Here is a 288,358-nt window from a genome sequence, read left to right as displayed (position 1 = left end):
TTTTTCATAATGTATTATTTGTGCATAGATATATTAAAATGTATGAGTGAATAAGATCTGAAAAGTTATAGCTGGTTTAAATTAGAAATCCGGTTTATGTGTTTTCTTTATGATTACAGTGAGTGCATTATTTCAGAAGATGTGTGTGGGAAAATGCTCATATAGTGCCTTGTGATCCTCAAATAGAAAAATTATACGAAGGCAAAATCTGACTTTAGCTTTAAAACCATAAATAGTATGTTCTTAAAAGGGTAGCATGAGGCAAGAAAAGAAGTCGTTCCTGTAGTCTTAAAATTCCTGCACCTTGATTCCCTATACATTTCTCTACCTCCATCACATTCAGGACCATCCTGATGTTCCCAGTCTTGCAAGGGACACCAGTACTGTGGCTAGCAATGCTTGGAACTTGCTGGGTCATCAGCCAGCTGCTGACACCTAAAATGTGGCACAATTTATGTCCAACTAATCCCCCCAAATGGCACAATTTTTTCTTGCTGTTCTTCCCTACCTGCTTATTGCTGCAAACACAGTAAGAATGTGATTTTCTTTGAGACTCCTCTTTCAGATGCAAAGTTCCTCTGTGGATTTCTCTGTTACTACCAGGGCACTGGCAGGCAGTAAAAAAAACAAAACAAAACAAAACCCACACCATCAGATGAAAAGCAGTGTTTCAAATACCTCATTTCCGTGGGCAGCCAGGTTAAGAAAAGAAGTTTATAAGGCCTGTGAGCATCCGGCTCTTGGCCATGAGCAGCCCAGCAGCAAGAGGAAGGAAAAGACCAATAATACTGAGCTGTGATTCTTCAGTGCAAATCCTGTGCCAAGGCATCTGTGTCCTGGACAGAAAGAAATGGAACCATTTTGGTAACTTGTCTCCTGGGTTAAGGGTAAAATATGTCACAAGAAGGATGCAGGATATCCTAGAGAGTTCTTACCAATTATAGTCCACATAGTAATGGTAGCACAAATGAAGGGAGATTTGGTACACTCATCAAATTAATTAGCGGATGTAACAGGGAAGAAAGGAGATGCCTGATGTCAGGAGCCTTGTGGTGTCTGGTACAGGGGACAGCAAAGGAGTTTTCCACAGCTTCTTCGCCTATGCTGGTTCCAGAGCAGCAAGATGTGTCCGTATAAAGTGAGGAGGGCACTTTTGTTTGGCACAAGAAAACTAGCTAGAATTTTCCAGCTTGTGAAATAAAACTAAAGAAAAGTATTAGCCTAATAATGGCAAGTATATAACATAAAAATACTATCTGTATCATTCTATTTGATTTAAAATATCATCTTGATATAGGAAATAACAAAAGGTTTTTTTAAAAAAACAACAGGTATTCCTAGGGCCATAAATTGTGGAAGGTGGGAGAGTGCTCAAAAGAAGTACTGAAATATTCTTTTCTTGGAGTACTCTTCCCTGCATATCTGCTAGGAGGTAGGATATTGGAATAGATGAATCTTTGGTCAGGAAAGTCTTTTATCAATCTGTTTGTTCATACTTCAGTTATTGATGTTTAAAGTTGAATGTTTCATACCATAATCAAAGGAATTATTCAGTAAAGCTCCCAGTGATGGCAATGGTGACATATATCCTGCTGTTTATTTTCTTCATAAAAAGCAACACAACCATATTTTAGTTCATGATGTTACATAATTTAAGTTACATGAAATGGAGAGTTAGAGCACAGTATCTAGAGATGAACTATAATGGGTTTATAGTTACATGTCTGAAATACAGACTGAGTGTGAAGGAGTCATAGTTTGACTTACTTTTTGAAGGAAAATGTATAGGTTTTTCTATCACCAGGTTGTTCCCAAATGTCACATAAAAAGGCTTTTTAAAGCATCACTAATTAATTGATATTGACACTCAGTACATACACCTTTTAGATATAATTGCAGTCCTATATACAGGTGAAATTGATGGATCTGAGAAGAAACCAAAGGTTCTGATTTAATGTTTTTATGATTTATATCCTTTAGACTTGAAAACATAGTCAGAATTATGTTGAAATTAAAAAAAAAAATCCTGGAAACAGAAGGCAAAACTGAAATTTAGTAACTATCACTAATGATTCCAGATTGGATGCTTGCATGCATAGCCTACTCAGCCAAAGGAAGGTGCATCATAAAAAATGTCACTGAATTGAGAATGTTAATTTTTCAGGAGATGTTGAGTTGGTAGTTGTCTTTTTTTATATATTTAGCTAGGAACACGTACCAAAGCATGTTCTAAGTTATGTATAAATAACTACCCGTTTCCCCCATGCAGAGAGAACATGTCTCACAATTGGCACTGGTAAAATTTATGACAGAATATACACAGTATAAAACCAGAATGTGGAAGAGGAACTGTTTTGATTTTTAACGTAAAAATTTTTGTCTACACAAGAGAGAAAGCAACAAAGCTTTTTAGGGGCGTTCCTAATTGAAACAGGCCAAATAATAAAGTGTACAGAATTAGAAGTCCTTTTTACAAAGCAATAGAGAGAAAAATATTCAGAAAGTGGGGACATACCTTGGGGACATCAGTGGGAAATTCTTGGATATGTTTACTTGAGGTTATTCCATTGGATTAGTTTAGTCATTCACTGAAATTGCAGTAATTAAAGAGATTAAATAGAAGCGTACACGTGCCACCTTTTTTTTTTCCCAGTCAATGTGCTTTTCTTATTAATCATACAGTCTCTACAACTCTATGTCTATATATTAGTAAATCCTCCAATAATCCAACAGGCTATTCCATAGTTGTTTTTCTAATGGTGAATTCCAGGATGCCTACCAGAAACTACAGAAATTTGGGAACTGCACTCACAAGTAACAGCTCCCGTGATGGCTGTGCTGGTATCTGCTGATTTTGCCAGGGCCACCTTTGACCTGCTGACAGGCAGTGGAGGGGATGCTGCCAAGTGTGTCCATCAGAGAGTACACATTGGCAGGTGGGCAGCAGGCTGCTTTGGCAGTGTAATTTTGTTGGGTTTCTGAGGACATGGAAATATTGTTTATACGGTATTTTACTGTTATTTCTGTATAGTTAATATTGAAAAGCAGTATTTCTGGAACCACCACATATGATATGAGACGTGCTTGTAGACTGAGCCAGCTAGCAGAGCTCCTGGGATAGGTGCTGAAGCAAAACTCTGATGTCTGAGCCTCCTAGCAGATTGTCAGAAAGGCAAACTCCCGAGAAATCTGTGTCCTAGAAGTCACCTAAGTGTTGCAGCACCAGAGCAGCAGTATAAAAGTTGTCTCTAGCGCAGAAGAAATAGGTTGCCCTTGCTCTTTGGGGTGCTGGCTGCCCCTGCTTACTGCCTGTTGGTAGTTAACCAGGTTGGGGCTGGCAGATCACTTTCTGGGCTTGTTGCCATAGAAGATTGAGATGTTTCTTTGAGCAGTGCTGCTCTACCAGGTGTATACACAGGAGGAACTGGCATCTCTTCAGAAAGCAGAGGAGAGAGATTTGTGTCCACTGATTTTTGGGAGCAACTTTTCTGCTTCATTTGCTCTGACAGTGCCTTCTCAATGTTTGGGTTCGTGACTCATAGATGGAACTAAATGCAGCCCTTGGGAAGGGCAGGGCTGACCTCTGCAGTAGTCCATGCACATACATGGCAGGGCATTAATGATTACTGCATAGCATCTATGCCTGGGTTTACCTCAGACAGCAGTAGAGTTTGAAAAAAAAGTACCTGGCACAGACACTACTTCAAAACATTTAAATGCTGCCACCCATTTCAAGGGCTAAAAAAGGAGTAGGAAACTTGCTTGCTGATATTCTCAGTGAGAAAAGTAATATGCAAAAAGGCAGAAAGTACTTTGATGAGGCTTTTGGAAATAAAACCTAAAGATGGCATGTAACTACACAGGCTGGCAGAGGCAGTGGCAACAGAAGCTGCTCCTTAGCAGGCTGGACACTTCAGAGAAGTTCCCTGTAATCTTCCCTTTTCCCTGCATCTCCTCTTGTTTTAAAATCCTAATTCAGCTGTAAAAACCTTTAGTTCAGTTTCCTCCATTTAAATGAATGAAAAAAACCTCTTTAGACAAATTCTGATCCCGATCCCACATATGTAAAACAAGATTAAGTTTGTTGACTTTAATGGCATCAGTTGGGGCATACTTTACTGAAACCCATCAACAATTAGATCACTCAAGTCAAATGCATAAATAACAAAGGTATTTCCACAGTAACCTGGTTTCATTTGGCTGTCCCTGGAGTTAATCTTAGCCCTGAGTTCAAAAGGCCTGGATTTCACCCAGAGGTGTTCCATCAGCATAAATCTGGCCTAAATGATACCAGAATAAACTCTACCAGCTGAGTGAACCATGCAAGCACCTTTCAACTGCAAGTTTGGGGCTTTCAGTGCACCTGTCCAGTACTCTGGTGAGCCTGAGAAGGAGCACATTTCACAAGCAATGGGAAAACAAGAGAAGAGAAACATATTTGCAATTCCAAAATAACTACGTGGAAAAGCATTGCTTAGAAATAACACACACATCCTTGCATAAGTATCCTTTGTTTGTGAGCACGGCAAACTTGTAGTGAACTCCTTGATGTGGGATTTTATTTTCAGACCACTGCAGACACAGATTTTTTTCAAAGCAACAACTGCACTATTTACCACATGCCACAGCTGTTTTTAGAAAGAATTGCCACGAAATGTAATTTTAAAAGAACTTTCATGTATGACCCACAAACTTCTAAGTATCCTTACCAAATAGTAGTCATTTCTATCAAAGAGCTCTATTCTATTTTTCTCAAATAACAATATTATTATATAATTCTTTGCTTCAGTAGACATCAATGTTCTGTTCTTTTCCTGTATGTTAATGGGAGGGGAACAAGGGGTTGCTTTGATTCTAAACTATCTTGTCTTTATCTGTTATACTTATCATGCAAAATAGATGCAGGCTGCTGTTGGGTACTTGAGCAGCTTTCTGTGCACATTTTGAAAGTGGTTTGCCCAGACAGCTGCATATGAAACAATGTGTGGGAAAATCAGGGCCCAAAAGTCAATTGAAGACATACCTGGACTCAGGGCCATACCCCCTTTAGGACATAAAGCAACATCATTCTGTTTTTAATGGAGCCCATTTTCTGTAGATAAGGATGTGGCCATAGGGGTCCTCAAACTGCTGTAGCTGAGAAATTTTGTATGGAAACTAGAATGGAAAAAATAGTCTAATATCCAAAATCTCATTTAATTACACTGAAAATTAGTTGTCTGCCTAGATTAAATGTGAATCTAAAAGGTGAAAAACAGCTGATTTTTTTAAAAAAAGAGCTATATCCTTTGTTTCCTTCTCACAAGCATCTCTCTGTCCTGAATCCTGGGCTAGAAATCCCTTTCCATAGAAAGCTTTGCATAAGACATGCTTATCCAGTCTGGTAGCAAATCTGCCTTGGTCTCTGCACATGAAAAAAGTACACTCTTCTTAGTCTTTGTTATGACCATAAAGAAAAAAAGAAATTATGCATTTAGACACTCAATATCTATTTTAACCCTCATCTAACTGTAATCCCTGATTATTCAATACCCTCAGATGTGTGCATGCAGCTTCTAACGGGTGAATTTATGCCAGTGCCATAGTGAGCAGCACTGCATTTCCCTGCTGAATAGCTATGCCAGTTTTCAGCAGTTGAAAGGACACTCTTTGAGGTTGAGCATTCTCACTTCTGTCTGTCTTGGATGTCCAGAACTGCAGTTTTTCTGTGTGCTTTTCATGGTGAAGTATGGGCAAGCCACTGACTGCAAGGAAGTCCCCTGATTTTGACCTTTAACACTGTTGCACCCAAAGAAGTGACAAAACACAGAGGACTGAAACTAAATCAGATGCTTCTGTCTTTGGTTAATCAAAGCTGTAGTGCAGATAAACCTTGAAAAGGCTGGAAGGAACTCCAGCATCTTGTCTTCTTTTGTTTCATTTTTTGCAGATGTGTGTGCCAATGTTTTTTGCATTTTTTTGAGATAAATGCAAATGTTATTTTACATAACTCAGTATTTATCTTTTGTTTATATGCTATATATAAGCACACAGAGAATTTTCTAGCAGAAAATTTAAGATGACAACTGAAAAGCTACTTCTAGGAGAAATGCATATTTTCAAAGATATGAAAGCACTATGTTAGAGAGCAAAGCTCTAAGCAATGTATGTAATTTTCTCACAGACCCCTTTCTTTCTGTACTCCCTCCTTTGCCTTTATTGATGCTACTTCACTATAGAAAACAGTGCTCTGGGGTAGACCTCAGAGCCCCAGTTCCTACCAGCCTCTTCCTCCTCTATTCTCAGTAGCAGAAGCTACTGCAAGGTTACTTTGTGATCAAGAAAAGAAGTTTATACAATGCCCCAACTCTGCAGTTTTCAACTGTTCCTCATTTTTCCAGATTAGTGCCTTAATTAAGTCCAAATGTTTTTCATTTTCTCCCTTATGGTCCCTTCTGTGAAACCTGATGCTGGCCATGGACACTGTCCTCTTGTGACCTTTTCTCTTCCTGTTCCTGCTGCTGGCTGGTTTTTAAATTGTGAGCAATTGCAGGAGGGTGATGGTTGCACACTTTTTTGTCTCTTCACACACACGGGGGGCTGTTCACTCTGTTGCTGAAGTCAGAAGCACTCAGGACTCCACCTTGCTTTTCCCCTTCTCTGTGAGGCCAAAGAGAACGAGAAAAAAAACAGATTTTTAGCTGGTGGATAAAGCAGTTCATACCATCCACTTGAGTCACTCTCGCTATAAACTCTTAATACAGTGCAACAGTAATTTACCACAATGCACAAAAAGTATAAATGAGGTTTCTAAGTCCAGCCATTGATTTCAAGATGTTTATTTTTAGGGAGCTATCTTGCAAGTTCAGCCTGCAATTTCACATGCATTATTTTAGCAAATCACGTGGGTGCCTGTGAGAGCAGGAAGAGAGCTCAAAATATTCAGCACAGTGGAAAGAGTTCAGTAGAATGGAAACACAGAAATTTTAACTGACTGGTTTAGAAATTTACCTGTAATAATGAAGTACGTATTTTGCCAATGCAGTATGTCAGCAGAGCTGAACATAACTGAAGATAACAGAGGAAAATTAAATTAGCTAAGAATCTGGCCCAAGCGATTAAGGAAAAAGAAACTGAAGAAAACAAAAAAGGGCTTAGTCTTTTTCTTGTGGCGTGAGTAGCCCCAGTTACTGGAACTACACTGATGTAAAATTGGTTTATGTAGCAGAAAAATCAAATCATATGTCAATTGGAATTGCATGACTGATGGTAAAAATAAAAATAAGCATGAAAACCATGGTTAGAGAAAAAAACATTGCAACGGGAAAGAGATGGCAACAGCATCTTCAACAGCATTTATCTGCAGGAAATAAAAGAGAGAACCTCTAACACTTGTATTTTATCTTAAAACGAACCAACAGCATATCTTGCTTCTCAAATAAAACTTTGTATCACTGACCTCATTTCTCTCTGTGAGGTGTAATAGGATTCGTAGAAATTGTGCAGATGTCTCCACAAAAACTGCAAGTACCCAAAGATGAATGATGTACAGAAACAGTAATTGTTTATTTTCTCTGTGCAAGGTTTGTTCATTGTTCCCCTCAGGGAGACAGATGTGCAGGCTGTATGTGCTGAGTGAAATGAGTACCCCTTCCTTTTTGACACCTTTAAAATTATTAGAATTAAATCTATACTTTGCTAAGTGAAATGCTTCAATTTAATCAAACTGTGCTGTCATGACCATACTTACATTAAGAGTTTAAGAGCCCTGCTTTGCCCTCAGCTAATCCCTCACATGTGAGATTTTCATGGTTAAATTGTCTCCTGTGTAAGTAATCAAGTACATATGAACTTTGCTGCTAGGGAAATTGAGCACAAGTCAAAACCTCTAAGAATGAATTGCTAAGAACAGTGGAGTTAAGGAAAGGAGGGGAGCTGGCCTCAGTCATCAGGTCCTCCTGATTCTCTCTCTTACCTTGCAACCTACTGCAGTGAAAATCTTCAAGATGAACAATATCTGCTTCTGTACCAAGCAAATGCATTCAATCTGTGTGCTGCTGCTGCCACTCTTCCATTCTTCTAATCATTCTCATAATTACATTTTGAAAAACGAATACTCATCATCTAATGTTAATGCTGGTCCATAGAATAAGATACAAAACCTAGAGGACAGCATCACTGTGTAAGTTTCCAAATGTCTGGAAAGTGTGCCCAGCAGGAATGAAAAGGGAAATAATAGAACTTCCAGTTCAGAAGACTTTTTTTGTAGAATCACTGGAAAATGTTGCACTCAAAAATCAGGGAAAGCAAGTGGAAGAGTTCACATTTTTAAGGTGGTTAGAGGTATACTTGCCAAAGCAGAACCACTATGAATTTTAACACTAAAAATTCACAGAAAGAAGGTAGCAAAGGAGCAAAATTTAGGCCTTTGTGTGATGAACACACACAAAAAGGGAACATTTGAACAAATTGCAAAGTTGATTAATAAATTAAGCACAGTTCCATATAAATTGAATATATGCTTAGAAAGAGAGTCAAGAGGTCCTGCAGCCCATTGCTTTACCCACTAATAGGAACTATTTGTAGATGACTTCTGACCGTTTCCTGTCTTTCCTAAAGACCTCCATTGGTGTAAAATCTGTGATGTCCCTACTCACAAACAATATATACTGCCTTTCTACTACTTTATCACTGGAAGTATTACTTAATGTTGAAATTAATTTTTTGCTATAATCTAGTCCTATTGTTTATAAAAAAGTCCAAACTTCTCATTTTTTATTGCAGTTTTTATCTATTTGAGCATAATTTTCACAGCCCTTTTCCCCTCTGTGCTGTGCAAGTGTTTCATTTTACTCCCTTTGGCCATATTTTGCAAACAGTTTAACCAGTTTGTTCTCTTTTTATAGTCTCTATAGTTTCTCTCATATGGAGTAATACATGCTTAGCAACATTTTTTTGAGGAATTTACAGCTGTCTTTGATGTCTGTGTTCACTTAACTACCAGCTATCTATTAGTTTATTGAAGCCCCCACACTTCTGGTCCATCATCATTTTTTGCTCTTCTTCCTTGCCTTTCCAAGAAGCATACACCCTGTGACTCCAAGGTTACTCCTACATTTGTAATCTTTCACCTTCACATTCTCACACCATTCTTTACTACTTAGCTTCAAATCTGGAAAACCCTACACTTTTTAAAACCAGAACTGCCAGTAATTCCAGGAACTCACTGGACATCAGCGTTCTGTTGCATTCTTTCCCTAAGGAATACCTGGATTGTTAAAATTCCTCATTAATATACTATCCTGTCCTTTGGCTGATTCTGCTTTTTGCACAGAAGAAGCCTCAAGTATTCCTTGTTTAATGTTTTGCAGTCCTTGCAGTCAAAGCCTTCATGTTTTTTTCCCCTTTTACCTTCCCAGAGTTAGTAAATTCCTCCACATTCTGGATCTCCCAGCACACCTGTGTACCCTTGAATGCAGGGCAGTATATCTAATCTTTCCTGTCCTTCTGAGCAAGCTAATGCTACCTTTATTAATATTCCAGTCATGCCACCATCTCAGCACAATTCATGAGTTTATTGAAGGCAGTACCCATTAATGAGTTAAAAAAGTGGTAGTGCCTTTAAGAAGATGCATTTGTTGGAAACCCCAAGGACTTAAAAAACTGAAAAATAATTAGGGGAAGTCTTCTGAGAAAAAAAGAAGCTCTCAGAAGAACAGGACAGAGCAGGGAGAGTGCAGCTTAACAGCAGTTCACACCACTCACCTTGAGGCAGGAGCTAAAACGAGACTGGATAAGTGCTCTGAGAGACCTGAGAAACCACGAGTGGCTGTGCTTATTGTACACCACAGCAGGGAACAACAGAAGCATTCACTTACATAGGGAGAACCCAAAAAACCAGAAGTAAGTATGTTAAGAAAGGAACATTTTCCACTACCTACAAGGAGAGAAATCTTTGGAGGCATGGCTTGTGCCAAATATTTTCCTATGCTTGGTGCATCAGCAGGACTCTGGCAGGTGTCCTTAGGAAAACAGAGCACATGTTTGTGCACATTCTGCACCTCCTCTGGGAGACACTGTTTGTGCACATGGCTGTTTGGGTTGTTTGGCACCCACAATGCTTCACAGGACAACACAGGAAAAAAACAATGCTGGCGGTATTATAGAGTATTAAAGTATTAGGTGATATCCCTACCTGGGGAAGGCATTAGAAAAGCACAACCAGAAAGTCTGAGTAGCCAGAGGTTTACAAAAATACCAACAGTAAATACTGTTAAGCAGAAGTAACACATCTGGGAGAAAAATTAGGATGTGAGTAGGCCACTCTAAAGCCATTTCCGACACATTTGCTTGAAGAGGCAAGAATGCTGAAGACTGCATTCCCCAGCTGTCCCTGCCAGGCTGGGAAGTGCTGACTGCTCAAGTTGTCCAGCTCCAAAGCAGCAGTGTGCTCCTGTGGACAGAGGTGTCCTCTGGCTGTGGCCACAGTGCCTGGTGGCAGGGAGCCCGTGGTGGCTCATCAGGACCTGTGGCACTGGGTCAGCAGATGGATGCTTTTAGGCAGTGGCTCTGGCTGGACCATAGCTCTGCTCTGGCACATGTAAAGCCAGATACCAGTAACTTAGGTATAATGGGTACAAAGAGAAATGGAGCCACTGCACTCATGAGGAGAAGGAGGCTTCAGCCTGAAATCAGGAGTGAAAAGTAACCATGTTCTGTAAAAAGCAGAGGCTGTTGGGCTGACCATAAGCCATTGTCCCTAAGGACCTAGTAAACTTCCTGTAAGGATTTGAAACTCATTTTTGCAGCTACATTTTTACCTTTGATTTAAAATCAAATGCAAATCTGGCAAAGATTTACAGCCACAAATATATTTTCTATACCACTAATAGTCAGAGTGCAAAAACTGGAATTAAATTTCCCCTAGGTCAGTCTGATAAAACAAAACTGTGCGGTCATGGGCAAAATGATTGTCAGGAGCACAAGTGCACATTAAGCAAAGCACCACTATGCTTTTTATGTACACTCTTCTCTAAATAATCACAGCTGATCTTTGCTGGTGACAAGGTACTTGGTTAGGTAGACTCTGGTCTGAGTTCCTCTGAACTACTCGTGAGAACAGAATGTAGTGAAATCCATGAGCAGTGGCCCATGTACAGCTTATTTTCTCACCCTGCTAATATGGAGTTCTTGTTGTTTGGAAGTACTTTGTTTAAAGGCACTGAGCAGTTATTCCAAAGGCACCATAAAAAATGTGCTTAAAAGGATACGTGAAAGTCAACCAAGAGACTGAAAAATCTTAGAGAAGGGCCAGGGATGTTTTATATTGGCCTTAAATAAACAGTGCCATTGTGGGAAGTTAAATATGGTAGCATCTGCCAAAAATACTACTCAGGCAAAAGAGCTTATGTTGGTAGCAAAAGAAATATCTCCCCCTCTCTCCTCTCCTGGCATGAAGCAGGCGTAGGTTTGTTTATGTTGGCTGTATAAACTTCATTGCTCCAAGAGAATTATTCTCAATTCCTGAAATGGACTCATTTGAAGATATTAGAATAAAAAAGGACAATCTCTTGTAGTAACTCTGTTTCACTGTTGCTGAGTTTTCTCCATTATCAGACATTGTTCTTGAGCTGACAGAGACTTGGAGGGGCGACTGATGCAGAACTAGGACCCAGCCAAGTAATATTTTTGAAGAGAGTCTCATAGAGGCAGAGACCCCAGGAGGGTATGCCATTTGAGTCCCAGAACATAGTGTAAGCAAAACAAAAAGGTTTACAACCAACCTGAGAATATGAGACCCAGGGAGCACAATTTGTGCCCTAACTGAATAAACACAGTAGCCGCATTTTACAGCTCCAAATTCAAGAGGTCATTCCTGCCTGAAAAAGTACCGGTGTGTGCTTAATATCCATTGAATACCTCTGTAATCTGAGCCTCAGCTGGTCCAGTAGGCAGGTCACAGAAGAAAAATATCTTCAAAACACACAGAGATTTGCATGCAGAAGGACAATGCTCGCATGTCTAGAGAACCACAAAGGGCAGAAGAGCACAAAGACTTTGCCTAATGCAACTGCAGCTGCACAGTGACTGGGAATCTGCTTCTTACATAAAGCAAAATTGCACAAACCACAATTTCTCCTCCCTGGGAAGGCAGAGAGCAGTGGAGCTCACCTCCTGCCTGCAGCTGAGTGAGCCATTTTCTGCGAGGAGAACATTACATTTAATCCAGCAGGGAGGTCTCCATTCAGGTCTCTTCCAAATGCTGCCTTTCAGCTTAATGTTTAATCATTCAAGCTGCCCTCATGCCTTTATGAATATAATATGAAAGGGCTGGAAAAAGAACTGTTTGCCTCTAAGATTCATTGCCATCAGATAAAACTATGATATTTATGTGGTGTATTACACTAAAGAAAATTGCTCTGCTGGGGCATAGCTCAGTGCTGGCAGAAACCGTGAAAGAGATGCTAAATTTCTGGAACTGCTGTGAAAGACTGAAGAAATTTGTTATTTTGTTATCATGATAAGCAATATGTGCATTGCAATTCTATTCCATTAAAGATTATATACCAACATTCAATCAATAAAACCTTTTGTTTTGTGGGTTTTTTTCCCCCCAGGGACTTTAGTCAGGTCATGCCTCAGAAATTAATAACGAGCATGTAAAATTTAAACTTTTACCTTAAGTTGCTCAAGATCTGAGAAGACTGAGTGCATGTGAAGAAAAATGCAAAGGATCTTCTGTTCTCCACTTAATCATGCTGGTTACATTTTTCTATAGTCCTGACTTGGAGATACACAGAAAGCAAACAGTATTTATAGCATTAAAAAAATTCAGTTGACATCATTTATGCTTTCTAATGGAAGATGTGAAAATGTCACAGGCTGAGATTTTTATTCATGTAAGTATGTATTTTTATGTTTTAAGTGTTTGTCAGGCCAGAAGAGTGTAAAAAATTGAATTTGACAGTTAATTTCTAACCACCTCCTTCATCATCCATTGCAATGCAGTAATAAATCCTACTTCATTTCTCCCTTGGACTCTTTTCATTCTGATCACTGCATTTCCATGGCTGTTGTTTTCATACCTCAACCTCCTTTTCTAGGCTCTAACATGTGCTTCAGGATCCTTCATCAGAGTTTCACTGTCTTGCAAAGCCCACAATCACCTAACATTTAGAAATATTACACTAACAAACGAGTCTGTGATTGGATTTTTCTCAATGTATTTAGTACATTTAGTGATGTATATCCTTTTACCATGTCATCTTCTGGCTTGATTCACTCAAGAAAATGGTTAGCAACTAATAAAAAAGATGATGAAACCTTTACAGGATCACTGTGTCCAGCAATAGCCCTCTGGGCCAAAAATTACTTGGGAACAAGGGCAGCAAAGTTGTAATGAGAGGGAATGGAAATTCTGCTTTGCATAAGGAGGCCAGAAGAGCTTGACATATTTAGTGTAGCAAAACAAAAGCTGATACAGAATGTCATTGCTTTCTATAAATACACCAGGAGGTTAAACATCAAGGAAGGAAAAGATCTTTTGAAGATAAAGTACAGTGTTGGCACAAGAACAAATGGGCATAAACTGCCCATGAATGTATTTTAACTGGAAACTGGAAGGCATTATGTAGCCAGTTGAGCAATCAACGCTGGAAGAGCAGACTTCCAATGCAAGTTTGGGGCACGAGAGGGTTTGTGAGATGGAGTGAGAACAGCTGAGGAAAGGCAATGTGTGATGTGGGCTGGGGCTGGCAGGGGACTGGGCTCTGAGACACAGGGGGTCCCTTCCAGCCCTCTGTTCCTTTGTTTTAATTTTTCTCAAAGGTATTTGGAGATTCTGCATGGTGATGTCTCACAGCTGGTAAAGGATATGGCTCAGAGAAGAAAAAGAAATAAGCAACATGTTTTAGCTCGCCAGATGTATGTTATTACTTTATTCCCAATTCACAGGAAATGAACAATCATTTAGTACTGACAGGTACATACTGGAACTTACTATCTTTCTTTTAAACCTTAAAATAATGTACTACAGAAGTTTAGCATTAACCTTAAAGCAGATTTCACATTTTTGCCAAGGTTACTGTAATATCTTGTGAAACCAGTGCGGGAAAACAGAAGAAGAAGGAAGCAGCAGGCAGAAATGGTATAAATTGCTGCCAGAATGGCTGAAATACTAGCAAGGTTAAAAAAAACCCCTACATCCAAAACTCCTCTGCTGCCAGTGAAACTTCAATGAAAGGTCTCTTGGGAGCTGCAGAAGGTTAGGTAGGTCCGATTTTCATTGGGGTGTAACCCAAATTACCTTCTTAACAGACAATTAGACAAGACAAAAGTAATGTTAAAAGCAGCAAGTGTCTCACTGAATCAAAGGACTGCAGTTTGTTAACTGCATTAAGTGGAGTGGGTTACAGCTATGTGAGGGTAGGTCATTTCAGGTCTAAGACAAGGTCAGTGCTGTTTACCAGGATGATTCAGTTTGGCTTTTTACATAACTTTTTAGTGTTTGCCTCTGAAGAGGTGAAGGTTAGGTATGATAGCAACTAAAGAAAAACTCAGGCCAATACTTCCTAATGTTGCTAGAGAGTTCAGCATGCCTTTACTTTAAAACAGATAAGGCTGGGCTCTCAAAGGCAGGCAAGTGTCCAGCTCTATCAGCAGCCAGATTGTCTAAAGGAGAAATCTGAACAGCATCTGAGAGCCACCAGGCTGCTGCTCAGTGTCACCATTCCCACTTTCTCCTTTTCCACTGAGCAAGTCAATGCCAGAAGTGACATTGGGAAGTCTTGGTTTTCCCAGGCACCCCTTGAACTGGCAAGTCAGGGTGATTTCTAAACAGCCGATGGAAACAGAGCCATTCAGGTTGAAAGGGTCCTCTGGGTAACACCTTCCCAGCCTGCTCTTCAAAGCATGGCTAACCTGCCCAGCTGACGTTTGAGTATCTCTAAGAACAGCTATCACAATCTCTCTGGGCAGTCTGGCCATTGTTCAACTATTCTTACTGGGATTTTTTTCTCCCATATATCCAACTGGAATTTCCCTGTTAAATCCAGTAAATGCTCAACTGGTTATCAGTTAGACTAAACCATTGGTTAATTTTCTTTGAGGCTGAAGATTCAGTCAGTTTATCACAGATCTTCAAGTCAAGCCAGTTTGGCTATAAGGATGCTACTGGAAATAATCTCTGAAATATTGCTTAAATCATGGGAAATGCCATCCATTTTATTCCCCTCATGTACTGAGCCAGACATCGCAGAAGGCAACCAGACTAGCACAATTTGCCCTGAAAAATATCATTTGGATTTTATTCTGAATTTCATATTTAAGTTCTGAAATTGCCACCTTTTACAGCATCCTCCCTCCAAAACTATATCTGACATCCAGAATATCACTAATATGGTTGGGTTTTATTCTTGAGGCAGGATCAGCAACCCAGCACTTTCAAATCTCTGTTATCAAGACTCAGAAGCTGTCCTGAAAATCATCCAGATCTTTTCTCATGAAACTTCACAAACACCTTTAAAATAAGGCTAAACAGAGGCCCCTCCCTTCCTTTATTCATCCATTTTAGGTGAGCCAGAAATAAAAGATAAAGATAGGAAGCCTAACTTCACTTTTCACTTTCCATCTCTATATTTTCCCCCTGTGTATACTTACATTTGTTTCATTAGAATCTATAAAGTCTATTTTCTTCTTTTTATGTTGTGCTAGGAAGGATATAAATGCACTAGCACCCTTTTTTTTTTTGAGCTTATGCACATTCTCATTTTCTTTTCACTTTTTTTTTTTTTTTTTTGATGGATATTCACATGAGTTGGGCTAAACTGAAGCCTTACAAGTAACTGTAAGGCTGAACTACCTGCAGGTAATTTTTAGTACCCTCAGAGGAATGCAGTTAACTTCAACTCATCTCCAGTCTGAGTTGGTGCTTTTTGAAGTAGGTCTTCGTGTGGTGAACAGGAAGACTATGAGGGTTTTATTATAGTTGGCTTCCTTTGCTGCATTAGCGTTTATATTTTCCCAGTAGAAATCCCCAAATTGAAAATATAGAGGTGTCAGCTAGCACCACTTTATTTAAGGTTGTGTCAACATTTCCTATAAACGTTGTTTTTCTAGGGTTTATAACTGGACCGTAAAAATGTGCTCAACGCAGAAACTTGGCATAGAGGAGCTCAGCTTGGGAGAGAATTTTCACAATTAAAAATTGAAAAGTCCACTCAGCTGGTTTTAACTAATATCCATGTAATTAAATGGAAATTAGTTGATTTAAAGATACATTTTTGCAACATAATTCAAAGCAAGCTTTTATTTAAAAGAATAAATTCGCCAAGGGATTATTTCATTAATGTTATCTTGTTGCACTCAGTAATATTGAAAAAGTCAAAATTACTAAGGTATTGCACACTAGGAAATAGTGACTACATCTGCAAGTGCTGGTTTGTATAAGCCTCTTTGCTACACATAAGGAAATATTTTTAATAGGTGGGGTTAATAGTGCATAATATGATGTTTGCACAATATTTCCTATTATAAAATCACATTTTGACACATTGTCAAGTTTTAACCATTTGGGATGATATTTTATATTCCAGGTGTATGCCTAAGGCAGAATTTTTGGGAAAAAAATATTGTCAAAACAGATTCTGGGAACAAGAATTGAGAAAATATTTTGTTTAGTTCGCATTACCAAAAAAGTGATAACAAAGTATTTTTTCAGAAGGCCCAGTTTCTCAGAAGTTTGTAGCAGTGACTCAAAAGGCAGGAGTAAAGCAAAGTGGTCTTTTCTGTTGGGAAATGCATGTTGCTGTTTTTATAGAAGTCTCTCATTTAGGTCCAATTAAAAACTTTTGGAAACTTTGCCCATGCTAAGTAGAAACATTTTAATTTAGGAATTAGTATCTCCATACCTCCCATCTTTAGGGCAAGTTTCTCAGGGATGCTGGAGTTGATGAAAGAAGATGCTGTTTGTCCACAGAGAGTGACTGCACATGTTCTGTCCCCTCAGCTCCTGCCTGGCATGAAGCTGGTATGTGCATCATCTTCAACCCAGGCAGAATGTGTTCCATTCAAAATCAAAGAAAGTGGATTTCTCCAACTTTGGTTGCTCAAAGTAAAAGTCAGAACTGCCAGAACTGAGGCAGTGTAAACAAGGAATTTCTTTGAGCAGCTGGAAAGAAGGCAAAAACTTGACTAAAGGAAAACAACAAACAGATGATGGAACCAAGAAGCAGAAACTGGTTAGGAATGGGAATTCACTGACCAAACAGGGAGGGACAAGGTGGGTGTGTGGACTCCTCGGGTAAGAAGACTGAGGCTGAGAGCCAGGATCTGGGGCTGTGGCAGATGTTGTGAAAGAACTGGGCAAGGAAAAAAGTATTCTTCCTAGAGAATATATGAGCTTGTATCTCCAGTGGTCAGCTAGGCCAAAGTTTTAGACACACATCTGAATTTCAGAGGATGAGTTATGAACTTTGAGTATGGAGCCAAGCACTGCTCCAGACACTAGCAAGCCCTGAATAGTGACTGGTAAATCCAAGAATTCATCATCTGGATGTTTTTCTCTTTTTCCAGTACTTTAAAGACACTACAACTGCATTATGGTATACTTTCAGTGTCATTTTTTTTTTACATATGCAATTGATTTGAATGAAGCAAAGATGTTCAGTCATCCCTGGGGAAGAGCTGCTCCCCACAGCTGGGGAGAGGACGGTGTGGACTTCTGAGTGGGAACAGCAAAGGACCATTTGCAGGGCAGGCTTCTACAAAGTTCAAGGCAATGCTGTGTATAGTCCTAAGGTCCTTGTTCCAGATGTAACCCAAAACTTGGTCTCCTAAATGTCTTTTTTTCCTGAGCAAATAGCAGAACAATAGCAGAGTAAAAGATCTAAGAGAAACCTTCTTTGGTATTGAGCTCCCTGAGTTGGATATACTATATATACCAATTAAATACAGGCAAGCTGTTTGAACTGCTGTGTTTTAGTAAGCAAGCAGTATATCACAGCAACACCTGAGGGTGCTGCTTTGATCACAGCCTGTCAGCATTTCCGCTGTGAACTTTGTTTATTAGAGGTAGGCTGCAAAAGATCTCTCTATGCTGAAATTTCAGTGCAAAGCCTGTCCCAGTCATCAGTTAAGAGAATCAGGAGGATAGAAGCTCACGTAATAATGTCATACTCCTATGTGGGATTTTCTTTTTAAATCTGAGGCTTTTCTTCTTTTCTGGAAACTAAAGTTTCTATATCATCTTCAAAGTGCATTAATCCTTACTGCATACTGAAGAAGAAAATCAAACATCTGAATTATTAAGAGGGGTGCTTGAATGGCTGAAAAACTTCTCATCAAATTTTTATCCATTCATTTTGTACAGTTTTCAGGACACAAACGAAGCATTCCTCATCCTGTCTTCCTGCTGGACTCTGAGGTGGTTAAACCGCATCTGACTGGAATAAAAGACGGGGTGGGGGAGAGAAGAGAAAGGAAGTGTCACATCCTCCGCTGTGAATAGCTAACACGCTCACAGCTATGCTGAGCCGAATGCTCAAATCCTTCATCTGCCTGCCTTGGGATCGGGTGTCTGTGCGCTGAGCGGCGGGTCTCACTGCCGGGGCTCTCCCAGGCTCCCCTGCTGAAGCCGCTCCGCTTTGTGTGAGCTGATTAAATATTCAGAGGATGGGAATGAAAAGGGCTCTGCGGCTTGGGGTGGGGGTGCTCATCCAGGAGGCCGGCTCCCAGTCCCCGTGCCAATGAATATTTAATCGCTTTGTACAAAGTGGAAGAGTTTCAAAAGGAATCCCTGAAAATCTGTAGCTTGGCAGCTCGGGTATTTAACCGAGAAGAGTCTTGGGTCAGAGCCCCTTTTCAGTATTGTGCAGGAGAAGGGATTTAGAAGTAAAACCCTGAGAAACGCTTTGGCCGCTAGAGCCTGCAGGACTGAGCTTCAGGGGCGTTGTGTGAGAGCTGGCTCGGGCAGCGGCTCGGAGGAAGGAGCGCTGTCCTTCCCACCCCAGCTAGCCGTGAGTGCCCCGCTGGGCTCCGAGCGCTGCATCCCCCAGGGATGGGGCAGGGACCGCGGGACACCCCTGTCGGGCTGTGCCAGGGCTGGGCTTGGCCTCTGCCATACTGCTAGCCCACTGCTATACTGCTAGCCCACTGCCATACTGCTAGCCCACTGCTATACTGCTAGTCCCTCGGTGGCTTTTGCAGTGCGGCTGTCGCTCAGCAGTGCCGTGTTTCACCTTGCTGAGACACGCAGCGGTTCCCTCGGACGGCGGTGAGGTTGTGTGCTTGCTGCAGGTGAGCTCTGCCAGCTGGGAGGACAGGCTCTGAGCAGCTCCTCCCGCCTGGGGCTGGAGTTGTAGGGTTGGACGGCTTCTACTGCCTGCTCTTGGTCTGTGGCTGCCCCTGCGAAAAGAATTTAGAGAGCCCAGAATCGTTTACTGCTACAGTATCCAGGAAAAAAAAAGAAAAAAAAAAAGTAATCTGTTTTATGATCACTGCAACCTTGCCTACGTATTTATATAACTGCACAGGAACAAGTAACTATGTTATTATAAACTGGATTCAATTTGTATCTACGCCCGTTTGTAACTATAGGTACACGTATACATCAAATAACATATACATACGAATGAGTGCATGCATCTCTGTCGATGAAATTCAGTGTTTGCACAGTCTGGAAGTGATCATGCCCAGCTATCTACAAAGCTGTCCCCTGCCAAACATTGCCATGGCTTATCGTATCACTCCCGCAATCAAACGACAAGTTCATTGTGGATGAAACCCCAGCCTGGATTCAGAGAAATATTTGCAGATGTGCTTAACTTTCCATGAGTGAAATTCCACCCCTATTTAGTAACACACTTGATTTCAGCAAGATCCAGCTGCTGCTCCAGGGCTGACATCCTTGGCTGGGCTGGTCCTTTCCTGAAGCAGCTTGGGCACATCAGTATTACCTGCAGGTTATTGGGTTTTTGTAAGAGCTTGATGAAAAGAGGACTGATTAGTTGTTCTTTGCCAGTTTTTGTGCTGTGGGAGAGAGAGAAGCAGCAAGGACCCAATAAAGGACAGTGGAGGGGCTGCCGGAGCCCACATTGCCCTGCCCCTCCTGCAGCACTGACCCTTCGGGCTGAGCTCCCCGGGAAACTGAGGCAGATGCTGGCCAGAGCTGCGGGTGGGCTCCTGGGGCTCCCCTCAGCAGAGGGGCCCGGCCTCTGCCTTCCTGCAGGGCTGCTGCTCCAGGAACGTGACCTGGGGAAGCATCCTCCTCAGCCTTCACCCCTCCTCTGCCTTCATTCCTCCCCTGCCTTCATCCCTCCTCTGCCTTCATCCCTCCTCTGCCGGGTCAGCTCTCAGTGTGGGAACCCGCCCCAGCTTTGGGGTGAAGCCGGCGGAGGTGACCAGATGTCGCGGTTTCGCCAGCAGCAGTGGCCCCCGGAGGGGAATCAATCGCCCGCTCGCCAAAACGCGCCGCTCTGCCGGACCCCGCGCAGATGGCCAACCTGGAAATCCCACCCCAGCGCTGGGAGATGCCGATCGGCCAAATCTGCTGCTGTCAGCAAAAGACAAAACCTCTCCCAAGCCTTGCGGCTGGCGATAAAAGGGAGCGGGCGCAGGAGCAGCCCTGCGGAGGCCCCTCGGGAACAATGGCAACCTTTTCGGGAGCCGGCGAGGCAAAGCTGGACAAAGGCTCACGCTGCCCCCAAACTCCAGCTGCTGCCTCAACACAAAACAGGGGGCTGCAAATTTGGTTTCTTTCATCTAAATCCTCTTAGGCGGTGCGAGCAGCCTCGCGTGTCACACTCCCTCCCTCGGCCGGCAGCGCAGCAGCTCCAGGGCCGGGCCGCAATTCCTGGAGCTCGCTCGGCTTTGTAGGAACGGGGCGCTTTCCCCGGGATGGGAGCGAGCAGCCAAACAGGCAGCGGAGGGGCACGGAGAGTACTGACCAGAGAATTTGTGCCTGCCTTGCGCTGTTTTGCCAGGAAAAGGCTGAACTTTTCATGTTCTGAAAAGCCAGATGAACAGCACAAGTCATTAGTCACCCAGGTATTTACAGTGTTTTTCCTATTTCCTTTCTCCCATGGCCTCTGTGGTCAGCAGTATAAAATTCCTAGGCACTCCCACCTAAACACAAGTTTCCTGTTTATGCTCTCAGTGGCTTTTATGTTTAGCTGTTAAAACCCGTTGTCTAAAGTACCATAAAACAATATGAACAGAGACTGCAGGTGAGCAAGCAGGGGGGAAAAGCGAAGCCATGAGGCTGGTGTGGCCAGGGGAGCGGGGCTGGGGGAACAAAGGAACAAAGCCCAGCCGTGGCCAGGCTGCTGCTGCTGCTGCTGGCCCAGCGCTGCGCCGCCACCTCAGCCCCAGAGTGCGCTGGCTGAGCTTCCTCATCTGCAATCAGCTGAAAGCACCTGGCCTCACAACCTAGGTGGCTCAATAAAAGCCATTCGAGGTCTGTGTTATTGAATAACGTAAATTTGTTTCATTTGAGTTATGACACTTCTTTTGAGTATTTTCATTACAGTAGCGTTGCACTCACGCTGCTGCTGTTTGGTCTGGCAGCATTTAAATCATGGAAGTTCCTCCTTTAATGCAAGTAATGCCTGCTTCATCTTGAAACCCAGGAGAAAAGCTGTCGGCAAGAGAGACCCTGAGGTTCTCTGGAGCTGCAGGAAGGGAGAAGATCCAGCTGACCATCAAACCTACCCCCAGAGCCACTGCAAATTCCTGCCCTGCAGAAAGCTTTCCTACACCTTGGTCAGACTAAACAAACATTTTAAAGTTATGCTGACATCAACAACATCCCATTTAAGAAACCTTGTTGTGACCACATGAGGTCATAATTTCTGAAGACAAAAAATATGGTAGTGGTCACACCATAGATTTAGAGAGCTCTTCCCAGAGCCCTTATGTAACTTTATACCCATAGCTATATCTGTATCACAAGGTAATATTATACATTGATCAACTAATTTTTATCATCCTCTCAAATATGCCAACTGTTCAAAATAACGTTAGCATGGGCTTTTATTACCATTGAAATAAAAATGAATAATTACAAAAATACAAAATAGACCTAACCCACCATAAAATTTGTAACTAAAACTAACGTGATTTCTATGAAAATTTTTCACATACAACAGTGTGATTTAAGGGCCTTTGTCAATATTGTCTTTGATTTTTTTGTTGATTTGGTTTAGCCCAACACTTACAGCTATTTAAACACAGTTTTGTGAATTTAATTATATCATACATTATGTAATTTTTTACTACCAACACCTTTGACATTTAATGTATTTCATCCAGTAATTAGTGAAGAATAATTAAGCTTTTGCTACTATAATTTCTTTTCATAATCCTGTGTCTTCTAGAGGAAGACAAAGCAGAAGAAGCAAAGTTTCAGATACTAAGATTAATTTGCTTTCAGGTTATACATCAGTAATTTTACAGTTTCTGTATACAAAACAAGGACTGGGATGAGACAACATTACTGAATCTATGTGTTCCCTTTTAGAGATTAGCATGAGTGAATAACAGATCTACTGTGTTCAAAATCACAACATAGACAGGGAGATGATTTTATGTGCATATATAATATATATAAATACTTGTGATCTATATGTTGCATAGGTTTTTGGGTTTTTGCTTGGTGAGAATAAAAAGGTTCTAATGTGTACAAAGACTTTCTATGCAGTATATGCAGCATCATTTCAACAGCTCTGTTTGTACTAGCAGCTCTCATGAGTGATATGTCACTTCACAAGCTTTTTTAAACACTCTCTTTTGAATACAGATGGTCTTATTTCCAAATATTAAATTTTCTCTGTATGATGCACAGTGGAGCACTGGGCACCGTTCCTTTGTCTGTGTTAAAGGTTTGATTTTTTATTATTTTTACCCTTTATTTCAGGCCCTTCAGCACCATAGGAAACAGTGTGGTGGCTGGAGCATGGCACAGACAGAACATGTGTTTGTTCACACTGGACTTCCAGAGAATGTTTTTAAATGTGTGCTTCAATGAAAAGGCATTGGGTTCATCTCTTCCGGATCCACTCCACAAAGGAAAAGAAAGCACAGGACATAGGGGCTGCTGGGAGACTGGGTTTGGAACTTGGCTCCTGGCCCAAACCAAGATTCTGGTGTAGGTGCACCAGCATTTAGATTTGGATCCTACTGCCATGGTTCCTTCAGATCTCCATTTAAGTACACATACTTCAGAGTAGTGTGTTCCCAAATCTCATCTTCTGACAACCTCTTTGCAGCCCTGTTCAAATGACCCCCTTCCCTGCCTTTCCTGCAGAAGTTTATGTACCCTACTCCTCATCCCCAGCTGATATCACTGTCTCCCACTGCAAATAGGAGGAGAGAAATTTGAATATTTGAAATATTTGAAGGCACGTCCCTGGCCTGGCTGTCAATGGAAAATTGACTTAGTCTGTAAACGAAGCTAATTTGTAGATATGATGAAGCATTACATTAAGAGACACATGGAGGAAAAAAACAAAAAGAGATGGGAAATCTCGGAAGAAGTCAACACAAAGGAAGTACTGTCACGCAGTCTTGATTCCAAAAATCACTTCAGCTTCATGCTGAACATCCCAGAGAGGCATCAGCACCTGGAGTGTGTGTAGGCAGAAGGTAGACAAGGAGATGACTCACTGGTGCAGGAACACAGGAGGGGAAGCCAGAGCATCATCTGTGGGAACTTTTGAGGGGAAAAGAAAGTGTCTCTGCTGACAGAAGGTTCCAAATCTTCATGTTTGTTGCAATGTGTGCATCCGACCAACACATCGTTCTAAGAACTGCCAGGGAAGCATGAAGAGAAAAAAAACTGCTTTAAGAAAAGCAATCTGAAACCTGTATTTAATTCTTCAAGAAATAGAGGTTTTACCAGTGCTGAGGCACCCCCACTTCCTCCTGGCACTGCATGATAACCCATAGAAATTCAAAAGGTTTCCTCTCTCTCCTCTGGCTCATCACAGCACTGGTTCTCACAGCACCACAGCTGGAAATTCAACTTTATAGGACAAGTGCTGTTTTCTGTACCACTGACACTCAAAAATGGAATGCCACTATGGGTCTGGACACACATCTGACCTTCCCTGGAAATGCTTGGGCTGGGCCCATTTTAAACTGCAAAAAGTAAAATTACTAAATACGTGCTCCCTGCTTTATGTAGACATTCTGCTCTTTCCTCCCTGAATTTCGTATGTCTCTGATTAAAGAGGGATCCAGAAGTTCCACTGTTTACTGTGATTATGGCTATTATATTTGCATTTTGACTCAACTGATATTATGGGTGGTCCAGCTCATACACAAAGCTGGACTTGTTCTACGCTTGGGCTGCAGCTGGGTGGATCTTCTGTAATGAGACTTGAAGCCAGGTGGACATGGATATAGATCACAGGCCAAGTTGGACTCAAAATTGCGGAGAGTCACATGGCTTTCAGCAGACATGGACCAATTTCTGTGTCCAGGTGGGAGTCAGACTAAACTCTGGCTTCATCTATTTTTCCGGAAATCCCAAAACAAGGCACAGCTCAGCAATGTGAGAGAAGTTTGTCTTCATTCTTACAAATTTAATAGCAAAAAAATCCATGCAAATGAAAGTTGCACAAAACAGCTTCAAGAACCCCTGAAGCTAGGAGACCTGAGATTAATTTACTGTCCCAGATTACTTCCCTAGTGTAAGTACAGAGTGATTTCTGCTGGTTGGCTCCCTTGAAGCCAGTAGGAGTTTTGTAACACGTTCCACTGCTGCAGTCACTTTCCATTATCCATGGGTGGCTTCTCTGTTGGCGGATAAGCTGCATCCTGGGCCTGAGCCAGCTGAGCCAGCTCTGTGCAGCTCAGCTGAGATGGAGCTCTGAGCTCAGCCCTGGCCCCACACACCTCTGGGTGCCCACGGGGCAGGCACTGGAGCTGGCTGGTTTGATCTGCTCTGAAGGCAGAGAAACTTTCAGAGGATGATCACAGAAAGCAGTACCAGGCTTCAAACAAACAGTTAAAGGGCTTTGAAAAACAGATAACGTGGAATGGGCCAGTTTGGAATTCACTCTTCACTATTGACTGAGCTTTTCTAACTGGAAGGAAAAGATCTGTCAGTGCTCCTAAACCCCAAGGGGCAGGAAGGTGCTGCAGAGCTGTACCTCCCTGTGGGCAGCAGCCAGCCCCATCCTGCCCAGGGACAGTGCTGCCTGCTCTCATGATCTCATGGCCACAGGCAGGCACTGGCCCCCTCCTTCCCCTCTGCTGGGTGTTGGCAGGACGCACTCTGCTCCTGCGTGCTTGTCTAATTCACACAAATGTAGCAACCTCAGGTCTGAGCTTTCGCTTGCAGCTCCAGCAGAACCCCCAGAGTAAAGAATTGATCCTGCAGGGATGAACCTTGCTTGAACTGGTAATTTCAACGTAGTCTCTCTGATGGAGACAGGAGAAAGAAACTGAAGTGCAAAACCCATCTATTTACCAAGTGCTTGTTGCTTCTAAACAGCTCTAATATGCACAGCTCTGCCTTTGTAAAGGACACCACATACACTATATATACACATGTATTTACACACAGCCACAGGTTGCATGGCAAGTTATCTGTGGAATGGTGTCTTGGAGCTCTCCCAAGTCGGGAGGAATGCAACTACACAGATTGAGGGGAATTCAGAGATGGTTGGTCAGCTTGTCCAAAGGAAAGAGTGCTAACATGTACTTGGGATGCTGTGAGCAGGGGAGGTCAGAAAATAGCAAGCACAGAAAAGAGAGGCACTCAATCCATGAAAACTGTATCAAATAGTCCATTTAATCATCAGTCTTTATTGTTCAAGCAACAAAACTGATTTTCATGTAAGTCCCTACTCTTAGCCTCAAGTCCCCTTGTTTTCAGAGATTTTGTGTGGCAAGGGAGCTGACTGAAAGCAGCACAGCATGGATGCAGCTTTCACGACTGGCACAAACAGCCTTACCCAACAATAACTGTCCCCCAACAATAACAATCTTCTTCCCTCTGGAATTTTATATCACAAAAGATTTCCCAAAGGTGGATAACTGCTGGGATAGATATCAATCCCTTGTAACCAGTTTGGAAATGATATGAATGCACAAAGTTCCCTCTGCTAGGACACCTTCTCTCATGCTGCGTCCACTGAGCATGCAGAAGCTCTCAGTTGTTCCCCACTGAATTCAGAGCTGAAATGCCAGATCTGCACAGAGGTCCATTTTAGGGCTTGTTCTGGCTGTTTCTGTCTCTCAGTGACGGACAGCTGCTGACACTGGCTTCTTCTCAAACACAGCAGTGTGGTAAGAGAGGAAGTCCACTCCAGTTAGTTCAAAACAGGAGAAAGTGTCCCTAGCAGTGACCTGGAGTCACCTTTGTGTCCTCCAGGTGCCACTGAAAGGAGCTCTCCCTCCCAGCACTATGCAGTGCCCTCCAAGCTGTCACTCTGAGCTGTGGGGCCAGAGGAGATGTTTGGACATGCCCAATATTCAGGCATGAAGGTAGGCATGAGCCTTATGGAGCTTTCTGTGGTCGGGACTTCAGGTTTCATTCCTCAAGAAACTCCAGTAGAAGTTCTGAAACGACCTGTGAGGAACACATTGCTGCCCAAAAACACCCAAGAGAATATAGAGAAGGTGGTTTGGGGCCCCGTGGTGGTTTCACCAGCAGGACCTGGTGAAAAGCACTGCTGAGCTTCTTTGTTCTACTGCTTTCTGTGCAAGGATGCAGGGACACAAAATTTGAAGAAAAAGGGTGAGACAGAAGTGTCTCCAAATCACAACAGCAACGTCATCCTCACAAAAATTCAGTGATCACACAAGAGAATGCTATAAATCCTGACTAACCTCACTTGGCTGAGAGTGCATGACTGATGTCAGACTTTTTTAACAGAAACACTTAAATCACCTCAAGATGAAAACTGCATTAAGGATCAGAGAACAGACAGAATCCCTGTCCTCTCCTCCTGGGCAGATTTCTCCTTGATATATGGCTCCCAAAGTATAAAGAGCAAGAAGTCGTCCAAGTGAAAATCAGCTCAAGGTGTGTGGGATGAGAGGTAGAAGAGCCTCGGACACAGATACTGCTGGAGATTTGGCAATGTCTCCTATCAAGCAGAGTGAAAATTTCAGACATCAGCAGTTTGGTCGAAACTCACTCTTTTGCATGTGGGTTTTACAAACCCAAGCTTGTACAACAGATGTCACAAAATGTCCCAGACATATCTAAGAAACAATTCACAGGCAGCTCCTGCCTTCCTAAACATTTTAGGGATTTAATCCATAATCCAAGAGTTTGATCTCAGGCATATAAATGTTTGAATTAAATGCTTGATTTGGGCCTGGCTCCTCATCCTGTCTTAGTTCTGCTTGGGTTTATTGGGAATACAAACCTTCAGAGTGTGGATGTGTCATCTATTTTGTTTCTGCTGACTTTGGCATGTGAACGTATCCTGCTCGTAAAGACGAGGAGGCTGATCCCCGCTGAGGCCAGCTGGATGTACCTCATAAGGGACTACCTCCTGTTGAAGTAAATTGTTTTTATTCCTCAAACAGAAGCCAGGAGATTTCTATAATTAATGGCCCACAGCATTGGAATGCCTGAAATCTCAAAGAAAACAGGTTGTCAGAGCACTACACGTAGGGTCTGTGGAGTGGTGGCCTGCTGAATTAGCCTTCTCTAGTTATGCAGGGCCCAGAAACTTGTACTGCAGGCAGTTCATACTAACTGACAGTGACAAAATTTGCCAGAGCTCACAAAAGGAAAATAAAATAAAATAAAATAAAATAAAATAAAATAAAATAAAATAAAATAAAATAAAATAAAATAAAATAAAATAAAATAAAATAAAATAATAAAATAAAATAAAATAAAACAAAACATCTGCTCTTTTATATGCATAGACCCGCTGCAAGGTGCTGGATCTGTATTGATGCCTCATAGAATGATTTGCACACTGGTGACTGGAGAAATTTTCTTTTGGGTATGGTAAATGATACCCATGTTCAAGCAGTCCTGCACAAACCCTGTGCAACCAGAAATAGAAAACACCATACTGAATACATTTATTACTTTGATTTCTGCCTGCACTCTTACTGTTTTATTCCAGCCATGTAGTTATTTCACATGCTAACAGGGATCAGGTCACTTCAACCAAGGATATGTGGAGAAGCTCCAACCTGGTTAGATACTGCTGATTCTCAAAATACTCATATTCACAGAGAGAAACTGCATGATCATCTCAGGGGCTGCCCATGTGCTGTAACCCAGCTGTTGAAAAACCCATGGAGATGTGTGGGACACGAGCAGTTATTTATAAAACCTACACATGAAAGGCACTGAAAGTGGAGAAAACTTCTGCTTTTTGTGTGTGACTTCTGGGAGTCTGAGAAGGGAGCTAGTGTAGCCACTGTAGCACAGTGCTCACTGTGCATTAAAAGCAATAAAACCACCCATCAAATCCACAGAGCAGTCAATATATTCACATGTTCTCCTCTTTTAGTTTTTTTAGCGGGATATAAAATGTATTTGGCCCCCAAGGGTAATGGCCTGGGGGAGAGGCAGAGGCTTAAGCCCATGTACATGTCAACCTGCTCATCACTCTGTGTTGTGGTGGCCTCATTACCCATTAGAGGAGCTCAGAGGGAGTCTGAATGAGTGCAAAGCATCCAGATAAAATTTTACTTACCACACATTTAAATAATTATTTCTACAACAACATGACTCACTTTTCATTCTTTTTTAAATCCCCCACGATGTACTCCCATCCACTATCTGTTCCAAAAGCCATTGCATCCTCTTTTAAATGAGTATCAGATGCATCCTTGCAATTTGGACCAGCTTATCAAGTTCAGGCTTCTGCAAGCCAACTCTTAGAAATATGTCAAACATTCATATGAAAATTACGCTGAAATCAAAAACACCAAAGGAACTGGGCCCCGTGGTCCAGTGCTATGTTTGGAACATGTGCTGTTCAACCAAAACCAGCCAAATAGAATCATAAGAGGTTTTGTTTGATGTTTAGTGGGAAGGTACCTGCTAGCCTCATCTGTTTCAATGTCTGACTACACATTAAATAGTCCCACCACTTTCTAATCTGCCAGATCCCACCTCTTCTTTGTCCTCTTCTTTGATTTCTTTGGAGCGAAGGCGTCAGTCCTATGGACTGGGGTCCTGGAAGCACAGAACCATCTGAAAACAAATGAACCTTTCCTATCTGCCATTTTGCATCTAAATTCCCCCTCTGCCTTGAAGACCCACTGTGAATACAGACATATGTTTTTAAAGAGACCCAGTTTTGTCTTGCTGATCACAATGTAATTAGAAAGCTATTTGGCACAAACAGGAACTTCTGTACTAATTTGGCACTATCCCATCCTACTACTGGCAGCATTGGTTTTGCTCCCTGTTGGCGCCTCTCCTAGATGTCTTGCAGCTCCTGGAAACATCAGCCATGCCTATTCAGGGAATAAGCTGGCAGGATGCTGACACCTTGTGCAGTCCATCCAGCAGCAGTGTGGTTGTGTGATGTTGGCTCATTATCAGAACCACCGCTGGATCTTCTGATGGGTATGGCATTATAGACACAGGTGCATGGTTTGTATTATGAAAGCCAGCATGACATTTCCCATTAACTCAGCTTCAATTACAAGGTTTTATTTGAGTTATGCTTCGAAGTGGGGTCCTGTGTCAATTCCTCATTAGCCTTTTTTCCTGAAGAACTTAAAGGAGAAAGCTAGTGTTTCCCCCTTTGGTCTCACTTGCTTTAATAAGAAAGGACACAGGTTTCGGAGGTTTCAGATATCCTTGTTGATGATCCATGGGAATGTGGGTCTCCCTAATCTAGTGCACTGTCTCCAGCATTCTCTTGTCTCATTCATCAGTAATGAGAAAACACGTATTGCTAGTTCCTATGTGGCAATTCTGGAAGAGAAGAGCACATAACCTTTACAAAATAATATTTTTATTGTAATTGCTTGGCCAATGATTGCTTTCTTCTTGCTGTTTGGATATTTTAGCTGTCCCTCTAAATCAGGACTCCATGCCCTCCAAGTGAAGACACAAGCAAAACAATAAATAATCCACAGTGGTGAAGCCTTTGCCTGATCTACTGCAGGACTGAGCTGTCCTCCTTGGTGCTATTGATCTTCCTTCCCAGCAGTCCTTTGAAATCCACCCTCCCTTGTCGTTTCCAGCCTCTTTCAGAGCCTTTTCACTACCTTCTTTATAGTATTTTAGAAGAGGGAAATGTAAAGCTGCTTTCTCTTTCCTAGTCCTTCCCTCTGTTTCCTCAGTCTCCCCTTGGTGTCAGGGGCTATTCATGCCTCCTCATGCCTATTGGAGCACTCTGTGCAGGTTCTATCAGCTCCAGAACCATTCTCAGTATTGCTAACACCAGCCACTCACATGTTATGACCTATCAAAAAAAAGCACAAATTTTGTTGGGTTTTTTAACTTTTTGCTTTTTTGAAACTTTGGGAGTCAGATTTGCAATTTTGTTTATACAACATGAAAAAATTCATTTCCTTCTTTCAATGCAAACTTTTATTTCCATACAGTATTACTGCCAGTGAGAAAGGACACTGCAAACAACTCTGGGATGAGGTTCATGATAAATGAGGAGAGTCACAGAGCAGAGAATATCTACTACTGCCCCTCTAGCTTCAATCCAATATGCCAGGGAAAACATTTTGGCTGTTAACATCATTTGCAGCCACTGTAACTCATGCAGTGCAAACGTTACTTTTACAAAAGGCTGGTGATTTTCTAATCCTGCAGAATACATTTAAAACTTTCTTCAGTGAATTCTACAGGTTTACCCTACCCTTCTTATTCATGGTTCTCTGTCAGCTTTGAAAGTGTCATCTTATAAATGCAAGCTTCTCCTTTTCCTTGTTTTCTGGTACAGGCAGAACAAGAGCATCTGACTGGCAAAGATGTTGATCCCCTGTGCTCATGAAAATGTGGGAGGAATTAGGTCCTTCCTGCAGATTTGACTGCATTCTCTAGAAACTAAGCTTTCATTTAAAAACCTAATGAAGTGTTTAGCCCTCCTGGTAGCAAAGATAACCATGCTTCAGTTTGCATTTTGCAGGGGTTATCTTGTGTCAAAGCCGGAGAAACTGCAACTGAACCAGAGTTACGAGCTTCCTCTCTTTATCTGAAATGGGAACTGGGTGCAAAGCAATGTGTCAGGGGTGTTGGTGTGCCACAGACCTGGAGACAGAGAAAGACTGTACTGGAGAGAGGCTGTCTGAAGGGTTGATCCAGTCTGGATGGGGGTGTCCCATGAGATTCTGCCATCTCCTGCTTCCTCTCCACTCCTTATTGCTCACTGTCACTGCTCTCCTGAGTTTCATCCCCCAGCCCTTCCTTTCGTGGCTCCTTCATGAGTCCTGACTTGCACTGTTTCAGTTTTCCACATGGATTTATACACCCAGGCCATAAGTATTACAATAACTAATAATATGAGAAGCAAGATGGGCCATGATCCTTATTTGAAAATAACATAGGGGCAAATTTTAGCAGAAGAACTTGGAAATATCCTGAAAAGGAGCAGCAGGGCCAATGCTGATGAGGTATCTGTGTGCTCAGACACCCCTAATGCCAACCCAAACCTTCCCATTCTCCCAACTTTTGGTAAATTGCCAGAAAGACTGACTGGCTCCTAGACACAAGTGACCAACTTCATCATCCTCAGCCCTTCCTCTCACTTGGGAACCATGAATTATTCACAGGTTCTTTTAGCAGGTTCACATTGTACATGTAGCATCTGAAGTTGCAGACAGTAATGAGGCAGATGAGCCACCCCTCTGAGTGCACATGTGGCCACACCTGCAGCCATCTGCACACCAGGGTAGGTACATTCTTATTCTCTTCTTAATGCATCCCCTCGCTGCAGCATCTCAGGCACTTTTTTTTTTTTTGGCTTCTGCTGCTTAGTATCTTCACTGAGCTGTTCACAATAATGCTCAGGTCTTTTCTCCAGAGATTACAGTTAATTCAGAAGCCATCAGTGTGTCAGAGTAGTTTAAATTATTTCTTTCAAATGCATTACCTTTTAGTTCAAGTTCATCTGCCATCATGTTAGGACAACCACTGGTGGTATTAGAGTTGCCTGGTGTTTCAAACAATCCTTTGCAGCTTTTCCTTTCTGATCAAGCTTTTATCAGCTGCATATTTTGACATTGCATTGTTCATCAAATTCTTAGTGTTATTAGGAAATGCAGTACTTAGCAAATCCACTGAAACTATGATCATAGTCTTAAGACATCTGTCTTAAGACACAAAAAATCTATAAAAACCCTAATGGGTACACTCCTTATCTCAAAGTCCATATTTGTCTGCTGTCTGTTGTAAACAGATCCTCATAGAAACTGAAGGAAATCAGTGTAATGTATGTACAACATAGTCACCTGCACATGGATAGATAAAAAATAGTCCTTATAGACATCCTTAGGGTGCTCTGCTCTTAATATTTTTCAGCCTCAGGCTTCAGACACTTATTTCCACTGCCAGCTTGTCTCTTCAGCAGCTGTTAATCCAGAACAAGATTTTACCTCACCTTCTTGTTACCAGACTTCTTTCATATTCTCACAGGCAGAATCCTATCGGAAGCTTTTCAACACTCTAAATAAATTATATCCGTCATCTTGCTTTAATGTACTATTTTTTTAAAACTCGAAGAATTCTATGAGTTTAGGAGAAGCATAATTTACTTCTATGTCATGCTAGTATGTTCTTACAAAATCATAAAGATTCTTATGCTTTATTAGTCTAATTATTTTCTCAATTTTCTACACACTGAAATATTTGATTAAAAAATTATCCTTAGCTCCATTTTTAAATGTGGGCTCCACATTGAGCACTTCTGCCTGTGTTGGTGCCTCAGTTTCTGCTTTATGTGAGGGAAAATTGCCTAAACATTTAATCACAAACTACCTTCAGATATTACTCTAGCCTCAGCAAGTTTTGGGATTGACTCAGCAGAAAAAGCAGCATATCTTGAAATGAGAGCTTTGAACTATTTTTTTTAAAGATTGTTTTCAGAAAACTATCTTACTACAAATCTCCTCCACAGTTTTAACAAATCTTGTTATAATAATTCACTGGGTGTTACACATAAACTGCTGTGACACAGTTGTTTCCATGAATGACTTTATTGGGAATACTACTGCAAACTGAGGAAAACAAAAGCTCTGTGGGAACTTTAACTCTACCAGCTAGACTACTGTACTTAGCTATGAGGACTATTATTAACCCAGTTACAGAAACATTTACTTGAATAATGAATGAGCTATTACTGCATGCTGTAGGCTGTGAGATTTAAAAAGAAAAGCTGAAAGTGTTCACACAGAACAGTGGAGGACAAACAAAGAAGAAGGAAGAATTTTATAAAATATTTAGTTTTTCTTTTAGGTTAGTTTTGGAAAGGTATTGGTTGACATCTGAGGATAGTGATCTTCTTCCCAAAGACTAAGATGAAAACAAGTCCATATGTGAAGCTGCACCTTTGAGAGGGTGTAAGGTAAATTAGCCCTGACACAAAACTCCTTTTTTTTTTTCTGCAGAAATGGACCTACTATCCCCCCTCTCACTTAATCCCACACAGCTCAAGGCAATTTTTTACCAAGCTACCAGGAACACCACAGTCAGGCAGTGCCAAGGCACTGGCTGGGCAGTCCTGACGCCGACCAGGCTTGAGCTCTGCTGCCTGGAAAGGAGCCCAGCTGCCCCACAGTGTCCCAGCTGCCTGGAGAAATGGCACAGAGGACACAGAGCTGTTACAGAGCCAGAGTGAGGAGGGGAGGAACACTGTCCCTATGATCACCTCTCTGAGTCCTCAGGCCATTGCTGCTTCCATGCACAAAGCTGAGAGTCCCCTTGAGTGCTTTAGGGTCACCTCTCTGGACATTTCTGCAAGGTCTGGTCCTCTCAGAAGGGACAAGATTTACAGCTGGGTCTCCCATGGCCCAGACAAAGGACAAGGTGAGTAAAAGATGAAGGAGGATGAAATGACACCTCCCCTTCTGGCTCCTTCCTTGCTTCCTTCTCCCTACTTCTTGCCAAAACTAGAGAAAGAAATGAAGTGAAACTATTTGAGCGCCTCAAGCTGAACTCACAAAGTTTCAGGACTTTAAAACCACATTTCCGTGTAAATTTAGTCTTCCTCCAAGGATTTCACCAGCTTCTCCCTCACTCCTGGTTTTATTTTCTGACTGGTTATGGTGTGTTGAGAGGCCAGCAATGAGTCCATTGTTAACACTGCTCAGCCTTCTGTTTGGAAACAACTTCCCTCCTCTGCAGGGCTGCCCATGAGCTGTCTCATGATGTTTCAAGCTCCTTGCAATCTCTTTTTCACCCTGCCTGCCTCTACTTTTCTGACATCTCTCCGATCACGTTATTAACACACTTTTTAATCACCTGCTTTTCTAGAATAGTAATTTGATTTAACACGACTGTTACATTTTTCCCAGGTGAAAATTAACCATTTACTGTCATTTGTTATTCTTCACTAGGTTGAATTCACACATGCCAGTTTTGTGTTGATCAGCTAGGAAAAAAACTTTTTCAAACTTTAGGGGGATATGTAGTTTATCCTTTCCCTATCCACATGGTAATAAAAAATCCTGTTTATTTCCTCATAAATTCACTGAATCCCTTGAAGGCAGACTCCTGGAAAAACACTGGAAAAAAACCCCTTTTCTTAAATAAAAAAAAAATCATTATTTCTACAGCTACTTTTGCTGCAAACATTTCATATTTACAGTCATTTCATATTTATTGTATTTTTTAATACCAGGCTGTTTATATTTCTTTTTGTGGCTGCATGGAGGAGGGATTTAAATTTTCTGGAAGATTCCTGGATGGCTCCAACCACCTGCTCAGTCTTTCTGCTTGGCCATCTGGCAGAGGGAGCTGCAGGGTCCCAGCCTCAGCCTGTGTGTTCATACTCTGACAAACAGGATGTTCTTCTCACCCCCCTGCCATGTCCCAGGACCACCTTCAGCCTCATATTTGCACTCAGAGCTCACTCCTGATGAAGCTGAGATGAGGATTCACCAACATGAGATCAGGTGAGGTGTGCATGGGAGCTGCATTGCATCACTGGGAATCACCTCATTGCTTTGAAACCCCTGACTTTAATAGACATTTGTATTGGCTTAGCCTCTCAAGGTTTTTTCCCCTCTTGTCTCCATTCATCTTGCCACCCACAAGAGAGTCCAGAGTTTGTACAGGGACACAAAATGATTTGAGTAAGACTAGATTAATTTCCATATTGCAGTCATTCCAAGAAACAACATAGCTAATACTGTGTCTGAGAGAAAAGCCTATTTGGACTGCTTTCATATTTTAATGAAAAGTATATTCCACTGAGCACCACCATTACCTGGAGATATGTTAATAACAGTTTTGTTGCTCACTGGAAGATTAAGATTTCACAGTTCTCACAGAAGCACAGCATTCTATGTAAATTCCTCTTAAACCTCGACAACAGTACTACAGAACAGATAATTTATTTATTTTTAAAATGTCATCAGGGTATGACCACTGAGATGAAACATCTCATTTTCAAGAACATCTTCAGGGATGATGGCAAATTACAGGCGCTCACAGCGATGCATGTGGCATTAAAGAATACAGTGTATGATCAAATATGACAAGTAGAGGACTGGTGGGGGTTTTTTATTAGCAAAACAATAAATTTGCCTAAAAGGTAGATAAATTGTGATAGAATGTAATATTCTGTACTATGGTGTTCTAGTTCAATGGCTTTGAATAACTAAGGAATTTTTTTAAATTTTTATTTCAGAAATTTAAACCCCCTCATCTTCACAGCTCTCAGTCTGTGTTAGTTATCAAACATGGTCTGGTATTGCACTAAATAGAGAAATAATAGCCTAATAAGCAGCAAAATAGTTTCATACAACTAGATTTTTTTAACGCTTCCCTCCAAGGGAAAATATCATAGAATTTCTTGCTGCTATTTTATATAAGATACTGCTGTGGGGTTTATATTTTCTTTCTTATGTAAAGTGGTTATTTTTTTTAAAAAAAATATCTTTCATTCATCTTTCTGATATTTTTTTTAAGCCTCAGACTTTCTACTGCGTTAAAAAAATTATTCAGTGATCAAAATGCCAATGATACACATGAAGTTTCATTTGCTGAAATAAAACCACAGATGGCTTAATAAAAAAAACCAAAAAAAAACCCAAAAAAAAACCCCAAACACTTTCCATCAGAGCAGCAATGGTCTGGAAATTGCTCTATCAGTAAACATGCATCCAAAGATCAGAGAAGATACAGAAATATTTTAAGGGCTCAGTGTAAGAATTTCCTGCTTAAGTACATCACGCTGTACTTTTTTATTCCTTCTGGCAATACTGTTTAAAAAAATCATAAGAAAGAAATTCTCAGTGTTGCACAACTCCCAGATACAGACACTATCACATGTTTTAAAGGCTTTAGGGTCAGACACTCACCTGGTATAGGTCAGGATGTCCCTGCTGGCACAGTGACAGCTCATATCAGGTGGAACTTCAGCTTCCCTGATTTCCATGAAGTCTCTGTAGTGTACAGTGGATTACAGATTTAAATGCTTGTAGCTTTGTAGATTACTCAAATGTTTCCAAAGAACCCGATGTTTCTGTACAGAACAGATGTTTCTCTGTGTTTAGACACTGTGGTGACCACTGCATGGGAAAAAACTTTCTCAAGTCTCACTTTCCTGAGAGTCTCTAAGCCTCAGTGCCTGGGCGTAGCCTGCCCTGCTTCCAGCACATGCACTTTCCCTGAGCTCAGGCAGGGATTGCCCTTCTGTGGGAGTGCAGGACAGGGCACACAAGCTGGGACCAGCAGCACAGGACCATGGCTCACAGATCAGCCCTCCCTGTGCACCACAACACCTGAGAGCACGCACAAAGCTGTGCCACACCCACTGACACAGCCACAGCCTCTTCAGAAGCTCCTGAGTGCTCAGTTGGCACTGCTTCAGTGGGAAATGACTTTTATTTCTCAGGTGACCAGGGCTGCCCTGAGGGAATGGCAGGTGCTGGCTGCAGAGTGCCCTGTGCCATTGCAGCAGCTCAGCCACCTCCTGCCTCCTTTGTTTGCCACCAAAACTCCTGAGCTGGAGTTATCCCAGCCCTCAGCTGTGGCATAAATGACTCAAATGCTGGAACAGAAATCCAAGAAAGCAGAGGATTCACCACTCTACTGGGATACTTCGTGTTGTTTTACTGGGGGCAATGTTTCTTCCATATTCCCAGGACTCCCTTTGGTAGGGGAGTTACTCAAAAACCACTTCTTCACCACCTCCCCTCCCTATCCCTAAACAGCAGCAATGATTACTCGGGAATGTATTTAAAATCCCTCCAGAGTTCTCCTCCTGCCATGGGCCTTGGGACATTTAGAGTAGCAGTAAGAAAGTCTCAGATTATTTTTAAATCATTATGAATGGCACCAGTTAGTCATTTTCCTCTTCATCCTGTGCTACACTGGTTGCACCTTGGCCACTTATGAGCTTTGGCCTGCAGCCTCTGGTTCAGCATGAACTCTGCTGTTTCCCTGTTGGGAAGCTTGAGATGATCATCTGCAATAGTCCTCACAGACAGTGCAGGTTAAAAACCTGTTTCATGAGTATTTTGTGTCTCATGCCCATCCCATAGCAAGGTGAACCTTGTTGCCAGTTCTCCTTTCTGTTGTGTGCAGACACAGAGCACCAATGGCTGAGAAAGCCTCTGGCTAGAGCTTCTACCTTAATTTCAAAGCAGAGGACTGACTGGGACAGTGTGTGTGCACCTGGGAACATGACAGGATCACAGTATGGGCTGTTTCCTCCAGCAGCCACCTGCAGCATTGCCTCCTTCTCCAGCCATAGCTCACAATCCTCCAGCTGCAGCCTGAAACCTCAGCAGAGAAATCTGGGTGCTCAGCAGAGCTGAAACACACCCCATTGTCTGCTACTGCTGCATCCCATGTCCTCCAGAAGTCCAATGAGCTGGGGTGTAAGGCTGAGTCCTGAACATAGAGGTGAAGAAAATACATTCAGGCGAAACATGTCAAAAGTTGAATCAGAAATCTATATCTCAAACAGAATAAAATGCAAGAAAATAGATTTTTACTTGAGGCTAGGCTAGACAGTGGGATGTAAGAAAAAGAATAAATCTGTACAAAAATTGGAAAGAGGACCAATATGAAAAAAAAGAAAGGAGAAGAAGTATTCTTAGTACTGCCAAAGGAAAACTGAGATTGATCATGCAAAGCTTGAGGCAAAAGAGCAAGAGCTCTTAAGCAGTGTAAAACATAAGGAAATAGAAGTGAGATACTGTGGATCCAGGCTTTGCCTCAGTTTCCCACAGGGGGGACGAGTTTAATCATGAGAGGAAAAGACAGACGAGGGTCAAAAGAGCTGGAAATCGCGGTGGAAACAAAACTGAAGGAGTTGAATGCACTTGGTTCAGAGAAATGCTATGATCTCATCCGTGTGTTCTGAAAAATACTGGCACAAAAAATGGCAAGACGGGTGCTTCAGAAGGAAAACAAAGTACTCAGATTAATTCTAGGCTCATTAGTCTGTCTCAGCTGTATTCATGGTTTAAAACAGATTCTGAAGAAAATTGTAATTAAAAGAGGTGATAAAGCGTGACAGGAGTGATTTTAAGGTAGCTTCTGCCAGATTGTCTTAGATAAATTTATCTAATAAAGAAAATATTCCATACGAAGTCTCTGGGCTTAAGTAGGGTATTTTACCCTAGGTCATATGGAAATCCTTTCTTTAAACTGGAAAAGCTGGGGTCAGTTGGGAAAGTGAAAGGTGAGTAAGAAGTTGGCTTAGAGATAGGAGTGTGGAGGGAAAGGAGACAATGAGTAATCCTGCAAGAAATATAGGGCTGAGGGAGGTTACTAGGAGAGACTCCAAAATCTTAATATTTTGATAATGACCTTGTCAAAGCCATTAGATCTGCGCAGATGAATTAACTGGTGACCTAATGTTAAGGAACATCATGAATAGAGTGGAATAGCAGAATACCATACAAAAGAAGAATTATATGGCCCTCGAGGCTAGAGTAAAGGGAAGGGATGAAATTCTAGAGTACCAAAAATGAGCTCATGCTCTTGGGAACAAAAGATCTTCATGCAGAACCAGTCCTAGGTTCCAACTGTGGAATTTGCTCAGTCATGCCAGCATAACAAAAGTGTTATCTCTCATTGATTGGACTGGTAAGGAGTCTCCAAAACATCTCTAAATTATGGAACAAAATTGTACGGGCAAAGCAAGAGGAGGTGACATTTTACACTCTGCTCCAGAGTGAATGGGTGCCCCATCAGCATCATCTCCATAAAATCCTCCTGTGAATGGCAGCCTCACACACAGTGTGGGACAGCCACTGGAGCTCCCTGTGCTGGCCACTGGCTCCTGACCCCTGAGGCAGAGTAGCCTGGCACATCCCCTGGCTGGCACCAGGCAGCCTCGGGGCACAGGACACTCGAGGGTGTCCAGGCTGCAAGGTTGCCTGACCACAAGTTTCTCAACAGTCCCGATCAGGAGAAGGGTTTTGGAGCAGGTTCAGAAACAACAGATGGTCAACCTCAAGGGACTGGTTTTGGAGGAGGGCGCTCCCAAGTCCCTCAGTAAGAAATAGCAGGAGCTATTTTTTTCCCCTAATGTGGACATGGAAACCTCCATAGCTTGGCACCTTTTTCTGGCCAGTTTTTGTGTGCCACAGAGAGGGCATGGGCACAGGTGACTTTTTGCAGAGCAGTTTCTCTTGAGACCCTGTGAATCCTCAAGAAGAAACACTAGCCAAAAAAATAAAGCAGGAGCCCACTATAAATTTGTTTCCTTGCTGTATTGCTCTGCCACCGCAGACACAAGTACTTGAATTCAGATCTAAGCATGCTTGCAAATTCACAAATGCTTTTCCCTGAGCTAGAGATACTTTGCATAAACTGAATGGAGGCAGTTTGGATTAACTTAGCTATAGATCCAGCACAGACTCAGAATTTGGGTGTTCTCACACAACAGAGGAAAAGGAGCCTTCTTTTAGCTTGCTGAATAACTCCTGAATAGTATTTTCAATAATCTTTACAGAGTGTCTGTAATTATTAAATGTGACTCTATAAGCAGTGGATAAAGATCTCTGAAGGTTTGAAATGGTAAATATTCTAAATATCAAGTTCCAGCAAGGTATGCAGATGGCCAGTTCTGCGTGTGAATAAACTATTAAGGTATTTATAAAAAGCCAGAAAATAACCTACCCAAAAATCTCTCAGATCAGAAAAATAAATTTAGTGGCTATTTTTCAGCTTTGAAGGAAAGAGCATCATAGGTCTATCCAATTTCCACATGTTAAGACCTCAAAATTGCAGTCATATATGACTTTGGAGTCGTTACTGCTGCAATATAAGGACTTGTCTGTAAAAAATGCACAGAAAGAATTTGTCTGAAAAACAGGAATTCTGATGACATGGTATCAGCAAGGAGGCTTGGTAAAGATCCCAAACACATCTATAATACATGGGCTGAAATCATGGTTTAAATTTATTGTTCAATTACAGCTTCAGGCTCTTGGAGTTCACTGCTGCCAAGAAATATATATGACATTAAATTATGGAATATTTTCTTAAATATTTTAATACATTTGAGTACTTGTAACATTTTATTTAAGCATATTATTCAGAGAACAGAAAACATTGCTCTTTCCTAATTAAAGGTGTGAGTCAGCAAGACCAATAAAATGCTTACTCCAGTGTTGGAGAACACTCTGAAGAGGGAGAAAAATCCTATTAGAAAGTCCCCTATTATCCTGGCAGTGCCTGCCTGAGTGACATCTCAATGTATTTTTGCTGAGTTAAGCCTTACAAGACTCATCCACTTATGGCACAAAATTTCATTTCACCATTAATTTATTTGATTTGTCAAGAGATTAATAGGCATGTGAGATGTAAGTTAAAATTTCAGAGCACCTTGTGAGGCTCTGTCAGATAGAGGAAGGCTATTATTAGCAGGAGTGTAGATGCTATCTGAAGGGTGGAGGGTCACAAAACGTGAGATGGGACTGCTCACCTTAGGTGGGAAGGGTCATGCAGACACTGGGCAGCACCTTCCCACTGCTCTGGCCAATGATTCCAGCAGCAAAACTATCCAAAAAGAACAAGATAAGAGATGGTATCTTAATTTCCAAAGATATTCTATCAGGTTTTGAGGTGTTTTCCTTCTTGTGACACCTGTAAGACACACTTGACCTTGTAGCATTTGGTCTCTCCCTCCTAGGGCTGGACCCAGACCTGAAGAGCTCAGCAGCTGGAGGCTTGGCCAGGTCTGCTCCTTGGTGCACTCATGGTCTGTCACCCAGAGCACTGGGATTCAGTTTTCTTTCACCTTTTCTGTTCTTTGGAAACCACAGCAGACAAAGAATGCATCCTGGCCTCACCCCTGCACGGGTTCAGGCTTTCAACAGGCTCTGTAGCTCAGTGTGAGAGGTAGGAAGAGCCTTGGTCCTGTGGCTCTGATGGAGCTCTGTGGAGCAGCAGAGGCAGTGCAGAGGATTACAGAAAGATTTTCACCTTTACTCTAGCTCTTCTAATTGCTGAATGGATCAATCATTAAAGCAGCTTGCATGGCTTTTCAAATGGTTTCAAATGATTTGTGAGCATCCAACTTTCTCCACTGCATTCAAGAACCACTAAAGAGGCTGTCTCTGATCTGAGATCTGTTAAGTAGGAATGCAGTATTTAAACTGGGATTACCCTCTCAGTTGCAAATTTTTAATAAAATTTCTAAATGGCAACATTACTGTCATTAGTAATGAAGTAGATACAATTATTGCTAAGTGAACATTTGATACATATTAATAGCATCTCATTCAAACATGCAGGAAAATTGCATTAGTTCCAGAATGTATCCTGCAGGGAACAATCTCTCACTGCCATGAGGCCAGATTCCCATGTTGTTCAAACCTATACAGTTAAAAGAATAATTCTCATAACTTCTAATAGGTTTGAGAGAAAAATATTATCAACAACGTTCCAAAAATGAAGGGTCTGATCCCTTGTGATGAAGGGTAAATCCACAAAGGAGTTTGGTCACGGTAATGCTCTTCTATTCCACAGCCTCCCTGATGCTCCCTGTATCACTAAGTTTGTCAACTGGGAACACTTCAAAACAGGAGATGAGGGTCAGAACCCCTTCAGGCAATAACAGCACCTGAAATTTCTCATTCCTGGAAAGTCCTCCCACCACTAAAAACCTGGTAAAACCAGGTGTCAAGGGGCAACGTGGCTGGTTCTCAAGGACTACACAGGTGGGTACTGACCTCTGGAGAAGGCTCCCATCTCTGGGCCATGCCTAGGCAGAGACTGGTGACTGAAGTTCTGAGCCAGCTCTAATGGCACCTCTGCTCTTTCCTTTTGCCTTGGTTTAAGTATCTCCCTCAGAAGCCAAGGCCTAACCCTGCCATGCTCTCTCGAGGCTGCAAGCAGGCTGGATTGAACTCCTTCTGCATCCTGTTCCTAGTCCAAATCATCTTATTTTAAAGTATTGCCTAATTTTAATCAACTAAAATGTTTTCTTTTAGATGGCATGGTCACGCATCACTGAGCCTTTCACATCCACCAGTGTCTCATCTGTGTTGTAAGAACTGAACTCAGCTCCTCTACTACTTCCACAGATCATTAAACCACAGCTATGCTCTTTAGCTGCAGTTACCTGTCCCTGTTAATGCAGTAAGTGTCTGTTCAAGATCATCAGCTCCTGTGCATCTATCTCACGCTGGTTTCAGGTAATAGTCTCTCCTCTTTGAGGGCCACATGCAGAGCTGGTGATGTTCTTCTCCACTGCCATCCTTCCAGGAGACTTTCTGAAGTGAAACATTGCTACTGTGCAGACCTGGAAACAGCTGTTTGCTGAAGTTTGCTGTGTCTTCAAATATGTAATGAAATCCTCATAGAAGCTGTGGCTGAAATTAAAGCTGAGAGAAGAGTCTGGTAGGATTTGAAAAGCCCAATTCAGTGAGAGTCATGAGAGTCTCTCGAAGCAAAGCTCTCTGAAGTGGTGCAGTCATTGCTCTGGATGAACATATGTTTGCCTTGTCCCTGTAGGAGTGGAGCACATTCCCCACCAACACAGTCTCGTTGTTCTGAAAAGGGATTTTCTGAACATCCAAATGCTAATCCTGAAATTATTGAAGCAATTCTCTAAAGACTATTATTTTTCCAATACATATTAGAGTGTTATTCTGGACACTGCTTTTCTTTTAATCTGTCCACAAAACCTGCAAGAGATTTCCCTATTTAGGGTGTGAGTCTGCACCTTTGAATTTAGCAGGAATGTTAGTATTGAAATAATATAAATCCAGATTTTTTTTTTAATATGGTACATGAAATAGGACTTTTCCAACAGCCAGAACTCATAAACATCATGTATTTTCCCCCTTTTAAGGGGAGTGGCATTACAGTGTTGCCAGAAAAGAAATATTCCCTGTTCTCTTTCCATTTCTCTCTTGTACACACACATTTATAGTGAATGTCAAGAAAATTACAGCATAAATTACCATAACTGAGAGTTAAGAAATTGCCCAGAACTATAAAAATGTTGGACTGAAAACAGTCAGAAAGAGATTCTGACTCGCTGAGTACTGACCATGAGCTCTACAGTGGAAGAAGATGGACATGGAGTTTACAGAAAGAGACTGGCAGTCTCTCCAGGGAACTCTCACTCTGTGACTGAAAACATCCCAGATAATACACATCCCCAAAGCCATTTGGGCTGAAATGTACATCTCCTCCTCCTAGTACCAGATTGGTGAAATTCTGCACATTGACAGCACCAATGTCAGTGCTACCAGCCATCACACTTAGCCCTTCCCCTTCTAGACAATTCCATTGGTATAAAGCCGTATTTTATATCTGAAGATCAGTTTTGGCTCACAGTTAAAGCCCCCAGTGTCATGTTTGCAGAGGTCTGACAATCCAGGATGTGTGGCTGCAGGCAGAAGAGCCGACGGTGAAGGTTGTGGGTGAGCAGGAAGACCCAGACATGAAGGCGCTCGCTGTGAGCATGACAGCATTGCAGCCTTCATGCCATGGTTCCCACCACATCCTGTGTCTCCTCTTTGCACCATGCCTTGCTTCCATTACATCTCTCTTTCCATGTTCAAACATCAACATTGCATGGGCGTGGTGTGGTTTTAAACTGTCCTTGTATGTCCTTCACTTTCATGCAGGGAATACCAACATATTTCTCCAAAATGTACTTTCTTAAAAGTTTTTTCTAAGACCAACATGTTTATGTCACAGCTATCAGATCTGAGTTTTTCAGTATCAGCCTCAGCAGAATGTGTCAGAACAAGGCAGTGAATATCTTGTATTCCTTTCCCCATACATGCAGGAAAGGAGTGGGTTCAAGACATTGTGACTCTAATTTACAAGCAGTTTTCAGAGTTTCTGTTCCACATGTAAAGCAATGACACCCTTAATCCTGAACATTTTCCTGCAGTCCTACACATGCTGATAGTTATTTGGAATTAGAGCAGCAGCATCAAATTCTTATAAGAAAATTTTGTCCAGGGGTCACTTCTTGAGGAATATATGGTTAGTGTGGTTGCTTTCCCATAAAACTCACAAGGAGGATGCTGCTTAACACTCCAGATGTTAAAAAATGAGTAGTCTCTTCTAGAAGTGAATCTGCAGAGAGCAAAATGACCCACGATGATTCATAATTTTCTGGGAATAAGCAACCCAGGACTGTGTCATCAGAATGGGCAAATACCATAAGCACAGCAGTTTTGCTAGCAGCCACCTGAGGTTAAATAACTTGCTTGAACATCATCCAGACATCCTGTCATGGCTGTGAGGTCACCACAGCAAATGATAGATGGTCATGTGTGAGTTCAAGGACAGAGCTGAGCTTTATATTTCTGTCCTTTACTGATCTTGTTATTATCCCACCACGAAATAGGGAAATAGCCAATACAATGTATTTCTCAGAGGAAATGAGAAAAAAAAAGTGAGGAGATTTCATGCTCTTTCATAGTTGAGTGGTTCAAACACCTCTGCAGATTTTCCTTGGAATTTACTGATTTTTTTCCTTTGAGTTTTTTGCAGGTGGAAATTTTCCTGGGAAAAAACTCCAAAAGAGAAGTAACCGCATTGTTGCAACAGCTGAAACCTTGGAACCCTCCACAAACATTTTCACAGGCTGAAGGAGTAGCCAGGCAATAGGCATTTTCAAATTGTTGCTATCTACCTTAAATCATCCAGCACAGCCCTGTGTATTGCCAGTTTTTGGCCCGAGGTGCAGGTTTCTTGGGCCTCCTGGAATAACTCCAAATCCTGACTGAGATGACGGTGCCAATGCCTTAAGTGCTGCAGCCCTGCTTCTATGGCTGTGCAGAGCCAGGGAAGAAAAGCGATCTGGGTCCTGCCAAGCACACCACAAACCACTTGCTGAGCCCATTGTTGCTTTGTTTCCCTTAAAATAGGGGTTCTCTTCTTTTCCTGGCCGTGTTTTTCACCGGTATGTGACGCTGAGTTGTTCCCAAATGTGGAAGGACACCCAGGTGGGCTGTGAAACTGCAGGGGCCAGAGGCTTGTCTGGTGAAAGGAAAGTCTCAAGCTTCCTTTCCCAGCCCTGGTGGAGCTGGTGGCTGTCTCCAGCAGCAGGTAAATCACCATCCTCCTGGGAGCACGCCCCAGATCCACAGGGTCCCAGGTTAGGCCAGTCCCAGGATCCCAGCTTGTTAGTGACCCCAGTGCCAGCAGCAGAAAAGGCTCCCTTGGGATGCACATCCCTCCTGACCCATGCCTCATCCTGCTTTGCACCACTCCTTGGGGTGGGCTCTGCTGGGCTGGAGGCAGCCAAAGGGAGGGAAAGCATCAGGGGCAGTAAATAAGTGCATGTTAAAAGTTAGCAGCATCAGTCAAAAGCCTCAGAGATGGAACATTATCAATCTTTGAAAGTTATTATGCAGAAGCAAGCTGCTGAGTGCATAAATATTTTATAGATCTTAAACTATTGAACAGTTATTGGAGCTGGGATTTAATCTCTTTCAGCCTGATTTGACAAAATAACAAAAAAGGGGGTCATGGTGAGAAAACAGGCTATGAACTGGTATGATGAAACCTTGGAGTCTATCCAGAGAGTCCATTCTTCTCCCATACTGGTAATTGTTGTAATTCACTGACTTTAATGAAGTCACTTTTTATTCACACTCAAAATAAGCTGGAAAAAATATAGTACAAAGCTCTTGATTAATCTTTGGAAGATTTGCAGTATTTGAACCTCATCATCTGTGTTGCAAGGTCATCTTCTGTGTGGTAAATATTTCTAGTGCCTTTCAGGAGCAGATGTAGACTTTATTTTGTCACAAAACCAAAGGAACAGACTTGATAAATGAGGGCCTTTAGATGTGCCCTAAAGTTCTTCCCACAAATACACACAAAAATTCCCAAAGTTTTCCTGAAGGAGTGCTTTATACTGTGACCCTTCACATTTCCATGATGGCTTCATTTGCTGTGTAAATTTTAAGAAACATTGGGAAACGTCCCAGTGTAGCTTTCCAAATGATAAGACAGAGCTTCTCCCAACTGAACATAAAACCTCATGCATTTTCTTACCTGCACAAACAAGGATGAACCCACTAAAGTGCGAACTGGGCTTTGCAGACCCTTTACTTTTGTCTGTTTCCTGCATAGCATGGAAAGGACTTTGCTGATGGACTCTGGACAATTGAAATTTGCTGCCTCAGGGGCAGCTGCTGCAGCATTTCCACCTCCCACAGGTGGCCCAGGCCAGCTGCCTGCAGTGGAGGGCTCCTGCCCAAGGAATCACCATGATGGGATCTGGGTCCTGCTGCTCAGAGGATGCGTGGCAGGTGCAAAGTGGAGCTGCCTCAAACACAGCATCCACTGCTTTCCATCGAGTGGGCAGCTTTGCCCTGCCTAGACAATGTCCCTGGAAAAGTCCCTCCTCCTTTCTGGCCAGGGAAGAACAAAAATCCTGCCAGGCTCTGCGGTTGGGACCTCTGACTCTTCTCTGCCATGACCGAACCCCCAATGCTCATAGCACAGAAAATTGCCTGTCCTTAAGCACAGTCTGCCAAATGTCTTCTCCTTTCCCATTTTTGGGGTTTTTTGTTTGGTTTTGTTTGGGTTTTTTTCCCAAATCTCTGTGTGTTTAAGACAGGAAGATCTGCTTTCCTGGGGTCACTCTGTAAGTCAGTCAACCACTTTTGACCCTGGGGCAGAAAGGCAATTTTCTATTAATCTATTAGTAAAGGGTCTCATTCGGGTTAAAAGAAGGCTGGTTTCTACCTCCTCTGTCTCCTGAATATTGCCACAAGTTTTCTAATGCAAAACACTGCAACATATTTTTGCAGTAAAGGTTAAAAATACATTTTATTTTTAGGAAAAGTGTCCAATTCTGTTACTTCTAAGGCTTATCAGCCTTGGTCATACTGACGAGAGGTGCCCATGGAGCACTCGTACCAGCACTGACTGCAGAAACTCTGGGCATGATTAGACTGTGTCTGTATGATAGCAGTGTGGCTTAGACCCCATTAAATTAAATTAGACTTCCCATTAAATTAAATTAGTCTCCTCTTTACTTCTTGGGCTTGCCTGACACCAAGAAAATGAATTGCTGTGATTTACATGCTGCTTTGGCTTGTACCAGCTTTCAGCTGCTCGACATGTAAGACACACACATTTATATCCATGTAAAATAGAGTAAATGAAGGTGGGTTGGAGGAAACACAGAAGTATGCACAATTTGGTGACTTGTGTGGGAACTTGTCCTACCAGTCTCAGTCCTGGCAAGGAGGGAACCCTTAGTGGCTGCATCAGGATTCTCCAGCCTTGTCCTCCCCTGCAGACCCAACCCTGTTGCCAGTTCTGGGTTCCTTTGGTTTCTCTGAGGGATGTGGAAGGTTTTTTCATGTGTTTCACCTCCCTTCATCATCCTCCCTAACTGCTACCCCAAAGGCAAGCATGGAACAACATTCCTTTTGTCACTTCCAAAGAAAAACTTGTAGCATTTCATTCATTAGCAATTTGTGGTGCTTGTTTCCTTCCTGTGTACCAGTGAAGCTGGTTCAAGAAAGAGACTACTTCATTTTGACTTTCTGCCTCCTCAATATAACTCTCCTTCTTTTATGCAACAGCACAGCATATTATTCAGTAATATTTACTGCATTTAAGCAACAGTCTCCAAGAGCAGCTGGTACAGAAACATTCTGTTAAACTTTAGGCTGTGTTTTATTTTTAAAGTTACTTCTTCACAATGTAAATTCTGACTCTGGAAATTTCCTTCCAATGTTTAATCAGCCCCTGGGAAACACACTTGCAGCAGCTGTTCTTTTGAAGCTGGCACACTAGACCAAGCTCTGTGTTAGATAAAGAGTGTTTCTCATATCTCCATTCAGAAGAGTCAACATTCAAAGGCTCAGCTAGATATCTTCCAGCTTCAGCAGTGCTGGTGAGAGTACAGTCAGCCTGTGCCTTCAGTTTGTGTACTTTCAGACTTCCAGGACTTTACAGAGCTCTAGGGGTTCAGTACTCCGTCACACACTATTTGTGAGTTTGCCTTCACCCAGGCAAGATAATTGCCTGGATTTTGCATTTTCTCTGATTTTTTTTCCTCACATCTTTCCTTTCTTCACTTTATTCTTTGCTCACAGACACCTGCTTGCTAATGTCTATGTATTAGAGGGGAACCTCTTATTTCTTCCATTCTGCCTTGAAATATTCATAAACTCTTCTACATGATGCTGAAGTTCTCAAAAGCCTCAGGCTTGGGTTGCAAGAAATCCTATATTGCTGAAATTTAACTGTATCTGAGACTCCTGCAGAATTAAGATTAATTAAGCTCAATATCAATGATGTTGGAGGGAGCTCAGTTTTCTTCAGAACAAGTCCCTGCCTATGTAGGGCACACCTGGAAAGGTGCTACAGTTCTGCTCCAGGGAGCTGAAGATACTGGGTGTATCACAGGATCCTTTCTATTGTAAATCCCCTAAATCACTGGTTTTTCATAAGAAAATATTAATAAGATACAAAAGATATATCAAAAGATACAAGCTAGAAGTCCTTTGTTTATTTGTGTTGTGCCACAATCTTTCACTGTAAAATAATAGTTTGATTTTATACAACACAAGGTGGATTTACCTTTTCTGCACGTAATGCAGAATTTTTTTCACATAAAGGTGGCATTCAATAATATTGATTTCCTACTGTTTATATACTGTCATGTTAGTGTGTCATCATTAGCTCAATGTGTCTTTATCAGTATGGGCCAACATTGGTCCTAAATGCTGCAACATGAGTAAAAAGTTTGTGTTTCAGAGGTGCAGAATGTAAAATGCCTCTCCTGGGATTCACCTGGAGTGGAGATGTCCAGCAGAAAAAGAACTAGGGAAGTTCTAAGACTCCCCAGACTCGCAGCTGAGGGAGTTTCAAGACAGGTGCATGCAATAAAGTACAGATGCCATGAGATGTTAGCTGTGGCCTTAGGCTGGGGCGCTGCGAGGTCTGCACTGCCTGGCTCGTGCATGGTCCTGTAGATAACCAACAGCCCTGGCCCCTGCATGCACAGAGCAGAGCCAGAGCCCCTCTGTGACCCCTCTACAGAGCAAGATAACAGCCAGGGCTGGTGAGAGGTGTCAGAGGCAGCAGAGGATGCCCCAGGGGTGATAAAAGTGGGGGTCAAGACAGGCAGACAGCAAAGGCTTGGAGTGCGTGGCAGGAGCTGTGAGGACACTCCTGGCTGGGCTGTGGGCTGGGATCCCTCTGCCCTCCCTCTCCTCAGCCCTGGACTCAGCTCAGCAGGACTTATGCCATATAACATCTGCTCTTACTGTGGCATCAAAGAGACAGTGAAGAAAGCAAAAAAAGGTACACAGCCCAAAATACATGATAGCCAGGTTAAAGTGGCCACATATGTTCATAGAAGTTTGAGTAATAATGTGCCAACCTCAGGCCAAGAGGTTGATAGAAGGGGAGAGGATTGCAGATCATAAAATGAGCAATCATGCACAGGTGGACAATGCAAAGGATAAGATCTCAGAGACTGCAAATGATAAGAAAAAACTAGATGATCTCAGAATTAAAACATAAATTGGAGCACTGACAATTGGAAAATAAAGACTCACATGAATATGAGGTGGCAATTACGGAACAGTTTGTCCCATATCTTAAGAAATAATAAATAAGTCTGATGATTTTGTGTACTGCTGTGCATACTTTGGGCTCAGGAACTCAGAAAGTACCTAAGAAGTCTTCCCTCAGATTTTTTTTCCCTAACAAGATTTCAAAATATAGTCCAGTATATTTTTCCTTAAGTGCTTTGGTATCATGATGTCGTACACAGTTTAAGGAACTGAACAAAAAAAAAAAGAAAGAAATTTAGCAATACATACGAATCCTGTACTGTTTAGGACCTTGAGAAAAATTGAATACATGCTTTTCAAGGCTCCTGGCTTCATGAAGGCACTCTAAAAATCTTCACTGTCACTGCAGCATGTGTTTTAAATGGTCTCTAGTCCCCAGTAATCTATTTTCTGGTTTCCTTCCAGGCCTCTTCATTGCTATCTCCACTTGCTGCAGAAATCCAGTACTTGTGTACGTGGGAGGTGTGGTGTAGCACGGATTTATCATGCCAAACAGAGCACTCCTTATTGGAGGCACACTGCTCATACCTCTGAAAGGCTACAGTGCCCGTTGGAAGGGACTTAAATCATCTGCTGGTATTTAATTCAGCTCAAAGTTAAGCATGCAAAATAGTCATAAGAAGGGTGGCTCGATGAATCTCTCCTGCCCTGAGCTTGCACTGCGCCTTCCAGCTGACCTGCTCTGGCTCAGACACATGGCACACGAGCTCTCCCATCCCTGTCCTCCTCCCTACTCCTCTTCTCAGCGGGGAAAGAACAGCAAGGGGAAGCTCTCAGCTCAAACCTGCTGTCAGTGTCCTTTGAGATGTGTGATCCCTGGGCAGGGGCTCAGTGGCCCGGCAGTGCCTGGCTGGCCCCTGCCCACTCCTGGCTCAGACTTGCTGTGCAGGGACACCACCCCCAGTGCTGGGATCCCTCTGGCAGCCCCAGCCAGGGCCCTGAGCAGCAGCATTGCTGCTGCCTTGGGATGCTTGGCTGAGCTTGAGGGGTTTGCTGTTCTCACCTCACACCACTGCCCAAAACAGTTGTTACATCTCAGCCCAGATGCTTCGTTTCAGAGGCGAAGGCTGTGATTCCTGTATACATTTGCTTTCCCAGCTTGTCAAGCACTTAAGTGCCTTTCATCTTGAAGTATCCTAAATGATAATATGCACTTATATAGCTTAAGCTCCTCTAATGAATGAGGTTCTTCATAAACACTTGGTAATTAAGTCTCACAACAGCCCGATGAGCTGGGAACAACTCTGCAGCGGTGCAGGGGGATGAGCTGAGGCTGTGAGGAAGCAGGCAGGGTTCAGGCTGCCAGCTCAACTCAAAGCTCAGTGGCCAGGAGGTGCTGGGAGCTGTGTCTGCACCAAGAACAGTTGCCCTTATGTCCACAAGGAAAGAGCACAGAAACCAGACTTTTTCCCAGAAATTACTTTCCATGTGAATGAGGATAGTGAAAACTGAACGGTTTCTGCTTCCTCAGTGCCTGCCCACTGCCTCTGTTCAGAGCTGGTGGTGACCCAGCCCCTTGCCCCAGTGCTGGTGCTGGTGGGACAGGGATCCCTGGCACTGCTGCCAGAGTCCTGCTGGTCACAGAGAAATTCATGTCCATTTTGGCTGGGGAGTGACAAGAGGTTTCTAGGCAAGAATCAATTGGCTTCAGACATGTTCATGAGGGAATGAGAGAGAGAAATGTTCATACAGTCAGATGGGCATTTCCTAACAGAAAACATTCCAGCCAAAGGGAAAAAGAAAAGCACTGAACAGGTCTGCCCACAGACTGCTCTTGCTCTGGGTCTTTTTACCTTTCTCAGCACTGCTGTCATCTGTCACTGGCAGCTCTACTGTGGGGATTTCCTTTCTCTCTGACTATTTTGTAGAACTTTTAGCACTGAGACAATCAGGAATTGTACATATCACAATTCTAGCTTTCAGCTAAAGGAAAAGACCTCTTCTGCACAGCCTTTCATTGTGTCTTCTACAATGGCTCTTCCAAAGATATAATGAAATCTGCTTGCTTGAGTCAAAGAAGTTGGCACTGCTCAGACACATGCAGCTGCTACTTCCCCTCTAGTGGGTTCTTATGCAGCTGAACTACCCTTCATGTGTGATCTTCCTATCTCTTTGCTGCTGCCACTTTTTTAACTAACCCATAGGATTCAGGTATCCTGCTGAGGTATCATGCAGTAATGTTGTTGCCTTCTTCCTGTCATGCCCATGAAGACACAAACCCACCCATTTCCCACTTTTCTGAGCCCTGAAGTTACCCAGTACAGCAGTGTGTGTTTTGCCTTGCCGGTGCAGTAAAACTAAGACAACAATGAAGCATTACAAGAAAAAATCTGTCCCTGTGCTTTTCCCAACTCTGTTGGGCTTGCTGCTGCTGCCAAGGTGTGTTTTTGCTGACCTGTCCTGCCTGCCCCCCCTGCCCTGTGGGGGTGCTCTCCCCTTGCTCTTTGATTGTTCCTTGCTGCATCTTTCAATTCAGTTTGTGCTTTTTTTCTCATGCCAGCTCCCCCCTCCATCTACTTCCCTCTATGCTGAGGGTTTTCCTGCCCTCTCAGCTCCACTCCCCATTTCTGTTCAGCTCAGCAAGCCCCCAGCAGGAAGGGACACCAGCCCTGTCCCCTCAGCACACACTCAACAGCAAAGCTGCACTAATGCTTTCCTTTGCCTCCTTTCTCTCCCCTCCCTCTCTCTTGAGGCGAGATCTGTCTTTCCTTGCACCAGAGAGTGTGAGCAGAGAGAAACCAGACTCAAGGCAAAACTCCCATTAACTTCGGTGGGGGCAGGATTTCACCTCAAGTGTTTCATGTTCTGGGCACTGGACAACAACATGAAAGGGCTCCACACTTGTAAAACCCGAGCTGCCGCAGCCATTCAAGCCAAGCAAATGCAGATGCAGTTCCTGGTGCCCCCTGCAAGCCCCTCTCCACAGCCACACTTGCTCCTCCAAGACCTTTGGAGGTCATTAATCTCTCCCCTTAGCTGTTTATTGTTGCCATGTTGGCAGCTATTGCTGAGAGGAGCTACCCTGCACAGCCTGAGCTGGGCTCTGACTCTTGCTGCTGCTGTCCAGCAGCACCTAGAGCCTTGTTGTCTTTCAGGTGTGCCCCCCTTCAGTCCAGCCTTCCCCATTTTGTTTGTGCTATTGTTAATGGTGAGCCTTTTCAAGCCTCTCTGGCTGCTTCAGTCATGCAGGCTCCTCTGTTTTCCTGGGACATCCATTTCCCCAGAACGCCTGTGTAAAATCAGTGAAATCCTGAAATCTTGCTGTCTGCCTTGCTCTCCACTTGCCTTCTGGTGATCTGTCTTCAGTTTTACTCCACTGTGAGTACCAGCAGGCACCCACCAGCACCCCTGTGCCTCTGCAGATCACAGCATTGCCTCGTGCCCAGGGCTGCTCTGCCACTCTGGCCCTGTCCACTGTGCTATAGTGGCTTTACCCTCAGCTCCCTTTATTGCTGCAAGCCTCTGGTCTATCCCAGCACTGTGATGCCTGTGGCTGCTGACAGCCTGTCTGTCAGCTTGCCCTGGGGTCTAGATTTTGCTACTCATTGGTCTCTTGCTGAGCTGGTGTTTTGTCCCTGAGAGGATTGCTGCAAGAGCATGGTATTTCCAAGTAGACATCTCTTCTTGTCTGTGCAGTTTTTGCTCCTGGCTCTTTACTGTCATTCCTGCCTTTCACTTGTTTTGTAGGTACCCGGGGGAAGAGTTCTTGTGCTCAGATTCCCCTGGTACTGAATTATTTGAATTTTGCTGCAGTGCATTACATCCTACTGTCTGAGAAATGTACCTTGCATTTCATGATCTCTGTTCTTGCTTGAATGCCTTCCACCCAGCCGTTATTTTAGAAAGAGAAGTAACAATTTAACATGGTCATGTAGTCAGTGTCTTTAAAATGGAACAAATCAGTTCTGACTCTGTTTTGGGCCTGGTATTTTCCTGACCTGGTCATGCTATTTGACATACATCAGCTGAGTACCCTGTTCTGGCTGCCAGAGATACCCACTGGCTTGCTGAGTGTTCGTCTCCTGCTGCCAGTCTGCTGGGACTACTGCTCTGCCTATTGCCACAGTCACAGATGGTCTCTTACCAAGCAGCAACAGGGAGTTTCCTTGGCACTATTCCTTCTACAAGTGACCAAGAGCTGCTCTACTGTCTGCAGCACCTGGAGCTCTTCAGTACTTTGTTAGATGCCTGGACATTTCCAGCATGGTTTCATCATGTGTTAAATACTATTTATTTTTCTCAGAGAAATGTAGTTTGGGAGTTGTTCTAAGGACAATACTTTATTTTCCACTGTAGTACTAAAGAAAAAAAAAAGTAATGTAGTTGCTTAGTGTAATTACATATGTCATCAGGACCTCTCTGGGATACTAACACTGATCAAACCCTCTAAGTTGAATTAATGGACCTAAAGAAAATAGAGGAGAGAAACTCTTCTCTTGGTCTTGCTCTACCCCACAGTATGCTGGGGCTCTGCCACCAAATGCTCAGGGCTGCTGAAATTTGCTGTGCTTTGCTCATACTCATCTTTCTGTGGTAGCAGGATGGAGCTCTGGTTGTCCCACAGACTGAGGCCCCCAAAGTCTCCCCATTCCTGTCCCTGGGCTTTCCAGAGGGAAGACAGCTGCCTGTCTGTACAAATGGTCAGATTTCTTCGCTTGAGGCTTGTCAATCAGTGTCCTTCAGAAACAAACATCAGATGCAGAGGATTAACATTGGGCTAATTTTGCCCTAATGTTCTCCTCCTGACTGTTGTGCTGAGGTTGCAGAATGCAGACACACACTCCTACAGACTTCCTCTGTCACACAGCTCTGTCTGCAGTACCCCCAAGATGCTGGTGCTGCAGCACCTCTCTGGCTGGCCAGATGCCCAGGGGCATTTCTGCCAAGCTTTACTTGCCAGAAGCTGTGTCAGCGCTGAGAGGCAGCTGAATGGCTCATCCATCTCAGTGAGCCCACTACTGCACCACAAGAGGTGCACCCTATTCCTACACTACAGGTATAATCACATTATTTAGTCATTCTTTTCAATATTCAGTTTATCTGCCTTCTGTGGCAGATGCTGTGGTTACCTGAGAGTTTTCTCTCTGCCACAGGCAGACCCAGACTCTGTGCTGGCACTGGAGGATGAACAGTGCCTGTTTCTGCAGACCTGCCTGTCCTTCATCACTGTCTTGCAATAGCAGACAATCTGCAGCTTGGCACTCGTGGGTGCACTCAGTGGAGCAGGGCAGGGAGACCAGCCACAGCTTCAGCCACATCTGGGGCTCTGAGGCTGTGATGCCCAGGGCCTTCCTCCCAGGAGGATTGTTTAGATACAGCCCAGACTTCCATCCTCTCTTCCCAAGCAGAAGATGTGGCTGATCTGGTGACAACAGCTCTGTCTTTAGCTGTCTCCACAGCCACCTTGATTGTCTTACTGGTCACAGAATGAGTTTGTGACCCAGCTCTCAATGGTTTTTCTCCACCTGATCCAGCTGTTTGCAGTGTTCCATTTACCTGGTAGCACTCACAACCAGAAGAGGGTTTTTTTCCCAGACAGTTCAGAAGAGGATTTTCTCTGGTGTCCCACATCTGTTCTGCCCTTATGTCCATTTTTTCCCCAGGGCAGTTTTGTGGCCCTTGCTATTTTGAGGCATTTAACTATGGTTTAGAACTGTTGTTTTCTGATCATTCCACCAAGCTGGAAGCACATATCTCACAAATGACCCTGTCATTAACCAGGGAATATTTAATGTCTCCAAATTCATAGGTGATGCCAAATTTCTCATCTGTGTAGTATAAATCTCAATTTTCCTCTTGGGCAGTCTCATCTGCCTGGAGCAGGCCATTTGTCTGACACAGTTATCCACTTGTTCTGTAGTTTGGATATTATTCCTTGCTGAAGTCTCACTCACTCCTTGTTATTTCCTGTGTCTGTTGAGACCAAGAAAGTAAATAAAAATCTTTATCTTCATTTTTGTCTTTTCATGACTATGGCCATGGCTCTGTACCAGCATTCAGGTTGTGCCCCCACTTTTCCCCTACTGAGAGTGTCTCTCCTGACTCTCTACCTTCTTTACCTACTCTTGGAGTCTATTTGTTAATCCTACAGCCTACTAAGGGCATGTGTCAAGTGCTGGGGCCAAAGCTGGGAGAATAAAGGCAGTGATATACAAAGTTGTTGCACCTGTGGCAAACACTGAGCCATGTGCACAGAGATTGACCTTTTACTGCCTTCTCCAAAATATCCTGCCTTGCAGGCTGTTTTCCTTCCCCAGCTTCCAAGCACGTTCATATATCCAGTGTCTAGCTCAAGACCTCCTACCAGCATGACCTCCTACCTTGAAATCACTCAGTTTATTAAAACATTCCTCCAAGGTAGTCTGGGTCTGTTTCACAAACAGGGAACCACAAATTCCAGAATTTCAACTCTACTCAGGGGGGGAAATTAAAAAAGATAAAAAAAGAGAAATATTTATTTGGATGAAAGCAAGTGATAAGAAGGAGGGGAAGAATTTTTTATTCTGTATGATAGAAGAAGAGAAAGCTTCGGATATTCAGATAAAATGGCAGATTAGAAAGTCAGACATTTCTGATTTCTAACATAAAACAAGATAACAACATTTCCTTGGGCAGAGGGTGGGGGATGTTAGAGGGTGGAACAGGTGATAGAAAGGGGATGCTGAGACATCAAGAAATTTGGATTTCGTAAATATTTCATAGAGGAAAAGCTACTTCCATTAGGTTCTTCTGTTTACTTCATCTAGGCAACACAGGTGCTTGCAGATCCCACTCCAGATGTATTGCATGTCGTGTACTAGGGCAGGACCTGGCTGTTGTCTTGAACTAACAGAGTTCTGTCTGTCTTCTGTAATGAGGAGAAACCACAACTTCTTAGAAGCATATTTTGGAGAAGTAAATAAACAAGGAAGAAGGAAATTATGACCTCTAAGGGAGTTCAAAATCTCAGTGGACAACGAGGCTGAAAACCAAGTTTCTTTAATTTTTATTATGCCTTTTTCTAAGTAGCAAGAAAAAAAATTACAAATTTAAAATAAAAATTATCAATAACATAAAGAAAGAAATGTGCTTGAGACTTAAGGATTTATGTCAACATCTGGACTTGGGGCTTGAAAACTAGGTGGCTGAGGTCATTCCACTTTATAAACCCAGCTTATGAACAGTACACACAGCCTACGAACAAGTGCAAAACCTGGAGTCACATAAACAGTGTATTTCATTCCTGAGCATTGAAATAACAAAAAGGGCAGAGCCAAAGGGTTCCTCTCAGCATATGCACTTTAAATATATGTGGTGGGCCTGTGTGACACAGAAATAGCAACACTGGGAATACAGAAAATGAGACTGAGCAATATTTACATAGTTCTTTTTTTTTTTTTTTTATAGGGGTAAAGGATTAAATTTGTTTAATAATAGGCTGTTGTGGTCAAGGATATGGGCTCCATCACCTTTCCAAAGCTCTCTGAACAAGTAAAACTAATAAAATATGTTCATAGAAACAAATTCTTATTGGAATCTGAAGCCATTTCTCCCAAACAAGTAAGAACACCCTTTCTTTATGGTCAAAACTGAAATTAAAAAAATTAAATGGACTGTTTATTCAAATCTTTGGCACGCTTCTCTCCCATTCACTTTCTTGTCCTGGCCAGGAGGTCAGAGCTACCCAGCAGTGCACAGGGATGAACTGTGACAGCTGTGTTCCACCTATGACTCTATCAGCAAACCTGCTCTGATCTCAACATGAAAATGGAGAGCTGTTTCTGCACCCATATGTTGGCCTCCTGCTTTTTGCTCGAAATTTGCAATCACAGGAAGCTTAAGGGCAGCTCTACCAGCAAAATGTTCTTCACTGCCTCAAACCCCAAAGCCCACATCTCTCAGACCTGGTGGTGTTTCTGGGACAGCTGGTCAGCTGAAGGGACAAGCAGCTGCCAGAGCTCTTAGGACAGAAACAGTAAGAGGAGCAGGAATCAGTGTGGCAGTGCTCAGCCCTGGGAGCTCCTGCTCTGGGATAAATGAGATAACCTGTTCCTGCTCCGTTATCTCATTCCAGAGTGCGCGGCAGAGCTGCAGACAATGAAGGATGCATGATGTGGATCAGAGGTCTGGAAAAGCATCTGCACAGGGAGCCTGCTGGGGCTAGGATTTCCAATTTCTGAAGTGAAATTATTCCTCTTTTACATGGCTGCAATGCAAATCTGTGAAATTATGAATGGGTTTGTGGGGGAAAAAAGCAAAGAAAATTAAATGCTATTTGTCACAACAGAATTAGAGACTGCCAAAGGGCTTATCCATCAGTAAGTTTGAAACAATCAAACATCAGCCCTTTTTCTTACTGTTCTTAATTACTGTCTGAAATCTGTTGTCACAGCATAGGCTGAAATGATAGCTAAATGGCAAAACTAAATCGATTTTTTATTTGAAATTGAGCACTACTATGACGGGTATGTATATCTATGTGTGATGGGACCAGTGCTTCAAACTGAACTACTTATTGCAAAATTCCTTAAAACACTGTTATAAAATGGGAGGGTACTAGGAACCTGATTCTAGTTGCCCCTTTCTCCATGGAACTCTAACATGGCATAAAACACACCAGGGCTAGGGCTGAGGGCTGAAGGGGCTGGGTCTGATCCGATTTCCTAGGTTCTGTATTCTTAAGAGAGTTGTGAGCAGGTGGCCAGGCAGTTTGCAACCATGTGAACATCTTCATGGAGGAAATGTGAGTATACTGACCACAGTCTTTGATGGCTTGGAGCTATCAGGAGTGTAGAGGAAGTTCACACCTGCAGATCTGATTCCTGGGGACCTGGACACTATCCTTCATGGGGAATTTGCATTCCAACTCAGCTTAATTCACTAGTCTGAAGATGAATGAACAGTGATGATGGTATCCTTTTGGGAGATGCTTATGACTTTCACCTAGCTGATGACACAAACTTTTTCAAAGAACACGCCGATGATTTGCATGAATCACAGCACAAAATTAAGCACGTTTGTTCCACCAAAAATTCCCACAAGGCAATATTGATCTGGGATTGCCTTTAAAATAAAAACCTGACCACCTAGACTTAAAAGGTCTTTGTCAACCTTGGGAATAATAATTAGAAGCTCTTTTCCCTTCTCTGACCCTTGTTTGTTTAGTTGCATAAAATAGCTTTGAAACAGTGCTGTCTTTCTGTCAGGTTGGACCACAGCTCAGACAGCAGCAGATATTCTGTGACAAATAAACCTCTCAGGAATCATGGACCAGAAAGCAAATGAAAGATCATAAACAGGCAATGATGGAAGTGTGTTATCAAATTGTGACAACTTTCAATCCTGGTAGTGGCATCCAATGGAGACCCAATGTGATTTCATGCTCATCTGGGCCTGCAGATTTTACAGATTTTAGCAACCTCTGCAAGGTAAGTTAATCTAATTTACATACACCACTGCCAACCAGTGCCAAAGACAAAGCAGAAGAATGGAATGATGCAGAGAACTTCTAAGTGAAGAGAAAACCTTTCACATGTTGAGGACTAGTAGTGATCACAATGTGTTCTTAGTTGATGGCCATGCTAATTTCGTGTCATACACAGCCTGGACCAGCACAGCCCAGATGGATTTGCTTTGGGTACCTGCACAAAACCAAGGACTTAAGATGCCACAAAAGCCACAAGGCTTTATCCTGATTACACTAGTTCTCTGAGCCAGGGCTGATGTCCTGACTGTGGGACAGGGAGGAAAAAGTTGGATCCCCGCAGCACTTTCTTGGTGGATGGGGAGAAAAACCTTCAGCATGATCATTTCAGCTCAGTTGTACATGGCCCCTAAGTCCAGCAGGGGAAAAGACTTGGACAGAAAAATAAATTCTGTTCAATTAATTTTCTTTAAAATGTCAATCTGTTTTGTGATCTCTTACATTCATAGAAAAATTTCTGCCATTTTTTTCCCAACAGTTTGTTACTTGAGACGTATATTTTCATTCTTGAATCTTGCCAGTCATTTCAAGAGTTTCAGCACTGGGAAAAACATCTTATCTCCATAACATCACAACAAAGGAGTTACCTCTTCCAATTTCAGACTCAGTCTAACAATTTATCAGAGCAAATCTTTCATAAGATTTCTGAATGATTTATTTTTTTTCTGTCATGAAAATATTTTCTTATTTACAGTTTCAACATTTCTGCTAATGTTGCACTTCAGACACTATCTGCATGGTGGATGCTTCCACTATCTTTTTCCTTCATGGGTTGAAACAGGTGACAATAGGAACTTTAGCTATTTGTGCTCTTTCTAAAAAAGTACTTGTACAGGAAAAAATGTCCTGTTTTTCCTGTGTAACCATGAACATACCTAATGTGTGTTTGTACTGTGCTCATAAAATGGAAGAAACTCTTCAGGAGGAAGGAGGTATATTATTGTAACTCTGTTGAGTTCTGTAAATGTGCAATGTATGATTTTGGCTCAATTTTTAAAATTTTAATAATATTATAATTTTGCCTAATTTTCTCCCATAATCATTGTTACGACAGCTTGCATATTTTAATACTAAGATTTATTTCCTTCTCATTTCTTAATATTCCTTGGAGACAGCAGAACAGCTTGACTACCATTAAACATGTATTTTACATTGGAACCCAAATATTTGATTGAATTGGTTGTCTCAGTGACTTAATAGCCTAATTGCTGAGGTTTTATTTCTGTGATAGAAACTGTCAGTGAGTTTGGAAGATCAGTTTCATTGCTGGAGACTGGAAATAATCTCCTTCCAAATGACATAAATAGTTGAACAATTCAAGCAAAATATGCCCTGAATGTACATCCAATGCAAACTTTGGCTTAAGCAAGTTGGAACATCACGTCTGTTTTTCTTTAAATTCATTTTTACAGAATACTAGGTCTCTACTTGAGTTATATTTGAAGATTATGACATTATTAAAATTATGCTTTTGTGTGTATGTGCTCAAAGCCACATTTGTGAATTTTTTCCCTGAGCATAGTCATGTATTGCTTAGATTAAAGATAATGTTGCAAACTGCTCATTTTTAAACAGATGCAATCAATATCACAATGTTCCAACATCTGCAGCCCAGAAACAGGGAGAACCTGGAGGGTTGAGGCTTTCCAAAAGGAAATATCATGAGATGAAAGTGAATTAATATTTGGAAACTACATCTCATATATTTGTCTTAAATATGGATTCTAGGTAAAATCTCATCAGCCTTTCTACTTCTATTTAAATAAAGTGTGTTCTTTGATGGTGAATAACAGCATCACTCCAAATCTATGTATTAGTAAAGGTTCTATGTTTCAAATGGTTTCTATAATTTCTGGTTGGTGAGAGTGTATCAAACCTGGCAAAGTAGACCAGTGCTCACTCAGCTCCTTGGTTTGGCTGGAAAGAGAGCCAAAACACGTTCTTGAAACCGAAGGAGAAAACCTGAGGTGTGGCACGGAGCAAGAGCAGAGAGTAGATGTGTTCCATAAAAAGGCTGTTCTTCTGGTACTATTCACTTTTTAACGTTTTTAAGACACTAAATGTCTTTGGAAGTGGTAATTTTATGGCAAATCCAAGGATGTAAACACCCAAGTTATGTTCCAGAACTAACAGCAGAAAAAAGCTGTTATTCAGGAATTCTCTTGGAAACTTTGGGTGAGGACTTTGGGGAGGAAGCTGCTGCTGAGGAGGAGGAGGAGGAGGTTTGTGGCTGTGTGGTGAAGGCTCTGCTGCCCCACTGCCCACCAACCTGGCCTTGGGGGCTGCAACATCACACATTCCCAGCAAAGCCACAGCCAGGGTGTGGCAAACCCAGCCTCTGAACATGAGATCCAGTGGCTCTAAGAGCTCCACTATTTATGGGGCTGTTTCCCATGTGATTGCCAGCAGATCAAAGGCTGGCCCAGGGGAAGGCAGCCTGGCTCCCTGTGCAGCCCTGCACCGCAGCAAGGGCTGTGGGGTGAGATGCTGGGCTCCTGCTCTGTGCAAGAAGTGAAGGGGAGAGAAGAGTCAGGTCCTGAGAACGAAGGTACATGTAAAAGTTAAACATTGCTGCCCACCACCACAGGAGGTTTGGGGCTTGGTTATGAACCATGAGGAGCTGTCTGGGAGCTTGGCTGAGCTCTGCTGGCAGTGGGAGCAGTGGCAGTGCTACCTGGAGACACAACACTTCTGAAACCCCACCTTTGGAATGAAACTCACTGCAGCATTCAAATTTCACAAAACATTTCAGGCTCTGACATAGTTTGACATAGGATTTTATGGTGACCTTAAAAGGGTGAGGCTGGAGTGATGTGTCAGGCAGGTGGATACTTCTCCAGATCAGCTGTGCCGCCCACTGTTGCTAAAAATCTAAACAATTATAACTTAGATACAGACAAACAGATACTGGATTGTTCTCACTTTCTGTAAAATAAATTCACTGCCAGACTGAGAACGTTGTATGCCAAGTTTCAGAGTGGAGTGCATTTTATGGCTGAGTTATAAACCCCTGGAAGAAGAGGTTTGCAATGTAAATGCTGACACAGCCAGAGCTGTAACAAAGTGAAGAGTACTGCAATGATATCTCATTTACCTCTAGCAAGAAGCACATAAGAAAAACTAAATAATGTATTCCTACTGCCACAGATCATTTAATCAGTAAAACTTTTCTCTGATTTTATTTGGTAGGTTAAAACTACAAAGGTTGTGCATCATTGAATCAAGAATAACAGCAGTCTGCATATTCCTCTGCACCACAAGATTTATGTACGTGCATGTGACAAAACACATATTTATTTTAAATTTTTTAAAAACTGTTTTGCATAAAGGAAAAATTAACAAAGAACAGAAAAGCATAGCAAAAAAGTAAGCAAAACTGCAGCAACTTATTGCAAATGACTGCAACATCACAAAGGGCACCTACAGGTGACTGTTGCATGTGTACCCAAAGAGTATCCAGTGCTGACTTTTTTCCAGATAAGAATAATTTACAGCAGAAACCCCAGAAATGCTCTGCTGTAGCACGACATCTGCTTAACTGAGCAGGAAAGGCTTGCATTGAGCTAGCAAGTCAAAAATGGGAGGACAGTCATTCATGGTAATCTGAAGAGAGCAGTCTGGAAATTTTGGCCACTGGCTGCCAGTCTCTGCCATGACCCACAAATGCAGCACATCTGTTGGGGATATATATGGTGAAGAATTTGTTTGATCAAGCTGTCTCTAGGCTGGTCCTGTGTAAGAACCAGTGCTTGTGCCTTGGCATTCTGTACTGTGACCTCTCTGATGTCCATTACTGGGTGTGGTTTGGCAAGATGCACTGCAGAATAAACCTTCTAATTCTGAGAAGTGGTTTTTCAGGCACCTCTGTCGTTTCTGGGTGAAATATATTCAGCCTTCTGGAGCAGACAAACAAGTCTAACCATGCAATGTACAACGTTTTCTCCTGTATTTTGTAAAACTGAAATGACTGAAATAATATTTCAGGAGAAGATTTTGCTCTCCTTGCTCCAGTGTGCTTTGGCAGTCCCCACGCCGTGAATAGTTTCTCCAACTACAGAGGAATGCCTCTTGGATGAAGATAGGCTCACGGTGAATTTAGCTGGCCTGCTGCTGCTGCAGGAATTCAGGAACATGCTCTTACACATTATACAGGAAAAATTACACAAATGTCCAATGACAAGTATATATTGTTGACATTGGATCCAAGAAAAACTATTGTATACATGAAAGAATGCGCCTGTTTGGCACTAGTTGAAATAAGAACAGTCAAGAATTTGTGGTCTGGGCTCTTTTTAAGTCTTTACATGATGAGACTGAGCACCAGTTTCTGAGCATTTTTGCAGCTCTTCCCTGTACTGGTCCTCTTCCCTGTCCCCTCGCCAACAGTCCTGCACAGTTTGCTGAGTGTCCCCCTGAGCTCTGAGATTAGTGATACATGCTACGTTTTTCTGCTCAGGCACAGGAATCAAATTGAAAAACTCAGACTCATTTTCTTTTTTGTAATTTGATTATTTCTCCACCTACAAAGCAAAGGCAGTCTTTGCTCTGTAATTTAATGTCCACCTCTTTTTCCACCAGGTTGGTTTGGTATTTCCTTTGCAAACCTCAATTGTTGGCATTAAAAACTTGGCCATTTCAACTCTACTGAACTAAAACTTGGCAAGCAGATTGTCAGCTAGCATTTAATTTATTCTTCTAAAATATCTTGCTTTTTATGAGTAATCTATGACCAGCCTTTATCCGTGCAATCCTCATAACACTTCTAGGTCTCCTGAAAGTGAATCACTGGAAGCAAGTGGCTTAAAAATGCTGCTGACTCCCCTCACAGACGTACAAACCAGAGACTGCAGAGCCCAAATTCTGTACCAAAGTGCAGTTATCATTCTGTCTGTCTGTCTGCCTGTCTGCCTGCAGGCAGCCTTTCCTAATGCTTCTCCATATCTGGCCAAGGTCTCTTGGCAGGAAATGTAGACAGTCCTTACCAAAGTCAGGAGGACAGAGAAGCAAGAAGGCAAAAAGAGTAAATCTGTCCTGGTGCAAGACCTGAGCTGTGTCACCTCAGTGCTCTGGCAAGGTGTTTCCTGTTAGAAAAGGACCCACAGCATAAAGGAGTTTCTACTTCTAGTAATATACAGGAAATTCTACCAACTAATTATGTTTAAAAATGGTGGTGTCAGGGTGTAGAGAGGCCCAGATGAAGCACCACAGAAGCAAAGCTCACCCTAACCCAGAGCAGCAGCTGGCAGCCAGAGGAAGGAATAAGCAAAGAGGCCGTGTTGTAGGGCCAGGTCAGTTAGGAAGTGGGAAAAGCCCTTTACCATTGCCTGTAAAGATAAAAGTGTAAAATGCACCCAAGTGCACTTCAATGCTGATAGTCAGGAGTGAAGAAAGTAGTTCTGAAAGCTCCCTGTGAGTACAGGGAGGAGCAGGTTTCACAGAATCACTGAATATTCTGAGTTGGAATGTACCCACAAGGATCATTGAGTCCAACTCTTAAGTGAACGGCCTGTTCAGGGATCAAACCCATCATCAGCACCCTGCTCTTACCAAGGGAGGTAATCTCAGTGATGAGAGACAGTCCTGACCCTTCCTGACCAGCAGCTGACACCCCTCCGTGTGGGGTGTCTCCAAGTGTGGGGTGACAGTCACTCAGCCCTCTTTACTGGGTAAATCACAGTGGTTTCCCAGCAGCGTGGGGAGCTCACTTCATGTGGGCAAACCCTCTGGTAGCCAGCCCTGCAGCCATGGCCAAGTGCAGCACATTTGTTCAGAGTCAGCTAGTAATTAAAACCTGATCCCAGGGGAAAAAAAGTATATTTAAAGCCAGGAGAAATAAAATAAGTGCCTATTTGTCAAAAAAGCATGGGTAGAATAAGGTGGAGCTGCTCAAAGGGGTATAGCTTAGCACGATAATATTTAGATTTCTTCCTCAGAAAGCCAAGGAAAGATAAGTGCAGGTCTCATCTCATCAAGTCTATGGAGTTGGTGGGAGCTGGATTCACTTTGGAAGAGCAGGGAGAACAAGGGAAAGGCCTCCTGACCATGATCTTGACACATGATTCCTGGGAAATGTAGCAGACACTGCCTGATTCCTGGCAAATGGCACAAACGGTAATAGCAGTTTTTAAAGGAAGGCCTCTTCTAAAATTGTCCATTTTGAAGGGGAAGGAGGTAGTCAGAGCACTGTGGTTTAACTGCTGAGTAGCAGCTCCATTTTTGGTCTGCTAGCAATGAAATGCTGTGTGGGTTCATGGTGCACCTTAAGTACTCCCTGATTGACATGGGAAAACCTGTTCAAAGCCCAGTATGCCAGGATGGATGACATTATTTTTCTGAACCCAGTTGCAGGGTATTCTCTTGGGATAGGTGGCATACCATCTGACTCATCTGCTGGTAGGGTGTGCTGCTAAGTGACCACAAGCTAAATAAACTTGAATTCCTCAGTCATGACTGAGGGATAATGAGGAAAGTTCCCTTCAGCTCTGCAAGTAGCTTCTGCAGGTGTTGGACATCTGGAGCTCCCTCAGCTCCCAAAATCTATTAACCATGGAGAAAAGAACAGACTGAGTAGATTATTGTGGGTTTGGATGAGACAAGAAATCAGAGACATTTCTGATGAACAAACACTGCTTATAAGTGCTTGCTGCAATCACTGTTCCCATGCTAAACAGCTTCCCTCTAGAAGTTACCACAAAGTCTTTGCTTTTCATGAAAATCATATAAGCAGAACAAGCTTCCTGGTCAGGACAGTCCGTATAAAACACTCAAATAAATTCTCAGGCATGTGAGTCATTTATTTCTTCATATGTCAGGAGAGCAGAATACATGTATAAAGCCACATAACTCTGTAAAGATAACTTGTGCTGAAATTCAACAAAGCACGTTATTTTTAGTAGTTGCGGATCATAAGTGGACATTTTACAGAGAAACCTACAAAAGCTAGTTGTGCTTTCTGGTAGTAATTACCTCCCACAAATATGACTCAGTTCTCCAGCTTAAATGCAATGGTTTAGTGTCCCAAAATCAACAGTTTTATAAATAAATCTCTGAATCACAGACTGAATGCCTGAAGTGTTTAAATATTTCTTACTGGCCTGAGAAGTAGTTTGCATTTAAGGTTTTTCTTCATAACAAATTCCCAGTAAGAAGGACTGACACTGAAAGAGAATGAATACAAAGTAGAAAGGCTGCAATGATATAGGCTGCTCCAGAGGTCTGGAGCAGGAGAGCATAAAGTTTTGTCAGTCTTTAGTATTTCTGAGAACAAGAAGTGGGATTACCAAGCTAGATGTGAATAGGACCCAGGATGGAACCAAATTTTCCTGTTTCACAGCATCCTTTGCTATGGAAAGTGTACCATGGGGTCACCTTGCTCCATACAGAACTGGGGGGACTGTTTCAGGTCTCCTGGGGATGCAGATGCTCTCCATAAGAAACGAGGAATGACCATAAAAGAAGAGGCCTCTCCTCAAAAAGCCAGCAAGGTTACAAAAGAAAACAAACGTCACTTTCCAAGATAACTGGATTTTATGTTGTGAAAACTGCAGTTAATGTAATAGTTAATAACTCTAGTTAACTTGCAGTTAGTTTTTCTGGAATGACATGAGGTTTCTCGCTTGAATGGCTCAGGTTTGCTCGCTGCCTGGCGTTCAGCACAGGAGCGCTCCTGCAGGAGGGCGATCGCACCCGCGCTCCCTCCGGGAATTGCTCTGCACGGCCCGGGGAGCGGAGCCGCATCGGGCATCCTCTGCACCGGGCATCCCCTGCACCGGGCATCCCCTGCACCGGGCATCCTCTGCACCGGGCATCCTCCGCACCGGGCATCCTCTGCCCCGGGCATCCCCTGCACCGGGCATCCTCTGCCCCGGGCATCCTCCGCACCGGGCATCCTCTGCCCCGGGCATCCCCTGCACCGGGCATCCCCTGCACCGGGCATCCCCTGCACCGGGCATCCTCTGCACCGGGCATCCTCCGCACCGGGCATCCTCTGCCCCGGGCATCCCCTGCACCGGGCATCCTCTGCCCCGGGCATCCTCTGCACCGGGCATCATCCGCACCGGGCATCCTCTGCCCCGGGCATCCTCCGCACCGGGCATTCTCCGCACCGGGCATCCTCCGCACGGGGCATTCTCCGCACCGGGCATCCTCTGCACCGGGCATCCTCCGCACGGGGCATCCTCCGCCCCGCCCGCCACCGCTGCTGCTGCTCAGCATCAGCTCTCGGCTCTTGCTGGGTTCGCTTCCTGCTCTGCAGCTGCTCCCGCGGCCGCTCCGTCTGCCTGCATTGGCAGGACACGGGGAAACATCGGCTCTGCGGCCGCCAAGGGCGGCTGCTGCCAGGGCCTCCCCCGGGCCGGCTGCCTCGGCTGCGCTGCCCGGGCGGGGGAAGGAGCGGGGAAGGAGCGGGGAAGGACCAGGGAAGGAGCGGGGAAGGAGCGGGGAAGGAGCGGGGAAGGACGGAGCGCGGCCCCGAGCCCCGAGCGCGGCCCCGAGCCCCGAGCGCGGCCCCGAGCCCCGAGCGCGGCCCCGGGCGGGCCGGAGCAGCCGCAGCGCTCCCGCCGGGAGAGCGCACGGATCGCTGCAAAAGCGCGGAAAAGGGAGAAAGAGAGACCAATCTCACCTGTGGAGCTTTACCCAAAGGAAAAGGAGCATTATCAGCAGAAGGAAAAAAAAAAAAGCTTGACTTTTTAATTTTTGTTATGTCCTTTTAAGAATCTTCTAGTTTCACTGCACATTAAACTCGGGTTTTCCCCAGTTAGACAAAGAAAAAAAACCCAACCAAACAAACAACCAAACCCGTCCCTCCCCTAGCTGACATTGCCATACCAGCATGGCTTGCTTGACTAGAGGTGACCTAAATAATACTAATCTGATCAGATAGGAAAGCAGCAATATTTATACGTGTACACGTGTTGAAAAGTCAGTTAACCTGGAAAACAAAATCACGCAGAAGACAAGAAATGCAGATACACAGTTGAAACCTATAAATCTTCTATCTTTATTTAATTGCAATCTGTCAGTTAAAATCACTACTGAATGTGGGGTTTCTACTGAGAAGTTATGTATCATAAGTGACAGCACAGAACATGCAGTCCTTTTTATTTATATTTAATTAGAGAAAAAAATTACAGCGAAAAGGGGAAAAGCAAGAGAACAGAAAGCCAAAGAAATAGGAGCTGAATAAAAGAAAGAAAGAAAGAAACAGGAACATTTTAGATGGATCATCCACTGGCAATTAATCAAAGATTTCTAAAAAGTTCAAGCCCACAGTCTGCAGCCTTATCTTGGCTAAGGAGTCTCAATGTGATCTGCAAAACAGCCCACTTACGAGTAAATGCATTCACCTCTTGGCTGACTCATCCTCAGACATTTGCCTTTCTCCTTTATTTATATTTCAGCTGCTATAAAATCCCTAATGCTTCTTCAAACCCACCTTTGTGGAACACACTGATCACTGCTGTTTCTACTGCATGGCCACTCAGAGACCTGCTGTACCAGCCCCAAAAGCAGCTAATTCTCCACCTGTGAGTTTTAAAATTTTATTGGTAACAGGACAGTGAATTTATTTTCTCTCTCATCTCAGCAACTGGAGAGTGATAACTTTGTCAGGTTCAGTTACATCCATTTACATTTATCATACCTAGAAATAGATGTTCTTCTGATATTATGGAAGTAAGGATTAGAACAAAGCACATCATTACAATTATTGTGAGGCTCCATTTTTGATGACTGTGCACAGTATCATTTAATCAATTGCATAAACTCCCTACAGTGATTCCCTGCGAGCTGCAGACTTTGGGTGTGTTGCCAGCCACTACAATGCTTGCTTTCCACAAGCTGCCTACTCTGGTGCAGTCAGCAAGCACATCCTATCTAGGACTTTCAGTATTAATGCAATTTTTAAAAGTGCAAGACTTCTTGATTCTTCTACTTGAAGTTTTACATTATTATTTTGCATAAAATACAAGTGCCTAGAAGAAAAGCAATCGATAAGGTGCCACCATTAACACAGGGGTTTTTTGTTTGGTTGGTTTTTTTTCCAGAAAAAGTCAGGAAGGGGACTGAGGTCCTAGATGTGAGCAGAAACTTAAAAGTAGAAAGTGTGAGATCAAGAATTTCTGCTAACAACAAGAACAAAATGGAAACAACAGAGGAGCAAGATAAGCACGAACTTGCTGGCTGATCAGAGGATTAGTGCAGCCGAGACAGGATTGTCCTGATAAATTACAAACATGATTATAGGATGCAAAACATGATCATAAGATATAGAAAAGCACTGGCAGCACATAGGAAGAATTTGGGCCCTTGTCCAAGGCATTGGACACCTCTGCTGACATCTTTTGAGTAACTGGGGCGGTCTCACAGAAAAGATAGTCACATTGGGATAGGTACAGAGAGAGGCTATGTGGTTAGGCAGTTTATTTTATGAATAAACTACCTGATGAGACTACAAAAACCCATGGCCAAATAAAGCCAGAGAGGAGATATAATTGTTGTCTTAAAATCTCTCCTATTCATGTTATTGATGCTAAGCAAGAGGGGAAAAAAAAAAGTCACAGATCTAGAAATATCATAGCAATGAAACATTTGCAGAACTTAATATGTTTGAGAACCCACAGTGGCTTTTCTGAACAACACTTGAGAGCGATGCAGGCACGCCAGCCTTCCCAAGGCCAAGTCAGAGATGTGAATGGCCCAGTTAGCACAGAGATGGAGGGTAAGTAAGATTTGGCACAGAGACTGCTGTGATCTACCTGCCTATGTACCTACCTTACCTACCTACCCCTGCCTTTTTCTAGCCCTTGGTCAGCTTTACAAAGAGTCTGAAGCCATGGGGACACTTCAATAGCCTGTAAATGCTGCCCATCTACTGCTGAGTCCCTCTCCCAGAGGGAAGCAGGTCTATCTTCAATAGGTTGGGAAAAGACTATTTATCCTGACTTTCGTCCTGAGTCTACAAGGTAGAAGTAAAGGTGGCCTAAAATACAAACACCCCAAGGCTTAGCCCCTCAGGGAGCAGCGCTCAGGTACATCCTCCCTGCTGTTCTTACCGAGGATAGCTGCTCTGCCAGCCCCTCTGAGAACAGGGGAGCTGCTAAAGGTCACATTTCTCTTGAGGACAGCGAGTTCCCGTGCAGGTTGTGCCCCAGGCAGAGCCACGGCACAGCCCCCTCTGTCCTCGGCCGCTCTCTCCTCCCTGCAGGGAGGCCAGGCCTAATTGGGTTCCTATTTTTGCCCTTGCTACAGAACGCCTGAAAAGGAAGAAAATTTTCTTCACAGTGAAAAGATGTTTCAAAGAGAATAAATGCTGCCTGAGTTGCCTGAGTTCAGTGGCTCTTGTGGTTTGCTTCCCATACGTGTTCAGACTCTTGCTGTAGATGCTCCAAGGCTTTCCCCTGGTATAGTTTCCTCACAAATGCTCTGTGCAGTCATCTGTCCTCTGCTTGAGATCACAGCTGTGAAACGCTTCAAGTGGTGAGTGTGTCCCATCTGTGGCACAGTGACAGAGGGGACAGCTACGTAAGGCATGGAGGCAGGACGCTGGCACATCATCCTGAGAATGCAGCTTGAATCAGTGAAGAAAACAGAGTCTGATTAATGCATCTGCAGTGCAAAAAATGGACAGCTATCATCCTTTGTTTCTCTGTTTGTGACTTTGCAATGTGGATTGATCACAGTGCTCTGAACTCAGCAGATTTTCTCCCTGCAAGCAGTGGAAAACATTGATGCTTTATTTACAAAGAATTTCTGGAAAGCCTGTTGCACACACGTATCAACAACTACTTGCTTGGATGGTTTTGATTTAATGGTTGGTTTTTGGCTTGGATGGTTTTGAAAAGCATATGGAGAAAATTTCTGTTGTAGTGCATTTGCCTTAGAAGTGAGCCATGCCTGGAGGAGTGAGCTCTTAGGAGTCACAATGTGTCCAGGTAAAGTGGGTGCAGGGAACTGTATTTGTGTCTTTTTGCAAGCCCTGTGGCCTGTGGGTTGTACCTTGCTGAAGAAGTCAGTCTGTATGTAGGCAAGGCTCTGTGTAGAATTTACATTTACTAAAATGTTTTGCTCAAGGCCTTGAGTTTTATAACATTTTTTATGATGTTTGCTCTTTGGAGCAATACCTACAGTATGTTCATTTTCCTTTTACTCCAAGCTCCAGCAATCACCCTAAAATGGCATTATGCAACATAGCACATCTGGCCTGGAAAAGGGCAGTTCAAATATTCTATATTTGGGTTATGATCATTAGTGTAATGTAGGTCTAGTGAAGGGATTTGAAGACAGACAACGTCTAAAATTTGAAAAATTTTACGTTGTCCTTTTATGGTATTTGTTTTAAATGACCTTTCTTTATTTCCAGATTGTGGGAAAAGTTCTTCAGAGTTGACTCACAGGAGAAATACAGAATGCAAGCAAGGTGTGTCTAGAGTCTGCAGGGACCCAATACACCCTGCACTAACAGTTAAACAAGTGGGAATTTGCATCCCTCGAACATCACAGCATTTTGGCTACATTTGAATTTCTGATTATTCACTCCCTTACAAATAGTTTCTAATTTTATGGTGTGCAATAGCAAGTCTGAACATACAAAAATCAGGTCACTGTTATTCAGACATCTTTTATTTCAAAATAACCCAGTACCTGATGCAATTCCCTTTAAATAGCACATCCTCAAATCATTGTTTTACAAGCTTCCTTAAAATTTGTTAAGGGGGTTTTCTGCTTCCCTATTGAAATTTGCAGTGGTCTGTTCAGCAAGGAAGAAACTAATTATGCTCCCAAATCTAAAAAATCTCTACACACACAGCCAAAATAATATATACACATTAACTATTTTCAAGAACTGGATTCAGATAACCATAAAAGTTATAAAATCCAACTATGCTGTCCAGAGCAAACTTGAAAAATTCAGACCATTTAGTAACTTATCTCAATTTAATCAAGTTGCAAGCACATGAAGTGCTCATTTCTCAGCCAGCACTGTGATTTTCAGATGGGAGTCAAACCTTCAGGATTGTTCTAAACAGGTCTCACAAGTTATTTAAAAGTACATATTCATTATTTATAGCTTAAGTATTTCACTTACAATGAAACCCACATTTGGACTTTTTATTGGCTTAAAAAGCACTATTAAGCCTGGTTAAAGACCTTATTTTCACAACACAGACTGAAAAATACAGCACACTCATGACAGAGCAGGTAAATATAAAGGACAGACACATAGATGCTAATGTGAAAGGCAACAGATTTCACTGACACTGGGAAACAAGGAGGAACTGAAAGAGAAAAGACTGGGAAGTAAGCAGAAGAGGAAAGGAGACAAGAATAATCACTAACAACCTGAGTCAACATTAACAAGAAAAGACTCCCTGAAGGGAAGAGGTCCCTTTCTCATGACTTTTCTGTTTATTGATTCAAAAGGAAGTAGATAGATACCACATTGTGGGCCTGTTTTCTAATTAGCAAACAAACTGAAAGCTATAATTAAAACATCTGATTTAAAGAATTCATGAAAAGCAACCTTACTGTTTTGACTGTGACCTGTTTAGTCTGCTTTGAGCTTTTTAGGAGTTCAATATCAGAGGTTATGGAACAGATGGGAAAAAAGTAACACAGGACATTTTCTTCCCATAAGCTAAATAATAGGGCATTGAGTAGGTAGATACCACATAAGTGGTAGACAAAACCTTGATTTAGATTCTAGAGCTTGCAAACACCCTACACATTGCAAATTTTTAGTTACTGAAAACTTGTAATATAACTTTAGTCTGAAAGCAAGCAAACAAACAAATAAACAACTTCCCAGATAATTTTAGGATGCAGCAATGTGTCAAATTTACTCATCAGAAAAGCCACAGTTCACATTGCTTTTTCTTCCATATCTTATATAGGCAGGATACTTTCAGCACACTGTAAATCAGTTGCATATCCAATGTCATTAACCTTAACAGAGTCTTCCCAAGGTTTTGAAGCTCTGCAGTGTCCCTGGTCACGCTCACAGCTTGCAGCAATCACGACTAGGTTGCAGACATACTCCCACCAGATTTTCTGGATCCAATGAAGCCACAAGAACATATGTGTTTGCACTGATCCCACGCTTAAGCTCACCACAGGAAAAGCTGCTCAGACTTGCTCTAAGCCTGCAGTTTAAATGGAAGAAGACAGACAATTTCCAGGGCCTGACCCAATATCCACCAGTTTGTCATGGAGCCTTGGCAAAGACAGCATTACCTGTCCATCAGACCCCTGGGCGTTTGGTGGCCAGCACACCCAGCTCAAAACCAGGAGCAATATGTCTCATTTAAAACCTGCTGGTTTGGGAACTTATCTCCAAATACTCCCACAGGAAAACAGCAAAGTATCAAAACTCAATATCTAAAATTATTGACATACTGAGTAACTTGTGAAGGAAAACATCTCTCTAATCACAGAAACAAAATATTATTACTGCTTCTGTGAACATTAATAAGGCCATTTATTTACCGGTAGTAATTCAAGTTTTGTAACCTTTTATTTCTTAGATCTGGCTGATGACAGCAAAAAAAATAATAGGAGGAGGATACCAGGACGATGAAGAGCAGAAGAAATTTTCATTTTGGAAGAGCACTGAGGAAGTTCCAGAGCCTCTGTCTATGTTACATCAATAATCTCCCTATTTAATGCTGAAAAGGGACTTAACAGAGAACAGAGCTAAGATACAGTGCTGTATGCCAAATAATCTTCACTGACCAAGATTCCCAAATTCTGTCATCTCTACATATCTTCAACGTTTTTATTATTGTGGTTAAAAGCGTCAGTATCCAAAGAGCATCTGATAATGCCTTCCAGAGAAACACCTAGGAAGAAGCCAGTGAGTCAGGTGTCATGCTTTTGGTTTTATAGTGATGCTAAAGATAAAATTAATTTGTAAAAGGAAGAATAAAATCTACACTTCAAAGTTTTGCAAATATCAGGGAAATTTACTGGTAAAAGAGGGAAGGAAAATAACTATTCATTTCACCCACTAAAGTTAAAATTGCTGGGAGGTTAAATATGTACATATTTCTGCTGCCTTTCAGCATTTTTACTAGTGGATCAATCAAGTGTTTCTTTGTGAGCTAATTCTGTCCCTGCTTTGCAGCATGCTTGAGTAGATGGATTTTTTTTTTTCTTATTTTGGATATCCATGCGCTAAATTTGTACAAATAGCTACAACTTCTGAGACTTTGCACAGAAAGTGGAAGAGACATCCCAACAAGATTCTCTATATAGTCAAAATAATGTATTTTTGCCTAATTGTTTGATAGACACTGATGAAAAATTTTGCTAAACTTCTGGCTTGGAAAGTCAGACTGCAGGATTTAGCCAGCAAAGGAAACTCCTGTCTAATCAGGTGAAATTTCAACCAACCAACAGCTGAAATTAAAGCCAACTAAAACCTGCCTTTTATAATGGAAATGCCAGACATCAGTAATTGTAGATCACCACCAGTTCTGTGTAAAACTGATTAATTTTATTTTCATCCATAGAAATGAATGGAGTTTAGGGAAAAATACTTTTACCTATTAAAATCAAAATACAGGCTTCACTATTGCTCTGGCTTGGGCCAGCCAAGCAGCAACAGAATTCCCACCCCACTTGTTTGCTGTGGTTACACAGCCCTGTGTTATTTCCACTATCTCACACACAGAGCCAGAAGAACTTGGAAGATGAAAATACTTTTGCTTTCAAATATTTTCCTTTTAAAAGCAGAAAGTTAAGTGCAATTCTATGAATACATTATTATTTTGGAAGCACTGCTGAAGTCAGGAAATTCCAAGTCTATGCTATATTATATTCATTGTGCAGATGTACCACTTTCTATTCCTCTTTTCCTTGCTAAATATAACCTGTTGTGGCATATTTTTTATTACGGAATGTGCAGTGGGACAGTTTCTGCAGTGATGCTGGAATCTCCACCCAGGGGAGATTAGTTACATCTGTAAGTGGATGGGCAAAAACGAGGAGTAAAAAATGGCTGAAAGCAAGGCACTGTGTGCCAGAAAATGGAGCCCAGAATCCATAGGACTTTCACTCTGAGAGATTCAAGACACTGCTCATTTTCAGACAATTGTCTGGGGTGTCTCACTGATGTCCCACTAATCAGTAGCTTCATTTTTTTTTTTTTTTGTAACACTCAGTATCAAAAATTTGTAATCTAAATTCTGAGAGTGATTACTAATTCAAATATTTGGTAATTCTCTTGTTCATTACACTTCACTATTTTGGAGAAGTTAATTCTAAACCACTTAGGAATAGAAAGTAATAAATATAATGATATTATAGATAGATAGACAGACAGATATATATAGATATCTAGATATATATGTAGATATATAGATGTATAGATGATATATAGATATATAATTAAAATGAGAAAACAAACAAAAAGCCACCAAAAATAGATCCCTTCGAAAATCAAAAGAGGAAAAAAAACCCCACCAAAACAAACAAACCCCCCCCCAAAACATAAACAAACAAAAAAACCAAACCCCAAGAGTTCTCAAGCGATTTACACCGATTTACAGCCCCACCTGCTCTTCCCAGACATAGGTCATCCTCTTGCCTCAAGGCTCTGCCTAATTGAGGATCCTTAATTACCAGCTCATTCTGCAGGATGCCTTCCAGCCTGGTCTGGCTGCCTCGCTGTGCTAATGGGGCGCTAATGGAGCTTTCCCCGGGGGATGCAGAGGGGTGTCCCGGGCTCGGGAATCTGGGAGCACTCCGGGCAGGGAGGCTGCTGGCTGCCAGGGGCACACCAGGAGAGTTTCCAGAAACCTCTGCCTTATGGCTCTGCTAACCAGGCTGGAATTAAATACTACACAAGGCAGTTGTGTTGCTTGCCATTTCATGCCTTGCTTTAAGCAGCACCTCGACAACAAGGTTCTTTTGCTGGACTTTGTCCCCAAAGCAGGGTCTTACTTCTCCTCTTGTCATTGCTCTCTGCCTTTGCAAAAGCAGCTTTTCCAGTTGTATACCCACTTCCACCCATCCCTCTGCACAGCTGGCTCCTGACAAATTCCGTTTTGGGAAATGGATTTGTTTCAGCTGTGTCACTCAGAAAAAGGACCAAAACTGCTTTTTAATTTTTACCTCCCTGAAGGGCAACTACAGGCTAATTATCCTCAACAAATTGCATTGAAACAATCTTATAACTATATAAACTGTTACAAAATACTAAATACACTGAAACCAAAAGTTTGTATGCCATGTACATAAATTCAAGCAAGAAGAAATGGAGATCAAGCACCATCAGCAGTGTGTAGAAGAGATAAAATAGTGATGCTTGCAAATCTTATAGTAAGGCCCACTAGAAACAGTTCTGTAGATAATTAATAGTGACTAACTGATCACCCCAAAAATCCTTTTTCAGTAGAGTCCTGTGGATTAAATCAGTGGGATCGATGCCAGATAGAATCTGCAATTGCAGTTCTTGTGTTCCATGAGTAATGGGGCCCTCCTTGTATTTTCCTTGGATATTCAAAAGAAGAGGCTATTAAAGCACTCCAGCCCTCCTCTTTCTTTCCTTCTATAACTTCCTAAGATCCACAGCTGTAACTAGGACTCCCAAGAGAGAATATGTATTGACTTGATGGTGACTTGACTCAGCAGAATATGGTGAAGCATCATCTCAAACATCTCTCTGCTCATCTCAAAGAGCCCTGATTTCCAGGGAATGGCTTCCCTTGTCTCTCTAAGTGCTTTCTGTACGTTCCTGCTCTGGGAGCAGTTGGATAAGCAGTGCTGTCAGGTGAGGAGGGAACATGTTCCCAGTGATGGATGCATCACCAGCAAGCAGAGAACTCACCACTGGTCAGATGGACTCTGCTCAGTAAATACATGGTTAGAGCCTGACAGACCAGCACTGAAAAATTCATAATGGAAAATGAAAACAAGGTGATTCCCTTTAGCCTTGTGGAATGTGATCTAATTCCTAATGGGAGAGGCAAAGGGGAAAAACCTGACACTCTGTTCAATGTATATCTTAACCCCTAAAATGTCTTAACATATAGTCAACATATATTAATCTTTGTGTTTTGTTATTATATTTAACTCTTTTATTATTAAATCACTACTCCCTATTACTTTCTGCATAACCCTAAGCAAGTAATTTCTTAAACTCTTTGACTCTCTTTAGACAGGAAGGTTATACTCACTTAGCATCCAACAGAGGAATTTAGCTTATATCTGATACTGCTTTGCATCTTGCTTCAATATGTTTTGATTAAATATGGCAAGTTAAAATATTCTTTCTAATACTGGAATGATGTTTTTCTTTTAAAAAGATCCCAGATGGTCAGATCACAGAAGACAGGTCTGTTCACTGAAATTAATAGTAACTTAAAAATTGGAGATTACTAGTCCCTTACATCAAATAGCATCTTCTGAAGGGAAAGATAGAAAAATTACTGCTACATACTCATCCTGAAACGTACAATCTCAGGCTAGGGATAAATTTTCTGATATTAATTGATGCCTACATTTTCTTTTTGAGATCATATCTTTAACTAGAATGTAAAAGGGGTCCAAAAAGCCTGCTGATGGATTGTGGTCCAAAGAGCACTGACTGCATCTTCTTGAGGAAGCAGGAGTCTTCCCATGACTTCAGGAAGTAATGGATCTCTGTAATGAAACAGCATGCTCACCTTTCATACACGATCTAGGAGAAACAGGGAGAGCCATATGGCATGTCCTAAAATTAGATATCACTTAACATAGTACCTAATTGCAAGGCCACAGAGCCTACATCTGTTGGAACTGGGTGTAGCATGAAATGTCAAACGCAGATTTAGATCCAAGTAGGACTGCAAAAGGGAAGTGTTTTCGACATTCTTTTAATTGTGGAAGAAAAGAGCTTTCTGATGAATTTGTTAAGATTCTGAGGGGGAAGAGCAAAAGTTTTGGAGAAACCTGTATCTTTTCCCATCAGGAAAGTGGAATAAAAAGTATTTGGAACTTTTCTGCTATCTACTTCCCCAACAGAGATGTGTTCCCTTAGCTGGTGGTTAACAGTATAGCAGAACTGTTGCAAAAAGAAAAGACCAGATGAATCCTCAACCACTTTTCTTGGTAAAGGAAATTTCCTATTTTGGCTAGTTTCTCAAAGCATTTAGGAAGACTACTCTGATGAATTAAATGTGTCTGGCATCATGTATGACCTTCCATATATCGTATAAGTCAAAATCACACATAAGCATCTGCCCAGGACTGCTTTCCATGGAAATTCCAAAATCGTCTTCAGAGTGGGGCCTGCATAACCTGCATGACCAGGATTTGGAAACTATTTTGAACCAGAAGGAAAGATACATTAACACATTGCCAAGTGACACACCTTCTCAAGCTGCAGGAGAGATGGGGTAATGTAGCTAACATGTTACGGGACAAAATTAAATCTCTGCGACTGAAAAGAGAAGCATTAATATTTCCATTCTGTAATGTTGCCATCCATGCTGGATATAGGTGGAGCAGCTGAAAAGAACATTGATCCTACAACTGGAAACAGTAGCCTCTTCAGCCACTTCAAATAAATGGGAGAAAGACTGGTTCTGCAGCTGCTGGTCCAGTGGAGCATTTTTAATTTGGACTACTGCTGTTTTCAGTTTGCTAATACAAGGGGATTTGAGCAGCAGCCTTGGCTGTGGTGAGAGTAATCTCCTGGGAAGGGATGGGGCAGCCAGATGTGGGTATAACCAAGGGATCATGAATCTAGGCCAAGCCCATGACTTTGTGACCTTCCTAATCTTTAAAAATAGCTTTATGCGTGTGTGTATATATATATGCAAACAGATAAATTGTAGTAACAGATATACACCATAAATTTAATCTAAAATTGTTTTGCATATATTTTAACATTCTGAAAGGTAAGAAAATCTAATGAAGAAAGGCACCCTGAGCTCTGGTGTAGTAGGACATGAGAGACAGCATTGTGTAGCAGGCAAGTAAAGGAACACACAGATGAATTTACATTAAATATTTCCATTTCATTTTAGCCATAGGCTTTGCTCTGGTACATTTGGTGATTCCTGGCTGGCTGGGTACTGTGTCTATATTTTCTTTTATGTATGAAGGACGGCCTGTTTGCTAAGTTTGGCATTTCAGACTAGGTAGTCACAGCAATGGACAGGTCTGTCTGTTTGCTTTTTTTTTCTCTGATCTTGCCCAAGTCAACAGAAAGGGTTATCCATCACTATTCCAGAAGAAAAACAGGCTGGGAAAAGGGCACCAAAGCAGTTTGCTTAGGATTCATACCAGCATGCATCAGTTTAAGGAGAATGGAGACCCAAGCAATGCATATGTCCTTAAAATGCAGTTAGAGAGGCTGTAAAACAAATGCAGTGCATTACTGTTCAACAGAAAATGTGACTGTGATTTGACTTAGATTGAGACTAGGCTGTAGTTAGAATGCCTTGAAATAGAGTCTGAAAAATAGTTGTCCATAAACTACCTGTAAAAGGGGAAATTAACAGGAATTGAAAACATAATTTTTCAGACCTTCTGGGACAAACATTTAAGCAAGAAATAATGTTAAGGTAAAAACATTACAGAACATATAAACACTATTTAGGAGGAGAGCACTATTTATGAAGCAATCGGCAACTAAAGATAAAGCGGTCTAAGGTGAAAATCCAAGGTAGGTACAGTCCTGGATTCATGGTGAAGAACACTATTGAAGTGAGGAGTTATCCATTTTGTAAATTAACATAACACCAAAAATTAGCAATGAATCCAATGACATTATTTGATATTATTTAGAATAAATGGTATGACACTAAAGTACTATTATTAATACAATTAACATAATTGTCTTCTGTCCTTCTCTGAAAGATGCTGCAATGATGAATCTAAATACATCTGGCTGCAGGAAAAAACTTTGAGCTTTAGAATTGCACATCTCTGAAGAATAAGGCCTCCACAGTTATCCTCTCTATGTTAAGACTGCTCAGATGTTTTTATAAACACTTGTCTGCATTTCAAATATTTATTGGAGGGGAGAGAATTATTTTTTTTCATTCCATAACAAATGCTTTTGTTTCCTTTGGTGTTGTGTAAAATATGGTAAATTATATGAAAATCCACAGAGGACGGCTTTGTCATGAAACAGTATCTAAATATATTTGGCAAAACAGATATCAGTTGCAGGTGAGACAACAAATTCTAGGACTTTTCACCTCACAAAACTGGGAGAGAAAATTAGAGCAGAGGAATGAAGTCATCTCCAAAACCCCAAACACCTCATGGCAGGAAAATATACCTCACTGATTGGACTGATGTCAGGAGTAAGAGATGGGTTGGAATTCATCTCACTTCACTTATGTGCCTGTGAGATGTGCCAGGCTCTACTGGCTAGATCCCCACTAACTACAAAGGCAGTTGGAAGGAGTAGCCCACAAGTAAAACTTGTGAGCAGCTGAGTCCCACACCTGGTCACCTACCATGGTTACTAAACAGGAATTAGTCATCACCTGCAAGAACTGAACTGCTCCACAGAAGGCATACCAACAGCTACTGAAATAGGTAATGAATCTTTTAAATAAAACAAAATTACCTAAAACAAATCAAATTTTAATTTTTTACTTCAGATAGTTCTTTTGTATTTGCAAAACCATGGTCAGTCAAAATCCTGGAGACACCTACAAAGCTCTGAATTACTATTTTCAGCTTCTACTTAATTCCAGATACTCAGGATTCTCCTGGTAAATTCTTTGGGCATGTTAAGATCTGCTCTTGGTATTCCCAAATCTGCCTAATTCTTCACTCTACCTAACCACCTGCAGATCTTCAAACTTGTTTTTTCTCTACCTAACTGCTTTCAGCAACCAATTTGGGCTTTTTAGAACAAGCCCAGCATGCACTAAACATTGGGTATGATCAATCCTTAATATGAAATCCCAGTAGTCACTGAGTTCCTGCAGGATATTAAAAACCAAGGTTCAATTATATCCTCTTCTAATAAAAATCTGAACCCTTGTCACTCAGCAATGATGGAAATTCACCTTCCTAAAGAAAATTCAAATGGTCTTCACCTGTACTGATGAACGTTTTTGATTATAAAATACTTAAAATAATAATGGAACTAGAGAAATATTATAATCTAATGGCCATAACATTTATCTAAGTGGTGTGGAAGAGTGTTTTAAAGTTCTTCTCTTAAGATGACACAGGAGCTCTTGTCCTTTTTACAGTACTTAGTCATCAATAAGAGAAAATGAAAGCTCTTCATAATAACTAAAGCCCGGGGGTTTAAGATACTGCCCACCATAGATATCTTTGTTCAAATCTCCCCAGTAAAAACAGGCAACCTAATAAAGTGAATTTTCAAATAATTTAGTTCATAGAAACCTGTGGACCACCTGCTCTGCTTTAACAATTGCTCTAATGCAGGCTTTTAATACTTGGGTAAAAAAAAGATCTTTTCTAGATGATCCCACATCTTTTAGATCTAAAATATTTTTAGACTTTTTTTTTTCCACAAGGGAAAACAGAGAACCTTATTATTTGGATGGATCCAAACTAGGCTTTCCTTTTTGATAGCGCAACCCAAAATTCTTGATATGCATAACCTTACATGAGATGTTACCAACACATGATTATTCTTGCACTGAACTGCTGTTCCCTGCTCCAACAAACTCACTCAGATACAATTACACTAGAATTTTACACAGCTCTGTAGTTCCAACAAGTTTGATCTATGCATCTGAGTTTCAAACATCTTGCATTTTAACACCATATGTTTGTAACTATCAGACAGACCTTGCCAGCCCTGAGAATGAGACCAACTATGCTGAATACACCAAAGCTTCACTTCACATTCCAGAAATTACCCATGGCAATATCTGTCTCTCCTTATGGCATTGGCTGATGATTTGTTGATGTCTCCTAAGGAAAATGAGACTTGCAACTGTATTTATTTGTTTGTTTTGGTAGACTCTCATACCTTTTTTTTCTGGTTTTCTTTATGTTAATTTTGTATATTCAGAATACATATTGCAAGCTCCAGAACAACAGCTTTCCTTTCATGTATTAACAAACATTCCCTGGAGAAGCATTATGCACTTAAAGTGAGAAAAAACAAGAAATGAGAGATAACAAATGAGTAACACCTAACATTAGAATGTGTTTCAACTACTAAAACCACCAAATATAAATGAGAAGACTATGCAAAGAAATAATTAAGAAATCAGTTTTAAGCTGGGATTTAAAGAGCTGTGTGAACCAGCTGTACAGACATCATAACAAAGGGAATAACCCCAAATGAGAGCCAAATGAGCAATTGCACAAAATTATGAGACAGCAAACAGCAAGAGGGCTGGGGAGCAGAACTAAATCAGAAATAGAGTAGAATTTACAGAAGCAAACAAACATCATCCATATGTGGAAATATTCACAAGGCATTAGAGTTTAATTAGTGTAAAGGATAAGAACACTTAGTAGAGTCATCATAAACAAAGATGAATGGAAAATGCACTGCTATTAAAAGCAGGCAATCTAACTGCACTACAAATGTAAGTTGATCAGTCACAATTTCAGATGTAATTTTAAAAAAAATAGTGGTTTGAAACAGCACTTTGCTACTTCATTTAGTGGTAGAAATTAAAGTGTTGAAGTAGACATTCTCATCTGAAGTTCCAGGTATTTTGAAAGCAAACAAAAAACCCCCTGCAACTGTTTACTATCCACCACTTATACTCAAATTTGCATTCCAATTCCATTTTGAATACATGAAATTTGCCTTTTGGATGAAGAACGTTAAATGATCTTTTCAAGTTTTTTCTCAAATAATTTTTTTCTTGTGAAGGTTCTGAAACAGAGATCACTCTGAAAGTTAAAGTTAATATAAGAATTGAAGAGTAGGTCCTTGTTATGTTCTAGTACATTCATTTTTTTACAGTATACTAACCTGACATTGGTATCAGCACAGGTTAATTGCTTTCAAGCGAAAAACAATATGCAACAAGTAGGGCAAAGGGAGAGCAAGAGAAACAAAATGGGTTTGAATGCCTTTGTGACCTTCACAAACACTTTTGCTTAATAAGGAAGATGTTAGAAAAGTCAGCTGCATATGTGCAAGTCATTATAACTATCTGTAGCTATGTACTAATTGATGATTTATGGCAGAGTTGCACCTTCACACTTATATCTTTCAAGCAGGTACAATCTCCTCAAGCTGTGCAAAGAGATGACAATTTATTAGATCTCATAAACTTCAAGCTTTAAATTAACAAGTAAATTCATGCTAAAGAATGGAAAAAGAAAAAAATTATGAGATGAGGAAAGTGAAAAAAAGGTAATTTCCCATGATAAATATTTACACAGTCTGCTCTACATGAATGTGAACATTTCAAGCAGCTTTACTATTTTTTGAGACTATACAACATCCCAGGGTACACCTTCAAAACTTATTAGAATTATTTGGAAGCATAAATAGAAATTGGAAGACCATCTGAAAGGCCACTACACCTCTATGTTGTTACCTCAAAAATTAACATTTTATTCAAGATTAGTTCCTCAGCTGCAGCAAACTGTGTATTTCTGTCATTGTTCTCCTAACAAATCTTTACACTACAATTCCAACAGAGGAGTAAAAGTGCATTTAGCAAAAATCTATAAGAAAAAATCACCAACTGAAAAATAAACTTTAGGAACTGAGGTTCCAAGAAATACATGGAATTGAAAACAAGGTTTCATTAATGGAAATCAGGGAAAAGAAAAAGAATGTTCACAAATCAGAAATTAAACAAGAAATACACAAGAAACAATACTGAGCTGTTTTCCACTGTACTTCTCAATTCCTTAAATGAACACCCTTAAATCTAGAATACTTAAGATACAATCTGAAACTTCACTCCATAAGCATTTTTAAAATGTGAGAAACTGTCTGTAAGAATCATTACCTGGGTTTTGTACATCCATACAACATAGTGTGACTGTGGAGATATTTTAATTCTTGTCTTCATACAATGGAAATAAATTTCAAAAAAGGTGAAGTACATCAGCTGTGCAATTTCATGTTTAACTACAACATGCCTATTTAGGTTGCCTAAATTCCCATACTAATTATGTTACTAGAAATTATTACGGATGACATAATGAATTCCTCCTTTAAAGAGATATCTTCTCAAGACTGCCACATTTAGGAGGATGCAGAAATATTCCTCTTCACTAAGATTTTGCAAATGAATACATTAATTATAGTAATTTCACGACTATAAGGCGTACCGGATTATAAGGCGCACCTCTGGGAGCTGGCAAATTGTGCAACTTTGTGCATTATATAAGGCGCACCAGACTATAAGGTGCACTTTATTTTTGCAGCGAAGATCTGTGCCACGTGCAACAAAGTAATGAATTAGTAATGGAATCCCGCGATCCATTGTGGAGTTTACTGGCAGGTGCTCAATTTGCAAACATTTTTCACAGATTGGTGTAGCCTTTAAACGCAGCCCCAAGCGCCCTTCTCATATGTGGGCCCCGACACTCCCACCCACCCCCGGCTGGCGAGGCGGGGCTCGGGGGACTGCGGCTCACAGCCACCACGGTTCGGGGTGGCTCAGGGCTGCTGCGGCTCAGGGTGGTCACAGCTCACACCGCGGGGTTGCTGTGGTTCAGGGTGGCTCAGGGCCGCCATGGCTTGGGGCGGTGCAAGGCCGCCCGCGGTTTGGGGCTGCCCTCGGCTCGGGGTGGCACGGGGCTGCCCTCTCCCTCCCACCCCATGCGGCTCATGCTGGCCACACCCACCCTCTCCCGCCCCCCTCGCGGCTCGGCTCACGGCTCGCACTTCCGGGTTGGCAAATTTCGCAACTTTGTACATCATATAAGGCGCACTGGACTATAAGGCGCACTTCTGGGATCGGACCAAAATTTTAGTCAAAAGGGTGCGCCTTATAGTCGTGAAATTCTGTAATTCTTGCATCCTTGACCGAAAAGTCAGACTGAAAGCTGTGCACCATAATGGAAAACCAGGTTTTCCAATCTTGAAGCACAAACCAGGTGAAATTACATATAGAACATGCTCATGTATTGCATACGAATTTTAACTAGTTGCTTTGCATCCAGGATTAGAATAATGTGTTTATTAATGTATATAAAAATTCTTTCACAGTGGTTGCATCTTCATTTAGCACAGTAAATAATGGGAACTCTGTATATAAAGATGTGAAGTGCCCGATTACTTGGATTTAATACAACAAAATTTAAAATTAAAACCCCAAAAACCCAACCTATCTACATATCTGTTTACAAGTTGTGAATGAGACACTTTTCACAATGAATAGTGATTGGGGTCATCAATAACTTGATGCAAAACATTATTCTCGACTTTTTTTTTTTTATTTTCTAGACCTCCTTGGTCTCAAAAACAACATATACAAAGGTTGCTTTGGTTTTCTCTTCTCATTTATCCAAACTATAGCAGTGTACAGCTACCAATGTTCCTGCCAGTTTCAGTTCTGCTCTTCACAAACTAATGGGTAGCAGGAGTTGTCACCAGTTTCTCCCAGCTGCTTGGAAATCTCAGGAGACTCAAGTTCAAACAGACACTGTGGCTCTTGGAAAAAGAGCACAACAAACACCAGGAGACTGTTTCTCTTCTCATTCTCTTAGGAAACATAAATTTCTCAAAAGGAAGAGACAAGAATTCTTATCCAGAGGTGAAAAGTGACAAAACTCAATGAAAATAAGCTCTTCAAATTGCTTGGAGGGCCTGGAACTTTGTGTGGGTATGCAGGAGAATATTCTTACAAATCTACAAATATGTTTACAGATATTATTTATTATTTGCAATTACCTTCTAAGAACATGACTAAATTTAAGGAAGTAAAAACTTTGCATGAGAACCCGTATATCATATTTTGGTTCATCCAAAAATTCATCCACAGAATGATAAAAAGCATCGAACAATTTCAAAATACCTTAAGCACTCATTTGCAAACAGTTTCACAGCCACAACCACCTTCTGCACAGAAACTTTACAAAGTTTGCTGAACTAAAAACAAAACTCTGCTTTAAAATTTGTAATTCTCTCACTCGATATTTGAGCTGACAAGTTTCACTTTTATCATATGGTTGGTTTCATGTTGCAGTTCTTAGCCATCCACATATTGGGGTTCAGTACTCCCAGCTGATGGCAAATCTAATGCTTCTGAATGACTACTGTTGGTCCATCAAGCACTTGGCGCTGTTAGATTTGCTTCTTTCACCACCCTTGGGTAGATCCAAGCATCACTGAGTAAAAGACACATATGTAAAAACAATACATCTAAAGTTAACAATTTTTTGAGAACTTCAGACAAATGATTGGCAACTGCAACCACTGTTATCATGTGAGTATCCAAACCCAAGGCTTGGGGGGTTTTGAGGGTACAATTGATTAGGAAAACATCCCTTTGGATCTTTGATTCTTAATCCATTTTAGCCCAATACTTATTTTCTAAGCACTTCTGATTGTCCAGACTTTTGTGGGAGCTTCAGATGCAAGGTATGCCCAAAACCTGGCAGTGTTCAATAGTTCATTTCCTTGAGACATGTTATGCTGCTTCCATGAAATGAGGTGACTTGTTACAGAATGTGGATATATAGCCTGCGGAAAATGACAGTGTAGAAGAGCTGAAGGCCTCATGTTCTGTAGTGTATCCATTTCTTATTGAAAGTATCCCATTAAGAGAAATCTTTTACTGAAATTTAATTTATTTAGATAGAAGAGTTCCCCAGAAGCACAGAACTATAAATTCTGCAGAATCGCGCCAAGATAAGGAAAAAGAAGGAAATTAAGGACGCCTAGGAGCAAACTTACTAAATTATTTTATTGCCTGAAGTGAAAAGCGAGAGTAAAACAGTACAAGTGCTTGATGGTTTTAATTTTTAATACATTAAATAAGTTTATTAAGCACAACAGAGGTTGCTTATTAAGTATCCGTGAAAAATTGCTCTCTTCTGTTTATTTTTTACGGCACAGAATTTTATACCTCTCTTCCTCTTCGTAAAACCGGCAAGTACGACTAAAGCAAGCCGGAGAGCGGCAGATTTCACGTACGGTGGGAACGGCGTTCCTGTGCTCCAGCTGTTTGCTTCTCGCTCAGCCCTGCAAGAGCAGACACGGGTCCCGCCGAGCTCCCGGCGCGGCCGCAGCGCTGAGCGCTCCGCCAGGTGCGAGGCTGCGGCTCGGGAGCGCTGCGGGCCGGGAGCGCTGCGGGCCGGGACAGCCCCGCGGGCGGGGAGCCGAGCCGGGCCCGCCGCCTCAGCCCCGCCGCACCTGGGGGCGGCTGCCGGGCCCGCACCTGGCAGCGCAGCGGGGCGGGCGCTGGAACAGCCCCTGAGCGCGGCGCTGCGGGACCGCCCCGCGGGGATCCTCCTGCGCCGCCCCGGGGCCGGCGACCACCGACACCCCCCTCCCGGCCCCGCCCCCGGGGGTCGCCCCGCGCTGCCGCCGGCGCGGGGGTCGGGGCGCCCGAGCCCCCCCGAGCGGCGCCGCCGCTCCCGGTACCTGCGGGCGCAACTTTTCCCCCGCCGCCGTTCAAACGCGCTGCCGTAAAGCGCCCGTCTCCCGTGGCAACAAGGTTCCGGGCGAGCACTAGGTGTAGGAAGGTGATGTAAAAGTAAAACCACCCAGTGTCGTAAACCAGGTCCGGGGGGGAGGGGAGGGAGTGAGGGGGGCGGGCGGGGGAGGAGGTGACTGGAGCATTTAGACACCAGCGAGCGGATCATGGCGGATGGCCCCAGGTGTAAGCGCAGGAAGCAGCCGAACCCGCGCCGCAACAACGGTCAGTCACCCGCGGGGCAGCGCCGCGGCCGCGCTGGGGCGGCGGCGGGGCCGGGGCGGGGGCCGGGCACAGCCGTCCCGAGCGCGCAGGGGGGAGGTCGAGCGGGCGCCAAAGTAATTCCCCCGCCGCGGCTCGCCGGGAGCGCGGCTCCCTCCGCACCGTTATATCCGCTACCTGGAGCCTCCCTTGCCGCCGCCTCCCTCCTCCGCCTAGCGGTGCCTCCGCACTCCGCCGCTGTCCGGGACCGTTACACGCTGCTTCCCCCTTACGCCCCGCGACCGCCCCGCCGCCGGCAGCGGGCTCGGGGGCCCCCGGCCGCGCCGCCGCCCTCCGGCCCGGGCGGGGACGCCGAGCCCCGCGGGGAGCGGCGGGGGAGCGGCCGCCGCCCGCCCGGCCGCGACAGCCCCAACTCCGAAACTTGTTACCTGCGCGCTCCCCCGGGCGGAGCGGGGCCTCCCCCCGGCCCCGCGGGCGGGATCGCCCCGCCGCCCGCCCGGGAGCGCCTGTGCCGCCCGCCGGAGTTTCCCCCCCGCTCGCCCGGCAGCGGCCCGGCTCCTCGCCCCCGGCGGGCGCTCGCCTCTCAGGGGGGCGGCGGTGGGGGACGCCGGCCGTCCCCGAGGGGGCACGCCCGGGAGCACACGCGGGGGAGGCACCGCCGCCGCAGCGGGCAGCGATTCGCGCGGGGGCAGCGCAGCCGCCCCGGGCCGGCGCCCCCGCTCCGCGCTCCCCGCCCGCTCCGCGCTCCCCGCCCCGCCGAGAGTTGGTGCCCGGCGGCGCCCCGCGGCCGCGCTGCCGCCCCGCCGGGCCGGTGGGGAAGGGAGGGCTGCGGCGGGGGCGGGCGGCGAAGTTTCTTCCCTTCCCTCTGGCTTCGGAGGTACCTGTTTGTATAATAATGGGTGGTAACGGTTTGGCCGGGGGCCCCCGCTCCGCTCTCCGTGCGTGTGTGACCAGCTGCTGCAGTCTATATAAGGAATTACATTTACATTTCAGACTTAAGGGCTGCTGTGGGGTAATGTTTTTTCCCCTTTGGTGCGTGTGTTACTTTAAGATGCGTTGGGAAGGTACACGGCGGGGGGAATAAAGGCTCGTAACACCCACTCTCTACTTATTTTCTGGAAAATGGAGAAGTAGTTCGGTCCTCGTAGCACGACTCTTCGGAATAGGATGTAGAGTAGGCGATTTTGTAACTCTCCTTGGCAATTTTAGGTTTTATGTGGCATTTCCTGTGCAGGGTCACAGATAGGAAGGCTTTGCCTGCGATCTGAGATGTTTTCATATGCAGTGAAGGGTCTCCGAAATAGATCGCAGTCGCGATCGGTGCTTCACCTCTGTAATCCTGACTGTTCGGGGCGTAAGGCGGTGATAAATGACGGCCTTTCCAGGGGCTAACGGGTTGGTTTGATTGCGTTGAACTTAAAAGGGTTTTCTTATTTTTGCTGTGTGCGTTTTCTAGCAAGTATTCTTGTTTGCACGCTCATGTTATTAATTCCTTGTCCTGGTGTAAATATTTATATTTAGCTCATGATTTGGCTGTGCTAAAGGTAAGTTTGGAAAGTGCTGTTTTCTTTACCTTATTAAAAATGTGGATGATCAGAGAAAGGGGCTTTTCTTGTTGCTGACGACAACATGTGTGACATGTGAGTCTGAACCACCCAGCGTCTGTGCAGGAGCTGTAAACATGTTTACCTGAACAGGAAAGAAAATGGATTTTTCTCTTAAAGATCCAGTGATATGAATACCATACTCTTAAAAGCATATCAACAGATGACTTGAGAGAGAAATTTTCTGAAAACCTGGCTTTTGAAATCGACGGAAAAAAGCTCCTTGATTGCTGCAGCAAATGGCAACTTGTGCAGGTAGAAAAAAAAGATGGTGTTTAGTTTTCTCCTGCATGCATGTCAGCCCCCTCCTGTCTGCTGCTTTCGTTCTCAAGGGAGGGATTTATTTACCACGCTTGCTGTCAGTGTTTTTCCTTTGTGCTTAATATTAGAAAACCAGATTTAAGGCTGTTTAGCACAAACCATTTTGTCTGCAGCATGTATCACTTGCAGAAAACAAAAGGTGTGTAAGATGTGTATCATTCCAGGTATCTTTCATCTTCATCACTTTTGGATGTTATTGCTGCACCCGCTTTATTATAAAAAGCTTCAGAGTCTTTATCAACTACTTCTGCAATGTAAAATGCAGTGTGTCTTGGTTAAGCCTGGTTTTGGTTCCTTTTATTGAGGAATTAAAACCCACTTAAGTCATTGTGCATTGGAGCATCAGGATCGGTTAGATAATAGAATCTGGATAATAGAGATTTCTCAGCAGTGGGTTTATGTTTGACTTGCAAATATTTACTGAAGAAAATGCATAGAAAAAATGTTAACCCTTTAACCTTTAAAATAAATAAATATGAGGCTTTTTCCCCCCGAAGTCTCTAAACGCACTTGGTTCTTATAGGTATCTTTCGTTATTGAGGAATGGGCATAGGGGAGATGCATAAGCAACTGGCTTGTTTGTAGTATAAAAAATAAAAGCATTTTTATGCTGTTTCCTCTCCACTTTCCCACAAAATAGGACATTATTACAGAGGGATTGCAGTAGACATTCAGTATGCCAGTTAATAATACTGGGCTATGGCATTGGGTTATAATTCTGTAAACTTTTCTTCTTTTTATCTCTTGTCAAACTTGCCACAGCTATTCTTACACTGTAAACTTTTGTCTTGTTGTTTTTCTTTCCCCTTCTTTCTCTGTGTTTGAGAGCCATCCTGGTGCATTAGCTATAGCTGGAAAGACAGTCTTATCTTACTCTAGAGCTGGTTCCTTTTCTACCTTGCTTATTGGTCCCTACAGGAGATCAGCAAAGAGCCAATTGGTGCTGCCATTAAAACCATTAAAGGAAATCTGGCACTTCTTACCTGAGGAAAGCTGCCCTGTGTCATTGTCCCTAGTTCTGGCCAATACACAAAATCAGAAGAGTTAACAAAGTGTTGAGATTATGTGATACAGCAGAAACACAGTGGTAGTTGGGAGTCTCTCATCCCATCTACCACTTCCCCCCCACCCCTGCTCCTTTTGATACAAAAATGAAGAGAAGGAAGGAGACACAGTTTGGATATTTTTTGCTGGTCATCTGCATAGCCACGCTATTGTGCCACTCCTATGTTGACTTCAAATAGATTCAATGTGAGCAAAGATTTTCTTATTCTGAGTTGGTTTGCAGTCAGGATTAGTTGCTTTCTTAGCTTCTCTCATGTATGTTATGGGATTGTCTTAGTTCTTATTAAACGGCAAAAGTGACACAGCTTGTTCTTCAGCAATGCTGTGAGATAAGTAAAACAACATATTTAAAACTTTCCTTCCTAGAGTGTAAAAAGATATCAACCTTAAGTATAGGTGTTCTGAAAATAAGGCAAGTATGCCTTCAGGTTTTCAGATGCATATTTGATGGTAAAAAGAATGTTTGAATCTGAGTAAATTCTGCGTGCTGTCAGGTACATGTGAGGAGAAGGTATAAGCCAGCCTTAGTCATGGTGAGTTCATTACTAAAAGGTTATGGTAGATTGACTTGTTAGAGTGCTGTTTCAGTTGCTCTACATTTGGTTCTTCTCTCTTTTTATTTCTATTAGATAACAATTTTATATAAAATTTTGCTACCAAGCTAAGAACTGTAAGAAGACCCAAAGGCAAAAGCATATTTCTTTTAGCTCCAAGGTGTTAACTACTGGCAGGATGTCAGGTGTTAGTGACACTTGGGATACAACATTCCTGTCTTCCTGCCTGTCTTCTCTTGCCCCCTTGCCTTTCTTTTTACTAGGTATCATGTTTTCACTCTAGTGTTAATTTAAATTTGCAATTTGGGATTTATGGAATGTATCCTAAGTTAAAATTTCAGGCACATGTGAACAGGTCTACATGGACGACTGAATTAACTGTTTGAGACCAAGGAAACTGTCTCTCTTATAAGTAGTACTTATGTTTTAATGTTAGCTACTGAAATATAATGTGAGTTCTCTTAAAAAGGAAAAAATCTTTTCATTTCTGTCAGCAATCAGTGCTTGTTATTGTAACAGTTGTGAAGCAGGTTGTCCTAAGGTAATTAACTACCTGAGGCAGTTGTTCCTTTTTTTTAAGGTAATTTGTTTCCTAAAACAATTTACCTTGCTTGTAGGGCTCTGTACATGCGCTGCTGAAAGGGTTAGTAAAAAGTAGCAAGAAGATGAAACTTTCCTTCTGACATGAGCTTCCCACTCATAGAAATCACTCAATTTTTTTTTTAGTTAGAAGTCTGAGGGTTTGACTTGTTTGAATTCAGTCCAAAATTTTTGTTGAATATTTTTAGTTGCATGCGACTCAATGGGGAGGGGTTTCTGTGGACTTTGGGCTGTATTGCCGATCCTGTTAATTGGTATTACTGACTTTGGTTGGGCCCTTGCTCTCTGTAAGCTGCTCCTCTGTGCACAGAGCAGGAAGAAGGGGTTCTACAGCTGTTCCCTGCTTCCTTCCCCACTGAGACTCCGGTTGTGGCATTAACCTGTAATTTCTTCTTTTAGAAGTTTTCCAGTGGTGGGGGAAGAGGCTGAAGTGCTCTGAAGTCAAAATATCACTGTCATGCCGTTTCTCATATGGAAACATCTGTTTTAATAGAGTTTAAAATGCCAGCGAGGGATGGCAGACATTTTAAATGTGTATTTACTATGGTAAAGAAATAAAATTAACTTCTATGAAACTTGGGTTGTGGGTTTTTTGCTTATTGGGATTTTTAAACTGATTTTTGATTAACTGCTCTCTATTGCAGAGAAACTGCTGGAGCTGCATTATCTGGCCAAATGCCTCTTAAGCATCCCTGCTTCTAATTTCAGTCATTATTGTCTACCAAAAATATAAGCTTATTGCTCTCAAGTCATTAGCTGTTTGTAGTCACTTCAAAAACATTTAACTAATTGATATTGCAAACTGATTGGAGTAGGTGTGCTTTGTCAACTGTAAACCTGATCTTTAACAGTACATACTGCATCTCTGGAAGTCATAAGGATTCTACTCATGATAGGTTTCAGATACCCAAAACTGGAGGTTGAAAACCAAAAATTACTCTACTTTTATGTAGGCTTTCAGACCATATTGCAAAGTACAGTTCCAGATCAACTTTCAACCGATTAGCGTCAATATTCCTTAATTTTTGGTGGTTGTTACCTGTATTTTTCAAGAGGACTCATGCCTAGGATCTTTTCTGTTTGGGGCAAGTCAGCAGAACCCTGTCTTTCATTTGCGGTCTCAGAAACATTGGTGTTTCATTCTGGCAGCTATAATAGGCCTGTGATTTTTGAGAACTAAATTCTCAAGTGACTTACCCAAGGTCACACAGGAAGTCCATAGCAAGACTGAGACTCAATCCATTTTTAATCTTCGGGACTACTCTTGCATTTGGCTTGATCTAGAACCTTAAAGGGAAAGAATAGTTTTGTCGATTGGTAGTTACTATTCCTTACAGCTTAATTTTTGAAGTTCTTTCATATTTATTGGACTGGTTTTGCTTTCAGCAAACAAGTGGCAAGATGCAAAACTCAATTTTGTATTTAGCCATTTTTGGATGGTATTAAGATAGTGTTTTCACTGGTGATGTTTCCTGTCTTCATAGTCTATGTAATGATGTGCCAGAGAAGTAGAATGTTGTCTTCTGGTGTGTTTGTATTCCCAAATCTTTATGTTCAGTGATGTAAGGATAGACAAAAGTAAATCACATCAGGAGAGAATTAGTTAAAGACTACACTGTTAACATCAACGCTCCTACTAGGATGTGCAGGGTTTTAAGGGGGCTGTTTTCTTGGAGTTTAATATCTGGGCAGAAATGATTTCATCAAATGGTTGGGGTGTTGTGACAGTGATGACTAAAGAAGTCTCAGCATATTACTGGTATTTCTAATATTTGAAAATGGAAGTAAGTAAAAAATCATAAGTCTTCCTCAAGACAGAAATTTCCCAGAAATATATTAGTAAGTGCCAGGCTTGGTGAGTTGATTTGACTGGGACAAACACATGCAAGTCTAGTTTTTACCACCGCAGCTGCTTGTCACAGGTGGAGCTGTGTGGGCGGTGGCTGTGGCTGCAGGTGGGTGCTGCTCCTGCCAGGGCAGTGCAAAGGTGGGTGTGAAGAGTGTTCTCATATCTTCATGTGTGAAGATGTGTGGTTAGCTCCACTCATGAGACACTGCAATGCATCAGTTTGGGCAGGGATTATTGCCTGCTGAGGGAAATGCTATTTGAAACCTTTAGTAGTTAAAAAAAATAAAAATGGGCAAGCCCCCAAGCAAAGGTTGGAGAGGGTTGAGTGCTGGATGGGTGAGGCAAAGTGTGTGTGGGGAAAGAGGAGAGTGGAATAGACAGGGTAGTAGTCTGCTTCTCACTAAGGTCTGATATCTGATTTCTGATGCACCTTGCTGGCCTTTCAGGGAGAAATGTTTTTGGCTGCTGCATGAGAAGGTCTCAGTGGTAAATAGCTTGGGCCTCAGTTGGGTGATGCCATGAAATATTGGAATTGTTGAGCTGTGTGAGGGGTTTCACGAGTGTTGTTTTGTAATTCTTTCTATTTCTGTGTTATGTTGGCAAGTTTTTTAAACCTTTTATAAGCCATTGCCTCTATCAGACCAGGTTGGGGTTTTTTGGGGTGTTTTTTTAGCTAATTATTATGTGCTTGTGTTGTATTTATTTCTCAGTCTTGGCTTGCTTTTCTGGTTGTCCAGTTCCTTGCATCTTTCTTTATTGGAAAGAGTTGTTGGAAAGAGTAACAGAAGTTTGATATTTTAAAAAACTGTTCACAGTTGCAACTTTCTAATCTTTGTGACCATTTCTTTTAAGGAAACACTAGAGTTGCTTTCATTTTTCCTGTTGCGCTACAGTTTGTTTATTTAATAATCTACGTATCTCTTTCTTGCTTAGATAAGTAGTATTCCTGAGTGACAGTCAAGGAGAATGGGAAGCCCAGTCAAGAGCAGTGAGACTTGATGGATAAAATACTGACTTCAGTTAAATGCAGCTTAGCTTAATAAATCTGTTTCAGTACTCCTGAGAAAAATACTACTTCGTCACACGGTATGTAAGCACTTTTCAGGCAGTAAAAATGTATGTACTGAGTCTTCCTGTGTCTTGGCCTATACATCCAATTCCTTGTGTGATTTACCTGGCAGCTTACATTCAAGTGTTAGGAGGATAGGTGATGGTAGAGTAGAAAGAAGAAACCTGTTAAATTTTCATCTGTGAGTTGAGCACAGATATTCAGATGTGGAGGCAGAATTCAGATGTTTCAGTTGGGTAGTGCTGAACACATTAACCAAGTTTCTTTAGACTTGTACATTTGTCCCAGAAGGGACAATAGAGAAGAAAGGAGCCTTTTCTACTGTGCCTCACTCTGTCTCAGATGCCATTACTGTAATGTAACTATATCTTTTATTTTAACATGCTTTTTCGGAGCAACAGAAGTTAACTAAAAATATGCTTTCTCATTTTTGAGAAGTCAGTACTGTTTCAAAGCAGCCTGTTTCAGTTCTCTTCCTTTTCAGCTGACATTCCCAGCTGTCACAATCTCCTTGATGTGAGGACTTTACCCCTGTTGTTTCAAAGCAGTTTGGTTAACAGCTGCTGTCACCCAAAGGTTAAAACCTGAAAACGGGCATCCTTTATTGTTTTCCTTACAAATATTTGCTTTCTGTTTGGTAGCATCTTTCTTGTTACTCTCCCTTCAATGTGTTCCATTGATCCTATTTTTGGAGAACTGTGTAAAGCGAATGATCATGTCTAATGATGAATGTATTCTTTGGGATGTGGTAGGCTGCTTAATTATAACTGAAAAAGAGAGCAAAAAAAAGTTCTTTGCTGTGCTAAGATGACATTGCATCCTGTTCAATTGGGATCTGTGAATATGTGTATCAGTTGTTCCTCAGTGAAAGGACATGTAAAATTAGTTCTTTAAACACCAAGAACTCTCTATGATATGGGAGTGTATCACAAGGAAAAGGAACAACTGTTCCTTAACTAACTGCATGTTATTCTGTACTTCTTTTGATGCAGATATTCTGTTTTTGCAACTCCTCTGTTCTTTACATTCTCACGGGTCAAGTGATAATCAGGAGCGCTGGAGGAGCTGGCAGATCTTTGGAGATAAATGAGTTATAAACCTTGCCATTCACCATGATCCTGAGAGTGATTTTCATGGATCACACTTGAAGTAGAGGAGTTAAGAGTGATGTGGTATAGCGTATTTTTACCTATGAACTAGTGTGCCTGTCCTTATTAGGATCAAATACTAGTTGGGCCAGTCATGCTAGAGAACACCTTCAGTTATTGTGATATAAAATGTTTTCATTATTCCAGCAAATGTCCCTTTCCCAAATCTCTTTGATAGGCAGCTGACAGACAGTGAGGGCAATTTTCTATTCTATTTTGTAGGCATTCATCCACAGATGTGTGTATGGAAGAAAACAAAATGGTATTATAAAACATAACAAATGTGGCATGATTTGAAAAAGGCCTGGGGAAATCTATTCCATCTGAAAAAGGGTGAACTAAAGAGAAAAATCAGGCCTCAACTACAAGACTTAGGCTGATTTTTGTTGAACTGGTAGATCCCTAAAGAAGCAGGTTGGGCTTTTTGTTTTCCTAATACCTTACTCCTCACCTGAGCTAACATAATTTGTATTAATGCCCAGAAGCATCAGGAAGATGAGTTGTCCCTTTTTCTAAGATCCATTTGTCTTTGAACAGTTTTTTTTAATGCCTTGAGGTATTTTTGCCTTGTATGCTTCTGGGTATGTATCAGATTTTCCTCCTTCACACCTTCTAGTCCATTTTATTGTTTCTGCTAAGTTCCTGTAAGCTATCTACTGTAAGTCATGTTAAGTCTTAGACTGGAAAAGGAGATACAGTTCAGAATCTGTAACCTGTTTAATCTTCCATCCTGTTTTATGTTTTTCCATAACCTTTCCTTTTCTTCATAGTATTCCTGGCACAGCTATTTGGTTAAGTCAAGCAAAATAGAACCAGTCACACACTACTGGATTCATTCTTATGCTCTTGTTCACAGGAAGGAGCTAGGTACAATTTGCCTGGTAAAGAGCATGAGGTGGTGAATAAGGACTTTGAAGCAGATTTGGAGCCGTAATGACTGGCTTCCTTCCCTGCTGCTGTCCCTTCCCCTTCCTTGCTAAGCATTTTCATTTGAAATACTAAGGTGTGGTCATTGGGCATATCTGTTCTCAACTTCCAGTAATTTTTTGCTCACTGCTGAGCTGCACCTTGATTACATATGCAAATGTAGTATTTTTTCCCCCACTTCTTACCTTGTACATGTGGGAGAGGAAGATAAGGTTGCAGAGTACCATCGGGGATGTGCTGCTGTTGAGGAGGTGCTGCAGAAGGAGACAAGTACTCGATCTGCAGGACAAGGCTCAGCAGGGGATTTCAGAAGTTCCGTGTCTGAAAGGCAACAAGAAAACAGTATTCTTGCCAACTTTAAACTTTAGATAGGAGCAGATTGTAGGATGGCTTGTTATAACAACCTCTTTTGATACATTCTAGCTACTGAGTGCTGAAAGTAAATTGTCATTTCCAGTGCTGATTTGTTTTGTAGACTTATATATATATATATATCTGCATCTATCTATATATATCTGTAGTTATATTTAATAATTTAATCTGTTAGACTGGCTTGAATGCTCCCAGTAGTAACACAAGGTAACTTGTGTTCATAAGTGTTGAAATGATAGTAAAACCACAGAGGCTAATTCTATGAAACAGACTATCCTGACAACTTCTGCCCTTCATGGTAAGGCTTACCTTTTACATTTTCCAGATTTGGCATTGACAGATGTACTGTATTCCTGGAACACTAAATACGGTTTTGAGCAAATATTGGAGGATAGAATTGGTTCTATAGTGCAGTCAAAATGCTGGGAGACCTTCTACACAAGAGTGAAATAATACCTTAGAAATGAGAAGCTGAATTTAATTGGTAGTTGTGGCATAGGAAAAGGGAAATAGTTCCAGTGACATGTCATACAGTGTTACGTGCCATAGTTCTCTCTGTTTCACCATGTGATTAATCACGCCTGCATAGTTCATGTGGTAGTTGCAGGGTGGAGACAGACACCTTAAAAGATGAACCTGGTTTTCACCTCAGCATGTAAGTAAATAAAATTAGTGGCAGACTTTGTTTCTGTGGACTGAGCCAGTTCACACAAGGAGAATTTTAGCTTTCCAACTGTAAAGGGTACAAATAGACTTAGTTGAATAAAAATCATGATGCCCAGCAGAGGTTTATGATCCTGACAGAAAATTCTTGGGAGATGTTTGATGCAGGCTGTTGTCTGTGGATCTGATGCATCAAAAATATTTTTGGCAGTACTGCTTGTGACAGTGCTAAGATACTTTCCTTCAGAAGTGAAATAAAGTAAGGTGGTTTAGAATTCCAGCAAATATGGGCATTTTCTTTGTTTTAGTATGAAGTTGCAAGCCTTCTCCATTTATTTATGTCAAGTGCCTAGGAAAAAAGTAATTAAAAAGCTCCTTGTTGTGCACTACTGTATGAAAGTAATTTCATTGTGTTTGCTTTTTCATATATATGTATGGTGTCATAATAACTTGGCATATAGAAAATATATACAACTTTTTAGAAAAGAGTGACTTCTTTTCTGAGCTGGAAAGAAAACAAGTGCTGAAATCTAAAGCTTGTCAAATGTCTTGTTCTAATAGTTTACATTGCCTGTATTTAACTCTTTCAATCTTTCTGACTTTTGACAATATTTTTAAGCGTTTTAAAGGTCTCATGTAGCAAATTCTCAGAATAAAAATGTGTGGGACTTTTCAAAATTTCTAAGGTGCTCTCTTACTGAGGAAAGTCTTCCAGGTTTGTGCCTTACTGTATCTTAATGGGCATCCTAATGAAGCTTTTTATCTCTTAAATACTTCCTAACCTGTCTACCTTTAGAGAATTTGTATCTTCCTTCAACCCCAGTTTTAAGTAGAACTGTCAATCCAATGTGTGTCTTGTTCATTCTTGGGTCTACTGTTGGAACACTTTGTAGCTGAAGTGTGTGTGCGCATGTGCAGCTGCGTGTGCTGTTTTCCTGCCTTTTCCTTTTGTCTGTGAAGCTTCTGGCTGATAGCAGATTAGCCATCTGAATGTGGGCAGCAAAGAGTAATGGGCTGTACAGAATGCCTGGGGCTTCTTGCATACAATAAAATGACTCCATTATAAAGCAAAAAATGACAAGCCTGCCATGGAGGATATCTGTACTGGGGAGATGGAGAGAGTAACCTTTGGTTTATGATCATGTTAATGGGTGTAAAATAAACTTAATTTTTTTCAACTGTCAAAAGTATTCCTAGGTGCTTTACAGAGCAGTGCTGACCTGATGGTTCTTCTAGGAGAAAAATACTTATGAGCTAAATTGGTGACGTACTACTTGCTATTCCTGATTGCTGTATATGTGTGGGGGAAGGGAGTAACATCATGATGGCTCAGTTTCATTTTCATCATGCAGGTGTGTGTAGCTTTTTCCTTTCTTTTAATTTTTTTTAATCTCTAATGTTTTTCTTAGTTACAGGATTACATAATCTGCCCTGCAGAAGTGTGTTAGGTTTATTAAGTCTTTTGGAAGATGTGCTAATACAGAGTTGAAGGAAATTGGGCCAGGAACATGACTGAGACACAGGCAATCCAGATGCTGGAGGAGGACATGAGATATAAAGCTGTAGAGAGTTGGATCAAATAGACAAATGAGTCTGTGTGCAGAAGCACAGGAACAACGAGGAATCTTATCAAGGTTTTTTTTGACAGCTGTACTTACCCATTGTAAGAATCCAGTGTTTAAAAAGCCCTCTCAATTGTCTACAGTTTACTGTGTCAATAAGAAATAATGGCTGCTTGTATGCTTCTAACTTCCAGTTACAGCTTTCAATAAAAGATTTTTTTGTTTGTTTTTATGGCATTCAAGCTCTAAAAGGTGCTCTCCCCCCTTAAAAAACCCAGGTGCAGTATGTTAATTTATGCTAAATGGAAGATCTTCCTGGTTTACATCTGCTCAGGAAATTAAGACAGCTTCTGATATATATGAGCTTCCAGACTAACCTGTAAGTTGGGATAAAAACAGTTTGATATATAGAATATGGATGAATTATTAAAACATGGAACTTATCTTAATGCTTAATGAAATGAACCTCTTAACTGACATTTGGTTTAATTTGTGTTGCTTGTCGTGTCTGTTCAGTATGTCATAGTGGTTACAACTGAAGTGGACTCTGGAAATCTATGCCTTAGTAGCAAAATGTATGAATTGCAACTTGTAATAAATAAAATAAAAATAAATAAAATGAGAACACTGTTGGAACAAGCTTTCGTTTTCTCATTCTGTTAGCTGCTGCCAGGTCTCCTTGTGACTGTTCTGGATGTGGATACTGATTTGTTGTAAGCATCATGGCCCTTGAAGATCTTGTTTTAGCTACATGTTACACACCAACTTTCCCCAGTCTCTTGGATTGATTTGCCTTAAACAAAAGCCCTTCCTAAAAAATTTCTGCTCCCTTCCTCTCCTCCAATAAAGTTTGCTGCCCATCACCTCCTCCCTTGCTCCCAAGGAAAAAGGAAGCAATTGAAACTGATTATACTATAGAGCTCTACAAATGCTGCTCCCTTGACAGCAGTGTTCATTCTCTTTACATACATTTTTATTTTGCATTCAGAATTGTTTCTATAATCATATGACCTTTTTATGATGCTGAAAACTGTAGCTCCTTACCAAGGAAGGTGATGATAAAACTAAAGCTTAGTTAAGTATCTCTAACAGTGGGTAGTCTGTAAGTGACAAATAAAACATGTTCTAGACTAGTTTAAGAGGTCTGTGGGATTTTTCTCGTCTCCTCTTTTCTTTCCCCATGTGCTTGCTGTGGTTTACAGTAGGAAGCCACTAGTTTCTGCAGTCACAGATAGAAAGGGAGGTGTATTCCTTGGTGATATAAAGACATCTGAGTAAGAATAAGAAAGTGAACTCTCTTAGGGGAGAAGGAGTTAGCTACATATTTTACAAGTCTTTCAACATCTGTGACTTAATTGGCACTGCTGAAAGCAGCATGTTGCACATTAATGCAGCTTAGGAGAGTTATGTTTATGAATATGAATAAAAAGATCTAGATCTGGTCTTGTCTTTTATAGGATTTTCATTATTGCACATCAGACTGAGAAGGGTGTTGCCTTTAACTGACCTGGCTGGTATGGCTACAGTCTTGTGCCATGGCTGGTTTTCAGGACAGATATGGGAAATTGCAGAAGAGCAGAGCAGCAGAACGGTTGAAAGATCATCTTCACCTAACCAGAAGAAAATAAGGACAGTAGGAGTTTCATTATTTTAAAAGTACAGTGATTTCATTATTATAAGCAGCACCATTTTGACTAAAATTTTTGGTCTGAACCCAGAAGTGCGGCTTACACTCAGGAGCGACCGATATATGGATGAAGTTAGGAATTTTGCCAACCTGGAAGCGCGAACCCGCAGCAGCTCTGAGCCAGAGCCCACTCGGCGCAGTGGTGGCACTTCCCAGCCCCACAGGGCCCCTCTGAGCAGCTCTGCTGGGTCCCAGCCCCCAACACCGGCGGGCCCAGGCTCTGCGCTCCCGCCCGCTACCGCGCAGTGCCTGGGGCAGGGCACCAGCCCGGCTGGCGAGCAGCGGGGCCCGCCCAGCACTGGGGCCACTCTGGCACTGGGGCAGGCCGACGCGGTGCTTGGGGGGTTCCACAGCTCACCGGGAAACTTTCCCGCCTGCGGCCGCTGCCACCTCTGACAACCCGGAGCAATAGGTCCCCAGCCCACCCGACCCCGCTGCCCTCGCCCCCCTGGGCCGCGCCCTCCTCTCACCTGGGTGAGAGCCGAACCGGCAGGTTTAATAAAAGTGAGTGATTTTCTCTGTATTTTTTTAGTTTTTAGGCTGCGCTTAAAGGCTACCTCGATCCGTGAAAAGTGTTTGCAAGTTGAGTGCCTGCCAGTAAAACCACGATGGCGCAATTGTTACTAATTCATTACTTTGTTGCATGCGGGTCCTCACTGCGAACGAAAGTGCGGCTTATAATCTGGTGTGGTTTGTACATGGCCAAAGAACGAAACGTTGCCGACAACCCAAAGTGCAGCATATAATCAGTTTTCTGTGCCATTTAAGGTAGAATGGTGGCATAGCTGATTCAAACACCCTATTATGAGAAAAGTTTGCAGATATTAAAGGATCTGTGCTGATATATTCCAAACATCCATAGAAGAAGTCTTGTGGTAGAGTATATACCATTGAGGGGTGGAGTGGGGTGTGTGTAACCCGGTGTCCTTGCTTCCCAGAGGTGAATGATTGCTCTTCATTACTGATGAGTGCTAGGGTATGTCAGCCTGTCTGACCAAGGTGGGTACACTGTTTCTAAGTGTTCCTTTCAGACAAATTCCCTAAAACCAGCAATTTTTGACAACTTTCTGGGTGCTGCTATTACCTGTTAGTTTGGAAGTAAACATTTGGTGAACTAGTATGGTTGAAGTTTTTTATTTAAAAAAACCCCTCTAGTAAAATATAGTCCTACTACTAATAAACAGTATTAGCCCTCAATTATAACAGCCTTTGGGTTGATACTTAAGATCTCTTTGTAATTTTTTGTTGGCCAATACTAGTAGAGCAGGATTGGAATCCTGTGTTTAGGACGTGATAATTAAGAGCATAGTAATTAATGCAGAACTATGAAGTACCTGAAGTGGTGTGGGGCAGAAACTTGTAAATCCATATTTTTCAGGTTTAAAAGGTAACAGTTCAGAATATTTATTGCTAGATTTAACTCAAACTCCAACATACTATAAAACTATTCAAACAGGTTGTCTTTTGCTGATTGGAGTGAGGAGGATGCAGAAAGTGCTTAGTGTTTCCTCTGTTAAATACCTAGTGTAAAAACTGATTTTAAAGAAGGCCATGTGCAAACAAAAGTGCAATGCTTGTCACAAAGTGAGATGCTTAGAGAAGGTGCCTTCTTGTATCCTTCACCTTGTGTCCTCCCCCCAGTTTTCCTGTTGTGAATCCTAGTGGCCAGCCCTTGCCTTAAACTTTGGCAAACATGGTGCTATTAAGATGTGGAAGCTCACAGGTGTACAGTGAATTGCTCCTGCTTCCTGCTTCAGCCCAGAACCGTGCAGCTTACTTGGCTTTTAATTGTCTGCTGTTTTTCTTGTTTTCTGTTTGTCTTAGGTAGAACAGACTTGTTTCTGCAGTAGACGAGTATGTGAAATAGTTAGTTGCCAACTTTTTTCTGAGTTGTAGACCCTATGTGAATTCTGGTGACTCCAACAAATACAAAGAAGAGTCTTTTAGATGCTCTGTATAGACAGATGTTATAAAGCCTCATGTTTTTTTTCTTATTCTGGAATGTAGTAGTTCTTAAAAGAAGTTAAGTGGGTCAGTGCAATGTTCTCACTCCTGGATGAAGTAGTGAATCCTGTCATGCTTATCTAGCTGTCCAAGAACATCAAGATTTTAAGATGTGCAGAGCTACAGTGTATTTTCACTTCTATTCTTCCCCTTCTTCCAAGCAAGACTGTTTTAGAGATGGGGGAAAAAAATGCTACCATAAAAAGCCGAATCTATGTTTTTCAGCTTAAATAAGGCTTATGATTATCTCTGCTGTAATCATAGGTTGTTTAGGTTTCTTGGAGAAAATCATGCAGTTCTGGAAAACCTATGTGATTATTACAGAGTACTTCAGTGGACAGTCTCTGATACAGTTGGGAACTCTTTAATTTGGGTAACTTGCTGAGTCTGAAATGTAATCCTCAGCTGATCAGCCTGTAGCGCATGAGGACAAGGAGTGTCAAGTTCTGTTTTGGAGGAAGCATGTATTCAAAATTATTCAGGTTCATTCACGTGTGCTTGCTCTTTGATTTCCTTCTGATGTTAACTCGTACATACAGCCAAAAGCATGTTGATATTACTGCCTTGGGTGTTATTGATGAGACTAATCAATACCTTTGATTCTATTTCTTTCTTTTTTTTTTAAGTCTTGTTAGCTGAATCTTATTTCTCTGTACTTTGCAGATTCCCAAAGTATCTGGTAGCCATTACAACCATCTACAAAACTCAGAATAGTCTAAAACTAGCAAGCAACTGCACCAACATGACAAATATGTTTGCATACACAGCATGGTAGAGTAGGAGGGATTTCTGTACCATCTTGAACACAACCTGCCAGGCATTAGGAAATCAATGTGCTTTGTCCACAGCAGGGGACAGAAGGGATCTGGAGAGAAGTGAGGCCTGCATTGCCTTGTGATGCTTGTGTTGTCATCCTCACGTGAGAAAGAAGAAGTGTTTTTTAGTCATCTGTCTGTCTCAAACCCTCTAGAAGTGTTGCTTTTATTGTTTTTTTTTCTCCATTTCTGCAAGCAGGACAGTCATGGAAAGACTACGTGTAGGTTCCATTTAGGCTTGAGGGCTCTGGAACAAAATATTCAGTCTTTGAGATCATGTCAGTCTTCTACTTTTAATGGAATTTTAGTTGTTCATGTGGGAAAGATGCAGATGAAGAAGTCATACTGAGCATCTTCAGGATTCAGCGGGCCTGTTTTCTTAGCTGAAAAGAACAAGCATATTTTGTGCTTCCTTGAGAGGTGGTTTTTTCTTCCCCCCATTTGTCAAAAGAATAAAGACTGTCTCTTGCCCAAAGGTTATTTAAATTGATGCCCTCATGTTTGAGAAGAGAGCATGTAATGCAACTAATTCCTGTCAGTTAATGGTGTGTGTCCCACTAAACACAGCCCTCCTGCTGCCTTGAGAAGCAGTCAGTGGGGTGGTCCCATGTTTGCTGTTACCAAATTGTGTCTTTAGTGGAAACTGAGGAATAGAGGCTGCATTTTGGCAGATGGCTCAGTGCTTTGGCATAGGAGCTAGAGGTGGTAGTAGTAGGAGATGTTGGTGCCTTACTCTTCAGCTTGGGAGAGTCTGGGTTGCAGACCAAGTGACAGAAACGTGTCTGATTGCAGCTATGGTGAGCCAGCATCCTTATGTGAAACCACCTCCTCTAATAAAGTGAGGTCTGAGATTCTCTCTAGGTAAAATGTCTACTGGTGGCAAAATGCTATATTATTTATAACACATAAAGAGAGTTGTTCCTTGGAAAACCCTGCCTCAGAAATGCCACTTTTAGGGTGTAGACCTCTACTTTGGCAGTAAAAACAAATAACAACTTGCTTGCTGAACTGTGACCTGTTTTGGAGTGACAGTCTGCAGCTTGCTGAATCGACAGCTGGGCTTGCCGCTGTGCTGCCCGGAGTGAGAGCAAGCTTCACAAAGGCTTTGGAAGAATACATTTGTTTTCGTTCACTGTTGTTATTTCTCAGCAGGTTTTCAGTTGCTGCTCCCCCACTTTTGGTAGCCCTAAAGCTTCCCAGCCTGCTACTGTTTCAAGTTAGTTTCTTATGTGCCTTCTTTAAATATCTTTAATGGCAATTGGAAGACTCAATATTTGAGAAACTAAGAAAATCAATTATAAGTTATTTGATAAAGCTTTTTGAGCTCTCTGGTTTAGCTAAGTGATTTAAATGTGACTTTTTTTTCTGGTTTCAATCAATGAATTAACCTCTAGTTGGGTAGAAGAACCTGTGGGTTTGTTTTTTTTATGTAAAGAGGGAAGGATATAAATGGTTTGGTCAGGCCTCCTTTCTAATAATAATTCAATATTCTGCAGATGAGTTATGTGAGTTGACATGAATCTGGGTAAAAAGGAAAGTTATCCATCTTTTCCAGATGAGGTAGTGCCAATTGTGAGGATTAAATGTTCGTGCAAAAATTATATTATGTCTGAGCTAAATTTTTGCTAAACATGCTATGACATATTTGGCTGGCATAAACTGTATGTCAGTATTTGTGGCAAGGGGGGTTTGAACTAGCTCATTTCAAATCCTAGCAAGCAGCAGCTGAAACATTGCTGCATGACCTTTGACATAGGGACCCATGAATGCCCCAAGTATGATTTCACTTTCACCATGTTCTTTGTGAATCTGAATGCTTGTCAAATCAGATGTGTGTTTAGACCTTTTCACTGAATATGCTTGGAGGGAAAGAACAAAGCCTGGGGTCAACTTGGCATAATCCCTGCGTTTATCTTTATTCTATTATAGCAGCTTGTGGGGGATGGATGGAGTTACTATTCTGTGTGAGGTGAAAGTGCAAGTAGAGTGTAGGTAGGCTATCTGTCTTTTCTTCCAGACTTTCCCAGCAGCCTAACTGGGCTCCTATGATTTACTTGTGTTAGTGTATGGCTGACTAGGCAGATTGCTGGTTGACCCATGTGCTTTGCTAGTTTTTCTACCCATCACTACTCTGTAGCTGCTGCACCTCCCCACTGCTGTAAACAAGCACCTATAGCTTGTCCTGGGTAGCTCATGCAGGAGTGTCTCTGTGCTAAAAAGTGCTTTGTTTTCCCTAGTGGACATGGGAGAGAAAGTAACATGGGTTTTCACATTACAACTACTTTTGCTTCAGTGCAAAAATTTTTTTTTTATTTTAAGAGATAAACATCTTTATATGGTACATAGGTCTTTTTTGCTTTTGCAGGCTATTAGTCACACTCAAGTAAGGAGTGACTAAGTCTGTTATTACCCATTCAAATTGGGAATGCCTTTGTCTCTAAGGGAAGAACTGTAGAGTTCTACGAAATGATTGTTATAGACTTTTTGCAGTATTTTTAGATTTTACTCCTCTGGTAGATTCACTTCACAATACAGGATTGTTTCTGTGTGGAGCTAGAGTGGTCTGAATCTGTAAACGAGCTATTGTGCGGTGAAGTACAAGTGGGTGGAGGAACTCTATGACAAAAGGCCTAGTTACCTTTACAGTTTGTTCGCTGTACCTCATACACTTTGTTTCAGAAGAAAAGCACTATTCAACCACTGGAGGATAAGGAGGCAGCCTTTCACAAAAGGCTTATGGGAAATTTCTTTCTTGGGGGTTTTCATCTTGTGTACCCTGCACCTTCTGAGGCTTTCCCTGAAACAACTTAATGTGTCTCTGAACCCTGTGCACCTCATAGGGTGAGTGCTTCCAAGTCTGATGCTTTGACCAGTGTTTTCCACCTTAACATGTGCACTTGTTTGGTTTGGTTGTTTTTTTTTTTATTTTTAATACAATTTTGAAAATTTTGTTTTTAAGGAAAGTGTATGTTCCCTTGTTTTTTAAAGGCTTCCAAATTAGGAAATAGCTCACCCTCATTAACTTCAGAGATTTAAAGCACATTAAACATCAAGGAGATCTGTCTTTTTATATATATGTAACTAAACCTGTTAAGAGTAATTGTGAAATCATGAGTGTACTTCTTTAGTTTTTAAACTAAACTTTGAAGCTTGATGTCCTCAGCACTTCCCTTAAACTTCTTCCATGTTTTTTTCATTGTTTACTTTCTCTTTTCATAACGTAGAGGATAAGTACTTTAAAACCTGTTCATTCTGCTTAAAAGCAAATATGCTTCACTCAGCACCCAGTTTTCAGATTTAAAACAATTTTGCACAAAGAATTGCTCATGAACGGGGTGTTTTGGGGGTTTGGATTTTTTTTAAGGAGAATTGTGTTGTTTCAGTCCATCTTGGAAGAGAGGAGAACAAGTGCTCTGGGGAGAGCAGGACTCCTCTTCTCTTACCTGACCCCCAGGCAAGCAGGGGATGGCTGCAGACAAGCAGCTGCCTTGCGTTCTCCCTGGGTATGAACACCCAGAGCTGGCTCCTGCTTTCCTCCCAGAAGCACTGGAAGGTGTACTCACCCCCACAGGTCAAGCCCTGCACATGAGTTGGAACCAAAAGACTTCAGCCCAGCAGAATAATTTTAAAATGTAGCTGAGGCCTGGGCCTATACCTGTGTTAGCTGTCTGGGCTATGGAGGCAGCAGCCACTGGCAGGAGGGCAGAAGAGGGATTTCATCTTCTCTTGCTGCTTTAAGGAATATGTTTAGTGCCTGTGATTGACACTACCTACATAATTTTGCTCTGAATCTCAGTCTGAGCAGCATGGTGTGCTTTATTTGCTTGGATCCTGCCCTGTGTACTCTCTCCCTGTCACAACCTGCCTTGGTTTGGATGTTGCTCTTACACACCTGAGTGTCACTAGTCTGCATTTAGGAGCCTACAACTCTGCCTGTAGTGTTTTTGTGGCGTGCTTAGTTCAATTGTATAATATTAATGACAGCAAGAACTTGCATTTTAAAACCCCTTTCTGTTGCAGGTTGTAAAACTAGTAAGTTACAAAATATGTCACAGTGCTTGCTGTTTCTCAGTTTAAGAAAACTCTGAACAGTTCCACCATAGCTGAGTGAAACTGATATGTGTTTTCCAGAGCTGTTAATGAGTTCTTGTCTGCTAGTTTTGGGTACTTGTAGATAATACCAGAAAGTCCTTTGCTTGTATTAACCAGAATGAAAAGACAAGAGTCAGATGTTCACTTTTGCAGTTTCAAATTTTTTAATTGGTAAATCAAACCTGTTCTTAAAATGCTATTTATATGTTATATAATAACAGCTTTTCTTTTATTTCTTTCTCCCTCCTCTTCTGTCAGGCTATGAAACTACATGCTGTGTAATAGTTTCTATTTTCTCTATGTTCTCTGTTTCCAGACTGTTTCAAACTTGAAATGTTAAGGGAGGGTTTCTAGTAACTAAAGCTCCCACAGCTTCTCCGTTGGTTTCCAAGCCTGGTGTGTTCTCTTGGGGTTCTTTCTGGTCTAGCTGTGTGAGGTGGGATTTGGAGAAGCATCTCTACCAGCTGTGAAGTGAGAAGGCTGAACTGGAGAAGCAGTGCCAGAGGAAACAAACCCGCTGTTTTGTACCTAGTTACGAAGCTGATCTGATTTCACAGTTGATCTCAAATGCTGTCTAGGTCAAGGAGACAGCTATATACTTCAGTAATACCAACAGCTGACAATTCAGGAATGTAAACTTGTTGGATTTTGTATTTCTCTTACTGTCCCAAGTGCAAATGCCTGGGGCAATAAATGCAATGTGCCTTAAAGGCTAATTGGAATAATTGAGACCGTAAAGACACAGACAGAAGTGCACTCAAAGCCACAGCTCCTGGCAGAATAGCTGACCAGAACCCTGCCATGTGGGGGTCCTTCATCTGCCCCTGCAACTTGCCATGCTGCTGCAGAGTCTTCTTGCTAATCTGGGAAGTCTTCCTTCTGAGGCCTGGAGCCCACTGGCATAAAGCATTCCTTCAAACTGGGCTGAAATTTATGTTCTACCTTCCTGCTCTGGTTTTGAGCTCTTAAACAAGGAAATGTGTTGAACGTGTGAATGGCCTTGTCTCAAAATGGGAACTGGTGGATTTGTCCCCAGATTTCTCTCTGTCTAGGAACAGTTGAGTTGAATCCTCTTGAATGTTGGGCTACTGACAGCCCCAAGGATTTTGTTTTTGCTTTGAACTTTAGCTAACTACTGTAATGTGAGTATGTTTTAGAATGCTTTATTTGAAAAGGAAAATAAAAAGTTACCTCACCTGTTCATTTAAAACCAGCTTTGATCCTATTTAAGTAGTTGCTGAAACAAGCCAACAGCTTTGCACTGCTAGTACTGTGGAATTGTTTTTCAGAATTTTTATTTATTGGTTAGTGTGAATTATTTCTTGAAGCTCATCCTGTCCTAGTAGCTAAGAGAGGATGCAGCACAATCAAAATAATTATGAATTTAGGTCTTTGGATAAAATAACAAAGAGACTGCTACTTGGGATTACTTGACAAAGTATTAGATGAAGGAAATAATATCCTGTCAAGTAAAGCTTTAGGGAAAGTGTTAGGTCTGGTGGTCGTGTTGAAAAAGTGAAAGTGAGGAAAGAACAGCTTTTGTCAGACTTCAAGACAGCAGAATAATGCAGAATCACTGTCACGTTATTTACAGCAATATTTTGCTCACGTCTTCGTGTAACTGCTGCTTGAATTTATGCTTTAATATCTAGATTTCTTGACTGAAAATCATTCCTGGTCAAGGAGGCAGGCAAGCCCAAAGGAGAAAAAGAATTAATGAATTGTAGCTAGAGGTTTCACTCACACTCTATCCTGGGGAATCCTGTTTGCCAAGAAAGCTGGGTGTAGACGAACACCCCAGTGGGTCAGGTGTTGGCATCTCAAGGGTTAAGAATGTAGCCTGTGCTTTAGCTGCTTTCACTCTTCTGTCCTTTCCTCTGACTGAGATAGAGGCACTGAGAGAGAGAGGGATGTTAGCCTGCATAATTGTCAAACAAGTGGTCCCAGTGTTATTCTATGGGCAACCAATTGATGCAATCTGTGGCTCTGTCAACAAGTGGATCTGTTATCTCACAATTGGGAGAGATTAAGAACAAGTGGTCAATTTGCAGCAATTCAGGGAAGTGGTGCTTTGTTGTCTTATTGCGGTGTCTGAGCATGCCCTAACTCAAATTCTAGCTTCTGTGTTGTAGAAGTTTTCTGGTGTGAGATTTTTTGTTTGTTTGGAGTTTTGTTTAATTTAGAATACTTTATTTTCTTTCACTCGATCTTTATTTGTTTAATTTTCTAGTTTGTAAGTCCAGTGCTATGTAAATAAGTGTGGAAACTGGGAAAAATGTGACACAACTATAGTAAAAAGATACATCCATGTCATCCCTTCCCTACTCACACAGTTCATGAATGAGGGATTTTTTTCCCTGAGCAGTTGTGTGCTGGAAGTCATTCAGATGTGTTGCTATTTTTAAAAACAACTTTTGTAGGACAGAATCTCTCCCTCCTTGTGTATGTCTAGAAACTCTTTTCATGCAGACTGAAACTTGTATGGAACATAGTTCAAGAATTCAACTTGTTCTGTTAGTAGGCTTTCTTATTGACTTCTCTTTTCCCCTATGTCCTTTTTCAGGAAGGGTTTTTTTTGAAGGACTGTTGTCCCAGGGGTTGCTTACAGCATGTGTACATTTGGCCTGTCAGCATGCCTATGTACTCTGGCTGTATAAATTGAAGGGTTGGCTCACAGTCTTGGGCACCTAAATTTAGATGCCAGCCTGTGAGCTCATTGCCTGTGCTCCCATTATGGTCTGCAGAGACCCAGCCAGTGGACCTGAAGAGCTGTTCAGCTGACTGAGCATAGGTGTCTGCTTTAGGATGAGCAGAATATACCATTGATTGTAGTGGGAACTTAAGCAGTTAGTTGATGCAAGAGTGCCTGAATCTAGGTTTTACTGTCTATGAGCTGTGTCTCACCTTAATGCTGATTTTACCTCTACTGGTCAAAAAATAGTTTTATGCTCTTTCACTGTTAAAACTTCTTTAGTGAGTTCTCTCCTATATGACTTTATTTTGAAAATAATAATAGTGGTTGAAATTTCTGAGTGCCTAAAGTTACATCTTGAAGATATTACCTGTCTAGAGCTTTCTCTCAACCATCTGATCTTCAGTTCTCTGGGACTCAAAGACTGGTATCTTAGTCCAGCTAGAAAACAGGCTGCCTCCCATCCCCCTGCCCCACATACCTGCCTTCAGAGCATCTAGGATCAACCCATCTGGCTCAAGTCGGGTTTCTTGTGTCTGCTACTAGGAAAGGAATGAACTTTTTGCAATCTATATGCTATCTCAAAGTGTTGTAACGAAATAGCAATGAAGTTGAGCTGTTTTCTCTTGTTCAGTTGCATGTGCTGTTATGGATGGTCACAACTAGCTTTTAATCTAAAATGTTAATTTCTTTTGATTACTTAAATTGTGCTTTTGTATTGAAATGGTGATCATAAATGAGATTGAGGCATTGGAGTAGGGAGGTTTAATAATGGGAAAAGCTGCTTTGAAGCTTTGAATTGAGATGTATCTGTGAAGGACTAATTTTTTTTTTAATAGCAGTGAAGTTTTCAGGGCCTTGAATTTAATGTTGTTAGAGTAATTGCTAGTTCTTTCAGATCAAGAAAGAATCAATTATGTAGTTGAGCAACTTAGACACAAAAATGTCTTTTCTTACTCCCTTCTTCTTCCTGTATAGTAGTAGTTGCCTTCTTGAAGGTCTCTTTGTGGCCAGAGTGCACATCTTGGATTTTGCCATGTCCTCAATATTCGGAGTGCTCACTAACCACAGGATGCATTCAGTACTTAGAGTGAAGTGGCTGCAGGGGGGCAGCATAGGCAAGAACTGAAGAATGATGCTAAAACAAATAGATACATTTAGTATCTCTCACAGTGTGCAAAGTTATAGCTGAAATTGTTCCATCTTTTAGTGCTCAAGCTGGACAGTGTTCCTTTTATTTCATTTATGGAAATAAATCGGTTTATGTTAGAACAGGAGTAGATTTGCTCCGTTGTAATAATCTAGGGAACTGGTGGAAGGCAGAGGAGACATCCTGCAGGAATTCAGCCTGTAACTGGGTCTTTTAAAATCTCAGATTCTGAGGTAAAGTGATAGGATCGTTTGAACCACCTCTACAGGTATAGGTTTCTTAGGAGATTAAGAGAGTTGGTATCTCAAACTTCATGCTGATTTTTTTCTTCAGTATCTTGTTTTGCAGATATGAATGCAGGCAGCCTGATAAGTATCTTTTCTTCCTTTTCTTCTCTCCTATAACTGTATCAATATAGTATCCATCTGCTTTGAAACATCAGTTTGTATCTGGGATTTTTTTTTGTGTCATGGCTTCTACTTGAGAGCTAAAAATTACAGAGGCGATAAGTCTATACGCATAACTGTATTAAAAGTTTTGCCTTAATTTTTCCAAATTTCCATTGAAAAGAACTAATTTAATTTCATGGACTAAGCAATATATTAATCTATTTCTGTAGAAATCAAAATCTCTTGAAGTTATACAAGAAACTCTATTAAAAGTTACCACATTCTTTCAATGATCTGGAAATGTGATACTTGAGTGAAAATTACCTGTGCAGTGTTTTCTTCTGATCCTTTCATGTTAGTGTGAATTTTAAGAAGTCTTTAGAAAATACTTTTAAAAAAGCCCAAAACATATTAAAACAACATATTTTTCATTGTTTCAAATATCATTTTGGAGAATTCAAATCCATGTGTTTGATAGTGAAATTGATGAAAAATAGTATGAAAGAAACTGATGATTTGAAAGTAATTTGTTCTATATGTAGCAGTAAGTGGGATTATCTACTCAGAATGAATGTTCACTTGCTAACTTTTCATGTTAACCTTTTAGGGATTTCAATCTTGAATAGCTTCAGCTGGAATGTAATTGCAGAAAACACTAGAAAGTCTTTCAGGCTGTAGCTGCTCACTGCTGCTAATGTGTGCATACCTTTGGAAGGGTTGTCCTGGAAGACACTGAGGTTCATGGTGGCCAGCTGATTGTGAGCTTCCAGGACTCTGAAATGGCTCCTTCTTGACAGGAAAATACAAAGGAGGTTGTGTTGCAGTCGTGTATATCACTAGTGAAGACCAAAACTAGAATTTCATGCCTGCTTCTTGTACCAGCTCTTCAGAATTGTTGCCAGCATGATGTACAGGAAAAGATTGTGTCTGTGTTCATATTAAAAAACAAAGCAAAGTGAAACAAATATTAAAAAAACAACCAAAACTACCACCACCAACAACAACAAAAAACAACCCCCAAAAACCAAAACACAAAACTAACATACTAAAATTTTAGCAAAACTGTTAGTGCTGAGTATGAAGAAACCTACTTTGAGTTTACCTGGAGGAAGAGTAGGAAATGTTGTGGTAAGTCTCATAGCTCAGAGGAAGGTGTGAAAGCTGAAGTTGGGTCATTCTAGCAGGTAAAGGCAGATGTCTATTGCTTCTCAGCAATTACTTCTAGCATGGCTTCTTCTGTGTGTCAGATCTTAAAGACAGTTAAATTTGAGGAATTTACCGAATTTTAGTTTGTGATGACCATAAATGAATTTTTAAAATGGGCTTCATAAGCCTTTTAAAATAAGGGTTTCTGGGTTAACCAGGAATCATGGACTTCTTGAGCTGGTGGCTGAAACTTGTGTTCTGTGCTGCTCAAGTTGACAGACTAGATCATTATGCTGGCATTTGTTTTTAACCCAGGGATTGGGGTGGGGAGGGGGAACAATGCACAATTCTTTGCACATTTGAAAATTGATTACAGTCTAGATATAAGATTTCCATATTTGTCTTCTGAGAAATGTTCCCAAATACTGATTGCTTAAGAAAAGTTGGGAAAAACTTCCTCAGATGCAGTTTGATTAATATTACATGCCTGCAACACATCTCTTGAGTTTGGAGAATATATGCAGCCTTTTCACAAATATTCTTTTATGTGCAATTTGTCTGTATCTCTTCTACACTTGAATTAAGATGAATATGCCTGTATCCCTCGCTCATGGCAAAAGTACATTTCAGTGAAATGGTTGGTGGGCAGCACTGGTGTCTGTGGGAGCTTTCTGCAGATGGCAGAGCTCTTATTTGCCCCAACAGATAAATTGTGAAGTTAATTAATAGCTAATTCTTACACCACCTCCACTACTGAATTTTGTGTGTAATATAAACAGCTGAAGAAGGATGTTCTTGGGGTTATAACACAAGAACAGCAGGTAAAACTTGTTTTCAGGTAGACCTGTAGGTTATTTACATTATGTGTTCAAGTATCAGACTTCTGAGTGTTGGGGGCTATGTGATGCTAGGTTTTCTTTATTGGTCACATGTGCAGCAGCTGGCCACCATAAGCTGGAGATCTTCCTGGTCTACACCAGATATCCCAGATTTCTTTTAACTAGATTATTATATTGGGAAGAAACATAGTTGCACTCTACAATGTATTGGCTGCTGTTGGCTTCTAAAAGCTCAGCAAGGAGTGAATGTACTGTTCACATCCTTCTGTTACAAGATGTATTTTATTGTTTACCCCTCAAGATGTTTGAGCATTTTTTAAAGTCAGCTTTAAACATGTGATGCTGTTGACTGAGGTGGAAGGGGAAAACACACATTGCTGATACTGTCAGTGATCTTTTCTGCTGTTTGTTGAATGAAATAACTGACAAAGGGGACTGTTTGGATCCTTGCTCATGTGCTGATGCACCTTAAATCTCTGACATTACCATTGGAAAGGCTTTGATTGCATTTTTTATAGCGCTGTGCATATCTAGTAATTTTGATTTATCTTCCAGAAGGGAAGAAAAGTAGTTGTGGTGTTTCAAATGGATCAATAAGGAGAAGGGAACTGTGCTGGTCATCAGCATAACTGCAACTCTAATTGCCAGCTATTTTGCAAAGCAATGATGATGATGATGATGTGAAATAGTCATCTTTTTCCCATTTTTCTCTTGGATGCACTCTTCTGTAGGCTCTTGCTAGTGCAGTTGTAAGCCAGTAAATAATGGTTGTAACCTACAGTGCTGCAGTTCCAATGTTTGCTTTTTCTCGGAGGTGGTTTTCTGCTGAACGTGTGTGCTCTTTGATTATCTAATCTGTGCTTCAGTATATATAGGGTGCCTGGCCTTCTGGAAGCACAGCCCAACATGACCCTTAATTGCACAGCTGGCAAAGGGTACTGGTGTTGACCAGGATTAGTTTTGAAATGCTGGCAGCCCCAGGAGCCTGCCTGCTTTCCGCATTGTGCAGGAGTTGTCTGGAAGACTCTGCTTGGTGAACTCCAGGAGACTGCACCTCATGGGTCAACCAGTTTTACTGGATAGGAACAAAAAAACTTTTCATAACTTTTACTTAGTAGCATGTAAATTAAACAACAAAGGGGTTTTTTGGGTGGAAGAATTACCCGTGGAGGAATATCCATATGCTGTGCAATTCTGTTCAGAGTAGCTCTTTGCAGAAGTCAGCGAGAAGTTACAGTGTCAATCTACCTCTACAAATTGCTTTTCTGCAAGCAACATCATTACTATGGTTCAGAAAATCTGATTCTTTCCTGAAGTCTTGAGCAGAGCAGATTTACTTAGTCTAGTCTAACACCAGCAACATGCACCACAGACTTTCCACAACTGCATCTTGCTCAAGCTGAAATCTCTACAGGAACTGTGTGCTACTTTAATGTCTTATGTCTTTTAGTTTTGGGAAATTGCTCTTCTCAGCTAAAAATTTATTCTTTCAACTATATAAAACAAAAATATCTTCAGATTCTGGCTATTGTAGGGATTTTAATGTATTTATTCTGTTCCAAGTGTAAGGATATACATGGCAGGAAATTGTTTTGGGTTTTATAAGTTGGTAAGAGTTATTTCTTCTTTTGAAGGATATGATTCTTCTGGTGTTTTCTTGGTGCAGTAGCATGTATAGTTGAACTAACCAAGGCCAACAGTCTCTGTTGGTATAATTACAGCACTAAGATGTTGATCATGTACAGGGGCAAAAATCCATGATCTGTGCTAGAAGAACTCAAAAGTTTAGAACAGGCTGCATCTCTTTCATCCCAAACATGCTTCTGAGTCAACTTAGTAGTTCTTTCTGTCTTTGTCTTTTTTTTTCCCCTAGTTTTTGCATTCCTGCTATGGTTTTTCAGTTTTTTGTTTTTATTACAAAGATAATAAAAGGTGGATGCTTTTTTGGTTTGGGATCCAAGTGGACCTTTCTGCTTGTGGACCTATGTGAGGTATTTTTCCCTTTTTTTCCCTTTCACCCTGCCCATTTAAACCTCCTCCTCCCCCCTTTCCTCCAGTCCCCAGTCTAACTGAGGTGTTTAGGTTTATCTTTAGCCGTGCTCTGAACCCAATTTCTGGTGAAATATGAGCTTCTACATGCAAGTGTAGAAGATCTGTGTAAATTGCTGAATGCAATGAATGTAACAATTACACAAACATGAAACTCAGCCTTGGTTTTCTTTGAAGATAGTGCTCTGAAATTAAACTTGTAATGTTTTTGGTAAGGTCAGTAATGACTTAGAACAGTCCTGTAGAGCTGTGCAGTATTTGTGTGTGAAGGACTAGGTCCAGGGACATCTGTATTAAGTAATTTTTTGTTTTTTTTTTTTTTTTGTAATGAGAATTTCTTTGAACTAATTGAGTACCAACTCATTAGCTTGAACAGGTCAGAAAAATGTTTCTTTTAATGTAAGAAGCAAACCTGTTGCTTATAACTTCAACATTTCAGTAGATTTTTATGCTGCCAAGTAACAGCAGCAAGTTCCTCCTGCTGTGCCATCAAGATAAAAGTTTAAATAGCAATCTTGGTAACTGAAAAGCATCTCTGTGACTGACTTAATTGCTAACAACATTATCATACCTGCCAGTGATTTCCTTTGAGATATATCAACCAACTTTTGGTGAAGAAAGACTCCTGCTATGATGTCTGCTGGAATCTGGACAGCTGATCACCATTTTCCAGTGGTTGTTTTGAACCACCAAAGCAGCACTTACATGATAATGGACCATTTCAAACCTGTATAGTTTGCACTTACTTTAGTAGAGCTGTTAAGTCAAGTGAAGCAGCTGTAAATGAATCCAGCAGTTTTTTAGGTAGGTTCCCTAAGGAGTAACTTCTGAAAGGGACCTACAAGGAATTTCTTTTAAATGCTTAGCAATGTTGTTGATACCATGAACTGTAACAGATTTTCAGTGTAGAAAGTAGGCAGCTGTTAGCATGGTTTGGAGAGTTACAGTTTGTTAAGAGAAAAGAAAAAAAAAAGAAACAAAAGTTTTATTTGCATGAGACTTTCCTTTCCTAAAATAATTAGCACTACCATAGATCCAGTACTCTGTGTCACCAGCATGAGAAGCTTGGAAGAAATAAATGCAGTTTTTGTGCCAATATATAGGAGTTTGGGAAAAGTCCCATAAAGAGTATTTCTGTAGCTTTGAGCTCCAAAACCAAACAAAACTCAATCCCCTTCTCCCTCCCCCCCAATTTTAGATGTGGTTGGAATAGATGAAACAAACCACAAAGCAAACTAATGCAAAGATGTCTGACAGTCTGATTTGCGACTCATTTCAAAGTAAAATGTGTGGCATTTAGCTAGTTGTAAGAAGCTGTTCAGAGTCGATTGTTTTGAGGATTTTAAATCTAGGTATTCACATTTAGAAATAAATTTAACTGGTATTAGTTTCACTGTTTGTGATTCCAGGTTCCATGTGCTATTGTTACATTAATAAATATCACAACTAATAAAATATATTGGATATGGCTGGAGGCATTGTTAGCAGCTTTGCTTCCATTGTTCCCATGGAGGTGAGATGTGTTTTGAAGATGAGAACACAACTTTGCTGCTTTACTTTTACAAATCCAAACCTGAAAGTTGTAGGGATTGTCAAGCAGCTTGCTGTTGAATTCTGTTTAAAATTTCCAAACTTCTTGAAATGTTGCAATATTATTATGTTATTAACTATATTTAACATGTTGTGCTGCCTTCATCCCTTCCTTCCAGCCTAACTGTGGAGTGAGACAAGCGGTATCAGTAATTGTCTTCTATGATGTTGTGCCATGTATAATCTCAGTAGAGAGGTCTACCAGAGTTCCAATTGGAATTCTGAGAAATTGATCTGGTTATGTTTTGGCACATCTGTGGTATTTGTATGGGTGCTTATTCAGCGTCACAAGAAGCACCAATGGACTGTTTTTCAGACAATACAAATGTGGACATGGGTGGCCTCCTAGATATTTTCAGCTCTTCTTCTAACTTGCTCCACTTTAATGAATGTTAGGGGACAGGGAGAGAGTGGATTGCAGGTATGTGATTTGTGCTTCAGCTCGTGAGCTCTTAACTTTTTATGCTGTAGGAATGATACTTAGGCTTATATTGAGTGGGCATTCGTGTGGTTGGTTCTTCTGTTGTGCTCTAAGTACTTTTAATGGTATACTTAACAATTCAGGCAACCTTTCTGCATAGAAATGTCTTCAGAAGCCAAGTTTTGTAATTTACTACCATTGTTGAAGCTCATACCTTCCCATTAGAAAAAGGATATGCAGTTCCAAGAGTAGCATATCCCAAGGCGAGCGTATTTTCTACAGATAACTGCTTGGTCTTTGTCAGGAAGGGCACATCTCTTTTGTAATCTCAAAGTAATCTCAGAATTTACTTGCAGCAAGATTAGGAAGGCAGACACTGTGGTCTGTTGTCATGTAGTGTCATGTAGTCACTTGGAATCAGGATGGAGCTGGTAGAGTAAGTTGAAAATCCTGATTCTGTTGCTGCATGCTGATACGTCCCATTGTAAAGTAGTTCTGTTTCCTTATGCTCTGTGCCTCAAATAGGGGTGTCCTGAAGGTTTACAAAACAGAAAGGTTTATGCTGTTTCTCAAGCATTAGGCTGCCACTGTATTTGGACAACGACCTTTGAAACACAGCCACCTGTTCAAAGTTGCTTTGTGAAACCAGTTATTTCATATTTGCCTGAGTAGATATCAAAGCAGATATCTACAGCATATTCTTATACTATGTACTACCTGTTGTTATGACTTCGGTCTCTGTTTCTGTAAGTCATCTGTGAAGGAGGAAATCCATCTTGTTAATGCCTCTAAATTTGATCATTCTTGTAGTGTGGCAATTCCTGTGCATTTCAAGTTCTGAAACTTAATGTTCTGTTCCCTGGAATGAAAGCATTCACTTTTTTTAGACTTTTCTCAACCATCATTTATTGTCGTGAGAAGTAATTTATTATTTTTCTTCAAAGGTGTTTGGTTAAGGTGTGGGGAAAGTTTTTGTCCTGATACTGAAGCATGTCTTGAAAATTACCTGTTCATTGACCTGTGTGAAACAGGGTGATTCCCCTGGAAGATCTTTTAGCGTGATCCCTTGTGATTGTCATGCCTGTTCTATTAATATAAACCTTTAATTTCCTTTGTTTTGAATAAGAAAAAAAAAAAGTCTGCTGCTATATGCAATTGACTCACTTTAAAGGCACTATTTAGAAAGGAAAGAGTTTGGCTCGGTAAAAAGATTTAATTGTGAAGTACTGCAAACTTGTCTGTGAAGCTGTGGTTGAGGGCAATGAAGTTGACATTGCAGCCATCCATAGATACCTCATCCCAAAACACTACTGCACTTCAGAGGAAGCAGGACATCAAAGGTGAGACAGCAGTAGATTGGAAACTCATCCTGATTGCATTGGTTTCAGAGGTGCTGGCAAGAGGCGTAGCCAGGTGCCTTGGCTGATCCAGCTGTGGCAGTAAAACTTTCCTGAGACACTTAGGAGTTTATATTGACAAACTCTGATTTTCCTGTAGCACACTTGGAGATATTAAGATAAGCCAGTAAATGGCAGGCAAAGCAGATCATCACTTGTCTGATTTTATGGTACTAGCAAAGCCCTTTGGTTACAGATCTCATGCTGCAAAGTGGTAGGGAGTTGTTGAGGCCATGGAATGTGGACTTCCTCACCCATGAATCTGAAGGATCATGTCGCATGACCTCCCTTCTGTGCTGGTGCATGGTGGCTCCAGTGGTCACCTAACGAGAGAACTGAAGGCTTAACTTCTTGTAATTTTGGAGAACCAAGTTTTTCCCCTCAAGCCTGATTAACTGTTAATTCCTTATCAATTTAACTTGTGCTGTGTCATGCCCTTTATTCTAATAGCCGTGACTCACTATGTGGGCACCAGCGGGTTATGCTGAGTTGGAGTAACCGCGTTCCCTCGGTCATGGCCGTGCTTCGGCGTCGAGCTCTGGCTGCGAGCGGCATTGGGTTACTCACGAGAGGAAGGGCGTGGAGGAAATGTGATACAGCTTGACAAATGGCCTGTAACCCTTTTAGCCTGAACCTGCCAGAACATACACACATAGTCAAGGCCATATGCTGCTTAAAGATTATTTTATATATGAAAAGAGAAGAGCAGCTGGCAGACATAGCTAATAGAGGGGAGTTCATGGAGTTGAGATGTCCCAGGACTCTGGGAACCAGCCTAGTTACAGGAGAGATGAGACGTGTCTCAAGGCTGTGTGTTAATTCAAGGGGAGAAAATCAGTTCTAAGTTTCAGGGTTTTTTTATAAAAGGAGCATAAGAAAAACAGGAAAAAATATCAGGAATTGTGCTTCAAGTACAGGTAGTGGGTGCAGTGCTTTTTTTGAGGAAATAGTAGCTGACAAAAGCAGAATGAAAAGACTTCCATACAAATGTAGTGACCTGTAACATGTTTAAGCTACAATATAAAGCTTTGGAATAAGTTTTCTACTTCTTGGCTCACCTTGGCTTTGTGTAAACCTCACAGTTTATTATTTGAGTACTATCATTTGTTTTCAGTTAATAGTAAGCAAGTCTCAAGACAAGCAGATTCATGTTCTTAAGTCTCTTGTAAGGACCTCCTGTCTCTGTGATTCATTGAAGAAATAATGCCAAGCATTATAACTACATAAAAACTCAAAAGTAAAATGTTCATATAACTGTAATAAACACTGTCTTTAGAGGCTGTAGGCTTTATTGAAGTCTCAGTATTCCTTTGACAGCCTCAGTTGCCATCATGCTAGTCCAAGAGCAGCCAAAGAGGTGACTTTGTTAGGGGGTCACCAGAAAAACAATGGAAGAAGGAGCCACATTCTCAAAAATATTTATTGTGTACATTTTACAACCATTTCCTCAGTGCTTACGTGGGCTGAAGATGTTTCTGTGTAACAGCTGGTTTTTTTTAAGTTCATCCCTTACTGTTCCCACTGGGCCTTGTCCTCAACTGCTTATTTGCTTCTGTCTCATACTGTGAGTGAGGAAGAAAAGTAGAAAAATTTTCCAGTGTTTGGAGGAGAGTCAGCCATGAATGGCCTTGGGTTCTCTTCCAGAGCAGGGAATGCACAGGGAAAGAGGCATGAAAGGAGCTATGGCAGACTCTGTCCTGTGGGATAAGCCATGAGGTGCACTAGTTTCATCTTAATTTAATGTGAAATGTGGGGGGAGGCTGAGGGTGGAGATTGTAAGCTCAGTATTACATAAAGGTATAAGATTCTGGAACTTAGCTTTGTGTGATGGAAGCATTATATAACAAAATAAAATATTAATATGAGATTTTTAGCAAGGAGACAAATTTAAAATTTAACGCTTGTCATAGTCAGCTATATTAAAACCAGTGGATTTGTGTGATTCAGAAATCTAAGGACTGTCTGTTATGTTCAAGGGAGTCTCTCTCTGTGTGTCATCTGTACTCCTGTATCTTAGCCTTCCATTTATTTGCTTCCCCTCTATTGGGAGAGAGAAATATTAGATTACTTTTATGGCTTTGAGACTGGCTTATTGCACACAGCTTGGCAGTAACTTTTTGTAATTGTTAACTGTTGATGATGGCTTTCTCCTCCTACTGAAAATACATTTTATGGTTGGGCAAGTTGTGGAAAAAAAATCACTTAAGTTTTCTAACAGTGATTTTTAATGCTCCATTTGCTGGGTGGGGGGTGGCAGCCAAAGTGGGGAAATCAGTTTGGCTGTGAGTTCCATATTGAATGTGTTTTTCTAACAAAGGTCAATGCTTACATTTTCACTTCAGAAGTGCTTGGAACTTGTCTTTACTAAACTTCTGGAAGAAGCAGTTTGTTAGGCTTCATTGCCTATTGAATAGGAGTTTGGTGAATGGTTAAATTACTTTGCATGTGAACTATGACTCTTTTATGACCTGTTTAAAACTAATTAACACACCATGCTTGCTTGAAGCAACTTGTAAGTTTTGACTTTGAGCAACAAAAAACCAAGCTTGAGCAAGTGCTAAACTCCTTCGGTTAGACTTCAGTCCACTTAAAAAAATTCCCCTGAATCAGAAGTATAAAACTAACACACTTTACTTTTCTCTCCTATTCTATGCATGCTTTTTCTTTCCGCTACAACCAGTCACAGTAAAATACTTCATTATATTCTACCATGGGAGGGATGGCAATAGCAGCACATGTGGAAGTTTGACCTTTAAAGGTCCTTTCCAACCCAAACTGTTCCATGATTCTGAGTTCCAGGTCAGAAGCATATAAAATGCCTGACCTACCACCTCTGCCAACAGAAATCCTAAACCCCAACAACACCCACCAAAAAAAAAGCCTCCCAGAACATACACCATAGGAAAACCAAACCCAAAACAACCCTATCATTAAACAGAACTTAGAAAAGAGGGCAAGAGCAGAAGTATAAAGTGCCTTCAATAACACTGCTGTTTGAGGTAGGCAGTTCTTTACCTGAGAGATTTTCATCACATATGATGGCATAAAGAAATGTAATTTATAGCAAGAAGTAAACAAATTATTACTACCAAACTTGAAATCACTATTGGTAGCATTTATTTTTGTTTGCTTTGGTGTGTTTGTTTGGATTTTTTTTTTAAAGTTGTATGTTGTCCTTTTGTTTCTTACACTCATCAGTTTTACAAGTAATGTGTAACATTTCAGGAACTGAATCAAAATACATACATTCCGTTTCTTTATCAAAAAAAGTTGTTCTTTTCTTTTGGGCAATCCTTTGCCTAAAGAATGCCTACAAATTGCTTTCAGTATCACTGTCAGGGATGTCTTTTATCTTTCCCCTATCTCAATGGCTGTTTAGAACAGATAATTTAAAACAGAGCTGCTTCTGAGGCTTTCCCAAGCTCTCTGTGTATATTAAACATTGGAGAGTCAGTTCTGATCACTAGCAGAGTGTGTAAGCCTGAGCTGCCCTGTGTTAGAACATGTGATTGTGGCACATACTGGAAATGAGATTTCTTCATGGCAGTAACTGGGTGGCAGAGAGTCTGAAGTCTCTACAGCTATAAAATAAGGAACCTGAGGAGATGAAGAAAACACTGGGTTTTGTCTTGGTGTTCACATTTAAGTATTCTTCTGACAAGAACTGAGTGTAAGTTTGGAAAAAATTGATGTTGGTTTTTTTTTTTTTTCCCTCCCAAGTTTTGAGATGTAATTTCAGCTTCATCAACATCAGGCACCTGGGATCACTCATCTTGTGCTTTATTACCAAAAAGCTCCACCTGTCATTATACTATTACACAATTGTGTGAAATTTTGTGGGGATTAGGGGATTTAAAAGCAAAGCATATATATAGGTTCGAGATCAAAGTGTAATTTTACTGTTAAGTGAATGCTGAGGGGGTCACAATTTGTATTTCTTAGTCCTGAAAAGGTAAGTTAAAACTTTTTGGAGTAGGACACCAATATGTACATCTTCAGATTTAAGAGCCCTTCAGTGGCTAAGTATATCTTTCATTTATGCAGATGAAAGCAGCATGGACTAATATTGTTTTATAGAGGTGGTACTAAATACATTTGTATGATCTTTACGTTTGTCTGTTTAGGCTTTATCCTATTTAATGGAAGACAGAAAGGTGGCAGTAGGGTTTTGTTGTGGGCATCTCCCCCCTCCCCTAACCCTTTGTATTTGTTTGTTTGGTTTAGGGTTTGCTGATAAAGTGGCAGCACTTACCAAAAGCCCATTAGGTAATTGCTTCTTAAAACAGTGATTTGCATGTATTGTTTTCTTAATGTCATGATAGTCATGCTGAATCTCAGTTCACTGTAAGAGTAGTGTAAGAGTAGTGCCACTGCCAGCCAAGCACTGAGTTACTGCTGGGACAGTTACTTGCTGTAGCATGAGGTACGTTTCCCTTTCATCCACTTAAACAAACAATTAAAAAATTGCTTGGAAATACTTGCAATCTTCTGTTGATTCCTCTGTCTTCCAGTCTATTCTGGAAAACGGCTTTACATTTTCTTTGCTGTGCTTTTGCTTGTTGGTGTGGGTTTGGGGACTTCTGTGAGTCTTTTGGGAACTTCTGGATATTGGAGATCAACAGCAGAGACAGCTGGCTGATTGCTCCTGTGGTTATTAGCAGGCAGATGGAGCAAAAAGCATGTCAGTCTTTTTGGCACTCTTTCAGCTACACTTGCCCTCTGCACAAAGGACTTTTGTATTTTCTGTTACACTTAGAATCCTTGTATAGCAAAACAAATCATGATGGGAAAATTAAGTATATGGGATATTTGTACCCCTTGTGACTTTTCACTGTTGTAATCCTTCTGTGTTCAGCTTGTGATAAACTTCATGTTGAAGCCTTTGTTTTCTCCTAGGAAATGGTGCAAGGGCTCAACTTGTGTTTAAGAGTAAACTGCACAGGATCTAGAAGTCTGGAAATCCAGACTGTGGCTTCTTCATGTGTCCTGAGGAGTAACATCCTTTTTATGTCACTGTGAACCAAACCAGCAAGGGGTGCTGGAGGAAGCTGTTTGTGATATCACTAGAGGGAGGTAATTTCTGGTAATTAGCCAATTATTTTGGTTGCTCCAAAAGAATAGAAGGAAAATTGCAAAGTGTGAAGTTTTTTCCCTTGCCTTCGCTGTGTTTGAAACTCTGAAGACTGATAGCATTGCACTGAAAAGGTGAAAATAAGGTAGCATCACATCTTTTAGCTTTTCCTTTAATTAATGGTCTTTAGTGTACGTCTTTATCATTTAAGACCTAGAAACCAACACAGATTTACAAGAACTATAATTCAAAAATACCAGGGTATTTCTGACTTTTATATAAAAATGAGATTTGTGATGATGTTTGGTACACTTTTTTCGTTGCCACTGTTCTTTCCATTTTCTGTTAGAAATTTTTAGTGGGATTAATGACTACTCACTCCTTGCTGAAAGCTTTTTTGCTTTAGAATAGTGATGCCCCTGAAGGACATGGGATGTGCTCAGAACCACTTTCACAGATGTTGACTTGTTAAACCATTTCTTAAAGAAATGTCCTTCTTTAAAGTTTCACAGCTGGTCATGGATAGGCAATCCAAGAACAACTAGTCTTTTGGTTTTTTAATGCTAACTGCATCTTCATCTCCCTGAATTTATTTAAAAGCTCATTGAAGCTTAGGAATTTTTGACTGGTGGACAGAGAACAGCATCTTCAGACAATTTAAGTTTTTTGATGGTTTTTATTTGGTTTTTTTTAGCTGTTGGTTCAGTTTTTGTTTGTTCATTTCTACTTTTCTGGTTTTCTGCAGAATTTAATCTGATAGAAATTCTTGTTCTTCACTTATATATTGCATTTGAGATTCTGGATTTGTACTCTCTAGAACAAGTTAGAAAACTAGAACAGAGAACTTTTTCACCTCTTTTCTGCACAATGTGAAGTAGCATGTGCACATATGTCGAGCAGATACACTAATGTGTATTAAGAATAGGAATTCTCTGTATGTATATGTGTTGAATGGGCTTTGCTGGGGAATTAAAGGCATGCAGGTGCATTGCTTCTGTCAGAATTTCTACATGGCTGTGGAAGGTGTAAAACATTTTAAATTATTAGGATGCAAATTGCTTGTGCAGTATGGTTTAACAGAGTCTTTGGATTAAAGAGATGTTTTCAATAAATAATTATAATACACTTTCTATTTGTCTTTTATTGCACAAGATGTAAAATCTGTAGCATGTACAGTGATTCAATACTGGTTAAAGTAACTTTGAGCCTTTCTAGATGAGTTGGTTCTAGGTGTACTGAAGAACTTCATCTTCTATGGCAGTATAAAATGAGACTTTATTTTTTTCCCCAGAGTTCTTGGTGGTGATCCTCACATACTACTGTGTCCATCAGGTGCTTTGGGGACTGAATATTGTAGACTGAGAGGGTTTTGTGTTGTGTGGATCTGTGAAAGTAGTCACCACATCTCAGAAAATCCTCAAAGCTACATTGAATGAAGTAGAAGTTATGTTTTTGGCATTGAAAAATGATAACTCCTGGTGTATCTAATGTTGAACAATCAAAACTGATATGCTGAAGGATGAAAAATGCCAGTTTCATGAAAGCATGGTCAAAGCATGAGGAGGATAGAAGGGTTTCTTTTCTTCTATAATCCTGTATCAGAGTATGAAAGGATATGTGGTATTGGAAAATAAGCATTTTTTGAAGTGAGCATGACCATCCTATCTTTAATTATCTGGATGTGGTTGAAGAAATGAATACCTGTCTCATATTGCACTCTTCTTCAAGAAGCTTCACCAGGTGCAGTAGTTGAGCTCAACAAAGCTAGTTGTGAGAAAACCTTTTCTCTACCTAACCAACTAAGGCTTTTTCTACCTAACCACCAGTATTTCTACACTGAATCTCACTATTGTTTTGTTAGTAATTTTTCTATCTTTCTTTTTCTTTCTGCACTAATGGGCAAATATGGGTAAGGAACTTGATAAAGTGAAACAGGTGACTGCTTTTAACCTTGCTGGAAGTGTCTTCTTTGAAGGATTTGTAGGTTTGGCATGTGTCTTTGCAATAAACACTGATTGTTTTCCCACAAATTACTTGCTCTTCCTTGTTGCCCTGAAAGATTATTAATGAGGAGGAATACATCCACCTTATGGAGGAAAAATAGATCTCATCTTCATTTTTTTCCTATTTATTGACTCCTGTAATCAGCTTCAAAGGGAGTTGTGTTCAGTTCTTGGTGCTGTCAAGCTCTGGTAATCAGTCTCCTTCTGAATCAGTAACAGGCACTGGCTTTAAGGTTACTTGATGGTGAATGAAGAGCATGTGTTTGGTTTTGGTTTGTTTACTTTGTTTGGGGTTTCATTTTTGTGGGTGTTTGTTTATGTTTGGTTTTTTTTTATATTTCACTAATGCTTTATGTAGAGCATCTCCCACTTGCTGTGCCTGTAAATATAACTCTCACTTAGAGCCGGTTTAGGTCATTTGCATCTCCTTAATTTTGTCAGCAACGTAGAACCCCTTAGAGCAGATGGCTGTTAGGCATTAGGTTACTATGGAAAATTCTGTACAATAATGATAAGCTGTTCTCTGTATTTATCAAGAGCATACCCATCTGATGTTTAGGATATTACTAGTTGCTTTTCATGCATTTTTTGCCATTTTTTTTATAGTGTTTAAAAGTACTTTGTAGGTTAATGTGGAATCACTTTTTTGTTTTGTTAATAAAAAAAGACAGTCACCAGTTTCTTGCTGTGGAGCACGATTGAGGAAGTTCCATATGTCTATTTAAGGCCAAATTTAAAGACTTTCCCTAGAATTAGATGGCAAGTTCTTGAAAGGCTTGATCCAAAGGGGTTTCACCTATTTTTAGAATCTCTTCACATTGAAGTTGTCATCATAAATAGCTCACTATTTTGGATATACTGATTGTTCCATGGGCTAACAAAAAACAATATGGTCTTTTTAAGTAGTATGGACCAAATGATGTTATTTCAGGAGTCTTCAAAATCTGTTTGTCAGAAAATCTGTCAGAAACTTCTTAGTAGAAATTTAGCTCCTGATGCCTTTTAAAATTTCTGACTTCAGGTTCTCTTTAAGCAAATAATATGACCCTAAGTTGTAACTTGGGTTTGGTCAACTGTGTTTCATAGGCTACCCTGATTGCTTCTCACTGTATGGATTTCACTGAAAGTTTAGAGAAAAGCTGTGGGACATACAAGAACTTTAATCTACTCAAGGAAACCTATGCAGAAGATGTTAAATCTTTCCAGGTGGTAGAGAAAATGCTAACTCCATACAGTAATTGTACTGTGAAGTTCAACTCAACATGCCATAAAGTGGTGGGGAAATTAAACTTTTTGTTGTTTTTTTTTAAGAGATGTGATGGACTGGAGCTGTTGAGAACAATCCCTCAAGCAGAACCATTTTGAAAATTGATTATAATTATTTTACGCTTTTGCCAAGGCTATTCTTTGTTTATTTTGTCTACTTAAAAGCCTCCTAAAGTACTTGAACCAGGTCATTTACCAAATTAAACAGACAATTAGAAGCTGAATGATAGTTTTACTACTTTAAATCCAACTGTGATACTAGATATGCCTGATACAAGAACACAAATTATCAGAACACATTGGCTAACTTCATGAAAGCAGTTTCAGAAGAGAAGTCAGAACAACTAGTTAGAGTAAATCCTGAGTTGGAGTGAGTTCCTCTGGGTGTTTTACAGATGTTTTGTGGTGCACTGTATAACTCTGAGTAATGCTTTTCATGGTGAGAAACTGTAGGCTGGGGACACAACCAGAAGTAGTGTTCTGTATAACTGAGGATGCTCCTAAATTAATCTTACATTAGGAAAATAATAATTTACAAAGGTAAATGTTACAGCAGTTCCTGAACAAAGTACAGTAATTTCACAATAATAAGCCACACCTGATTATAAGCTGAACTTTATAATACAGAGTGTGATAAAAGGTATCTGTTCTATCACCATCTATTGAGGGTGGGGGCAGTGATCCTTATCTCCGTGGCAGATATTCTGCTAATGGGCCATCCATTGAAACCAGGCAGGGCATTGTTCTTTATCTTTTCACAACCCATCCTTCCTCCAGCCAGTCATTTTCTGCTAATGGCCCATTGAGTCCCACTGTGTGACTGATAAAATTACTGCATCCCATTGGGAGATGCTCCAGCCAGGGGGAAGAGCCCAACATTTCTTACCAAGATAAAAACAGAGGTTTGGGACACTAAAGTAGTCCCTTTCTCCACTGGACTCCAGAGGAAAACCGGATTTCTCCACATCACCACTGGACCTCTGGAGGGAAACTGCACCTTGTACAGGAGCACTGCTCCAACTGAATCACATCTGTCACTGCAGGAGGATGCAGCCACCATTTAATGGGACTGCTACCAACACCCTGCCTGATGGGGTGTCAGGTTGTACTCTGACTTTGTCAGAGTTTGGAGTTTGTTTCTTTGTAGTACTGTATTTCTATTTTAATTTTCCTAGAAAAGAACTGTTATTCCTAATTCCCCTATATTTGCCTGAAAGCCCCTTGATTTCAAAATTATAATAATTTGGAGGGAGGGGGTTTACATTCTCCATTTCAAAAAGAAGCTCCTGCCTTTCTCAGCAGCCGCACTTCGGGTTTGGACCAAAATTTTAGTCAAAATGGTGCGGCTTATAATCATGCAATTACTGTATATTTGAAAGGCAACTTCTGTCAGTATAATTAAGGCTTTTGTGGCATTAATATATATATAATTCGTATCTATATATATATAAATATGTATATATTTATATATATATTATATGTAATTCATACCTGTCAAGACTTTATAACTAGACCTTCTTAGTGAGACCTCATCCAGAAATGCTCTGGCTTTAATAGCATGAAAATAGGCACATGCAGAAATGTGTGAACCTCTTTTTGTGTCTGTTTGTGTTAATAACCTCTTCTCACAGTGTTCAGGATGACAAATAGTGACAGCATACCCAAACAGACAAATTATTGGAATAATAATGATTAATAACCTTAGATACTTGTTCTGTGAAATCTGTCAGCTATAAAGCTTTCTACACAGTTTTTAGTATGTGTAAAGGTCATGGAAAGCTAGGCAGTGAAGTTGTTCAGAAAGTTTAAAGAAATATTCAAATTATCTAAGGTCTTCAAGCTGTAATAGTTTGTGTTTGTCAAATTTTCAAGTACCATCTTAAGGCACTTCAGTACATGCAAGAAAAATGCTTCTGCAGGAGACTGTAATCTCACAGCAGAACTGTATCCCTTTGAGGTACTGCTACTAGCCATGCCTGCAGAGGTTCCCCAGTTTCAGCTTATCCTTAAGGCTCCTGCTCATGAATGAAGTTAATGCTAGCAGTCCTCAAGGATGGTTTGAAACTGTAATTCATGTTTTTTTTCCTACCAGTTGATCTTCTGTTCACTGAACTCACAGTTGTGCTTGGGAATTTGCTTTTGCACTCGGGCATGTAAAGCAGCCAAAGTAGTAGTTTCTACAACATAAAGGATTGTCTTATTGACTCAAGAAGCAGAAAGAGTAAGTGATTATCCACCTAGGATGGGAGTGGGGCTAGGAAGCAGGATAAATTAGACATGTTCCCTAATCTGAGAGAGTAAGGAGATAGCTGAACTAATTACACTAGTCTGTTAATTACATTAGTCCATGTTCTAATGCATTAGAGGATCTGTTGTTCTGGGAAGATAGGTCTCCTACTGGAGTTAAAATAGTTGCCCTTATGGTGGGTCTCCTGTGGGGTCTCAGGTCCTGCCAGCAAACCTGCTCCAGCATGGGCTCCTCTCTCCACAGGTGCTATCAGGAGTCTGCTCCAGCATGGGTTTCTCACTGGGTCTGTCTTCTTTTGGCATCCACCTACCCTGGTGTGGGGTCTTCCATGGGCTGCAGTTTGCTCCACTGTGGACCTGCAGGGGCACAGCCACCTCACCATGGTCTTCAGGTGGGCTGCAGGTGAACCTCAGCTCTGGAACATGCAGCACCTCCTCCCCTACTTCTCCACTGATCTTGGCGTCTGCAGAACTGTTTCTCTCACATATTCACTCTTCTCTCCACTGTTATTATTCCAAGCAGTTCCCCCTTCTTAAATGTTTTATTCCAGAGGTGCTGCTGCAAGGGCTCAGCCTGGGTCTGGCTGGCATTGGCTTTGTTGGACGTAGGGGAAGCCCCTTGCATCTTCTCCTAGAAGCCACCCTGCTCCAACACCTTGCAATGCAAACCTAATAATAGACCTGTACTTTGTGACATTCCTTAAAGAAGTTTGAAGAGAGGATGAACCTGACTTTAAGCAATATTGGCAAGACTGTAATTCTGTTTAGGAAAAAGCCTCCCAGCAAAACTAATGCTGCCTGGACCTAGTCTGCCCTGTCCTTCCATTGGTCCAAGAGCATTAATTTGCTGAAATAGTTTTGTTTGTAGTGACCCTACAAACTTGTTGACAAGTGGTGTGTATTTACACCACACTGAAAGTGAGAGAAGTTTCAAATGTGAGGTGTAGAATGTAATGGTGTTGGGACACTGCTGGGATTGTGTGGAGACAGCCTTGACCTGTAACTATGTTGTCCTGGCCTCTCAGCTGAGAGGTGTGGCTACTAATATGATTGTGTGTAAATGCCAGTAAGGATCCTTACAGGGTTTAATTAGCGCAGCAGAGCATGTGTTTTGCAGGCTGAAATAATTAACTGGTTTTGGACTTGGTAGCTCCATTTTAAATAGTGATGATCTGTGACTCCTGATTTAGACAAGATGCTGGAGTGAGAGTGCAGAATGAAGGTTAATACTTAAATTTAGATACTGAAATTCAGACTGATATTTGACCTTCCTATTTTTCCATTTTTTAAATTGCAGCATTCTATTTGTGTCTTCAAAATTTATCTCAATTTTCATATTAGTTTGGTGATGATGTTTTGTCGTTTTCAGAGATTGGAGAGGAGAGCATTTCTGTAAAAATATCTTTGTATCAGTTACTATTTGTCAAATACCATCTGTGAGACTTCTGTTAGTAGGCATTGGCATTAGTGATTAACCTGCTGTGCCCACCTATGTATATAACTTGAGTTGTATTGTTCATGGGGAAGGTGGAGATGAACAGAGCAAAATATGATTATTCCAACATCTAATTAATTCAGGACATGATGTTGATATTCAAGTGATGGGATTTGTTTTAATTTGATTTAATTTGCTGAATTGCTAAATATATGTTTTATAGGTTTCAGTGATCTTTGCGAGTCCCTTTCAATGCGGGATGCTCCACGATTATTTGGACAACTGTTCATGTTTGGGAGGCAGGGGAAAGTATTTTGATACAGGCTTATATATGTATTGTACTTATGTATGTGCTGCTATGGGTCATCATCTACCTGGGTATCTTCTTGGTTTGGGTAACCTGTACTTATATCTCTAACTATGTAGGTATTTACATTTTTCCTCCTGAAGAGTTCTACTCTTAAGTGTCTTCTTGCAGTCATTTAAAGTTAGGAGCATCATGATGAGAACAGTGTCTCCTGTAACCTGCTGTAGGAATTTTATCTCTTAAAAAGGCAGTTGTCCATGCAGAGGGAAGTGTATTCCATATATTCATCACAACAATTGCAAGCAGCTCCTGAACAAAGTGTTGTGAGCTACAACTCAAGTGTTTATGTTTCAATGAAAAATGTATATGCAGAACAGATATTTCAGTGTCCTTCCTAAGCACTTGCACTTACTGTACACAAGTAAGTGCTCTTGCACTTCTCTTGCTTGACTGGGAAGGTTGAAGTTATTCAAAACTATTTGTAAAAAAGCATGACTAACTCCCAAAGGAAAAAAGCAGTTGCAGTTTGACCAAGCCTTAAGTTCTGCCTGTTTTGTTTTTAGTGGAGAATATGTATGGGTGATACAACACAGCATGGAGTAGATACTCAAGCTTTGCAAATGTTTCATGTTAGTATGGTAGTTTGCAGTCCCATACCTTGTGAAGGTACTCCTGTGGTAAGGTTGAGGGATGTTGGTTTTGGTGGGAGTCTTTGTTCTTACAAATTTTAAGTTGTTTTCCCTCTTTACTCTTCAGCTGTCTCTCTAGTAATTACTCATCCTTATGTTTGTGCTTCTTTCAACTAAATTATTGCTCACTTGTAATTTTTCCAGATACTGTCTACTTACAAATTAGCAACTGAACAAAGGAAAACAGATTTAGAAGAACATGTAAAAAGTTACATTTAAAGAAGAAAATGGTGCTTGCAATTAAATAACTTTAAAGAAATTGAGAGAAAGCTAGTTTTCATTGTAGGTAACTTCCCATGCTTCATTTTAAGGGCACAAGCAGTTAATACAGTGTAGTCATCCAGTGCAAGTTTAGGTGTTGAATGTTTTTCTCTTCGATCTACTGCTAGTAACTGTAGTGTGTGAAATGTAAAGCTGCTGGGCCAGATTAAAGCATTGTGTTCTGACTTCTGTAAAGGTTTCCCTCCTTATGAAGCACAGTTGAGCACTATAGCTGAATAGTGCTCTGGATTACTGATGTAAGTCTGCACTATATCACTCTATTTGGTACTATAAGGGTTTTTAAAACATTGTATTCTCAGTGTAAACTACCATCTCTTGTATCAGCTCCCTGTTTTTTTGCTTTCATCTTCCTTGGCAGTATGCAGAACAGCAGCAGGAAGGAATGGAAGATGGATGAATTTCAGTTGCTGAAGAAGTTATAGAATGTCCTTGTAAGCTATTGAGGGGGCCCTGCTCTTGCAAGATGTGTGCAAGTGTTGATGCTAATGGAAATTGCTGCATCATGCTTCCTGCCCTGCTCAGCCTGGCATAGCAGCTCATGGGTTTTGCTTTGTAATTTGCCTTGTGCTATGGGACTTCTGCAGGAGAAGGTTGATGCATTTCTGCTTCTGGAATTCTGTTTATAATTGGTTATCACTGGCTGGAATGGATTGAATGTACAGGTTGAACGCCTGTTGCTGTAGATGATCTCAGACTGCTACCAACACAGTGAGATTTTACAAATTTCCAGTTGAGCTTGTGAACACTTGTAGCAAACCACTCATTCTTCTATGGAACAGGCTTGGGTGCAGCTATTGTATTCATGTTTGGCATGTGGAAATATTTAACATGTGTAAACTGACAGAAAGTTAAGTATATTCTAAATTCATTGTTAAGAGAGAGACAAAAGTTTAAATTGTATATCTGTGGCTTTAATGGTTCATAGTTGAAAATAAACAGTGGTAATAAATGAGAATATTTGTCTTAAGTTTTTTATGTTGCTGTTACACTGATGTTAAAAAGTGTGAAAATAAAGTTGTTCCATGTCCAGCATGATGATGGCATTAATTCCTACCACTCTACTGTGCAGAGCCACAATAACTCCTGCCAATCTCCTCTGTTTGGGAGGGACAAAAGGGTGGGGAAGAATGTCAGACTGTTAGCATAGTTTTCTAGTCCCATTTCAAATATTTATTGAGCCTGTTAACAAATACAAAATGAGCCAGAGTCCTTGTCAAAGAGAGGGCTTGACTCCTTTTGTTGCCCTTGTGCTGTTATGTAATGCAAAGTTACACAGGAGTGGGTCAGAAAGATAACTTCCATGTTCCATGGTCCTAATGGCTCTTCACACTACCTATTAAACACTTGAAACCAAAAAGTAAACTGAACAGGTTATATTTAAAACCACAATTCCACAAGGTTTTTTTCATGTTCGGTTTACTTTTGAGGGCTTTCCTTTTCTCCCATCTCTGACATCCTAAATTAGTAATTTTATGTGTGGCTAAAAGACTTGGAACCAAGGTAATTGGTTGAATTGGATGAAAATTTGGGATGATTTGGCTAAGGAAAATAATTCAAAAGAAGACCAGGATTCTTGTTAGATGATACAAGTCCTGAACTTTCTTTCTCCTTTTTCCTTCTATTTGTGGTGTTCAAGCTTTCCACTGCAAATCAATGTTTCTGGGCTAGGGACAGCATGTCAGTGGCAGAAGTGCCCTAGTCCGTGACTCCATGGACCTTATCTTATGTTACATTAAACCATGAAGCTTTCTTTAAAAGTATTGAACATTCAGTGGACTCTGAGTGTATAGATAGAAACAGTTGTTTCATAAATATCTAAGAAGGAGTGATATACCTGTTTCAGCACAGGTTCTGTTTCAGAGAATGTGTGTAACTTCTAAATGATGTTCTCTTTTGTCCCCTAGTGTTCTATTGCTACACTGAAGATGTAAAAAAGCCCAGATGAGCATTCTGCTAAGTTTTGGTACATGGATAGAGTGATATTACTGAACACAAGAAGTTGTGAAATTTTAAACACTCATGTTCAAATGTAATAAACAGAATTGCCAAAAGGCTGCATGTGTCAATTAGCTCGAAGATGTGGGGGGGCAGGGTGGGACAGGACTGTGAGCAAGTAGTGTAAATACCTTTCTTCCCTATATTCTGATTGAGAGTGCTCTGGTTTTGCTTGGATTGGCTTCTCACAGATCATAAACTTGTCAGAGGAGATCTTTTTGCTCCAAATTTTCAGTGTAAATTTTTTGAAATTACTTCTTGTTTCTTTCTTTTGGTCGCTTCATCTGTAATGTCTTATAAGGGAATACCAGTTTTCACTAGACACTACTTCATGTGGGCAGGCTGAAAAGGAGCAGTACAGTTTTCTTTTTCTGCCTTGTCTTTCAGGAAACAACTTCCTTGTGAGGAAGTTTTGTGTATACTGTGTGTGGGGTTTTAATGTATGAGTTACCACGTCTCTGAGTCTTATGAGCATCTTGTTTGCATAAGTTGAAAACAAGATATTTGTAGAGTTTCCATACAGCTGTCCTGTCTGTGCCTGTAAGAAGCAAAATAAACTGAAAAATCTATATTTAAAACCCAACAACTGAACTGATACAGGCAGAATTCTTTCTCCCTGCAATTAATCTTTGAGGAAGAATGCTGTGAAAGCATGACTCTTGTGGGTGTGTTAGGAGATACAGAACTTGTGATTTGCTATTTGTACTGATGCAGGTTGCACCATGTGGGTTTAGTCATGTAATTAGTTAATCACACACACTTAACCGTAAAAAAGTCTTTTTGATGCTTGTTTTTAAATTTTTAAATAAAATAAACTGGAACACTTGTTGTTTTAGGATGTCCTACGTATGTACTATGTTTCAGCAATAAGCAGGTGTTTTAAGAAGCTGATGGGATTACTATTCAGTGCAAAGTTAAACTGTTGATGATCCTGAATCAGAGCTTTTCCTGAAGTTGTACAGAAAGCAGAATTCTTCATGTTCTCCATATTCCTCAAGATATGAAAATTACTGAGAAGTGAACTTGTGTGGAAGGATAGTGTTTGGGGGGGATATAACATAAATGGAGATATGTTTTATCAGTCTTAACTTTGTGTCATGAGCATCTTCAGAGAACAGATTCTGTGATAAGAATCCATCCTTTGCATAGAGCAAATTCATTATGGCTTGTTCTCAACCCTCCCATCTCTTCCCTGTCACTTATTTTTGTATCTAGTTCTTAAAATCTTTTTATCCGAGAGAAAATCCTAGTTTGTTTTTGTTTTATTCTATTGATAAAAATCTTTACAACTTCATATTCCATTTTCTTACAAGTGTTAATTGATGGCCAAAACACCTGATCCAGGCAATAACCCCTTATGCGTGGCTTGGGGAGAATAATTGAAACTGAAATAAACACCAAGTGATGTCCCTTGAAACCCAAGAACTTCTGAAGTATAAATCTGCTTCTCTAACTCATCCATTTTAGAAGACTGTTGTTCTTTTTACCGATATTTAGGTATTACCTTATTCAAGTTTGGAATAGTATTCTCCAGATTGATGTTAAAATGACATCCCTTGTGCTGCCCGTCTTCCCAATCCTCATGTCTGTCTGTCCACACACAGAGGGTCACAGACAAACCTTTTAGCTCTTCATTGTTGCATGCTGACTTATCTGTGGGGATATTTTGCCTCTGGGGGTGTGTGTATGAGTCTGCAAAACCAGAAAATTTAATTTTTTTATTACTGGATGCCTAAGTCATCTCTGCAGTGATGAAAGTTTCATCCTTTAAAGCATATTCCTTTTCCAGGAATATCTCCTACATCAGCTGAAAGATTTACTTTTTTTATACAACTAGTGTATTTAAGCTTCAAATGCTATAGATTTTCTGTTAATCTTCAGTCATTAATGAAGTACACGCTACAGGGCAGGAGGAGAGAGAACTTGCCTCTTTTGGCCAAATTCAGAGCTGTAGAATGGTTCATGTGCAGATCTTTGCTCGCAAGAGTAGTTCTGGTATTTATGTGGCTTTTGGGAATTTGTTAGTCAACAGCTACTTGTATGCAGTGATCTTAGACACTTTGTAGCTTACTTTCAGATTTACATTTTTTCATTTGGTTTGGTACTGGTTGTTCATTGTTTTAAGGTGCTTAAAAGTTGAGTTCTGGTTCTTCAGGAAGTTTCACGCTGTTTCAAAGAACAGTTGTCCTGTCAGTTGTGCTATCTTGACCTGCCGAATTGTACAGAAATAGTTATGCAAGTCTTCCCCCAACCTTTGCAACAAACAAACTTTCCTTCAACCTATTCAACAAACTTTGGCATTGTATGTGCTTGTATCTGTATTAGAGTCTGCTTTCTGAGGACTCCACTGTCACCCTTGTCATCTCTTTCTCATGTTGGCCCTTTTAATAGCATGCTGAGTAAGTTATTTTGTTTAAGATTTGTTTGGTTTTCTTTTTATAACTAGTATGTGGTTTAAGGAAAATACTTCTCTGTTAATTTAATCTAGTAGTTGGGATCTTTTGTGCTGGTTATTACTTTGAGAACTTCAGTGATGAGACTGTTTGACAGTTTTGGGTGTGTGAGCAGTATGAATTGATCAAGAATAGGGAATTACAAACTTAAGCAGCAGTAATACTTAAGTATAAGTAAGGCAATTCTCTAAGCAGATATTTGCTCTAGGTAATTAAAAAAACTGTAAGAGTCACTTTGAAGCAGCATTCTAGCTGATCACATCTTGGCTGAGATTTCATATTAAAAAAATAAAAGTAAAATGTGTTCTTGTTTCTTGTGAGAGTTCAGCCTGCTGGAAATGCACGTGGTTTTGGGTAATACAGATTCAAGTGCTAAGCTGTTGAGGCCAATAACTTATGTTAATGTGCCTTGTGGAGTGGTATGCAGATATTCTACTGCCATGAGTAGCAATTGCCATGGTATAACTCATGCCCTGGTTTCAGCAGCAAGTGGCTGCTAGTAAATATTGCAGATTTGGAGCTTTCACATAGAACTCTCTAGAGATCATTTGCTTTAAAATATTGTGTTTATTCTGTTTTTCCTGTGAGTTCTTGCTTGGTTTGTGCTAGGTACCAAATAAATAGTCCATTAGGAGAAAAGCCTGTATATGCACAGTACTCATATTTTATGTGTCAATACTTGTGTGTAGTGTGCAAACAGATTTTATTCTAATTAAGGATTGTCCTACATTTTTTATTATTAAATGATTTTATTATGAAAGGCAACTAAAGAAAAATTAGTACTCCAGGTTCTTAAGTTACCCATCAGTGTATTCTGTGACCTATATACTTCCCCTGGATACTTGTGCAGGGGCTATAGCAAGTTAAATAAGGCATTTCAGTAGAAATCAGAAAGGTCAGGTAGAAAAAGGGACTTAACATATTTCATAGGTAAAGAATGCTAACTTTTCAAAAATCCTGTTACACACTTGAGAAGAGGCAGATGCCACTGTAATATCCAGATTTTTTTGTCTCCTCAGCCAAATACATTTTTAAGAAAACTTTTATTATTTTATTTCCTACTCTTTCCCCTCCCTCCTGTGCTCTTTCTGAAAGCATTCCTAACCTCTGGTTGCAAAATACAGTTCTATTATTAACTTGTTTTTAAATCTTTATAAAATGGTTTTATAAAATGTCCAGTTACTGCTTTTGATCATCTGAGATAGCTATAATCCTCCTGTGCAAGTTGAAAGGGAAAAACCCCAGCCCCTGAAAAAGGATCATGCTTTCTGCTCCTCCTCCTTTGAATTAATTTAGAGGAAACCCTGAGAACTAAAAATTTAGATTCTAACCCCACTGTTTTTATTTTCTTCATGATTTCATATTACAGATGGAAACTAATTTTGCAAAGCTATGGCTAATTGAAGACTTCCAGCTGTTTAGATAGGAATCATCATCACTCAAGAAACCACTATCAGGTAGAATAGGTGCCCATGGCAGTAACTAAAGAAGCATTATTAAATGTGCCTGAATTTTAAATAGTTAAATGAAGGTGTCAAAACGTGCACTATAATGAATACTAAAGAACAATACAATACAGCTGAGGCATACATTGCATTAATTTTCTGATGACATGACTGCATGCAATTATTATGACAAGTAAATTAAAGTAAAATGTAAACGGAGAGGAAGAATAGATAGTAAAGTAATATTTATTTTTAAAAAAGTGAAATTCGAAACAACTGACTTGTTACTCTGAACTTGGAGACAAAAACTTCAAGGAGATGTTTAAAACATATTTGTATAAGAACATGAGCAAAGGTTTAGTTTGCATGAGCAAAGGTTTAGTGCCAAACTATTTAGGATATTTCATATTAAAAAATGAAAGGTACTAGTAGATGATCATGCTATCTTACTCAGAAGGAATTCTTCAAAATTCGTATTTATTGCCAATCTGTAGGTAAAAGAAGTTCTTCTGGCTTGTTAACTTTTGTCCTACATTTCCATTGTGTCCTGGTTACTTGGCCCCTGAAAGAGAGTGAAGTTATCATAACCTACCTGTCTGTTAAAATTCAGTTTGTATTCTTGTCAATTTTATAATTGTGCTAAATCCTAGACCTGAGCCTGTCATAAATTACCAACATTCTTTCAGTCCTCTGTCCTGGTCTACAGGCTCTAACTAATTCTCTTGTGTTCATGTGTAGGTACAATCTTGTCGTTTTTTGGGTCTGGGTTTTTTGTGGTTTGGTTTTTGAGGGTGTGTGTAATAAATAGTTTCACCTATTCTTAGTTTCATATCAAATGTCCCATGGCCTAGGTTCAGAACCTCAGAGCTGGGATTTTGCTATTACTTGTGCAGGAAGACCACAGGATGATTTTGGGTAGGACTTGTGTCAAGACCTTGGATGTGGCCAAAGGTTGTGTGCTGTCTTCTTGGTGTGATAATGGTTTGGTGTGTCAGAACTGGGCACCCACTGCTCTGTGCTCTGAAACTGCTCTATCCCTGCCAATGCTTGGTAATTCCTAGTGAACCGGCTTTGGCAGCCTCTGTTTCTTTCAGTAGCTGATGAATCTTTGTGTGTTGTGTTTGAAAAAGGCATGGTAAACTTAGGGTAAGGAATTAGTTAAAAATGAAAAAAAAAAAAAAAAAAGCATGTCCTGGTAGGAAAAGAAAGAGATACATTAGTGGTGAGTATCTTCTACAGCAATGCAATTAAAGACATACAACACAATAGGTGTACTTTGGTCAACTTTCAAACATTCTTTTTTAACACTATTTTTGGTCTCTAAAGCGACTCTCTAATTTTCTTGACTGAAGACCATGTATAATTTCTATTGAAACTGATCTGCTGATATAATTACCTGTGTTTATCATCAAGTGCTTATTCAGTGACTTAGCTCTAAATCTAATAAAATTTTCTTTTAATAAGTAAGAAATTTAGAAATACTCTGAATGAAAATATGCATGTCAAGAGTGGGAGGGAAAATAGCAATGCACCTTGGTGCTACCAAGGCAGCTTGGCAAATCTGATAGAATAATGTTTTCTAAACTTGTTTACCAGGCAATTGAGAGAGTATTTTTCCTTAATCTGGAAATTATATTGGAGTTTTCTGCATGGTAAACATTTCCTGCTGCTAAAATGGAATGATGAATGGTAGTTCTGGTAAGGATTATGGGTTTTAATGAATGTGTTATAGTTCTTCATATTCATACATTCAAACAACTACTGAAAATCTTCACCTGAGACTTCAGTATTCAAGCATTGATTCAGAATACTTGAAAATGTAAAATTCAGTTTCATTAGCTTCAGGATATCCTGTCAAAATATTTGTATATTTATTACCTTTCATGTATAGTAAGTGTCAAGGCTTGGCTGTGAATGACTTTAATTTTATTGTCAATTTTACTTAAGATTGCTTTGATTTGAGTAAGGTTGTTTTGGTTTCACTTTAAGGATGCAAGTAATCCCTTCACATTTTACTTCATGACATGAGGAGACCAAAGGAAATTATTAAATGTATGTAAACGAGAAAGAGTGAAAACAGAATTCTGTAAAATTACAGTAGATAATAAATGTTTTAAATTACTCTTTAAACATCTTTGTAAGAAGGATTGGGGTGCTATTGCAGTTACAGTTTAATCTCAGTGAGCACTACTGAGATGCATAAAAGTGATTCTTGTGTTTATGCTTTATGACTCTTGCTAAGATTTTTTATTCTATAAAGCTGTCCCTAGAGAACTTTATGTGTACATAGAGACTTGTGTATCATCTCTGTTAGGTGACATGACCTTGTATTTCTTTTGACAATGCAGCCTGACACTTGCAGGATTCAGGTTAAACATGTTTGCAATGTATTGATCTTTAAATCTCTTAGTAATGTTTCTGATGATACAAGTGTTGGTGGTATAAGGTACCAAAAATTCAGTTTCAGTCATTGTTATTTCCCATCAGTCAATAACTGACCTGGATAGCATTGAATTTTCTGTAGATATTTCTAATATGAAATTCTAGTTGCATATGTCAGTAGGAGATATGATTTTAAAATAAAATAAATAAAATGCATTGTTAATACATCTGAATCATTCTCCCATCTTCTGTGCTTCTATTAAAGAGCAAACTAATCTTATTAATGCCCAAACTTAACCCAAATGAATTTGTTTTCAGAAGGAGTGTTTCATTTGGTTGTAAACATTGAGTTCTCACAAACCGAAGTATCTTATAGCATAGTATACAATGGGCAAAAATTATAATGTATGTGATTAGGTACTTCCAGTGGAGAATGCAGCACATAAGTGAGCTGCAGAAGTGCAAAAATAAAAGCTGTGATTGCTGAAAGGGGGGTGATACAGTTTTCACTTCAGGCTGCTGTTGTGCTCTGGCATTAATATGCAAATAAATGCACATATACACAATCACATCGTCCCCAGCTGAACTTTGTTGTCCCCTCAAGGTCACAATAAAATCATTGCCCACAGTGATTGTATTCACAGATAATATGATTTGAAGGATCTGGAGGTGTCTTTTAAATTACACTGCATGACTGGCGGATTCCAGAAAGACCAAAGAAATGCTTGCTCCTTCTTTTAGAGGAGGTGATAAGTTTGTGCCAGAAGTTGCCAGTATCCCAGAACACATATGGCACTTTCATTAGACAGCAGAAATACCACGGACAGATTGTTAGAGAGCATGCAAGGGAAAGTGGTTTTGACTTTTCCTAAGTGATGTCCTGAACCCAAATAAAGATACTGGACATACTACCATTGAGGAATTACTCTAACAGGAATCAGGCTAACTTCATTCCTGCAGGAATGTTTCAACTGTCCAAAGCAAGTCCTTTTTAGGAGTGTTGAAGGCCCCTGCCCACCCCCAACTGGGATGTCTGTAAGAATGTTCCTTAAAACTAAAAAGAAAAGGAAAGGGGCAGCCCAGAGTGGTGTGATTTTTCTTGAAGTTTTGAGATCACCACATAACCTGCAAGTGGGTCACTTGTGTGAAAGATCAAGAGAGTTTGTGTGATTGGATGGTGCAGTAAATGGAAGTACAGAAAGAGGAAGATAACCTTTCCTCATAAAGTTCAAATTGTGCCCAACATTGGGAATAGGAAGTATATTAGGTTCTAGTGGGCTTAATCCAGAAACTCTAGAGAGGGCCAAAGCAAGAGTCTGGGGAACAATTTACAAGGTGCCTGAAAACTATTAAAGCCTGTTTTTTTCAGCCATCTGAAACAAGAAGCTTTCTGTAATGCTAGAAACTGATTAATGTGTGGAAGTGGCACTTGAAGGAAATAAGATCACAGAACAAAAAAGCGATGCCTTTAGGTGAGTGTGTTCACAGCACAGGAGGTTGGAGAAGTTCACTTCAGTCCAGCTCTGCTCTCTTGCAGAGGGAAACTGCCTTGAAACTGGTTGTTAAGAGTTTGGTACCCCCTAGGTAACGTGTAGCCTTCCTTATGGATGACATAAGAATGAAATCACTGTGGCATTCAGGACATTTATTGCTCAGGACAGCTTCAGTATCGGGGCAGTTGGGAAGGAGGGTACAGCTTGGGGGTGAGTCCAGAGAGTCCAGACCTGCAGGTTTCTCTAAAAATGTCACAGGATAGGTGGACAAGAGGGATATGCAGTTGACATGGTTAGCCAAAACCCTTGTGAAAGGTTCTTAAATCGTTTAGACAGGGAAATTAATTTAAAATTTGGAGTACCAGAAAAAGGGAGTGGTGATAAAATAGTATACTTGCACAAATGCAGAAAACTTTTGCTGTTCAGTAAATTATCTGGAAAAAGGTGTGGAGAGCAAAAAGAGTAACTTTGCAAATGATGTGAAGTTATTCAGAGTCATGGAAACAAAGGCAACATGGGATTGCAGAGAGACGTCATGTTAGAATAGCAAAAGGGACAAACAAAATTTGGTGTTTTAAAAACTCTAATACTGAAGCAGAGTACTTGTCCTGTGATAAAGGACAAGTATCTGGTCTGTGATTCCTAACACATGCAGCAAAAGTGTCTCAGTTGTCTCAGCTTTCAGACAGACTAAAATATTAACATAATTATAATTTTTTCATCAGAAATTCATACAAAAAAAAGGAATTGTGCTGTAACAACTAGAACAAGAAGATAGATATTAAAGCTAATACTATTAAAACTATTGGTTTTTTTCTTCATACAAATTAGGCAAGAAGCTTATGAGAAGCAGAATCACTGTTCAAAAGAGATGGAATGACACTGTGAGCATTTGAAATGGCAAATACAGTATAGATACATGTAAAAGTAGAAAGAATTGGAAAACAGTTGGGCTTAGCTGAAATTGCCATTTCATTTAAACTCTTTATTACTCCATGTTTTGGAACCAAATATTAATATATTTTAACATCTGATTGTGAGAACAAGTATGCAAAATCTATTTTTTTTAAAGTACAAAATCAACTGATGTAAATGTGTGGCTGTTCCTCATGTTAGGGAACACTTCATAAGCATAGAAAGAATTGAAGAGAGAAAACCAGAATGAAACATGGCAGATATTCTGGTAGCCATGCTCCTGACTTCTCTTAGAGTTTTAATTTTTGTGTAAAGCATTTATTTGAGGCAAATGATCCTGGATACTGCAATTGTGCTTAGTTTCTATCTCCAAGGTAATCAATACCATAACACACCATTAAACTAAACCAAAACTGCGGTATGGGTGCACTGAAAAGGTTTTTATAGTTCATTATAGATCAGATTATCATATTTACCAAATTATGTAAAGAGAAAATATCAACAACATTTCATCTAGTCTGTAGCCAGCATAATCTAATTTAAAATGAATATGTGCAGAACAGGAAAGAACAATAAAAGGAAAAATTGCAATCTAAGGGGCAAGTGTAATGCAAGGAGAAAGAAAAATCCTGCAGTATAGTTGCTATACTTGGTTGCTTCTACCACAGAATTACTTCTCTTGTAAGAAGAACCAAAAGAACAGATTAATTCCCTGTCAAATCGAATTTTCCCCAAGACTACATATAGTATTAAAAATGGGAACAGTGGATTTTTTGCAATTCTCCATCTGAACCAGAGAGTCAGAGAGTCCATCTAGTTGCTGTAAATTCTTTCTTTTTCAACACAAGACATACCATTCTGCAACATTCCCTCTTCATGAGAAGACTTCTTTTAAATTATATTCTCTGTTCGGTCTTCAACTGCCAGAATGGAATTTTTTCTTTCAAATGAAACACACCCACTCTAAATACGCAATATGTGTTGGATTCCAGTCTTTCTCTGGGTTTCTTTTTCATCTTAGTTCAAATCTTTAAGACCAAGCTTTTCCATTGAGCTCAAGAGGGTGCATGCACATGTAAAAAAGAGGAAAATGCATCAGCAATTCTGTTAATTTATATTTATTCTCTAGAAGTGATTGAGAGGTTTTGAAGTTTATTTTGAACAAAGGGCTACTATATTTTACAGAGAAATTAATCTTTAGTCGTGCCATTGATATGCATATAAAGTGTCACCATTACCCTGTCTTTATTCCCAGTATAGAAGAGTTCCTTGTTCAACATTAGTTTCTTCTTGGCTTTTTGCAGATCTGTGGGTATTCTGTCTGAGAAACAAATGCTTATATCTGACCAGAAAAGGGTTGTTTTTAAAAACTACTGGGTTTTTCCTGGTAATTTTGCTTGTTAAACTTTAGCAGCAAAAGAAGCTTTTAATGCTTTAAGTGGGCTGTGAACATAATTTACCACTTTGAGTTTAATTAATTGTTGATATCCGAATCTTGTCAAATGTAATTTGCTTTGAAAGAAGCGAGACAGCAAATGGAGTACCTGGAGACTGTAGTCTAGGATTTGGAAGCTTGTTCTATTTAAAAAAAAGAAAGAGCCCTTGAAGGGAGACCCCTTTAAATTCCTGTCCTTTTTGATTTATGTGCTCTTATGTCTTAAACAGTTTTAACTTTTATTGCTCTAAGTGAACACTGAGAGGTTAAAAAATGGCAAGCTCCATAGTTAATTTGTATCTCACTACTTTTCCTCTCTGTTCTGTCTTTTCTCTCCAAACACAGATTCTTTACTGAATGTATGTGTATGGGTAATTGCTTTTAGGTTCCTGATCACTTGCATTTTTTTTTCCACATAACTCAGGTTTCAGTGCAGATGTGTGGTATATATATAATGGAAAACTAGTCACAGCAGTTTTCCACCTTATGGTTCCATGTATTGCTTTGAATATTGCAGTGTAATGTTCAATGCTATTAAGAAGTAAAAAGTATTTCTAAAGAGGAATTTGTAATACTTCACAAATGTCTCTTTTCATAATGCTGCTTTAAGATGCAACTGTAAAGGGAAGATTTTCCATCAGTTTTGGGTGACTTTTTTGCATTGTTAAATACTTCAGTGTTTGACTTGTGCAATACCAAGAATAGCTCCTGCTAGCATAGCTGCAGCTGATTATTTAGTAGCTGTTTGCTTTAGAAGAAAATTCAGGTGGCTATCTGAAAAAAAAATGGAGAAAGTAGCATAATTAATGAGGTTTAAATAACTTTGGTCTGAATTACCTGCTTGGTGTCAATAGAGAATCTGTAGCCAAGACAGGAATAGCATATGGTTATATCAGCAAGAGTCTGTCTTGCTGCAATGCTGGTATCATTCACAGCTTTGCAAGTTCTGCAGTAAATGAACCAAAGATGCAACAGTTGCTGACAGTTCCTTGTTCTTTCCCAGTGGAGATGCATCCTCTACACTGAAGGGTAATACAGTTTTCTTGGGAAGGGCCACATAAATAATGATTTCATATGACTTTATTTTCATTTGAGGTGGGAAAAGCGGAGTTTAACAGCCTGAACTGACACCTCTGCACTTTCATTCTGTCAGCCTGTATGCAGTTGATCAGCAAGTTGTGAACTCTTGAATTCCCCATGGAGTCATGTGGCCTGGGCTGTTGCTGCTGGTTCCACTGACTGCTCTAGAATAGAAGGTGTATTTTGCTAGCAAGCTGTATAACCTTTGCCAAGAGAGAAGACAGGTAAGAGTTAGGCATTCCACTTGAAAAACTTCTGAAAAGCATAGAAGCTTCTCCTTTTTCTGCAGCTCTGAGAATGAAAATTTCTCTTCCCCAATTTGCTTTCATACCCCCTACCCCTGCCTGCTCCATTTTTGGATGTTTGACTCAGTGTTGTTCATGATATCCAACTGCATTATTCGGAGTTCCTGTGTCAGTCACACTCTCTTGATTCAGTCTGTACCAATATCTTCATGGAAACTTACCTGATTCCCTTCTCCCTTTTTTCTGACTACCATTCTTTATTTCCTTCATTGGACCTCTTTCTAATTTTTGTCCTTTTTGCTCTGTTCCATCTTCTTGTGCTCCCATCTCACCAGTTTCTGTCAGAAGAAATGGGAAAGAGCTGCATGAATGTGCCTTCTTCCCACTGCCTTTTAGCACCTGTGGTGTTGTCTTTGTGTCCCTTCCTTTGCATTCCCAGTTTCCCAACTCTGATAGTCCTTACTTGTTGCTTTCTCTCTGCTCCCAGTTTTCCCACTTTCTCAGCATCTTCATACTCCCTCTTCACCCATCTGCTTGTTAGTCTTTCACCTGCCATTTTTCTTGTTGTCTCTTAATCAATTACCTGTCTTCCATGATTTGGTTTTCCATTGACCTTCCCTCCAGTTCCCACTGTTCTTGCCAAGTAGGCTCAAATCCTCCCTTGGCAGTTTCCTGCAGCTTCCCACTCACTGCGTCTGCTACAATCTACTTTTTTCCTTTTCCTCACTTCATTCATGCCCTTTGCATTCTAATCACATTTTCCTTTCTATGTTGCCTAGGTGTCAGCACAGAGTAGTTGAAAGCTGAAGAGAAACTTTCTGGCTTCTGGATTGTATTTTCAGTGCTTACCTAATCAAAGAGCTAAAACTGTGGGGAAAATTCATTTTTGAAAAGACCAACTTTATCCTTGAAGTCATGGTTGTCAAAGAAGAATTGTAAAACTTTCTTGGTAAAATTCCTAAACTTTTTTCCGGTGCTGCTGTGGCAGTGTTCTTCCAGATAATGTCAGTGCACAAAAGGTACTCAGTTGTTGGGATTGTGTCTATATACTGTATAAAACAGTTTGGGTGCTGTAACTTGGAAACTTTTACTCTGGGGAAAATGGAGCATTGAGACCTCTGACAATATTGAGGGTGTCCATAATTTTTAGACAGCTTAGCTGATAAAGTTGAAAAGACTTACTGAGACTTGTTGTGGATCTCAGGTCTTTTTATTGGCATTAGTGTGTACAAATTTTGTATTCCCACAGTGCCTTGGAGATGTATTTTAGGCCAATTCTTAGAGGATGAAAACAGTAAAATGCAAATTCCTATCCTGTAAATTGCACATTGTAAAACATATCAGACTCCTTCTACTAAATTTACAGGTGCCACCTTGCTCAAAGATGCTTCTGTGTGTATGCACATTTTACTCAGGTTTTAAAGCATTTTCTGTATCCAGGTTTCTTGAAATTATTTTAGCTATTTTATGACAGATGAGCTCCATGCTGAGTATTTGCCTCAAATTAGACGGTATGTCAAAACTCTAACAGAGTTGGCTGATGTTACTTTTTATGAGAAAGTGAAAACAAAGTGTTCTAATATCAATTTGAATGTTGAGCAATCTTTAAATTTCATTCTAGCCTGCATATTTTTAAACATCTCTCATGGAATTATAATAAATGTCTTGGCTCCTTGCTGCACTGTTAGAAGAAGTAGCTGTCCCTTAACCATGATGACAAGGTAATTAGAGCCTCTCTTCTGCCTCTTGATCACAGCTGTCCCTTTGCTCTCCCACCCTTGCCAGTGAGAGCGTGCAGTTCCGCCAGAGTCAAACTAGTGAAGTTTGGTCAAGGTGGAGCTTAGTGTCTTTTAAGATAGAAATTATGTATCAAAACTGTTGCCTTGTTTTCTGCAACTCAGTCATCAAATGTGATTAAAAGAACTGTGTGCCGGGAATTAGACTGAGGATCTGGCTTGGGAGTGTCCTTCACTGGTTCTCTGTATAGTATTTGAGGTCCCTCTAGGAGGGAGTGTGTGTTCATGCCTTCTGCTTCCAGGCTCCACAGAGATTCCTATGTGATGGAGGCTTTTCTGCATGGAGCATTCTGCATGGGCTTTTCTTTTTTGTGTTTGAGGGCTCCAAGGTAACCAATAGCTCTTCACCTTCATATCAAAAGATCTTTTCCAAAACTATTCTGAGCTGCCAGTCTTTCACCAAAACCACTTTAGAACCTGAAAGTTTCTCAACACAATTGGATCCCTCTTGGTCTTACCGAAAGTGAGGAGTAACCTTGCTGAGAAGCTGCAGCACAATCCCCATCCCACACACAATCCTGAAGACTCTCCTGCCATGCCGTGTGCTTGAGAGCCCATGAACTAGATTTAAGTAGCCTTGGTGGATCCCATGCTCCTTGTCTATCCCACCTGCTGCAGAAGTTGAGCACTGCAATTTTCCATCTTAGGCAAGTCTTCCTAGACTCACATTTCTGGGCAGAGCACCACTGGGTGTCATCCACCAACTCCTTGGACACCTTCAAGGATCAGTGGGTGTTGGCAGTGCTGCTCTGCTTGGCATCTCCTCATAATTCATCTTCCAACCTCCAAACCCTGGCAATTATTTGATTTGTTGTTCATCTCTGAACAGATGAACTGTTTGGTATTGCAGCATAAATGGAGAAAAATGTAAAAGATATGTACTAACTACAGATGCTATGGGAGCACTGTGAAAAAAAGAGAATAGCAAACTGTCCACATTGAGCAGTGTGGCTCAGTGGCTTCAGTAACTTCCCAAATCAAAATGCCTACATACATTAAGAGTCAAACAAGATTTTGTATATATGCTCTGTGGAATGTCTTCTATACGATCTAGTATTCCTCATTATGTTACTCTACAGAGTGTTCTGATCATCGCTTTGTAAATGCATTGCCTTTCTATTTAGATCTTCTGGAGTTTTCTTCTTTTTTATTTCATTCTGCTTTTTAAAAATTGTTGGATTTTGCTTATAGGGAGAAATTTTGCAGTGACAAAGCAATAGTAGTAACATCTATTTTGTATAGCAGTAAATTATCTGAAATGCTGCTTACTTTGTTTTTAATGGCTAACAGCCAGTGTTGCTACCTGAACTGTCACACACTTCATAATTGTTTTGTTTAGTGTTAAAATAGGCAGCAATTTTTATATACTTGGAGTTTGAGCTGTGTAAACATGAAACAACTATTATGAAATGCACTGAAGACATTCTCAATGACTTAAGCACTGAATATGTGGATGATTGCAAAGGTTTTCATTTTCTGTGTTAATGCTACTGTATGAAAGTTGATTTCCATTTCCAAAGTTTAACTTTTTATTTTAGAAGCTTCATTTGCATAGTTTTGGTTTTTACCAACAGCCCATAGCAGTAGTCGAAAAGCATTTGATGTGGTCATTTCTGTACTCCTTTATTGGAATTACACTTGCTTTGACCCAGGTTTCACTATGTGTAAAACTAGTTTAGCATTTCACTGCTCTGATTTTTGGGTTCATCTCCTTAAATTCAGGATATTTATATGTGTGTATGTATTTTTTTATGATTATGGCTTTTTAAATATCTGATTTCTGTAAATCAGATGTAAAAATGTCATCCTGTGACACATAGGGCAAAAAACCCCAACCATTAAGACCATTACATTAGAAATAAAAAGTACTTTGTAATTTCTGCGTTTGATATGTTAGAATTGTTCCATTTCTGGATTTCTCTACCTCTTTATTAATGTACATATATGTATATATATGTATGTGTGCGCGTGTATATATTTTAAAACACAACTTTTCCTGATGGAAGCAAGAGGATTTTTGGCATGGTACATGAGCTGGAATGGGATGTTACAAGTGGAGTGACAAACAATCTTGAGGAAGTAGATTATTTGATTTTTCCTATTTATAAGTTTCATGCTGTTTTAAATTAGGTACACCTGTAAAACGGAAAAGGAATGTATTTTGGTGCACTTCCTAGAGAAAATACAGTGCATTTTTAATTAGTGTGATGACTAGTCAACTTAATCTGTTCTGTTCTGCTTGGAAATTTTGCTAATTTTTGTTTTCCTTGACACCACTTATTTCTTCCTTTCAGTTTGCTTCTCTTTGACCTGCAAGAATCAATAGCCTCTTTCCCCTGTTTTTCAGTGTTTACTTTTTCATTATGGCACTGAAAGCATGACCCCTTGAGATCCTTCCTGCCTAGCATAAGCTGATATGGCACAGATTGCTTAAGGAAGAAGAGTTAGAAGGATCCTGTTTGGGTTTGTGTTTTGTGTTGTTGGTTTGTTTTTTTCTTTTCTTGGAACAGCTTCAGCTTGTGAAAGTTGTCAGAGTTGCAGTTTTACTTTGCAAGTGGCACTTGGATTTAAATGTAAGTCTGGAAAACAGCAGGAAGCTGTGGTTAAAAATAGCTGTAAGTATTTCCTTATCTTCTAAAGTATTAATTGACAAAAATCTATACTGCCCTCATCTGTTCTTTTCCTTTCAATTCTTGAACATCTGTGTTACCAAATTTTCCTTACAACAGCAGTTCCAGACTCTCAGATTTAATCTTAGATCCAATATCTGACTAATTATTTAAAATATATATGAAATGTAGGCTGCACCTGGGTAACACGTTACCTTGTAAAAGCAAGATTTTTGTTTCCTTTTTTGTTTTGTTTTTGGTTATTTGTTGTTGCTGCTTATTGCTTTGTGAAAACTTAAGTCTTCATGCTGGAGTTTGTGCTGTTTCTTCCTTAGGACTCATGTCTCTATTAAAAATTCCTTTTTGCTGTGGAGTGACTTTGCAAAGTTTATGAAGTGAAATTTGAGTGAATTATTTGTCTTAAGTTCCAAATACAGTGTTCAGGTTTCATTAAGATTTTTCATTTGCTTTTTAACTGGTAATCTATAAAAAGCAAAGGTATCTATAAGTTGCAAAAGGATGGTGAATTTGAGGCCAGGAAAGAAGGATTTGATATGGCTAGTAATTTATCCCTGAGGATGCTCTACTTGGAGTTCAGGGTTCTTGAGTGTGGGTTATAAATGTGTACTGTTATTAAGATTTAGTTCTCATCAGAGATCTGGTAAGTAAGGTGTATTCCATCTTAAACACTTAAATGATATGTATTTTTTTTTTACTACTAATCATAACAGATGTTAGAATTTCAGGAGTCCTCAAAATGATAATTTTTAGATGTCCCTAATATCTCTAAAACTGAATCCATAGCTAGAAAACCACTCTCTTCAGCAGGATTTTGCTACTGAACCTCAGAGATGAGTGTGGGTCTGTTTAGCATGACTTCATTAACTGCTTATAATCTTGGAATAGTGTCTAAAAAGAAAAATAATAAAAGAACAAGGATTTAAAAAACTTCGGAGAAACTGCCTGCAAAACCTGAATTAGCCCAATCACGTGTGCACTTGAGAAACGCCTTGGTGTAGTATTTTTTAACTGAATATTAAATTCTGTGTGCCTGTCACATTACTTTGATATTTTGTTAACCTCTTTGAATTCTGTGGGTTAAAGTAAAAGAACTGTAAAGAGGTGACCTGGAAACTAGCTGATGGGGAAGAGAAGGCTCTAAGGAAAGCATCAAGGAGCAGGTTGTAGTTCCTTGTCAGGGCTGATATCGACTGAGGTTATTGGGAAAAGAGGAGTGTAAATGTTTGCAGAGGCTTTTAAGGTACCAGAGACTACTGTACATGTAAAGCTTTGTCTTCAAGCTTTTGCTTTCATTCTCATCTGTCTTCAGGGTTTAATGAATAGTATCTTTCAAATATATTGATGCAAGGTTATTTCAGGTCTCTGACTGGAAACTCTTGAGAGACAAAATAAATTTGCCAGCATTACTTGCACTGTTGAGACGGAGAGCTACAAGCCTGAGATCCTGTTTGACACTGAGTTATTGCAGTCGTTATGCAGAGCAGCCAGGATCCAAAAGATGGGCCAGGTCACCAGCTGCAGGAAGGAGTATATGTAAAATGTGAAGTGTGACCAGTGCATACCTGGAACAGTAGTGGTTACAATGGTCTGTAATGTACAGCTTTCTATCACATCTGTTTCTCATTCAGTGGTCAATGAACAGAGCTTGCTCTGGCTGTGTAGCTGCTGCTCAGGTCACTTTTGTAGAACACTTGGTATTCACAGGAGCAGCTGCACTCTGTTAAAACTCTCATCTGCACATGTATGTGGTTGTCAAAATGATAAATACTTTTAAAAACTTCAACTTCCAAATTGTTGTTTTGTATTGGTGGCTTTTTAATTTAATTTTTAGATCTGGTCTTACTTTATCAAGTGAAGACTGATCTTCCTATTGTCAGAGTGATGTTGTGAAGATGTTTTAGTACATGGATACAAAGAATCACAGGATCATGGAATATGTTGAGTTGGAAGGGACCTATCAGGATCTTTGAGCCCAAATCCTGGCCCTGCACAGGACACCCCAGGAATCTCACCATGTCCCTGAGAGCATTGACCAAACTCTTCTTGAGTTCTGTCAGGCTGGCACTGTGACCACTTCCCTGGGGAGCCTGTGCCCAGCCACCCTCTGGCTGAAGAGCTTTTTCCTGACATCTAGCCTAAATGTTTCCCACCACAGCTTTGTGCTGTTCCCTCAAGTCCTGCCACTGGTCACAAGAATGAAGAGATCAGTGCCTGCCCCTCCATTTGCAGTCATGAAGATGTTAAGGATCAAGTGAAGTCTCCCCTCAGTGTCCTCCAGGCTGAACAAACCAAGTGACCTCATCTGCTCCTCTGGCTTCCCCTCCAGACCCTTTACCATCCTCAGGGGCCTTTTTTAGGCACTCCCTTACAGTTCAATATCTTTTTATATTGTGGCACCCAGAACTGTGCATAATATCCAAGAAGCCCCCCCAGAGCAGGACAATCCCCTCCCTTGCCCAGCTGTGCCTGATCCCCCCAGGACAGGGCTGTCCCTCCTGGCTGCCAGGGCATTGCTGGCTCATGTTCAACTTGCCATGAACCAGGGTTGCCATGGCACAGCTCTCCAGCATCTCATTCCTCAGTCTGTCCACACATCCAGATTTGCTCCATCCCAGGTGCAGAATGTGGCACTTTGCCTTGTTGAACTTCATATTGCTGGTGATTGCCCTGACCTCTAATTCACTGTGGTTTCTCTGCAGGGCCTCTCAGCCCTTGAGGGAGTTGACACCTCCTCCCATGTTAGTGTCAATGGCAAACAAACATTCCTTTGAGTCATTAATGGAGCTGTTGAAGGGAACTGGTCTGAAGATGGATCCCTGTGGAACCCCACTAACGACACCAACCTGATGTCACCTCATTCACTGTGACTCTTCATGCCTGACCCACGATCCACTCTCTCACCCATCCTGTAACAGGGCTGTCCAGCTGTGAGCTGGACACTTTGTCCATAAGGATTTTGTGAGTGGGTATCAAAAGCTTTGCTGAAGTCATAAAAGTTTACATCTACTGGCTTTCCTAGATCAGCTTGGTGGGTTACCCTGTTGTAGAAGGAAATTAGATCGAATAAGCATGACTTTCCCCTTGTGAGGCTGTGCTGGCTGTGACCAGTGACTGTATTGTCCTTTAGGTGATTTTCAGTACTTCCTTTCCATGATTTTACCTGGCACTGAAGTGAGACTAGCAGGCGTGTAGTTTCTGGGATCCTCCTTCTTGCCTTCATCAAAACTGGGACAACACTCTGCCAGCTTTCATCCAGCTGGGATCTCTCTGTGTTCTTGGGACTGCTGATTATCCAGGGAGGTTTTGCAGTGACATCAGCCATCTCTTTGAGGATTCTTGGATGAATCCTATCAGGACCCCTAGATTTGTAGTGATCCAGCTGGAGCAATAGATCCCACACAATTTCAGGGTCAACTGAGAGTTGAACATTCTCATGATGCCTTTGCAAACTAAATCTGCCTACCTGCTTAGTGAAAGAACATTGCCTGTCTTGTATGTGTAATGAGACAAAAGTCCCATGAAAAAATAGTGAATGGTTACATGAGTGAAAAATGTAGTGTATATAATGTCATAGGGGCTCAACTTGAATTTGCAGGAACCATTATTTTCCCCTCAGCTGGGCAGTCATCTTCCTTGCTTAACTTCTGATTATGTCTTGTAATCTATGCTGAGTTATTTCTATATGCTGACTCTGCTCTTATCTCTTCTACAATGTTCAGTGCTTTTCAGATTAATTTCCCCATCTGGGTTTTAGTCCAAATGTTGATGCATCACATGCCATGCAGAGGGTATCTGCCAGTGGCTTTCAGCATTCAATTTGTAGATCCTAAAACTTTCTTGAGGATGATAGAGATGACTGTATTATGAATTCAAGTTTGTTAATGAGCAGTAGCAGAAACTATTGCTTTTATTGCTGCATCTGTTAGGGTTTACTGTCATATAGTCACGGTGTACTGAGAATCTGCAGTCAGCCCACTTTTTTTTTTTTTTTTTTTTTTTTTTCTTCTGTTTAACTTTATTAGGTCTAATTTAATTCTCATATCAGTGAAATCCTCAACTGGCAACAATTCTAGATATTAGGTCTGGCACTTGAATCTTTTTTGTTGGAATTTAATAACACGGTCAAAACATTATTTTTTCCCAAAAATGCCAGTGTGAGATACTGTCACATCAAGAGCCACAGACTCTTTCAGTCTACTTTGAAGAATATTTCAGAGGAAGGCAGTCAACGAACTAAGTATCAGAGTTTCAATATTGAAGTGTATTTTTTATATCCTCCCCCACTTGATTTCAGATTGTTGCTTTCAGGTGGTGCCTTAGAAAACCTAGATATGAAACAACACACTTTCTAGGTAATATTAGTATAGGAGGTAATGTAGAGGCTGGTATTTATTGTATAATGTAGAGGCCTCCAGGGACAGATATGGAAAATGTTCCTCAAACGCCCACCCCCCTCCTCCACAGGGTGAATACAGTTTTAAAAGTTTGGCAAATTAGCATAATTGACAAAAACCACCAATTAGAGACATAAGTGGTGAGGCACTTCACCCTGGTTCAACCCTCTGTGAATCTTCCCTGCTCAGATGGAAAACCAAACTTTGTTTATAGAAATGTGTCTTGAAGAGATGGTTTCAACCTTGGCTGCCAGGGAGAACCAAGATGGGATAAGGGCTTTGTACCCCCCAGGTCTTGGAGCTCTGGAGTATGTTTTGTCTTGCTGCTTCTAGAAAAGGTAGTGAAAAGTACTGGGGCTACAAATACAGTAATGGGCTATAAATATATGTGTAAAGAATACAGAGAATATATAAAAGAAAAAGGCAAAAATCAATTTGGCAGTTGGGACAACCGCTATTAGTCTATACAATAACAAAATGTCTCTCATAACATTGGAACAGAAGGTGTAAGGTTTCTGTAAAAGTGGGAAACATTTCTTCACAGGAGGGGGGTTTAGGCATTGGAATGGGCTACCCAGGGAGGTGGTGGAGTCACTGTCCCTGGAGGTGCATAAGAAAACATGGCACTTGACATGGTGGTGTCCAGTCAAAGCTTGGACTCCGTGACCCCAGAGGGTTTTTCCAACCCTTATTCTGTGGTTCTGTGATTAATAACTTAAAGCTCATTAATGTATTTTTTATTGTAGCTACAGTGGTGAAAATCAGAAGACATACATGCTGCATTTTTGAAGTTATGCACAGCTCAAAATACCTAGTTACTCTTCTGTTCTGCTTAAGGCATAAAGATGCCTCTGACAAAATGTTGAATTTTCTTTTTTTAGTCATGCATATGCTAATATTTACCACTTCTGTTTCTCCTTTGCTCATTGCAGAAAATTTTGTCAGTGTTGAAATGAATTCTCTGTTGGTAAATGCACAGCTGTTCCTAAAAAGTGCTATAAAAACTGTATTTGTATCTGTTTAAGTGACAGACATAATTTATTTTTGTGTTTGAAGTTGCCATCACACTTAAAGACCAGTATTGTGGAGAGATTTGTTTTCCTAACTATTGAAAATTAAAATATTTCTTCTGATCTCTTACCTGTGATTCCAAAATTGTAAGTGCTATCATGATTTGTTCTCTAAATTTATGGCCATATGCATGCACATGTGTTGTGTGTTCAGTAGGTGGGCTGCACAGCAGGAAGAGGGGATGCAGAGCACAACATTCAGCCGCTCCTGCAGAAATGTTCTGAATCATGGAGTTGGTGCTGATTTGTGATGATAATGTTATTGAGATACTGTCCAAAATTAGATTCAAGATCTGATGAGGTTGAAGGAGGTGATTCTGCCCCTCTGCTTTGTTCTGGTGAGACAGACCTGCAGTGCTGTGTCCAGCTCTGGGGTTCCCAGCACAGGAAGGAAGCTGATGGAGTGGGTCCAGAGGAGGCCACCGAGGTGATGGGAGGGATGGAGCAGGTCTCCTACAAGAAATGGCTGGGGGAATTGGGATTTTTTAGCCTGGAAAAGAGAAGGCTTTGGGGTTTGCCTAATTGTGGCTTTCCAGTATCTGAAGGGAGCCTTCAAGAAAATTGGAGACGTTTTACAAGGATGTGTAGTGACAGGACAGGGGGAATGGCTTCAAATTGAGAAAGAGTAGGTTTAGATTAGGTTTCAGGAAGGAATTCTTTACTGGTGAGGCACTGGAACAGGTTGCCCAGAGAAGCTGTGGATGCCTCATCCCTGGAAGTGTTCAAGGCCAGGTTGGATGAGGCATTGAGCAGCCTGTGAAAGGTGCCCCTGCCCGTGGCATGATCTATGATTTGGGTATAGAGGGTATTACATTACTGGCAATAATCTAATTGGCACAGCTTGAAGAGGGCTGTTGATCAACAGGTCAGCTGCCAGTCACTGATTCTGGAGGAAGAATTTATTTCGTGGAATTTCTTATCAGTCTATTCCTAGAATCTTTTCAAAGTTAATTGTTTTGAGAGCTAAAGTTGATGTGTAAACATTTTTTAAAGCAAAAACTTTATTTTCAGATTGTACCATGCAAATGTAACTTTTTACTTCCTCTTTTTTAATCTCTAGGATCAATTCATCGTTTCAAGTTTAAAGTTGACTCTGTGTTGTGATATTCTTTTTCTCACCTTCAAGCCTGTCTCTTTGTCGTTTGTTTAAATCTGGCTATTTCAATTTGCTTTAGAGAATAATTTGAATAACGTTTCTCTGTACACAGATTTTAGTTAGCTAACATAGGGGAGGAAGACTTGCCATGTAAGTACTTCCTGAAAAAATCCTGTATAGGAAATAAAAGGATATTCTTCAGAACAGTTTTTAGCCTAAGTAGACAAGGCTGCCAAATGTGTACAGAACAAACTCTAGGCTGCTAACTGATAAAGTGAACATAAATACACACTTGCGGATGTGGATTCCAGACTTTTTTCATTTAAGCCTGTCTTGACACTGCCATCTCCACCTGTCCTGGGATTTCTTGAGCCATTCACTTAAGGGGGAAAATTCTCTCCTTCCCACTCTCACTTCTCATGTGTCAGCAGAAGCCCAGGAGCTCCAGGAAGCTGGAGCCCCAGGCTCTGACCTTTTATAAAGCTGGCAGAGATCTGGGGAACTTTGTGTTCTGTCTCAGCACCCCTCACCTCCCTTGTGCTGTGTGAGTCTCTCTTAGCAGTTGGGAAGAGAAATTTGAGACTCGTTACCACTTACCTTATAAATGTGTGCTTTTCTTTGTCCTTAGTCAAATGTGAGCACCTTTGTGTTCCAGAATAGTTATTAGAAAGAAAAGATGAAAAAGGTTGTCTTTCTCTGAAGCACACTTTTCTAAGTTCTGAAAATAAAAGCAGTTTATCATTATGCCTAGCAAACCTAACATGGAGGGAACCTGTGAAATTCTATTCAGATGAAGTAAGTTCAAATGTAGGTGCTATTTAAAAGTTGTAATCATGTTTACTGTCTGAAATATTTTGCTAGGCTTAATAAACAGGAATATTTTTTGATAGGTTATTTGAAGCTCTGGCATAGGTGTAAGGGCGAGACTTCATCTAATGAACTACTTTTAATACTGTAGTGGTTTTTTTCTTCATTACAATGAAATATCTTATGTTCCTCATGCAGTCGGGTTATATGGATCCTAAAATACTTGATGATGTTGTTCAGCTTTTCTCCAGGAAGAAGTACATTAAATTCAAGAGTATCATTTTAATTGAATGACATTTCCTACAAATAATAAGATTTTTGTAGTGTGTCATCAGTGTGTGAGGTTAATAACGACTTTTAAAAATTGAAATAGGTATAGAAATAATCCTTTGATGTATTTTCATCTTTGGCTAATTACTTCTTGATGATGATTTAAATATGGATCTGGAAAAGGGAAAACATAACCTAATTTTTAAAAAGGGAGAAAAGAAAGACCTCAGTGCCCAACAAGTCCATGGAAGACATCCTCCTGGACACTATGCTAAGGCATATGGAAAATGAAGAAATTATTAGTGACAGCCAGTATGGCTTCGCTAAGGGCAAACCATGTCTGACAGATTTGGTGGGCTTGTATGACAGGGTTATGGCAGAGGGGGATAAAGGAAGAGCAGCTATGTCACCTACCTGGACTTGTGGAAAGAATTTAACACTGTCCCATGAGACATGTCTGTCTCTAAACTGGAGAGATGTGGATTTGATGGATGCAATAGTCAGTGGATAAGAAATTGGCTGGTTAGTTGTGGGAACCCAGGACATCCCTCTGGCTGCCTTGGATGGCTTGAGACCCTGGCAGGGGGCTCAGAAGCCTTGGCACAGAGCCCAAGACCCCTGTGCCTTTGATTTTAACCCCTGGGAAAAATTACCACCTTTGCATGAAGAGTTACAAGTCACAAAAAATAAGTAGAGTATAAGTTAGTCTATCACAAGGTAAAAAAGTATATTTATAAGATTTTTTAGAATAGGGGTACAGGGTCAAGATGGAGGAATTTGGGCGTGTTCTGTCCTTCTTTCTCCTTCTTCTTGGCATCCATCTTCTGGGTGATTTTGGCCCTTTTAGATTGGTTTAGAGTAGAACCAGACTGTACAATATAAGTGATAGATACTGGAAGATAACTGTAAATAATGTTCATGTAGTTTATAGTATAAAAAGATAATACTACCCTGAAGGCGGGCAGTGTGCCTGGGACTGACCTGCTGAACAGACCACAGCGGTCAGGGGAAGAACTTTTAGATTAGATAAAATAACCTCTGGAAACTACAGAAGACGACTCCTCACTCCTTCTTTGGTTCTTGACCTGGGAAACAGAGACTTTAAACTACACAGGTGGCCATCTCGAGCTCCTGAGACGCCACCACAGTTAGTCACACTCAAAGAGTTGTGGTCAAGGGCTTGATGTCCAAGTGTGAGCAGTGGTGAGTGACATCCCAGGGGTTACCACTGGGGCTGGCACTGTTTGACATCTTTGTCAGCAGCATGGACAGTGGGATAAACTGCATCCTCAGCAAGGCACTGAGCTCTGTAGTGCAGAGTTCCCTCCACTTGAGGGAGGGAACCATTCAGGGGGGACCTTGACAGGCTTGAGAGGTGGGCCCAGACAAACCTCATGAAGTTCAACAAGGCCAAGTGCAAGGTCCAGCACCTGGGATGGAGCTAAATGATCTGTAAGGCCCCTTCCAAACCAAACCATTCTGTGTTTTTATGATTCTCTATACATAACTTCTAAGATAGAGAGTAGGAAAAAACTGCCCTGTCAAATTCCTTCTCAGCAGACCTACCGCCTGCACCAGCGTGTAGCTAATTCAGAGTGACTTCAGAAAGCAAAATGAACTTTTCCCATGGATATTTTCTGACAACTGGCTCATCTTTTCATATTATTGGCAAGAACCACGTCAAGACATTCTGTCACTGATCCTTTTTTCATTGTTCTAATTCCTTTGCTCAGCAGGGTAAAGTACACATTGTCTTGGAAATTCCCTGCTGGTAAGCTGAGAGAAGATGTACTCCCTGTGGCAGGACAGCTGAGCGTGGGCTGTGGTGTCCACAACGCAGCCAATTGTGTAGGATGGCTTCTGAGTAGCCCAGGTTAGACTGTGGGTTGGAAAGCAGAATTCAGAACTGAAGATCAGGTGCCCTTTTTTATTTTGTTGTATCTAGTGGCAAGTTAAATAAATACATAATTTAATTGCCCTGATTCGTTTCTCCAGGGATTTGGTAAAACATTCATTGTACCTTGTACGTCATCTGACAGAAGCAGTGCAGACACAGGACAAAACAAAGAAAACAACATATTCTAAAATCCAGAAGGAATTTGAGCATTTCTTAGTTACATACAGAGTAGGGGAACACTGGAAACAAGCAACGTAAACTTTAGGAAACAAAAATTGTTATTAAGGGGGTATTTTGAGCTTGAGAAGGATCCCTTTCCTTTGCCGATTGTGTTTTTCTTAGAGCACATTGGCAACTTTTGCTGTCTGTAGGTGTTCCTGCAATCACTGATGCAAAATGCAGTGAGAATGCACCAGAGGCTTCCTGAAGAGAAGCATTGCACAGCAGCAGCCAGTGATCAAGAAAACACTTTATATGAGTGGGAAAACCTAAACTGTGATCATGGGTCCATGCATGTTTGAGATCTTGCAGATCCTACCTGGACCAAAGAATCACCTACATTAAAATTTCCAGACATCTGTCTTCTGCTCTTGCTGTAGCCTGTGTTTTTGGAAAAAAGTTTTACAGTTTCATTAGGTGCAATAAGTTTCTAAAACTCATATTTGCATAACCTTCTCAAATTGAGGAAAATGACTTTATAAACTCTTATTTCTGATCAATGTCGTAATTTCTAAAAATTTTATTTTTAAAATCATTTAAATGTTACAACAACATTTATAAAATCGTTTTTCAATGTTACAACAACAGCAAGGAAGCATGGGAACAGTGATGTCCTGTATAACATTCATGTTAGGATGCTCAAATCTTCTTTAATTTTTTAGTAGGTTTTAGACCTTTTGCTTCTCCCACTGTTACTTTCTAGCAGTTCTTGACTGGGTTAGGGACCCAAGCACTAAAATGTAAGGGTAGAAATGCAGGACAAAATTAAGCTCCCTACAGTGACAATCTTTTTTTGAAAGAAATAGGACTAAACACTTTCTTGACACTGGTTTAATCTCTTTTAGGCTGTAAATTGGTCTGAAGAGGGTTTGGAGTGGCAGAGCTGGACTGAGCAGAGACGGCAGAGAGTTCTCTGCCAAGTGTGGTACAGAAGGGTGAAACTATTTGGAAGCTTTAGGAGCTCCTAGCTAAAATTGCTGCCTCTTTTCTTTTTATTCCTTAAGCTTAAATTTAGGTGCATTTTTTTTAATTCCAATTTGCTTGCACTACTTCTGTGAGTGAGTTTGAAGCAGGTTATCTGTATGTCCATAGCAGCATGCCTGCACAGTGAGCCAGCCTAAGAAGCAGGATGGGTTTGCCTGGGCCTGGCACAAGCTGGGACACCCATCAGGGTTTTGGTTTGTCATTGCCTTCTGCCAAGTCAAGCTGGAACCTGATGGAGCTCACTTCTGCAGGCAAAGAGCCTGTATGCAAAGGTAGGCCCTTCTCTGCAGTATGCAGCAGGCTTAGTTTTCTGCAAGGCTCCTTCAGTGATGGTTATACTGTCAGCCTTGTGTAGTAGCTCCTAAAAAAACTTGGCCATGTTTGCTGTCCCCTCCCATACTTTCTGCATGTGTCACTCACTGTTTTTGCACATTTAAGGAAGTTCAGACATCTCTTCCCAAGTATATTTAAATCAGAATGTTGGTGGTGACATGGGGTAAAACCGAAAGCCAAATGGATTTTGTAAAAGGGAATGTATCAGTTTGCTGACACACATTGTCTTCCTACTGCCTGCCTCCTGGGAGAAGGTTCAAGTACACCTTAACCCTGAAGTGTCTGTTTTCTGTCAGGTTATGGCCAGGTATCTTCTCCCAGGTGTTTTCTTCCATGGGTACCTTGTCATAGTCACCTGTGCTTATGAGCTGTCAGCATTTTAGATGCTGAGATCTGGGCTGGTCCTGCTACATTCCTTCCACTTCATCTTGGACAGAAGCAAGCACTCCTGCAGGGCAGCCCCTCTCCTGAAGCAGGTGGCTGTCAGGGTACACTAAGCATCCATTGGAAGCACTAAATATATTCTGTTAAAAAAGAAGTGTGAAATTCTTCATTTGTAGAGTCACCAAAGGGGAAAATAAATTAGCAAAACATAATTTCAGGTGTTGTTTGCTACTCATTCTTATACTCTATCCAGTGGGGCAGGAGTATTATAAAGGTTTAATTGATAAAATACTGTATCTCAATCCAGATATTTTATCATAACTGTGATGCACATACCTTTCCTTAAACTTTTTAATTCAATGTAATTTGAATTATCTATTAAACTGTGTAACAAATGAGTAGGCGAGTAGGGTCAGACCTGAGAAATGAAGCAGGGCTATTCATGAGCAGGTCAGAATACAAGACTTTGATTTTTAAGTTTTGAATTCCTTAGGGTAACTCAGAATAATTAAAAAATAATTTTATTGTAGCCTGATGGAAGTAGGGCTTTTGGTTGGTGTTCCTAATGAATTGAACTCATGTTAATGTGCATATTCTTGTTTGTATGTGTGTCCCAAGACCTTCTTTGGAATGTTATCTCTAAACTTGAATTTCATTAGCTGATATTTCATCCCATGTGGGCTGCCCACCTGCTAGTTTTTAAAGTTTTTATTGTGTAGGTGTTGGTTTTCATTCTCATTTACAGCTCGTATAGGTGTAGCTGTCATGCTGCTCTCATCTGTGTATGTGTGTTGTATTCTTCATTTACTGTGTCATGGTCCTAACATACTGAGTAATATTCTGCTATCATGTGAGGGTTGGGTTTATTTTTAACTCATTTAGTTCATAGTTGAGTTGTATCTTTTCTGTTGTGTTCCCTTTTCCATTCCTGCTTCTCAGCTCAGAGTACAAGCACAGCAAGGACTGGGGGTCCCCTTGCTGGATTACAATAAATTTGTTTTTCCTATAGTTGTTGACTATCAAGAGATTTTTAAGGATGCTAGGCACTTCATTAATAATTGTAGTCATTAATGTGTGTGTGTGTAAACACATCTGTATATCTATACTGCTAATGTAGATATATTTTATAAAACTCAAACTGTATTTTTTCTTTTCTACTCTTTATAGAGGTCCCATCTGATACTAATGAATACAAATAACAGTTAGAAGTTTTTTGTGGTTTCTGTTTTACTGCTTTTCATTGGTTTTGGGGCTCAGTTTGCTCTAGACCCTTTTGTACTTTATGGTGAACTTGATTTTTTTGATGTTGAAAATATGTAGCATCCTAATTGGTACCCAAAGGTCATGGGATTTTTCCAGTTTCACTTCTGTGATCATTTCCTACTTGCTTGTGGGATGCCACTGTGGGATTGCAACTTTCTTGATCTCTGATTATAATGCTGAATATCTTGTCCTAAAACATCTTAAGGGTTCAGACCTGTCACCTCTCCAGTTCATTGTACTTTGTGAATTCAAACTCTGCCCTTCTCATTGTGGTGGGAAATGCATCACAATTCTTTATTTTGTTTATCAGAACTCCATGTTCTTCCATGGCTACTGCAAGGTTGTGAGGCAGCTGAAAGCAAATTATCATGAGGATCACAGCAACCACTGAAACGACTCTTAACACTAGACTTCTCCCAATAACCAGGTTAAAAGCTTAGTTACATATTGGATGAGAACAAAGGTTTCTGTTTTGATGATAATTGTTCAATGAAGGTATTCTCTGTGATGTTAGGAAAAGCTCGAAATTCTCCTTCCCAAAATGCTCATACAAGTGAGGGATCATGTATAGTTGACTCTTTGTTTCTTCCAGAAAACTCTGCTTGTGAACATACTGTAAACAGCAAATAAGAGGTTTTGTTATTACCAAAAGCTGTTAGCATGAAAGTACAGATAAACTGTCTTATACAAAACAAATGGAAAAATCAGGGGTGGCTTATTAATATATGTGTGGTGCATATAAGATAGTGCATATTTTTGGAGGAAAATAATTAGTTTCTATTCAGGCATAGCTCCATTTCCTTGACACAGGTTAAAAAAATAGGTGGTTAATAAAAACTTACAGCTATCTGGAATACTGACCTAGCTCTTATAAACAAATTATGGAACTTAAGATAGATGGAGGAAATACACCTAAGAAAACAGAAGTTTGCAAGCTTTGGGGAATGAACCAATCTTAGGTAACATTAAGGCTGAGAGGGTGTGTTTCTTTGTGAAAGCTATTTCCTTTTCTAAGTATTCATTAAGGACTGTTGTGAGGGAGATGACAGTGAACCAGATGAAAGAGTAACATACCTAATGTGGAAATGAACATGTTCTAAGATGCCTGTTGACATCTGAACCTTTTCTACTTCTTTCTTGTCTGGCAACTGAAATAGCACAGCTTGCTCTTTGCTTTTATCTAGATCTTGCTGTAGTCAGCTGCAATTTTATCACTTCACTGTGTAAGCTACTATAATATGCTTTATTTAAAACATGGAAATCCATTTAGAAGGCGTAGCTGCATAGAATACTGGTACTGCCTTACTGTGGGGAAGGACTGAGAGGAGTGGATCATTTACACTCTTTTCTAGGGTGTTTATGAGTGTAGATAAACATTTTGATAGCTGTGAAGTTCTTAATTGAATTCTGAAGTTAGGTCAGTCCTTAATGGAATTGAACTTCTGAATATCCTTTTTGCTGGAGGTCGCTCTTGCTTTGTGGTGAGACTGTGAGACAAGAAGAAGATGCAGCAGGATGGGGAGGTTAGGCATGGTGCTGTGGGGATTGCCAGCTCCAAGTGCAGGTACAAAGAATGATGCCTCCTGTGTCTGTCCAGATGCATGAATACCTAAATATGACACTTTAATATTAAGGTGTGTTTCTAGTTGAAGAAAGATTTAGGTATTTTTGCTGCTCATGGGAAATACTAGCTTTTTTAGAATCAGGTACAAAGTAGCCTGTGAACTATATTAAACACCTTTGAGCTAAATCTGATAAATAAGTGAGGCTTAAATTGTAACTGGGTTAAATACCTCAGAGAGGTTTGGGGAGTGGGGAGTATTGGGGTCCCCTACTCAAGGAGCTCGTTTTCCAAAATGAACCACAATGGAGCAGGTAAGGACTGTGGATATATGAGTGGATATGGCACAATGTATCAGGAACCTTAAAAATCACAGGCAAGTCTGTATATGAAGAAGGCAGCAGAAATGGAGCAGGGCCTTGGGGGGAATCTGTGTGAGGAGCACTGAGATCACTTGAGCTGCTCAGCCTGGAGAAGACTGAGAGGATACCTCACTTCAGTCTGCAATGTCTTAGTGAGGGCAAGAGGAGGGACAGACGTGATCTTGACCAGATGTGTGTCAAGTGAGATTTTTAGTTTTGATAGTAGGAAAAGATTCTTAACCCAGAGGGTGGTTGGGCACTGGAACAGGCTCCCCACATCTGGGCACATCTGGTGACCACTGCCTACCAGACTTCCTGAAGTGCTTGGACAGCGCTCTTGGTCCCATGGTGGCACTCTTGGGGTCATCCTCTGCAGGGTCAGGAGTTGAACTTTTGTGGTCCTTTTGGGTACCTTCCAACTCAGGGTATTCTATGATTCTGTGAGTATCAAGTTAGAAAAACAAAGCTTGTGATAGGAGGAAGTGTTCCAATGCTTCCCACAGTAACAACAAAACGTGGGTCAGGGTTTTTTCCCCTACTAAATTTTCAGGTAGTGCTAAATTAACATCTTTAATTTGTGGTTCACTTAACTATTATAGTGCTTCTGAGAAAAAAATTGCATAATTTAAATAGTTTTTTCTCTGAGCTAATTGATAAGGAATTTTGATGTTGTCATATTTGTCATTCTATCATGTAGTCTTGAATCTCAGAAAATATGGGAAATGGGAAAAAAATAGAACTTGCGTCTACTTGTGCAGCTGTTTTCTTGCTTTGTGCATTCATTTCTAATTATTTTAGATCTCAGGAAAAATAGAAAATGGTCTCATAAGAATCAGGGTTCTACATAAGTTGTTTCTTTGTGCTGTTCTTCTGGGAAAACAGAGAGAAGCTGTTTCATATTTGTATGAAATCTTTGCATAATACACTTACTCATGCAGTTCCATGTATTGTATTAACCTAATTTGTATTACTTTATATTTGTAAATAATGCTGTTGAAGCTGGATTTTGTGAACAAGTCTTAATAGTTTCATTTCTTTCAGATCTGTTTGCAAACTACCACATAATTGGCCTGGTTTATTGATCTCACAGAGATTACGTGTCTGACACTGCACCAGTTAATAAAAGGTTTTGTTGGCTTTCTTTAACCTGAGTATTTGAGAACACACAGTTCTGCTATGCTGTAGAATTTAAATTGCTTATGTACTGGAATATTTACTACCCTCTTTGTTGTTTCATTTCAGAATGACCTTATTTAAAAATGTATGAGGCTATTTATAATCGACTCTGTGGCAGTGATTAAAGAGGTGTGAATAATAGCTTATTGGAAGTTGACAGCTCCTTGTTTGCTAAACTGCTGTTAGAACGTTTATGCTGCTCGGTTGTACCTCATTTTTCTGAGGGGAAGCTGCATTTTGACAAGTGCATAGAACAGGTATATGTGGCTGACATTTTTATTATTTAAAGAAAAAACATTTTGGGTTTATTTCTTTAACTGAACGAAGTTAATTAATTGCTTACTTGTGCCTGATGATCTGTCTATAGTGTGTTAGTAAAATAAGAGTGAACAAATGCATTTTTACTTGCAAGATGTTGTTCTTTCTGAATAGAAAGTGTAGCTCCAAACATGTTTGATCAGGCAGCCAGGCATCTGTCTTTCTGATAAGAGTAAGACTGGTCTCTGATGTTTTTGATTTGTGATTAAGATTCTAAATAACTCTAACTTCAGTAAGACAAGCAGGTAGTTTTTTTCATTGCTTTTCAAAAATAAGAACAAAGAAAAACAGGCCCATAACTTATTTATTTGCAAGTCATGTTGAAGTAATTCAGTTCTTTGTAGCAGCATACACAGATACCAATGAGCTTGTAGATAAGACTGATAATCAGATAATACTCAGTGTTTATCCATACAGCTGATAACACAAATAACTTTCTGGCTTGTGCTCTACCATCACTCATTCGACCTAGTGAACCCATTTTAAAAGTGAACAGTAATTAAAGCCCTTCTTCAGTCTTGTGTCTTGGCTTATGGGAATAAGAAGTTTCTTGTAGTTCTGCACAGCCCATGGTGACAGTATAAAAAATAAAACTTTTTAGCATATTTTGGAGAGGGTATGTCAGAAAACTGAACGGACATCCATGTGCATTTTGAATTTCTTGCAACCCAAAATTGGTAGTAAATTTCCTCCATTACAGCACTACCTTTTAGCAATGACCTGACCATAACATCAGAATTGTTTTTGTCAAAGTGTTTAATAAATGGTGCAGAAATTCATCATTTCAGATTGGCTTATTACTAAAAACATGTTACTGATCCTGCTGCACTAGCATGTCTAACGGTACAAGTCACAGTAGAATTACAGAAAGAATGTATAATTTTGCTATATCCTTTAAGAATTCTTAATAGAATAATTGGTACTAGCAAAATGCTGATACAGGATATCTCTCCATAAGCATTAGTTCATAATTTCACGGGTTTTACGCCATAAGGCACTAAAATGAGATAATTAGTATTGAGAGTGCACTGAGCTAATGGACTACTATAATATCTAAATATTGTTTAAACAGATATATTTTGAATTAATCTTCATTGCTTCTATTCTTAAGAACTAGGTTGGGTTTTTTACAGAGGAGAGATGATGTTTCTTACGTGTGTTCAATTTATGACAATATATTGTTTTCAGCTATTCTGGTTCACTCAGCTTCCTTAAAACTCTGCTTCAGGTGACCAAAAATGAATGTGAAGTTCCACTCAGGAGTTGGCTGATTTGTAGTGTTGAGAGTTTCCATTGAGGGTAGTCAGTCAAAATGCCTGGAAATTCTTGTGGAGAAATGAATCTAAATGTCATATGACTTGAGTTTTCCTCAGGTATGTAGGTAGAGTATATGGCAAGAGTATGTAGCTTTGCAAAACAAACAGAATTTCATGTAAAAAATATTTTTAACGTCAAAGCTCTAGAACTCTGTATGGTTTTCCAAGTGCCTGAAATACTTTGTGTTGTACTTAAGTTGTTTATGTATGGAGTATTTTCAAAGCAATGGCCCTAAGATTGTACTTTCTCATCCAAAAACACATTACCTGAATTTGATGTTGAGATAAACATCACAGGATTGGCTTTAATGTATACTGTCATGTCTTAATTTTTTATTTCCTCAGGATTCCTAACTTTTCTGATCTCCTCTTGTGTGTTTAACATTACACATTTAAAAATACAGTGCTGCTGTCCTTTCAGAAGAGCAGGTATATTACAATTTGACTAGTTATCTGAAATTCTTAAAATTATCTGAAAATCTTAGTCACAGAGACTTTAAATCATTTTTGTGTTAAGAAAGTTTGGTTCCTTTTGTGGTTTTAAATGTCTTTAAGTAGGTAGGAGTGGTATTACAACATTGTAATTTTGGAGAAGGAACCTGGAATGAAGCCAGTGTGGGGAATGTTCACATGTGTTTGTGCACTGTGGAGTAAACAAAAAGTTTAATTACCCACTCTACTCCGTCGTTTTTTTCTCTTTCCTTGTGTGGCCTTGAGTTTGTTAATCAACAGACCTCATAAGCAGCCACATGATGTATTGTTACAGCACCTTTACAGCTGCTGCTTTCCGGAGCATGGTGGTTACCTGCAGTGGCCAAAGCCTGCTGCTTCCTATTAGAGTACAGTGTTTACTAATTGATCTAAATTTAGCTGGTAAAACAAAGCCAATTTTTACTCTTACACTAAAGGGTTTGTAAAATCATGTTCTATTTAAATTGTAATGTGGAGCCTTGTGGGTCCATTCTAAATTCTTTGCTCGTCATCTCTCTGGTTTCCAAAAAGAACCAATATGTAGTTTATGTCTGCTTGCAAAAAGATGGGTGTTCTGAAGGCAAGGGTAAACTTACTGATTCATATTTTCAGAGAGAAATATTTGTTTCACCTCATGTCTCATGTTTATCTTAGAAATAAAATTGTAGGATGAGATTTCATAAGTGTCTCTCAGTTTTCACCAGTCCACAACAGATCTCTCAAGTTTCTACACAGTGTCTTTAACCACAAAGATTCATCCTAATAATTTTCTTTCTTAACATTCATGGAGTTCAGAGAAGTTGTATGGATGTATTTGACTATTATTGGTATATGCAATAATATTTTTGGCTACTTCATTAGGCTTTTTACCAGGCAACTCGTCAAACTGGCCATAACACCTCTCAGTATTGTATTTTCTGTGGTGAAGGAAAGTTAGGGCACAGAGTCTTTCCGCACAATCCTCAACACAGTGGAAATGTGTCTTTTCCCCTCTATTGCTGCCTTTTCCAGAAGTGCTATTTCTGTCAGGTAACCTTGCAGAGTTGTGGGGTTTTTTTTTTTAACGTCTCATCTTGTCTCATCTTTCCACCTTCATTGTGGCCATTTGTTTTTCATGAGCAAATTGATTTCTTATTCAGTGTTGACTTCTCAGTAGCCTTCTGCTCACTGACTGCGCTTGTGTTCCAATCTTCAGTCCATTTCCCTGCACCCCCCTTTCTCTGATGGCATCACAGCTTCAAAAAAACTGAATTCCCCTGAAAAACTTGTCTGGTATTGATGTAGCCCCTTCTGCAACTCCAATTCCTCTCACAGATCCTGTTTATTTTAGTTACACTTGTAACCATCAAGATGTCTCTACTGCTTTTAGGAGGAACAGAAGATTAGATAGATCTTAATAAACGATGTGGGTATGTTCTTGGAAAAATCATCAGAGGTTGGAAAATATGTTTCTCTTTTTAGAAGATCCAAAAGTCAGGTCTGATCACATTTGAATTCTTCAAATTCCATGTTTTCTTGTTTTATTTCCCTTAGGAAATAAAAGGTTGTAAGACTAGAGATGTTCAATGTCTGAGCTATTTACAGCCAACTCTTCATTATTAAAATTCACAATGGGACTAACTAGGTTAAAATGTTTTATAATATTTTGCATTATTTTTATTGCTGCTGTTCCTTTTCATAGCATATCAGTGAATTGCAGTTGCACTGTTCTGATAGAGCAAATAAGATTCTTAAAAACTAAAATCTAGTCTAGAAATACTGTCTATAAAATTAAACTATTGCATACACTAAAATAGCTGTAGGTAGCACTGTGCCTTTGCTGTCTTCAGTAGCTCTTTCACTTGTAATTTTAACCAGGTAGCTCTTAAAAAACCCTCTCAGATGCTGTCTGTGAAGCAATAAAAAAAAATTCGTATTTGGAAGTTTTTCTCACTTTTTATAATTTCTGGGGAATAGACCTGATACAGTAAGCTTGAAAGTCATTTGCCTTCTAAACAAAGGAGTTTTACCTGTAAAGCACACATCGAGGTTTTGTTAGGGTTCAGCTGTTTTTGTAGTGGCCTTTACAAAGAGAAGTCTGACTTGCAGTGGCTGCCAGATGCTTCCTGCTGTCTTCCTCAGTACTCAGCTGAATTAAGAGATGTCTAAATTGCTTTCCAATTGTCTTATCAATTTGTTTACAAAAAGTTGGCAAAATTAAATTTAAGAATACCTCTAATGTGTGTCAAGTCATTTACATGAATAAATAAGGGGGTGGATGGGGTCTTTTTTTTGGGGGGGGGGGAAACTAGACTCCCTGTTTAAGCTACCTTGTAACTGATTCTTTGTTGGACTGCTCTTATTGCTGTTTGTTTACCTCATGTATGAATTTCAATGTTGCATGGAACAGATAAGCTCTTTTAAATTAAAGTCTCCAAATGTTTGACTTCATCCTTGTGTAGACAGTGGGAATTTGGAGGTGTTGGGCTAAATTGAATACAGTTATTCATCATCATTAAAAGGTCTTGGAGCACACCTGCCATAGAGTAAATTCCATATTTAAAATCTTAGTTTTCTTTTATGAATTGATATTTTGAATCCTCTTTATTTTTTAAAGTTCGTTTGGTTGTTTTTTTTTAAGAACCTATCACAGGCTTTACTACCATGTCTTGATCCTGTGCTAACATGCGTGCATGCTTTTGTAGAAATTCAGTGTATTGTGTAGTTGCATATTGTGAAAAAGTAATTATTAATGGTTAAGAAAGGTTTTAGCATTAGTTTATTAGCTACTGTTCATTCAGCTCACTTCACACTCATGTCAAAAAAGCTCTTTTCTTCCTTCCTCTGTTTTGTGCCAACACTTAATTTACCCCTCCAAATAATAATTATAGATAATATTATATAAATATAAATAATAATTATCTGTGATCTCTCTTTTATATTTTTTAAAGGTAGCAACAAACAAGTGAAAGATTGGAAACAGTTTTGCCTGTGGGTTTTTTTTGGGGGCGGGGGTTGTGATTGGAAAATGCAAAATAGAATAAGGAATAATTCACTTCAGAGTTCATAAACAAACAAATGTGAGGCTGAATGAAGCAAAGCAGCTGAGGGAGTTTCTCCAGAGGTGCAACTGAGGACAACACAATGGCTTTTTCTGGATCTCATTCACATTACAGACCAGTACTTCAGTTCTGTTCAGTAAGGAAAGCTATTTCTTTTCTGATTGTAAAAATGCTTTCTTGACCATTGCTTCTTTAAGGTGGATAAATACTTTAAATTAGGTAAAAAATAAATAAGAATGTTAGAAATCCTGGCACTTGTGTCAGCCACAGCTGTTTCTCCCTGTACTGGGTTTGTTTGTGAACTCAACATCTCTCTTGAGAGTGGCAAATTCTTTTCCTAAATCATTGAGCAATGTACAAATTTTCAGCAGTTTATAGGAATTCTGTTGCTGGTAGGATTCAGAAATGCAGGAATGAACTATAATCAGAGGAATATAAGGCTTAAATGCAAGGGTTACCTTTTGGAAAGAACCCTGATGCTCAGGAGGGGAAGAATAGGAGCCCTCTCTGGGGGTGCCAGCAGCCTCCAGGATTGCAGGAAAGGCAGACAGAGGCTTCTTCCCCTGCTCCAACCGCTCTGCCAGTCAGGGACTGTTCCAGTGCTCAGCCACCCTCTGGGGAAAATCCTTTTCCTGGTACCCAACCCAGACCTTCCCTGACAGCTCCATGGCGTTTCCTCGTGTCACTGCTCACAAGAGTGAACAGATTGGTGCTGCTCCTCCTCTTCCCCTTGTGAGGATGCTGAAGACCACACTGAGGTCTCCCCTCAGTCTTTCCCCAGGCTGAACGGACCAAGGGACCTCAGTCACTCCTCACACAGCTTCCCCTCCAGACCCTTCACCATCCTCATGGCCCTCCTTTGCCTCTAACAACAGCTCAATGCCTTTTTACACTGTGGCACCCAGAACTACCCCAGCACTGAGGTGAGGCTGCCCCAGGGCAGAACAGAGCAGGACAATCCCCTCCCTTGCCCGGCTGTGCCTGATGCCCCCCAGGACAGGGCTGTCCCTCCTGGCTGCCAGGGCACTGCTGGCTCATGGTCAACTTGCCATGGACCAGCACCCCCAGGTCCCTTCCTGTGGCACTGCTCTCCAGCCTCTCCTTGCCCAGCTTACTCTGCCACAAAAGTTCAGACAGAGATAATATCATGTCATCATGTTATGTCTGCTCTGAAGTTCCTGGCTTTGCAGGGTATTTTCTTATTAGTTAAGACTGTTTTCAAGGCTAGCAGTGCTGTTTTCTCAGGATGTTATTTCACATTTTAAGGGAAACAGTCTGAAACAGTTTGCTAAAACATTTAACAGTTTGCTAGTTCATTCAAGTAACTTATATTGGGAAATTAATGAGAATTTTTCTTTTTTAATTTAGGCTAGTGCCTAATTTACTATTTCTTTGTGTTTGAGTGTATATATGAGTGTATTTCAGAAAGAGGCTCTTGTATGTGTTCCTCTTCATTCTTGCAGCACTTTCTCGATGCTGTTTGAATCTTCGTATCTCTGATGGGGAGCAACTGTAGTGTTGGTATCAGCATGGCTGCGTAAATCCTGAAAGTTTATTGTGTTCTCATACCTTCTTTGGGAACCAGACTTCTCTTGGAGCATGTGCTAGCAGTGACTGTGAAATATTGCAATAGATAGATAGGGGTTATTCTTCAACATGGGAGCCAAAGAGCTGGTTTGTCCAGTTTTTGGTCAAACATCTGGGTCTAAGTGCCTTTGCAGGAGGATTCAGTAGCTATATGTGAACAATTTGTGTGCAGGAGTGGAACAGTGTAATCCAGATTAGTTTTAAAGAAGTTAACCCCAGCTATGGAAGCATCTATCATAAATTACTTGCTCTTCAGAGAAAAATAACATCTTGCTAATGTGTGCTGTAGACTATTTAAGTTTCATTCTGATTTGTAGAAACATAAAAATTCTCATTTGAATGTATAAAATCCACTGACAAAACTTCCCACTGCTATTTTAGCAATGTATATAGTCCTCATGGAATGCATCTTTTGACAATTAGATTATTCCTTAAGCTTTAGGCTTCCATTTAAACAGGATAAATGAGGCCTTTCATAATCTCATGTAGCCACCTGTTTCAAGAGAACACCAGGGATTGTCTGTCCTTGAAATCCAGTAAAATGCTGTAAATCTGTTGCATGTTTTTTGACCGTCTCTTTATTCATGCTCCTACACTGCAGTAGATTCCTGGGAATGATAGCTGTACATTATCTTGCAAAGGGGACAAACCACACTTACAATTTAGATGGTGTTTTATTTCCCACTTCATGCAAATAAATTATATAAATGGTTGGTGATTTCATATTTTAAAAGAATTGAAAATCAGTAATGTGAAAAATCTGTAGTGTGAAAATGAGTATTGCAGAAATATAGTAGACAGTTAAAAATTGGAGGGACTTGGAACTTGATATACCACTCCCAGACAGCAATTTTCTACTGCCAATGTTTTGGTTGATTAGCTGTGAATATAAATGCAAAAAATTATGTTCATATCATATATGAATATGCATAATAAACTCATGTTAGTCAAGGTACAAAGCTATGTGTACCAAAGCAGTTCATCCAAACTACATGCTAAAACTATGCTCACCTGCATTTTGATATTCTAACATCTCTGTAATCTTCAAAGAAAAGGGAATTAGAAATGTTTACTATGACAATCTGTCATGGTAATAACATATAATCTCTACAAATTAGTTACCCTGAATCCAAGACTCAGGACACATATTTTGCAAACTGAAACATAAAACACCATTGAAAATGATGTTCTATTATTATGTGGAATTAGAGTGAAGCCAAAATATAACTTGTCACCTTAATAGAAAATTAAAAAAAAAATCCTTTCACCTGTGTCATAAGTAGGGAACAGCCAGGGTAGTTACTTGAATACTGGAGTATTTGAACTTATAGTCAGAATAAATAAATTACTATTGTGCATTCGCAAACTACCTCTCTCTCAAGAGGTATATTTACGAAATTACTTGGTGATTAGGAAAAAATGTTGTGAAATATGAAATGAAAATAAATTTGTGTTCTTTAAATAAATGTATTTTGATAGTTTATTAATTTAGATTATATTTATAGAACATCTCTTCAAACATGTGTCATTTATTGCTCTATTAATGTAGGAATGAATAAAGAATAATGCCAGAGCTTCACAAAGCATATGATTAATTTCAGTGATATGTGTGCCATACATAAAATTTTCATAATGCTGAAGACTTTTCTAGTAGCATCTTATGATAGTTATAAAACTTTTGAGACAAAATTTCTGTCGTAGGCTGTTCTTGCATAGAAAATGTGCCATTGGAGTATCATCCTTCTGTTTATATTTAAGAGGATCTCAACACTTTAAAGCCAAACTGGTATTCCTGTATTGAAGTCTTTTTATTATCCCTGAAATAAATATTTACTGTCTGTAAACCTAGGTAATGATGTTATATAAAATAACCAGTATTATGAAATATATGCATTGATATAAACTTGTCAGCTGTGTCTTCCTGAAGGATTGAGCTGGCCTAATGGTGTCTGAATTGATTGAGGGGCTGAGTAGCATCATGGAGTGGGTTTGGTTACCAACGATAGCTTCTACTGACCCAACTTTTTATGCAGAATGCTGTGGCTGAAGGAAATGTGGCTGTCAAATTTTTCAGCATGAAAGGTAATTATCAAACTGTAATTCAGATTAAGTCTTTAATGAGGATAAATCTAAAGCAACTGTGTTAGAGTTGTGTTCAATTTATGCTGCAGTTGTGACCAGAAATAGGATATTACACTTGATCAGCAAGTTGGTCAGTGTCAGGGAACTTGTATGCAATTTTGGGGTGTGTGGTTTATGCCTGTATGTATCTTTCAACTAGAGCCTGCATCATGCTGCAATCAAACAAGCTCCTCTTACCACATTTTCCCAAATGATTGGAACCCATTGGTACCTAGTGCCAGTGAATTTTCTGTGGCTCATCTTTGGTTGGTGGCATTTTTCTATGTGCAAGTGTTGATTTCTACTGCAATAATGAATCATATTTTTAAAATCCTGTGTCTGAGAAAGTAATTAATGGTCTTATCTCCTGAATGCTTCTCTTAGCTATTTTTTTCTCAATATCTGAGAAGGTTTATAAAGAAAAAAATGTCAACTGTCTGGAGCTAAGAGTATTTTGAGCATAGAGCAGAGTGGCAGAGTCACCAGTGGAAAGGTAATTTTTGAAGAGTTAAACAGATTATGCAATACACGGACATGCTTCTTCCTCTCAGCCTTTCTTCAGTTTAAATCCCTGCTTCCATTTGTTCAGTAATTGGAGGTACTAAAAGATGAAGGTTTCTCTGATATTTGTACAACTTACGCTTGATTTTTATCATCACAATGCTCAGTTGTTTCAGGGGCAGTAAACCCCTGCAGCCCTCAGACGGTACTCAGCTGTGAGGGGCAGATTTGGGTGTGCAAATTAATTTTTCCAGTCTTCTGAGTAAAATGATAAACTGTATGACTAATACTGGTGACAGAAATTCAAACTTACCAGCAATCACATAGGACATGAGGGAAAGGTTTCTATTTTTTTCCTCTTTGATTTAATCAGACAGTGACTAAAACATTGCCATGTACCCAGAATTGGTTCCTGTAGTATATTTTTGGAAATTCTTTTTTTTTTTTTTGAATCCTTAACATCAAGATTTTCTATTTAGGCCTGTACAACTTTATTGTATGTTCTTTAGGAAATGAAAAATGGGCAGAGTGCAGATTTAGTCAGAAGTTCATGCCTGTGCATTACATAGCTACCCCCACTTTTCTACTTGATATTTGTTTTGTCCAAATGCATTCACAAATATAAATACTCGTAAAAACTTCCATGTTGCATAGTAGAAGTTTTGTCATGTATATTGAGTGAACACTACTCTGCATTTGCTGTGGCTCCCTGAGGAACAGCATGTGAAAGGGGGGAGCCCTGAGAGAGAAAAATATACAATGGTACACAGCTCCTTCCCTTCTGAGCGTTTAAAGCTGCAGTGAAATTACAGAATTTTTTTTAAATGTGTGGAGAGGATATGATTCTTTTTTCTCTGCTTCATAAATGCTTTACTGTTTTTATAAATACTTCCTTTAAGTATTGAATTTCCTATATTTTTTGTAAAGCTTCCTGACAGCAGCAGGTGACATGGAATTACAGACACAGTTAAGTTCTCATTTGTAGAAACCTTGGTTTGTACAGTGGTGATAACAGGCAAAGGGTACAGTCAATTTTCTCATACACCTTTGGCTGTCTTGTTTTTGAAGGTTAATTTCTTTCTTATGGGACCATTTATAGTATTTTCAAACCTGTAAGCACCTAATAGTAAGTACTATTTTTCAAATTATGCTGCCACTGAGAATTTTTGTATTTGCATGTAACATTTACTTCAATCTAAGAGACTGTAAAGAGTGAAAAATTGGACAATAGTTAGCTTTTTCATTAGAGAAATGACCATCATTTGCAAATCCAATAGAGAATTTAGTATTTTAAGTCACTGAAAGACTGAAAGCCTTCATTTTGTAAAGCTATAAAGCTTGCATTTTTAACACAGAAAAGCTGCAGAGTAATGAAGAGTCTCAAAGCAGCATGGTGAAAATTATATGTAAGTTACTTTACTGTAGGAGCCCTAATAAGATAAATATTTCCAAAGCAGATTATTTTTGTATTATGATATAGCTACTCATTTCCAAATCTAACTTTAGGCTATCAAACCTGGAACTATGTAAGTATGTGTATTTATGTAAACATATGTAAACATATATAAACAAATGTTTCCTGTATTAAAGATTATTTTTGGTCTTAAACACCTGGAATGCTTGTCTGTGTGTACTCTTTGCTTCTCATCTCTGTCAGTTCTTCATACAGCTAAATTCTCATTTGTGTGCTGGCATTGATTTTCGGAGTTTCCTGCCCTTGGAAGATCTCACACGTTTGTAACAAGTAACACTATGGCATCAGGGGTGCAAAATCTCCACCATGCCTGCCCCACTGGGGAGCCTTGAGCTCTTCCTGCATTTCTGATAGTACAGAGCCAAACTGTCCTGTGCCAATGTCGTTTTGCATGTAGGACTGAGTTACCTGACACTGACATGATCATAAAAACAAAGGCAACCAACAGAAAAGTTTCTCACTGAGGCTGGAATGTTTGCCAAATTTGCTCCAAGTATCACTTATGTCATCTCAGAGTGCAGTGCCAGAGCTGTATCCCTTACCCTTGTTCTGGGGAATTGGTCCTGATTTAGGTCATCAGACTTTAGTCCAGACTTTGCCATCAACATTGAGGGTCAGGGGTTTTTTAAATTTCAAATTCTGATTGATTTTGAAACCATAATTTTAAATTGACAAGCAGAAAAATTCTATTTACATCACTGATTTTCATGTGTGTTGGGCAAGCCAAGCCAAACATCTACTCTCCCTCTTGGTAAAGCATTTAGAGCACATTTTAGTCTGCAGTCTGCTTGCAAAGCATTTGTTTTAAACTCAAAGTTTCTTTGAGTTGACCTGAAGACCAAATAATCCAGTGCATGTGTATTGAGGTGATTTATAAACCTTAGTGCTTATTAGGATTCTTGAGTTTTATGGGTTTAATGTGTTGGAATATTCAATCAAAGTGTGTCAAGCTAGTCAAGCTGCATTTGACTAGAATTCGGTTATGAGGTGTAAAGCTATTTTGAAAGAGGTTTTTATTAGTTAAACAAAATTATCAGAAATGTGCTTGGTACATATAAATATTTAGACTTATATTTTTCCAACTATTCATATATTTATATAAACATGTGGGGGAGATGTAAGTTTGATCCCTTCAGGCAGAGGAAGGACTGAATCCATTTTCCCCATTCTTGTGTGAGCACACTCACATGTGTGCATATCTACACAAGTATAAATCAACACAAGTCAACCTTTTATATATAAAGTGTAGTTCTGCTCTCCACAGTCATAGCACATAGACTGTTCTTAAAAGCAGAATGGCTTTTCTGAAAATTGCAAGTATGTTCTTAAATTAAATTTTAAATTGATTGTTTCAGAAACTAATCTCTGGCATGGTTTTTGTTCCTGAACAATTTAATTGAGAGTATAATACAGTTTCCTCATACTTTGCATGTAATGAGATCTCACTGTATATTTTTACCGAATTCAACACGCTACCTAATGGAATGTTTTTTGCTGCCTTCACTCTCCTCTGTAATGCTGATGGCCATCCCAGTGCTACAGGAAATCACCCTGCTGCCTGAGGGAGGCAGTGACATGAGTGTAAAGGAGCAAATATTTTCCCTAAGGATTGCTTGTACTTGTTTGGGAAATAATGATAGTGTTTCCACATAGTCAAACCAGTAGTATGTCAGGTAAAATTCTAGATGGATAAAAGTGAAGCAGTGTATGTTGAGGAAGGATCCTGTGATTGGTTCTGACCGTTCAGGAACAGCCCTTCTGGGTTTACAGATAATAAACCTTTAGTAATGCCAGTTTGATTACTTGTGGAAGTCAAGAGAAGTCCTAGAAACATGGTTGTGTTGTTAGAAAAGAGATAGAGAAGAAAACAGTGCATTGTTGTGCTGCCATTCTAATCCAAGATGAATGCTGTGTGCAATTCTAGATTGTCACCTCTCCCCCTGCTAACACAGTGATGCAACAGAACAGGTACAGAGAGGTGCAATAAAAATGATGAGTGGGAAATCTTTTGTATGAGTAATGAGCAAACAAAGACTCTTCATGCTGTAGAGGAAGGCGGCGTGGTGACGTGTATAAAATCATGGACAGCATGGGGCGCACACTGGATGTAGTGCAGAGCAGGTTCAAAATCAACAGAAGAAACTTGTTCTGCCCACAACACAGAGCTCTGAAACTGTTTGCTTCAGACCAATGTGGATGCCAAAATTTTCGTGAATTCAAGACATAAGCAGACAAATTCACAGAAAATTAAGTTTCTGAGTATGAAGACAACACAAGACATTTAGGAATTCAAGAAGCCAGAAAACTCCAAGTGGAGAATTTTACTAGAAGCATGAACATATGCCTTCTTTTTTCTTAAGCTCTTACTCCTGTTTCTCTTTCAGATGGTAGGATGGTTCTGTATATATTATTGCATGTCAAGTGTATTTATTAAGCTGAGAGGAAAAAGATGAAAAAAACATAAAGGTCTAGCTTTACTAAAGACACTGGGCAGCTTATCAGTGGAGAGTTGGAAGCATGGCATTTCATTCAGGAGTAGTAACAAAATTAATAGTATACCCTAAAATCTAAGTATAAAATACTGAATGCTAAATTACTGTGTTTCAGACTTCACAATATATTTTGCTTAAATATTACACTAGAGCTAAATAATATATAGGAGCAGATTTTCATGTGGGCTGACAAAGAGTAAATGGTTTCCAAGAGATGATTGTAGGCTGTCAGAGCAGAAATCCATGAACTGGGAATGAACTTCAGAGAGCACAGGAGTTGTTCCAGTTTGTAGAATCAAACCTTTCTGGGAGTATTTATGCATGAGCATTCACAGGTTTTTTTGGAAGAACTTTCAGAAGTAGGATTTCTAAAGGATCAGAATCTCTCACACCTGTTCTACATCCCCTGCCAGTTGAGGGTTGAGATGCTGAGCTCACACAGCTCAGATGTGTTCAACATCTCACAAATCCCTAAAAGTTTTGGGGTTTTTTTTGTTCAGTGGAAGTAGGTAGGATTTTTGGATTAAGTATGGAGAGGTGTACAAAAGACAGCTGGTAAGAATGCTGGACCAGACTCTACATAAAAGACAGTGACCGTTGTCAAGTATTGAACAAAAGGTTTTAGCAGGTTCAAAGCAGCCTTCCAGACCCTGGTATTACACCTTTAACATTTTGCCTTAGTTCTGTGAAATTCTGTCCTCTTTTTAGTGCTGTTCTGGCCTTTTGGCACCTGATCTCAAATTATTCTGATGTATATTCCACCATGAATGTTTTTATCTTGTTGAGTGACATCAACTTGATTGTGTCATTCCTTGTGTTGGGAATGTCATCTTCCATGTCATCTGATGATTCTGAGGGCAGGTCTGGATGGGGGAGTGGTGAGCAGCTAACTGCTGACAGCTTTTTAAGAAGCTTTCCTTCTATTATTATATTGTTTCCTTCCATTATTATTTCCACCCAGGTGGCAATAATAATAATTGCTTTTTTGAGGACTCACCCATTATGTTATGAATCCTATAGTCTCTCATCACTACAATCTTTGTGTTCACCTTGAATTTCCTGGGTTTACTGGTTTTAAATCCACAACTAGCAATTTTTTCCTTTCAAATACCATGTTTGATTTGATGAGACATAGTTTCCCACCTGTATTCAACCAGCAAAATAATATATATGTCCATTTTAGCTCTTTAATCACTACTTCCATCTGAACATATTTCTTTTTTAATTAGAATTGTGCAACATCATCCATCTGCTTTGCATTAAGGACTGTAAAAGTCCAGAAAGCGAAGCTCATTTTCTGGAGTTCATTTTGCAGTCATTTGTTTTTAGATCAAGGAAAGTTTCAACTACAGGTAGTCTTTTGTTCTTTAAGATCCAGGATACTGTATCAAGAAAGGGATCAAGAGGCAAAAAAGTAATTATGGTTCATAAAATGTATTTTTAATTACTATTTCATAATTATTTCAGATGTTATATAGTAATAATATAAAAATTGGTTTTATTGAATAAATATTTAGTCTTCAGTGTAATTTATAACATGTTTGTTGAGGTTTTCTATTAATCTGTGAAAGTAAATCTGGACTTAAACTCTAATAATGCAAAATTTTGCTAAGGTGTCATACTGTATATTGAAGAGAACAAGCCCATGTGTGTGTCACACATCATACATGCTTGTCTGGTGACCTGTCTTCGGTGGATTCCAGCCATGGTTCATGGTCTGTAGCTTTTACAGTTGTCTTGATCAGACACCCCTCAGTGGTCTGCTGCTTGTCCCCTGTGGCTGATGGCTGTCCCTGGAGCCACGGTGGCCGAGGGTGATGTAACCTCTCTAATTGTCCTTGCTTTTCACAGAGGAATGTCTCATCGTGGAGACACTGGCTGCTGTTGGTGCCAGATTTCTGTGATCCAGGCTGAATTATTTTATTTAGCTAGTCACTGCTTTTAAATGACATTAGCTAAAAATAAATAGTACTGAAGTCTGAAATACTTGTAGCTCCTTCACTGGGAAGCTGTAATTGTTCCAGGCAAGGTTTTACTTGTGTTTTATTTTCTGCATGGAATATTTTGCCAGATTAGAAGCCCCTTGAAGTCATCATTTATGTATAGCCAATTGAATTTCTTTCAGAGATTGTAAGCAGTTGTCTCTACATATTGCTTTTATATTGAGTATACTTCAATCTTTATCCAAAAAGGTTTCATAAAATTTATTCCTCCCAACTTCAGCAGCTACTGTGGCGCCAGGCATTGAGCAAGGCTTGAGAGCTTGTTTTCTTTCAGCAGTGACTATTCTGAGGAAACATCAAGGACGAGAGGAGAAAACCCACAAAATTATGTACAGATAGGGAAGGTCTAAATTCGGCTTTAGGACTGAACTGAAGGAAGGAGAGGGGGAAGATGATTACCCCTGGAGCTGAACGCCAGATGCCATAGTTCCTGGAGCCAAAACCTGTCTGAGGAAATGGAGGCAGCAGCTTCCTACTGTCATCTATTAGTCTCATAGGACACCAGGGGCAAATCTGCGTTGCTAAAGCTAAGATTTGCAGCCATTAAGGTATCAGTATGGTGTCATGTAATGGGATTTAGATTTTAACTTTATTAAGCTAAAAATACAGTAAATTGCAGGGTTTGATTTTTTTTTAACCAACATTTCCATTAAAGAATGTTAATACATTCTTTGAAATCAAACACTTGACTTTGAAAGCTGAGCATTCAAAAAAAGTTGGAAATGTCGAAATGAAGATTGTTCAAATTGTTTTGTCTCTTGCATGTATGCATAAGGATAAGATTTTAATTATGTGATCACATAATTTTTTCTCAGGAGGAATACTGCCCAGAGAATGAATCAGGGGTGTTTATTAAAGGAAGCTGTTGCCTCCAGAACCCTTGCCTTAATTGCTGGAAAGCATAGTAATTTAAGTAGAGGGCTGCAAGAATCAAAAGCACTCTCTAGGGCATTTGAAAGCTCCACAGAAAGACTAAATTTTACTTTCTCATTTTGAAAGAGGTTTTCTGTGATTTTGGGAGGTCACTTATTTGGAAGGCTCTCTGTGTTTCTAGTTGCTGTGGCACATGGGCCAAGGTACCTGGGCTCTGGGCGCAGCTGCATTTGGAATGAACACAAGTGTGCTTTGAATATGTAAAATGCTGTATAAATCAAAGTCCTCTGAAAAGTACAGCCTGAAGTGCCCTGCACTGACGTGGCAATGCCAGGATTGCCAGAAGACTTTTCTGGGTTTCAAGCAGCCAGGTTCTAATTTGCAAAATGGAGATAGCATCACCCTACTGCAGTTCAGTTAATTATATGTTTTGAAGCATTCCTGCTGAACACCATGTAAGGAAATTACATAGAATGTAAAATATGTAATTATACAATATATAGTTACAATATGTTGCTTATTAGTGTATACCATACATTAAAATATATATAATATGGAATCCCATTCTGGCTAACATCCTATAAGGGAAGCTTTGGGAACAGTGCTGGCTGAAGGGAATGAAGAAGTATGAGCAATCACTTTGCAATCTAAACAAATGAAGCAGAATGCTACATATACTCAGTTCACTCCATAAACTGATCATTCCCTTCGTGTTTGCTATCTCTGCACTAGATGAGACAGGGATCTTGCAGAAGGAAAGCAGCATTAAATAATTTAGTTTAAATTATGGTATATGAGTGGTTCTGTTATTTTAAGTACTTGTCTTTCCGCTGTGTTTGGTGGTGGGTTGCCTGGCCACCCCAAATGTACTGAGACCTTTTAGATGTAGCTTTGGCAGATTTATTTCCCCCAAAGCATTTTGGGGAAAGGAAAAAAAAGAATGTTAAAGCCAGATTTCTTGTTTGATTTATTGTCTTGACAATAAAGTTGTCTTGTTGATAACTGATTTTTAATGGAAGAAACTGAAATCCCAAAAACCATTTGTTCCTTGCTTTTTATGAGGAAGGAGGAGTTTTTAACTTTTGCAGGGTTGGCACTTGAGTATAGTGAGGATGTATGGAAATACTTCAAGGTGAAGAGAGCCATAATGAATAGATTATATCTGTAATATATTTGATGAGGAAAGAAGAAACATTTTTTCCCTATAAGTCTAATTCTTGAAGACAAACTGCTTGATTATGATTTTGTTTTCCGTAATACTCTAGTCTAATATAATGAATGCCACTTAATTTCTTAAACTAAACAGGAAATTTATTTTTAAAAATCAGGTATTCATTATCTAAATACCTGATCCCTAAAAATTTTGATTCCCTCTCTTAATGATCTCTTTTTTGTGTGGCAAATGTAAGTACGTTGCTATTTTATATTAATGATCCTCTGCATCTAAGCCTCAGAGTAAAACCCAATCAAGAGAAAAGGCTAAAATTATTTTCCACTTCCTCTTCTTTTATGTCTGTTCTCACACTTTTTTAAAGTTGCATTTACCATTTTTCAGGAGAATGAATTCATAAATCTCTTCTGCTTTGGTGAGGGAGCACAACTTCTATATTCATATGTGTTCTATATCACACAGTATTATAGCAACACTTACAGTAGCTATTTTACTTTGCAGAATCAGTTGCAGGATATTCAGTGGATATCAGTTTTTCAGTTGAAATGGACCAGATACTACTAGTTTTTAGGAAATTTGCCAAAATTTGCTGTTTTAGAAGATGTCAATGCAATGAATAGTGGGGAGTTACTACATTTTTCAAATAGCACTATGTAAAATATGGAAACATTGAATGATTGTTTTAAATTCAAAAAGCTCTTTTGTCATTCTCATGCATGTTTTAGATGAGACATTTTTCTCCTGAATTGGAAGGAAATTAGATAGTAGCCTATCTGTTCATAACGTTACTCACTTTTCCTGGTAACATGCATTTTTAAATGACTAAAATATCTACTTGAAAAAAAAAAAAAAGCTAACTTCAGAAGAGCAGAAGTCTGGTTTGCTATTTATCTGCCTTAATAGGCAGTATTTCACATGAAAGAATCAGTCTGGTTTCTTGTGAACTAACAGTGACAGGATGCAGGTATCATGAAGCACCATGATTATGTGCCTCCCAGGTATAATTCTGATAACCATTGAAGGAGTGCTGCAGCCAAGTCTTGTTGGTTTATCCATCCATAAATTTATTCTCTTTCTTAGACTGTATTTTGAAGCATTTTAGTAAGAAGTTCAAACTTGGCAGTGAAGAAATAATACCAATGTAGATCTGTTTCATAGTTTAACTTCAGTGTGAATAACGAGACATTTAAACAGATTGTGAAAGTAATTTTTTCTTATACAGTTTACTTACAATTCCTTACATTTTAAGTTGAAATGGCTGTAACTGATCTTTTGTGCCTACAAATGAAGACTATTTTAATAATAATCTGCTCCCATATGACAGAAACATATGTAGTCATGTAATTCTTTGTCCAAAGTCTCATGCAATATGTTCTCCGTGCTAAGAAAATAGAGTTAATACCTTTTTATGGTAACTGTGCCAATGTTATGTGAGATTCCCTGTCTAAGTGATCTCTGTGATTTTTCCTTTCACATTCATCCTGCTGAGTCTTTAATGGGTGCAACTACAAAAGCATTTTAGCTTGGATCAGGAACACTTAAGCCATTCTGAATTCCATCTGATTGTTGTTGCTGCTTGTCTGCCCTTGATTCCCACAATGGGAGTGTGGGGTGGCATTGGTCACAGGAGGAGGCAGGGGAGGCTGGGCTGGGGGAGCACACAGTGTGTGCCTGCAGGGATGGGCTGGCTCCCTGGGATCCTGAGAGCAACTGGGCTGCCTTCTTTGAAGGGCTCCTGACCTGGGGCCACGGGGTCTTCAGTGCCACAATAATCATAAATGAGACATACAGCCATGCATCCACACTGGAGTGATCCAGCTGGAATTCTCTTGCTGCACTGTGGGTCCAGCTGTGGAGTTTTGTGCGCCTTCTCTTGTGCAGCCTTGTGTTGGGTGTGCGCAGTGAGAGGTGGTGGGAGCCCAGGGGCTGTCAGGTGCTCCTTGTGTGCTGACATTGCAGCCAAGGTGCTCACAAGGCAGTGCCTTCCCCATGGGGCAAGAAGCAGTAATAATGTGACCCCACATTGCCCCATGTGCACCACCTGGCCAGAGCACTGAAAGCTTTGCACCTCCACGCTGTCAGTTAAGAGTTTATTGATCAGTATTTCGGTTTTGTCTCTCTGCAGTCACCAATTACAACAATGTGGTAGAAGCAAACTCAGATTCAGATGATGAAGATAAATTGCATATAGTGGAAGAGGAAAGTGTAACAGATGCAGCAGACTGTGATGCTAGTGTGCCAGAAGATGACTTGCCAACGGACCATATAGTATTACCAGAAAGCAGTGAAAGAGAAGGGAGTACAAACAGTTGCTGGGAAGATGAAGGTATGTTCATTTCTACTGATGATATATGTAAAGAAAGTTTTCTAAAATGAAGATTCAATAGAACTTTCTTTTCATGCCTTTATTACTGAAATAGCATGTAATATTCACAATCAAAAAAGAAGTTTTATAACATTTATTATGCCATACTTCATGTTCTTTGTTTATTATTTGAAGCAGATTCAGAGGTGGATTAATTCCATTGGCATTGTTTAACAGGAACTTTCAGTCTGTAGATGAAGCATTCCAAAGGCTGATTAGAAACTAGTTACTAGCTCTTGGTTTTTTCAAGTCTTTGCCTGGCAGGTCTCTGCCAGAGCTCCTTGTAAGGTTCAGGATTGGCTCAGCTTGGGGAGTAAGCAGTGAACAAAAAACATGAAAAAAAAAATCAGATGTTAATTTCTCTCTTTTTCCTTGTTAAATACAGACAGAAAAAATAATTTTTAGATTATTAGTTTTAGAACTGGTTATGTAAGTCAAAATGAATCATTATTTCGAAAACAGTGGAAGGAGGTAAATGTTGTACATATGCATCAGGTTTGAAGCTGAAAATTTTAAGCAGACAGGAAATGGGCTTTTTTTTTACTGTGGAATCAGATACTGAGTTTCATAATATCACACAGCATGCTTACTTTTGAGCCAAATTGGGATAAATGCATAAATTAGTGGAATTTATTGTGGAATTTGGCCTTAATGCCCTGAAAGATACAGAATGTTTTCCAGCACATCCCTGTTTGTACCTGAACTCCAGCCACAATTCCTAGCATCCACCTTTTAACACTGGTGGTTTAATACACAGTGCATGACCTCACATCTAAATAAACTGAAAGCAGTCATATGGTCCCTAACTGCAGTCCAGCTGAGAGAGAGCAGCTGAGAGTTCAAAGAATAGCATCAGCTCAGACCGTTTTTATATAGCTGCTATTGCCAAGGTATGCTGTGCTGGGAAATGAGTATTTTGGAGCTAAATTATTAGGTAGGTAATTTTCTTTGTTTTCCTGTAATATCTTAGTTCTCTTGCAGGCTGTGTCTATCAGAAATTGTGGTTAAAGTGGGCTCTGTATAGGCTTGAAGCCTTCAAGCATAGGTGTAGGAAACCTGAAAAGGGGAAGGAAGAAGAGCACTGGCTCCCAGACATTTGGGATCAAGATCTCTTGGACTGGTTGTTTTCTGGAAATGTACCCATCACACAGCATCTCAGGCAACTTTCTGGGGGTTTTCAGGGCTCTAGACATGTGATGGCATCTTTTTTGACTCCTTATGTCAAACATACCATTTTTAACCTTTAAAAATTTCTTTGCTAAAATTCTAGAGTCTCTTTAATTTTAAATTCTACTATGGTTGTAGATTTGCAGTGTACGCAATGTTTCTCTGCTTTGGAGTTTGCTATGAAGACACAATTTCATTGATAGCCAGACAAAAGATTAATCAATTACCATACAGGCTTGCTCAACAACCACAAATTTCCTCTGTAAAAATTATGCATTCTGAAACCTCTTTTTTAGCAGTCTGGAAGGGTTTTTAAATTTGATAATAAGGGGTTTTAAATAAATAGATTAAATTTTTGGCAATGACTATATGAGAAAAGTGAAGGCTACATTAGGTTTTATGGAGATTTGATTTGCTAGAGTAGAATACTGTTTACTCTTTTGATAGCTTTCCTAGAAGGAAAGGTATGAGCTGAAAATCACATCATCAGTCTTTGCTGCATGTTAGAAATATGAAGAGAGAAATACTGAATACATGATTTGTCTCATACAGGGAAATGTAGTGGAGTAGATGGTGTGCAACCATCTTCAAGACTAGTGATTATCTTTAGAAAAATATACTTTATAGCAGTTTTAGGAAGTTGTGTTTCACCAGTAAAGTAGTACTCAGTAGTTCTGGGTTAGCTGAACTTGACAGAATGAGTGTTTTGCATATTTATTCTGTTCACGAATTGCCAAGAATAGAAACAACACACATAATATTTCTTTATCAGATTAATTTCCTTCCGTTTCCAGTCATTCTAACTGAATTTCTAAAACACCCTAGGAACAGGTGTTTTAAATATAAGGTGTGTTTCTCAAGAGGTTTAACTGAAACAGTCCTACAGGTTTAAAAAAGTGAACAACGTGTATCCTGTACAAGTTGTTGACAGTGTGCCAGCATTCATGTGTGCAATCATGCCCTAATATGATTCTTCTTTGCTTTAGTTAGAAGTAAGACCTATGCTACAATTAAAAGAAAAAAAAAAAAAAAAAAAAAAAGGGCCAGGAGTTAAACTTACTGTATTAATGCTTTTTAAAAAGCATTATTATATACTGTAAGTATTTAGCAAACCTGGAGGCATCAGGACTGCAATTAGAACAACTTTGAAAATTTGAAAATGTTTTAAAAATCCAGACTTTGAAATAACCTTCGAAAATGAAAGAAATTATGCTTTATGTTTAAGATCTTTCTGGAATTTAAAAATTCCTTTAAGTCATCAAATTTTTTTGGTTGAACCTATATGCTCAAAAGTGTGTTCTGACATTTGGTGGGTTGTGTGGCATCTTTTTGATCAAAAAGCAAACAACTAGTCAACAGTGCAAGCTGTAAATAGTGCTTGCTACATGAGTATCAGAAAATTAGCTCTGAAGAATTTAAATTAGAAACTCTCTTGATGGGCTTTGGAATTTATTCCCTTCTCTGCACATAAAGACTGCAGTAGAAATTTCATGAAGTTTGTCTTTCTGCCTACAGCCAAAATTTCTATTTTGCTAGTGGTTTCAGTATGATCAGTTATCTTAGCCATGCAGAGATCTTTACAGTCAGCCAATGTCAGTGGTTGTCAGGCATGTTTGCTGCTAGTTAACACTGTTCCCTGTCATCTGAAAATCATCAGCATTTAACCCTGGGAAGCCCCACTGTGTCTCTAAGCAGTAGCTCATAAGCAGTGATGAGATGTAGAAGTCCAAGAACCTGTTTTACAGCTATCTGGTATGTCCAGCTGTAATACCAGGATGGATATTCATGACCTAGATGCTATTTGTGGAGACCTCTGTTTAAGCTGTCATTTAGCAGGTAGCTTGGATTTCCTTTGGAACTCAGAGCTGTGACTTCTGCTTGGTAGAACAGGGTCTTAAGATCTGTTCCCCCATCATCACATCCCATTCTGTTGCATCCCAGCTGTGTGGTAACTGGGCTTCTGAGGGCAGGATAGCAACGTTGCCTTTCTTTGTGAACCATACTTAGCTATAAAGACATGTATCTACTTCATGTTTTTCAAATTACCAATTATTCCTACAGCATTTCCCTGTGGAAAAGGGTTTCTCCCTCTATTGTACCCTCCTTTTAGATATTGGGAAGAGATAGTACCAAACAAAGGTTAGGATTATTAGAATTGAGAGGGAGTTTAACTTCGCTAGATTGATCTATAATTCCATGAATTCCTTGACATTCCCTTGGGAAGCATAACTTTTATTTGTACTGAAACCAGTGGAATTTACTGAAGACACTGTAATTTAAATTTCCAGACTAATAACTTACTGATATTCCCCCCTTCATGTAGATCTTATTTCATAATGCAGAAAAATCACAACCATCAAAAACTCTCCTTAAAGGAAAGCAGTGGAAAGTATTGTGTTTGATTTTAAGAAATTAAATTTTTGGTTAAAGTTTGCATTGCGTCCAGTCATCCCTCTTACAAACTCTGGAACCAAATCTGGTACCATGAGCCAAAAACGTAATTAGTTCACAATCCAGAATTGACCAGTATAATACAGGCTGTTGCAGTTTGTTGAGTTTTTTGTCAGTTGAAATTAAGGTAAGATTTAAGAGGTGCAGTTTCCTTTTAAACACATTCCTTGTTTAAAGCAAGAAATGTGTTTAAATTGTCACTATTTGCAGATTCCTAGGGTCTGTGGTCTTTGGTCAAAGTAGGCAGAATTAAGAAGCTTTTCCTTTGAGAAAGCTGGTACTATTTGAGAACTTAAAAGTTCTGCAAGGATTTATCATCTTCCACATAAAGGAGAAATTGGCTTCTCCTGTAATTAAAAAGCTGGAATGTTCTGGGCTTTTGACTTGCCAGCCTAAAGGATTTTTTCCCTCACTGGTGTGAAGTAAGGTAAATAGAAGTATAAGTTGTCATTTTAGGTCAGAGCAGCTGTGTGCTCTGCCCTTCTGCATTGCCTAGAAGGCTTTTTCTGGAGGGTAGGTCTGAAGCATCCAAGGTTTCCATAATGAAACTATGAAATAACGCTTTAGTTCCACATCTGTTAGCACAGCATAGCACTGATAAAGAGCAAACCAAGCAACATAGCTTTCCTGTGCACTCCTGCCACAAGCCATGTACTGACAGAAATGTCAGCAGTGGCTTTTCCTGTGGGAACTTCCCAGCCCATGCTAACCAGTGAACCGAAATGAAGAGCAACTTGGCCATTTATTGATTTGAACCAACAACCTGTAGTGAGTTAAAACTTCCATTCTGCAGTCTTGAAGGCTGCAGCTCAGCAGAGCTGGCAGAGCTGGGGCAGCAGGTTGGTTCTGCAGACTCATACTGAGTATTGGAATTGATATGTGAAGCGTATCTATAGTGCACAGTTGTTCTGAAGGGAGAGCATGTGTTTAAAATCCATTTTTTTTGTTTAATCTTTTAAGGCAATCGCAGCCTTAAGTGGTTTCCAGATGATTTGCAAGAAAGAGAACACATTAGATTGCTGTTAGCAGGCATTACCAGCAAATTATCAATAATTTCTGAAAACCACTAATTGGAGAAAATAACATAACTGCCTTTGTTTTATGATGCTCTGATTTCTGGAAATAATATTCCAGTGTATCAGATAGCTGCATTTGTAGAAGGGGTCACTTAAGTAGCTGACTCTTTATTTGGTGGTGAAACACAACTGTCCGTGTCTTTACCTCTCTTCACATAATGGTCAGTGTTTAGTATTGCTTCCTTTTAAGGTTTGGTTTCCTTAACTATGAAATACCTTTGTGGTTCAACTGATCACACACTGCTGAAATAATGTGCCATCCATATTTTTAAAAGAACATTGTGTTTAAATGCACTTCTAAATGAAAAGCACTGCTGAGGAAATAGCTCAGGTGTATTAAGTTGTTGGTGTGCATGTGGCTGCTGTTTTTGCTTTTTGTGGGGTTTTCTTTAAATAGTCATTCTTTTTGTGAAATGTGCTATTTCAGCTGGAAAAGAAAGAAAGGAAATCCTGGGGCCTGAAGCTCAGACAGATGAAATTGGATGTACAGGTATTTTTTTGTTAATCTCAGTCCCTTATTCGTAAAATTCTATTGAATTTTGGTTAGGTGACTATCATTCCTAAATCTTTGGAATTCTCCCACCTCTGTTTATAAAAATGCTTTGCTTTCCCATGCTTGGGGTCTTAAACTGTAAAGACTATTTTAGCTGAGGAAAACAGTCTGGGCATCTTTTGGTGTTCAGAGGTGTAGGTGACCAGTAGCACAGAGCAGCCGTCCTTCCCAAGGACTGACCGCGCAGCTCCAGCAGCACCACGTCTCCAAAGGGCTAAACAAGGAATAGCAGTGATCTTGGGTGGAGGTGGCAACAGGTAGTGTTTTAAACTATGAAGAAATATACAAAAATAGACTTAAGCTAATACTGTATTTTATTACCAACTTATCTGTTTGTAGTGATTACACAGAAGGCAAAATAAAATGTGTACTTCAGTTTCAGACTCAAAAACAGATGATTTGTTATTTTTGCCATTTCTCTGCTTGACAGAAGGTTAATATATATCCCATCTAAGTTTTTAGAAGTTTATGGGGGGGTTAATTCCCTTACTAGATAGGTAGATAATATCAGAGTAAGTCTTATTTAAAAGCAAGCCCACATCTAAACATATTGATATGTCTTAAACTCTAGTTTCACACATTCTTTTCAGATCCTACAAAGTCAGTCCTCTCCATTTAAGTATGGAGAGCTACATTATTCATTGCATTATAGTCTACATGTGAGAGACTGCCTTGTGTCATAAAAAGATTTTGTCAAATTGTAAATTGAGTATGTGACTTCACACTGAGAGATGAATCATAAAACTTCTCTTTCCTATTAAAAATATGTCTCACATTAATAGTGGAGAACATCTGTCATGATTTAGGGTGCTGCAGGCAGAGCTTTCACAGAATGTTCCACCATGGTAAAAATAAACTCTATGAACAATGCAGTTAGGCAAGTACTTGGGATCAAATGTTTATTATACAAGCATTAAGTAAAATATTTAATTTATTATTTGCTAATTTTGCAATACAGTTTTTCACTGGGTTTTTCTCTTAAGTTTTTAACTGGAAAATGTTGAAGGTTGTTAACTATATCTGAAGCCTTTTTGGTAGCCATTTCCAATGCCAGAGAATAAACCAGTCAAGAGTTCAAGTTTGCTGTATTTATCTGGCCAGCTTGTTACTGAGTTTAAATATCTTCTGAGTTTGTGCTAATGAACAGCTATAAATAACATTAAGAATTGTACCTTGAAGACAACAATTGTACTTTTGCAAACACAGGAGCCAAGATGGTAAACTGGTCTTCCAACTACAATGCCTAAATCATAGTTAATGTTGCATTTAAGATTTTAAGTGATATTGAGAACAGCTAAATCTGAAATGATAGAAGTGCACTGAGGTAAAGAGGCTAACTGTGTTTAGTCAAGTTTTTAAATATCATTATGCTACCAGATCTTTTAAAGCATGGCATAATCTGGTGTCTTAAAGGGATTGACCTACACTAGTACCTGTAAAGAGTTTTTAAATCCTTGGCTAGAGGGAGATGGCAATGTGAATTACTGTATCTCATTTTTGTTCTTTTTAAACTTCACTTTGTATCTTGTGGCTTGTTTTTCACACTTAGTTAAAGAAGATGAATGTGATTCTGATGCAGAAAATGAGCAAAACCATGACCCTAATGTTGAAGAATTCCTTAAACAAGAAGATACAGCTGTTATCTACCCTGAAGCACCTGAGGAGGACCAGAGACAAGGCACACCAGAAGCTAGTGGTCAGGATGAAAATGGTAAATATGTCCTCAGTTCAGTTCTTATGAAATCAGTTGTCCTCACTGACCCAAGACTTCTGCTGTACTTAAGAAGACAGCATTGCATATACTTGTAACTATAGAGGAAAAAACTCTTAGCTAAATAATTATAAGAGGATAGGATCATCATGCAAAAAACATTTCCACTTGATTTTGTGAAATAAGACATGCATTGGGATTCATTTGTATGAATACTTGAATGGTAACCTCAAGTCATTGAAAAGTTCAAGCTTTCATAAATCCATTCAACATCATTATATGAAAGAACAGAATAAATATTTATTAAATATAATAGAAGAATAGGAAAATAGTACAGTTTTATGTAAGAATAACTTAAGGAGAGTTATAAAATGTTTCTTTCATTCTTTATATTTCTTAACAAAGCTCCAAAAGTGATCTATTAGATAGAATTTCTTTTATTTGGTAGGCGGTCTGTGACAGGCTTTTGGGACTTTTTGCCTGAAAGGACAGCAGCAGAGAAAAAAGAAGCATTGTTCATACAAAAATGTTTATGTGAAAAAGTAATGACCTGTTGTTATTTTTAAGTAGATGTATTTCTTTTTCCTCTGAGGAAGTTTAATGCTTAAAGTGTTTTGAGTGAGAAGTTACACTTTATTCATTTCTTTATCATGAAATATTTGAAGACAAATGCTGTTGAGATTGGTTTTGCACTCTGTGTGTTTTCTCAAGTTGTCAGCTTAGATAGCTTGTGACAACTAGAGTATTTATGCTTTTTCAAGAAAAAGTAACAGCCTACATAAATGGTTAGGAGTTGTATTCTAGGCTTTTTAAGAAATTAATATAACTGAGCAGATAAATGTCAATGTAGCTGGAGTCTAAGGGAGAATAGTGAAAAAGGTAAAGATAACCTTTTTGTTCTGCTCCTCCAGAGATTTTATGCTATTACAGATTTTACTTTTAAAAGTACATTCATTAATTTAAGATTTTAATATGTGGTTGCAGTGGCACATATTGTCAAGTTAGTTTTACAGGCTTGCCATATGATGTCCATGTAATCATTAAGAATTCACATTTGTATTAATCATTTAAATTGGACCTATCCCAGTAACTTCACTGAGAAGTATTGTGAAGATCACAATGCTGAATAATAGTGTTTAATGCTTTAATCATTTTGGAACAGAAAATGCCAAAAATATGGTGACATCTGGTAAAGATGCATGCTTCCAGACTGGGAAAGTAGACAAGAGAAGTGACAGAATCAGAGTTTTTAGTCACTTTGGGAAACTGTTTTCATGTCTCCATTTTCTCCAATGGAAATAGAATTTAAGTTAACATGCTTCTGATGTTTCCACTAAGTTGTATTTGTGCTGAAATGAAGTATTTATGTCAGATGAGTTGAATTATAGATGGTAAAAAGAGAGTTGAAAGGAAGTATACTTGGTCTACATATCTGGGGATGGCTTTGTTTCTGGACAACTCAGCTAAACTAGGAAAAGCAGAAATGGATAGAACAACAAAAAGTCCCTGTGGGTAGGGGTTATTTTGATTGCTACTGTAACAAGTGTAAAAGAACCTATATGACAGAAAAAGTGACGATTTTTAATAATAAGGAAAAGTGGTCTGATTGCTTTTCACTGTTGCAAAACCAGTGGCACATTCACTAAAAATTAAGTTAGTAAATTCCACACAAACAGAATGAATTGTTACTTCGTTGAACATATAATCAATCTGTGGTGGTAACTGCTGGAAGAGGTCATGAGGGTAAATAATTCAGAAGTACTTTCTAAAGTACTGGTTCATTTATGAGTATTAATAATTCTTACAGTTCTGAAACTTAAAATGACAGCATGTACAAATGTGCTCTTTGTGCGTCAGAGCATAAAATGTTAATCAGTAAAGACCTTCCACCTTTCTCATGCTCAGCACAGTGCATAGGTGCATCCTTGCAAACATTTGCTACCTGTTTTTCTTGAAGCAAGGAAGAGTGGCACAGTCATTGGAGGATATCACACCTATAAATTGATGGTTTGATCAAGCCTTACATTTATTTGAACATACCTTTATCAATTTATAAAGAAATATTTTTTTTGGTCCTTTAAAATTTAGTTTTTCAATAATAGAATGAGTTACTGTGTGGAGGACTTAACATGCTGGTAAGAAGGGATGGAACTAGAAATTCGTAAATGGTGACTTCTTGAAATAGACTAGTGAAATTATTATTTACCTTCAATCTTGTTTCACTTTTTCCTGTATGAATATAGAAGTACTTTATGAAAGCCAGCAAAATAGATTCCATAGATCACATTAGACTCATATACATGGCCTCACCTGTGATCTCTCTACTTTCTGTCCTGCAGACAGTATGTCCTACTAACCCATACATATCTGTGAATCATGGAGGGGTTTGGGTTGGATAGAACCTTTAAAGGTCATTCAGGTCCAGCCCCACTGAAATAAGCTGGGACATCTTCAACTTTATTATGTTGCTCAGAATCCTGTCCAAGCTGGTCTTGAATATTTCCAGGAATGGAACATTTGCCGCCCCTCTAGGCAACACGCTGAAGTATTTTACCACCCTCATCATGAAAAATTTCTTCCTTTTATCTAGTCTCCATCTAGACTCTTTTGGTTTAAAACCATTCCTCCTTGTCCTATCAGCATATTGTGCTGACTCTCTCCAAGGCGCATTGGGGCGACCATACCATAGTGTGGGAGATTGTATAATACCTGCTGAAAAATCTAAATGATCACTAGTCGTTCTCTAAAATAAATGGAGCTTTCAGCAGCTGCGTGTTTTCTTACAGTAATAGGTGGAAATGTAAAGGCTGTTTGTTGTTGTAAGTCTGGTGCATTGTCTCTCCTGTGCAGGAACACCGGATGCATTTTCCCAGCTGCTCACCTGCCCGTACTGCGATCGAGGGTACAAGCGTTTCACCTCCCTGAAGGAGCACATTAAATACCGCCATGAAAAGAACGAGGATAACTTCAGCTGCTCCTTGTGCAGTTACACATTTGCGTACAGAACGCAGCTCGACCGCCACATGACATCACACAAATCAGGAAGAGATCCAGTAAGTGGTGTTTGAATTAAGGGTTGTCGTCCTCTGCAGCAATGCTGGGGTTTGGTACACGGGCAGAAATGTGCAGAGCAGGTAAACTGTTCACACAGATCGTCTGTGTGCTGATGGTCCAGTCCCAGAGCACACTCTCAAGCTTGCTGCTCAAGTCAGGCTTTTTCTGTAGCTGTCAAAGGCTGAGATCTCAGTTCCTGTTTTCATTCATCTAGCTTTGTTTTCAGAAAGCCTTGTTACATTTATAGGTAATTTGTTGGTTATTTCTGTTCATTGGTTACCATTGCATAAAAATTATTACTCACATCTAATTTCAAACTTTTAATGAAACACTTCCCTTTCTTTTTCATGAGTCCTGTTTGAATGACTCACAATTTGCTGTAGCATTTTTACCCTTGAGAAGCAAACCATTGTGTTGCTTGTGCTGTGAGGTACAGTTTTCAAATGCAATTCATGCTGTAAGACAATATACAAATAATTAGTGTGTAAAATATGGTGTTTCAGTACTAAATGAAGCAACAGAAAAGGCTAAAGATGTTATGAGCTTGTTTTCTCTGGTTCATGAGCTGACCTGAGGGCATGGGTGCCTGAAATGACTTCCATGAGTTAGTCACCTGATCATTACAGAAATCCCTCTTTTTCTTTTTTATCCACAATGTCCCATCCTCCATCCCCAGCACATGCCTCCATAATTTATCAGAGGTGTTCTGAGGCTCAAGAACCAACTGAAACAGTTAGGAATTATCCAGAGGAAAAAACATACAGATTTTCCACCACCAAGTTAAAGAGGCTTGGAGATGTTTCCTTCAGAGGACAGACTAGAAATGTTGATACTCTCCAGAAACAAAGCAGGAGACAAATATAAGAGAAAAATGCAAAACAGAATGTAAAACTAAAGGTACTTCCAACATTTCTGGTAGCACCAAACCAACAGGCTGTAGTCCAGAGTAAAGGAAGATGCTTTACTTGGGGAAACCAGAGTAAAGGATGCTTTTTTTACACATTGGCTGTTAACCTGCATCCTACAAAGTATCACCACGTTCAACAATCTAACAGGCTTAAAAATGCATTTTACATTTTTATACCTGAGTGTTCATCTACACTGGTCAATTAAATCAGCACAAGAAGTATCAGCCATCCTGCTGCAAGGATTTTATTGTCTCACAAGCTTTGGAATAACCTCACCAGCACATTCTGGTGTGGCTGTTCTTTTTTTACTCAAATATGCTTCCCATGAACAATTAATTTCTGTTTCACTTCCTTTTTGGCTTGGCTTGCACTTTAAAAGTTACTTTCATCTTACATACATCGTATATTTATAACTATAAAAGCTATGAATGCTATTTATATAATACTTTTCTTGTGGGCTACCACATTTTTTTCCAGTCTTTTCACTTACAGACCTAAAACCATAAGAATAAAGTAGTTGGGGGAGATAGAAGCCTTTCCCATATTTGCATGTAGTTTTAATGAAAAAATCAAAAATACCGAGTAAACACTCTTGGAGTTGCTAAAAAGGGGAGCTTAAACTGTATTCCCATAAAGACATTTTAGTAGATTTATACTTTTGAAGGCACAATTGTATTTGATTAGTGTTGTTTCTGTGGAGTATCTGGAACTCAGTATTACACCTGTTCAGGTGTGTTTTATTCCCTCATGCCATAGCCAGAATGAAAACTACAATAGTTTAGATCCTTGGCAAATTTGCAATACTTGTTTGTTTATGTTGTTATTGCAAAACTGTCATGTCTTCAAAATCAGCTGCGTACACATGATTACACCATTTGTGTAATGGAAAATGAACTTTTGTCCTTAGTAAAGTATAGACTTCTTGGTTGTGGATCTTAAACAGCTGCATGTTTAAAACTCAATGTCTTATTCCTAAAGAACTTTACCTTATCGTAGATTATTTGGATAACTTTGTTAGCTGGTAATATCCATCATGTGACAATTTTGTAATTGTTCTGTACAAAGAAGCAACAAGCAAAGCTAAAATCTTGCTTAGTGAAGGCAATGGAAGGGGTACCTGCACACTGGGCCTCCTTCTGAGCCAGGGGAAGATATGCAAAACTTCTATTCCTGCTCCAGCAGAGAGCTGAGAGCTGTCCTGCACCTTCTTCTTCCCTCCCTCTTCCCCATGCTCCTCACGGCACCCTTGGCTGCTCCTACACCACTAACAGGTGGCATAGGTTGGTAGGAGGTGATGGTGCATGTCTCGTCTGCCTTCACATGTGAAGCACCAAAAGAGATGTTGAAGTGTGAAAAAGTGCTTCTTATATTTGTTTTAATCTTTTTCTCATCAGTTTATGAAGTACCTATAGGTAGTTTTTCAAAATTTGACAATGTCGTGCATGCACACTGCTAAGGCAGTTCTTGGAAACGCTGGTCAAACTATCTGTGAAAAATCCCTGATATACCTGTAATTTCTATCTTCCAAATAAGTTTTGAGGATCCTCATTAATTAGTTTTGTTCTCTGGTGTGAGAGGGGTGGGCTTCAGTTCTAAGCACAGTAAACATTTGGTGCAGGGGTGTATTAGTGGCTAGTTAAGGACCTTAATGCTGATGTTTCTTCTTTCAGTCCTTGAAGGAGTGCAGAAGAATAGTCTTTGAATGTTGCAGTTAATTCATTAAAGACCAGAAAACAGCAATTGTGTGCAGTGTATTAGAAATATATCACATATCACAGGCACAAGCTAATGTGGCTTTAACAGTGCTGAGATGGGGAAAACCACTTGAATCTGAGAAAACGAATGTAAAAGTATTACAGGTGGTGCTTCCGAGAACTGTCATGATTTCTCAGTTACATTTAAAGAAGATCCTTCAAAGTAATTCTGAGGAAGTCCCTGATTTATAAAACAGTATTATGAGAGACACCAAGAAAGCTGAACAGGGAGTTACAAATAAAAAGCACCTTATAGCTATGACCAGGAAAACAGGAAAACTTAATAAAAATTTGGTAATTGAAGTGTGGAATTCCATGCCTTAGAAAGAGAACATTAGATTTTAAAGACTGGAGCAGAAACATTTCTGGCAGATTGAATACATGCACTGATGTTTAGTATGAATATTTATGTAGTCCAGGACCTGCTGTAATTGTATATATCCTGAGATCTGTTAGCTTGTATAATTCAAGTCAAACAGTAGTAACTGATGCTCAGCAGGCTGAAGTAAATCCTGACACGGTCCTCTAGACTCAGTGCAGTTGGATCATTAAAGTGAAATGCACAATCTTCTAGAACATCATCTTCAAGAGACTTAGTTAAACAGAGCTGAAAAGCCATATGAACTAGCCAAAGACAGCTGACAAGCCCAGGAATGAGGGTCAGGTACTAACCAGGATAAGTTAGAGTGGAGACCTCAGTGCAGAGCCCAGGGGAGGCAGGAAGCAGCCCACCCTGAGCAGGGTGGGAGCAGTATCTGCTGAGAGGTAAATCTGCAACTTAACCAAGTGCTTCTCCCAAGGGAACTGTTGAATTAGAGTATGTGGAAGTAATTTAGATGATCTTATTTCAATTTGTCTTCTGTTAAAGGAGAACAGGGAGTAGAACAGGAAGGGTTGATAATTTGGACAGCTTGTCTCACAGCAGAGAGTTCAGACTTTCATCCAGCAACCTGCACAGCCATGGGTTCCTCAGATCTGCAGGCATGTCTCACAGCGGGGTCATCATCCTGTGTTTTATCCATCCCTGCTTCTCCAGCACAGTTCTCAGCCCCCAGTTGTTGTGCCTGTGCTCAGGAAGAGCTTCAACACCCACTGAGCATCTGCTCCCAGTGGTGCCCAGCACAGCAGGCCAGAGCTGGGGGTAGGAGCTCCCTCCATGCTTTCACACCAGAGGCAGCTGAGCCACACCTGGTGGTGCTGGTGGGCAGCCCATTTGTCCCCAGAGTCCATGAACAGCTCTGTTCATGAGTTTATGAAAATGCTTGCCTTGGTTACCAAATATCTGCAGTACATCCCAATAGTGGTAGAGTATCTTTTTATCAAGTGAGCTCTACTTAAAAAGGGGTTGCTGGGTTTAAACAGAAAAATTCCTAATTCCTCCATTTTATGTTGGTAATTAAGCTTCTTCAGCTTTAGAAGTGCATGTAATTTTTGTCCTTAAAAATACATGTTCATACATTTAGACAGTTTGTGGTAAAATTACAAATCTTGCACATACATGTCACATATATCCTACATATATTTACATGTCTGTCCTAGCTTTTCCTTTTTTTTTTTTTAAACTATTATACAATAAAGACAAAAACAATTTAGAATTTAGCAATAAATGCTCTCACAAGGCAAAATCTAACAAAAATAATCGCAGAGCTTCAATGAAGAGGTTTGGTGTTGTGTACTTGGGAAATCCCTCAATATTTTTATTTATTTTAGTTCAGTTTCTCACATTTATTTTGCAAATTAATTGTGTCTGGGAGAACCTTTATTGTCACTGAGCTACCTCCTCTTGAGCAGTCCTGTGGCATCATTATATAGAGGAATCCAAGGCCAGCAGTAAGCCCTGGAAGCATGTAAATGGAAAAATCAAGTCAAGAGATTAAAGTTTAAACAGGTTTCTATAGACTTTAATGTTTTTCTGTCCTTCTGGAAATATTCTTGAGTAACGGGCTTGGGGTTTTTCCTGATGGTTTTGACTTCACAAGTAGAATTAGCATTCATGGTGAGCTTCCTACTTACATGTCAGTATAAACTTTGTGTGAATTTAGGAGGAGAGGCAAGGATATTTTACATTTGTTTTGTTTCTTTCTTTTTACTGTACCAGATTTATTCAGAAGCAATGTGTGCAATTTTTACTTGATTTGTAATTTGTTTCTTTTTCCATACCACCTTCAGTCTCTTACAATTATGGTTGATTCTTTTCAGGTTTGTATTGTGTTTTCTCTGTTGCAATGTGAAAATACAAGAAACTGCAGACAGTTTCTGCAAGATGCTGTCCTGTACAATAATTAAGACTTCTTTCTTACAGAGGCATGTGACGCAGTCCGGTGGTAATCGAAAATTCAAGTGCACTGAATGTGGAAAAGCTTTTAAATATAAACATCACCTAAAGGAGCACCTACGAATCCACAGTGGTAAATAAATCAAGCATTGATTGAGTACTAATGTTGCCATTTCTGCTCTTTTTAACTTTGATATAATAGCAGTTTTGTAAATCTAAGTTTAAAATACTAATGTTTTCCTTATTTTTTTCCTTCTGGAATACTGCAAGCACTGACTGCAGTCTTCAGCTGTGTGAGGGATATATGTAGAAAAACTCATGAGGATTTACAGTTGCAACTTAATGTCTTACAATTAAGGAAAACTTGACTTGTTGCAGAAGAAATAGGGACATCTCTCTGGTCCTTTTCACTTTTTTCTGTTGGCTTTTTTTTTTTCAAAGTTTGCAGATTATTCAGTGTGTTACAAGCCTTGCTATAGAATTTTAATTGATGATCATCAGGACAAAAGAACTGTGTGTTCCTCCTGTGGCTGTAACTGTCATCATTTGAGATTAGTCATATTAAAGTAGACTCAGGACACAATTTATTAGAAAAGTTATAAGAAATGTTATATGCAAAGTTAGAAGTTAGTGGTGGTGCTACTTTAATGGAGTTGAATGAAATCTGTAATTGTCAAATAGAGAAATACTGGAGCACGTGACTGTGTGGGTTCCATCCTGTATCTACTAGTGGATGACAAACTTATTAAAGGAGCCTTGGCTCAGAGCTGTACTCTTACAGTTCAATTCACTAGATAAGATTTTTTTTCCCCTAGGATCTTTGAGAAGTCATTATGATGCTTTTGTTCTGGTAATTATTGTTTGGTGAAGTTACACTGTAACCTCATTAACTGTGGCATATGCCTTTTTTCTTTTCTTTTTTATTTTTTTTTTCTTATCTTTAGGAGAGAAGCCATATGAGTGCCCAAACTGCAAGAAACGTTTTTCCCATTCTGGTTCATACAGTTCACACATAAGCAGTAAGAAGTGTATTGGTTTGATGCCCGTGAATGGTCGAGCCCGGTCAGGGCTCAAGATGTCTCAGTGCTCCTCCCCTTCCCTTTCTGCATCACCAGGTAGCCCAGCAAGACCACAGATACGACAAAAGATAGAAAATAAACCCTTGCAAGAGCAGCTTCCTCTTAACCAAATTAAAACTGAACCTGTGGATTATGAATTCAAGCCCATAGTGGTCGCTTCAGGAATTAATTGTTCAACCCCTTTGCAAAATGGGGTTTTTAGTGGTGGTAGCCCATTGCAGGCAACCAGTTCTCCTCAGGGTGTGGTGCAAGCTGTTGTTCTACCAACAGTAGGTCTGGTGTCTCCCATAAGCATCAATTTAAGTGACATTCAAAATGTACTAAAAGTGGCAGTGGATGGTAATGTAATAAGGCAAGTACTGGAAAACAATCATGCTAATCTTGCGTCCAAAGAACAAGAAACAATCAACAATGCATCTATACAGCAAGCTGGCCATTCCCTCATTTCAGCTATCAGTCTTCCTTTGGTTGACCAAGATGGGACAACCAAAATTATCATCAACTACAGCTTGGAGCAGCCAAGTCAACTTCAGGTTGTTCCACAAAATCTTAAAAAAGAAAACTCTGTTCCTACAAATAGTTGCAAAAATGAGAAATTACCAGAAGATCTCAGAGTGAAGTCTGAGAAAGATAAGAACTTTGAAGGAGAGACCAACGATAGCACTTGTCTTCTTTGTGATGACTGTCCAGGAGATCTTAATGCACTTCAAGAATTAAAGCACTATGAAACAAAAAGCCCTCCTCAGCTTCCCCAGCCCAGTGGAACAGAAGCTGAGAAACCCGAGTCCCCTGTCCCATCAGAAACCGGGGAGAACAACTTGTCTCCTGGTCAGCCACCTTTAAAGAACCTTCTGTCGCTCCTAAAAGCGTATTATGCATTAAATGCACAGCCAAGCGCAGAAGAGCTTTCAAAAATAGCAGATTCCGTAAACCTACCACTGGATGTGGTAAAAAAGTGGTTTGAAAAAATGCAAGCTGGACAAATTTCTGTGCAGTCTTCTGGACCATCTTCTCCTGAACAAGTTAAATTAAGTAGTCCCGCAGACAACGATGATCAAGCAGCAACTACAAATGTGAGTGAACCCCAGAACAGCACAAATAACTCACAAAATCCTGTCAGTACAACGAAATCTCAGACTTTACCAGGGGCTTCAACTCTGAATGGTTCACACAGTAGCACGCCATCTGCATCACCACTAAACCTTTCTTCATCAAGAAATTCACAGGGTTACACGTACACAGCAGAGGGTGTACAAGAAGAGCCACAAATAGAACCTCTTGACCTTTCGCTACCAAAGCAACATGGAGAACTGTTGGAAAGATCTACCATAACTAGTGTTTACCAGAACAGTGTTTATTCTGTCCAAGAAGAACCTTTGAACTTAACTTGTGCAAAAAAAGAACCACAAAAGGACAACGGTATTACAGACTCTGATCCTATTGTAAATGTAATCCCACCAAGTGCCAATCCCATAAATATTGCTATACCTACAGTCACTGCCCAGTTACCTACAATTGTTGCCATTGCTGACCAGAACAGTGTTCCCTGCTTGAGAGCTCTCGCTGCCAATAAGCAAACCATTTTGATTCCACAGGTGGCTTATACATACTCTACTACAGTTAGTCCTGCAGTTCATGACACAGCACCAAAACAAGCCAATGGAAATCAGGTACTTCGGTCCCCATATTCCTACATGATGTATGTATGATGTATTCAGTCTGTATTTGTGCTGAACTAACAGAAAGCTATCAAGGTGAACTAAATAAAAATATAAATACAAGCTATCAGGCTTATTTTACTTGATTGTAACTGGGTCATAGTTATTACTGTTGTGCTCTCTGCAAAGCTAGTTAGCTCAGGCAGCTTGAATCCAGACTAACAGAAACTGTTGTGCGTGGGCAACTCAGTTATTCTCTGTATTTAATCTTCTAGGACATTAGTGCTCACTATTCTAAAGACTATCTAAAGCTCATGATAAAAAAGCAAAATAAAGCCATGGCTTCTGTCTTTTGCTGGCTCTGTATCTCCTCTTTCCCCATATTCAGGAAATAAACTTTTTGGAAATTTTGACTACTCCTTTAGTGCTGCTCTGCTTACTTGGTTTGCAGAGTAGCTGAATTCATCCTACACGTAATGGCACTTTATACAAAATGCAGATAAGTTCTCCATTGAAAGTCAGGGAGATATTTATCTTCATCTGCCATTCCTGTTTCCTGGCTTGTTGCTCCCTGGGTGCATCCAGATGTGATCTAATTGGGGTCCGTCCTCTTGAGAATCACCTGTGCACATTAAGGTAGGGACAGGGCAGAAAAGTGGCTGAATGTTTCTACTTAAATCTTAGAAACTGGCTGTCTAGTATTTCATTCAGGCTTCTGTATTGCCAGAGACTGAGGGAACTTTGAAGAGTTACAAGGCTGCTTGTATTAAACGTTTGAGGTTAACATGTACATGTAGCTAACATGTACATTTTTATATTCAGATTTGATAGTATCTGATAAAGTATGTGTTATGCTGCTGATGTCAATAGAAAAATGTTGTGCTTTTACAGGGAAGCTTTAGTACTTAAAATGCTTAAAAATACACAACAATTATAGTTTTGAAGCTATTTACTAATTAAACTTTTTGAAGTCCCATAAATTTTGGGTTAAGTAGTAGTTGGGATAGTTTCATGAGGAAGAGGGTAATGAAATATGCAAATTTAAATGGTAACTTAAGTAGCTCTTTTGTGAAAACTTCAGTCTTTTAACTTCATAAAATCTATGAGGCAGCAAAAGGTAGGTGACCAGCATTAGCTGAAAAATGCAGTTAGGTGGCAAATTTGCTCTTCCCACTTACTGAAGTGCTTTACAGGTCTGAAATACTGCATTTATTTTATGGGCCATAAAACACGGTGTGCCAGCATAGCCTAGACCTTGCCAAGTCAGATTTGGATATGATTAAAGCCAGTCCCAGTGAGGATTCTGCGTCTGGATGGTGGCAGAGACTGCAAAGCAGAACGATGCAGTAAAGGATGTTTTTGACTGTGGAAATCTAAAACAATTCTATTTGGCTATTTATGGAATTGAATGAGAATAGCAGCATCAGTTTATGTGGGTGACTTCTTTTATTGGACTTAACTTTTTTTTGTAATTTTTCTGAAGGATGAAAGGCAAGACACTAGCTCAGAAGGAATATCCAATGTAGAAGATCAAAATGATTCTGATTCAACACCCCCAAAGAAAAAGATGAGAAAGACAGAAAATGGGATGTATGCATGTGATTTATGTGACAAAATATTCCAGAAGAGCAGCTCATTGTTGAGACATAAGTATGAACACACAGGTATGTACTAGGAGAAGACTTTTCCCATTGTTATTTCTTTGGTAACTGGTAATCTCAACTGGAACCCGGTTCTCAGTGTAGGGAGGTGTAGCTGTCCTTACTGCCTGTGCTAAGCTTTCTTTAGAAAGCCCTGTTTTTTGTATATTTATTTGACAGAACAGCAATTCTGTCTTTCTTTAAATTTGTTAGATCTAAACCCTAAATAGAAAAAGGGGAGTTTTTGCATCTGGCTTGTGAATAATCATCTGTGAGCCACAGCCTACAACTGAGGATGTATTACTTCTTAATTTACCTTGCCTGGTCTTAATTTTTTTTTTTTTATTAAAAATAAAAATTGGGAAAAAATGATCATGTATGTATTTGATAACGTACATGTAAAGCAGCATGCCTATCTGGCATGAAGGATTTTCAAACTGAGCCACATTTATAATGACCTGAAGTGGCCAGCTTCAGCGCTATTCCTGAGACATAGAATCTAACCACTAAAGAGCACCCTTTTGGCTTTGATTTTTATTTTTAATTTCTCATAATTGTTCCTTTTGGCTCCAGTTCTGGTATCTTTAGGATTTTTTTAATACCTCTTGCTCTCTTATTTCTTCTGTAATGTCTTAAAATAAAAATTCTTTTTTATTGGTTAGATGCCAAATATATATTGGATTTTGTTTTATATATTCCTTTCTTGCTGGCTCTGTTATCTTCTCTTTCCCCACATCTATAAAATAAACTCTTTAGAACTTTTGGCTATTCCCTTCATCCTGCTCTACTTTCTTGGTTCACAGAGTAACCGAATTATTATATTAATAATATTTCTGCATATTAACATTTTAATGTTATCTCATATAAAATTAAAAGCATAACAAATTATTTTTTGTCTTGGTCAAGTTTTTCAAGTTGTATTCATTAAGGGTTTCTAATTTCATACCTATCCTGTCTTGAGACTCTTTTAACTCCTCCTTTTCCTAACACAATTGTTCTTCTCCTACCAGTTTTAAGTTCAGTGTAATGTTTAAAATCACAGAATCATTAAGTTGGAAAAGACCTTTGAGATCATTGACTCCAGCCATTAACCCAGCACTGCCAAGTCCACTGGTAAACCATGTCCCAACAGTGCCACATCTGCTTGTCTTTTAAGTACCTCTGGGGATGGTGACTCAACCACTTCCCTGAGCATCATGTGCCAATGCTTGACCACCCTTTCGGTGTGGAAATTTTCCTAATTTCCAATCTAAACCTCGCCTGGCACAACTTGAGACCATTTCCTCGTGTCCTATCACTTGTTTTTTGGGAAGAGAGACCAGCACTCACCTTGTTGCTTGTTGGCATGAGATGACGTGGATGTGCTGGTCATCTGTGCAGTGTGACCAAAAACCTGATGTCTTACTGTCTTTGTCTTTTATGTCTGAGCTAAGACTGCAAAGTTGTTTTGTGTAACAACTTCAAATGTTAAAATAACACTGCTAGACTCCTGATACATTTATAAGAGACTCCTAAAGCAAGACAATAGCTGGAAAACAGCAAAAACACAGAGTGAAAGAGATTATTTTCATGTCAATACATGTGTAAGTCAGCAAGTTTTGTACATAAAGCATTCAACCTAGATTTTAAAATTATTTTCCTTTTACCTTTATCATGGAAGGACTTGGTACACAAAACCTGATGTAAAAGCTTAGTTGAGTTTAATCTGCCATCAATATAGGAAAGTTAAAATGCAATTGAAAATAGTTTTTGCAAGAAAAATGTCTCCTTTTCTGATTTATATTTGCACTTTTTTTGGGCTAAAAGTTATATATGAGAATCTCTTTATCCTTTATGATGAGCTTTCCTAAAAAACTTACAAATTACTGTAGTGATTGTGACCATGTACCCTTGCACCTTCATCCTTTGGGCTGAGGAGAGAAACTCAAGCTGATAATGCATGGAGTAGAACATCCTGATATATAAAATTTAATCAATGCTAATATGTTCACCAACTGCATTTTACAATGAAAACAGCAGTGTACATTTTTAAAACTTCAGCTACAAGATGCCCAACTGTGCTTTATTTTACAGGTAAAAGACCTCACGAGTGTGGAATCTGTACAAAAGCATTCAAACACAAACACCATTTGATTGAACACATGCGACTGCATTCTGGGGAAAAGCCCTACCAATGTGACAAGTGTGGGAAGAGGTTTTCGCACTCGGGGTCTTACTCTCAGCACATGAACCATCGCTACTCCTACTGCAAAAGGGAGACGGAGGAGCGCGACAGCGCCGAGCCCGAGGAGATGGGGCTGGGCCCCGAGGTGCTGAGCAGCGAGCACGTGGTGGTCAGGGCGTCCCCCTCGCAGATCGACTCGGATGAGAGGGAGAGCCTCACCAGGGAAGAGGAGGAGTACAGTGAAAAAGAGGAAGAGGAGGAAGAGGAAAAAGACATAGAGGGACTTCAGGAAGAAAAAGAATGTAGAGAACTACAAGAAGTTGGGGATGCAGCAGAAGAAGAAGCAGCGGCAGTAGTAGAGGAAGAAGGGAAAACTGAAGGTGACAAGAGTGATGAAGCTGTAAATCAAGCAAGCAATGCAGAGCCGGAAGTTATACAAAATAATGGGCAGGTGTCAGAAGAAAATAATGAATAAAGCTTACATGCTAGGTTTTTTCTATAAGGAAAAAAAAATTGGTAATGAAGTTCCTTCTATATTATACATGCTTTTCATGGAAACGCAGTAGCCTGCATACTGTGGTTTCTGTTCACTACTGTGTAAAAAAATATATATATAAAAAAATGAAAAGAAAAAAAAAAAAAGAAATCCAGGTGTGCCTGAACCTCAAACTTAGTAATTTTTCACACAGTTTTCAAAGTTAGGAACAAGTTTATAACATGAAGCAGATTAGAAAAATACAGTGACTCTGGAAGCAAAGATTTAACAGGTTGTAGGAAACCTGATTATTAGACAAACATCTGGCATTGTTTGTTTTATCAGTATTAATTTTCATTCTTAAGTTGATTAATTTTTAAACTGTACAATTGGGAGAGATTTACATTATTTTTTTTTTTTTTTATGGTAAAACATTTCCTAAATCCGCTTCAGTATTTTCTTATGTTTTACAATGTGAGAACTTCTGCACTACAAAATTCCCTTTTGCAGAGACGTGTAATGCAGTTGCAAACAGTGCGTGGCTACCTTTGTAAATTCAACCTAGAAGGTAGCAGTTTATGACATTAGATGTTGTAGTAGAGCATATTATCATTTAAAGTGTATTGTTAGCCTTAAGAGAGAAGATGATAGAAGAACTGAAGTTTCTTACTCATGTGGTTAAAAATGTAGTTGAGAAGATTGTCGTTGAGTTCTGATTGCAGGGACTAACAGTGTTAATACTGGTAAGGACAGGAAAGTTGTCAAAAACAGTGTTTGTAATTGTGTTTTGAGTATGTAGTAACAATATGAAGGATATGATATGAAGCTTTGTATCTCCTTTGGCCTTATGCAAGACCTACGTGCTGTAAGTGCCATTTATCAGTATTACAGAGGCTCTAAGCAGCCTTTATCCAATGTGTGGCCTACAATAACTAGCATTTGTTGATTTGTATCAAACTTCTAAACTATTCATGGGGAAAAAACACTCAGCCATCAGAGAAGTAAGAACACTGGTATATTTCATTATTTAATTATTTGGTGGTATTTTGGGTTAATACCTGACTTGCAGAATTTCTCTACAATAATTACAAGGGAAATTTTCTAATCTGCTTTATTGCTTTATTGGTTTACTTTAATTTCAGACACATACATGACATGTTATCTGGCTCATAAGTATTTTCAAATGTTAGTTATTATGGACCCCATTTATTAACAATGTTAGCTGATTTTTACCTATCAGTATTATTTTATTTCTTTTAGTTTATAGATCTGTGCAACATTTTGTACTGTATGTCTTCAAACCTGGCAGTATTAATACCCTTCTTACTGACATATGTACCTTTTTAGTTTTAGAAAACTTTTATATTTATGTGTCTTATTTTTATATTTCTTTATTTATTACACAGTGTAGTGTATAATACTGTAGTTTGTATTAATACAATAATATATTTTAGTATGAAAATTTGGAAAGTTGATAAGATTTAAAGTAGAGATGCAATCGGTTCTCTTGCATTGAGATTTGATTTAACAGTGTTATGTTAACATTTATACTTGCCTTGGACTGTAGAACAGAAGAATTAAAATGGGAATGTATTAATTTTACAATTGCAATCAATTCATTTTACCTTTACCCAGTTTTTAATATAAAGCTCTTAAATTTTGAAATTCACTGTGTGACTAATAGCATGATGCTCTGCAGTTTTATTAAGAGATTAGTCTAACCATAAAACTCTCATTTCCTTAGTAAGCCAAATTAGAATAATCTTATAAAACAGTGTTGGGAACAATGTTTAACATTTTTGTGCCAATTTGTTCCTGTATTCATGTGTGTATGTTACAAATCTGAAACTTCATTTTTAAGTTCCTTGTTACATCATGGTCATTTTCTAGTTTTTTACCAGACTCCCCATCTCACAATAAAATGCGTCAACAAGTCTGACTTACTGTCATTATTCTGGCAATGTAGAAAGTGCATTTAAATTATTTCTATGAGAAGTTACTGAGACACAGCTCCTGCTTCCATGTCCATCCTGGGTTTCAGTGGTAAGGAGCATTGAAGTGAAGGAGGGATTTGAACTGTGTGTAGGCACAGGGATTGATACATTAGTTGATTGATTTACCAGTGTCAGGAGAATGACTGAGTTTTCAAAATTAACCATGTGGATTGTTCTTTTGGGTCTTTTTTATTTTGCTGTACCTATCCAATACACTGTTTAATGCTATTTTTCAATAAGACTGCTTTTAAATGAAATAAGTCCATAACTGTTTTCTTGACTTAGCAATAAGTTAGCTGTCTGTGGAAAGGCTGATGTATATACTGATGCAGAACTTTCCAAATATAAAATGCCAACGTTGCAGATACATAATTTCAGTAATGTAGGTATAAAGGCTTGTACATTTTATTATATATGCATGTTTACAATGTTTTGCAGTTCAAACAAAGTTTACAGACTGTTCTTATGTTCTTTAATGATCCCTAAAATGGGATTTCAGTTGTTAATACAGGGAGCAGGGCAGGTTCCCGAACATCATTTAAGTTATTTTATATTCACATACTTAAGTTTTGGGTATTTCTCAATCTTATTCTCAACATGAATATATACAAAGGATTTCTCCCATATGTTGATCATTTTACTTCCTTAGCATTTTGCTGTACAGTATACAAATACTGCACTTTTAAGTAAACTTCTACCTTCATAGTATGAGGAAGTTGTTTTGAAAAACACAGCCATTTATGTTGCATTAATAATATTTCCTTGTCATTATTATTGTAACAGAATTGATCAGGTGGTTCAGAATTTCTCACAGGTAAAACTGTCTCTGCTCTCTTAGATAATGAAACACACCTTCTTGAAACTATTTTAAGATTTTCCACATTTTTCATACTCCAAGATGTGTGTGGTAATAAACCCAGTGAGATATTTGCTGAAATGGGCAAATGTTGTCTTCAATATTAGAACAGAGAATTCTAATAAACCCAAGGTTACTCATGTAAGTGACAACTGAGTGTCAAAGGCCAGTAACTTGGCTAGAAAGTAGTCCAAGCAACTTTTACTCAGGAAATGTCATTGTTTTGGGGGAGAAAATTTATATTCATTACTTGCATGACATTATTAACATTTTTATCTTCAAAATGGATTGGTGCATTGAATTCTGCATCTGTTCAGCTCAGTGATTGTCTTTGGTGTTTGTGACTTTGTAACATCATCTGTTATCTGTTTGAAAAACACAGAAACTGTGGTGTGTCTTCATTTAGTTGAGCAAACTCATGTAGAACCCAGAGGTGTTTAGAGGATGTGGGTGCCATTCCCAGCCCTGGCAGTGAGATTCCAGCAGTGAGGAAGCTCTGTGTGTGTGCAGCTACCTGGGCAGCTGTGATGGAGTCCAAGCCCCAGGGGAGCAGCAGCAGCCCAGCTGTGGCCATGTGGCTTTTGTGATTTTGTGACCTCTCTCTAAATTAATGACAAAGCAGTTTCAAGGACAGTAAATTTCACACATGAGAAAACAAAAACAAAACAAAACAAAACCAAAGTTGGGAAAGAGCAGAGATGTGTAGTTTTAATGAAACTCCACTGTGCTATGACCTGTTCTTCAGTCACAAGAAGAAAAGTCCATCAGCTGCCCTCTGTGCCTGCTTCTTCCTCAGGCTCACCATGCATGGCTCAGCACTCGGGGAGCAGGCTGACAGAAAGAGAAATGTCCTTGGAATTCAGCATGGTACCGAGCACTGCTGTGCCTGGGGTGCTGGTTTTATTTCTGCTACTGACCTGTCTCCAGAATATAATAAATCCTGGCCTCAAAATCAGTTGTAGTTGCAAAATTGTGACAGTTGTATGACCTCTTTTATGGAATAATATGAGAATAGGAAAAATGTTGCAGAATAACTATAGGAAGATTGATACAGAAGTAAATACGAAGTTTCAGCCCTGGGATGGGAAATACCCGTCCAAGGACCTGAGCTAATAGGAGAAGAAAGAGGGACTTAAGGCTACAGAGAAAACTTTGAGGAGAGAAAACAGAATACGTTAAGGATAAATTGAGGAGGAGTAACAGCTCCTTCTCTTTCAGCAGTATTCATCTGGCATCCCAGTGGTGAATTTGGTGGCATTCCCAAATTCTCCATAGACACATTGCTGTCTACTTGCTGTTTTTCTGGAGAAACCTAACCATATGTGTAATCAATAGTACAGCAATATTCAGCTATGCGGTATGATGAGCTTTAAAGTTTTCTAGCATATTCTGTCGAATTCAAATGGATTAATGGATGCTAGAAAAAGAAATGAGAATGTTTTGTTACTTTGGCTGATCTCAGAGTTGCAATGTTTCAGCAAATACCTTCAATTTCAGTAGAATAATGCACTATGGTATATCAACCCAGAACATAACATGTTTACCCTAAAAGGCACTGTTGTTCAGACTGAGTCAAAGTTGCTTCAACTGGCAACAAATGTTATAATCACACTCTTGAGTGAAATTATTCAAAGGCAATTATTGCTGGTGAACCCATAGTCAGTGTTTGTAGAAGCAACATTTTACTCATGTTCGTACTGGCAAAGTGTACCTGGGATGATGGTGGCCACTAGACTGAGTGGCAGTCTAAAAGCAAAGCTATTTCCAAGGTAGAAAATATGACACTACTAAAAGCTCAGTTTTTGCCACAGCAAAATGCTACACTGGGGCTTTTATCATCAAAGTAATGAAAGATCAGGACATGACACTCCAAACCAACATAGAAATTTATGACAGAGGAATGAAAATACTTCCTAGGTACAGAAGTCCATTAGAGATGAAGGTAATGGTGTGAGAATGAGAAAAGTCCCTTTTGTTCCTGGAAGCTGTAGTGAAGATAGGGGATGGAGGAGGAGAGAGAAAAGAGCTTAATCTGCACTGTGCTGAGCACTTCTTCAAGGTGGCCTCTTTCTAATTTATTTACTACCAGTGTGTAAGTCTACACACAATTCTCTGCTTGGATAGAGATTTTGATGTTTCTTTTACAATTCACAATCTGGTGCTTCAAAAAGTACTTTTTTCTCTTTCCTTGGTAGAATAGCTTGTTTAATTGTTGCTACAATAATCTCTAAATTTCATAGTGGAAATTCAAGATTAGAGTATCTTTCAAGTCTGTACTTCGTCATTTATTGTTCATATGTTTCTTGAACAGTTGTTATAATGATATTTGCATAGTCTGATTCTTATTACAAATCTTTTGATTACAAATTCTTGAGAGTAGTGACTTGTGTTCCGCCTGCAAACAAACAAAAAAAAAAGAAGCGATGACCAAATTTACTCTCAAAAGTGACCAAATATTTGCTACTTTTGTTTTAACTCTCTACTCTTTCATGGCCTCTGGTTATTAATCTGACACACAGTCATCTTAATTGTGTATCCTGCCTATCATGCACATTGTGTATATGTTGTCTCCAGGGGAAACAATATATTGTCATATATTCATTGCCTCACAAAAAGTAATCTGCTTTTTAAAAAAACTGTAATTAAAAAATAAACTGATATTTGGGACTAAACATGTAATGTGCTGATGAAAGGAGCACTGCTCAGAGTTTGTCCTAGTATCTTGCTGAATATGAAAATCTTGTAATATTAGTCTACAATTAGGTAAAGTTCTCCAAGGCCTTACCTCTACACTGGCAGATCCCCCAAAAGATCTTTAAAAGTTCTGAGAACAGTGGTAAGTAATCCTTTGGAGTACATATTTGAGAATTCCATTTTGGCCTTTCTTTGGTTTTCTGGTGAGCCTCAGGTCCTCTGATTCTGCTTCTAGATTTTGATATTTCTGTATTGGGGACTGTCCTTGGGTTTTGCTCATCATTGTGTAAACTACGATTTGTGTAACTATTACAAGATTTACATTCTATGTTATTTCAGGAATGAAGGGGATAAATTATTAAATGCAAAAAAACCCTGAAACATACACTAACGTTGTGTTGTTCCTGCCAAGCTTCTGTTCTTCTACCTGGAAATCCTGCTCACTTTTAGCTTTGGGCCCAAAGAAAGACCAGTCTGACAGCACTTGGAATGATTGGGTCTTATTCCCTCCCATCCCTTACCCTTCAACAGCTCTCTCTTTCAGCCAAATTCTGCATTAATATCATCAGATCTCTTGAATTCTGTGAAACTTTCTACATTTTTAATGACAGGTAAGCTATTGCAGAGATACAGAGGGAGCATTTTGCTCTTTCAGTGTGCAAAAATAGAATCTGCTGAACCAAATTGTTCAAGAAATAAGTTACAGTAATTTCACAACCATACGGCACACCAGATTATAAGGTGCATCTCCAGGAGTTGGCAAATTTCGCAACTTTGTACATTATATAAGGCGCACTGGACTATAAGGCGCACTTTTTTTTTTGCAACGAGGAGCTGCACCGCGTGCAACAAAGTAACAAATTACTGGCAGGTGCTCAATTTGCAAACATTTTTCAAAGGTCGGTGCAGCTTTTAAACGCAGCCCCAGGTGCCCTCCCTGTGCAGTGGGCCCCAGCACTCCCACCCGCCCCCACTCCCGGCGCTGGCTGGCATGGCTCATGGCTTCCACCGCGCGGTAGCGCTGCGTCCCAGCATCCACCTGGCCAGCAGCTGGGCTGCTTCGCCCCGCTTCTCCCCACTTCTCCCTGGCCGGCGGTCGCTGTGCCGCTTCTCCCACAGGTCCTGGCTCGGCTCACAGCTCACACTTCCGGGTTGGCAAATTTCCGAACTTTGTCCATATATAAGGCGCACTGGACTATAAGGCGCACTTCCGGGTTCAGACCAAAATTTTAGTCAAAAGGGTGCGCCTTATAGTCATGAAATTACTGTAATCGGAAAATAAGGCAAAATCCTGAAAAGAACAAGAGCTCCCAACAGGTTTGCAAGTTCTACACAAAAAGGATACTTAGAATCCTACTCCCTTCTCAAATCAAATTAATCCAATAATTTGACAACATCTCTATGGGCAGTAGTTTTCAACTTCTTTTGCCCTGGCTGAGCATAATGCTGTCACTGGTCCTGTCCAAACCAGGAGCTAAGAGTTGTACAGACTCTGAGTCCTTGTGATCAGAAAAGGCACAATTCCTGTGTTGGAGTGAGGGGAGGAAAGTTTGACCCTTCTGGAAGTTGGAGTGGATTGTTCTGCCAGCAGCACTTTTCTGTGAGCTGCTGTCCTGCTGGCTGGGCAGGGTTTACAGTGGCCACAGTTAAATGGTGACCAGGATAAATGATCTCAGCTGTGGTTGCAGAGGTAAGAGCAGCTTCCATCAAGGCAAGCTGGCTAAGCTGACCTCAAGCCAGTTTTTCTTCCCTGATTTAGACAGCTCCAAAGAATGTCTCAGGCACGAGCCAGCAGTCATGCTTCAGAGGAGCTACTGACTTACATTGCTCAAACCCAGAGAAAAGCTACCTCTCAGTCTGTAAATTATAAATTATCGAGAGTAGTGACTTGTGTTCCTCAAAACATACTATTGTCCTTAAAATCCTTTTTAAATCTTTTTAATCAGGCTTCTTATTGACATTCTGGTCTCCCAGACAAACAGTTGTGTCCTGAAGTTTAGGGAGAGTCACTTTATAAAGCAAGGAACAAGGAGTTCTACCATATGCATTTGTGATGAATGTTATCAGCATTTCTGTATCTTTTCTAACTGTGTTTATAAGGTGAGTTTTCCTGTCTTAGGAAAAAAAAAATATAAAAATAAATAATTAATGAATGGTAACATAACTTGAACAGGTTAATTCAGACAGAGTTGGGAACAGAACTAGGACTCTAACATGGGAAAGCCTTCTGTCTTACTTTGGCATGCAGTTTGTTCTGAATGACAGTGGCAAATTGAGCATTTCTGTAATTTTCAGCAGCCCAGGGGAGCTCAGCCACTAGGAGCTACACTGCTTGACAAACTTATCCTCTTACACTGTGATCAGAGGCCAATTCTTCAGCCCAACCAACAATCTCAGGCTTTGTACACAAAGTGTTGTATGTGGGGTCAGCAGATGCCAAAATAAAAAAGGGGCCGGTGGGAATTTTGGCTGGGTGGTTGGTTGCCACCAGAAATTTACTTGCAGAAATGTTCCCAGAAACCAGTGGTGTTTGTGCCCTGCTGATGCTGGGGTTGCTGCTGTACATGGAGTGCTGAGGATCTGTCGGTCTGGATGGAGCTCAGGTTCTGCCAGTGGCTCTTACAGAGGAGGAAAAATAAAAGCTCTGCTGAGTCTCTATAGCTTCTGCTGCCCCAATACATGATCTTTTTCCTTGCAGGTTTTTTGTGAAGGTTGTCTCTTAGGGGCATGTGTTTTGGCTCCCCAGCAGAGGCTCTGCCTGCAATCCTCAGGGGAGAGGAGTGGAGAGGAAATAACACCTCAGTGCAGCAAATTACATGTATATTTAAAAATACAAACTGTTCCATCCTTCTTTACAGAAATTGCTCATCTCATGATTACTTATATGAGTAAAACCATTGTAGGATCTGCTTTTTCTCCTTTGCTCTTAAAGCATTCTGATTTTTCAACATTAAGGAAAAACTTAATTTCTACTTTACTGTAGTTTCTTATTTAATCAAGTTCTTATTGCTTCACCATTTATGTTTAGGACTGCTTACTCTCTGATAATGGAAATACATTTAGTTCACTGAAATCTGCATCTGTTCAGCTCACTGCATATAAAACTAATTGAAAATAGCTGGAAAATTTGATGTAAAAAGTGATGCAAATATTTCATCACAGGAACCATCTATAGGTCAAAGACCATTTGTGTTCCTTGTTTTTTAAACTGTATTTTCAAAACTGCTGTTCAAGTCCATCTTCTGCTCCTCCTGCTACCCAGTTCTGTCAGTTTTGCCTCATAGACCAAATCCACCCAAACACTTGTGCATCCTTTGTCACTGCTGTGGGTGAATGAGGTTCTCATGCTGTGGCCATGCTCCAGTGACTGCCTCTACTGCTGGAAGAGCCAGCAGTTGAAAACACTAGAGCAGGAGGCACCCTGGCTTCATTGCTGCAGTAAAACTGCCTCAAACAGACCTGCACCATGGTCTAGTCATAGACTCCAAGCACAAATTTTAAATTCCTCTGGGATTTCTCATGGTTAAAAACCTCGTAGTTCACAAATTAGCCTTTCCTATAATCCCACTACATGAGATCTCTCCTGTAGCTTCTGAAATGCATTTTGCCCATGTTTCTGCTTAGGTATGTAGACACATAATTTCCTGATGTGGAGTTTTCTGAGTGCAAGTTGATATCCAATTCTCCATGTGGAATGCTCCTCCAAAAGGCGCATGTTACCATCAGTGTCAGGCAGCTCATGGAGATGCTCTGCTGAATGACCAGTGGAGACAAAGAATGGAAGAATGCTGCTGTCTAATCTCTGAGGTGCTCTAAATGTAGGTTAATTATATATTTCTCAGCCAAAAAAGGACAGAAATAAAAAATCTTGTGAAATATCATGCAACAACCTACTTGGTTTTTGGCCTTGATCTACTAAGCAATGGCATTTGTGAGCTTGTGCTGCTTGTCCCCTTCTCTCATCGTACATTTTGACCTGATGATTATGCCTGGCCAATTTTGCAGGGAAAATGATGTGTCAAAGATGTGAAATCCTTGCATGACTTCTGAAACTTGGCTTCCTAGGGCAGAGGAAACTAATGCATTAGCAATCTAATGTCCTTGGTAAGCAAAGGCAGCTATTACTGCATCCCTTAAAGAGCATTTCTGAAGTGTACCCATCATGCGCCAGTGCTTGTCCAGCCAAGAGACAGAGGAAAGGTGAGAGTGGGTTTCATTAGTTCAGTCACCCTCTTGTTTAGGCTGTTATTTGAGAGAACAAAAGATAAAAGAAAAGGAACAAACACAAAAGTGCAGGCATGAATGTCTAATTAGTGATTTACTATTGCACGGCTTTTAAAGAGGAGACTTGAATTATGGTGCTAACTACAGTGTCTGGCCATTATCCATATGGGACACTGCCAACAGGATTGATACCTTTATCTCCATCACAGGCTAAGAATCATGTTTATTTGTTCTTTCTCCAGCCAAACAAATACAGGATTCTGTCATGCAAAGTAGAACTAACCCAACAATGAAGTCTTTGTCTTCCAGGAGGGCCAGAATGGATTGTGCTGCCTTGAAACCTCCTCTTCTCAATGGAAAAAGTGAGTGCAAGTTTAATATGTTCTTCATGAGTGCTTTAACATGAAAGTAATAATTAATTATCTTGTTATTCCCACACCAATGTGCAGTTCAGTCCATATGTTTTAGGTTGGTTTAAGTCTTTCTTGCTGTTCTCCCCAAGCAATACAAGTGAAGGAAGAGATGGTCCCTGGGCTCTAATGGATCAATCAGCATGCTGATGCTGGTGCACTTCTGGGAATGCCAGAAGCAGATGTTCAAACCTCCTGAGAACTGTATTTCCAAACTCTGAGTCTGCAATTCAGCAATCATTGCGATCAGTATTAGTAAATGTTGCTGCTGCTGGAAGGGAGAATCCAGCACCCTCTCATCCTCTGCCCTCTCCCAGTACACCCCATCAGGACTGATCCTTAGCAAGTAACCAACCATTTTTCCTGGATTCTTTTTCAGCTGAAACAGTTCCCCAAGTGACCCCAAAGCAAGAGAAAGGAATGTTGGGGGGTGGATTTTCTCCTTTTAGACTGGTACAAAGCAGGCACTAAACATGTTCTGAAATGTTCTTTAATTTAAAGCTGGTTTCTCAAAAAGAAGAAACCTGTACAGTTTATTAGTTCAAGACACATATCCCAGTATCAGTGTTGAGAAACAATTTAGGAAAGATTCTCTCATTGTAGTCAGCAGCAGTAACAGCTCATAGTTAAACCCAGACTACTGAGTTTGCTCTGCTCTTGTTCCTGCACTGACACTGGTTACTCTGAAATGTAAATAAGCAGTGTTGTGTAAATGAACTCCTTTGTTCCCTGCATGTGTGACTTCCAGCTACTGCTAGAAACTTAATTTATTTTGTGATGCAAGAAGATCATTTTTGTTTTGAGCTAAGAACCTCTTCCTGTGCTGTTTGACTTAAAATAGTTCTTCCCCACTCTCCCACTCCTATGTCTGTGCTTTGCATGCTGCTACTTTTGTAAAACTACAAAGTAGTCTCTGGATTACAGGTATTCTACTTTTCTGGCTTTACTTTATTCATCACAGGGTTTCTGTATGTTCTGATAGGCACCAGATTGAAGCTAAGAACAATTTTGCTTAAGACTGGGCTGAAGGCAAAAAACAGAAGTAAATTACAAAGGTGAGCAGGACCCCAGTAAGAGTGGGCTGCTGGCATCATGTCTCTGCAAAGGCAAAAGCGGGCTGCTGAGTTATTGTCAGAGCTAGAAAATGTCCTTTGCCCTATTGTATAAACCCCTCTTTTTTGCTTTCAAGCTGCTGCAAGAGCAGAGGGCACAATTAGCTCCATTAGTCATTTAGCAGATTCAAAGTCTGAATGGGTTGGGTTTTCCCTTGCTTATAAATGAGGCACTGGCAGCAGGACGTCATCACGCTGAGACTGGAAGCTAGACATAAGAAAAGACTGGAGGGCCTGACCCTGGAATAAAGTCCAAGGATCTCTATTGGGAAGCTACAAAGTGCAAAGGCAAAATTAGGTGCCTGGCATTGCCTTGGCTCAGGGATGCACTCAGGTCCTTCTGTTCATGCGTACTCCGAAACATGGATTTCTCCCTGAAAATTGGTGTTTTTCTGGATCTGTGCTGGACAGGGCTCACTGCACTCCTTCAGGCCCCACTCCTGCCCATCTGAAAAAAGTAAAATTATTCACGTGAGGAGAAGGAACCCAACATCCTATTCAATCCACCCATTGTCACCTCAGTGGTGATCATCATAACCTAGCAGATGCAAAGTATTTCAGAGCAGCACTGATGCACACCCTTTCCTTTTATTGAGGACGTTTTCCTCTTTAGACAGTGTTTCAGGACCTGTGAGAAAGGAGAAGGTGGAGAGAGGACACAAGTCATACAAACAAGCGTAGGCACCAGAGGGAACTGGTCTCTGATCCTGTGGGCAGAGCAGTCCCTTGGCAGAGGAGATGCCCCCGTGCTGTCCCAAGGACCAGTCCATGCACGTTCAGCCACCAGGGTGGTGTAGGAGATGAGAAGCACCAGCCTGAGCACAGCACCATGTCCTTGCTGAGTGCTCTCACTCCGTGCTGCTGCACAAGGAATAGGTGCCTCTTCCACCCAAGCTTTGGAAGAATACGCTGAGATGACCTCAGAGCACAGCCTGCAGATCAGGCTCATCAGGAGGTTTGGGGATCTCTCTAAAACAAGGTGTCCCTCACCTTGTAACTGCAGGCAAGAAGGATGCACTGGCACTGAGGTGACCCTGATCACCTGGGCACAGGGACCTCTGGGTGCCTGCTGGAGGGGCTGAGGCACCTCATTAGATCTGCCTTCTGCTGCCTACATCATGTCAGCAAACATAGACTGGCTGCTCCCATCAACTGTGACAACAAAAGGGATGTGTAACCATGTCCATTGCCTTGCTGGTTTTCATCCAGTCTCCATATGAAATCTTTCCAGCTAAGAGTGTTTTCACACTCTGCAGTGTTTTCAGATCTGACCCCACAAAAGTCTTTTTATAGCTATCCAGTGGATGGTCAGCAGAGCTTCCAAAAAATACTTGAAGATCAATCTTGTTTTCCCTCCCCACAGGTGAGCAGCATGCTGCCCTGCTGAAAAAAATCCAGCAATTTTTGTGGGCATCTGAGTGGGTCTTGGTCCCTTTCTGTCAAAGCCAAGAGGCAGAGCTGCCAGGGGAAACAGCAGGTGCCTGCTTTTTCCCCCTGTGCAGAAACACATGGGGTGGAAGGCAAAAGTCCTGGATCATAAACATCACATTTGGGATGGAAACAATTCAACCATTTCTACAGCAGGAAAAAAAAAACCTTTGTCTTTGGTAAGGTTTCCCTACCTTGAAAGCAAAGATAAGTCATTATCCACAGGCATGCTGTGGGATCCAATTTCAGTAATGCTTAGCTGGTGAAGCGTAGGGGCTCTAGGAGAGCAAAGCTGCTGCCCTGTGGATGAGGCTGGAATGTTGCCTGGAGGTCACTGGTGCTCAGTTCCAGATGCCCTCTGCGATAGGGGCTGTCCTGTGCTCACTGCTCACATCCCAAGCCTCGCCAAGCCTCCTGAAGGGAAGACAGACCGTGGCTTTCCTGCACTTTTGCTGCAACACATTAAATGCTACACGTGTGATGTGGCTCTCCCATGGCTGGAGCACCCCAGGGCACTGGGCTTGAACACACGACAGACAGAGGGACATCTCTGGGCCTGCTTGGTGTTTAAAGTCTGACAGCCCTCATTGGTTGTGCCCCAGAAAGATCTGCTTCAAGTTGCTTATCATTTTTTGCAAAAGTTCTGTTTTCAATGTGGAGACTTGCACCTCAGATTTGTCAACTGTTTGTCAATGGTTTTTATTTTGGTTTTTATTTTGGGTTTCTTTTAATATATATATCTAAGGTACAAGAGAGAGGATAAGCATCTTTTCCTGTGAGAAGATGGGTGATGAAGGTGTGGTAGAGCACCCTCAGCACTGTGTGTATTATGTGAGAAGAGACAAATCAGTGCTTTTCTTTCAAAGGTGGGGTTGACATCACTGGCTTAGGCAGGCAGCAGGGTTGTGGAGGTCAAGTCTCTCCTGTCTCATGGGATGGTACTAAGGTAGAGAAACCCTGCTAAAATGTGGAAGAAGGGGCAGGCCAACCAGACAGAGATGGGAGACAGGGGCCTCCTGGGGCCTAAGGGACAGGCTGCCCTGACTAAGCCAATTGCTCTGACTAACCCCGTGGTCCTCCCCATGGTCATCCTCCAGCTCATGCTGGAAATTCAGGCTGTCCACATGCAGGGTAGGAAGGGTATTTTCTGCCTTTGGCTTTGTGTTTATTAATGCAATTAACTCAATATTTATTTGTTGAAGTACAAAGCTTACTTTAATTCCAAATGTTATGAGAGAAAACACTACAAAGAATGAGTTCAATATGTATTCCACATGCTTGTTACTGCAGTCAGGTGAGAAGGGTTCATGTGCATGCAGACTGTAGACCTAAAAGACTTTTGTTCTTCGTAACTAACCTTCTCTGAGACACAATGAGCTAAGGAAAATATTACAGCCAGATTAAAGTGGATGCAGTCATATTTGAACCTTATTTAAGCCTGTTGTGCAATACCTCACAGTAAAACCAACAGTCATAAAGCAGTAGAACTATTTACCTTCATTTCACAGAAGAAAATATTCTTTGGAATCAATTTGGTGTTTCACTTATTTTCTTCTGGTGTTTCCCAGTGAAGTAGGGCTGGACAACTTGTTCTCAAGACAGGAAACTGTCTGGACATGATGGAGGATGCTTGCAACTGTCTCAGCAGAGGAGGGTCAGGCTTTGTACAGCTGTTTCCTTAGCTCAGTCAGGAATTATTCTCACTTCTTTTACTCTCACAGCATTTTACTTTTTGGTGGTGGTAATCATGATTCCAAGCTGTGAAAACCTTTCCCACTGGTAGCATGCTCTCTGGAACAGCTGCCACTAAAACCTGTTTATGTTGAGCAGGCAGGTCACTGTATTGTCTTGGTGACCTGTGGCAATGCCACCACTCCCATCTCCAGTGCTGGGTGTTGCTCCATTCACCCAGCAGTGTTTCCCTCACCCTGTTTCCAAGAGGGAGCAAAAATACAGCAATAATAAGGATATTTTAACCTGATAACTACAAAGACCCAAGTAAGAATAAACTGTCCAGAATCTTGCACAAGAAATGGAGACAAAGGGTACCTGAATATCTGGAAGTTGCCCACATTGCTTTAGAGATCACTGCCAGCAGCCTACATCTGTGCACCATATGAGCAAGTGAGAAAGTGTCTTTGAGAAGGGTGTAATGTTGGTCCTGTGTCAATAATGGATCTAGTCCAAGGTACTGAAGCATCTGCTCTAGATTTCAGTATTTTATTTCTTACACTTGTAAGGATATTTGAGAAGGTGAGTATCCACACCAAAAAGACTTCATTTGAAAGAAAAGCTAAGACGTGGTCACCACCAGCCAAAATGCTGGCTATGCTAGGAGGTACTTTGGACTCTCCTTCAGGCTACATGTCAGCACTGGAATCAAATGATCACCATATGTAGGTCTGTAAAGCTCCAAAATTAGCTGTGTGGAGAGCAGCTCTGGGATGGTTACTGCTGGGTGGTTAACTGCCAGTGCAGGAGAATTAAATTATTATTGGCTCCCAGTGTGACTCCTATATGCTGTTAATTCATTACCTGCAGCTTATTTGCCAGCAGGGAGGAGCAAGTATCTTCCTTGTCTCAGGGAGTGTCTCCAAAAGAGGTTTGTCAGTGGAGCCCAATCAGAGAGGCCCACAGGCCGTCCTAAATGTGAGATAAGTGCATGTGGGAAGTGGGGTTTGGAAAGCAACAATTTAACCCATATCCTGTACACTCACTCACAGAAAATATGGACTTCTACTCTGTGTGACATGAAGGGAATGAATCACAGCCACAGTTTTTCCATCCTTTTCTCTTCTGCAGCCTCTCACTGACCCAACAAGGGGAATTCTCTTTTTCTACATTTACAACATAATTTGCTGTGCCTTGGGAGGGGTGAGATGCTCTTTTGTGTTGGGGTGCTCTCCCCAGCAGCACCAGCGGAAGGCAATTAGGATGCTGGTGATATTCTCTCCTTCCCTGAAGAGTTAATGAATTCCATCCTCCTATTGTTGCAGAGTTTCCCCGGGACCTGCAGCAGGGCAGGATCCTCCACGCTCTGCAAAGGGTTTGCTTCCTGGTAACAGAGCAATCCATTAGCTCTTGTAGCTGTTGTTCTTGAACTGAAAGCTCTGTGCTCTAAAGCCCAGCAGGAAGAGATAATTAGCACTAAATTGTGTATTCTGGGCAAAATCCATCCACTTCTGCCAAGATTTCACAAGGCCTCAAATACAGTGGAAATACGTGTGGGGTGGATGCTTTTTGCATAAATGTGGAAGGAAGTGTGCATGACTGCACTCTTGGTCAGTGCAGCCCAGAAACAGGATCTGGGGTCGGTGGGGTCTGTGCCAGCCCCACACCCAGGGGAGCTGTGGGTTTGGTGATGACAGCCCCAGCAGGGACAGGGGCAGTGCCTGCAGGGACAAGTGGCTGCTGTCACATGTTGGGGAAACAGCCCCTACCCAGCCATCCCCTTGCTCTGCTGCCTTCCTCTGCTTTCTTCTGTGCACCCTGCTGCCAGCCCTGCTGGGCACTACACTGCTCTTGCTCCTTCAGCAAGGTGGGCTTGTGGCTGCCCCAGGCTGCACTTGGGAGTCTCTGCTGCAGGACAGACAGAACCCCAGACCCTGCCCAGCACTGTCACTGCAGTGTGAGCCTGTTCTTTCTCCATGCACTCAGTGCCCCTGTTATATGTGCTTTAGTAAACACTCCACTGCTCCAATTCTTCTTCCTCTGCTTCACAGCATGCACAGCTCACATGTTTGGCCACAGCCTTTTGGCCATTTTTCCCTAGAAAGTGCCACATGAGTCCAGGTGCTGGTTCAGGAAGATGCAGGTGCAAACTGAGGATGCCCATGCTGGAAATGCCTCCAGCACTGTGTGTCCAGGCCAGGTCTCCAAGGGCCAGCAGTCACTCCTCAGACTGGTGCTGTGACTAAGAACCACCGTGCCCCAGAGCTTCATTGCAGCATTTCAGGGCTAAACCATGGGAATGTTCAAAAGCAGAGGGTTGTGATGAATGCTGGCCACAAAACTGGATCCTGAGGGGAGTTTGCAGGACTTTGATCTGAGGAAGCTCTGGCTCAGACAGATAAAAGGTCTGAAAATACTCTGTCAGGTGGTCTAAATTTGCACAGTCCTGCTGTACCAAACCTTACCAAACAAAAGCAGAGAGTGGAGGACATCACACTTCACATCACCAGTTTACAATGGCTAGAAACAAGTCAGGTTTCTGCCAGACAGCTAAGTTTAAAGTTTTCCTCATCTTCTCATTTCCAGGCAGAAAATGCCCAGTTCACCAGCCTTTTGTCTTGGACTGAACCTTCTAAACTATTGGACTTTCATATGAGAATCTTTGGACCTTGACCATCCATTTTCCTTAACGTGTGATGCTGACAACTGGACACCACACTACGCAGAGAATGCACTGGATTAGAGCACAGTAATTTCTTCCTTGTTTTGCATGAAACACCTGCAGGTGTGTGTGTCCCAGGATGGCATTTGCCTTCTCTTTTGTTGGCAGACAATACCAAACTTTCAAACAGTTGCTGGATCTCTGAAGCCTGTGGGTCCCTTTCTGCACAGTCTGCACTGCCTGGCAGGTCAGTCTTCATGAGGGCCACAGGTTGGACTTGTTTCTTGGGGACTTTTGCATTTGACATTTCCCTCTTAAGTGTTTTTTTTACTGACATCTATTTGATTTCTGACCATACCTCAGGGGTTTTCAGAATCAATTTAGATTCAAACCTCATCTTCCAGTGGGAAATGGTATAGATGACTTGTGGATAAGATCATCATTTATCTTAGTTTGGGTACTAAAAGAGTAGTGAATCTTGGCTACATGGACTTGTGCTTGAGAGGCTGGAGAATTAGTTTACTCAAAAGGCTTTAACACTTCAGATAAAATACTATTGGTTTCCCTTCTTTATTAGATATCATAATGTTATGGATATACATGTTTAAAATTGAAAAGAATGTTTGCTGCATTGTGAGCTGCTCCCCTGTCCCTGGCTGCAGCCAGTCATTCCAGAACTGCTTTTATTCTGCCCCTGCTAAGGACTGGCTGTGACATTGCCTGGAAGCTCAGATCTGTGCTAGGTTTTCCATTCAGGGCAGTGTGGGAGGTGTGGGCACTGCCAAGGCACAGTGGGATCTGTAGGAGCACCCAGCCCTGAGCAGTTTGCTTCTCATTGTGCCCAAAATGCTCAGAACCACACAGGGTGAGTTTGGCCTGGTGTGCAATCTCACCCAGTCAGCAGATCCTGGCACAGCCAGGTGAGCAGAGCCTGGTTCACCCCACAGCCTCAAGGCTGAGTCCCCAGCCTGGGCAGGGTCTCTCTGCCATTTGGACACTCCATCTGCCATTAAACAACCAGCAAAGAACTTTCTGGCATTCAGCTGTCAAATGTATCATGGTTAGATCAGAGTGTGCTGTGAGGTTTCTTGTTTTCTTAGGTAATTCATGATGCTAAATGCTAGCTATGGCTTTCATAATAGCTTTGGACCACTGCCTTTGCCCAGTCTGTGCCAGATTTGTGACAAATCTTGTTTGAACATTATTTAATCCTCCCAATATGACAATGAAATATTGACTTAAAAAAAATAAGCAGCCCACAGTCCATTTTCCAACTAGTTTTACATCTTTCTTGATATTAAATATAGAATTTTCCCCACTAGTTTCCAAGCAAGTATGTTTTCAGGAAGTGTGTTTTCATTCTCATTGAGGAAAATTAATTAAGCTTAGAGGATGTACAAACAGAGTATCCAGCTTCAGTCCCAGCAGGGCTATTTGTACAATATTCCTGCAAAGTTAGACATTGAGTTTGTTATGGAACCAGGTTTTTTTGTTTATTGGGGTTTTTTTCTACTGAAAGCAATAACAAAATGAAGTTATAAGAGACTTTGCTTTGGAAAAGCAGCAAGAAAGAAGCAAAGGAGCTTGTCAGCAGACCTGTCAGGTGCTGTAAGCCTGGGGAGTGCTGTTAGTTCAAAGAACCTGAGTGTTACAAAATAGATGGTCCTCCAGTGAGGTAAGAGCCCACACAGATCTTCAGAGCTATTACTGTGGCAGCGTTGCCATTGACTTCAAAGGTGCTGACTGGACTTGCAAAGGGTTATCAAGGCTTTCTGTGGAGCATCAGATGTGGGACTGCTGTTAAATTTGTAAGGATTAGAAACCTCACATCCCTTTGAACATGTGATGCCAAGTGCATCTCTCATTATTACTAAATAGATCTCTTTCCTGTTACTGATTGCTTTCAGTGCTGGGTGGCTCTAGTTGCCTCAAAAATGTGCTAAATTTTTACAAAGATTTTTTTGCTCATTCCTATACCTATATGCAACTTCCCTTCCCCATTTCCTAAAAGAATTCCAGTGGGATTAACAGCGCCCACGTGTTGGATTTGCAGCACCTGCTGTCAGATGGACTGTGAGTGTGTTCCACAACATAAGCAATTCTGCTGCAGAAAGAAAAGATGAGAAAAGTGGCTTAACTGGGTCCTTCATGGCTTCTAGAAAGAGCTCAGTCTTTGGACAATAATCCACAAATGAAACAGGTGCTATTGGTATGACAAGTGAGACCTTCCACCAGTGACAAGATTTGTCATCATCCATATGACAAATCCTCATGAATTAATGTATGAATAAGGAAGACGGCAGGTCACCTTAACACCCTGTCTGTGTCCTGATTTCTGTGAGAAAAAGATGCTGCTCTTTGCCTGGATCCCTGGGACATGTTGCTGGATAGGCTGGCTGTCCCCAGGGGGGAGCCTGCCCACGAAAAGCAGGTACTGATGTAGCTGTGGGCAGCAGCAGCTTCAGCATGTCAACAAATCCCCCCTCAAAACCCAGAGACCTGCAGAGATCCACCCTCACACACACCACAGGTTATTTGTGCAGTACTTTCCTGCACCTGAGCTCCCAGGAATAGCTCTGGCTCCTGGGTTCTGGCTGAGGAACCTCCCTCTGTCCCTTCCCTCCTCCTTCCTCCATCCTCTTCCAACCATGCTGGTTTTTGCAGCTCTTGGAAGGAGCAGTGCTTTGTTTAACCCTCATAATCTTTTCTGCCTGAAAATTTAAAAAGTAGGGGAAAAAATGTTTTGAGTAAAACCGTGAAACTGTTTTGAACTCCAGAGCTAAGCTGTGTCTCAAAATTAATTATATTTCTCTGTAAAGAAATGCAGGAGGTCAAAGGACATGGTGAAGTAATACATTATGGGGAAGCTGACAGGAGAACAGTAAGTTTGGGCTTAAGTGAAAAATTTTTTGCTTTGCTGGCTCTTGGTATGAAGCCAATAACAACAGAGCAGGAGCTGTCTTGAAGTGAGCATGGAGAGCAGGTGTCCTGCAGACAGTGTTGGAGCTACTGAAAATAATACTCTGAGTTACAGACTTCTGTTCAATGTCTAAGAATAGTAATAATAATGATGATAATAATAATATTTGCCCTTTGTGGGATGCATGAGCACTGAAATGCTGTTTTATTAGCAATCACTTTGCCTCCCTGGGAAGAGTCATATGGGACCCCCTCCACACCACATGGAAACAAGGAAGTGCCTTTTGTTTCAGTGCAAGTTTCAGGGTTTACAATATGCAGTCTGTTGAAGAGTCAGGAGCTCAAACCCATCTGAATTAAGAGATTTTCCTCTCTCCAGAGAGCCACACAGGCATCTGCTACCTACCAACTTTTCTGACAGCAGCTCTTTTTGCTCCCCGTTGTACATGCTGTTTCACTGCAGCAACTTGAGAAGCAGCACCACATTCCCAGAACCAGGGGCTGTGTCCCCAATTTCCAGGGGAACAAGCACTGTTGTTATGACCCCCAGTCTATGCTGCCTGCTCCACAAATCCAGGAAAAATGTTTTATTGTGCTCAAAACCCTTTGACTCTCCTGCCAGTCAGTGAAGATCTTTTCATTAAGCAAAAGCTCTGTGTACAGATCCTGAAGGGAGATGAGCACCTGGAGGCTTCTTGAAGCCAACAGGAGTTGTTTGCAAGGGCTAAAAACCTCTCAGGATTTGACTGTGAGGGCTTAACAATCCACCCTCTGACATGCTTTTTATTCCTCCTCAGTGTCTATTATTTTAGACCCTGTAGTTGCTGCAGCATGTGTTTCTCCTCCAGGGTAGTGGCATACAAAACTGCTTTGATTCCTGACACAACTTCAGCTGGCCCCTCACACCACGGGGCTCAAAGATGAATTAGAAATGGTTTCTCTGTGCTGCAGGCACAGCCCAGTGCACCCAGCTCACCCCCAGCCCACTCTGGGCAGGGAAAAGGAGTGAAATGAAAGAGGCAGCACCAGAAACTGCGGGGGCAAGGGAAAGCTTTCCACTCAGATCAGTCTTCGGTGGCTTTTTGCAACAGTCAAACCAAAAGCATTAAGTCCTTGCAGCAGTAAAAGTGAGATCTGTACCTGTATTTATGCCAGGGACTGTAACACTGCATGAGAGGCAAGCTTTCTCCCTAAGTACATAACCTCATTGCTGGGTAAAGGCAGGAAAAAAATTACCTTATTTCATATAAGTGAAGCTTAGGCATTCCTCTGAAACATTGAACACCAAATATTGCTGGAGAAGAGCCCCTGGGCTGAGTTGTTTTTCATGAATGATGTGGCAAACCATTATTTCTGAAAAGAAAATGGCTCACACAAGCAGATGCGCTGCATTTAACTGAGGTTATACAGTGTCAAGTGACTGAAGGGAAAAGGTGGATTGGTGGATACTGTTATGGGGGGTTGATAAATGTTACTGATATGGCAGTTTTTCTCTGAAGACTAGATTATTAAATAAGTATGGTGCTAATTGCATGACAGCATTGTATTAGTCATAACAAGATCCTCTGCAACATTTTTAAGTGCTCTTCCAGATGAGATTACAAATATGCAGAGGAAAACACAAGAAGTTATTTGATTTCATGTCACCTCTGGTTTTTTTGGCCAGTAAGCATTATAATAAAAAATTATGAAGACACAATTTTTGCTAAGAAATTAACTGAAATTATATGCTGATGTGGGGATAAGGGGGATTGCATGGCCAGAGAGATGTGGTCAGTGTCAGAAATAAAAAGGTAAGAGGGAATCCTACATGGGATAAATAATAAGCCCAGAGAGACATATTGGCAGGATAATTGCATCAAAGCCAGCCAGTCCAAGTGTGTGTCACTGCTGAGGGCAGGGCAGGACGCAGGTGGGGTGCTCCAGTTTCCCAGGCAATAGATTCATCTGAGACAACATCACTGAAATCTGCCAAGACCAGAGCATTGTTGGAACTTAAAAGTCAGAAGCTTCCTCAATTCTTCTAATCTAATATGCCTTTGAGCGTAAGATGCAAGAGGGAGGGGAAAAATGGGAGGAGTTCTTTGAATGGCAGGTGCACAGGCAGATGGAAAAGCCCGAGCTGGAGAGAGCAGGAAAGGTTTCTAAGAAGGTGGCAAAAATTCCTGAGAAAATATAATCAGTTAGGCCCAAGAAGAGGGCTAAACTACTGCCTCTCAGGGTGAAATGAAAAATCAAATCAGAGTATGTTAACATACAAAATCTGAGATGAAGTGAGGGACAGTGGGGGAAAGGAAAAGAAAAATTGTCACAAAGAAGAAGAAGTGGGGATTGAGAATAAACTCCTTTCCCTTGTTTCCTGGCAGTATCCTACCACTTTGATGGGTGTCTGGATTCAAAGTGTGTGTCAGGTATGGGGTGAGGCTGGGCAGGTGCAGAGGGCACTCAGAGCACAGCACCCCTGCTCCCAGGGGGTGATGGTGCAGGTGATGCTGTTACTGCCAAACCACAGCCCATGGAGGATGTCAGAGGGGAAGGTGGATGGTGACTGGTGAGGAGTATGAGAAAACAGAGGCAAAGAGCACAGCTGGACAGAGGGGGAGAGAGGCTGTGAGGAGAGAAAGCCTTTTCTGCAAGAGCAATTGTCCATGGGGAGGGCAATAGAGGGGTTCTTCTCAGGTCAGGCTAAGCTGCTTCTTTCCATCTGCTCATAGAGGAGGAATATTCAAATCTTCACTTTGCTTTGGGTCCTCTTGAGTCTAACACTGCTTCCAGACAGCAGGAGACTTCCCTGAAGCAAATGCAAACACAGGGAGACAGTGGTGGAGCTGGACTCAGCTGTGGGAGGTCATCAGGAGACACAGGAGGGAAGACCCAGCAAAGCTGGGCAGAGATAATTGGCAGGGAGGAAAGCAGCTCAGATGCAGAAAGCGCCATTTCACTGGAGGCACAAAAATTTGGGTAGGAGATGAGGAAAAGGGGAGAGACTGTGGGAGAGACACCTCTGGTAGGCCACATTCTGCAAGAGAGATTTATAGGAGATAGAAAAGAATGTACAGACCATGAAGGAAAACTGGGAAAAAAAGGGAACCAGGCTGGTGCTGGCTGGGAGAGGGACTGGGAGGAGGGACAGGCTGGGGAGACTTTTGATCAAGAGCTTTAGGCTGAAGGTTTGGGCTGAAGAAACTGTGAAATCTAAGCAGATGTTGTGCCCTGATGTTCTGTCTGTGCTGATGGGATCACTGGCCTGCAGCCAGCATTGTGCCACAGGCTCTCACTCTTTGTTGCCCTATTAAAGCTTTTACAAAGTACCTGTAGGCATGGAGCTGTACCTGCTTCTTTCAGAGCCACTTACTGAACACCAAAGCAGAGTGGCTTTAATTCCACCCCTTTCTGTCACCAGCCATAATATCTGCAATATCAGAACAGCCTTAAATAGGTGTTTTGGTAATATTTGAAATGGCAGATGAAACTTAAATAGGTGTTTGTGTAGAACAACCTTTATCTTAGCAGTTTGTGCTGTGAAGATTGGTTTCATTTCTGCTTTCTGCCTCTTGTAAATTTGTGCATTTTAGAATCAGGCCTCTGGCTGGCTGTGTAGGAAGAGCACTGCTCTCAAATGTCTGTGGGCAGCTCTTATGAGAATGATATTAGTCCCCTTTTGTGTGACAGTGCCCCATCATTTAAAAGTAAAATTCCATGTAACGTTTTACCCACTGTAGGTAAAAACCCAAGAGGAGACATAGTCCTGAATTTTCAGTTAAATCTCTTTTCCAATAAAAAATAACCTGCAAATTCCGGGGGCAGATTAAAACTTTCTGAAGCTATACACTTCTGCACAGGTCAAAGACAGCTGGATAAATTGCCCAGGAGCATCCCTCCACCTTCCATCCGTCACAGTCACTTGACTGGGCGGTAGGAGGAAGAGCTGGGGATGACAGAATGTGGGGAGAGCTGCTGAGAAACACCCAGCAAAAGCAATGGGAGAGGAGCCAGAGGGGATGGAGCAGCTCCCTCTTGCAGGGCTGAGCATTTCTTTTTGCTGGAAAAGCAGGAAATGCCTCAGGTTCTGCAGTGGGACTGGCGTTCCTTGGAGCATTTCCAGCCCAGTCTCCCTGCTGGAACTCCTTCATGGCTGATGCTCTTCCTGATGGACATGCTGCAGCCCAGGGCCCTGGCTGCTGGCCCTGGTGGCTGTGCTGGCCCTGCAAGGGAGGGAGTGGCAGAACCTGGGCCTGGAAGCTGAGCCAGAAATAGGGAAGGAGTTATCTGAATCACAGCGTCCCGGTTTAGCCTGTGCTGGTCACATGCCGTGTGCTCCCTGGCAGCCCCACAGTAATGGTACAGACATCAGCAGAGCCCTGCTCCAGCACTGCCTCCCCGTCACAAGTGGAGGCATCAGCTGGGAAAAAAGCAAATACGAGCAAAAACTGCAACATCTTGAGGCAAACATGAAGAAAAAGGGGGGGAAAAAAAGCCAGCACCTGATGGGGATGGCTGTAATGATCTGCATCGTCTGATATAAAAGCTCTTTCTCAGCTGTCCCGGTTTGAAAGAGTGGGTGAGGGTTTAGTCATGTTAAAACTGGCATCTCCCAGGTTACTGTTGCATGTCACATTGCTAAAATGAGGTTCAATGATGATGGAAAGGATACTGGTAATGATTGGGGTCCAGATAATCAGAGAAGAGAAAATATTGCTGACAGAAACAGCAGAGGCCCAGGCAATAACTATAATGAATGCATCAAACTGGATGTTTGTATTACAATATATTTTATTGATGCAAATATGTTCTGCAGCACCATTTCTTGCTTCTTTCCTTCTAGGGTGCAGCATTTTGGTCAGCATGCTCTAAGCCCAGTCACATCAGAGCAACTGACTCTATTCTGTCAGTGAGGCTGGGGCTGGACATGGCACGGCCATGAGGACACCGGGGCTCTGCTGCCTTGCAGCTCTCAGCATGGTCTCACACAGCACCATGGCACACTGACCCCACCAGGCTTCCGAGCCTCCCAGTCCTTTGGGACTCACCTGCACAGGCCCTGGCCATGGGCCATGCCTGCAGGATTCCAGGGGGGAGCTCTGGTGCACAGACAGGAGTGGCCATCACACCTTGTGGGACCATTGGTGACCAGGAGGGGACACATGAGTCAGTTCTCAGCGAGTCTGGCCAGTCCTGGGCAGACACCAGAGGCACAGCTCACTCCCAGCTGGTCTTGTCTCCCCCTCATTCCCTGTACAGTGGTGGAGGTGGCACAGGGCTCCCCACAAGGACCAGGCAGTTCTTTTGCACTGCTCTTTCTGGTCAAGGGAGCAGCAAGCAGAACCCACAGTGGGCTGCCCTCCTGGAGTTAAGAAAATTTAAAAACCCCAAAAGGAAGTGAAACCCTTTCTAGAACGTGGAAATGCTGAGGAGGTGCTTCATGCTCCAGCAGCCAGAGAGCTTTGAAGGGCAGCAGAAATCCCCCGATGTGTCAGCAGTAGGTGAGGGAGAAGGGGCAGCACCGCAGACAGCAGAAAGAAGCAGCTGGCAGGCAGCTGAGGCACTGAGGAGGAGCTGCTTGGTCCCTGCTGGCACCAAGGAAGGGGACAAGAGACAGGGAGTGCCCCCCAAGACATGGAGAATGGCACAGGGAGGGAAGACAGCAGCCCCCTGCCAGTCCCAAACACCCAAAGAGGAGCAGAGCGTGATGTGCAAGAGCTGCACTGAGATGTGTAACAGCTACCCTGAGACAGGTCAGGATCAGGCTCCCCAGGAATTCCTGCAACAATTTTTCCCCATTTCTACTGTAATCCTGCAATCCCACTGTTACACTTGTAATCTCCTCACAAAAGGGATTCTAAGCAAAGCTATGGGGTGTGCCCACAAGGCAAAGTTTTCAATATAGATCTCTGAATCAACCTTTCCCAAAAATTGTATGTTGTGATACAGTGAAACATTTAGAAGTGAAAAGGCACTTAAACCATAAAGCATAGCCAAGGTTTTAGGTGTAGTGACCAAATTACAATGAAATGATTACAAGGGCATGGGCCTGCGATCCAATATGCAATATGTATTTTTTTTAAAAAAAAAAAAAAGAAGCCAAGGTAAGAAAGGCAAAGAAAGGGGCCCCTGGAAGGAATACTTTTTGCATTAAGAGATTATCAGTAATAACAACCAGCTGGAGAATGAAAGATCTCAAATTTATGTAGAGATTGTCGAGCTACTCAGGCTCAGCATGCCAAGAAGATAAACCTCTCTCTTCCAGGTCAAGTTACTGCCAGGTAAATTATGTCTAAGCTCTATTTGTGAGAAGCAATAGTGACCTCACATGGCTTTTTAAATTATTCCAGCAGATTGTGATCCCAGATCTTGTTATTACCTTGATGAAATAATATAAATTCAAATCAGGCAGCCAGGTCTGAATGCCAGGGCACCCCTGTTCTCCTGGAAATGAAACTTCTTTACATGATGGGAAATTTGGTGACATGGGATAGGAGATGGGAAATACTGTTCAGCCCTTGAAGGATTCTGGCAGACCATGGACAGGGACTGATCCAAGTATCTAATACCTATTTTGCAGCCAAATTTTCAATACCAGTTATCTCCTGACAATTTTTAGGCAACATTTTGGGCAGCAGTGTCTATTTGAGAGATTTTTTTTAATTTTCTCAGTTCTTTTGATATAACAGACACTCAATTTCTAGGGCATATTCAGTGTAGGCACCAAATACAGGAGCTCCTGGGATGTCTCCTTCTCTGTTCTCCATGGTCCTGTTACAAAGCTGTCACAGAGCCTGGGCCAGGATCCTTACAAATGGGAAACACTGTCCCACATGCTGACCCACAGCAAAGTCAGTAGCATTTTCTATGGGACATGCAAGGCAAAATTTCCTGCTGATGTCACATAGCAGTACTAGGGCCCTGGGGGCAGAGGCTTGCTGGGCATCCGAGGCCAAGACGGAGCAATGCAGCTTCCCCTGCCTGTGTTCCCAGGCTGAAAAGGAAGCCTTTTAACAGCTGCAAAGTAGATGGCTCTGCAGTATAAGCAGAGTAGGTTGTTCTGACCAACTGCACTGAGGGTGGCCATGTGGACAGTACTTACACACCCAGCCAGGCAGCTCCTGAGCATGGAGTGCCTCAGTTCCGTACCAGTGTGCTTACAGCCATCTCCTGGTTAGCAGTAAACCTTGCTCCAGCTTTACTTTGGTCCTGGAGCTACAGATTCAGGGTGTGTTTGTACATGGGACACTGCCAAGTCAGCCCATGTCACATGTTTGACACGAGCTCCAGGCAGCCTGCAGCAAAGTGGGGAAAAAAACCTCAGGAAGGATTTGTAGATGCTCAGGTCTGTTCACAGCCCTTTGGCAGAGTCTGAACACACACTGGAGCCACAAATCCACTCTGAGCAGGGTGCCTGCCTGAGAAACTGCCTGCCAAATAGCTGCTCACATGGTAGTAAGTGTGCAGAGGGTTTGGTTTATAAGAGAACCGTGCGTGACTGTCTGTGGAGGAAGAGGAGAGGGCCCGAGGTCACCCTTTATTCTGAAAGGAAGATGCTGAAGAAAGTCGGTGCTGCATGTGCAGCTTCCCACCACCTCTGAAAAGCATTCCTGAAAGCTGACACTGCCAGCAATTTTTTGTTTTGTTCCAAGGTGCTCATACTTCAGATGGCGACATCTTGACATTCACATCCATTATGTGAACGGATGGCGGAAATAACTCAGCTCTTACTCTCTCTGTGATATTAATCCCCAGCTGCTGGCTGCAGCACAGAGCAGTCTCAGACCACAGGCACCCCGACAGCCCACCAGCTCCCCAGCCCCTGCTGCACTTGGCTGCAAGGAAGGCAGAGGAGCATTTCCTGAATCAGCCTTCCGCCGCTTCAAAATCTGAATCCAAGCTGGCACATTAGAGCTTTCCTCCTTGCTGTGCAGCCACAGGTGCTTGGGGTGAAATATAAGGCCTTTAACATGAGCATTGTGATAATATAATTTCCCATCATGGGAACCAGACGGGCTTCATTAAACAACGGCTCAAAATTGTACAAATGAGAAAGGAGCCTGCAAATTAGTATACACAGCTCTTGTTCACATGGCAAAACATCATTAGCTTTGAGGTGGGAGACTCTGTTACCTTTTACACCCTGTTGACTTTTAATGCTGGTGTTTTTAATACACACGCTGCAAGCTGGTTTGGAAAATACAAACTGTGTAATTGCTCCAAAGCTCAGTTCATCATTCCTTGGAACAGATGTCAGTGGGGAAGGAACCTGCTGAAGGAGAAGGGGAGGAGTGATCAAAAGGGCTGAGGAGTAGAAAAACAGAGTAATCTTGCATGAGAGAAATGGGTTACCCATCTGGACACAGAGACAGGGCTGGCAGTGCTCAGGGCTCTGCCATGGTACATGGTACTTACTTTTGCACATTCGTGAAGGATACATCAAAGGCTAAAAAACAAATGGTCCCTTTGCTTAAGTGTTGCCTCAACTTAAGCCTTGCCTAGCCCCAAAAAACAAAGGTGATGCATTTTCTTTCTTTCTCTTTCTTTGAGGATGGAAGGAAAAAAGAAGGGAGGAAGACTTGAAGTGGGAAAACAAAACCAAACAAAAAAAAGCCTCCATGGACCTGTATGTGTGAATGCTGCCAAGGAGAGTGAAGACACACTGACAAAACAAGCCAGGAATGCTGAGGCCCGAGTTCTGAAACACATACGGTTTATGTTGTTCTTACCACAAACCAAAAATATGTTCCCATTTGAAATGGTTGAATCCACAGCTGTTTTAAAATCCCTTGGTACTTCTGAGACAAATGATCCAAGTCAGACTGTGCTAACAGGGTCAGTTTTAGAGCCAGGCAAGAGCTGTGACTGATGCAGAATCACTGCAGCTCCATCCTTTTCCACATCAATCATAGCTCAATGAAAATCCTGTGGGGCTGTCGGGCTCTCTTACAATATTGTTTACATTACAAGATGATGTAAAGCTCCTCCAGCAAAACTGCAATGCCGGATTATGATCTTCACTAACAGCAAAAGAGCTTAAGTTGCAGCTGCAGGACAGCACACAGAGATGCAGGCACATACCCTCGAATTTACATTTACAAAAGTAGTCATTAATGTTTCATAAAATACACCCATTGATTCATCTCTGCAGGCAAATTCTCTCCCTTTAAACCAATGATTATAAAGCACCTTGGGGCGAGTCTACATGCTAGATGCTCTATAAAGTAACCAGCTTGTATTGTCATAAAAGCCGAAATGGCTTTAATCCATTTCCTCACAATAGCAGTTTTAATTCACTCCAAGAGGGCTGGCTGTCAAGAAAATAGTATTTTTCTCAGATTCACACCTGAGGTCAAAACCTTGCCCTCTATGCCAGAGCTAATAAATCACATTTCTTTTTTCCTGTTCCTTTTGAACAGTGAGGACAGTCTTTTGCAGAAAGACAAAAAAGGGTCTTTGCAGGAGCGTGTGCAGCATCATGGGGGAGGGATGTGGAAAAAGTCCCAGCAGCATCCCATAATCATGTACCAGAGAGGGCAGGCGTGCAGCTGTGCCTGGCCTTGAAAAGAAACACTCAGCACCTGTTTACTCTTGACTGAAAGGTCTCAAGTTATGGCTGTAATGCTCTAATATGCCCCATTAAATATTTGCATATTACACATATAGAAAATAAAACCTTTTTGAAGTGACAGAGACTGAACAGCATTGCAGCCTCTCCCACTCTCCACGGGTCCCTCTAATTGGTCCCTCTCATCCTGACACTGGATTGCTCTGGAGACAGGGTGGGTTTTAAGGCAGAAATTCCCCAGGCATTCCAGTGGTGCACAGCAGTAGCTGCTCACAGACAAAGCCCTGGCAGTTGCCATCGCAGGATCTGAGAGCTGGCAACCTTTCTCTCAGCCAAGGAGAGGAGACCAGACTGTGTCTCATGCATTGTCAACAGGAACAATCACAGCCGATCATGACCTCTCTTCAGCCCAGCTCTCCCACCATCAACATCCCTCTCTCAAACCAAAGACAAGTCTGAAATCCAGAAATATTTCTTTCTACCTGCAGACTGCCTGCACCCTCTAAGCCCCTGTGAAAGGTCCTCCTAACTACCACAGCTCTGGCTGTAACTAAAGCCAGATGAAAAACCTTCTCTGGGCTGCTCTACAAAATGCCAAGGTGCCCACAGAGCCTGCTGCCCTCAGCCACCCAATAGCTCAGCTTACCACCATGGTTTGGGACCACCCTGCTCACCCACAAATGCCCTGTACTGATGCCAGCATGTGGAATCGGGTCTTGCTGTACCTCCCAACTCAGTGTTTGAGCACTTGGACACCCTGCTGGGGGGCCCTGGCAGCACTGGGAGCACTCATACCAAAGTTCCAGAGGCTGGTCCATCTCCTGGCCGGTGCTGTTGGGATGGATGCTCTGCTTCACAGCACCGCAGTGCCCAGGGCTGGGCACATCAGGAAATGTGACCACACCAGCCATTTTGCCATGCACATTCGACAGACTCAGCTGAAGTCAGACTTGAGTGTGGTTTCAGATGTAGGCAATGTCTGGTTTGATATTCTGTTGTCATGGTTTGTTTTCAGTTGTGGTTTTAAGCACCAGCCTCACAAGTGCTCCTGGCTGTACAGAGTGCTTTTCATCTGAGAAGAACAGCACCAGAGGCCCCTCAGCTCACAGGCTGGGTTTGGACCAGCAGCAGGAGAACATTTAAGAAATGGCATTTCTGCCTGCAGTATGAAGATTTGTTTGGGGCTTTCCAGCCTGCGTGTGAATCCCAACTCTGGCCTTTCCGAGTGCAGGAGAAGAGATTACCAACTCCTGGTGTCCTGGCCATGTCTGACATCCTTGCCAAAAGTCCCAGGATGGCCTGGTAGCACACTTTCAGAGACAAAAAGTGAGTCCTCATCTTTTCAGCCCCAAGCTGCCTCAGAGGGCATGAGATGAGCACATGGCCTGGAGGCAGAGGCAGGTCAGGAGAAAGCCCCTTTGGGAGCTTGTCTCTGCAATCAATGCTGCTGTGTGCTCTGCAGCTTCCAAAAGAGATGCCTCGTGCTGGGAAAGGATGCCTGATGCTGCCCAGTCTCTAGGGGTGTTCCTTCCACTGCCACACACTGGAAATGCTCTGCTCCTGGCACAAAGAAGCTTTATTCTTATGGCAGAGACTTTCATTGTGCCAAAGGAACTTGTTCAGTACAACAGCCCCCTTTGTACGGCTGCTTCACCCATGAGCCATATGCAGTCCCAAGGCAAGGACTGAATGCTGTGGAAGGCTTTGTATGATCTCTCTGCACAGAGATACATTCAGCTCAAACAGTCTTATTTTTGTCTCACTTTTTGGTGACTGCCAGGGGAGACTCAGACGAAGACAATGGCAGGGAAAGAGTGTATGAGCCCTGCAGACACTTTATGTCTTTTCACTTACAAACATGTAGAGAGGGGAAAAAAGCTCCCAGAGTTCCTGATGTGCCTAATTGCCCAGCAGCAGCAGCAAGTGAATTGGCAGTGTCTGCATCAACCCGCACCGGCTGGTTCCTCGCCTCACCATATGTCTGCTCAGACACTCACCACTCCCCCGAACGAGCCACATGGCAGCTTGGACACTCCATAAGGGCTGTGCATGCTGTTCTAGAGGAGTAATCAAAAATAATTCCAAATGTTCAGTGTTCCTGTCCTCGCCAGAGACTAGAACTGGGCTGTTATGATGCCATTCTATTCTGTAGTTTATTATATGCATTACAGATGTTGGGAATGTAACCCTGCCCTCTTACCAGTCACATATTTGAACAAATTATTTAGTAAAATTACCAACTAGGTTGGCATTTCCTATTGCTCTTTACTGACTGGATTATTTTTCAGTCACAAAGCATTTTAATCACAAATTACAGTAATTTCACAATTATAAGCCACACTGAGTATAAGCCGCACTTCTGGGTGCCAGCAACTTTTAGTTCTTTGTCCATACATAAGCCACACCTCATTATAAGCCGCACGTTACAATACAGAGTGTGATAAAAGGTATTTGTTTTATCACCATCTGTTGAGGGTGGGGGCAGTGATCCTTACCTCAACAGTCGGTATTGTTAATGGGCCATCCATTGAAACCAGGCAGGGCATTGTTCTTTATCTTTTCACAACCCATCCTTCCTCCAAAGAGTCATTTTCTGCTAATGGCCATTGAGTCCCACTGTGGGACTGATAAAATTACTGCATCCCATTGGAAGTTGCTCCAGACAGGGGGAAGAGCCCAACATTTCTTACCAAGATAAAAACAGAGGTTTTGGGACACTAAGGGAGCCCTTTCTCCACTGGACTCCAGAGGAAAACCGGATTTCTCCACATCACCACTGAACCTCCAGAGGGAAACTGCACCTTGTACAGGAGCACTGCTCCAACTGAGCCACATCTGTCACTGCAGGAGGATGCAGCCACCATTTAATGGGACTGCTACCAACACCCTGCCTGACAGGGTGTCAGATTGTACTCTGACTTTGTCAAGGTTTGCAGTTTGTTTCTTTGTAGTACTGTATTTCTATTTAAATTTGCCTAGAAAAGAACTGTTATTCCTAATTCCCATATTTTTGCCTGAAATCCCCTTGATTTCAAAATTATAAAAATTAATTATTATATATAATGCATTATGGGTAGGCGGGGCTACAATGCATTATGGGTAGGGGGCCTCAGCAATGCATTATGGGTAGGGGGCTGCCACAATGCATTATGGGTTTATGTCCGTGGATTTCAGGGGGGTGTGAATTTTCGGGGAGGTTCTTGGGTCGTCCCCACTCAAATTTTGTGCAGTTTTGTGCACGACGGACGTTTCCAAGGAGCCACCGCATGCCAGTAATTATCGCTAATGAGCTCACGATAATCAGAGGCGCTGCCCCGCCCCCCAGTCCACCCCCCGAGGTCAAAGGCTCCGCCCTTTCTTCTTCTTCCCGCCCCCACCTCCCGCTCCTCCTTTTTCTCCTGTCCCAGCGAGACCCTCCGAGGTCAGCCCCAAAACCGCCGCGTTTTACCCCAAAACTGCCCGCCCGGCCCATGGAGGGCCCCGTGTGGGGAGGGGTCCCGTTTTTGAAAGGTCCCGTTTTTTGGGAGAAGTCCCCATTTTTGGGGAGGGTTCCCGGCCTTATCCGAGCCCCTCGGGCACTTCACGCACACCCTGGTGCGGGCGCTGCCCTACCCCCGGGGGGAATCGGGAGGGGGCTTGGGGGGTGGGATCAGCGGGGGGACGGCACTGCTGACACTGCCGGGACCCCCCCGCGGCAAGGAGGTACCGGGCGAAATTGGGAGGGGGCTTGGGGGGCGTTCGGGTGGTGGTGTTACCGGGGGGTGGGGGATCATCAGGGGGGCGAGGGGAGGGGGTTTGGGGGGATGGGGCCACCGGGGAAACACCAGGTGGGGTTGGAATATTGAGGGGAGGGGTCCTGGAGCAGCTTTTGGACCCCGAGGATGGGGAGGGGGGGTGGAATTTGGGGGGCGTTGTTTTGGGGGTCCCGAGTGCTGGGAGGGAGTTCTGACATCCCCTGACCCCGCCCCCTGCCCCCCCTTTTGGGATCCCACATTTCAGGGGTGGTTGGGGTGCACTTGGGGGCTCTGGGGAGTCTCTGTGGGTTCTGGGGGGGGTCGTGCCCAGTGCCCCCCCCATGACCCCCTGTCACCATCCCCAGCTCAGGGGGCTCTGTGGGTCCGGGGGTCTCTGTGGATTCTGTGGGGGGGGTCGTGCCCACTGTCCCCCCACCCTGTGACCCCCTCATGACCCCCTGTCCCCCTCCCCAGCTCGAGGGGCTCTGGGGCGTCTCTGTGGATCTGGGGGGGGTCTCTGTGGGTTTGGTGGGGCTCTAACCCGGTGTCCTCCCTCCGTGACCTCCCCATCCCCCCAGCTCGGGAGGCTCTGGAGCATCTCTGTGTGTTCTGGGGGGTTGTGCCCGCTGTCCCCCTCCGTGAGCCCCCCATGTCCCCCCCCGACCCCCCTGTCACCCCGTGCCCACCCCGAGCTCGGGGGGGCTCCAGGAGGTGCCGGAGCAACTCCAGCTCCGGGCGCTGTCGGTGATGGACGAGGGGGCGGCGCTGGACCTGGGGGACGTTCTGTTCACCGGTGAGTCTGGGACCCCCGGGAACCCCCCCTGACCCTCCAGGGGGTCCCAACCACCCCCTGCCCTCCCCAGGCCGGGAATTTTTTGTGGGAATCTCGCCCTGGACCAACCTGCAAGGGGCTTCAGGTTGAGACCCCCGTGGAGGTTTAGGGTGAGATCCCCTGGGGTGGTTGGGGGGGCTCTGGGTGGGGTTTGGAGGGAATTTTGGAGGGAATTTGGGGGTTCAGACCTGCAGAGGGTTTGGGGGGATCTTGGGGGAAATTCAGGGGGCTTTGGAGAATTTTGGGGGCAATTTGGGGGGGCTTTGGGGGCGGTTTGGAGGGGCTCTGGGTGGTTCAGACCACCAAGAAATTTTGGGGTTCAGAGCTCTGGGGGGTTTGGGGGAAATATGGGGGGGCTTTGGGGGAAAAATTTGGGGCACTTTGGGAGGAATTTTGGGGCACTTCGGGAGGGCTTTGGGGGAAAAATTTGGGGCACTTTGTGGGGAAATTTGGGGGCACTTTGGGAGGGGCTTTGGGGGAAAAATTTGGGGAAATTTGGGGGAAATTTGGGGGGGCTTTGGGGAATAATTTTGGGGGGGCTTTGGGGAAAATTTTGGGGGGGCTTTGTAAGGGAGTCTTTTTTGGTTTTTTGGGGGTTTTTTTGGGGGGGGAGGGGGTTTCCTCGGTGTCTGCAGCAGTTCCAGGGGGGTTTCTGGGCGTCCTGACCCCCCCACACGCCCCCTCCCCAGGACTTCACGGTGCCCGTGGGGGGCGGGGGGCACCTCAACGGCTTCCTGAGCATAGCTGACCCCCAGACCATCGCCCACGGCTGCAGCCACGGTGCCCAGTGGGCCCTCAGGGTGGGGAGGGGCTTCGGGGGGAGGGGGGAAATCCCAATTTGGGGAGGGGGCTCCCGGAATTTGGGGAGGGGTCAGCCAGGAGCTGCACGTAGCGAACCAAGCGGTTCTTGACTGCCAGATGGGCAGGGGGAGATCCCCCCAAGGGGGCCCCAAGAAACTCAGTGAGACCCCAAAAACTCAATTAGACCCCTGAAGGGGCCCCAAAATTCAGTGAGGCCCCAAAAAACCCAGTGAGACCCCAAAAATCCAGGTGAGACCCCCCCCCCCCAAAAGTCTACTGAGACCCCTAAAAATCTGCTGGGATACCCAAAACCACAATGAGACCCCCAAGCAGCCCCCAAAAACTCAATGAGGCCCCAAAACCCACTGGGATCCCAAAATCCCAGTGGGACCCCTGAACGGCCCCAAAAAACCCAGTGAGACCCCTAAAAAACCAGGTGGGACCCCCAAAAACACACTGAGACCCCCCCCAAAAACCCCCTGAGACCCCCACCCCGCACCATGTGTGGGTATTCTCGGGGTCCATGACGCTGATGTCCATGAATTTGATGTTCAGGTACTGGGGAGAGAGCAAGGAGGGGGTCAGAGGGGTCTGAAAACCCCCATCGACCCCCCCTGGGACCCCCCACTCACCTGATCCACCGAGTGCAGCGTCCCACAGATGCTGGGCAGAGACACAGGGGTATTTGAGGAGGGGTCTCGGAGGGGCCCTCACAGAGACCCCGCCTGCCCAGCAATCACCTCACAGAGATCCCGACCAATCCCCAGCACTCCCAAAATCCCCCCTGACAGTTCCAGACCCAGAGACTCATTCCCATCCCCGCTGTGGGTTGAACCCCTGCACTTATCTGTCAGGGATCAAGGTATTAGAATCCAGGTCAGGTGAGAAGAGCTGTTCCACTATGTGGGAAACTCCTGCCATCACTGGGTTGTTGTCTCTTAGTCAGCTACAATAAAGAACACCAGGCATCAGTGCATTCTCTCAGTAGCACACAAGCCAAACCCTGATAATTTCACTACTCACCATCTCCCAAGAATGCCCGGAGCCTCAGGTCACATCCTTCAGCTGCACTCAGAGGCTGACACTGTCCTAGCAGGGTAGGCCTGGCTTAAGAAGAGACGAGGTGATGTGGCATGGCTGAAACTTGACTGGATCTACACTTGTTCTCCCAAACTCCCGGATCATTGTCTTCCCCCCTGACCCCCACCGAGGACAGGTGACACAGAGCGAGCCCCACCCCGGCCACCTCCATTGTCCCTGGACCATTACCTTGTCCCTGGACCATTCCCTTTGTCCCTGGACCATTACCTTCTCCATGGACCATTACGAGCTGGGTGCGGCCCAAGGAGCTTTCTTTAGCATGATAATGGGAAGAAATGCTACAGAGAGAAAGAGCAGGGGGACAAAGCCCCCAGCCCCTAAAACCAGGGCAACACCAGAAAACAAAGTGGGAACGGCAAAGTGAGCGTGTTTTCTGCCAGAAAATGAGTAATAATACTAATCAGAACTTCTGGAGAAATTTAGGAACATCACTTTCATGTGATAAATACAGGCCATGCCTGTCCTTCCAGCCCAGGTGAAAACAGGAAGGAAAACTACAGCAAAAGCAGAGTGTCTCTTATTTGGATGTATTTCCTAAAGGCTCTGTACTGTACCCTGCCCAGCTCAGGAGCTGGAACTGCTCTCGCAGGACACAGTGTCTGAAGGAACGCTGCAGCTGTGACATTCAAGCCACCAAAACCAATGACTAAATAGAAACAGATCCTTACCTGGTTCGATGTCCCAATCTCTGGCTCGTGCTCACGGGGGTTCCCTGCTCCAGTACACAGCCTCCGAGACCTGGGCTAAGGCGTTGCCCTACCAAGCAGAAGACAAGGGGTTAACAAAGCTTTGGACACATTCTGTCCTCAGAGTAGTTAGACAAAACATCCATCAATGTGGATCTTTAACAAGGACAGCTTGCACCTAGGCTTGCAATGGTCTTTTGTATGTTATTACTGCAAAGTCTGTTTGAACTTATTTTGATATTAAAGTGTTTAAACAAGACTTACCGTGAGCTCTGCACCCTGCCCTGCTCCACGCCCTAAGGAACAGCTGGATATCCTCACACCCATCCAGGCTGAGGCAGCTCTCACATAGGCACAGTAGTTATAAAAGCATCCCCAGATTCATCAACTGAAAATCAGATTTTCTGACAATTAAAATCAGCTTTAAGCAAAAGAATTGCGTTATATCCATAACTATAAACAAGCAAAGATGCAACGTCTTTTATCCTACAGGCACTTTACAGCTGAGAGTTTCTAACACAGTATGACAAATACCTTGTCGCTTCAAGAGAACTCAAACAAGCCTTTAGCAGCTGTGTCGTACAGCTTCTTAAAGCAGCCTGTAGAACATTAAAATATGGCCGTGGCAGTTATTGCTTTTTGCAGCCTTTTTAAAGGACCGAAAGTTTTCAGATTCACTGAGGCTAATCAGCAGTTGCAGAAATAAGTCTGTGGAATATGAGCAGGAGCTTCTGTTCAAGGTTTGTTATAAAATCAGTTATTCAGGTAACATAGGAACCTCTTCACAGCCCAGACACAAACGTGTATTTCCCATTATGGTAAAAATCAATGTACTATGCTGGCAGTGCTGTGTTCTGCAGCTGTGTTCTCACACACACTCGGAAACACCTCGACACACACAGACACAGCCGGACACGTGCACACTCAGAAACGCTCAGACACACTCATGAACACTCGGACACTCAGAAACAGACACACATGGACAGAATAAATATAAAAAGTGATATACGGCTCACCCTGTATATAATAGGTGATATAAAACATGCCCCCCTATGTAATAAGTGAAATATCACATGTCCCCCATGGAAAAAGTCATAAATCACATGCCCCTCATATAATAAATGAAATAATTAACATCATTAAAAGAATCTAAAGTACTAGAAAATTTAAACACTACCACGGAAAAAAAAAACAAGACCAAAAAACAAACCAAAACCCTACTTTAAAAATCCACCCTACAAGTATCCATGCTCCCTAAAATAAAACTGATAAAAGACACCGGAACAGCCAATCAATCAAACTACAAAAATAAAAATAGCACAAATAAACCTAACTTAACAACACAAAACTAAAATTACTCCTAACTCAATGAACTCATTACGCCTCAAACCATCAAAACAAAAATACCACTGATAAATAAACACAAAATCAAAAGATAAATTTAACCGGAAAGAGTATCTCCCGGATTATCCATAACTATAAAACATGTACTACAATCAAACAAACCAAATAAATAAAATCCCTATGATATAATAATAACCAACATAAACATACTATAACATCCCATACATAATGTTCCAATTATATTATTAAAAAAAGCCTAGTAAATTAGCTATTGCATGACCTCAAACCCACCAAAACAACCGCTACATACTCACAATAATAAAAGCTGTCACAAAATAATTAAAAACCCATCCTCCGCCTTATGCTACAGCCCATAACACCATTGTAAACTTATAAACATATCCTTTAAAAACAACACCCCACCAAAAGAAAAACAACAGTAAAACACAATTCAAAGAAAACCTTATCAACACCAAAACTAAGACCTTACCATATACCATGTATAAACAAAACAAAACTATATATTATATTATTGAAAACCATCTTAAAAGCACTACATTAAAAAAACTTTCAAATATTAAAAACTGCACCTAACAAAAGCAGTCTAATAAATTCACAGCCAAAACTCCACCAGCAGAGCCGGTCCTACCCAAAATCCCCATCATACATATCAAAAGTCTGTTTTACAAACCTACTTCAATTCATCCTACCTCAAATACAAAGCCATCCATAAAGTGACCTTCATTCAAACCCAAAATTGCACATAGTCAATAACACCAAAAAATAAAACAACACACTATATACCACCAAAAAATAAAAATACTGAATTAAAACCAAATATAAATACCAGTATTTATTAAAGAGCACAGTCACCATCTATACTTTACTGGAACTAAAACTAAATGTATATATACAATTAAAATGCATTACTTTCGGCATATACCTGATTATATAAAATAATAAAGTGTACTAGAAGGATATTATAATATAATATAATATCCTCTAGCATCCTACAATAAACTCTCTCTCAAATAGGCTAACACACACACACACAAAAAAAAAACTGAAAAAAAAAAACCTAGCTTTTACTTCTCATTCATTAGCTGTTATAGATAATAACCAAATCAAGCCGAATTAAATAAATTGTCTTTGCTGCCCGCCCCCCCCGCTCTGGAAGTGGAGGACACAGGGGACCCACAGCTGTCCAACCCTCTTCTCCAAATCTCTATGCAATAATGGATTCATTTTTCTTTAGACTTATTTCTCTTATCGGGACTCCCCTCCCCGTGTTCTATCATTTAACCTAGCGGGCTGTCCCTTGTTATTTCGGGCAACTTACCTTTTTTTTTAATCTTTTTCGGTTTCTCCGGGGTTTTCCTGGGGTTTGTTCTTTTTCTGTCTTATTTCTTCAAAAAAAAAAAAAAATCCCAAGTTACTGTTATAGATAATAACCAAATCAAGCCGAATTAAATAGTAAACAGCAACCAAAAATACGGTCTTGGGAAGCCTCAAACTAAACAGGACAGCACCGAGGCCGGGAATTCGGTGCGGCGGGTCCCACACGCTAGCATCAGATCACCCTGTGTTCTTACTGCCGTCCCAGGGAGCCCAGCTTTTATACAGATTTTTCTGGCCTGAGGCGAGAGTTCCCTTTGTTTCTGCTGAGGATTCTCATATCAGATTAAACCTTTTCTTGGTGCTACCCGGGACAAAAGTCCTTCCTGCGCCTGGATGAGGGCTGTGTCTGCTCCCTATTCATGTGTAATTTCCTTGGGAGTGCTGGTTTCTCGCTTTCGGGTGGAGGTGATCGGCTCTGGTATGGGGTACTTGACGAGTCCTTTATCGATGATCTGGTTGTTTCAGGATCCTTGAGCTAGATTTGTTGAGATGCTAATTAAGGCCTTTGTCTATGGCTTTGGGTATGGGTGGCAGTGGCTGAAAAGTTATCTTACTTTATTTATTTTATACAACTTTCTTATATATAAACACGAATTATAATAACATATATCACAATCCCTCCCCTTCTATATAACCAAATTAATTTGTGTTCCCTTTTAAATTTTCTTCGGATTTATCACTGCTATTCCATCCCTTCATTGACTCTTCTCGATAATTTATGTAAGGGAGATTATTTTTTCCTATTTGTTCTTCAAATTTTGTAAGTGCCTTTACTGCACTGGCATTTACCTTTCCTTCTCCTGATTTCAGTAATTTGGATGCTTTACTATTCACTCTTCCAGATGTAAGTTCTGGGTCCATGGGCATAGCAGCTATTTGCATGCCCTGCACCACTGAGTGTATTAATTTGATGAAACAAGGTATCAAGCGTGGTAGGAAGATGATTTCAGCTACTGAGCACAGGATAAAGAATACAATTTTTTTCCACTATGCTCCCGAGAATAACTGTTCTCACCAAGATGCCTGGAGAATGGAATTCCACTTTTGGATTGGGACATGTGCCACCCTTTTTATTTCTGTAGCAAGATCCCTTATAGTTTTTCTGTAATCAATTTCAACACAACATTCTGTTCTAAGGCTATTTGTTCTATTTTGTTTTCAGGATCCATGACTTCCTTGTTTCTGGAGAAACAAAAAGTGTTATTGAATTGGGCACAAACCCGTTTGTCATTTTCTTCAAGTAGGTCGATGATGATTGGTTTACCGTCCAAGATTAACCTATTCTCAAACTTAAGATTTTTGCCCACCCAATATATTTTTCCTTCTATGACACACATATTTAATCGGGTATTGTCATAACATAACTCATTCACCTGAAAATAAGCTACATATACCGACTTTTGTTTCTCCCCTACTCACACCAAGCGATTGCATTGTCCACAAATGGGAAGAGGTGTGCGATTGGCATTTCTCTTCTGGATATTGTGAGCAAATGTCTCTGACCGTCCTTTCTCGTGTCTTGCCTTGAGATCATAGCATATCGTTTTCTTTCCCCATTTACACTTCACATACTGAGTGCCGTTAAATGTTCAGTACTCCTCCTTTTCTTTACGGGTGCAGTTGGCCAGGACAGAGCGAGTCGGGGTGCTAATTAGTGGGCATTCCCCACACTCATTGTTACGGCTTTGTGCCGCAGAGCTTGGCAGAATTCCTTGGGTATGCGTTAATGGGTGGGAACATGGCTAGGCTCAGGGTACCTCTCTGCCTCTGCCTACGCCCACTAGTTTGCTGCTAGCGGCGAGGGAAACCATCTTCTTGGCAGCAGAGGTGTTCTTTAGGGGACCAACGCAAAGTTCGAGCAGCATATCGTCTCTTAAAGACATCCCACCTCGATAATTTTATCGTGTCCGTCTAACAATGTACTTTATTTGTCCTCTGGCACTCTACTCTTAAAATTTCAGCCCTGCAATTTAGTTTCCCACTAACCCCGTGTTGATATAAGAGAACCCACTCTACAGAATCTAATTCAGCAATATTCAACTCAGCACTAAGTACTAGAATTCGCTCGCTCAAAGACAGCTCTTTTCAAAACACAGTACAGAGCCCTTTAGGTCAGATCTCCCGTACACAATGTGTAACCTAAACTTCACAACAGATTTGGCACTTGAAACGAACAAAAGGAAAACATCTGCATCCAGAAGCTATTCACCTTATCTGATCTAGGTTGATCATCGTCTTGTTCGGGGAAATTTTATCTTGAGGACTCCAGGGAAGGAAGCCACATTCCACTTGGGTGTTTCTGGTTTTCACTCTGGAGGCGTGTGTCCAGCCTTTTTCTGCTGTCCGGACTGCTGTGTCTGTGATTAAAAGGACAAGAAAAGGACTTTTCCAGTGAGGAGAGAGAGAAACCTCTTTCCAGGTTTTAATGAGGACCCAATCTCCCAGCTGTATTTTGTGTATGGTGAATCCCAAAGGAGCATTTTGTGTGACAATTTCTTGTTTTCGCAATTTTTGTAAATTTTTATTTATTGTTATCAAGTCGGGTTGTATTTGTCCATCTTCTATTTCTGGATGTCCCACTGGCATCCCATGGTCATAAGGCATCTCATATAACATTTTAAAAGGAGATAGCCCTGTCTCAGAGTGAGGCATCATCCTAATATTTGATAATGCTAAGGAGAGGTATTTTGGCCAGGACATTTTTGTTTATATCATTAATTTTGATAGTTGAGCTTTTAAGGTCTGGTTCATTTACTCAACTTGTCCAGAACTCTGGGGATGCCATGCTGTATGATATTCCCACCGAATTCCTAGGGCTTCAGTCAATTGTTTAATAACCTTTGAGGTGAAGTGTGTTCCTTGGTCTGAGTCTATATAGTTGATTATACCATACCGGGGGATGATTTCCTCCATAAGGAATTTAGATACTGTCGGGGCTGTAGCCCTCGAGCTTGGGTAAGCTTCTACCCAATGAGTTAATTTGTTTACTAGTACTAGCAAGAATTTATACCTCCAACCTTTGGTAATTCAGTGAAATCCACTTGGATTCTTTCAAATAGACAATAGGCTATAGGGCAACTACCCCAAATTACCTGTCGTGTCCCGGCTTTGTGAACCTTTTAGCATATCAGGCACCCCTGCACTTCCTGTTTAGCTAATTCATAAATCCCCTTACGCCAGAAGAATTTCAGAAATTGTTCTGCCAGAGCCTGTGATCCCCAATGTGTTTGCAAATGTAGTCTCTAGAATTTTTCTGGTATAATCTTTAGATATTAATTCCCTCTCATCTCGTAATTTCTACTTTCCTTCTTCTAATGTACCTCCTATCTTTTTTTTTATTTTGTTTTTTCCCCTTCAATCTCTTTTTGGGAGGGACAAGGGGGATATCCCTGAGTCCCGCCTTCTCCGAGTTCTGGGGTACTTACCGTTAGTAGTGCTGCATTTTTTGTTTCTTTATCTGCTAAATTGTTTCTTCTAATCTGAAATTGTATTCCTGTTTGATGTCTCTTCACATGCACGACCGAGATTGCTAAAGGTTCTGGGGGGTCCTGAGGGTGTTCAGAGGGTCCTGAGGGGGTCGGGGGGGTCCTGAGGGGGTCTGGAGGTGTCCTGAGGGGGTTCAGGGGGGGTCTGGGGGGTCCTGAGGGGGTCTAGGGGGCTCAGAGGGATCCTGCCACCACCAAGTGATCAGTGGGAAAAAGAGACAACAGCACTTGTTTAATCCCAGACTGGTGCCCTGTGATTTGTATTCTGCCTCTTGATCCAGCAGCTGTGCCCTGCTGCCCCTCCTGGTCTCCATCAGAGCAGTTCATCTCTCCCTCAGCCCCACAAGGCTGAGCTGATCTGCTCTGCTTGCAGATAATGCCATGGACAGAGCCATGTTGCAATTAAATACTCTCCTGGTTCTATGCTACTGAGAAGCAGGATCAGAACGCACAATGGCAGATAATTACAGGTGAGCAATTACAGACACAATCTTCCCTCTTCCTTGTCCTTGTTTTTTTCTTTTTTTCCACCGTTCCACACTTGCTGAGAGCCTGACACAGTGCCCAGAGCTCTGAAGATGATGAGCAGAGTAATGAAAAAGCCCTTTGAAGCACATCCCTGAAGCTCCCTGAGCCCTGATCATCCTTCATGCCATGTTTCTGCAGCCCTGGTGGCCAGGGTACTGAGCAGGAGGTCCACTTCAGGTGGTCTGAGCTGCTAAAAGCCGTGTCATTAAAAAACCCCAACTTAATAATGACAATTGAATTGAAGGAATATTGTGGAATATTTCCTGCTTGTTTTCAAGAGGGCTTGTAACTTGCTAAAACTTTTTGAAATCCAGCTGCTGTAAATAGCAACTCATGTGCTTTCCCAATCACTTACCTTTCTTGTTCGATACCGAGTATCTATTTAGGAACTGGTTTTCAAAACATTGTGCACTTTGCACAATTAATTTGGGGAAGTCTGTGGTGTGTCCCAATGCTCAAAAAAAGTGCTCTGAAAAGCTGAGGAGATCACACGTGCAAAGTCAGCCTATAGAAACAAATAAGTACATTTTCATACATGCAATCTCTGGCAGGATTGCTTAGAAATCATGAAGTGTTTTAAAATAATGCCATAATATTCTTAAATGCCAAATGTCACATGAAATATTATTCAGAATCACTTCTCTCTCCTTCCCAACCTGCCTGCAAACAAGTGGGATCTGCACAGCTTGGCTGTGGCTGCTGGGAACAGCATCAGCTGTGAGTGGAGCATTATTAACAACTGGAATTATTAACTCTGTTTCAGAAAGCTGTTCTGTGCCTCTACACACGGTCGTTTGGAAGATCTTTTGGAAAATTCATCTTGCACCTGATCCCTCCCTTTTTTAATGAACCACATCATGCTGTCAGACAATGCTGATGGACAGCATAAAGCAAGGAGAAAGGGAAATACACCTGAAATGACAGGCAGGGCCAAAACTTTTAGCCACCAGGAAGATTCTGATGGTACCTGGCTCCAGTTTGGTCCCCTCCTCTATTGCCAACCTTCATCAGATAATGCTCCCTGCAAAATTTTAATACTGCAAAATTTAAATGCCTGCAAAATTTTAAGCCAGGGATTTTTGTGTGGTTGACATTAATTTTCAAGCTTCGCAGTGTCTTGTAGGTCCTGTGAAAGAAAGAGAAGAGAGATGTGGGAGTGATTTCATGCTTCCCCTGCCCTGCTGGGGTGATGTTTCTCAGTCTCCACAGGGAGGAGATGTGTGTGAAGCAAAAGGGTAAGAGGAATTAATTATAATAATTTGGAGGGAGGGGGTTTACATTCTCCATTTCAAAGAGAAGTTCCTGCCTTTCTCAGCAGACACCTGTCCTCCAAACTAAAACAGCAACTTTTCCTTCTTTGTCCATATATAAGCCGCACCTGATTATAAGCCGCACTTTGGGTTCGGACCAAAATTTTAGTCAAAATGGTGCGGCTTATAATCGTGAAATTACTGTACCTTCAGTGGGTGAACACTGTGGAGCAGGGGGAGAGCCCTAGCAGCTCTAAAGGCACTGGGAAGAGCTTGGATGTGGCCGTGAAGCTGCCCAGCCCAGGCAATGCCCGAGGGACACGGGGTGTACAGAGCAGTGTCAGACTCCTGGCCATGCTCCTCTCCCCCAGCAGCTGTGTGCAGAAACGCAGATGGGAATGTTTGCCAAGCAGGCACTCTGCAAACCCTCACCCAGGGGGCAGGCAGCACAAATCCTCAAACAAACAGCTACCAGCTGAGGAAAAGTGAGCAGCGTGGCTGTTGTCATAGCTTTGGGCCCACCACTACTGCTGTGCCTGGCACCTCAGCTCCCCTCCACCCCTAATCCCTCACCCTATCTGCTTCAGTGCAAGGCTAGCCTTGGCTGGGCTGCGGGTTTTTTTTAATCTTTTCAGGCTGCCAAAACCCAAGCTGTCAAATACAAGTCAACAGACCGAAAACACAGATGTCCGTTCTTGACTGAGTTTCCCATGCAGACTGGACGTGCTCAGAGCAGCTTTTAAGGTCAAAGCTGGTCCCTTTCCCCAGGCCTGGCTCCTCAGCACTCAGTCACTCACTGCCAGCGGCGTCCCCCGCGCCCGTCTGTGTGAGCATCGCTTTTCACACACACTGAATGTCACAGAGCACTGCTTTCGACATCCCCGGCTGCAATTTATCAGGGACAAAAGCAAGGACTTCGTGACACATACACTTGGTGTGATGCGGTGCACTGGGGATCAAAGATTTCTCAGCTACAGTGCTTGAGTGGCCTGAGGCAGGGGGATTCAAAGTGTGCAGGAAGTTTGTCTAAATGCCCTGCTTACTCACCTGGAAACAGAGATGCTCTGCTTGCTCACAGGCCTGAAGAGACTTGACCTGCACAAAGATATGGCATATTTGTATTATTTGTGTGTTGCCCATGAAAAACACAACATTGGGGACCTCTAGGGTTTGCTAAGAGCCTCGATTTGGCACTCAAGGCTGGGTACTGAGCATCTTCTTCATCAGCAGGCATTGGATCTTCTCCAGAAGGCAACTATGCCTCCTGGGCTGAGATCATCACTCGGCTTCCATGTCACTGAAACCTCAGTTTCTCTCCTGACACCGCCAATAAAACCACATACTCAATGAGCAGATCAGATCTGTCATTGCACCAGTGTGGGAGACTCCTGTTAATTTTTTCCTGATGAATGTAGAAGTTTGCCCTCCACCTTCCCTGCAGGCTTGCCTGTTCCATTCACTTACCACAGACTCTGTTCAGGACAGTAAAGCCTTTGAAAGCAGGGGGTGTCAAAACTGGGATAGGTTTGTGCATGGGCTACCACAGTGGGTCCTGGCCAGGGTGACCTGATGAAGCCTTAACACAGGATAAACTGTAATAATAAAAGCAGAACCCGATTGTTGGAATCAAACAATTCTTGCCGAGGCCACCCAAGTTGGTGACTTCAGGGGCCTTTGAGCTGTAAGTGAAAGGCAGGTTTTTGTGTGTCAAACTGCCAGAGTGAAATCTGATTTCTGAGACACCCACAAAATTATCCCTGAGAAGCCACAGCTCGTTTTCAATCATGTCTCAGAACTGCATAAATATTAAAGTAAGGTCTCTCCTAAAGAAATGATCAATAAAGTGAAGGAAAAATAAAGCGAATACAATAACTCCCTGCAATACTGTATTAAGTTGTTTTGTTCTCTGTTACTCTAGCCACAGCTACTCTGAGATGAGGTATTAAGTCTGAGTATTTGGGATGCATTTCCAGACAGGTGCATTGTTTTTGAATTATTTTTTTCTTTTGTCTGAAGCATAAAGAATGGGCCACTGCCAGAGGCAGGGTACCAGGCTTGACAGACCAGTGGTCTGATCAAGTCTGGCATATCCTTTGTTCTTCAGTTCCAATTTAATGCCTGCTGGGAGTGAATTCCAGTCATGTGGGGATGTTTTTGCCAATGAATATTTACCAACATCCTGACTACCCTGGTAGTACAGTTAAAAAACTAACTCCCAGAGAAGTGAACACATACAAGAATAAACACTTACAGATAAACCATGAGATTTTTTCTTTAACACTGAAGGGAGTAACATTCGGTTTAATTCCCATGTACATTTAAGACTGAACTAACACAAAGACACATACTCCATGTGTCATTGTTACTAGACCTGGATTTTTAGGCCATTTATAGACATGTGGGTCATGTTTAAAAAATATATTATTTTGACAACCCACTGCATCCTTAGAGTCCAGGAGACAAATAGGCAGGTGGTAATCTGATTTGCTTGACTGCAGAGACAGTAACTTGTTAAAGACACGGGGTTTGTGCAGATAACTCAAAAAATTCTAATCCCTAATTGGTACCAGGAGCTCCTCTATCATGGTGAGTCCTCGGATATGTCTGTACCTCTCATCTTTATCAACTGCTGTCCCAGTTATGGTTTGAGGATCAGCTGGTGCTTATCTGTGAGAACTGGTTGGTGATGCAAGGTTTGTTCTACCTCTCTTCTAATTGCTAAGTTCCATTAAAACAGGCAAGAAACCAATTAAACTATTCCCTAGTGTCACATGGAAGAACAGGAAATTGCAGCAGCTATGGGAATGGCATGTCAGTAGTGGGAGAAGTTGAGGTGGTTTCTGTGACCATACGAAGTGGTGAAGGGTGTTGTCACTGGGTGATCTCTGCTCCAACCAGTTGATGAGTTTTATCCACCACACTGCATTTCTTCATCTCTGGAAACAGCATCAAATGTAGGTAAATGTGAAGCCTTCCTGGCCCCAAACACCTCAAGTGAAGCCTGTGAGAACAGAGGGCATCTAAGGTCTTCTTCCCTGCATGAAGTTCACAAGGAACACACCTGCAGAGGAGCTTTGTAGCACAGCTCTGCTAACACAGTGGCTGGAGAGAACTGCAGAAGTACAGAGTTGCCCTGGCCTGTGTGGTGTTCAACAAAGTAGTGCTGGCAGCCTCAACACTCAGCCAGTCCATCTGCTTAAAATTACAAGATTTTACAGTAGCCCACATCAAAGATGGGAGACTTGAATTTTAAGTCTGTTACATGGTATTTGTTCATGTTTTCTAGCATTTCTCTGTAAGAAGAAGGGTTAGAAAGTTGGTGGGGAGTTTTGTATATATATTTTAGTTTGTTTTATGCCAAAGCCATCCTGTAAACCCTTGTTGTAGAGCCTATGGCTTCAAGAAAAAAAGAAATCAAAGCCTCCCCATGAAAGCTCTAGTGCTGGCGGCACAAATGCTCTGTTCTGCTCTGTGATGTTGACCTGCTGTCCTGCACACAAATCCCCAGTCTCTAGAGGGGAGAGAGTTTCACCTTCCCACTTTCATGTGCAAAATGATGACAGGGTCAGGATTTTCTCAGATGGAAGCTGTTTTGGGCAGACAGGGATCTAGTGTTGCCAGATTCACCTTGACTCAGGGCACTCTGGAGCTCTAATAAAACCCAGGCTCTGGGAAGAGCCTGCCTGCTCCCATGTGTGCTTTGCTGGCACTGCCCTTCTCCCTGCCCATACAAAGCTTCACCACAGGTACGGAAAGAGGAGCAGCTCAAGGGACCTTCCTCTTCCTCCTGCCTTATTTGGGCCTCACATGCTCGACTAGTGAATATCTGCATCTCATCAGTGAGAGCAAATGGGCAGCACAAGGGAGTTGTTAGTGAGCAGCCTGACATGGGAATGCACATTTGTACCTCCTCTAGCGCTGGATAATTTGGGGTGATGAGGATCTGACTGAGCTGGAAGGAGTGAGACAGAACTCCAATATTTATACAGGTTGCCATATAACCACAAGAAAAGTAGGACAGACAATTTTGCATTAACCTGTAATGTTAAGTACTTAATCAACAACTTAAATATTCTTCAAATTCCCAGCTTGACTGACAGCATCTGAATAGCTTTCTGCAAATTAAGTGGGCTTAAATTTAAGCACATTAGGGCTCTCTAGTTAGTATTGACAGTCATAACCAGGGCTTCAGCTATGCATATTTATGCTACAACACAGATAGGGTGTTCAGTCTAGATTTGGAGGATTTAGGAATTTTTAGAGTTCCAAAAATAAATGTAATGGAACAAAGTATCAGAAATATGACATCTGCTCTAGTGCATGATTTGCAAGAGACTGTAGGTCTGCTCCTTTGAGGGCATTATCATTGCCAGAAAATACTAAGTCCTAAAAAAGTGTCAACTATAATTTGCAAATACTAAGCCACATTCCTCAGTCATTCCTTTCCAGGGCAGCCTGTCTACTCTGTATCCGTTCAGGATGCTTCTCTCCTTTTAGTGCCACAGAGTCCCAGAGTATTAAATGTACATATCTTCATCATCCTTGCAGGGCAGCAAAGTGCTGTCACCAGCCTTTAAAAGATGGGGAACATGAGCCTTTGGCTTGCCCACAGTCTCTGAGGTAAAGCAAGGAATAGAAAGACTGTTTTTAAAATCCTGGTTTCCCTTTCATCTTTCCTACTGGGTGGCTGGGCTGTTTAGGCAGCAGATTTAACGTGTGGGTCTGCTGGTGAGAAGTGCAGATGAAAGCAGTGGTTCCCCTTCAGCCACAGCAGTCTGGCTTCATGCTACTAGCTAAAAAAACAAAGTCCACAGCCTTGTCAGAACAGGCAACCTCTCTATTTTTACACAGTGCTCAGCAAATAATAAGCAATTTGCAAACTATTAATATTTTATACCAGTTTTTCCAAACTTTGCCTGTCATTTCCTCAGGTGCCCTGGGTGTAACTGCTGTTTTATCATTTCCAAAGCGATGAAATCAAAGTCCTGTTTATGTGGATACAGCTTTCTGGCACATCTTCCACACCTTTAAGAGCAAGGCTCATAACTTCCAGCAGAAAGGAACTGCACAAGGGTTTTATAGAGCTCATGAAGGCTGGTTTTAGTGCCTCTTACTCAGTTCCAACTTGCCAGGAGATATAGTTCTGACTTAAACATTTATATGATTAAATGTTGTCTCCACGGTGGTTTTCAAAGTCTATTTTTTAGCATGGATTAAACAGAACCTGAATTATAAGCAGTTGCTTAGTCTTTCTGAATTTCTCCTACCCCAAAATTGCATAAATACTTGCTATTCACTACATCTGAAAGCCTAAACCTTGTCATATGGGACATGTAGACTGAGAGATTCTGAAAAAAGATGTATGAATAATGATATTTTTGGGGTTTTTAAAATTGTTTTGGGGTTTTTTTGTTTTTTTTGGGGGGGGGGTTTTGGGGTTTTGTTTCTGTTTTTGTTTCTTGGTTTTTGGAATTTTTTTTAATCTGATAGCCAAAAAGGTTACAAAAGAGTGATTTCACAAATACTTTCCTCAGGCCAGAGATATAGATGGGGGTTTTTGGGTTTTTTATGAATTACCTGCCCTTGCCATTATGATTAGCATAATTCAAGGTTAAATAAAAATAAGAAATGCTGACTTTTAAAAATACATAAATGAATAATATAGAAGTTTCAAAGTTTCCTTCCTGTTTTCCTTCCTTCCCAGCAGGGACAGCCTGTTGGGGTGCAGCCCAGGTGGTTGAGGGTTCACTCTTACTAGCAGAGTTGATTGTCCTGCAGATTTCTGGACCATCCAGCTTGGCAGAGGCAGCTGCTGCAGCCTGGGCTGAACAACACTGCTCAGATAAAGGCTCTACTTATTGAACCACTTGTATGGCAGTAGCTGCTTTGTCCTGCAGCAGTTCCCTGCAGGGCAAGTTGCCTTTTAGGGCAAAGTTAGGTGCTAAAAAAAGCAACACATTTTATCATATTATTAGATGGAAATAATATATTATAATAATATAATAATAATTATAACAATAGCATTTTAATAATAATATAATGATAATATATTATGCTATTATATATAATATATAATATGTATAAGGTTTATAATTTATATTATATTATATTATATTATGGAAATAAATTATTATATGGAATTATAAAGCAATCCTTAAAAGTCATAAAGTCATGTCATCAATCTTGTATTCAGTGTGTCACTGAGAAAATGGAAGACATATATATATATATTTAAAATTAAAACAAGATGTGACTTTGTGGACGATGCAAAAATACCAAACTAAAGATATCTCTTTGGGGGAAAAAAAACAGCCAGCAGGCTTCAGGGGTGGCCCACTTGGGTGGCAGACTTGGCTCGAATGAGCAACAGAGGACAAGCACGTCCCTTACCCCAGTCCTGCTTGCTTGGAGTAAAGAATCTGCAAGATCTGCCTTGGAGGGGACAGCTTTGGTAGAGAAAAAGGACATTTACTAATGTAGCTGTTAGCTGCCATGAGCTGGAAACCAGGTGTAGACTGTGTGAATATTTCAAGTCTAATTTAATTTGGTGCTGGGATTAGGGGTATGCTATTTATAAGCAAGCAATGCCAAGTGGTTCCTCAGGTCTTGCAGCAGGTGGGAGCCTATTTAGTGTGGAGTCAGGGAGTGCTGTGCACTCTGCAGGGTGAAGCTGGAGCTCTGTGTGGCTGGCAGTGCCAAAACCCAGCACACAGAGAGGAGATTTGCTTTTTCTAACCAAGCGAGCGGTGATTAACAGGCAGAGCATGTGCATCCCTCGGCTCTGTAATCGCGTCCCTGAGAAACTGCCCAACCTCTTGTGCTGAGTGACACTTGCATGAGGTGAGCACAAGTGGTTTGCTCTTGTTTTAGGGTTCTCCCTGATACAAGAGGGGTTTGGTATCTTCCTCTGGACACAAAGAGCCCTTCCCAGCCGTCCTGGCAGAAGGCTGTGGCCAGGAGCTGTGCAGCACCAGCAGTGCTGGCGAGCAGAGGTCAGGCTCGGTGTGTTCTGCACAGTTTGCTTCACTATCTAGATACTGAATTTAATAGGCCCTAAAAAAGTTTCCAGAGCAGTAAAACATTGTCAGGTATCGGAACAGGGCATTTAAGCCATCAGATCTGGACCAGCTGCAACTTTTTCAGTGAGTGACACAGTTGGTCCCAGCAAAAACCCTCAAAGTCTGGATAAAAAATGCTATAGGGAAGTCAGGATGAACTGTCAGCTCAGTTAGTGATTCTTATTTCTCATACCCCCTTGTTAGGGCATGGAAAACATTTTATAGTGCAGTCTGATGGTAAAAAAAGTGATAAAAAATATATAATGTCATTTTGTCACCTGCTTACTGTACTAATATTACATTATTGCAAAAATAAATCCTTCAGATCGAGCAGACACATTCCCTAGACATTCAGTCATGACAGCACTACACTTCTGTCTGTCTGAAACATGACAGGCACCCAGAAAGGCTGTCTGCTAGGGGCAGGAAGTTTGTCCTGGCTGTCCCAGCACTGCCAGGTGCTGTGACTACTCACTGCTGACTCACAGGAGGTCTGTGCATGGCTGCTGCTGTGTTGTTGTGCAGAGAAGACCTCAAACACGGCTTGTCTGGGGTTTGGATGCACATTGTCCTGGTAACTGCTTCCTTCTTCTGTTCCCTGCAGTTTGCAGGTGGCACTGAAATGGGGAAGATGGATAATTTATGTGCTGGAGGTCAGAGCTGCTGCACTTCAGGGCTTAACTGAACAACCTGGAGAATAAACTGAGAAGAATCTCATGAAACTCAAAAAAAGTCAAACACACAGTCCTGTACCCAGGATGGAACAGCCCCACATGGCAGGACAGGGTGGGGGTGAAGCAAACAGACAGGGGTTTGGCAGAAAAGGATCTGGGAGTCCTTGTGGACCAAATGTGGGACATGAGGCAGCTGTGTGCCCTTGCAGCAAAGGCAGCCAGCTCCACGCTGAGCTGTGGGAGCACGAAGCAGAAGCAGCAGGCTGAGAGATAAGAGAGTGTATCTGGAGCACTCTGTCCACTTTTGGACTCTACAGTACACCAACAATCAGGATTGAGACCAGAGGAGGCCGCAGAGAGGGTGAGAGGCTGGAGCAGGTGATGTATGGGGAGAGGCTGATGACTGGACTTGTTCAGCATGGAGAAGAAAAAGCTTCAGGAAGGGTATCCACAAAAGGGCAGATGGACTCAGACTCCTCTGTGGTACACAGTGATGGGCAGTAGACACCAGCTGGAACATGGGAAATTCGAATTAGGCACTGGGAAAACCTGATTCACCAGCAGGGCGGAGGAAGGTCCTGACCCTGCAACATCTTGCCCAGGGAGGTTGTAGAGTCTTGTAGGGGTTCAAAACCCAGCTCATCAAAACCCTGAGCAATGTGCTGTGTTTGACCCCCTTCTGAGCAGCTCGGTGACAAGATGATCTTCAGAGATCCCTTCCAACATAAATCAGTCTGTGGTTCTAGGGCACAGGTTTTTGCTGAGTTGGTCTCTTCAAGCTTGTGCTCCAGAGCTCGGTTCCAGGTCAGGTTCTTTGAACTGACCACTAAGAAGCCTTTTACCCTTTATTGAGACCTTAGAGCTGATGTCAATTGTGATGACAACAGCACAGGTGTGAATGCTCAATTCTTCTGAAATTGCTAGATCCTCCTTTTTTCTGGAAACCACAACCTGATTTCTGAATCTTCTTGTTTCTGAAAAAATGATTATGTACTTATTTTTTTCAGCTGCCCAAAAACCCCAGATGAATTTGTGAGTATTGCAAAGCATTTAAACACATGCTCAGTTTAATGATTACAGACATTATTAGTGAGACCAAAGCACTTGTATCACATCCCATCTTCAGACAAAAGTCTGAAGTGTGATATACTATATTTTTCACTGGGATTTTCTGTTCACTACTTGTTTTCACTGTCCCAGTCATTTGCTGTATGTAGAACTACATGATGAGATGCGAGAAGAGTGCTGGTTTTCAAAATTGAAAAAAACCCCAGCAAATTCTGGCATGAATAGCAGTTTAGGATTTCCTAGCACTCCTTTATCAAACTATCTCAGTATCTTCTCCTAGGTATTTTTAGGTCCTTGCCATGAAAATACTAATGCATCAGTGCATAAGCTGTCTGCAGGCCAGTCCACCCTGCTAATTTAGCTGAAGATTAGGCCAGGAGCTTTCTTATCCTATGTTAATTTGTATTCCAGCCCCTGAACCTGGGTTATAGAGTGATTTCCCACTGTGATCTAGAGCTTTCTCTAGCCCCAGAGTTAGAGAAACCAGTGAACTTCTTAAGAAACACTGAATTTTTCCCTTAAGCACCATTTAATTGAGAGTAGTTTTCCTTCCTGCTGAAGAGAATAGTCAAAGTTTAGAAGTTCCAAGTACCTGAAGCTACTATGTGCTTATGAAATATATGGCAAGTTCCTATGACTGCTTGTATATGATTTTATGGCATGAACTGTAAAACAAATACATTTTAAAGCCTCATCCTTGCACTGCCCTGCATGAGAGTGTTTCAATGTGTTCTGACAGTGTCCTGAGAGCTGTGCTTTTCAGTACATACCTGCAAGCTCAGGCCACAAAGCCATACAAATCCCTTTTCTGCACACATTCAGCTTGGTCTGCAATGAATAGAGGTTATCAGGTTGTACCCAAAAATGGGAAACCAGACTCCTTCTGGGCTATTGGTATGTGCAGACATCCATAGCTGCAGTGAGATGATGAAACTGAAAGAGGTGAAGTATCTCCAAAAGCAATCTATGTACTTGGTTATATCCTAGCTCTGATTATCTTGAAAAGCAGAAAAATACCTCCCTTTTCCATTGGCTTTCAAACAGCAATGATTGCTTTTGAGTATTGAGGCTCCTTGTGTGCTAAGCAGGTTCTTAATGCTTTCCTTAGACCAGAATGAAATTAGAAAATTATGGACCAGGAAGACCTGTTAGATCTTTCTACCATTTCCCACCAATAAAAGTTACAGAATGGAGTAAAATAACAGCAGCACATCTCACCTCTTTATTTTAGACAGGATTGATTGTAGCACAGAAACTTTCTGCTTAAGGTTACCCAGCAGGCAAATGCTGGATGTACAGGAAGTGGAAGGACTTGTCAACTCTTCAGAGACACTTTCTTTGTAAAGGTGAACTCTTTGCCGGGGTATTTGACACACACAGAGAAGAAGGTGTTAATCTGTTCACATCCAAGGCACAGTCTGCAGGCTGCTGGTAATTGCTGCCCCATAAATGTGCCTGTCATGCCTCCTTAGTCTTTAAATATCTAAACTCAAAATAGATGTCTCTGCAACATGTTGAGCCCAGCACTATTGTTTTGTGAGGCAGTATTATTCATTTAGTTTCAGCCAGCTGCTCTCTATATTCAGCCTGGAGGAACAGACTGGAATTTGTAACCAGACAGGCAGGCTGGGAAGCTATAACTTATTCCCTGGGCTGATAAACCAGTGCATCGAAAGTACAGTAAACAAACGCCCACTGGAAACCCATTCCAGCCCCGTGTCCCCTCCTTTCCCCTGCCACAAATAGCAGTGATCACAAGGGAACCTGCCTTCATAAACAAATACCCTAGACCTTAATTCTAGTATCAGCTGCATGACATAGTGTTGCTGGTATGTTAAACATGGCACATAACAGCAGGACACACTATTAGGTCACACATGGCAATATAAAATACTAGGTAAGGTCTGTGCCTTCTGCTGGGTGGGGACCTGGAGTAGGTCGGTTGTTTGTAACTACATTGCCCTCTACTGACAGATGTCCAAAGAGGTTGCGACCCTAATTCTGCTGAACTCCACTCGAGGACAGGATGTTCTGCCACTGGTAGTGAGGCCAAAGCAGGAGGTGGTGTCATGGCCCAGCCTGGCAGGAGATACCAGCATTCATCTCCTTTGGTGGAGACACCATTCAGTCTAGTCCCGAAGATGGGTACTTGGCTATGAGTTGATGTTCTCCACTGAGAGTGTCTCCTTCTTTTCCATTTTTGAAAACAAATAAACAATTGTCTGAGCTGTTTTCTCTGCATTCTTCAATTTTTTGTGGGCACTGGAAGCAACCATGTGCATAATCCAGCTGCAAGCAAACAACCATTGTGAGTAGGAGTGCCTCCAGCCCTTCTGCAGCACCCTGCAGCTGTGTGGAGCCGCAGCATAAGCACATCCTCTGGCAACTCCTACTGCTGCTTGAGGAACAGGAATCTTCACAGGGCTCCACAGAGATGACCTGGGAGGTCTGTCTCTGTATGTTCCTACAAGAAATAATAAAGCAATGGGTGACTGCTCCTCGGCCAACAGCTCCCAGTCGATGGCTGTGACACTGTGCTTGCCTGTGGGAACTGCCAAGGCTGACAGAGCTAAGCAGGCACTGCCTTGACTTCATCTGCACATCACAGGCTCTCAGTTGGATTTCGTCTGGCCTTCAGCAGAAGCTGTGCTGTCTGCTGCTTGTAACAGGCTCTCACTCCCCATATGTCTTTGAACCACCTCCAGCAGCATGTGGGCTGCAGAGGGGATGGCACTCGTCTGTGGAGTGCAGCTCGAGAGGCTGAGAGCTGGCACACCAGAATAAAAATCTGTGAACTCCTGTTCTGGGACAATGGTGTATTTTATTGAGCCACTTTACTTTCTCTGACCTTTATTTACTTGAGGTGGCAGCAAAGTTTTTAGGAAGGCAAATGCAATTCTACAGCTATGATAGCAAGGAGAGTTACATGGTATGTTCTCAATTAGCAATTCATGCAATCAAGTCTCATTTCTATATGTTACTTAACATAGGGAGAAATCCCAGCTGCCATGTATTTTCCCAAGGGAAAATTTCCACTAATGCCTGTTCCATAAAAATTCAAATAGTACAAACCTTTTGTCAGTGTTATGGAATTTTTCCTGTCTTTAAAGATACTTTTTCATACCAAGAGAAACCAATAGAAGAAACACATTCTCTGCATGAGAAAACATGTATACATGCACATGTCTGAACAGAGTGTGTAAAGTATATGCATGTGTGTGTGTCCCTCTCTACAACAGGATTCATATGATTAAAATCAGCACATTTACTTCAGGCATGAATCATTTTCATTCAGTCACCGGTGGATTTGAAATGTTTTCAAATATCCCATGCAAACAAGTGGGAACATCTGCGAAGCTGACTGTGGTGTGTGTGGGAGCGGGTGAGTTCAGAGGAAGGAAACCAGCCATTGATCAGCTCACCATCAGGTGTCATCTCCATGGCTGGAAATGCTGGCAAGGAGGGAAGCTGGACACGGGAAGGAACTGAGCAGCAAACAAGCCATGCGTGAAGCCCTGGAATAAAAAGTGCAAAAACAATGAAGCTTAGGTAATGCGAGAACTCCTGCCATGTAGGAAGAGGAACAGGCTGCAACTCATTCCAGCCCAATCACTCCAGGACAAGCATGTAAATCATCTGAGTGTGCACACAAGATGCTATTTATAGCTGTTAGTTGAAGTATTTCTTATTTATTGTTGTGTTTATGCAGAAGGAAACCCACCAATACAGGAAAGATGCTTCTCCAAGTCTCCAGTGTTTCCTGCAAATTTTATACATGCTTTATTTATGCTGATGTTCTTTATTTTAAAAAGCACATGGATTAAGGGTGCAGTGCTGATAAATATTCATTGATGCCAGTGTGGTCCCCTCCCAGGGATCCCTCCAAAGGTGGTGTGGGGCACCCCTGGGCTGATGAGTGTGTGCATCTCCTGCCAGGTCTTCCATTATCTCCTCCCTCAAGGGCACAAAAGGCTGAAACACGAAACGCCCCAGGTTCATCTTCACAAGATAAACAAATAAGAAGCAGGCAGAGGGCTGATGGGCTCTGGGCTGCTGGAGGCCTAGAGGAGGAGGTGGCAGGTGAGCAAGAGGGCGCGGTGAAGGTCAGCTCTGGCTTTCCTCTGGGGAGTTTGTACAGCTCAGTTGTTCCCCACTAAATGCTCCAGGGTGACAAAATGCTTTAGTCCAGGAGCACCAGGAGCCTTCCTGAGAGAGGAGCCCAGCAGCTTCCCCCAGGGCAGCTCCCCCTCTGCCACCCTGCCTTGCTGGAGCCCTGGTGTGGGGGACAGCAGGAGCCCCAGGCACCTGCCCTTTCAGCCCTGCCTCTCTCCTGTCCCCAGGGAGCTGGGAAGGTGAATGATGCATCCCTAAATTGCCAGCTCTACCATGTTGGCAGGTTTGCACAGCTCCCAGAGATTTTTCCTCTGCCCTTTCTGTCAGTGGGAACCCTCCCAGCTGGTAATGACCATGCAGAAAGAGGAGGGTTTGCAGGGCAGATCCATTTACACTAGCACTTCCCATGGAATGAGATGAGACTGGATGGTGGTTCCCACTTCTCCTCTTGTGCCAGCTGGCTCCCCACAGGAGCATTTCTGTCCTGCCTGACTGCTGCAGCTTTCAGGGCCTTCATCTGGTGGGCTGGAGATCTCCTGTGCAGCAAGGACCTGGCACATCTTGGGTGACACGGTCCTGATTTGGTAAGAGGGAAGCTGAGGCAGTGAGACAGTGCTCAGCTGTAGGAATTGCCCTCCCATTTGCTTGCCTGTGTTATCCCATCTCACTGCCAGTCCTGCTGCAACCACCCAGCTCTCCTTCACTGAGGATCTCTGTTTAACCCTTTCCTGAAATGTCAGCTTCACTTCTGTGCTTCCAGAAAGCAATAAATACACAGATCTCAGTTATTGACTGAAGGTGTCAGGAGTCCCCATTAGCATCAGTGAGGAAATACCATTCAGTTCCTTGCCAAACAAACATTTAATACATTTTTTGAAAACCCACAGTAAGTACTATTTAGAATACCAGTGCTTTAGTTTTAAACAAAGCCCATTCAAGCAGTAAACCATCAGCTTTTCTCATACAAAATTTCCCCTTTGTTACCACTACACATACTTGTAGTGGAAGGTCACATCACAGCACTTGCACTTCTGTATTTCAGTATGCATATAGAAACACAGTCCTCTCCAAATGTCTTTCAGAGGTAATTTTCCTGTCTTCATAGTATAACTATGATTTGCTGTCTAGACCTGAATTTCTTAGGGCTGAAAAAGAAGAGTATAATCTTATTTGTTACCTAAACACTTCAAAACCACTTCAGCAAACAATCTGGGTATCTTCACAGTCAGAAATATTTTCCTGTTATGACTTGACCAGCCTCTTCAGCTGCAATGAGACTTTTCTGGAGTTCTGCTTTTGCACCTACGCTAAACTCATTTGGCCAATTAGTGCATACACCTAAATTTAATTTCTAAATTTATAACCTCTCTCCAGGCTGAGACACCTGTCTGTCTCAGCAGAGACATAGTCTAAGAAGAGGAGATGCATTCACCTGGTAAGTTTTTTGAGCTGGGTGAATTTTGTTAGAAGTTAGACTTTCTTTACTTTGGCCCTTCTGGCTGAATTGTTCTGGACACCATACAGACAAAAAACCCCACATCTCTGTTTTCATTATTCCTCTCCTTGGCTTTGTATTTCCCATCACGACTGAGGTGTGAAGAGGGTGGATTGTTCCTCCAGTTTTAGCATTGCAGAATTATGTAATTCAGAAATAACCTTGGGAGATCTGACCCAAACCTCATTCACAGTAGACCTTGTCCAACTTTGTAGCTGAGTAGAATTTTCCAGGTTTCAGATTGTGTTCATTGCCTTTTGCTCTGCACGTCTTAAAAGAGTCTGGCTCCCTCTTCCTCTTTCCTGCCCCCAGTAGCTGTAGACGGCAGCAGGAGCTGACAGCCATCCCTCTCCAGGCTGGGCAGGCTCCTCTCAGCCTCTCCTCGTCCCCCTGCACCAACCTCCAACCATCTTGTGGCCTCCACGGGGCATAATTCAGTATATCAAGGTCTGTCTTGTTCGTGGTTTTCCTCAAAACATGAAAAATTGTCTCATATGGTGGGAGCAAAAGAAGCCATTGCTGTGTTTCTGGGAATGGAGTCATCATAAACAAGAATTTTCAAATCAAAACAACCTCTTCTTTTCCTGTCTTCAGCTGAGGCTTTAAGCTGAGCATCTGGGAGCTTCTCTTTAGTAGGAGAAACCTGATTGGAAGCCACCTTTTCCTGCCTTCTAACAATTCAGAAGAGGACTCATTACAAAGGGTAGAGGAAATCAGCTGCTCTTAACTTTCATTTCTATACTTTATCTGTCCACAAAACCCAAAGCAAGACACTTTTTTTTAATGTCTTGGCAGCAAGGAAGAGAATGCATTTAGCCCAGATGCTGGATTCTGTGTACATTATTTTATATCACTTGCATTAATGTCATTATAATAAAGTGCAAAGAAGAAATTTGATCTGCTTTGCTCTCCCCTGAAGGGAATGCATTTTTTGTCTGCTGAGTGAACCTCCCAGCGTCTCACAAACATATGGTCTCGTAGGTGTAAGTGATGCTCACCTGCTATATTATCTTTAGCAAGAAGGAACTAAATATATAACAGATGCTCAAGTACCTTGAAATGAATGTATTGTGCAAACAGAACTGTCATCACAGCCCTTGCAGTCACATTTTTCACCTGTTGTATGCTTGTTTACCTGTAGTTTGTTTTGACAACGTGTAAAATGTTTTTTAAAAGCTTGGAAAACCCCCAGTTTCAGAGCTGGGTTCGTGTCTTATATCTTCACAAGCGGCACTTTCCTATCTAGACTATTCAATATCTGTTTCAAACTCAAGTAAATGTATTCCACTCCCTCCCTCTTTTTTTATTTTTTTTTTAATTTGTGCCTAGTAATAGACAGTTTGGCAGAAGAGAAGGTGTTTAATCTTCAGAGAGCAGAAGACTTAGTCCTTTCTTGTTTTGGTTGGAATGGATCCAAATATGAAGTCTGGACCCAAATTTGAATTCCTTGCATTTCAGATGTTTTCAGATCAAACTTCAGGCTTAGAACATCACAAAACACAAACTGAAATATATATTCTGGCTCCTGTCTCAGTTTTTTTTTTTTTCTTTCCTTTCCTCCCATCACTTTCACCAAGTAGAGTTTGGATGTAGGTTTTTCCTGCCCTCATGTTCCTCTTCACTGAACTTCATCTGTGTCATGTCAGCAAGTGAGCCAGGTCCTCAGCCCAGGGCCTTCAATAGGTCTTGCATGCAATCAATTTTCTTGGTTTTATTAAATGTCTAATCTTCATAACAGAGGAAGAGGAAGGTTTGCCCTGGTCTTTAGGACCATGGTTTTTATACTTCTGTCATTTAGGTGATTTGTACTACAACACTTATGGCACTGAGAAGCAATAAGTTGGCACTTGTGTCCTCCTTGGGCACCACTTCCCCAGGTCTCCACCACTGCTGGGATGTCAGAACAGCACCCATCCTCTCCTCTCCTCTCCTCTCCTCTCCTCTCCTCTCCTCTCCTCTCCTCTCCTCTCCTCTCCTCTCCTCTCCTCTCCTCTCCTCTCCTCTCCTCTCCTCTCCTCTCCTCTCCTCTCCTCTCCTCTCCTCTCCTCTCCTCTCCTCTCCTCTCCTCTCCTCTCCTCTCCTCTCCTCTCCTCTCCTCTCCTCTCCTCTCCTCTCCTCTCCTCTCCTCTCCTCTCCCCTCCTCTCCTCTCCTCTCTATGATGTGCACTACAGAATTTACCTGCCCCAGAGCTTTTCTTGTGGAATTCAGGAGACAGGAGGTTTGTTTTCTCTCCAGGTGTATAAAGCTGTGATGGAAATGGGGGGGATCCATGGACACTCTGCTTGGTTTGAGGTTGAGCATGTTGCACTGCAGAATTTGAGCACAAGGATGCAAACAACCAGATGGCAAAGCTGTGGCTGAGTGCTGGAGATTCCATGCTGCCAAGCTTTTGGGATGGGCCTGGTGGGCTGTTGAGCTGCTCCACAGCTCACATGTAGAGCGAGATCTCTGTGCAGATGCCCAGTATAAACTGAGCAAAGGCAGTAAAGGTTTGCTGATATTCAAGCAGTTTTAGCCTTTATTTTCTCCATAGAATGTTGAAAGCCTCTCTCCCCAGTGCAGCCAAGTCAGAAGGATCACTTTCCCCATTTGAGGCACTTCAATGTGATGGTCAAGTGGATGGAAGAGAGAAGCTCAGACTCAGTGCAATCTGCCTCAGAGCTGCTGTACCTGGAGCTGCTGTACCTGACTTGCTGAGTGAGTTTTCTGCCTTTTTGATCCACTCAGGCTCCAACTCTCCAGCCCTGTCCTGTATTGTGAGGCACAAAAGTGACTTCTGCTGTGGAGACTGGAAGAGCCACCTTACCCTCAGCTCAGACCCCTACTGCAAGAGCACCTGGGGCTGGCAGGGGCATGCCTGAAGCTACCACAGCCAGGGACAGCTGCACCTCTGCCTGCTACCTCATCAGGCAATGTGCCATTGCAGGATCTATAGAGAGGCTGCAGACAGCTCTGCCTGTTGGGATATAGGCTCTGTAGCTCCTATATCTCAGATAGAGATAAGCCACTGCTCTTGCTCCAGGACTTCCAATTTTTCTGGGTACATGTGCCAGTGCACAAGACAGATCTGAGTGTTTCCTAATCGCTGTGCAGGTTATTCCTTACCCTGCAGCTTGGTTTTCATCACTCCTTGTTCAGGGGTGCTTGACTCCCTGCAGTCATACAGTGTGCAGAGAGCTTTGGGACCTAACTCAGGACCATGACTTCTAGCTGGCAGATAAGCTCTTAAAAACCATTTTTGTGCATCTTACCCTGAGAGATGTGTACTGAGATGTGGTGTTAGTAGAGTTAGTGCTCCTTCTCATGCTCACACTCCCCTGACCCGTAGCTGGCTGGCACTGTGCACCAACACATGCTGGGCTCACTTTTAAGCTCTGCAGCAACTTTTGGAGAGCTGTTCAAAGGCTTCAGTCTGACTCTGGGACGTGGCTCCCAGGCACAGTGCAGCTGTGTTAGCTGACTTGCCTCCTCTTCTGTGCTGTAGTTGGGGGACTTAGTCCTCAGCAGCAGAAGTACCCAAGCCCCTTCCTGTCCAGCTCACACGGGAAATGGCACCTCAGCTCCTTCTCCTGGCACCCAGCAGCTCGGTCAGGAAATGGTTCAAATGCAGCTCTGCACCTGCAGGAGCACTGAAGCAGCACTCAGATATTGTGTCTTGGCTGGGGAGGAGGAAAGACTTTCTAACATTAGCACACTCACAGTCCAGCTTCCTTCTCTTTAGCTGCTCCAGTACCTGCTTTACCTTCAGCAGGACTACCTGGAAAGCCAAAATGAGCAGAGCCTGACTTTTGACGTAAGAGAGTGTAGTTTCTTCATCCCAGGCTTTCTTCTGCTTTACTGTGCTCTTCTGTATGTCATCTAATTCCTGGTACCAGCCCATGACAACCTCATTTAAAAAGCGATGGCTCCCCAGATCAGTCCCTGCTGCTCCTCTCATGGGTGACCAGGTGTCTGGAGGGCTCAGAGGTTCAGACCCTGAGACTGCACAAGCACAGTTTGCAGGGATAAAGTGGGAATTGTGTCCCTGAAGGCCCCTTGGTCAGGCTCCCTGTGGTCAGGTAGGCCTGGGTGTCTGGTGAGTCCTATAAAAAGTGGGCAAAGAGCCTAAACTTTAATATGATGTGCATCACAACTTGGATATACTTGGAGTTTCTCTGTTTAAACAAAAAGGACTCTGTCTTGTTAATTTATTTGCTATTTTTCATAGTTTAATAATACCTAGAAGCAACACAATGGCTGTCCAACTCCTCATTACTTGAAATACTTGCAGGATGAGATACTACAGAAAGTCTTGTGTTGGTAACAGGATATTTTTAGAAGTCAGAAAAATCTTTGGAAGGTAAACAAGGATGATTCTGTGTGTTTGTTTACTTCACGAAGAACATATCTAAGAAAAATTCACCTTTACAAAACTGTTATGATACACCAGTGTCATGGGTAGCTAAGCTTCCGCCAATTTCTTTCAGTTCTGCAACTTCCAGGAATACATTTGGTGGCAGAAATTCCTACCTGTCCTGGCAGCTGTTGTTCAACTATTTAATGGATTTTTTGTTCACTGCCTCATTAAAGGCAAGACACTCTGAGTCCCACTTGATTTTGAATAATGTGTGACATCTCAGCATCAGAGATGTTCACCTGTTCTCTATAAGATCAGAACTGTAGAAAATTGAGAATATTTGCAAAGCACATTATGCTCTGGCTGAATACTATTTCAATGTGTATTTATAAATTCAAGTAACAGTGAGCTAAGTTAATTTGACCCTCATTCTCATCTACAATATCCTGTATTTTTCCAAATGTAGGTTTTTGTGACTATTGTTTAAACTAAGGCCAACATTGGTCAACACAGGTTTGAGTACCAGCCAAAATATCACTAAATACAGTTCTGCTAATTGTGAGCAGCTGCACCTTGTAGGTTCTTCATGAAGTTGTCCTGCTGTGATCTACTGTCCTGAGAGCAATTCCATGAACAAGGAGTGAGTTTGCTCTTGTCACTAGGAGGGTTTGGTGGCCACTGCAGTGAGCAGCACCCTCTCGTGGGAGCTGGCCCTGCTCCTCCACTGCCTTCACTCAGGGTGATGCAATCATCCTTTTCATTGCAAACCTGGAGGCTGGTTCCTCAACCATAACATGTCTAATTTCCAAAATCCATTATGGTGCACCTGCAGATGTCAGTATAGCCTAAAAAATATATACTTTTAAAAAGGGCTCCTAATTAGTGGAGGCTAAGCCATTCATGCAAAGCTCATGACCTCACTCAAGACTTGGGGCTTCTGTAAGGAAAAAGGCTCCTACAGTAAGTGTCCTTATGCTTCAGTCCAAAATCAAGACAACTGAAAGGAGACAGAAGGGGCAGAGGCTGGAGAAAAGTGGCTTGCACAGCACAGGTAGGAGTGGGTTGGACTTTCTAGTCTGTGCAGCAGAGGCTGTGGCTCTGGAAAGCACGGGCTTGACTTCACTTAGAGGTGAAGCAGTTGTCCATCAGTGCACCTAGAATTTCTCTTTAGGCCACACTTTTAAAAGGAACACATGCTGAAATAGTGTTTCAGGACACATTATTTGCTTTTAGAACCTATGCCCATCTGTTTCAGCCTGGGCTGTCAGCCCAGTACAACATTTACAGATAAAATATGGGCATTTTGCATCATCTTTGTGTATTTGCAGGAGGTTAAAAGTGTGCCTTCGGGTGAGAAGCTGGAGCCTTTTTATTTCATGTGATTTCTGCCTTGGAGAAAAAGACTATTACAGGGGTCAGATTTCCTGCTACATTCTGAATGTTTTAGAATAATAATGAAGATGGGATGGTTATTCTTAATTTGTCACTCATGAAGTTAATCCTCTGTGTTCAAGGACACTGCCTGCCTTGTGAGCTGATGTCTGTGTATCACAAGTTCAATCCCAGTAGGGGCTATTTGCCTGAGGGACGGACTTGGTGGTCCCCTCCAATTCAGAATATTCTGTGATTCTGTGAAGAGAGCAGCCTTTCTGCTACCAGGGAGGATGGAGCACTTTGCAGGAGGGCTGTGGAGGCACTTGCTGCCTTTCTCCTGCAGGCTCTGAGGTGGGCAGAGCTGAGTTAGCTCTGTAATGTAAAGCTGTAGGTATTTACATCATGATTTTGCAGCCTATCCGAGGTAACCTTCCTTGGAACTGAGCAGCAGATGAATGCCAAATAGCTTTCCTATAAGGGACTTCATGCTAAGCCTTTTAGGAGCCTGGCTTATGGCAAATACCGTGGGGATATAACAGAGCAGCAAACAGCCTGTGCAAAGAGCTGGCACAGCTCAAGCATGGTGTCTCTGCAGATTACTCAGAGGAAAAGCAGTGTCTGTGGCTGAGCCCGTGCCTGAGCAAGAAACTGCCTATTTGTGCACAGGTCACTTTTCTTCCAAACACCAAGGGGGATTTCTTTGTTGGGGTTTTTTGTTCTTCTTGTTGTTTAAAGGTTGGAGGGCTGCAAAAGCCAGTGTCAGCTAGTGCCTCAATGCTGCCAGCAGCCTGCACACCAGCACTCGGCCTTTGTGCCCATGGAAATCAGTGCAGGGGTGTCTGGTAAAAGTCTGCCTCCTATATTAACTCCATCCTGTGCCAGTCATCTGGTTTTGGCTAAATAGGACCATGAAAACGTGTGACTAAGCAATGTCTGCATGTCCTATATATAGGGGTCTGTGTCATGGGTCCTGGAATGAGTTCGCCTGAGGCTTTTTCCAGGACAGACATTGCAAGTACTTGGTCAGGGTCTAAAATTATGCCAGATCTCTAGGCAGGTGCAGACACAGAACAAATGGACCCACACAAACCTAGAATAAGAGTCCAGGAGAAGAGAACATGGATGTGACTTTTCACTCAGGTGTGTGCCCATGGGGCGATGCCCTGACAGAGGCATCCCAGGGAGGAGCACTGCACCACCATCTGTCCCAGCCTAGTGGAGCTCCATGCCTGTTTGTTGATTCATTTATCCCCTTAATCTGTATGTTTTAATCCAATAAACCAGTGCATGCAGGAGCCAACTACAGCAGAGGAATGAAACCAAAACTGTTTATTCTACCCAAAACAGTCACACCAAGCAGTTTAAAGCTGACAGCACAACAGTAAACAACCAGTTTCTTTGGATGTGAGAGTTTGCTCTAAGCTGAACAGAGTTAAGAGAAGTCTTCCAAAACTGTGATTGTTTTCTGCTTTGGTCATCACTTCTTCATAGGATAGAGAGAAAAACTTTGCTGTTCCTCCTGCTAATCTATCTCCTCTGATGTGGGAGGAGAACAACCCTTGCTACCCTCAGACTGAGAAGAAAAATAAATGAATTATTGGAGAAATGAGAATCTGACTGAGCATGACTTGTCTTGCTTGTCTAGTCTTGATCTAATTCAGATCTCCTGGATTTGTATGTAAATAATATTATGGTATACACCATACTCAGGATATAGTTCAAGTCTTAGGTCTAAATAAAAAAGTAACCCCTTTTTTTCTCTCCTAGGACCCATTACATCACCAAATTGCCCTTGTCAAGAGTTTCTGAGGTTGTGACAAACTGAGGGCCCACAGCATCTTTGTGCCTGGGATTGGGGAAGCAGAGGAGACTGAAACACCAGCTGCATGATGCTCTAAAAGTGTCCTTTTCCCTTCCTGAGCCCCAGTGAAACAGCCAAGACTGCACCTGCAACTGAAGCAACAGTTTTTCAGGAGCCATCTCAAACTTGTCCCTTAGGATAAGTTATGTCTGAATTGTCCAGTGGTGGTGGTGGCCAGTAGTACATACAGAGAGGAGGAAGGTGGTGCATCTGTCTATACTGTAAGTGCTCCTGATTCATTTCTACCTGTTATCCTCTGTATTTGGAATCTTCCTTGACACCCACAGTAAACTTCAGTTAAGTGGCACACCCTAAAATAACCTTTTCCTGCCAAGTGACATAATTTAATGAATATCAGTGATGCTTAAAGGTCAAGTTTTGCTGGAAATACAGTTAAAAGGCAAAATGGTGCTAAGCTGTGTGGCCTTGTGTTCCTGGGAAGGCTGAGCAACACTGAGCTGCCTCTCTCCATCTCTGGTGGCTCAGGTCCTGCCTGAACCTCTGGCAGTTTTAGATTCTACAGCTCTTGCAGGTAAAACCTTCAACCAGCAGCGTTGCAGGCAGGTGAGAGTGAGAGTCCCAGTGGAGCACTTTGCAGCATGGGAAAAATGCACCAAAGAGAAAGTTCTTACTGCAGTGCTTCCCTCCTAGCAGGTTTTCAAATAACAGATGTTTCCCTCTGACATTTCACAAAAACTTCTCTGTGAGGTTTCATTGCTTTCCAGACACTTTCCAGGTAAAAGAAACTTATAAAATTGCCTACTGTTTAACACCTGTTTAATATCAAGGAGAGTGGAAACTCACGGAGCCTGTGCTAGCGTTAAAGGGCCACTCTCTAAACATGCCACTTCCAGTTTCAGCTCCTGCTGTACTGTGAACCAGGACATGGTATCTTTGATCTCAGAGGGATGTGGGGAGCATAGGATATGTGTAAATATGGAGAGTTGCACGGGTTTGCTGTAGTGAGTATTCTGGCTGTGCCTGTATGCACCTATAGCAACAGTCAGTCAGAAGTTCTGGAGAAATTTCCTAGCAGGTAACTATGAAATAACTTTACTAAACCTTGTCACTCAAAGCATGTTTATATCTTGAATATATCAGCTTAAATACCATGAATGAAGTGGCCTCATTTCTTTAATGATATAAATATACAGCAGGCTGACTTGCAGGTTTTTGGCACAGCAAGCCTGCGAGTTTGTGGGTTATGCTGCAGGGAACAGAAAAGCACCGTGTTTTCAACAAAGTGCACTACTGGCATAAGAGCAGAATGATGCTGTAATTGCTGTACTCTACTTTGTGATCCACTTGTGCTTATTGACTTTTCCCACCTCCCTATGGCTTCTATCTCTCTCCTCCTTTGTAACCAGCTCTTGCCAATCATGATCTCCTTCTATTGCTGCATCATAAGTACTAATTTCTAAGGCAAAACATCTCAAAGCCTTTCTTAAAAAACCTGTGCCTGAAGAGAATTCTTTTGAAAGAAGATAGTTTCAAAGAGCACCAAAATGTACAAGACTGAACTGTTCTTCAAACACCCCTTTTCTTTGGACATTTGATTCCTTTTCTTTTGAAGTTGTTGAATCCACAACCCTATTACTCACATTCTCACTCTTGCCCAATGCAGTATTCCTTCCCAAGTGTGGGTTTTGTGTATGTATAGTAGGCAGTTCACGGTGTCAAATCGTACTCAATGCAAATTTTCATGGGTTTTGTATTGCCCTTAAGCTGATACTTAACTGTCTTTGTTTTATAAATCAGCTAACAAGTGGTAGGATGCTCTGTGAGGTCTCTTTAGTGAGTCATTCTTCAGACTCTTCCGAAGCACCTGGAAGGGGAGCAAGAGACTAACAAAAGTCCCATGGCTCTCTGTATAAAATTTGCAGTGCTGGGGTGTTTTGCAAATTCACCCCATGTCTGAATAAGTCAGGAGACTGAAAAACACAGGCTTAAAATCCAACCAGGCTGTGCTGAGGTTCCCAGTGAGCTCCAGCCTGCAAGCACCAGTGACGTCTTGCCCAGCTGGGAGCTGAAAAACTTGATCTGCTACATACCTTTTCCCAAGGCTCTTGGAGGATTCTCTGGCAATCTGCCACATCTAGACACAGTAAGGTGAGCTAAGGATAGCTTAGGCTAAACTTCCATTTTTCCCTTCCCTTATTTGGACTTATAGCACAGTCTTAAGTTTGTTAAAGGCTTTCTTTGTCTTGGCAGATTGCTGTGAACTGCACCATACCAGGATGACATTTTAATATTAATCTCAGTGAAAGACCAAATTAGGACTTCATGTGTTTTCTGAGATGTTCCCAACATCTGTTAACAATTTGGAGCATGAATGTTCATTTTTGCTTTGTCAGTGGGTACAGCCACTATTCCAGTAGTCAATAAAATTGTGATAGGAAGGGAGGAGGCTGGAGACTCTTTGCCTCCAGCCACCAAAGAAGCAGTGGCAGAGTAGGTTTTGTTCCCTTCTGCTCCTGCTTCCTCACAAGGACCTAAAGCCTAAGTGCTCAAAACATTTTAGATAGTGGAATGCTTCCTTTGAAAGTGAGGAAACACTTTTGCACTGTGAAGGTGACCAAACACTGGCACAGAGTGCCCAGGAGTGTGGTGGAGTCTCCATCATTGGAGATATTTAAGAGAGAGATTGGAGATCTGGGCAGAAGTCCTAGGCAGCCTCCTCTAGGTGTCCCTGGCTGACCCCCAGAAGTTCCCTCCAGCCTTATCTCTACAATGATTCTGTGGTTCTGACTGCTTCCATCAGGGTGAATTTCCAGAGAGCCTGACTGCCCATTTGTACCACAGGGCTCCTGTAGTTCTCCTGTGGCTTTTCAGCAACCTGCTGCTGGAGTTACAGCCCTGGCAGGAAAGCTCATGATGGCCACTGACATGGCTGGCATTTCCAGAGCAGCTCGAGTTGCATGTGCCAGACCAGGGTCAGACACAGGGCGGACACTCAGGAATGTCCCTCTGGCTCTGTGTGCCTTGGTGCAGCCTGTAATTTTTTGTTCCTTTCTAATTTTTGTGACGTGAAGAAGCAAACATGGAAAATCTTGTTTCAATGCCCAGTTTGTTGTAAAAGATCAGGAATGTCAAGGCTGTGCAGCTGTAGTTGTTTGGAGAGCTCTTAACAGCCTGGAGGAATCTATGCAGAGTTACAGGTTTGCTTGCCTCCTTTTTAAAGCTTTTCCTTCTGCTCACAGCTGGAATTAAATAAAGAAAAATAGCAAAGGAGCACTACAGGCTATTTCTTCCTTTGTAGGCTTTCTATAAGCAACTTTTTATCAGTTGTATGACACTTCTTCCCATGGCCCACAGACATTCTTTCACCTGGCCCAGGTGGCTCCCTCTGGTCTCCTCACAACTGGACACTGTGGATCCACCACCCACCTCCACTCCCATTCAGTGTGCACACGCCTGACAGTTCAGATAGAGGCTTTGGCAGAGTTTTGTACCTTCTGAGCCCTTGTTGCACGCCAGTTTCTGCAGCAGCCATGGTGTCAGTGAGCTCTGAGAGCAGCACAGAGTCCTCCCCCATAGGAGCTGCAGCTGCTCTCAGAGTCCATGCAACCCTCCATCCTCCCATCACCCGTGCATGAGCTGCAGGGTGGAGAGTCTGGGGGTCTTTTACCAAGTTCTCCTATCTGTAGAAAAATTCCCTGAGTTGCTCTCTCATCCTGACTTGGAGATGCATTTGTTTCTTGGTGTGAGTATTTCTGTATTGTTTTAATTTTTTTCCTTGCCTGGTTATTTTCACTCCTTGCTTCACTTTTATGAAGGCTTTTGCTGAGGCCGGTTTCCAGGTGGCTCGAGGGGAGAAACTCCTGCAGACACTGTCTCACCCTTCTCAGCATTCCCCACCCTGAGCTCTTGCCTGATGGGCTTATCTCCTTTCTGCCCTGTGTCCTGGCAGTGTAATATTATAGACAATCCATAGCAGAGCCCAGCCAAGATGAGCTTATGCCAATGACACAAGCTTTTTCTGTAAAGACATCATCTTGCTCTTTAAAGCAACTCTGTTATTTGAACTAGTGTGTAAATCTTGGCAATGCACTGCAGAGTAATTAATTAAACAATTATTTTGACAAACAATAAAGACATACCTTTGACATTTTTGGTTATATGAACATGTTTCTTTAAAAGCTTTGTTTTGCATACTTTAAATACAGCAAATATAAATTTCTCCTATAGCTCCTTTACAGTTGGAATCTTCATCTTGTTTGTCTCCACAGTTTCAAGTAGAGTCATTGAGCCAATAAATGAATTAAAGGGACCTCTAAAACTAAGGTTTCTGGAATAACTTTAATTTGGACCTTTGCCCCCCACTGTTTGTGCCCTACAAGGGGAGCTGTGGAAAGCTCATCTGGCATCTCATGGCCCCTCAGTGGGAGCAGGTTCAGTGCAAAGATATTTCAGCTGGCAAACTCAAGCTGGAATTTATTGCCCATGTGCAGTCTGAAAATTTTCACAGACTCAAAAATTGGCCAAATTTGGTCAAGTTGCATGGAAATGACAAAATCCCATCACTGAGACCTCTCAGCAAGTTTCTAAATTTCTGCCTTGAACAATAGATGTGCTAGTAAATGCTCCCCAGGGAAGGTCTGCCACCTCAGGGTCTTCCCCTGAGCTCCCTCTGAGGTTTCTCTGAGCAGGTTTTGTGACAGTGCCTCTCAAACATTACAAAACAAAGTAGAAATCCCACACAGCAAACCTTGATAAACTTTTCTGCTTTTGATGGGTTTATAATCCACTGGAAAATGGTCTTGTACTAAAGAACTTTGGACTGCCTACAGTGGTCATAATTAAAAATGCTGAAATGCCTTGGGAAAGGGGTGAAGGGAGGTGAGTGATTCTTGCTGAAGGATGGGAAACATGTAACACAGGGTGAGGAAAAATAAATGGAAGGAGATAGAGAATAGAGAGAATTATTTAAGGGATCTGGAGGTAAAGGCAAGTTGCAGTCTTTACAATGTAGGAGAAAACCCCAAGAGTGTGCCAATGCTGATCTGGCATGAGATACCCCTAAGCACCTTGCCTGATCATGTCCTGCTCCCAGGTCATGGAAACTCACAGTTAGTGTCAGATACTGTGACCTTAAAGCAGCATTTGCTTCCTCTGGTGCAAAGCTTTTTTAAAGTCCTGTGTGTAAGCAGAACCTGCTTTCAAACTTCTAACCAGGGAGCTGCTCGTTGGTCCAAGCTGAATTTTTTCTCTAAGAGGGTGAACTGGGTTACTGAGAAGATGCTCTGTGGTGAGGCTTGAACAGACTTCATAAGCATGGCCAGTGCATCTGGCACACTCCTTTTTCTTCCTTGCTCTCTTGGCTTATCATACCCTACAGGACACAGGTCTTGTTTCCTCTTCTTCCCCTCTCTTCAAGCTGCTATTGTTTCAGTGTGTCATCAAATACCCATGTGAGGACTGATGGTGATGCAGTGCTGACTGGAGCAGAGGGAGCTACAAAGTACAGTAATTTCACGATTACAAGCCGCACTATTTTGACCGAAGTTTTGGTGGAAACCCGGAAGTGCGGGTAGTAATCCGGGGCGGCTAATTTATTAACAAAAATGTGATATCTGCCCTTACCTGGTACCGTGCCGGTCCTGTCCCAAGAAAAAATAGTTTGAAATCCATGGTTTCCCGTTGTTCCGACGATGAACCAATCAGAGAACAGTTTATTGCCTGCCTGTGGATGGCGGCGTTACTGAGGGGCGGGGGTTGTTATTGGGGTGAGTTACCTCGGCAAGTTACCTCGGCAGTTTGATAAAAGTGTGTGATATTTCTCTGTACTTTTTAAAGTGTTTTCAGTCTTGTGCGGCTGCGCGGCTGGCTGTCCTTGTGCGGGCCATGCTCGGCAGAGGAGCGGCTGGCCGTGCCAGCACGGAGATGTGGCTCCGCTCAGAGCTCAGCTGCCTGCCCGCGCGGCTGAGCTGCTGTTTAAAGGCAACGTGGGTCCGTTGGGAATGCTCGCAAAATGACCACACTACTGTTCGTGTCTTTTTCGGCTTGTAAATAAAACTTGCAGGGTACGCTGCCGCAGCTATGGTCTGTGTCTTTTTTCACTTGGAAATGATGTTTCCAAGGTCGGCACCTTCCAGTAAGCCCTGGCGATCCGCGATTCTGTTACTAAATGACGACTTTGTGAAAGTTCGCCGCGAACGAAAGTGCGGCTAATAATTGGGTGCGGCTTATGTGTTGACAAAGGCATCAACGTTGCCGACACCCCGGAAATGCAGCTTATACTCCGTGCGGCTTGTAATCGTGAAATTACTGTATTTTCTGCCTGAAAGAGTCTGACCAGCACTAGTGGAGTCAATGCCTGTACCTGTCCCACACAGAAAACTCCTCTGCTTGGCCTTGGGCAGGGTCTGGGTGTCACCAGAGACCTCTGTTAGAAACTAAAAAGAGGACCAGGAGCTAATGGCAGCTGCAGGGAGAGGCAGTGTGAGCCTCAAGTGATCCTTTTGGGATGTGATGCAGCATCTGAGATGCTTCCCTGTGTGAACCACTTATAGTGCTGATCTGTGCTGACTCACAGAGCTGAGGCTCTACCTTATTTCAAGCTGCTCTGTTCTGTTAGGCTGCCTTTCAAATAACTTTCCTGCAAAGATGAAAGATGCTAAGAAGTGGGTCCTATAGCTGCCTCTCAGATTCACTCTCTCTTATGTGTTAATACAATAACATATAACTGCAATTCTCAGGAGATGTCATAGAAAGTGTTCATTTTAAAACAAACAAAAACCAGTCCAGTTTCCAAAATAAAACTACTATAACTCAAAGTATCTCTGTCTCCAGTACCAGAAGGCCTAACTTTGGGGGAGATTTGAGACCAAACAGTGTCTAAATACAGAGAGGTTAGTGGTACAAAATGTAGATCCAGACTGCCTCACCACCTGGACCTGGGGTCCACGACTGGGAGGGATGGAAATCTCAGAAATGAGCAGCTGCACAGACTTCATTAGCATGAAGATGCTTTTCTTTCTGACTTTCATCTTGTATACTATAAAGTATACAAGAATTTTTATATAGAGCTTTGTAGTCAACACACCACTTTATGAGCTAACCAGTTGGGATGAGTGGTGATTGTTTATGACCTTAATAGTGACCTAATATGACCTGTACCTCAAGACAGGAGGACTGCATGTGAAGTTTAATTAAGATTTGTAGAAGGTTTTCTGCTCCCACCCATCCCCAAGCTGCAGGCCCAGCACTGGAGGGAGGCTGAGGCCTCACTGCTGAGCACAGATGGTGGAGCTGCAGAGGGTAGCACCCATCTGGGAGCAGCACCAGCAGCAACAACACACTCAAAATCCTCCCTGTGGGGCTGTAAATGTGTTAACATCAGCACCAAGGCTGTGGACAAGGTAGCCAGTCCAACACAAACTTTTGGCACCAGCTAAGCGCAACTTCTATAAAGGAAAGTATTGTCTTCACACTGCTTTATACATTTACACATCATCATGTGCCCAAAAAAAGGGGGAAAATTTTTAAAACATTCTCTTCTTTCTGTGTTTGCTTGGGGAACAGATAAATATTTCACTTTAACTGTGTTCGTCTGCCAATTCTTGTTGTGAGAGCACTATCTCCGAATTGTAGAGCCCGTGAATTATAGTGGTAAACGCTGTATTGCTTTGACCTTTTGAAATGTCTCCAGCATGACTGGCTGCCTGTCGTCCCCTTCCCCCAGAGGTCAGGCAGGTTGTAAATATAGGCGAAATGGAATAGCCAGATAATCAAATTGAACCCATTTCACTGCAGTGCGGTGCAATCACAGCACAGCGAAATTCCATCAGCGTCGGAGGCTGCATTTGGAGAGCCACGGAAATCGCTTTGTAACTGTCCACACAACCCGAGGAGCAGGGCTCCTCGTCTGCCACAGTGTGGGCTCTGCATTTTTAAGCCTCCTTTAGTAAAGAAAAAAAGAAATCCCAAAGCCACATGAAAAAGGGTAAGGAATAGGCTGACATTTAAAAAAACACATCATGTGAAAAAAATTACCTTGACATATAGAATGATTGATAAGTTATATTTGCCTTGTTGGTTGGTTGCTTTTTTTTCTTTTCTTTTAAAGACTCTAAAATGATTCCTCTGCTCCAGAGCAGATAACAGAATTGCTTGCTGCATCACCTGAGTATGCCTTCTTCAAAGAACAAATACTTTAGTCATTATATTAGCAACAGCATTGAAGTAGAGCGCATAAGCAGCAATACAAAGGGCACCATAACTCTTGTTATTCATGAGGATGGAATTTAGGAGCAATGTCCCTTGACCAAGCAAGACAAAAACCTGGAAGTTGAAATCTGTAGAGATATTTTTTTGGTAGTAGGAGCCAAGCACAGCACTGTGCTTCTGTTTCTTGCGAGCCCAGAGATGTTAGCAGTGGGGTAGCAGGGCATAATTGATGTTTACTTACAATCAGCATCTTTCTGTGCCAGCAATCATGGCAGACTGAAACTAAGCAGGGGAACCAGAAACCCTGCTGCTTTCAGCTGTCTGGAACAATAATTACACAGTGCCACGGCACCTCTGGGAGTCTGGCACCATTTATCCTCCCCGACTCTCAGCGCTGGTTACCTGCCACAGAGCAATCCCCAAAGCAACCAATCCTCAGCATCATTTTCATACAAAAGGTGGAGAGAATGATAATGGCTATGCTATTGCTCTGCCTTCAGAAACTCAGGCTGATGGCTTAATTGAGGTTAAAATAAGCTCCAATCAGAGAGGTAAAAACTTAACAGGGCTACTTAATCTTATATAAATACAAGAGAGATACAAGTGCATGAGGAGAGAATAATAACTGACTCTGGTGAGGTTTCTATGGAGAATAATCATTAGCCAAGCAGTGAACAGATTGGACTGGGAACAGGCTATTTAGCATTCATGCCCTGGTGGTAAAGGCTTTGAGCTGGAGCCTAATTTGAATTTTAGGGTTGGGTTTCAAAAGAAAAGAAAAGAAGAAACCCACCCTGTCTGGAGCAAACAGCATCAACCTAATTTTTGCCAAGACTGTGCCAAAGAAATTTGACTGACTTTTACTCTGTCACCTAAGTGCAGATTGTCTAATACAAGAGAGAAGTAATTGCAGGGCATGAAGGTGTTCAGTTGTCTCGGGAGCAGGGATTTGCCCTGCCCAGGGCAGTGTCCTCAGCCCTGGTGGTACCTCCCCCTCTCCCCACACTCTTTGTAAGGCTGAGCAGGCAGCCCAGCCTGCCTGCCCTTCGGCAGCAGCACTGGGAATGCCACCAGAAAAAGAAATGAAAAGAGTTTGTTTTTTGTTTCACATTTTCATTCTCAGAAATAGCTCCCTTTTTAGAGCCTGAAATTGAAATACATGTTCTTTTGCAAATCAGTGGAAAGGTTCGACCAAATCCAGATGTTTTCATTTTTCAGGCTTGCAGATTGTTGCTTATCTATTTTGTTAAGTTAAATTAGATGTTATATTTCAGAAGTATTTGCAAATACTTCTTTCATGCAATGGTCCTTTAAATAGGAGCTATAATTTCAATCCTCTTCTGCTCTGTTTGTTTTGGTTTTGTTTGCTTTTATTTACCAGCTGCTTGCAAGAGTGGTTTCTGTTACAGTTACTTTCTTTTAAACAGACTATGTGAAAAAATGCAATAACTAGCTGAAGATGTGCAGATCCTGCCAAAGTACAGTTTCTGGGCTCTGCTTTCCTTAGTATGTATCCCAGAGATGAAGTGATGTCTTTCCCAACCAGCAGCTCAGCTGACACAGTCCCATAGCAGCTGCAGCTCTAGATCTGTAGCTGGTGGCAGATGAAGTTAGAAGCACGGATGGTGCTGCTGTTTGTATTTCAGAGATTATTTATCTTAATGTAACTCGAGATTCAGTCTCTCCTATTACTTTTTGCTTAGTAAAAGCATATCTTGTTATTATACAATTTCAAAAACATGTTGCATGCACCGTGATAGAATCTGTGGTTTGCTAAGGGCTTCTTCTATGTACTTACTAGCTTTGCTTATACCTCCCCATTTTCCTGATTTTAACTGGAAGTCCTTCAGCTTATGCCCATCAAGAGATAAAAATAAACTGTAGGCTGTAGCTCCGAGTAGCTGGATGCTCCATTACTGTTGCAAAGTACAAGAGTCCTCAGGAAAGCAATGAAAAATTACCCCTCTCCAGGCAGTGAAAAATGTCAGGAGCCTCATGGTCTCTGAGGCCTTAGCAGAGAATAATTATGCTGTGAACAGATTGCTTTGTGGCAGAGACCTCGCAGCACTCTGAAAGGGAAGGCTGTGAGACCCTTTTAAAAGGGAGATCAGAGCCCTCCCATGGCACTTTCTGGAAGAAAGCAGACAATGATGAAAACACCATATTCCAAAACTGGCTGCCTTCATTGGGGTGAGTGGTCCTGTACCTTCCAAGATCACTTACAACCAGGAAAATAAAGGATAAATATGATCCAACAGATAATTGGGTGGGTATTTTTAACAAACTGAGCTGTGACCTTCATTCTGCTGGTAGCCAACCACTGGACAGCAAAACAAACAGGAAAGGAGTGTGAGGTCTCAGGCAAGGAGAGAACTTGGCCTGGAAATTTTCCTGGAGTATCCACTTGTTCCTGTGGTTGTAAGCATTGCCTGTCCTCTGCTGGGCACTCATCAACCAGAGGATCCAGCCCACCCTGGGCTGTGCCTCCTGGTAAGGGCCAACCCAGAACTTGGTCCTGGCTGTTGTGTCTGCAGCTGGGGCCCTCCTGCCCATGGGGAGCTGCATCCAGTGTCCAATTCAAGGAGCAGGATGAGAAGAGGGAATTTTTTGCAGCCTGGTGGCATTCATAAGTGTGCCCTGCAGAGGAGACGTAATGAGGATGATGACCAAGACCAAGGATGACCAACGTGATCAGGTCAAGACAATTCTGAAGCAATTTGTGCTTAATGGGTAACAGGGGCCAGAATTTGTTAGATATTTCACCTCCCTAGGAAAGGGTCTGACAGAGCCAAGTTCATTATCCTGGGGAAAGGCGACAGTGCTGTTCTGCCAGATTGAACAGGAGCAGGGTTAAGGTTGCAAAAAGAGGACTAGAATCCTCCTAATTGTGTCTTCCGTCTCTTTTCAGTGCTTTAATTATAAAATGTGCTTGTGCAAGGCTGTGAGATGCTGCTAGGCAGCTTGGTGGGGAGCAGAGCTTTGGGGGCAGGCAACAACTTTGCCCAGGGTTTGTTTGCAGGGCAGGTGGGAGGGGGCCCAGATGGTGGGATCAAAGGAACAGTAACTCACTCACTTTGACTGCACCATCTGCTCTGCCCTGGGTTATAATTTCCAGCTCTTTCAACTTCACCCAGGATTTTGTGACTTGTTTGGGGATCACTTTGTGTGAATAAAAAGGGAAATGGAGGCTTAGGTTTGCAGACCTTGAATTTCTGTCAGGAAGGGGATTAGCCATATCTTCCACACAGCAATGCACTGTGGGGAAATCATTGCTAGACCCCAAACTACCACTTGAATGGCTTTACAGGGTTTAAATTAAAGACTTTTCATGGGTTCCTGTAAATGACAGGAAGTTCAGCTTTGCCATGCTCTTCCTGGTGTTACTGGTGTAGTGCTGATCACCAGCTCACGTAAATGAGTAATAAATAGCACCTCTGTTTGTTCTTTTAATTTGTCAGCCAAATCTGCTAGACTAAGCCAAATGTGCTAGTACCTTATTTTTATTTTAATCTTGGTTCTGAATGTTCAGAGCCTTAATTTTTATACATAATTATAAGATGCTAAGACCCGTTACAAAGTTAAATAGTTCATTGTCACAACAAGCTTTGTCTTCAAAATAATAATCAAGTGAGACGTGTTTGGTGTTTCTGTGTCCAAAACCTCTTCCAGCTGCTACATGGTGGCTAACAGCATGGCCCTTCAATGTCGAATTTCATGCCATGAGCAGAAAGGTAATTCCAACTTTTCCTTGTCTGTCCAGTGCACGGCTGGTGGGGCAGCTCTTGCCCAGATGACCTGAACCATGGAAGCTGCAGAGCAGGGAAGGGCAGGGTGGCAGCTGTCATGGTTACCACTGTGGGAGGCACAGAGGGAAGGGTACTGACAACAGGAGGGAAGGGGAACCCCAGGGTCTTCCCCATTTCATGGCCCTGGCCCTGCCCAGGATGTTTGCAAGGCTTTGTGAGGCATCCTGGGGAGAAAAGGGCGTGTTGTGCCAGGGCTGCTGCTTTGGTGACAGCTCCTGAAAGCCATTCTTCCCTCTCTGGTGTCTGTTTTTGGGAGTCAGTGCAGTCCCTTTGCAGTGACCTGGTGACAGTGCTACTTCAGGCTCCCTCACCCATGGAGCAGCACTTTCTAGCAGTGCTCTGGTCCCTGCCATTCAGAAAAGCTTTTGTTCACAAGGATAACGAGAGTTGCAGTGACCTACCTGAGTGCTGACATCACCTACACTTGTTGTTCTGGAAAGGAGTCAGAGTAAACAGCTCCTCTGCCCAGACCCAGTGCAGCTGCCCATGATGGTTTTCACTTCCCTCCCTGATAATTAATGCCAGTTCTCCTTGCCAACACTTCTGAGTAGATGTGTACATTTTGGAGCACTTTGATAAATCAGCTGTTGATGTGAGCTTTTGCTCCTCCCAAGGACATGTCCCTACAGATGTCAAGCAGAGTGATTTGCACACCAGCAGGGCTGTGAGTG

General features: G+C 41.4%; 1 protein-coding gene and 1 long non-coding RNA gene across 4 annotated transcripts; one reads left to right on the top strand and one right to left on the bottom strand.

The window, feature by feature from the left end:
* Nucleotides 1–87,392: 87,392 nt before the first annotated feature.
* Nucleotides 87,393–88,668, bottom strand: LOC116996928. The gene is made up of 3 exons (XR_004418041.1): nucleotides 88,543–88,668; nucleotides 88,092–88,178; nucleotides 87,393–87,689 (listed from the first exon to the last, which is right to left on the bottom strand). It is a non-coding gene; the product is annotated as an uncharacterized LOC116996928 (long non-coding RNA).
* ZEB1 (zinc finger E-box binding homeobox 1) lies at nucleotides 88,092–210,992 on the top strand. Of its 3 annotated transcripts, none has more exons than XM_033060981.1 (9): nucleotides 88,092–88,368; nucleotides 186,849–187,049; nucleotides 192,210–192,272; nucleotides 193,885–194,046; nucleotides 196,897–197,099; nucleotides 202,065–202,170; nucleotides 202,982–204,786; nucleotides 206,258–206,438; nucleotides 208,488–210,992. In XM_033060981.1, exons 1-9 carry the CDS (start codon nucleotides 88,311–88,313, stop codon nucleotides 209,051–209,053), a joined length of 3,345 nt encoding a protein of 1,114 aa, XP_032916872.1. In that variant the 5' UTR covers nucleotides 88,092–88,310; the 3' UTR covers nucleotides 209,054–210,992. The 3 variants fall into 3 exon arrangements, with proteins under 3 accessions (XP_032916872.1, XP_032916889.1, XP_032916881.1); XM_033060990.2 differs by lacking the exon at nucleotides 88,092–88,368 and adding an exon at nucleotides 90,011–90,224; XM_033060998.1 differs by lacking the exon at nucleotides 192,210–192,272.
* The last annotated feature ends 77,366 nt before the right edge of the window (nucleotides 210,993–288,358 follow it).

Source organism: Catharus ustulatus, chromosome 1 (genome assembly GCF_009819885.2).
Source record: "Catharus ustulatus isolate bCatUst1 chromosome 1, bCatUst1.pri.v2, whole genome shotgun sequence".
Classification (NCBI taxonomy): domain Eukaryota; kingdom Metazoa; phylum Chordata; class Aves; order Passeriformes; family Turdidae; genus Catharus; species Catharus ustulatus.
Note: the sequence above shows the minus strand (reverse complement) of the source record. Positions and strands in the feature narration are given on the sequence as shown.

Excerpts from the sequence above, each read along its gene's own strand:
- ZEB1 (XM_033060981.1), top strand. The coding sequence starts at position 88,311 with ATGGCGGATGGCCCCAGGTGTAAGCGCAGGAAGCAGCCGAACCCGCGC. Across the intron at positions 88,369-186,848 it reads GAACCCGCGCCGCAACAACG|TCACCAATTACAACAATGTG; the intron begins GTCAGTCACCCG and ends GTCTCTCTGCAG. Across the intron at positions 202,171-202,981 it reads GCACCTACGAATCCACAGTG|GAGAGAAGCCATATGAGTGC; the intron begins GTAAATAAATCA and ends TCTTATCTTTAG.